This window comes from Hylobates moloch, unplaced genomic scaffold (assembly GCF_009828535.3).
Source record: "Hylobates moloch isolate HMO894 unplaced genomic scaffold, HMol_V3 SCAFFOLD_13, whole genome shotgun sequence".
In the NCBI taxonomy this organism is placed as follows: Eukaryota; Metazoa; Chordata; class Mammalia; order Primates; family Hylobatidae; genus Hylobates; species Hylobates moloch.
In genome coordinates, this window is record NW_026652288.1 from 99,673,914 (window position 1) to 99,908,673 (window position 234,760).

The following is a 234,760-nucleotide window of genomic DNA, read 5'->3' on the forward strand; positions in this document are numbered from 1 at the left end:
GAGTCTTGCTCTGTCACCCAGGATGGAGTGCAGTGGCACCATCTCAGCTCACTGCAAGCTCCGCCTCCTGGATTAACGCCATTCTCCTGCCTCAGCCTCCCCAGCAGCTGGGACTACAGGCTCCCGCCACCGCGCCCAGCTAATTTTTTGTATTTTTAGTAGAGACGGGGGTTCCACCATGTTAGCCAGGATGATCTCGATCTCCTGACCTTGTGATCTGCCTGCCTCGGCCTCCCAAAGTGCTGGGATTACAGGCGTGAGCGACCGCACCTGGCCAGTCATTTCTCAATAAAAGAGTTGCCTGGTCTACATCTTTAAGAAGAACCGGAACGGGGGTGGAGCCAAGATGGCCGAATAGGAACAGCTCCGGTCTACAGCTCACAGCCTGAGCGACACAGAAGACGGGTGATTTCTGCATTTCTGTTTGAGGTACCGGTTTCATCTCACTAGAGAGTGCCAAACAGTGGGTGCAGGACAGTCAGTGAAGTGCACTGTGCACGAGCCGAAGCAGGGCGAGGCATTGCCTCACTCGGGAAGCGCAAGGGGTCAGGGAATAACACACAGCCGGGCCTGTCGGGGGTGGGGGTGGGGGTGGGGGTAGTAGAAGGGAGAGCATCAGGAAAAATAGCTGTTGCATGCTGGGCTTAATACCTAGGTGATAGGTTGACAGGTGCAGCAAACCACCATGGCACACGTTTACCTATGTAACAAACCTGCACATCCTGCACACGTAACTTTAAATAAATAAATAAAGCTTTAGAATGAAATTGAGTTTAGGGCCATGAATACAGTTTGGCGGATATGGGCACAGAGGTGATGTTTGACATCAGAGTAGATAAGTTATTTGAAGAGAGAAAAACAAAAAGAATAGAGTAAAGCAGAAGATGAAAAATTAAACTCTACTGAGTACCCACAGTTCTGCAGTGGAGTAAAGAAGAGGCATTAGAGAAAGTACACTATGTATATATATAGTATTTGTATATGTATATGAATGAAGGATTTAGTAAAGTATCATTTAGGATAATCGTTTTTAGAGTCAGAAATATTTTCTTTATTTTATATTGAAGTTTTTGTTTGAAGATTAATACTATTGGCTGGGCGCGGTGGCTCATGCCTGTAATCCCAGCACTTTGGGAGGCAGAGGCGGGCGGATCACGAGGTCAGGAAATCGAGACCATCCTGGCTAAAACAGTGAAACCCCATCTCTACTAAAAATAGTAAAATTAGCCGGGCGTGGTGGCGGGCGCCTGTAGTCCCAGCTACTTGGGAAGCTGAGGCAGGAGAATGGCGTGAACCCGGGAGGCGGAGCTTGCAGTGAGCCGAGATCTCGCCACTGCACTCCATTGTGGGTGACAGAGCGAGACTCCGTCTCAAAAAAAAAAAAAAAAAAAAAAGAAAAGAAAAAGATTAATACTATTGTCTGTATGCTGGTTCATTGTGGAGTATAAAATAATTTATTCTTCTCCATGAGCAAGTCGTGATCAGTTTCTTGTCTAAAAATGTTCCTATAAGTCCAGGAAAGATGGCTTATTGTGCCATCTTGTGGCTTGTTTTATTATGTTATCACTATACATTGAGAAGTAATGGGTTAAAAGAAAACCAAACCAAAATTTACCCGAAGGTATATTTTAATTATAGTACATACTAAGTGTATATTGGTGGCCAGGCAATAGAGCTAGGAAAATAAAAATATGAGTTATATCCTCCTCTTAAGGTTGATATTGGGCACCCATTCAGAATATTCCTTCTTGTAAAGTTCTAGGAAATAAAATCATAAATTAAGTAGGAATAAGCCTAACATGAAATGAACAAGATATTTATAAGGAAAATTATGGAACCCTACTAAGGAACATATAGAATAATGAAGGGATATATTGTAATTGTTAAAAGAAGATTTATTATTATAATATGCATACACCTTCCAAAGTAAGCTACAAGTCCGAAAATGTCACAGGCAAAATCCCCAAAGAATGTTGTTTGTATATTTGAACATTATAACTTGGTAGTATCGTTCAAATGTAAGAGAAAATGTGAAACAATAACAAAAGAAAAATGAAAAAGAAAGAGGAGAAGAAAAAGGGCTTGCTTAAGATATAAAATGCACCATAACATAACAGTCATTAAAAGACACAAGATATGCAAAAGTAAACAAGTAGGCCAGCTGAATAGCATACAGAGTCCAGGAAGAAACTCATGAGAAGTATTGACACTCAGCTGATATTCTACGTGACATTTTAAGTTGGTGGGGGAAAAAGAGAGCAAGTATTTCATGAATGATGTTTTAAAAATTTACCATGCATTAGGAAAAAATAGAGTTATTTTCAACTTTAAGCTATATACCAATATGAATTTCTTATGTTTAGAGAGGTAGATGTGAAAAAAAAAAAGTCTATGTAAGTGTGATATGGTTTGGCTGTGTCCCCACCCAAATCTCATCTTGAATTGTAGCTCCCATAATTCCCATATATTGTGGGAGGGACCTGGTAGAAGGTAATTGAATCATGGGGGCAGTTCCCCCATACTGTTCTCATGGTAGTGAATAAGTGCCACGAGATCTGATGGTTTTATAAGGGATAACCCCTTTTGCTTGGCTTCATTCTCTCCTTGACTGCTACCACGTAAGATGTACCTTTCACCTTCTGCTGTGAGTGTGAGGCCTCCCTAGCCAAGTGGAACTGTGAGTCTATTAAACCTCTTTTTTTCTTTGTAAATTGTCCAGTCTTGGGTATGTCTTTATCAGCAGCATGAGAACACACTAATACATTAAATTGGTACTGGTAGACTGGGGTGCTGCTGTAAAGATACCCAAAAATGTGGAAGTGGCGTTGGAACTGGGTAACAAGCAGGGGTTGGAACAGTTTGGAGGGCTCAGAAGAACACAGGAAAATGTAGGAAAGTTTGGAACTTCCTGGAAACATGTTGAATGGCTTTGACTGAAATGCTGATAATGATATGGACAATGAAATTCAGGCTGAGGTCATCTCAGACGGAGATGAGGAATTTGTTGGGAACTGGAGTAAAGGTGACTCTCGCTATGTTTTAGCAAGGAGACTGTTGGCATTTTGCCACTGCCCTAGAGATTTGCAGAACTTTGAAATTGAGGGAGATGATTTAGGGTATCTGGCAGAAGAAATTTCTAAGCAGCAAAGCCTTCAAGATGTGACTTGGGTTCTGTTAAAAGCATTCAATTTTAAAAGGGAAACAGAGCATAAAAGTTTGGATAATTTGCAGCCTGACGATGTGATAGAAAAGAAAAATCCATTTTCTGAGGAGAAATTCAAGCCAGCTGCAGAAATTTGCATAAGTAATCAGGAGACAAATGTTAATCTCTAAAACAATGGGGAAAATATCTCCAGGGCATGTCAGAGACCTTTGCAGCAGCCCCTTCTGTCACAGGTCCAGAGGCCTAAGAGGAAAAAATGATTTCCTGAGCTTGGTCCAGGACCCCTCTGCTCTGTGCAGCCCAGAGACTTGATGCCCTGCATCCTAGCCACTCTAGCCATGACTAAAAGGGACCAAGATACAGCGCAGACCATGGCTTCAGAGGGTGCAAGGCCAAAGTACTGGCAGCTTCCAGGAGGTGTTGGGCCTATGGCTTCTCAGAAATCAAGAATTGAGGTTTGGGAACCTTTGCCTATATTTCGCAGGATGTATGGAAAAGCCTGTATGTCCAGCCAGAAGTTTGCTGCAGGGGCAGGGTGCTCATTGAGGACCTCTTCTAGGGCAGTGTAGAAGGGAAATGTGGGGTTGAAGCTGCCACACAGAATTCCCACTGAGACACTCCCTAGTGGAGCTGTGAGAAGAGGGCCACTATCTGCCAGATCCCAGAATGGTAGATCCACTGACAGCTGGCATCGTGCACCTGGAAAAGCCACCGACGCTCAACACCAGCCCATGAAAGCAGCCAGGAGGGAGACTGTACCCTGTAAAGCCACAGAGGCAGAGCTGCCCAAGACCATGAGAGCCCGTCTCTTGCATCAGCGTGACCTGGATGTGAGACCTGGAGTCAAAGGAGGTCATTCTGGAGCTTTAAGATTTGACTGCCCCACTGGATTTTGGACTTGCATGGAGTTTTAGCCCCTTCATCTTGGCCAGTTTCTCCTGTTTGGAATGGGTGTATTTATCCAATGCCTATATCCCCATTGTATTTAGGAAGTAACTAACTTGCTTTTGATTTTACAGGCTCATGGGTGGAAGGGACTTGCCTTGTCTCAGATGAGACTTTGGATGGTGGACATTTGAGTTAATGCTGAAATGAGTTAAGACTTCGAAGGACTGTTGGGAAGGCATGATTGGTTTTGAAATGTGAGATTTGTGAAGGGCTAGGGGTGGAATGATGTGGTTTGGCTGTGTCCCCACCCAAATCTCATCTTGAATTATAACTTCCATAATTCCCATGTGTTATAGGAGGGACCCAGTTGGGGGTAATTGAATCATGGGAGCAGTTTCCCCCATATTGCTCTCATGGTAGTGAATAAGTCTCATGAGATCTGATGGGTTCATAAGGGGAAACCCCTTTCACTTGGGTCTCATTCTCTTCTTGTCTGCCACCAAATTAGTTGTGTCTTTTGTCTTCTGCCATGATTATGTGGCCTCTCCAACCATATGGCACTGTGAGTCCACTAAACATTTTTTTCTTCATAAATTACCCAGTCTTGAGTATGTCTTCATTAGCAGCATGAGAACAAACTAATACAAAGTGTTAAGGAGAAAATGCAGAATAATTTTTATAACCATATAGTTGGAGAGCCTAAGCAAAACACAGCCCCAGAGCCATAAAGAAAAGGTTTAACACACTTAACTACGGACAAATTTTCAATTCTCTGTGATGAAAGACACCACAAACAAAGTTAACAACAAATGACAGACTGGAAATGACATTCAGAATACAAAAGTGGTTCTACACATCAATAAGAAAACAAATCAATAGAAGACGGGCAAATTATTTTGACTGTGATTCACTGAAGAAGTACAAATGGCCCAAAAACTGATAAAAGATGTTCAATGTTAATACTGATAAGAAATGTAGATTAAAATCAAAGTAAGATATTTATTTGTTTTTAAAGTTCATAATATTGAGTGTATGATACTATGGGAAAATAGGCACCCTCAAATACTCTTGTATAGTAATGAATTGGTGAAGCATTTTTGGAAGGCAGTTCGACAGAAACTATAAAATTTTAAAGTGCACTTATTTTTGACATAGCAATTCTACTTCTGAAATCAATCCTTTTTTTTCTGAGATGGAGTCTCACTCTGTTGCCCAGGCTGGAGTGCAGTGGCGCAATCTCGGCTCACTGCAAGCTCTGCCTCCCAGGTTCACGCCATTCTCCTGCCTCAGCCTCTCCGAGTAGCTGGGACTACAGGCGCCCGCCACCACGCCCAGCTAATTTTTTTGTATTTTTAGTAGAGACGGGGTTTCACCGTGGTCTCGATCTCCTGACCTCGTGATCTGCCCCCCTCGGCCTCCCAAAGTGCTGGGATTACAAGCGTGAGCCACTGCGCCCGGCCCTGGAATCAATCCTAAGGAAATATTCACATATGTGCACAAAGATGTATGTTCATTGTTTGCATTATTTTTAATAATAGCGAAAAAATGGAAAATACATTTAACTAAAATAACTTTCTTCACTTGCTTTCCAAAACAATATTTTCCTGACTTTCTTCAATGGCCACTCATACTGAGTATCTTTTCTTGGTTCCTGTTCATCTCCCCCACCTCCTGTTACAGTTCCCCAAGGCTCAGTTCTCACATCTTTATCTATACTTATTCCTTGGTGGCATCCTTTGGCCTCTTGGTTCTATGATTCAGCCTTGACTATTCACCACTTGACTCACGCTATGCTGATGACACTCCAGTTGATATTTCTTTCTCGGACTCTTCCTCTAACCTGCAAACCCATACATCTACCTACCTGCTTGACATCTGCTTTTCTATACCTAATATTTATCTCAAACTTTTGAGAAGCAAAAGTTCGATTCTCTGTTCCAAATCTGTTCTTACCTTAATCTTCTAGATCTCAGTCAGTAGAAACTTCATCATTCCAGTGGCCCAGGCCAAAATTCTAGACGTCATATTTGAAATTTCTTTCTCTCATGTCCTCCATCCAATTTGTTATCAATGTGTACAGCCCAATTATTGGCTGGGCTTTCAAGATATATGAAGAATCCAATCATCCCTCACCTCCATTCTTACTACTGTGGTCTGAACCACCATCATCACTTACCTGAATGACTGAAACAGCCTCCTAACTGGTTTCCTGATTTCCACCCTTATCCCTCTGGTTTGATTTTAGTAGAGCAGGCACGGTCACCTGCACTCTTTCAAATCTTCAGAGCCTCGAGGCATAGTCTGGACATAGGGCCCATGTTCTTCCTCTTTCCTCAGCCTGTATTTTGTCACTCATTAGCTCACTTATTTTAAGCTTTTACTCAAGTATCACCTTCATATTGAGACTTCCTTGACTACTCTATAAAATTACAAGATTCATCACCAACTGATATAGTATATATTTTTTCTTTTCTTTTCTTTCTGTCTTTCCTTTTTTTTTTTTTTGACAGAATCTTACTCTGTTGCCAGGCTGGAGTGCAGTGGCACGATCTTGGCTCACTGCAACCTCCGCCTCCCTAGCTCAAGCAGTTATCCTGCCTCGGCCTCCCGAGTAGCTGGGACTTCAGGCACGCACCACCATGCCCAGCTAATTTTATATTTTTAGTAGAGACGGGGTTTCACCATGTTGGCCAGGATGGTCTCGATCTTCTGACCTCATGATCCACCCACTTCGGCCTCCCAAAGTGCTGGGATTACAGACGTGAGCCACAGCACCTGGCCTGTGCGTTTATTTTCTGTCTCCTCAAACTGAATATTCTTTTGGCTAGGTTTTTTTCGTTTGTTTGATTGGCTGGTTTTTGTTTACTATTGTTTATTAATGTACCTCCCATTCTTAAAACAGTTGTTTGGAACACATTAGGTGCTCAGTAAGTATATGCTGAATGAAAGAATAATACAAGTTTGTCACTAGGAGAGTATCATAACACAATGATCTTTAAAATTTTGTTCACATATTCCTTGTAAGACTTTTGTGAATGTATGACATTTACTTTATTTTAATTTCAATGCTCTATTGTAGAATGTGTGACTTCTGATGTTTTTAATATTTACACATTCTTTAAATATATTTTCATCAAAACCTAGGTGCTGTACATTTACTTACTCAATTTATGGAAATGCCATATAATCTAAACAGCAAAGATAGTTCTAACTTTGCATCAGACAAATTTGACTTCATTTTCAATTCAAATAAATATGGGTTTCAGTGGCAACCATCTCACATCTAAATTCCAAATCTAAGCTATTTCTATTGCCTGAGTGAAATAAATGTCACCTCCGAATATGTTAAAACTGTATGTGCCTTGCTCTTCTTGGTCCTTTCCCCCAGGAGCTATGCATTCTCCACTGTCCCTTGATTTGCCCTTTGAAATCTTTTACACCTCAAGCAATTGCCTCATAGGTCATATTAAGGATTGGTGAGAGGTGTGCTTTTCATCTGCAATGGTGACTGACTGATTGTAAAAGCGGACGGAGAAAAGCAGAGCGGTCAGACCACAAGAGCGTTCTCAAGCAAATCAATTTTAAAGAGAAGTAAATTTGAAAGTTGAAGATCTGGAAGCTAATTCCTTGACACATTTTCATTCCCATATAGTCCTTGAAAGTCTGGGAGCAGCTCTGGATACTCAGGCACTCACAACCTGTTCTAAAAATAAACTGGAATTCTATGCAACAAGAATAAATAAAGGGTATATCTGTATGTAATTACATGAACATTGGTAAGAAACAATTTTAATTGACAAAAGCAAGTGGCATAACAATGCTTCCCATTTATCTTTGAAATATGTTTTTAATCTACATGCGCCCATATGTCAGTTCATAGAAGGGAAGTCAAGCAGACATAAAAAGCCATCGATAGTGGGTATCTCCAAGAATGGGTTGGAGGACGTGGAAAGAGAGATTCACAATTTTCTCAGTTACCTTTTCATATTTTAAGTTATTTTTTAAAATGGCATATATTAGTTAAGAAAAATTAAGATTAAATAAAAATCAACTAAGAATAAAATTTAGCAGATTCTGATATTGTAGTGTTGATAACAACTTTTAAAATATTTTCTTAGGGCAGCATGTAAACATTACCAATAGCTTTACAAAAGTGAAAATCAGTTGCGAGAAACTCTTACTTCCCTCTTTCCTTTTTACATTGGGTATTTTTCTTTTACTTTTATTTGATAGTTATTTTATCATGTGCTCTATTACAGTTCTCTGTGCCTGTATTTGTCTCCCTCACTAGACAGCATGCTCCTTAAAGGAATGTATCTTTTCCAACTTTGCAATCCCCATACTTCACACAATGCCTGGGGCACAGTTGGATTACAATGAATTTTTGATGGAATTAATGAGTGAATACATTAATGGAGTGAATGGCTTGTACCTGTTTTCTTCTTTGTCTCCTTGATTTAACAGATGAATTTTGTTTTATCTTGCTGCTTAATGTTCTATTCTACAGTTATTGGATAGTACGTTCTAGACATTTTAATACATTTACAGACATTATCTCACTTTTCTTCTCTATTTTGTGGTGAAGAGCCATGAGTAAAAAATAGACTCAGCTTACACATGGGGAAGTAGAAGTCCACATAGACAAAAAACCTATTTCTAAATTCACAGTCATAGATACCATAACCATTAGATTATAATTATTTACCTAGCAGCATGAAGATCCATAGATAACTTTAATGGTTAGCCAACGGCTCTTCTAATAGTGCTTCTAATGTGCTATTTGAAGTTTAAAAGATGTTTAAGGCTGGGCACGGGGCTCACGCCTGTAATCCCAGCACTTTGGGAGGCCAAGGCAGGTGGATCATGAGGCCAGGAGTTTGAAACCAGCCTGGCCAGCATGGTGAAACCCCGTCTCTACTAAAAATACAAAAAATTAGCTGGGCGTGGTGGTGCATGCCTGTAGTCCCAGCTAGTTGGGAGGCTGAGGCAGGAGAATTGCTTGAACCCAGCAGGCGGAGGTTGCAGTGAGCTAAGATCACGCCACTGCACTCCAGCCTGGGTGACAGAGTGAGACTCCATCTCAAAAAAAAAAAAAAGATGTTTAAAAACAAAGATTGAGATTGGGTGTTTCTTCTTTAATAGCTTAAATATTATTCATTAAATTATGCTTTATAAGGTATTTAAACAAGCCTTTAGCTAGTTCTTAAAATATTTTAATAACATATCAGAGAGAGAGAGAGTCATCTCAACAGATACGTTTGTCAAAGAGAAAAGCAGAATTGTAATTTTTGTTATATGGGCATATGTTTATGTATATATATATAACTAATACCACAGACTGGGCAACTTAAACATTAGAAATTTATTTTCTCATAGTTCTGAAGTTTAGAAATCCAAGATGAAAGTCCAATAGAATCAATTTCGGGTGATGATTCTCTTCCTGGCTTGCAGATTACCACCTTCTCATTGTGTACTCACTGAAGGAAATAGACAGAGTTCTTTCTCTTCTTATAAAGGCCATCAAACCTACCATATTAGGGCCCCATCCTTATGACCTCACTTAACCTAAATTACTCCTAAAAGCCTCATCTCCAAATACAGTCACATTGGGAATTAGGGTTTCAACATATGAATTTGACAAGTGGGGCACAATTTATTCCATGGCAATCACTATGGTTGGGGAAAGCAAAACCAGAGGCAGAAGAAATGTCAACTCCAGTAAGGACAAATTGCTGCTCTTTCCAAGAACAAAGGGGACTGATATAACAAAATCTCCACAAAGTAGTTTGCCAAGTTCTTCAAGGAACTTGATTCCTCCTACCCATGAGAATAAGATGTTTTTCTATTTGTATCTTCTCTGATTTCTTTGAACAGTCTTTTGTAATTCTCATTGTAGAGACCTTTTACCTTCCTCGTTAGCTCCTAGGTATTTAATTTTTTGTGTGTGGCAATTGTGAATGGGATTTCCTTCTGATTTGGCTCTCAGTTTGGTTGTTGGTGGTGTATGGGAATGCTAGGGAGTTTTGTACATTGATTTTATATCCTGCAACTTTGCTGAAGTTATTTACCAGCTGAAGGAACTTTTGGGTGAAGACTATGGGGTTTTCTAGATATAAAATTGTGAAATCATGTCATCTGTAAACTGAGATAATTTGACTTCCTTTCTTCCTATTTGGATGCTCTTTCTTTCTCTTGCTTGATTGCTCTGGATAGGACTTCCAATACTATGTTGAATAGAAGTGATGAGAGAGAATCCTTGTCTCACGCCTTTTCAAGGGGAATGCTTACGGCTTTTGCTCATTCAGTATAATGCTGGCTGTGAGTTTGTCATAGAAGGCTCTTATTATTTTGAGATGTGTTCCTTCAAAACCTAGTTTATTGAGAGTTTTTAACATGAAGGAATGTTGAATTTTATCAAAAGCCTTTTCTGCATCTATTGAGGTAGTCATGTGGTTTTTGTCTTTAGTTCTGTTTATGTGATGAATCACATTTATTGATTTTTGAATTTTGAACTAACCTTGCATCCCAGGGATGAGACCTACTTGATCATAGTGGATTAACTTTTTGCTGTGCTGCTGGATTCAGTTTTCAAGTATTCTGTTAAGAATTTTTGCATCAGCGTTTATCAGGGATATTGGCCTGAAGATATCTTTTTTTGTTGTTGTGTCTCTGCCAGGTTTTGGTATCAAGATGATGCTGGCCTTTTAGAAGAGTTGGGGAGAACTCCCTCCTCCTCAGTTTTTCGGAATGGTATCAGCTGTTCTTTGTACATCTAGTAGAATTCAGCTATGAATTTTTCAGGTCCTGGGTTTTTGTTGTTATTGTTGTTTTGTTTTGTTTTTGGTTGGTAGGCTATTTGTTACCAATTCAATTTCAGAGCTCATTATTGGTATGTTCAGGGAATCAATTTCTTCCTGGCTCAGTCTTGAGAGGGTGCACGTGTCCAGGAATTTATCCATCTCTTCTGAGTTTTCTAATTTGTGTGTGTAGAGGTGTATGTGGTAGTTTCCTATGGTTGTTTTTGTTTCTGTGGGGTCAGTAGTAACATTCCCTTCATCATTTCCGATTGTGCTTATTTGGATCTTCTCTCTTTTCTTCCTAATTAGTCTAGCTGGTAGCCTATCTATCTTATTAATTTTTTCTAAAAGACCAACTCCTGGATTTGTTGATCTTTTAAATGGCTTTTTGTGTCTTGATTTCCTTTGGTTCAGCTCTGATTTTTGTTATTTCTTGTCTTCTACTAGCTTTGGGGTTGATTTGTTCTTGCTTCTCTAATTCTTTCAGTTGTGTGGTTAGGTTGTTAATTCGAGGTCTTTCTAACTTTTTGATGAAGGCATTTAGTGCTATGAATTTTTATGTTAACACTGCCTTAGCTGTACAGGTTCCAGAGATTCTGGTATGTTATATCTTTGTTATTATTATTTCCAAAGAACTTCTTGACTTCTGCCTTAATTTCATTATTTACCCAAATGTCATTCAGGGGCATGTCATTTAATTTGCATGTATGGCTTTGAGCAATTTTCACTGTGTTAACTTCTATTTTTATTGTGCTTTGATCTAAGAGTGTGTTTGGTATAATTTCGGTTCTTTTAAATTTGTTGAGAATTGTTTTATGTCCAATTATGTGATTTATTTTAGAGTATTTGCCATGTGACAATGAGAAGAACGTATATTCTGTTGTTTTTGTGTGAAGACTTATGTAAAGGTATATTAAATCCATCTGATCCAATGTTGAGTTTATGTTCTAAATATGTTTGTTAATTTTCTGCCTCAATGATCTGTCTAATACCATCAGTGGAGTGTTGAAGTCTCCCATCATTATTGTGTGGGAGCCTACGTCTCTTTGTAGGTCTCTAAGAACTTGCTTTATGAATCTGAGTGCTCCTGTGTTGGGTGCATATGTACTTAGGATACTTAAGTCTTCTTGTTGAATTGAACCCTTTACCATTACATAATACCCTTTCTTGTCTTTTTGATTTTTGTTGGTTTGAAATCTGTTTTTTTTTTTTTTTGAAATTAGAATTTCAACCCCTGCTTCTTTCTGTTTTCCATTTGCTTGGTAGATTTTCCTCCATCCCTTTATTTTGAGCCTTTGAGTGTCATTATGCATGATATGGGTCTCTCAAACGACAGCTTATCATTGGGTCTTGCATTTTTATCCAGCTTGCCACTCTGTGTCTTTTAACTGAGGCATTTAGCTTGTTTACATTCAAGGTTACTGTTGATATGTGTGGATTTAATCCTGTCATTGTGCTGTTAGCTGGTTATTGTGTTGGCATGTTTGCGTGGTTGCTTTGCAGTGACACTGGTCTGTGTGTTGAAGTGTTTTTTTTTTTTTTTTTTTTTTTTTTTTTTTTTTATTAGCTGGTAGCAGTCTTTCCTTTCTGTAGTTAGTGCTCCTTTCAAGATCTCTTTAAGGCAGGTCTGGTGGTAATAAAATCCCTCAAGATTTTCTTATCTGAAAATAATCTTATTTCTCCTTCACGTAGCTTAATTTGGCTTGATACAAAATTCTTGGCTGAAGATTTTTTTCTTTAAAAATGTTGAATATAGGCCCTCAATGTCTTCTAGCTTATAGGGTTTCAGCTGAGAGGCCTGCCGTTAGCCTGATGGGGATCCCATTTTGGTGACTTGCCCTTTCTGTCTAGCTGCCTTTAACATTCTTTCTTTCATTTCAACCTTGGAAAGTCTGATGATTATGTGTCTTGGAGATGCTCTTGTGTAGATTCTTGCAGGAGTTGTCTGTATTTTCTGAATTTGACTGTTGACCTCCCTAGCAAGGTTGGGGAAGTTTTCATGGCTGATATCCTAAAATATAATTTCCAAGTGGTTTGCTTTCTTCTCTTCCCTTTCAGGGATGCCAATGATTCATAGATGTGGCCTCTTTACATAATCTTATACTTGGAGGTTTTGTTCATTTTTTAAATTCTTTTTTCTTTATTTTTGTCTGATTGTCTTATTTCAGAGATCCAGTCTTCAAGTTCTGAGATTATTTCTTCAGCTTAGTTTATTCTGCTGTTAATTATTGTAATTGCATTGTAAAATTCTTGTATTGTGTTTTTCAGCTCTGCTAGACCCATTAGGTTATTTTTTTATACCAGCTATTTTGTCCTTAAGATACTGTACATTTTATTGTGATTCTTATTTTCATTGGATTGTGTTTTGTCATCCTCCTGAATCTCAATGATCTTTGTTCCTATCTATATTCTGAATTATATTTCTGTCATTCTAGCCAGTGTGGCCTGGTTAAGAACTCTTGTCAGAACTGGTGCTGTTGTTTGGAGGACATATGACACTCTGGCCATTTGAGTTAGCAGAGTTCTTACGATGGTTCTTTCTCATCTCTGTGTGTGAGTGTTCCTTTTACTGCAGTGTAGATTGAGTCCACTCAATAGACTTCCTGTCTGGATGTTTTCACTGGCCAACGCTTTGTGTAGGGTCTTTATTTGAAGCTGACTTTTTGTCTCTGGTTTCAGTGGGGGCTATGTTAGTGAGGTATTTTGGCATTGGAGCTTTAGGGTATGATCCAGCAGTTGACACTTAGTTGGTAGATGCCTGCTTGGTTGTGTGTCTCTCCTGTGTTTCCTCACGGTTGTAGTCGTGTTCCCTCTCAGTGCTCTGAAAGTGGGGGTTCCTCTGCCCCTTGAGTGGTGGCAGTAGTTCATACTTAGAACTCCTGGGCTGTGCACTGTATTTGTGTTCCTTCCCTAGCTTAGAGGCAGCAGAGTAAAAAGTCTTAGTGGTGGCTGTGGCCAAGGATCATTTGCTTGACTTCTAGGGGCTCCACCCCAGAGAGATACAGGTCGGCAATCACTCAGTGCATTCAGCCCAGGATGGAGGGTTTGTGCTGTGGGTCCAAGCCAGGGGTTCCTTGTCTGCTGACAAGCTGTGTGTGTGTGTGTGTGTGTTTGTGTGTGTGTGCACGTGTGTGTGTGTCGGGGGGTGGGGGGGGTGGGGTGAGACCTATGGGAGACAGACTAGCCTCCTTTCCTTGGGTCAACTTGCAGCTTGGAGTTATGGAGAAGGCACTTAGGATCTTTGCTTTTTCCTTAGTCTGAGAGTGGCAAAGGCAGCTCCATTGCAGAGGCAGTGGTAGAGAGGCTTTCAGTTGTCCCTAGAGGCTCTGTTCAGGGAACTGCTGAGTTGTTAGTGGCTCAGTAGTTCTGACATGGGGTAGCTGGAGGCCCAGAACTGTAGGACTTGCCTGCAGATGAGATATGGCAAAGGGCACGCATGTAATAGTCTGGCCACTTTTCTGCAGGGCTGCTGCAATATGCTTGGGATCTGCTCAAGTCCCTCGTCACCCCGGATTTTCCAGGACCTGGAGGTGTCACTAGTGAAGGCTGTGAAACAGCAAAGATGGCAGCCTGTTCCTCCCTCTGTAAGCTTTGTCCCAGGGAGGCACGGACCTGTTGCTGGCCCAGAGGTACCTGTAGGAAGTAGCTGGACGCCCTGGTTGAGAGGTCCCTCCCAATGAGGGGGAATAAGGTTGGACCACTTAAAAAAGCAGTCTTCCCACGTTTTGATAGAGCATCTGTGCTGTGCTGGGAATTCACTTCAGCTTCTGGTTGCCTCAGACACTCCGAAGCCCAAAGGCTAAAATGGGCAAGTCACCAAAATAGTAAAGATCGTGGCCCACCCCTACCTCTGGGAGCATTGTCCTAGGGGGAATTCAGGTTACTGTCAGCTGGAGAGCTTGGGTAGGGGTGGCTGGAGGCCCCAGTTGGGAGGCCCTGTCCAGCAAGGAGGAATAGGATCAGACACCTGCTTAAAGCAGCAGTCTGGCCACATTTTGGTAGCACAGCAGTGCTGTGCTGTGCTGAGGGATCCCTTTCTCCCTGGGTTGGCTCAGACTCTCCAAAGCTAGAAGGCTGGAATGGCTAAGGCACCCAAACATCAAAGGTGGCAGCTGTCCCTCCTGCTGGGATATCCTTCTTAGGGAGGTGCAACACTGCTACCAGTAGTTGGCTGGAATTCTAAGCCAGTGGGTCTTATCTTCTGAGGTGCCCTAAAGTGTGGCCTGTGAGCTGTTGCTGCTCAGCACCTTCCTAGGAGTATGTACAGGAGTCTAATATCCTCCTTTGCCGGAGCTGCAGCTATTTTTGCAGGAAAGCCCAAGTATCTAAAGCTCCAGGGTCTCCACACATGCCTGGGTGGCTGAGACTCCAAGTAGCTCTGTCCGTCAGACTGAAGACTGAAGGCCCTGGGGGAATGAGTGCCCAAGGAGATCTCCTGACCAGAGGGTTGCAAAAATCTGTGACAGAAGCATGGTTTCCTGGTCGCCGCTTCCCTGGGCAGGGGAAGAGCCTCTGGCTCTGTGTTACTCCAAGGTGGGCCATTGTCCCATCTTGCTTTTCTTCATTCTCTGTAGGTCAAGATTTTTTTTGATTAATCCCAATGCAAGTACCTGGATGTTTCAGTTGAAGGTGTTGTATTTACTCGCCCTTTCTGTTCCTCTCCGTGAGAGCCACACACACTAGCTGCTTCCATTAGGCCATCTTGGCCACTCCTCCTAAATTACTAACCTGCATTAATTTATTTAATTTTATATAAACTCTATTTGCAATCATATTTTACAGGTTAAGAAACAGAATTTGTCAATTTAAGTAGCTTACCTGAATTTGTGCAGTTCAGAAATGAAAAAGCCAGTGTTCAAGCCTTAATGTTTCTTGCTACAGAATCTATGCTCTCAACTCTCTACAGGTATGACCAGGAAAATATTAACTGTGATTATTTCCAATTGCTCATTGTCCCAGCAAGCTTTGTCCCAGGGAGGTACAGACCTGTTGTTTGAACTTTGCTGAGTTTATTCTTTCATGAATTTATTTATTCACTCATCAGCAGTTACTCAGTTCAATTCATGAATCTAAAAACAATTATTTGGGTTTTTACCATGTTCGGTGTTGATACCAGGTAGTGTGTATTTTTGTACACATAGCTAGTTTATTATACCCCTCCTCATTCCAGTGAAAATTAGGGACAGCAATAAATAAATAAATAAATATAAGAAAGAAAAGAAATATGTGGCACTTGTCCTCAAGTAGATCACAGTATGGATATAAACTCAATAATTATCATATATAAATTTTAAAAGGACCTTAAAGATGGACAAGTGAAATGTGTTTGGCATACAGAATAGAAAAAGAGCATTTCTCGGCTCTGAAAATCAGAGAAACATCGATGGAAGGGATGTAACTTACCCGAGCCTTGATGTGTCATCATAATTTTTAGAGGCCGAAATGCCAGGAAAACATTTCAGGCATTCTTATGCAGTACTAAGGGGATTGATTCTTGAACCGCAAATCTTTCAGCTCTATGTCAATGTGATCCCTGAACCTCAGCCACTGATTTGCATTCAAATTACTGAGGTCCTTTTTTCTGTCTCGGTTTTGACATCGATCCAATTGAGAGGTGAGCAATGCTTTAATTCTATCCTATTAGAAGGATTAACTAATAAAAATGGCCTCATAAGATGTATATTCTATAAAAGACATTATTTTGTTGTAAGTATTTATGGTTATTGTCTATTTTCAGCCCAGCTAATCTACTTAAGGACAAGAGTCACATATTTCAGCATAGCTGAAAATAGACTCCAAAGTAATCATAGCAAAATTGGATTTTAATATGACCCGTGAAGTGTGTGGTCTTGTTAAATTTTTATTGCCATGTCTCAACTATAGAGAGTCCTTAATGTAGCTCTTAAAAATAAAATCAGTAGCAATTTTACAGAACTCCAATATTTACAAGCTAAGTAGTTCATCTCCTTATTCAGAGCAGAGTGGAACACATTTTCATGGAAGAATATAGTTCTCTCAGCTTTGTTCCATGGCCTGACCTGTCACTTAGAAACCAACTGCCACTTGAAAGGCCTCGATGAAAAAGGATGTGAAAGATAATCTTTCCACCAATAGATGGAGCCACATGAATACAATTTTAAAATAATTTACTAAGTTACTTAATCTCAAATCATCACTCAAGCAGATACATCTTTTTCTTGTTTTGTTTCCCCTTCTTTCCCTCCCTCCTTCCTTCCTTCCTCCCTCCCTCCCTTCCTCTTTCTTTCTTTCCTTTCTTTCTCTTTCTTTCTTTCCTTTCTTTCTCTTTCTTTCTCTTTCTTTCTTTCTTTCTTTCTTTCTTTCTTTCTTCTTTTTCTTTTCTTTCTTTTCTTTTCTTTCTTTCTTTCTTTCTTCTTTTTCTTTTCTTTCTTTCTTTTTCTTCTTTCCTTCTTTCCTTCTTTTCTTTCTTTCCCAAGAAGACAATTTCTATCATTTTTTGTTATTTATTTTTTCTTTCATTGTTTTCTTTCTCATTTGTTCATTCTTTTTCTTTTCTCCTTTCTTAATTAAAAAATCACATAAATATATGTTATTTTACTACCAAATTGTCAGAATCAGAATTTTATATTTTGAGGTGTTTTTGGTGATGTTCTAGTCTAGTCCCTTCTGCATGTGTTACTAGGACCAGAGTCTTAGGGATTTCAGGGTCCTACAAAAATCTTGCTTTCCAATTTGACTAGGTATATAGCCGGAACCTTGAAAAAATTATTTTTCTTTCTCTCCTTTTTGCAAAATAAGTTGGCTGCTTTCTGCCCCATCAAAAGAGTGTTTTCCTCTCCATAATAAGAATACTAAACATCATAGCACTATTCCTCAATGCTAATTATCTCACAAGCTGCTCACCTTTCCTCAAAGAAAAAATAATAATTTGAGGGTAGGGTTATAATGATTGTAATTCAATTATTTGCTCAACAGATACTTTTTAAGCACATTCAAGGTACAAGCAGTTCATGTTGTGCATTTGTCTTTAACAGTTTTTTTCTTCTAGTAGCTATTAAAGTAGCAGCAGCATAAGTAGTGAGCTGACACCACTGAGAAATGTGATAGGAACAAACGGTCGCTAAAGGAATCAGAGAAAATAAAAAGAAATCTACATACTTAGACTAAAAAGAGGGAGGGCATTAGAAAATGGCCTTTGTCATTTAAGCTGTCTAGACTTTAGGATCCCAATATCGCTTAAGTCTTGGCCTTACTCACCTGAAATGTGTCACTTTAGTTTCCTAGAGAAGTCAGAATACAAAAAAAGAAAAATACCTGAATTGACATCCTGAGGGTTCATATTGCAAAAGATATTGCATATGTATTTGTGGCAAATTATTGTGGAAGTAGAACCCATTGTCTTTGTTCTTGAGGATCATTAAAGTGAAGGTGGAACGAACCCTATTGGAAAGACATAAGGACCCAAAGATTCTCCTGGAAACACAGCACACAGCCTTATACAATTGCGGTTGCCCTGAGATAGACTCAATTTATACACTCAAGTTAAATGCCTTTATGGAAGGCTAGTTATGGGAGGTGACTCGCGGCGTTCAGGAAAAAAAAGGGTTCAACTCATTGACAGCAAAGCCTGATGAATTTGAATGGAAGGTCCAGAGTTTGCATGGCCAGCGTCCTGTGCTAAAGTGAAGGACCATAGCTCAGCTCTAGAGACGAATCAGCTTCTCATTTACAAAGGAAGGTAAATAATGTTTCTAGTGAGAGTACAGGGTATGAGTTGGGACAACACGAGGCAAAATGTTTTGAACAAAGTAATGAAGGTGAGAGGAACTAATGTTTTATAATGACTTAAGTAGCAATTTGGAATCCTACAAAAAAACTTTCCTGTTACATTTTATTACAGAAATTTTAAAACCTACACCAAAGTAAAACAATATAATGAGCCTCTCTGTGCCTATTACTTACCTTCTGACAAATTTCAATATTTTACCAAATATTTGAATGGGTATTATTGCCACTAAACATAGGAATTATTTAGGCTTCTGCTGATGACGTGTAGTTGAACAGATTATCAGACAGGAATCATTTGAAAGGTATATTTTTAAGCCAGGATGGGTTTAAATATTCCAGGCAAGTTAGATCAGTTCTGCTTTCAAATTGGCTCCCCACAGACCAGAAGCAGGAACATAGTGAGAGTCAGGTTTTTGATATGAATGTCTTGCCAAAGGAGCTGACAGGAAGTAGAAAAGTACCCATTGGATAGTTCCTCTCACTGGCACAGATAGAAATATCGTTTAACTAAAGAAACCATATACTTCCAACAATAATGGCTGGCTTGTAAGCATGTTTCATATACTGAAAATGGAAATAGAACTCTACCGGATGCTGTACTGGATATTTCACCCATGCAATTTTATTTAAATCTCACAAAATCCACTGAAGGAAACTATTGTTTTCCCATAGTACATATAAGTTAACTGAGGCATAGATCTGTTAATTCACTTATTCATGCCACACAACCGGCAGTAGTAGATCTAGGGCTGCAGTCAGTTCAGTCTGATTTGCAAGTGTGCTTGTTTCTCTACATAATCAGGAAACTAGACAGAAAAACCAGGTCTTACTTTACATCATGCTGCCCAGGGACCCAGTGTCAGAATGACTTCTCGGAGTGATTAAATGGACAGTGCCAAGCAGTTTAGGGTGTTCTGATATTCAGAAGATGAATATGCAGTCCAGAAAGGAAATTATCTTCTTCCTCGAGAAGGTGGACTGGGGCACAATTAGAAGTTTGTGCCATTTTACCTCACCACTTAATGTGCTTCTTTATCTTTTGTGTTTGGTTTATATTTTCCATCAATTTTCTAATAAGGTGTCAACTTGGTGAAAATGAATTTGTCCACGCACCAGTCAACATAGAACAGGCCTCAGAAGGGTGGTCCCAGATAGTGACAGAAGCAGTTCCTGGACTGGAAGACCTAGGGAACTGGACAGGTTCAACCAGGAGCAACCTAAAGGCTGGGGAATGAGGACAGCTAAGCCTGTGGCTCCATTCTCAGCTGGACTTTTCCTTGGTTGGTCTTCATTCACGTTCCCTATTATGAGGATGGCTTCCTCGTGAACTCTAAACAGCTCCAAACAGGAAACCTGGTTTCCTCAAAATGTGGTTTGTTTACAAGTGGTGATAGACGCTATTTTACATGTACATGGATAAGTTAAAAATCGTGTGGATATTGCATTGGAAAACACATCAAACATGCCTGAGCAACATACTAATTGCCAAATAAGGATAAATTGGAAGACAAGGAGAGGAGTGATGGGGATGTGGGTGTGGAAAGATGGAGAATGAAACTAGAAAAGCTAATATCACAAGGTGGCAGCCCATATGCAAGTGGCGTTTCATAGAACTTCCTCAATATGTAAGTGAAATATCTGAGGTCTGGAGAAGACAATTACCCAGGATCACACAAGAAGTTAGTTACAGGGTAATGACAAGAACTTGAGGCTTTGCTTCATAATTGAGTGACTTTTTAAAAATTCAGCTTCTCCCTTCTCCTTAAAAAAGAAATATTTTGTTACATACAGGTAATGCTGTACTCTTTCAACATTATTAAAACCTTTATTTATATATTATTTGTTGTTTTCAATTTGATTCAGAAAAAATTTGGAAGATGTTTCATTTCATTTGAAAGAGTGCATAAATAGATCCAAATGATTAAAACCAGTTTAAAAAAACAGTTCATGTAAGTAAAATATTTTTGAAAGAAAAAAGGTGCGGCTTTGACAGACAGACAATGCTGTTTAATGATAAGAGGAGAGCAAAGTATCATGGGGACTCAGATAAATCCTGGTCCTCTCCAATCCACAGAAAGACTTTAAACAATGTACGTAGATTCTTGGGGTCTTGGTTTCTATAACACCGGGACAAGAATAAACTTCTTGTCAGCTGTAGATCAATATTATCAATATGTATATCAATATTACCAATACAATCAAAATTACCAATAGAGCTGCTGACACCCCATAGTTATTCAACATGTGACAGCTATTGTTATGTGTGTGATGGGGGCTCATTTATAGTAAGAGAGAGGGGAGAAAAGCTATGGAATGGTCTCAAGACCAAGATCGGGAAGCATCTGATGTGGTACCAACAGAAAGTGGGTAAGTAGGAAGGGATAGGTGAGTTTGGGTTTTTAGAATCACTTCCAGAGGAGGTAGGAGGCATGTGTGTTCTCCTTATATCGGGATTCTCAGTCTGAAAAATGAATCATTTTTATTCTTTCGGGGTATTGACTTAAGATTTCTGAAGAACACTGAGAATTTAAAAGGAAAATTCTTAGGCCCAAACCTTAATCCTAGTATCTGACTTTCATGCAACTAGTGTTGACAGCTTGTAGTGAACATTTTCAGCATCTGGATTATATCTTATTGCAGCATATCCTAGAACTTTTATCTTTTCCACATTGAGAAAATCAAATTTTAATAGTATTGTTTCATGTGTCTATATTTCTTTGCACAGCAGAACATAGAAATGCAAATTGCTTTTGAGGGGAGTAAATACATTTATGACTGATGCTACAAGCAGACTCCTCTCATTTAATGTACATTATTTTTAAAATAAATACAAATACCTTCTTTATACAGATACAGCTCTTATGAGTTTGTGAAATAATTTCACGCATATGTCATTCACTTTTCATAACAATACTGTGATGTAAGTACTACTATTCTCATTTTCTAGATGAGACAACAAAAGCTCAGAGTTTAAGTGGTTTGGGGTAACATGGCTAACAAGTAGTTGATCCAGATCATCTGACTCCAAATGAAATATACTTTTTACTCTGCATCTTTTTTTTCTCATTTCAATCATTCAATGTAAAATGAAACTGAAACATGTTTGCTCCTGCCCACAAGGAATTCCCAATTTCACTGGTCATGAAACACACACACACACACACACACACACACATACACAGTTGAGTGAAACGTGAACAGGGAACTAGATTGAGATCACTATGAGTGGAAGTGGTCAGGGACATATTGTAGAGTAGGGAAGAAGAGAGGCGAGAATATTTTTAGAGAGTAGAAAACCAGCCGCCCATTTTGGATGATTGTAATAATCAAGTTGCGCTCCACCTCCAGGCTCTAACTCTCATCTGTAAACATGCCAAAAGGAATAGGACATTGAATTCTTGGCTGGAAATAAAACAAACAAATGAATCATCTAAAAATGCAAGGTTGGAGTAGGTTTTCATCTGATTAGAATGAGAGATATCTACATTAATGGGCTCCCTGCTGACGGAGTATCCCACAGTAACTGGATCTGGGATATCTGCCACCTTTTACATTCTTCTACTGGCAGCCTCACTCATAACCAGAGTTTGAGAAACCAAACCATAACTTTTTCTGAGCCATTATGGAAATCATGGTGAAGGAGGAGATAAAGAAAAGGGCAGTGGATTAGAATTCAGAACTGGATTTTGTCTTCAGGTTGTAGCAACTGGATGAGTATAACTTTGAGCAACTCACTTCATCTCCCCACATTCCAGTTTCATCACCTGTAAAATGGGGCTAATGATACCTGCTTAGCCTACCTTTTTCTTAAAGAATGAATGAAAAGCCGTATGTGAAAATGCCCTGAAAATCATAAAATATATAAAACATTACACAGATGTACAAATACACCTGATTCATTTTTCATGATATATGATTTCCAAGGGATTCTTCTTATAAAACCCCTTCCATTCTCGCTTGCAATTCAGCAAGCGACTCCTTTAAAAATATCTTTGCCTCAGCGTAATTCCCAAATTTCTGATATGTACAGAGATACTTGTGAAAGTATTGTATGCAAAAACTGGTGAAAAAGAGTCGCTTTCTTCAAAGCCTGCTCTTCTATGAAATTGTTGCTTGTTGTTTTGAGTGGAGCTCACTATGCTAGGTGAGCACAGGCATTCTTACCAGATATATGGTTTGCTGTGGAGGGTTAGGGTAGAAGTCAGTGAAGGAGGGGGAAAACTAAAACCTAAAGGCTAAAGAATATTGTTTCCTGAAAACCTGTTGAAATAAGCAAATAATAACCAATTCTGTGTGACATTTTACTCTCTACCACCATGCTATTCAAGACGTGCCTTGTGCATGGGCCACCACTGGGAGCTCGTTAGAAGTTCACGTTACCAGGCCCTGCTCCAGACCTACGAAATTACAGTCTATATTTTAACAAGATCTTTTTGTAATTTGTATGCCCAGCCTATTCAAGTTTGAGATTCGCTGGCCTATGAGGTACATCCAGCTACATAACGCCACTTACTTCTTAAGACTATTTTATTAAAAACAATATTGTTAATACTTGCCCTCCATGTGGCCAGGTGCAGTAGCTGAAGGATTTAAAGGTAGACTTTCTGCCGGGTGTGGTGGCTCACACCTATAATCCCAGCACCTTGGGAGGGCAAAGTGGGCAGATACTTGAGGTCAGGCATTCGAGGCCAGCCTGGCCAATATGGTGAAACCCCATTTCTACTAAAAATACAAAAATTATTTGGGTGTGGTGGCACATGTCTGTAATCTCAGCTACTCAGTGAGGCACAAGAATCACTTGAACCTAGGAGGCAGAGGTTGCAGTGAGCTGAGAGAGACTGCACCACTGCATTCCAGCCTGGGTCACAGAGCAAGTCACTGTCTCAAAAAAAAAAAAAAAAAAAAAAAAAAGACACTTTCTGACTCTAAAGCCTGTTTTTCCCACTACAGTTGTCTTCTGTTCCATTCATCTCTCTTGGATATTACATTATGAGGACCTACCTTGAAACCAGATGTGACCTCCAGTAATCCTTTCTGACTTTAAGATCCACTAATTTATTTAAGATACCCTACTTATATAACCCTCATGACTCAGTAAAAAATCACAGAAGCAGAGGAAGAACTGCTTCCTTTTGTGGGACATTCAGACATTCAGACTCTTTGGGTTTGTGCCAAGATGTCAGGGGAAGTTCCCATTTCACATTCTTCTTCTTTTGCTTGGACAATTGAGGACCTTAAATGATGTCAGACTTTCTGAGGTCTTTCTGTGAATTAATTCTTGGCTGATCTCATCATCAGAATGCCACTATTATAAGGTACCGCCCCTGGAATTGCTCAAACCCAGCAGCTGACTAGACTTCTTCAGGATGCCTCAAGGCATCCACTTGAAGGGCCACTTGGAGCAAAGAGTCTATTTCTGTTCTTAGGTGAAGGCCTGATTCAGTTGCTTACTACAAGTGCTTGAAATATGCTGCTGGATGTCCTTCATCTTTCTCTTTCTTAACAGATTCCCAGCTCATCACAGAAAATATGTTTGTGATAGCAGTAAACAGACAGTGGTTGACAAAACTGTATCATCAGTGATTTCTTACAGCAGAGAACTGTGGGATTAACCACATCCCACTTAATGTTAAATACATACTGTATATGGGCAAAAAAAAAATCATACAAACCAAAAAAATGAAACATCCACAGGATAATAAAAATACTATGGTTATACCCTGAAGCTTCCTGGCTTACCAGATGTGCCAACCTTAGTTTTATTTAACGATGAGGTACATATCATGTCCCTTAAAATCCTCATGAGTTAGCTCAATTGGCTTTCCAGATGGAGACCAATGGTCCTAAAATATCTCACCTCCTTCCTCTCTATCCCTAGGATGTAGCACAGAAGACACCCACAAGTTCAAGAGAGCTTTAAGCTAAGATACCTATGGAAATCCTCAGTAAGTAGATAGACTCAGAGTCACTCACAAAATGAGAACAAGTCCCCACTCACAAAATGAGAACAAGTCCCCAGATGATTGTCTCTGTTTACTGCATTACAGTGAGAAACGTCATTTTATTCCCCACCAAGTCTTTCTAGCCATCCCTGGAGCCCCAGCCACCTTATAAAATGCATTTAACTGTTGCACTATTATTCTTCCTATCTACAGATGCCCACAGATCTTTGCTTATGGGATTCTTTCAGCCTGAATGTTCTTCACGAACTCTGCCTTTCTAAATCCCAGGAACCTTTCCATGCAATTCTTCTCTGAAGCCTTCCTTGGTTACTAATATTAAATCTAGCACCAAATTCATAGCTTATGTGTTTCCTAGAGCACTTGGATGTTCTGCCTGTTTTAGAGTTTTTTGTGTCATTGTTAGTCTGTCTTGCCCGCCACATATCAATCTGTTTTACTAGATTGTTTTACTTGTTTGTGTGACTTTACAAGCTCTTATAATACCAATTTATCACACATTCTAAAACAGATGGGTGCAATAATAAATCGCCATTTGACTGGGGAACGTTTCTCTTAAAATTAAGAAAAAAATGTCAGGCCTTGCTCCCCCAAAAATGTCAGGTGGATCATCTGAGGTCAGGAGTTCGAGACCACTCCTCCACTGTGGAGTAGACAATCCATGGTCATAACCCTCAAACCCTGTGGTCCTTTGAGGTTGCCACTGTATCCAGGGGGTGTAACCAAACCAGCAGGATTTGCTGTCTGGCCTCCATGAAAAAGAGTTCTTTACTTCAAAAGTAGTTCCACCCTTCCTTATTTCACAAAACCTAATGCTTTGCTATAATACAATATGATATATGTAGTAGACTCCAAGAAGTTTTCTTTATCTTTTAGAAATTAATATTTGTGACACGTTATAAAAAATTAAAAGAATGGGTAGTTTTATAAGTCTCATTTTATCTACAAGTCTATATTTTAAGTTTTTCTCTATATTGCTATGCAGAAAAAATTCAAACAATTCTGACAAAACCTAGTAATTATTTCATAACTGAGGCTGTTACAAGAAAGATGGCTTGAAAGAGCAGGTGCTAAAAAACATAAAAAGATTCTGTAAAGGGTTCTGATGGGGCAGAAATGGCAAATTTAAAAGGGAGGTAAAGAAAATTGGAAAGAGGAGCTTTTAATGACAAAATATTGTAGTGAGACTAAAGACAAGACTACTTTGAGGACTACAGAATCTAATATAATACTTCACAAAATAAAAGGGCTTTTGCAATAGTCATATTCAAAGGCACTCTAAAGACCTAACTAAATTTGGGAGACTGAGGCAGGCCAATCACTTGAGGTCAGGAGTTTGAGACCAGCCTGTCCAACATGATGAAACCCTGTATCTATTAAAAATAAAAAAAAATTAGTTGGGCGCAGTGGTGCATGCCTTTAATCCCAGCTACTAGATGGCCGAGACACAAGAATTGCTTGAACCCAGGAGGCAGAGGTTGAAGTGAGCCGAGATGGCACCATTGCTCTCCAGCCCCAACTAATTCTAATGTGATGATGGTCCCTGCTCGAGGTGCATGTTGTAAAGTTAAGAGGAAACGGATATGTTCTCTTTGGTTTCCTTTTTATTCTGTCAATAAATATTTTAAGACAAGCCAGACTTGTGAAAATCTAGACTTCGTATATTTGTCTCCAGAGGGAAAGATAGGAGGAAGACATTTTTAGTAATTAAACACATGAGTAGAAACTAGAAGAATGCAAATTATGAGCTGATATAAAGAACACTTTCCAGCTTTCTTTAATTTAGAACGTTTTACAGCCTTTTATGACAATTGACATTTTTGAAGTTATTTTCTGCTCCATCTTTTTTGTTGGTTTTAATAGAATGTTACTCATTTTGTGTTTGTCATCTTTCCTCATGATTAGATTCAGGCTATAGATTCTCAGCGAGAATGCAGCATATGTGATACCGTGTTTTTCTTCACACATATGGAGGCACATTATATCCAACTTTCTGTCATAGGTGATGTTAAAGTTGGTCTTATGGTAATGATGCTGTTGATTTCTCCACTGTATAATTACTGTTTATGTTTTCTCCCTTGTAACTAATCAGCAATCTGTAGGGAGACACTTTAAGACTGTGCAAATATCTCATTTCTTGTCAAAAATTTTCCCCTAGATTTAGCATTCATTCAGGATTCTTGCCTGAGCTAATCTTGACCGTGATGGCTGTAAAATCTTGTTTCATATAATGCTCATTATACAGAATTTGGAATATATAGAAACATAAGATGCATAAAGGAAAATCTAAAAGAAAGCTCTCAACCTATTAAATAAATAAATGTATGTGAAGCAATTTTCATGTATTCTTTTTCGGTCTTCTCATGAATGTGTATGTAAACAGAATCGTGTATTTTGTGATGTGATTGTGCGACTCCAGCACTTGCTGCACATTTACCGGTTCACCTTCGTTATTCCACTGTAAGCAAGGAATCCATCCCTTGTTAATCAATTAATTACTCTATTTTTAACACGGAATCTTAAATATTAATTTTAAAGATTTATAATTTATTATTGTTCTTATTTATTTTGGTGCTCAAAATTGTTTCATGGCTGGCCATTGGGAGCCCCTTCAGTTTGGTTCCTGTGTACCTGTAGATCTTTCTTCCTTTCTTTTTGCCTCTCTCCCCTCTCTTTTTCTTTGTCTCTTTTTCTTTATTTTTTTCTCTTTTCCTCTCTCTTCTTTCTTCCTTTCTAGAACTTTAAGAATTATGATACAATAAGATGTTCCAGACTCATCTCTCACACTGACACTGTCCTAGCCCTGAAATCAGCCATGTCTCTTAGTAGCTCTGGTTTAATTTAGTGGGAAATTGTGTTAATAATCAAGTTCCGGGCACTAAGTATGTTGATTGCTGTGGAGTAGGATCCACTATGGCCAATGCTGTCTTATGCAGGCCTTAATGTGGAGTGAACACAAAAAGAAGGTTCCCCAGGGTCAGAGGCAGGATAACATCACTTGATATAAGCTATTTGTTAGGAGACAGAATTTTCAGCGTGAAAATGAGGCTTTTCTGGCGGATATAACTTATGAAAATTGATGTGATCAGCCATGTGTATAACTGAGTGGCTCAAAGTTTTAGCAGTGTTTCAAACTCCAGTCTAGGTGATCCATGTTCTATTGTAGAGAGGCAGTGTGAAAACGTAATTGTAATTTTAGTAAGCAGAAACCTAAGTGATTGCTTGTCATGTTTAGAGAAATTGTGAATTGAAGAGTATGGCAGTATTACCTAGATCAGCAGTCTCCAACGTCTTTGATTGTACATCCTAGAAGTAAAACATTTAAATATGCTTCTGTGGTACAATACTAAGATTCATCAAAAGAGGCCACAATCACTATTATTAAATAGAATGAAACTTCGTAAAGTACCAGGTCAAGAATTAATTGCCTTTAACATACATGCATTTCCCAATCACTGAAAGAAAAAGTATACGGAATATTTTCATTTTATATATGCTTAGTATTTAATTTCTTCTATTAAATAAAATTTATAAGGGGCCATTGATTTGAGCTGAGCTGCTGCACCAGGCCCCAGACCAAAATGGAGTCACTCATGCTGAAGTTCCACATCACCAAACTGAAACTAAGTTTTCTATCAGAACTTCTTAGAAGTCAGGAGACAGAGGGAGATAATAGCCAAATCCCCAAACAGGCCAGTTTTAGCCAGCATGATTTTTAAAAAGTCTCCTTTGTTTATCTTTTACAAAAAAAGTAACTTTGAAATGACCAACCCACTTTTTGTATTCTGTTTCTGCTTTTCTCAGCCCTTTTCTGGCTTTAAAAGAAAAGTCCTCTGCTCAGCTCACCAGAACACTCATTCTGTTTTATGGAATGAAGTGTTGCTTGATCTGACATTTGCAATTAAGCCAATTAAGATCTTTAAGCTAAATTTGTTGTAACTTCGTCTTTTGACACTTTCTAAACATGATGGTTCCATACTATCACCAGTTAATATCTCAAGACACATTGTACACTTTGGGCAATGTCTACTACCAAAAATAGTGAAAGTTAAGTTTATATATCAAGTTCTCTACTGTGATATCCTATTTTTGGCTTGCCAGTTATAATAAGATGATGTAAGAGAAAAGAAATAGTTTTCTCTCTGCTCTTTACACTTCTTAATTGGAATGAACCCTTGTAACAAAAGAGAGATTAACAAGAGAAAAATGTACAGAAGTTTAATAACATGTGTATCTCATGTATACGTAGGAGCTCCCAGAGAAATGAGTAAATCTCGAAGAAATGGCTTTGAGTTCAGGCTTAGATTTTATCTCCAGGTGAAACAAAGAAAGAATTGTGTGGGAGAAGGCCAGTTATGAAGAAGCAGCTAGGAAAAGTGAGATAAACAGAATAAGATTTTTTAAGTTAGTAGGTAGAATTAAGGCAGATATAAATCTAAAGTTACATTTAGGTTGGTGCGACTTCTATAAATATAAGCGTATCGGTGAGTTAGATCATCTTTCTGTCTCTTGTAGAGAGGGAGACACATTTACAAATGGAGATTTCTTCATAGATATAAATTTCTGCTACAGCTACTCATGTTTTCAGAGCTTCTTCTGTGTCCGCAGTCTCCCAAAATAATCACCTCAAGATAATGCTTATGCCAAACAGGCATACTTTGAAGTGGGGTATTATAGTTTCTTATTATCATATTTTAGGGGAGCATATATTTGGTCTCCTACAATCATAAATGTTTCCCTATCACAAGGTGCTTGATGAAGATCTCCTACTTTGTTTAGAAGTGCAGATGCTACTGTTGTCACCTGTGTTTTTTATTTTGCTTTTTAATCAAATTTAAGATGACATTGATCAAAAACCACATCATTGTTTTATGTACAACATATTATGTTGCTAATTAAATATAAAATGACACTACAAGAGGAATTCTAATTTTAGAGATATTAAAATGTGAAAAAATGTGTCTTAGAGTTGATGTAGTATTATTGTTAATATTTTTCAAGAACCTTATAGAGCCCCAAAGTGAATAATGTAATTCACATATCTCCTTAACTGGGTTTATTTAGACACATATTACAAATGAATGAGTTAGGGCATTATGGTTCCTCTACGGGTTGCAGAACTTTCATTCTTCCCTCAAGACATCTTTAATAACTCATGGAAAACATGAAGTATGGGTCATACCATGGTCTAACATACAGGCCTACTGAAGATATCTGTGTTAGTTTGTTCTTGTGTCACTATAAAGAAATACTGCAGACTTTCCAGGAAAGCAGCAGGAGGAGACAGGACTAACGTGCAGCTCCCACTTGGATGGAAAGAATAGCATATGGAGATTCACATTGTGAACTTTTGCTGCAACAACTGCCACAGGAACATACCAGGAAAACCTAAAGAATTCACAGAGACTTTGAGAGAAGAGGCTTGCTGGTGCAAACTCTGAGACAGCTGAAAAACTGAGTTCCCAAAGTGTGAGATGGAGAAAAGTCCATCTCTGAAAACACATCCCCACTGGGGAACCTGAAAATCCAGATCACCGGAGAGGATTTAACCTTGCCCAGAGCTGAAACAAATTTAGGGAGCCAACTGAAATATAAAAGCAGGAGAAGCAGCAGGAAGATCCCTGCAGGCACTCCCAGTCCTCAGCTTGAGCCTAGGAAAGCCATTCCTGGCCATACCTTGCAGGCATCCTTGGAGAAGGGAAGGCAGCCAGTGAAACTGGGAGGGGCCACAGAGTGAAGGAAGCACCTAGCTAAACTTTGTAATAATTTTGACTGAGCACAAATTTTCCTGAGCAGAATCTAGGGGGTCAACAGAAGAGCAGCTATATCTCGGTGCCCCACTCTACTGGTACCAGTTTACTGTATTAGTCTGTTTTCACACTGCTGATAAAGATATACCCAAAACTGGGCAATTTACAAAAGAAAGAGGTTTACTGAACTTACAGCTCCACATGGCTGGGGAGGCCTCACAATCATGATGAAAGGCAAGGAGGAGCAAGTCACATCTTATGTAATTGGCAGCAGGCAAAGAGGGGTTGTGCAAGGAAACTCCCATTTTTAAAACCATCATATCTCATGAGACCCATTCACTATCATGAGAACAGCAGGGGAAAGATGCACCCTCATAATTCAGTCATCTTTCACTGGGTCCCTCCCACAACCTGTGAAAATTATGGGCGCAACAAGATCAGATATGGGTGGGGACAGAAAGCCAAACCATATCAACTACCTAAAGATTTTTTTCCTGTCATTTGGGATATTATTTACTGCTTCCTGATTAGGGAAGATCAGGACTTGGCTGACCTTTACTCCTACTCCACATCACCCCTTTACAGCAAATGATCTCTCCATCTGCCCAGTACAGGCATATCACAAGGGTGTTGAGATCTATATTCAGTTCTTACACTGTTATAACTGTGTACCTTTAGTACAAATTATTTTTTTATTTTTTTATTTTCTTTTTTTTTTTTTTTAATTATACTTTAGGGTTTTAGGGTACATGTGCACAATGTGCAGGTTTGTTACGTATGTATCCATGTGCCATGTTGATTTCCTGCACCCATTAACTCGTCATTTAGCATTAGGTGTATCTCCTAATGCTGTCCCTCCCCACTTCCCCCACCCCACAACAGTCCCCGGAGTGTGATGTTCCCCTTCCTGTGTCCATGAGTTCTCATTGTTCAATTCCCACCTATGAGTGAGAACATGCGGTGTTTGGTTTTTTGTCCTTGCGATAGTTTACTGAGAATGATGTTTTCCAGTTTCATCCATGTCCCTACAAAGGACACGAACTCATCATTTTTTATGGCTGCACCTTTAGTACAAATTATGATCACTTTTTCCTTTTCTATACACTTGTTACTTTTTCCTATAATTAATAATTGCCTTTTTTGCTTGGGAGAAATAATACTTATCATTCTCTCTTTGGGGAATTAATAATTGTCTTTTTTTCTAATTATTTATTATTCATTTGGCACTGCATTTTAAGTATTATACATTTTCCTTCAATATGTTCAAACACATTACATAGTCTACCAATTTTATCTTCCTGAAAATGTTTCTAGGAGCTTTCTATCTTTTTTTGAATTAATGCAATTATTTTCCATAAGTTATTGGGGTACAGGTGGTATTTGGTTATATGAGTAACTTCCTTAGTGGTTATTTGTGAGATTTTGGTGCACCCATCACCCAAGTAGTATACACTGTACCATATTTGTAGTCTTTTATTCCTAGCTGCCCCTCCACTCTTCCCCCAAGTTCCCACAGTCCATTGTATTATTCTTATGACTTTGCATCCTCATAGCTTAGCTCCCACATATCAGTGAGAACATAACAATGTTTGGTTTTCCATTCCAGAGTTACTTCACTTAGAATAATAGTTTCTAATCTCATCCAGTTTGCTGCAAATGGTGTTAATTCATTCCTTTTTATGGCTGAGTAGTACTCCATTGTGTGTGTGTGTGTATATATATATAGAGAGAGAGAGAGATAGATACATAATCTATATGTGTATATATATATATATACACACACACATATATACATATATATACACAATGGAATATATATATATGTATATGACCGTTTCTTTATCCACTCATTGATTGATGGGCATTTGGGTTGCTTCCATGATTTTGCAATTGTGAATTGTGCTGCTAAAAACATGCATGTGCAAGTATCTTTTTTGTATAATGACTTCTTTTCCTCTGTGTAGATACCCAGTAGTAGGATTGCTGGGTCAAATGGTAGTTCTACTTTTAGTTCTTTAAGGAATCTCCACATTGTTATTCATGGTGGCTGTACTAGTTTACATTCCTACCAGCAGTGTAGAAGTGTTCCCTGATCACCACATCCATGCCCACATCTACAGTTTTTTGTTTTTTTGATTATGGCCATTCTCGCAGGAGTAAGGTGGTATCTCATTGTAGTTTTGATTTGCATTTCCCTGGTCATTAGTGATGTTGAGCATTTTTTCATATGATCGTTGCCATTTGTATATCTTCTTTTGAGAACTCTCTATTTATGGCCTTAGCCGACTTTTTGATGGGATTGTTTGCTTTTTTCTTACTTGTTTGAGTTCATTGTAGATTCTGAATATTAGCCCTTTGTCAGATGTATAGATTTTGAGGATTTTCCCCACTCTGTAGGTTGTCTGTTTACTTTGCTGACTGTTCCCTTTTGCCGTGCAAAAGCTCTTTGGTTTAATTAGGTCCCAACTATTTATCTTTGTTTTTATTGCATTTGTTTTTGGGTTCTTGATCATGAAATCCTTACCTAAGCCAACATCTAGAAGGGTTTTTCCAATGTTATCTTTTAGAATTTTTATAGTTTCAGGTTTTAGATTTAAGTCCTTAATCCACCTTGAGTTAATTTTATTATTAGGTGAGAGATGAGGATCCAGTTTCATTCTCATTCTCCTACATGTGGCTAGCCAATTATCCCAGCACCATTTGTTGAAACGGGTGTCCTTTTCCCACTTTATGTTTTTGTTTGCTTTGTTGAAGATCAGTTGGCTGTAAGTGTTTGGGTTTATTTCTGGGCTCTCTATGCTGTTCCATTGGTCTATGTGTCTATTTTTATACCAGTACCATGCTGTTTTGGTGACTATGGCCTTATAGTATAGTTTGAAATCAGGTAGTGTGATGCCTCCAGATTTGTTCTTTTTGCTTAGTCTTGCTTTGGCTATACAGGCTCTTTCTATGCAGAGTCCCTACTTAGTGGGCCCAAATCAATAAATTCAGCCTGATCCAACTCTATGTTCCTTCCACCATTTTCCCATACCCTTAATATCCATTCCCATGCCTGTTCCCCAGATTTCTGTTTACATTAATTAAAGAACTCAAACAGTTCTTTTCAAGTGTAGCACACCTCCTTATGGGTCACACTCTGAACCTCACCACTAGGGGCCCGCCAGGACTTTAGTTTAGTTATAGGTCTAGAGACAAACAGATGTGTTGGGGGTGGCTCCTGAGAAAAATCAATATTATCTTGCCTGGCAACTGCCTCAGGGGAGGCCATCACTGTTGCGTCAGGCAGTGCAGGTTTTATCTCCTCAGATAAAGATGGAAAGGCTGATGGCAGCATGGGTCGGGGAGGGAATGTTGCCTCTACTGGAGATGGGGAAGCTGTTCCTTCTGGCTAAAAAGGTTCATCAGAGATTACAAATCTTATTGTCCCCAGCTCCATCAGGGTCCTCCCACACATCCCCATCCCAAGTTTCATGGTCCCATTATTTTCCAGTCAATGCCCTCACGTTAACAGTAAACACCTGGTGAGGCTGTGCATGCATCTTTTGTTGCAGATCAGCCCCTCACATGATAAGAGCCTGTGTCTGCTTTTCCACGGTTTCAGCTCTTTCTCTATAGTAGATAAGACTCTCACTCAGGGCAGTCTTAGCAGAGGTGAGGCTCAGTATCTGCTTCTGAAGCTGGAAGACAGAATCCTAAGTTCATCATTTTCTTTCATCACTTCGTCCATTGAACTTAGGAGCAACCAACCAGCTTCATTACATTCCTTGGTTCTCCACATATGGTCAAATGTATTATGTTTGGAGTCACTAAACTCCTTACCTCTCACAAGTGGTGAATCAGGAGTGTCAAATGCATTTATTTTGCATACCTCTCTAAACAATTCATGCTGAGAACTATCAGTATTCTCTATACTATTAGAAGTAGAGTCCTTAGCATTTTGGGTTCTAATCTTATCAAGCAGCCTACTCCAGAAACCCCAAAACCAATGAAAGAACTTCATCCTTAATATTCTGTTCCTCTAGAACCACTCCTGGTACCAAAATCTTTATTAGTCAGGGTTCTTCAGATGGGTAGAGCTAATAGGAGATATATATATATATATATATATACACACACACACACACACACACATATATATAATAGGATGTATATATATATAAACTAGGATATATATATATATTTATATAAAGGGAAGTTGATTAAGTATTAACTTACATGATCACAAGGTCCCACAATAGGCTGTCTGCAAGCTGAGAAGCAAGAAGAGCCAGTCTGAGTACCAAAACTCAAGAACTTGTAGTCCAATGTTCGAAAGCAGGAAGCATCCAACGTGGGGGAAAGATGTAAGCTGGGAGGCTAGGCCAGTCTCTTTTTCATGGTTTTCTGTCTGCTTTACATTCATTGGCAGCTGACTGGATTGTGCCCACCAGATTAAGGGTGGATCTGCCCTCCCCAACCCACTGACTCAAATGTTAATCTCTTTTGGCAACACCCTCACAGACACACCCAGGATCAATACTTTTATCCTTCAATCCAATCAATTTGACACTCAGTATTAACCATCACACCTGCTAAATTTGAATTTCAGATAAAAATGGATACTTTTGCTTAGCATAAATGTATTTCATGCAGATATGATTCGGTTGTGGGTCTCCCCCAAATCTCATGTTAAAATGCAATCCCTGGCTGGGTACTGTGGCTCATGCCTGTAATCCCAGCACTTTGGGAGGCTGAGGTGGGGAGACCATTTGAGGTCAGGAGTTGAAGACTGCCCTGACCTGACCAAGATGGTGAAACCCTGTCTCTCCAAAAAAAAAAACAACAACAAAAAAACAAAACAATTAGCTGGGCATAGTGGTGCACATCTGTAACCCCAGCTACTCAGGAGGCCGAAGTTGGAGAATAACTTCAACCCGGGAGGTGGAGGTTGCAGTGAGCTGAGATCGTGCCACTGCACTCCAGCCTGGGTGACAGAGTGAGACTCTGCCTCAAAAAAAAAAAAAAAAAATCTAAAATAAAATAAAATGTAATCCCCAGTGTTGGAGATGAGGCTTACTGGTAGGTGTTTGGGTCATGAGGAAAGAAAAATCCTTCATGAATGGCTTGGTGCCCTCCTCCAAGTAAGCAGTGAGTTCTTGCTCTGAGTTCATATGAAATCTGGCTATTTAAAAGAGTGTGGTACCTCCCCCCTCTGTCTTTCTCCCACTCTCACCATGTGATGGTCCTGTTCCCCCTTCGCTTTCCACTGTGATTGAAAGCTTCCTGAGACCCTCAAAAGAAGCAGATACCAGCGCCATGCTTCCTGCACAGCCTGCAGAAACATGAACCAAAATGAACCACTTTTCTTTTAAAATTATCCAGTCTCAGGCATTCCTTTATAGCAATGCAAAAATGGCCTAACACACACCCAATATTTGGGACATATTTATATGAAAGAAATCAGTTATTGCTTATCTGAAATTTAAACTTATCTGTGTGTCCTGTGTCTTCATTTGCTGAATGTGGTAATACTAGTCCAAACTATTTTAGGGTATTTAGCAGCATCCCTGGACCTTTATCCATTAGATACCAGTACCAACCCCACATCCTAGTTGTGACAGCTAAAAATGTCCCCAGATATTGCCAAATGTTCCCTGGGAGGCAAAATCTCCCTTGGCTGGAACTACTGCCTTGGAAAGTGTTAGAAATGCAAAGCATGAGGCTCCACCCCAAACCTACTGAATCAGAAACTCAGTAGGGAGGGATTTAGCAATCTGTGCTTTCACAAGTCTTACAGCTGTTCTGATGCAACTAAAGTTGGAGAACAAAATTGGTCTTATCTATTTCTCAGGCAAGTGCATCTCAGAGGATATAAATTAGTATTGCTTAGTGTAGAGACCCATGGATAATCTATACCAGAATCACTATTGTTGTATATTAAAGAAACATCTAATGGTGCACCCTGGAACTTCTTTTTTTTTTTTTTTTTTTTTTTGAGACGGAGTCTTGCTCTGTCGCCCAGGCTGGAGTGCAGTGGCGCCATCTCGGCTCACTGCAAGCTCCGCCTCCCAGGTTCATGCCATTCTCCTGCCTCAGCCTCCCAAGTAGCTGGGACTACAGGCGCTCGCCACCACGCCCGGCTTTTTTTATATTTTTAGTAGAGACAGGGTTTCACTGTGTTAGCCAGGATGGTCTCGATCTCCTGACCTCTCGTGATCCGCCCACCTCGGCCTCCCAAAGTGCTGGGATTACAGGCGTGAGCCACTGCGCCCGGCCCCTGGAACTTCTTAATCAAAATTTCTAAGGGGACGAAGAAGGTGAGAGTTTAGTGGAAAACAGGGATCCAGAGTTCTACTTTTATTTTTTAAGTAAACGTACCCTGTGACTCTTGTATACACAGATATTTGAATACCACTGACTGGTGTGGACGCCTCAGACTTTCTTTGTTTATATCACTAACATTCCGAATTCTAGTTTCATGTTTCCAAAACAAATTTCTGAAGATAAATTGGCTTCTGGTTTATACTTACCTACAGCAGTGTTTCTCAGCGCTGGTAACATATTTGAACCACCTGGGGAGCTTTAAAAAAATACCAATGCCCAGTCCCCATCCACAACAATTAAGCAGAATCTCTGGGGGTGGTGTTTTCTGAGTCTCAAATGATTCTAATATGCAACTAGGTTTGGAAACCACTGGCTTGTGGGAGAAAATGCACTAGTCTTATCAATTCTAACATTCCAGTCGGTTTAATGTCTATGTTCCTCATTATACATTTTAAAAATTAATATTCTGGTTCAAATTTCATATTCTTTTTTTGTGTCTCTTAAATCCATTCAAGTTCTGGGGGTCCTGAGCAAACTAGTTCTGAGGACCACAGATAAATATCAGATCCTGGAGTACAATTGTATAATTGGGATATTCTCCTCCTCCACCTCCCAGATGCTGGTCTTTCCTTTATTCTCTCTACTATCTCTTGTAACGTACTCAAAATCCAACTAATTTTTAGGGCTTTCTTCAATTAATTATTGATATGATATGGAAATGGCTGCAAATGTCTATCATCAAAAATAGAGGAACTTTGATGTTAACATAATCAGGCCTTTAGGTCTAACTTCCAGTTCATAGGAAATATGGAAGATAGAGAAAAAATTAAGCACCCATAAGCCAGGACTCAGACTAATCTATAAAGTGGACATTTTATAGAATAATTTGTCTATGTCTTCAAGAAGTCATTACTATATAAACAAAATAATATATGAAATGAAATATTACGTTATGGCATTAAAAGGGAGAATGTTTTAAATTAAAAGAGATTTAAGAGATGTTACAATCAGAGGCAATATATGGGCCTTGGTTAGATCCCAGTTGAACAAACCAGCCTAAAATGAAGTGATTACAGTAATAGAATTTGAACACGGTTTAGGTATTAGATGATGTTAAGGATCCCTTTGCATTTTTTAAGGTTTGGTAACAGTATCGTGATGAGATAAGGGAAATATATTTATTTTTAAAAACTGCATAACAAGGACAAAACACAATGTGATCTGTAATCGTCTTCAAGTTACTTTAGTCAAAAAATAGATGATGCAAATATACCGAAGTATTAACAATCGTTCAATCTAAATTATGGCCATAAGTGCATGTCACATTGTTTTCTTTTTTCTTTTGCTTGAAATTTTCTATAGTAAAAAATAGGATAGTAAGAAGAAAAATGAAGTGAATATATGAAGGCAGATTATATAGTGGAGAAAATTCCACAATGGAAATAAAACCACATGAGCCTGGTTTTGACCCTGAATCATCCCCTCTCAAGGCCTAACCCCTATACAAAATGAGGGGTTAGAACAAGGTGGTTCTTGCTGTGAGCCTGTGGTGACTGTCTTTATCCACAATTTTATTAGCTCATATTACAGATGAGAAAACTGACGCACGGAGATGATAGACCACTCGGCTGGTGTGACAGAGCTGGAACTTGAACTGGGAACCCTAGCTCTAGAGCCTGCCCTCTTAGGTCATATCTTCACTCAACAATTACAGCACCTGCCAATTCTAACAGCAAAATATTGTGCCCAAGTGTGATTTAGGACATCTCTGGGTGATGGTAAAAGTGCATGAAGAAGTTTTTTGGCAAATATTTTTTATTGCTCAGATTTCAATAATGAATATGTTCTGATTTTTCTTTGAAGTTTGTGGAGGACTAGAATCCTGTAGCCAAAAGTAGCAAGCCTGAGAACAAATTTCTCTTTTAAAAAATATTTATTTCAATAGTTTTTGGAGTACAGGTGGTTATTTGTTACAAAAATAACTTATTTAGTGGTGATTTCTGAGATTTTAGGGCACCCATCACCTGAGCATTGTACACTACCAGATATGCAATCTTTTGTCCCTCATCCCCCTCCCATTCTTTCCTCCACCCCAGTCCCCAAAGCCCATTATGTTGTTTTTATGCCTTTGCATCATTTCTTATGTAAAATTCTTCAGAGTAGAAAACACTGAGGGTGCAATCAGGTCTGAAATATGAAAAAACTTAACACTTTGTTTTATTGCAGACAGTGATGTGAAGAAAGGTATAGTTCTAATAGGCCCATTGTACTTCATCAGGGAATCAAGAACAGGTTGCTATAAAGTTCTCAAGATGGCCGGGTGTGGTGGCTCACGCCTGTAATCCCAGCACTTTGGGAGGCCGAGGCGGGTGGATCATGAGTTCAGGAGTTTGAGACCAGCCTGACCAACATGGTGAAACCCCGTCTCTACTAAAAATACAAAAATTAGCTAGGCATGGTGGTGCGTGCCTGTAATCCCAGGTACTCAGGAGGCTGAGGCACGAGAATCACTTGAACCCAGGAGGCGGAGGTTGCAGTGAGCCAGATCACGCTACTACACTCCAGCCTGGACAACAGAGTGAGACTCTGTCTCAGAAAAACAAACAAACAAACAAATAAACACACAGTTCTCAAGGCATACAGAAGCTTCCTCAGGAGGTGGAAAAGCACGCTATAAAAGACTTGATGTCATTTATTTGAGCAAATCCTCACTAAGCACCTCCTGTGTGTCAGCTCTGTATGGGGAATCTGCAAAACACATACTTATTGGCTAGCCACCGTGTGTCAGGCACTCTTGTCAGCAGGGGAGCATTTTATAGTCAGTGTTTCAGTGGTGATCAGAATAGAATCCCTCTGCTCTCAGAGTTTATTTTATAATGGGAGGAGATGGTCTGTAAATGTGTAGATATGTAGGTAAATCAGAAACATTTTAGCTACTGAGAAGTGCTGTTTTTACAAAACTGGAGAACTATGAAAGAGCCTGGGGGAGGCTATTTTAGGGAGTGGTCAGTTAAGGTTAATTTAAGAAGATATTTTAATTGAGACCCGAAGAAGAGGGACTCAGTAATACATGGAAACATCAAAAGATCCTGACTACTTACTATGTGCCAGACTTGTGGGCTCCCTACTTTTATTAGCTAATTTAAGCTTTCCTGCAACTCTATGATGGAGGTACTATTATTTATTGTTTCCGTATTACAGATGAGAAAAGTGAAGCACAGAAACAGTCGATCATTCCCCAGGTATGATGGAGCTTGGATTTGAACTAAGAAGCCTAGCTCCAGAACCTGCCCTGTTATGCCATATCATCACTCAACAATCTAGGGAGCAGTATATTCCGAAAGAAGAAACAGAAATTGCAAAGGCTTTAGTGGAGAAAGGAACCTGGCGCATTTGAAAGACCAAAAGAAGGATAATGTGGCCTCTCAAGGAGGAAGTGGAAGCAGGAAATGTAGGCAGGATCCTGATTATGCAGGGCTGTGTAAGATTTTATTTGAGGTTTTTAAGCAAAAGAGTTATATTATCTGGTTTTCAGTTTTAAATGATCACTGTGCTGTACAAAAGATGGATTATGAGGGGGCAAAAGTGAGGCAAAGAGATCCATTATGATGTTGCTGTTATAAAATAGGCAAGAACTCATAGTGGCTTGGATCAAGGTTGTAGTGGTGATATGGTAAGACATAGTTGGCTTAGGATTTAATTTTAAAGGAGACATTCGGATGTGTTGGATGTGGGATGTGAGGGTAGGAGAGAAATCAAGAAGAACTCCTGGGATCTTGGCCTGAGCAACAGGGTGGGTGGTGGTGGCATTTACTGAGATAAAGAAGCCTTAGGAAGAAGTAGCTTTGAAGGAGAAGGAAGAAAGGGAGGAATCAATAATTCTATTTTAGCTATGTTAACTTTGAGTTGCTTGTTAGACGTCAGAGTCTAGGTTTTAAGTTTAGAAAAAGTTGCCTTGGTTTAGCAAAGGAAAAGATGAAATTAAACATTTTGCTGAGCATAATTTCTCCTGAAATAAATGCAGGTTGGACAGTCAAAAGAGATATATGCGGCCTTGGCCACATGCAGAGTAAATTCGTTAGTCTAGATCAAAAGCTGTAAACAGGTGGTTCAAGAGTATGTTTTGTTTATAATTTAAAATGTGTTAAAAATTAGGATATTTCACACAAAAATACTTTTGGCTTCTCTTAAATAACAGGAAGGCTAGGTAATATTGGGCCAGCATTTTTGCTTTTGGAGCTCTCTACTTTTCCATAGGTTTTGCCACTGCCTGTTGTTTGCTCCTCTCTGGTCTTTATAGGTATTCGAGTTCATAGCACATAAACTAGATTCCAGTCTTCATTTTGCCACTTATGATTTTTTGATATTTTTCTATCATTTAATGTCTCTGAGCCTCAGGTACTCAGTTATAAAATGTAAGATGTGACGAGCTCACAGGGTTTCACATTAAATAATGGATATAAAAGCATCTCGTATATTGGTAATGTGCTCTAGAAGTGTAAGACATTCTTTTCTTTTTAGTAGTGAAAGTTCAGATTATTGATTCATAACTGCAAAATCAGTCTGGAAAATACCTAAATTTAATTATTTGTACAATTATCAAATTGTTCCTAAAATATAGTCTAGTTTAAAATAAAAGGGATAAAAGGGAAATGGAAAGGAATTGATGCATCAAATTGAGGAAAAGAAATTCTTTGAGGAAAGATATACCCATAAAATACTGAGAATATTTTATTTTATTTTATTCTTTTTGAGACAGAGTTTTGCTCTTGTTGCCCAGGGTGGAGTGCAATGGCACAATCTCAGCTCACTGCAACCTCCACCTCCTGGGTTCAAGTGATTCTCCTGCCTCAGCCTCCCGAGTATCTGGGATTACAGATGCCTGCCACCACGCCTGGCTAATTTTGTATTTTTAGTAGAGACTGGGTTTCTCCATGTTGGTCAAGGTGGTCTCGAACTCCTGGCCTCAGGTGATCCACCCGCCTCGGCCTCCCAAAGTGCTGGGATTACAAGCATGAGCCATCGTGCCCGGCCAGTACTGAGAATTTAAAACATTCCAGTGGGGCAAAGACCAAAGAGCAGAATGGAAGAAAAACAGGGCAAAGAAACTGGAGTTAGAAACCACAGATTCTTGCCCCAGCTTCGCAGTTTCTTATCTGTGTGAATTTATGAATGATGATAATAGAAGTGAATATTTCAGTGCTTTACATATATTATTTCACTTAGCACCACAATCCTATAAGGTAGATAGTGCTACCACCCCCATTTCACAGAGGAAGAAATTGAGGCACAGACTAGTTAAGTAATCTGCGTGCAGTTATGCAGCTAGTGTGTATGATAAGTCATCTCAGTTCTTAGTTTCTTGAAATAAAATGTGAAAAAATATAAATTTATTTTATAAAGATGTTTTTAAGGGACTATAGAGATAGATGGAACCTATTATAAATGCCAAGAAGGAAACATATTTTTATCAAGTTTATGTAGAATGCCTATAATAACCTAGAGGCCATACGCATGTGTTTTATCAAAGTTTGATTTACATTGAAAGTATACACACAGATACCAAGCTGTTTAATAGTTAACTTTGTTAACATACACATCCCCCTGACATGTATGTGTATTCCAATATTATTTCACAGATATCTATAGCTAATGTAACCTTCATCTATGCGTAGCGCAGAACCACACAATGAGGCACTTTATGTGTCTTTGTTGTTCCTGATGCTTCAAAATGTGTTAGTAACAAATAGATCCCATCTCTTCAACCTCCCCAGCATTCCTTTAATGCTAACATATCCATTTTTTGACAATCAGTAAGTAAAACACAAAGTTGTAAGATAATTGGTCTGAGTTCTAACACCTGCTCTGCCACTAACACTTTGAGTAAACCTTGAAAAGTCAATGTCCCTCTCTGAGTTTTACCTCTCCCATCTATAAAATTAGAGGGTCAGGCCTAGTGACCTCCAGGTTCTCCTTCTGCTCTTATACTCTGGCGTTTTATGAAATCTAGCTATAAAATGAATAGTGTCCTTTCATTGTTATTAGCAAAGTATTAGTTGAACTCCCTATTAAAAACAAACAAGTCTTTACAAGTTTCCAACAAGACCAACAGGACAAAAATGAACCACAGGTTACTCATTCTTCTTCCTGAAGTTGACATGGTTTATGCCTGAATGCCGGCCTTATGTGCCTTACTGGCTCCCAAGTGCTCCACTCCAATTGCTGAACTGAATGCTAATCAGCGACTCCAGCTGTGCAGGGTGAGCCTTGTCTGATTACATCAGCAGGGTGGGCTGGGATGCTCGATTCAGTTCAGAGTAGTTATTCAGCAGTTCAGTGACACAGAGAAGGTCATGGACTTCAAAGAGAAGGCTGAATGCAGAGGTGAAGGCCTGCGCAGAATGGCCCAGTTAGTGATCACACTTCATAATTTCACGGTGTGCTGATTCTCCCAGACACTGTGCACAGCCTGACTTTTGCTGGTTTGGCTGAGGAATTAGGAGCCTTCACTCCAACGTCCCTCCCTTGATTTCTCAGCAGGTTTAACTGAATATCTTCCTGTAATTTTTTTCTTATGCACAAGAACTTAGTAAGAGAATAACCTTTATCGTTTTGTAGGACTTTGTTCCATGATTTTTCAAGGGCTTTTCACATCCCTTATTCCATTTAGCAGCTAACCGAGCCTGTGAGGTATGCAGGACATACATGATGACTTAGGCCTTAGAGATGAAAAAATGTCAGAGAGGGGAGAGCTTGGCCTGAAACACATGGCTAGGAAGTGACACCTTTACCCCCAACCAGTGTTCTTTCTCTCCTGCCATAATCCATCAACTTGACAGTGGGGAAAATATTTTTAAGGCTTTGCATCTTTTATGTACTCTGGAGGAAGGGGTATAATTTCTGCTTTTATGAAATGGATTTAATAACATTTAATAATGACTCTGGCTCCCTTGTGTTATGCGTAAGGTAGGTACTATGCTAGTGCCTGTCTAGTTTCCTTTTATGTGCAGTGGGTTTCACTGTTCTGTAGAAGACTGGAAGTTTCTCACAGGCCTTTTGAGACCATCAGTGTGGTTAGAGGAAGAGGGAGGAATAAGTCAAGCTATAGACTTCATTCCTGCTCCAGCTGCAACATCTCTACTTCCTTCTGTTTTACGTATTGAACTTTTTCATTGTATTGTTTTGTTGTTGTTGTTTGTTTGTTTGGTTTTTAGAGGTAGAGTGTCACTCTGTCACCAGGCTGAAGCGCAATGGTGTGATCATAACTCACTGCAGCCTCGAGCTCCTGGGCTCAAGTGATCCTCCCACATGACCCTCCCAAGTAGCTAGGACTACAGATGTGCATCACCACATATGGCTAATTTTTATTTTAAATTATTTTGTAGAGCCAAGGGGGGGTCTCACAATATTGTCCAGGTTAGTCTCGAACTCCTGGCCTCAAGCAATCCTGCCTCAGCCTCCTCAGTAGCAGGACCTACAGGCACGAGCCACCACACTCAGCCTCACTACATTGTGAACAAAGGAATCTCTAGCCAAAATGTTTGAAAATGACAGAATTATCGTGTTCTTTTCAAAAGGGAAGATATTGAATTACAGCCATAAGCTTTAAAGAGATGGCAGGAAAGGGCACTAAACTTTGCAATCAGGCAGGTCTGTGAGAAGGCCACAGCTCCCTGGCTATGAATGAAGCTGTGTACCCTCTCGGAGTCCTGGTTTCCTCTGCTATGAAGTGACAATAATAATACTTTCTGTTTTAGTTTGCTAGGGCTTCCATAACAAAATACCACAAACTTAGTGACTTAAACAACAGGAATTTATTGTCCCACAGTTTTGGAGGCTGAAAGTCCACAATCAAGGTGTTGGCAGGGTTGGTTCTTCCTTAGGGCTGTGAGGGAGGAACCTGTTGCAGGTCATTCTCCTTGGCTTGTAGATGGCTATCTTCTCCCTGTGTCAATTTACAGTATCTTCCCTCTATGTATGTCTTTCTCATTATCCACATTTCCCTTTTATATGAGAACACTGGTCATATTGGATTGAATCCACCCTACTCTGGTCTGACCTCATCTTAACTAACTACATCAACAACAACTCCATGTCCAAATAAGCTCACATTCTGAGCTACTGCGGGTTAGGACTTCAATATATGAATTTTGGAAGAGCACAATTTCACTCATAACATCTTCTGTATAGGGTAAGGATTAGATGAGATTATATACTTAAAGCGTTTTATGGATTATCTAAGATACAACAGGTATTTAACAGACATGAGTTTCCTTGACTTTGTACGATGCAATCGCTATTGCTAACTTTCTTTTTCAAACATTCATTTCTTTCTCTCTTTGCTATGATCTTGTCTAACTTTATCTTTCCCCATAGCCTCCTATTATGATTTTTGGAGTTCTCACCTCTTCTGCCTATTTCTGGGGGAATTTCCACAACTTAGGATGAGGTTATGTCACCCTGAGCTGCACCTTTCATGGGAGACCATCCTTGAAATGAGCACTAGCCTGATATTTTGAGATCGTTTTTGTCCCCTCTCTCTAAGCTAAGGTTGACTGATTTAGCCTCTAGTACTGCTTTGTCTGAGGGAGCCCTGCTGGCTAGAATAATAGTTGTGAATTCATAAAGTTTGGCCACAGGGAAAAGCTTCTGAAAAAAATTTCCCAGAGAGGTAATATCAGAATTTTCTGAGAAAACTTTATAAACATGTCTGAGCATGAGGGGGTGGTTTGAGCAGCAGACGCCAGATTCCAAAGAAAGAACCGTTCTGGTGGAACAAAAGTTCACTGGGGCAAATAAAGGAAATACAACTGCATTTCTTTTCTATTCAATGTTGTCTAAAACCAACAGGTCAGAAGTACCTCCAACCAGTCTTTGGTTATTCATTCCTCACTTGAAATGTGGCTAACTCCCGCAATCAATCTGGTGTATTATTTACCAAGAGAATTGCCTTAAAGTGGCACACTTCAAAACTTCTACAGGTAGTTTCAGGTACCACTGTTTTCTAAAGAGTAGCACAGACTATTGGCTGAAATACAAAAGTTAGAAGGCAGAGACTGGGCAGATCCCAGGCCTGCATCTGATTTACGGAATACACCTGACACATGTCAAATGGCCAGAAAGAAGCATAACATTACGGGTGGTGGAATTGCTTTTTACTTTTAACGCACGCAGGGAGCCTCAGGACAGAGAGAAGGAAACTGATGCTGAGGTAGATGCATTTTCAAGATGAGACACACACTGAGATAAGAATTTCCTGACCGAATGCTCACGTTGCCGTTTGAGAAAGCTGAATCACTGGATTGGGAAGGCTTTCCCTAGGATCTTAAGATCTGCATGCCTAGATCTCTGGATGTCTGTGGGTGGGAGTGGATGCTTTGGAAAGGCAAGAGGAACACTTAGATGAAGGGATTGAGTGGGTGGAGTTGAGGCTGGAGGCTAATCTCTTTATGCAGGTGTGTGAGTGTGTATGTGTGCGTGAGTGTGCTGACCTGGGCTTGGCTGGCTCAGCTGTTGTTTTGGGAGGCAAAACAACAGCTCTAAATTCCCCAGGGTATCATCAGCCAGTGTTCCAGCTCTACAATGGTGGTGGTCTTGGGAATCACAGCAGACCACCCACAAAGAAAATACATGAAAACAACATCTAGCCCTTCAAGCAGGTTTTGCACTTATCATCTCAAAACATTCAGAAGCAGGAAATATTTTACAGTTTATTGTCATGAAGCCCTTGGAACAGGCACCAGCATTCTGAAAGAAGTAAAGCTCAACCTACATGAGGCATAATAATACCAATAGTGTATGGTAATAACAATAGTAATTTATACTTTTTATCCCTCTTTGAAGAAGTTTTTCCCACAGAGGTTTCTTGAAGAGGAAAATGCCCTCCGTTCGAAGTGACTTAAATTACTGTTTTGACTCTGGCGTTAGCTCTGTCATTTTGTACAATTACCTTTACTTCTGGAGTCGTATTTTCTCTTCAGTAAAAATGAGGATGGGGTGAATACTGTCTACACAGGGCAGCCCTCATGATTGATTAATCATATATTTATATCACACTTTGATAAACTGAAAAATGGGAAAAATTAAACTGTACTATCATGTTTATTTTGCAAAAGTCATGAAGAATCTCACAGAAACAGAAGAGTAATAACTTATTTTTCTTCTACTTTAGAAAACCAGGACTCTCTACAGAACACCTTACCCAAATTGCAATTGGATTTTCATACTCAACATCAACAAAGTAACCAAATAAGTATTTTTCACTACACTAGAGCTTGGAGTAGTTGCAAAGAAGTATGGCAGACTAGCTGGAGAGGCAGGACATCCACACAAGAATCAGGCAGGATGAAGCAATATTAATGTACAAACTCATATTGATATTTAAGCGTGAAGATTCCTCATGTCTGATATTGGGCTCATTTTGAAACCCTGAAGACAATATATCCTCCCATGATTCTCCCCATAAACACCTCCTTGTACATATTTCAGAGGAGTTTTTGAGCATTCATGGTTCCTACATTGCACACTCTTCCACACAGATCAAAGTGGCAAGTTTCATCCTGGCATGTCTCTCTCCAATAAACACTCCTCAATGGCTCATGAGATTTATTATTTCCCCCTATCCCACTTTTGAAGAAAGTATTATGGCAAGAATAGCCAAAAAGAATGGTAATAGCTTACCTGCAGAGACCTTGAAATAGGGAGAAGAAGTGCTATTTAGAAACATATACAGCCTTTCTACACAAGGTTCTGAGATTTTAAGTCTTCACTTACCATCACTATCTCTAAACAAAAAAGTGGAAGATAGCAAAAAGTCTCCATTTTTCAATTCTGCATAAAACATGGCCCAAGCATATCAAAATAGCCAGGTTCATCCCCCGTGATGGCTATAAGCCCCAGTAAACACTGGTTTTAATCATCCTCATGTGGTGGTACCATTGGTATGCAATGAAGCCTAAAGCTTTTCCACACCCTTCCCTCACTCTTGTAAAAGTGGTTGAGAGGGAGGGTGGTGGCAGAGTGTAGTGGTTCTCACACCTTAGTGATCCAAATGAAAACTTGTTCCAAATAAAGATGCCTGCACCCTATCTCCAGAATTTTTTTTTTTGTAGCCTTGGGGAAAGTTCTAGGAAACTGATTTATTAATACGTATCCCAGGTAAATCTAATGCAGATAGTCTGGACATCATGCTTTAAGGAATACCACTCAGTTATAAAAAGGAACAAAATAATGTCATTGCAGCAACTTGGACTGAGCTGAAAACCATTATTCTAAGTGAAGTAGCTCAGGCATAGAAAACCAAATACCATATGTTCTTACTTATAAGTGGGAGCTAAACTATGAGGACGCAAAGGCATGAGTGATATAATGGATCTTAGGGACTTGGGAGGTGGGGAGATTGGGGGGCAGGTGAGGGATAAAAGATGACATAATGGATACTGTGTACACTGCTCAGGTGATAGGTGCACTAAAATCTCAGAAATCATCACCAAAAAACTTGTCCATGTAACCAAAAACTACCTGTACTCCAAAAACTATTGAAATAAAAAAATGGAAAAACACTCGAAAGAAAGAAAGAAGAAAGAAAAGGAAACAGAAGGGAAGGGAAGGGAAAAGAGAAAAGAAAAGAAAAAAAAAGAAAAGAAAAGATACTAGCATGAGATCTAGGAGCTCAGGATTTCAAGTTGGAAAAATATAAATTTAATCCAAAATTGTAAATCCAAAAGCCTGTGATTCTCTGATCTTAACCATTTGGCGAGTTGTCCTACCTGCTTAAGCCTTAGTTTTGTTAAAAGGAAAAAAAAAAAAAAAACCCAGACAAGTTTAAATTTAACCGAGTTTATTTGAGGAGAAAAGGAAAGCATTCAACAAACAAACAAAAATGATTCACAAATCAGGCAGCCCTCAGAACCAAAAGGTTCTAAGAACTCCTTATCTGCAACGTGTTTAGGCAGTTTTTATGGATAGAAAATAGAAGTGAGGCAAAAAGGACAACTTAATTGTTACAGTTTATTTGAATTAGCTGGCCCCATACAATTGAGGAAAGCTCAGCTACTGTAACTAACCAGAATCCAGCTACCCATATACGAGTATCCTCCCAAGTTCATTGGTTTTATTAGCATGAAGGACTCCATGTTGGTTTGATCTGTTGGGCCTAGTACAGGAACTTAGTCCAAATCAATGGCCTCCTACTAATTTTATTCAACATTTTTTTTTCAACTATAAAATGGGAATAGTGACACCTCAGAGTGGTGGTGTAAGTTTTAAGGGCACTAGATATATAGAGAGCTTGGCTCTGTGACTGCCACATAATAGGTCCAAAATCCATGATGAATATTATTTGATATAACTTCAAGCATAAACTGTCACATCTCTTACAAGGTTTCACATCTTGAAATCTCTAAATTTATTCCTAAATTAAAAAAATAATAATGGCATTATTTTCCTGACAATAACAGAAAAGCACAATGATATAATGAGTTTTTTTTTTCCCCGTCAACTACAACCACTACACTGAAGAATAGAAATTTAATTTGAACACTAGGACATGGGATATTCATCCTTCAGGAATCTGTAGTTTCATAAGTTCAGTGCCAATAAAGGTTTTTGAGGCAGTCATGTAGACGTGTTGAAAAAGATTGTGACAGTCACCATAATATGAGCTAGTGAATATAACCCATTCACCTGAGTGTCTGTTCTGGTGTCCAGGGCCAATATCAGCTCTGCAGTTCTGTCTTTGTTTTCCCACAGGACTGTAAGACTCAAATGAGGAAATGCAAGTGAAAGCAATTTGAAAATTCTACAACACTGCAGATAATAGAATTGTTATAAGGCCTCTGTTCTGAAAGCCAGAAAAGATAACACCCTAAAGAAATAATAGGCCATCTCATAAAGAAGTTTCATTGTTTTGGACTGATGGTGAGTATAGTTACATGCCACCATCTGTTGGGTAACTGAAAAGCTCATGTGCACATGGCAAGAGGAATTACTTGATTCAAGAATCAGATAGAAGTCCCAGATCAGATCGTTTCTAAGGTTTCCTTCTATTCAGATGTGGGATGATTCTAAAAAAAAAATCGAATGAAACATTCAAAAAAATAGAGATGAAAAAATTCTTCTAAATTTTGCTATTGAACTGACACACTTTCTAGAAATAAATTCAAAGTAAAATATGTAGTTTTACAAACCTGTATTTTTCAGGCAACAGTGCAATCAAGTAAGAAAACAAAGCCAAAATTATGGACCAAGTTGTTTACTAAATGAAAATTCTAGCCTTCATTATGGCTGTGGGATTTGGCTCTCCCAGAGCTATCACACCTGGCTTGTTGAGCAATAAATACCTGTGGCACCATGAGTCAGATGGGGCATTAACTGGCAAGTCAAGAGAACCAGGCACACTACTGAAGTGACGTCTTTCCGCCTGCAAAGATACAACACTTGCTGTCCACAAACTAATTAAGCATGATGTGGATAGAAAAGGGGAAGGAGGAGGGAGTAAGAGGCCTGAGACTGGGAGCTTCTTGGCAGAAAACATTTCTGTCAACAAACTTTCAGTCTGTTAGGCTCCACCTCATGTGATCTTTCAATACTTTGCCTGCCTCTGTACAACTCATCAGATCTGTGTTGCATCTCTTTCACCATGAGGCAGGAAATAGGTCTCATTTTTCTGTATCTTTAATGACAAACAATGTCATTGCATAGAACTCAGCATAAGGCTATTAACTGAGTACAGTAGCACAGATTAAAAAGTATCTCAGGTTCAAAAAATATTGCCAGTTAGTGGTAGAAAATCCATGTCCTACTCTAAACTTCTGGGAAAATGAATATACATTAACTTTAAGGACAATAATCAGAGATACTGTAATATAGGACTACTGTGAAACCTGGTAGGCAGAGCTCAGAGTAGCATGAAGCTCTTTCAATGCTGAAGCTTTCTCCTTGAGCCGAAGAGGAGGCATCACTGCTGGCAGCAAGTCAAAGACACCACTCCAGTCTTTCTAGTTACCCTGCCCAAAGAGATAAATGATAACACTTCCTAATATGAAAAGCAAGACTCAATCCCTAACTGAAGTACATGGAATTCTGGCTTCTTCTAAAACCATATCTTCCAAATTGTATTAGGGGGCATATTTGGCCAATTCTCAGTCAACAATTTCCCTGATCTATCTAGATCATTAGTATTTGCTGACCGTTGCTCTCTTTCTGAAATCTCAAATCCCTTATGTTCTATGAGAACATTATCTCCTGGTACTCTACTTTATAGGTGGACGTTTTCTCTGACTACTTTGAGGTTTCTTTCTCCTGTCACCAAGACATGATTATTTACCACATGGCTCAGTGTTTGGCTCTTATTTCTTCTCTCTAAACAATTTCCCCTTTAGTAATTCAATCTATTCTCAAGACTTTAACTACATCAGTGTTCAAGAAGTGACCATGTCTGTCCATGTCTATCCCTGCCTCTACTTCAGTTTCAGTTTTCCAAATGTTTGCAAGACACCTTTTTGTAGATGCTCTGTCATCAGCTCATTGCCTTGTCTTGCTCTTGCATACCACTTGTACAAATTTGGAAAGTCTCTCCTTTGGTCTGCATCTCAATTTTTCATGAATTGACTTGGATGGTAGAAGAAATTATTTAGAAATTCAATGAAGCTTTTAAGTTCAGAGTAAAAGATTCTCTCAAATGAAATTCACAATTTTTCTAATGTCCTTGGCAACTATACATTTCTATCATTTTTGTTACCATATTTCTAATGGTTCAAGCTAAAAACTAACATTCAAACTTAATATTCAACCATCAGTATTTAAACGATCAGGCCCGATGTGGTGGCACATGCCTGTAATCCCAGCACTTTGGGAAGCCAAAGAGGTGGATCACTTGAGGTCAGGAGTTTGAGACCAACCTGACCAACATGGTGAAACCCCGTCTCTACTAAAAATACAAAAATTAGCCAGGCATGGTAGCACATGCCTGTAATCCCAGCTACTCTAGAGTCTGAGACAGGAGAATCACTGGAACCCAGGAGGCGGAGGTTGCAGTGAGCGGAGATCACACCATTGCACCCCAGCCTGGGCAACAAGAGCAAACCTCCGTCTCAAAAATAAATAAATAAATAAATAAATAAATAAATAAATAAATAAATTATAGGTGGACGTTTTCTCTGACTACTTTGAGGTTTCTTTCTCCTCTTTTTATCTTTATCTATTCTAGTATTTGAATGACCATTGTTAGAATGGGCTAAAAGAAGACAAGACTCGAAGTCTCAGAAGGGAACATCTGGAGCCTATTACTAATAAAAATTGTTTCATGCTCTGCCTTACATTTGATTTATTCATATGGGTCTGTCTTTCCAACTAGATTTGAGGTTCTAGAAGGAAAGATTGATATTTGGTTCATTTTAGTGTCATGTAAAACAGTGTCTAATATTTTATATATGCTCAATAAGTACTTGTTAAATTATTGCAATTTCAAGTACTGGGCTTCTTACGATGAGAAACTGAGGTGTAGAAATATATGTCATGTGCCCATGACCAGTGTGAACTCCTCTCTAACTTCCCTGTTTCCCCCACCTGGCGGTAGTCCTCTTCACTGCACGTCTGAGATCCTGCAAAGGCTTTTTGTGTCTACCTCCAGCCTCTCCCCTCTCACTCATCCTTCGCATTGGTGCTTGATGTTGTGCAAGCATCTCCACTGGCTTGTTCTTGTCCATGCCATCATAATGAAATATGTCACTCATGTGGCTTTTCACAACTGCTTCCTCACCTTTTTCAAACTTACCTCTCACTTTGATGCAGAATGCTTGTGTATTTCAAATGATCACTCTTTTCCTCTCTCTGCCACAGCCATGAGAGGTTCTTCAATTTAAGAACCTGGTGGGGTTCCTGAAGGTAAAATCCACAGAAGTGTGGGGATACTCTTGACTAAAGTCCCCAAAATTTTTTCAGAATACTTTGGGTTTCAACTGTGACAATATGAAGAGCTACTCAGCTTCCAGCAATTCATCAAAATTCCCATTTAATTGTTCCTATCCATTTATAGCTGTAGTAGCTTCTGCCCCAGGTAAGTTGATCTTGGCTGTGTCTCCCTGAATTCATTTGTCTCTTCAGGGTAATGTAAAGTTTTGTCCACAGTCTCACTTCTCTACTAGATCTAAAAAAAGTCATTGATTTTCAACTTGTTCAACTTTTTCTTGTTGTAGGGACAGGTGTGATGACTTCCAAGCTCTTCACATTGTCGGAGTTGAAACCAAAAGTACTCTGAATTCCTCCTGATGAGTCTAACATTGTTGGATGTGGAATGGCATAAGAATGAGAAATATATGGGCTGTATCTTATTTAACCTTACATTCAGCTCTGGGAGGGGCAGAATAGAGTTAAGGCTCAATATACTGCAAAGCATTAGTGTTGAGTCAACAGAAAACGACAAACTGTCTCACACATCAGAAAACTGGTACACTTCAGTTAATCAGCACAATCAGTAAAGATTTCTAAGTGTACTAATTGCATAAATTATAGAAGAGACTTGTAAACTTTAAAAGGCATAATAATATTTTCCAGCGTTAGATGTGTGTGCCTGCATTCTTGAATAAAATTACAGCCTTAGACACAGCAGGTAATTATTCACACTGCTTATAAATCTGAAACTTAAAAGGGAAACCTATAAATTTTCAACAAACAATAGCACCCACACACCTACTTCATACGTCTGCTCGTTCCCAAGCACCAGATTTTATACAGCTGCCTGAAATTTTGGCAGAGGACATCCTAGATGCTGCCAAGATCATGAGAAAGAAAACCGATCTTAACCCAGTTCATTCCAACTTCAAGTATTCAAGATCACACATTTCTGAGTGTTCAGGGAACATAGAATTTGATGGTGAGAATGATGTCTGAGAAAGAAAAAATTTCATACTAAGATTACATTTATAATATACTTTCAGAGTTATTTTTCTGATTTTTAACAGATGGGTTAAGAAACAGTGTAGATAGTGTAGGGGAGAAAAGATTTCTTCCTTTTATTATTACTATACTTTAAGTTCTGCAGAACGTGCAGGTTTGTTACATAGGTATACATGTGCCATGGTGGTTTGCTGCAGCCGTCAACCTGTCATCTAGGTTTTAAGCCCCGCATGCATTAGGTATTTGTTCTAATGCTCTCCCTCCCCTTTCCCCACTTCACTGACAGGCCCTGGAGTGTCATGTTCCCCTTCCTGTGTCCATGTGTTCTCCTTGTTCAACTCCCACTTATGAGTGAGAACATGCGGTGTTTGGTTTTCTGTTCCTGTGTTCATTTGCTGAGAATGATGGTTTCCAGCTTCATCCATGCAAAGGACATGAACTCATTCTTTTTTATGGTTGCGTGGTGTTCCATGGTGTATATGTGCCACATTTTCTTTATCCAGTCTATCATTGATGGGAATTTGGGTTGGTTCCAAGTCTTTGCTATTGTAAATAGTGCTGCAATAAACATATGTGGGCATGTGTCTTTATGGTAGAGTGATGAAAAGATTTCTTTCCTTACCCATTGCTAGGCTCATGGCAGAGGCACTTATAACAAAAGACAGATTAACAAGACAGAAACACACAACTGTATTTAAGTTTTATGTGACACATGGATGTTCAGAAATTAATACCCAAAGAAATAGGGAGACCTGTGTAATTTTATGCTTAGGCTTGATGAAAAGTGGACAGTCATGCAGAAGTATGATTGGACAAAGAGGGTATGATGTAATGGTGATAAATTTGGGGAGGAACTTAGTAAGGCTTGTTTGTCAAGATTCTTCCGTGTCCCTGTGTCTTCAGAGATAACATTCCTTCCCTTTGGGTATTAGGAGGGTACCTGTTAAATGAGTGTCTTATATGTTACTTTAGAGAAAGGTCAGATTATTCTTTTATGACCTGCTTCTGGGAAGAAGGGCATGAGAAGGTCAGAGAGACCTTCCTGCGTTTGCTGTTTTCTTAAATGCCAAGTTACCATTTTTGGGGGTAGCATGTCCTAAATCCATCAATAGAAAGAAGACACTTGGACGGAATCTAAGATATGACCCCTCACTCCATCCCTGAAGCATTCATGGGCTAGAATTCCATCAGAAATCCAGTAAAGTCCCAGGAAACGTATGCTGAGCAGTCATTCATTCCCAGTGGCTGTGGAAGGCAAAAGTCTGGCTGTAACTGTAGGAAATGCAAAAAACTGGCTTGAGGAAGCAATTTAGGAGCAAATTTTAAAGGGAGTTTATTCTTCCAGGGGAGAGATTTTTCTCACTATAAAGCAAGACCAATCCCACAGAAGTTGGAAATGTCCAATGCCTTTTGCACTCACACTTCAAGTTGAAAAAATATTGGTGATTTTTATTCTAGGAAAGGAATATATTATTTCAAAAGAGTCTAGATTGTGAATCACCAAAGACTAATGTAATCTCCAATCAGATCAATAAATACCACAGGCTGGCATGATACAAGTTCTCTGTATGCTCCTGTCTGATAACCACAAATACCCTCTCCCTGAAAGGTAATTTCTATGTAACTTATGGGATAATTATTTCCTTGTTTTCTTCACAGTTTTGCCATGTAAATATATGCCCCTAAGATATAATTAAATTTTGTTATTACTAAACTTTATTAAAATTGATTAAAATTGTATATATTTTGGGATTGCTTTTTTTACACAATATTATGTTAGTCACATTTATTTATATTGCTGTCTATAATGTGGTTTGTTCGCTTTTTGTTGTAAGACTTTCCACTGTGTGACAATACCACAATTTAAATATCTGTCTTTTATTGAGGAACAATTATTTATCATAAACTATGTCCCAGTGAATAGTCTTGTACATATAGCCTATTGCAAACTTGCAATAAATTGAAGTCTTATTCTTTATTAGCTTTTCAAAGACCAACCCAATGAGAAAAGCAAAAGCTGTTTATTCAGAGATTACTATACCAAGAAGTCAGCCACCATCAGAGTGGCAGAGACTCAAAGGCAGGCAGAGGAACAGAAAAGCATTATAGTGGAAAAAGGGAAGACTTCAAATGTGCTCTGATGGAAGGCTGTTGTCGTAGAGCAGCTGTAGATGGGCTAACTAGAAGTGGGACATCCTATGTAATTTATTAGGGGTATATGTTTAGCTTTGTCTGGTTGGTCCTAAGTTGAAAGTGGTGAAAAAAATTAGGGAAACTGTCAGTTATTAATCAAGTACTGCCCATTTGGGGCTGATTGTTACAAAGGTTAGTTTTGAGCTTTTTGGATTGATACTAAAGATAGCAATCTTGCTTCAATCTTGCTTCCTTATAGCAGGCTGGCTTCCTGGCCTATTTACTGTACATAAGGGGGTGGATTTTCTGGGCAGGTTGCTGCAAATTGTGGGTCAAAGTTCTATTTTTATATTTCCTCCAGCCATTGTTCATTTGTATATTCAGCGTCTTACTTTTGTGATTTTTGTCATCTGGCTTTCCTGAACTTCGGGTTATAATAACAAAATATATTTCATATCATTTTTGTGATAGTTGGATAGTATTATGATATATTTGATATCTATCTCACTGTTTGACACATAATTGTTCTTTCCTCTTCCAATTTAATAGATGCTTGACAAGTGTCAACCAGTGAACTACAAGCAGCATTGCTTGAAATGTGGATATTATAAAAAAAAATTCAAACACCAAAGTACTGGAGTCACCATATTGACGATCTTTTCTATCCTGAGAATCCATGTCTATGTTGCTAGTTGTAACATCTCTGTGTTCCTCCAAAGACAAAAGTCCTTGGATAAATTCATACATTTTCCTAGTGTCACATAATTAGTAAGTGGAAGACCTAAGATTTAAATCTAGGGCTGTCTGATTCCAACATACATGCTTTTATTTGCCTCTTTCCCTCCAATATGTAAATGCCCCCCGGTATTTCAGGGCATTTTCCTAACTTATCAGACTACAGGGATACTTTATTTTTTGGGACAGAGTTTCGCTCTTTTGCCCAGGCTGGAGCGCAATGGCACGATCTTGGCTCACTTCAATCTGCACCTCCCGGCTTCAAGCAATTCTCCTGCCTCAGCCTCCTGAGTAGCTGGGACTACAGGCATGCACCACCACGCCTGGCTAATTTTTGTATTTTTAGTAGAGACAGGGTTTTGCAATGTTTGTCAGGCTAGTCTCAAACTCCTGACCTCAGGTGATCCACCCTCTTTGGCCTCCCGAAGTGCTGGGATACAGACGTGAGTCACCGCGCCTGGCCAGGGATACTTTTAAGGTTATAATATATTAATAGAAACGCAACAGAAAATGTAATAAACAAAAGTTTATTACATAATAAGATTTTGTAATTTATTTTGATTGCCACTTAATGTGAAAAACCTATTTTATACATATCCATTGTAATAAAGAGAAGCAAATGAACTACTCAGTAACTAAGCAGTTGGTCTTGGATTAAGCTATTCCAAACGTCATTCATGCTTACATCTTGGAAAGATCCTCACCATCTCTACCGCCAGTTTTTAAAACAATGACTGTTGCTATTTAATTTTACTTTGAGGTTGTGGTTGTTTTAATTTCACTGGATTTTTGCTTATTTCGTTTGGTCACAATATGAGAACCTCAATTTTTTCTCCTCTTAACCACAGAGTTTGTTTTGTATAGTTTGGTTGTTCAAAGCATACGTAGAGTACATTACATTTTCTAAACAATAAAAGACACAAAATATATTTGATATATTATTAATATAGCATCAAAATTAAATTATAAATGAAAAATGTTGCTTTCATCTGTTTTTAAATAACATTTAGTATTTCCTGGAGGGTATTTTAGGAAATGCTATTATAGTAGAGCTAGGCACTATGCACTCAGCGTTAGTGACAATTAGAATGCTTTGAAAATTTTCAATTTTATCATTCTTTCCAGAGCTAAAATTTCTCTATTTATCTGACCAGTTGTCAAAGATAAGTTGGTTTTTAAAAACAATGATAAACGAAAAAGAAAGAGGCTTTCTATGTCTTTAAATATTCCCAAGGGAATATCTACCTGTTTATACTTTTAACATGTAGTAGTACTGAAGTTAGCTAATATTCATATCACCAAGGGTTTTCCTTACCTCATCACTTTTAGAAAACTATTGCATGCATACCTGATCTATAGAAATTATAGTGCATGAAATTATGGAAGTCTTTGTTTAGCATATTACAGCTTGCCACATTGTTAATGTCCTTTCAGAAAAATTCAGGCCAGCTACTGTCCAACCCCATGGGCACAGGCCTGCTTATTCCAGTCACTTCTTTGCAAAGTCTGGCAGAGACTGCAGCTTAGAAAGGTCCTTTTCTTTAAAATGGCATTCAGCCCCTGTAAGCCCTACTCAGGTGTGACAGATAATCCATTGCTATTGTTCATATAGATTGGAGTACAGTGGAATTATTTAACTGAAAAGGATAAAAATTAAGGAAGGCTACAGCTTAATTTTATCTTGCTTTATAGAGGTCTAAGAAACAATATGAGGTTTATCGAGGCTTTGTTTTGGTATACAGTGTTGTCAAAACAGGCAGTTATGAAATTTAAAAATGAGACTATATCGATGTATTATTATGCAATGACATCTGAGAAATAACGTATTAATATAACCAGTAAAAACAGAACTGAAATTTAGTGTTCAAGGTAAAAGTAATGTACCCGAAATTTGTGGAATTAGGTTTTTATCTTAGTTTTTCCTATTAAAAGAGGTATGATCCTACACAAATCAGATCACTTCTGTGAACAGCAATTTCTTCTTTTATATAATTGTATTATAAGGTCTCGTTTGTCTATATCACAAAATGTTAGGAGAACTTACAACACAATTCAAGGCAATGTTATAAAATGTTAGTGAATACAAAGCATATAGCAAGCATTTTGCTGGATGCTTTCTCTATAATGTGCACACAAATACATTGTATATTGTGAATTACCATACACATGTATGGAAACATTGTGATACATAGAATAGTACTTACAACTGAGAACATGTGACACTTGATTTTCTTTCGGAGTTACTTCACTTAGAATAGTGGCTTCCAGCTTTATACATGTTGCTGTTAGCTGGGCTGTTTTCTTGAAAATATGTCTATCCTTGTACATAATGTCATGAGTATAATTACCCTGACTATAATTAAATGGAAAAAAATTGTTTGGAACTAAAGAGATAGGAAAGGAGAAATGAGAAGATGTGAGCTGATGAAGAAAGAAAGGAAGATTGGGGAAAAATGTGACTGATTGAGAGGATGGTGAAGGATTTGCCTGGAGTGAAAGGGAGAGAGTAAAAAAGAAGAGGTTAAGTTTGGGGCTGTTCTTAAGTACATCAAATCATGCACGAGATTCGAAAGAAACTGAATTTTGGCAGCCAAAGACGTATAGAACTAACAAGATGATACCAGCAGAGGAGTCCTCCAAGATGCTAAGTTTGGGCTGGATGTCTAAGCTAACAGCTAACATCAAGGTTGCCAAGCGTATTAGTCTGTTTTGGTTGCTATAATAAAATATCATAAATTGGGTGGCTTATAAACAACAGATGTTTATTTCTTTCAGGTCTGGTGCCTGCAAAGTCTAAGATAAGGCACCAGTAGATGTGGTGAGTGCTAGCTTTCTGGTTCATAGATGGCTGTCTTCATGTTATACCCTCATATGGTAGAAGGGACGAGGGGTTTTCTGGTGTCTCTTATGTCAGAGCACTAATTCCATTGGTGGAGGCTTTGCACTCACGACCTCATCAATTTTCAAAGGCCTTACTTTCAAATATTTCCACATTGGAGAACAGATGTGAAGCTATGAATTTTGGGAGAAACATACACATTTAATCTATAATATCTATTCATTAGGCACTAATTCATTGACATTAACTATTAAGTGAGGCCAAGGACTTAAGAGTGTGTGTTGGCACTCCCTAGCCTTCACCCATAGAGGAAGAATCTACTTAGCCTCTTGCCCTTCCATTTCCTGCCTGTCTACTTCTCTCTTATCCTTAGAATGTGACATAGTCAAGCCACTCTTGTCTTGGTGAATTTTTCTCTTATGTGTTTGCCAAAATAATAATTATTTCTTTTATTTAATCCAAATATACTTTATAGTTAGCTAAAATGATACTTCTTATACTTGGAAGACCACTCAGCATTAGACAGAGCTGGTTTTGAGCTCATGGATAACAGAAATATCAGCATCTCACAGAACATACCCCATTCTTTCCACAACTACGTGGGTATGAGGACGCCCAGACTAAGCTCTGCAGAGCTCAGCCAAGAAAGATTCTCAGGGCTGCCAGTCTGACAATGAGATATCACAACTCTATCTGGGTTAAAATAATAAATATAAAAACTATAACCTCTGTGACAGGCTTTTCTCCTTCCCTTCAATTTCCGGTTGGTTACTTCATTCTTTTTCTCCTTCCTCTTTGCTTCCTTCTTCCTTTTTTCCTTTCTTCCTAATTTGCCCTCTTTTTTTTCACTAATTTAGTCAGACATTCATTCAGCCAAATAGTTGGCACTATGCCACTGTTTCAGGAACTGCTAAGCATTACATTCAATTTTAGAAAAATGTTTTCCTGCTCTCATAGAGTTTAGGTCTAGTGGCAGAGATGGAAATTCATGCAAAATCATATAAACAAAGATCAAGTTAAACTTTGATAAATGCTCTAGAAAGAGGTGGAAGATAGTTTCAGAGCATATAATAGGGAGAAGAGAAGGCTTTCCTTAAGAAGTAATGAGGGAGTAGAAATCTGAGGAAATATAAAAGTTAGTTAAGTTTAAAGAAAAAGGTTCTTTTTAAAAAACTTTATTTTAAGTTCAGGAGTACATGTGCAGGTTTGTTATAATATATAGGTAAACTTATGTCACAGGGATTTGTTTTGTACAGATTATTTAATCAGCCAGGAATTTAGCCTGGTATCTATTGGTTATTTTTTGTGATTCACTCCCTTCTCCAAATCTCCACTTTCCAGTAGGCCCCAGCGTATGTTGTTCCCTTCTATGGGTCCATATATTCACATTATTTAGTTCCCACTTACAAGTGAGATCATGTGGTATTTTGTTTTCTGTTGCTGCATTGGTTTGCTGAGGATAATGATCTTCAGCTCCATCTATGTCCCTGCAAAGGGCATGATCTCATTCCTCTGTATGGATGCATAGTATTCCACGGTGTATATGTACCACATTTCCTTATCCAATCTGTCATTGATGGTCATTTAGGTTGATTCCATGTCTTTGCTATTGTGAAGAGTGCTGCAGTGAACATACACATGGATGTGTCTTTATGACAGAATGATTTATATTCCTTTGGGTATATACCCAGCAATGAGATTGCTGGATTGAATGGTATTTCTCTTTTTATGTCTTTGAGGAATTGCTACACTATCTTCCACAATGGCTGAACTAATTTTCACTCCTACCAACAGTGTATAATTTTTCCTTTTTCTGCACAACCTCTCCAGCATATGTTATTTTTTGACTTTTTAGTAATAGCCATTCTGACTATTGTGAGATGGTATCTCATTGTGATTTTTATTTGCGTTTCTCTAATGATCAGTGATACTGAGCTTTTTTTCATAGGATTGTTGGGTACATGATGTCTTCTTTAGAAAAGTGTCTGTTCATGTACTTGCCCATTTTAATTTTTTTCTTATAAATTTATTTAAGTTCCTTCTACATACTGGATATTAGACCTTTGTCAGATGCATAATTTGCAAAAATGTTTTCCCATTCTGTAGGTTGTCTGTTTACTCTGTTGATAGTTTATTTTGCTGCGCATAAGTGCTTAAGTTTAATTAGATCCAATTTGTCAATTTTTGCTCTTGTTGCAATTGCTTTTGACATCTTCATCATGAAACCCTTGCCTGTTTCTATGTCCAGCATGCTATTGCCTAGGTTGCCTTCCAGGATTTTTATAGCTTTGGGTTTGACATTTAAGTTTTAATTCACCTTGAGTTGATTTTTATGTATGATGTGAGGAAAGGTTCAAATTTCAATCTTCCGCATATAGCTAGCCATTTATCGCAGCATCATTTATTGAATAGGGAGTCCTTTCCCCACTGGGGAAAAAAAACTTCACCTTTGTCAAAGATCAGATGATTGTAGGTGTGTGACCTTATATCTGGGCCTCTGTTCTAATCCATTGGTCTATGTGTCTGTTTTTGTGGCAAGAGCTTTCAAACAGAAAGAAGAACATGTGCATACACCTGTTGGTAGGAATATGTATGACCCATTCAAGAAACAAAAAGAAGACCAGTGCAGCTAGAGTACCAGGAAAAAATAAGCATGGAAGCATATGATGTTGGAAAAATAGGTAGAGACCAAATAATGCAAGTTAACACTAAGAATATTTGTCTCTATCCTAAAAGAATAGAAGGATATTAAATATTTTAAAGATGAGGATACTTGCTTCGACTTCTATTTTGAAAAGATGCCTTTGGTTGCAGGAAAATAGAGAATGAATTGTCAGTTTGTAACTAAGATTACAGAAATGACTCAAAGTATTAAATTCATGGAATTAGCTATCTAGTTTATGAAGTGGATTAAAAAGTCAAAGTGAGGTAAACCAGAGTTAGCAGCAGCTTGAAGTCCCTAACATGCCCAGACTGGAAGGGGAAAGGAAAGAGGTAGCAGACTGGTGTCCAGGGCCCACAGTTTTCTAATGGAAGCTGGAATCATAAAAGGTAAGAGCTATATCACAGAAAAGATAGAAACAGTGCCAGAAATGCTGCCTAGGGTAGAGAGGGGCATGAAAATAGCTGGCTTGTCCCTATCATCCTCCAATCTCCTGCCACTGTCTCTCATTGGCAGAATCATCAGGAAGCCAGCTGACACATACCTGGGTTATCAAAGTGTGCCATGGTTAATCTCCCTACAGTGTCAGGCAGCATGCAGGAAGAATGAGGGTCTGATCTAAGGGCTAATAGGTTCAGAACTAGCAGAAAGAGCAGGAGTGAATGGTGAGGTTGGTGGTGCATATTTGGAGGTATTGAAATAATTCAGCAGCTTAGCACTAAACTAGTGGCAGAGAAAATGGGGAGAAGTATATTTAAGATATATTGAAAAGAAAAAAATCAGTAAGACTTGGTGACAGATTAAATTTGAGAATTAAGGAAATAGGAAGAATAAAAAATTTCAACTATTTTCTTTGATTAGGTCAGTTTTGTGGTTCCTGCAGAACTATAAAACTGCCACTCAAAAATAATCCCTGAGCGTTTAACCAGATTGCTACTCCAAGTTATAATAAGAAAGGGTAGCCAGCAATTGGCTAGATGTCATGCAGCAGGAAAGAGGGAGATTGGCTGCTGCCATGGAAACATTTGTTATTGTCACCAGGAGGCACAGGAGAGAACAGCAAGTTCTGTTAACTGAGGAACAGAGGATTTACAGAATAATATTAATAGATCTCCCAGATATCTCTTTTACTGATGATAAAACCCAACTCACTTCAGAAATTTAAAAGATACCATACCAGATATGATAATAAATGCTAGGGCAGTGCGTGTGTGTGTGTGTGTGTGTGTGTGTGTGTGTGTGTGTGTGGTGACATAGTTGAAAAATACCTTGAGAATTTCTACAAAGAGCCCTGTAGATAGTCCAAAAAATAAGTCTCTCAAAGCATCAGAACAAAGGTGAAGATGAAGCTGTGGCATAGAAGAATCCATGGGCTAAAACATGAATGGCTGCCAACTTATCCTGTGCATTTGCAACTGCATTTAAGAGGGTGAGGTGGAAAGGACAAGAGAGCTCAGTAGTCATTAGACCTGTTCTCAACAGCTTTTGCTTGGTAAGTCCTCAGGGGAGAGTCAGGACCTTGACACAATATGCTTCCACTTATGATAATTTACACATTTTTAACTTTAGTAATAATGTAAGCAAAAGATAGCTAAAGCAATTTTGTCAGTAATAACCCAGCTATATGATGATACACTACTTCCATGGCTCAATGAGACATTAATTAAGTGCCTAACATATGCATGGCTTTGTGCTAGTTTCTTAAAGGGCTACAAAGAAATACAGAGCACATTTCAGCACAGATGCAGCAAGAGTCTTTCATTTTTAATTTTAGTAACACAATTCATTAGCTCTAGCAACACTGAATTCCAAGCAAATCCACCTACTAGTATCCACCTACTAGATAACTACTACTATCTCACATATAATAAAACCTCAATCTAAATTCATGTGAAAGAAAATCTGTTTTATGGATCAGAAAAGTTAATGTGTATGTGTAAAAGCCATAGGATTTGAAAAGATCCTGTGCACATTATCAAATAAGAATGAAATGAAGTGTTTGAGGAAGACAAAAGCATTATTAAACAGGTAGTTTGTTTCGGAAAAGCCTCAGAATGCCACTCTGACAAGCACACAATCTCTGAGGATCAACAAAATAATTCTAGAAGATACATTTTTGTGCCAGGAATTAGATTATAATCAAGTATTTTTCATAGAAAAATAATTTAAAAAATAATCAAGGAAGGAAACAATCAGGTGACTTGCCAGAGATAGAAAACTAAAGAGCAAGATATAGATGTCTTGAGAGAAACTGTATGAAAGGCAAGTTGACCAAACTGTTGAAATTGTGATCTTTGATTTTGTGGAGGTAATTAACATTCAACTTTAATTCTACATTACAGAAACAATAGAATCACATTGGAAGACAATGGAAAGCCTTAGAGATAAAACCAGGCCCTTGCCTAAGATACTTGATACCTAATTTTAGGGTCCAATCAGAAATTTTGGCATCCTAAACAAGAAGCAGGGACTCAAATTGAAAGAATTTACTTTGCAGTGAGACAGGATCCAAGGGAAAAAGGAAATGGTAGGGCTACTGAACACACTGAGAGTATTCTGCAATTCTCCCTCACTGAACGGTTCCCTGACCTTGACCTTGAGTTTTCAGCTTCATTCAACTCCATAGACTGCCAAGGGAAGGCATCTGTTCTGGAGCTTTGCTCATCTGGTTGATAGAGGGAATAAGAATGACACAAAGGAAGGTGTGGAGTATTTACCGGTTTGGGAGAGGACTCTTTAAAAATCATTGTTTTGGAAGTTGGAGCTCTGTAATTGCCGGTGTTAGATCAAAGCCTGGTACGTCTGATAGGAATTAATCTTCTACTTATATTTTGTGTTGAAGAGTGGTTTCCTGTGCCCAGAAATAAGTTGGAGTCATGGATGACTGAGTGGTGTTTCCAACTGTAGAAAAGCATGACAACAAAATCAACTTAGTTGCACTGAGTACTGGCCATGTGGTCATTATGGGTGCTGAGTGTGTACTTCCTGTCTTATTAGACTTTAGCCTCTCTATCTCTTACAAAGTAGACTATCACCTTACATTGTGGACATCAGCTACTCAATGACTATTAATATGTGAAAATTCAGAATTCTGAAGGGAAAAATTTGGAATCATCCTTTTGACTAAGGGTAGTATACTGGCTCACAAGTTTACAATTTGCCAAAAGTCGAACCCCTAAGGAATGCATGCACAGATAATCCCCAACTTCTGATGGTTTGACTTACAATTATTCAACTTAACAATGGTAAAAAAGTAATACCCATTCAGTAGAAATTGTATTTCTCTTGCAATGCTGGGCAGTGGCAGTGAGTCACAGTTCCCCGTCAGCCATATATTTTAAATTTATGATATTTTCAACTTATGATGGGTTTATCAAGATGCAATTCCATTTTTAAGTCAAGGAGCATCTGTATTCCATACAGAAACACAATTGTCTTCTTAGGAAAATAAAACTTAATGATGAAAAAACATGGAATTTTAAATAGAAAAATTTATACGGACTATATTAACAAAACAGTTAAATATAAGACTCATTTGATTATTATAAACTCAAACATTACGGATGGCAGTGCAGCGTGACATCATCCTTTGGTTAGCAATTTGACAATACATATGAAATGCCATAAAAAATTTAGTAATCCCATTTATTGAAAAGTGCCAAAGACAATGTAAAAGAAAGAAAGGGGCTGTATGCAAGAAGATTATTATCAAATTAAATTAATTAAAATGTTCAATTATAAGGCAATATTTCAGTAAAATAGATCTTATCTATTTAATGGACCATTGCCTATGTAATAAAATAATAATTACAACTATTAAGCAGCACCATAAATATGTTAATATAAAAATGTTGAATGAGAACAACTAAATTCACTAAATTAAGGGTATATATATGTATATATATATATATTCTGGTTAGAGTAATAAAAAATTATCTGTGCATGGATAGACACTAAAAAGGTATGATGGAGTCACTTTTTTCTGTTGTCTTGCTTTTATGTATCAAAGGAACGTTTTTACTTTTAATTTTGTGGGAACAAAGTCTGCCTTTTCTCTATTTTTCTCGCTCTCTTCTATACATAGGTGGAGAGAAGACTAATCCGATTGGTGAGTTTGGGGGAAGGGGTCACTGCACATCTATATCCTTGCCTTTTCTCTTTTCTGGGCCTTGAAGACACAGGCTGCAGGCATTTTTGCCTTTGCTCCAGCATCCTTCTATGGGTAAGGCTTCTGGGACAGACCTGTCCCTTGCAGAGCGCTCCTGACATTTTCCAACTTCACTGACTATGACTAGGTGCATATACCAATTCTATGGGGGTAGGAATAAGATTTTCTTTGGTGGTTGTGTCTTTATCTGGTTTTGGTATTATGGTAATGCTGGCCTTATAGATAAGTTCAGAAGTATTCCCTCCTCTTCATTTATTTCTTTTTTTGAAATGCGTTGTGTATAATTGGTATTAGTTCTTTAAATGTTTAGAAGAATTCTGCAGTGAATCTGTCAGTTCCTAGGCTTTTCTTTGATGGGATTCTTTTTATTACTGCTTTGATTTTATGACTTATTTATCTGTTCAGATTTTCTAATTCTTCATGGTTCAATCTTGGTAGGTTTTATGTTTCCAGACGTTTATCCATTTTTTCTAGGCTTTCAATTTTGTTGGCATGTATTTGTTCATAATTGTCTCTATTGATTCTCTGTATTACTGTGGTGTCAGTAGAAATGTTTCCTTTTCCCCTTTTATTTATTTGGTTCTTCTCTCTTTTTTTCTTAGTCTAGGGAGATAAAAGTTTGTCGGTGTTGGTTATCTTTTTGATAAAATAAGTTTTTGTTTTGTTGATCTTTTTCTCAGTCTCAATTTTATTTGTTTCTACTCTGAACTTAATTATTTCTTTTCTTCTACTATTTTGGGTTGCTTTGTTTTTGCATTTCAAGTTCTTCAAGATTATCATTAGGTTGTTTATTTGGAGTCTTTCCATTTATTTTTCATATAGGCATTTATTGCTATAAACTTTCCTCTTAGTACTGCTTTTGCTGTATCCCATAGGTTTTGATATGTTGTGTTCCTATTTTTATTTGTTCCCAAAAGTTTTTAAATTTTCTTCTTAATTTCTTCATTGACCCATTGGTTGTTCATAAACTTGTTGCTTTATTTCTCAGTATTTGTTCAGTTTCCAAAGTACTTTAGTTATTTATTTCTGTTTTTACTTTATTATGGTGAGAAAATATACTTGATATGATTTAGAATTTTTAAAATTTTTTGTCTTGTATTGTGGCCTAACATATGGTCTACACGGTGGAAATGCTGAGAAGAAAAATGTATATTCTGTAGCAGTCAGATGAAATGTTCTGTAAATGTCTCTTAGGGCCATGTGGCCTAGAGTATAGTTTAACTCCAATGTTTCTTCATTGATTTACTGCTTAGATGATCTGTTCATTATCCAAAGTGGAGTATTGAAGTCTCCTACTGTTTTTGTATTGTAATCTGTCTCACCCTTTAGATCTATTGGTATTTGCTTTATATATCTGGGTGCTCTTGTATTGAGTAGAAAATACATTTATTATTGTTAGATCCTCTTAATGAATAATTATATAATGCTTATATAATGACCTTTATCATTATATAATGACCTTCTTTGTCATTTGTTTGTTTTTGACTTAAAGTCTCTTTTATACAATGTAAGTACAGCTACTTCTGATCTTTTTTGGTTTCCATCTCCATGTAGTATCTTGTTCCATCCCTTTACCTTCAGTCTGTGTATGTCTTTATATGTGAAGTGATTTTCTTGTAGGCAGCCTAGTTAGGTTTTATTTTTAATTTATTCAGCCACTCTATGTCTTTTAATTGTAGAATTTAGTTTATTTACATTCAATATTATCTTTAATAGGTAAGGCCTTATTCCTACTATTTTGTTATTTGTTTCCTAGTTTTTGTGTAATTCCTGTCTTCCTTTATTACTGTCTTTATACGTGATTAAGTGATTTTCTTTGGTACTATATTTTAAATTGTTGTTTTTCAACTTTTGAGTGTCTTATACATTTTTGCTTTTTTGTTACCATGAAACTTACTAAAATCATCCTGTAGTGGCTGAGCACAGTGGCTCACGCCTGTAATCCCAGCACTTTGGAAGACTGAGGTGCGTGGATCACCTGAGGTCAGAAGTTCAAGACCAGCCTGGCCAAATTGGTGAAACCCTGTCTCTACTAAAAATACAAAAAATTAACCGGGTATGGTGGTAGGCACCTGTAATCTTAGCTACTTGGGAGGCTGAGGCAGAAGAATCACTTTAATCCAGGAGGTGGATGTTGCAGTAAGCCGAGATCATGCCATTGTGCTCCAGCCTGGGCGAGAAGAGTGAAACTCTGTCTCAAAAGGAAAAAAAGAATCACTCTATACTTATAACAAATATTTAAAACTAATACTGACTTAACTATGACTGCAACCACAACAAAAAAGAAATCAAACAACTTGCAGGACAAAAACCTGGTATACGTTGTGAATTAATTCCCTTCTTCCTCTACATTTTGAATTTTTTGTGTGACAATTCACATTTTCATATTTCTTATTGCTTTACAAATTTTTGTAGTTGTTCTCACTTTAATAGTTTTATGGTTTGATATTCTTACTAAAGACACAAGTGCTGTAAACACTACAATTACAATATTAATATTACAATTACATTAGCATCCTTTTCTTTCAGTTTAAAGAACTGCCTTTAGCATTTCTTGTAGAATAGGTCTGGTAGTGATAAATTCTCTCAGCTTTTGTTGTCTGGGAAAGTCTTTATCTCTTCTTCATTTCTGAAGGATAAGTTCACTGGGCACAGTGTTCTTGTTTAACAATTTTTTCCCCTCAGAACTCTGAATATATTGTCCCATTCTCTCCTGGCCTGTAAGGTTTCAGCTGAATGCCTGTTGCCAGGCATATTAGATCTTCCTTTATGTTTTTTCCTTCTTTTCTCTCACTGCTTTCAGGATCCTCTCTTTGCCTACCACCTTTTAGAATTTGACTGTAATATTTCTTGGGGTACTTTTATTTGGGTTGAATCTGATTGGTGACCTTAGACCTTCCTTTACCTGACTATTTATATCTTTCTGCAGGTATGAAAAGTTTTCTATTGTTTCTATGGTTCCTTCCAACCATTTTGTCTTTCTCAGTTCCCTCTTTAACTCCAGTAACCTAAATATTGCTGTTTTTATGTCATCCAATAGATCACATAAGCTTTGTTTTTTTCTTTATATTCTTTTTTCATTTTCTTCTTCTGACTATATATTTTCAAATAGTCTGTCTTCAAGATCACTGATTCTTCTCTTTTTTTTCCATCAATTCAGCTGTTGATACCTGTTGCATTTTTTATTTTATTCATTGTATTTTTCAGTTCCAGGATTTATGGGGGTTTGTTTTTTGTTTTGTTTTGTTTTAGTTATTTCATCTCTCTGTTAAGTTTCTCTGATAAATTCCAAATTGATTCTCTTTGTTTTCTTGACGTTTCTTTTCTTTTTTTTTTTTTTTTTTTTTTTTTTTAGACGGAGTCTTGCTCTGTCACCCAGGCTGGAGTGCAGTGGCACGATCTCGGCTCACTGCAAGCTCCGCCTCCTGGGTTCACGCCATTCTCCTGCCTCAGCCTCTCCGAGTAGCTGGGACTACAGGCGCCCACCACCACGCCCGGCTAATTTTTTTGTATTTTTAGTAGAGACGGGGTTTCACCGTGGTCTCGATCTCCTGACCTTGTGATCCGCCCGCCTCGGCCTCCCAAAGTGCTGGGATTACAAGCATGAGCCGCCGCGCCCGGCCTATTTTCTTAAAATAGCTTTGTTGAATTATTTGTCTGAGGGATTACACATCTCCATTACTTTAGGGCTAGTTTTTGGTGCCTTATTTTGCCTGATTGATGAAGTCATATTTTCCTGATTGTTCTTGATGCTTGTAGAGTGTGATATGGTCTATACATTGAGTGCTTAGGTAAGTATTTTAGTCTTCACAGGCTGGCTTTTTATGTGCCTGTCCTTCAGAGGGCCATCTGGAGATTCTAAACTGACTGATTGTTCTGTTTCCTGAGCCTGTGACCATGGTAGTCATGTTAGCCTTATTGTATTCTCTAAGTCCAGGTTAGTCAAGAGTCTCACAAAGCCTCAGAGGTTGACATGGCTTTCCAGCCTATATAGACCTGAGGAAGATCTAAGTAGGGTACTAAGTCTGTGTGGGAATGCTGCCCAGGTACCTGAGTCTAGAAGGTTATCCCAGTGGCATAGATAGATGTGCCCCCCAGTAGGTATTTGCACAGGCAGGAATGGTTGCCAACTACAACAAGAAGAGCTGAAGATGGGACAAGGCCCCCTTGGGATCTGCTATGGGACAGGCCGAAGAGACCATCTCTTTGGTCCAGACAGGTACATAGTTATCCGCAAGTCCTTGTACAGGTGGGAAAGATTCCTGTTTGTAGTGAGAGGGACCAGATCTAACACTGAGCCTCTTTGGGATCTGCTGTGGAAAAGAAGTTGGCTGGTGTGCCTATCTAGGAGGGTTAGATTCCCAGGCTGGGAAATATGGGCAAGTCTCCTCTGAGTCATTGTGTGAGCAGCTCTGAGCTGGGAGGTCACCTGAAGAAGGCTGGAGCAGCACCACAGGGCAGCTTTCGGGTTCTACTGCCAAGATCAATGTTAGTGAGCAGACCAGACTTTCTGCCAAGGGACTGGGGTGCTCAATTTCTTCAGGACCACATGGCAGCTGATTTTGGGTGCAGGTTCAAAGCCAAACAGGGCTGTAGCCAACCCCTTGGGGGACTGAACTATTACTGGACTTGAATCTAGAAGCAAGCTCAGCAGATCAGCTACCTGGATGTTGATCTGCACTTTTGAAACAACCTTCCAAGGACTTGAGCTCTACCAGGGTTTCACAGACTCCTACCTGAATCCTGAGGCTCTCACAGAAAGACTTTTGACTCTAGGTTTTTAGGGAGTATTAGCAGATTACCTTCTATTTTACCATTTTGGTGACATCAGTCCTTCTATGATTCTCTTTATCATATTTATAAGATTGTCTCATTTGTCCAACAAATTTAATCTCACTGTATCTGAGAGACCCACTGTTGCCATGGAGGTTGTATGTTGAAAATAATACCAAAAAAGATGAATGTAAATTTGAACTATCAAATTCTATGGACAACTCAATAAAAACATTTTATTCATTTATTTTCTTAGTTATTGAGCAGGAAATCTTAAAGTATCTGATTATCTATTATTAAAACAGTGTATATTTAAGATATTTTATTAAAATTTGATTTGAATGATCAATAATTCAACATTAATCATTAAAATAACTATGTACTCATTGTTATTACTCTCAACTGAAACTGAATAAATTGAAAATTATGGAGGATTAATGACCTCATCAAGGTCACAGAGGTAGTAAGTGGAAGGGTACTTAATCATGAGGCTATTCAAGTGTCACAGTGAATTCACAAACTGGTTACAGAAAGAGTTGAGATTGTTCATGTCAAAGTAGGTGGCTCCCTATTGTTACAACTATAGCTGGCATTACTGTTTATCAACACTGACAAGCTTGTCACATAATCTAACACTGGTGTAAGTTCATGACAAAAGTCTCTTTTGAAAGGTCTTTAGACACAGATGTCTGTTTGCTGGGTTCTGTGAACTGAATCATTGTTTCAGAAAGGCTGACAATCTTTCAGCAGGGCCTGATGGTGACCTTCAGCAATTATGACAGTTTTCACAGTTGTTTAGCATCAAGACAGAGAATCTGAAAGGTGCTTTTTTGGGGACTTCACAGAAAAAATATCCTCTAGTGATAAATTGAATAAAGTCTAATGATGTGCCGAAAGATTCTCCAAAGGGTGGAGCTTATTTGGGGGAAGTCTCTGAATTATAACATCTGCCACCTTGCATTTTAGAGAGCTTTTGTCTGTGGAGGCTAAAAGGATGGCCACTTGTCGAGGATACTTGAAAAAGAATTAGGTTTAGTCTAAATTGTATCATTTGACCTCCAGGATCTCTTTCAGTCCTAGGTGGAAGACAATTTTATGGAAAAAAAAAAACTCTACTCTTTCACACCTCACCATTTTCGTTTCCATAAATTGTCCTCCTTTCATCAGCTCATCTCTGAAATTCTACGAAGAGGTAACTGATAAAAGCAATTTATCTTCTTTTGCCAACTATCTCACCTGCTTAGCAATAAGTATCTTAAAATAGAGGGGTAATACAACCTTTATCTTGCAGAAAGGATGTAGGAAAATCAGAGATAAATAATTATTACAATTCTAATTTATTAGGGATATGTGAAAGAAAATTGTATCAAAGTAGTGAAAGAAATGATGAGGAGTTAATTGCTTTTCAGTTATTTATTAAATGCTAGCTTTGGGCAAGGCACAGTTCCAGAAATGAGATATAGCAGTAAATGAAAACAAAAAAATTCTACGAATCTGTGGGAATATAAAAAATGTGCATGTAAGCCAATAACTATGTGTCAGTTGGTGATAAGAATTATGAAGAAAAAACAAGTAGGATGTTAGAGAGTAATGAGGGGCTGGGTTATGTACTATTTTCTATATGATGTCATGGGAAGCTTCTTGGATGAGGTGACATTTGAGCATAATAAATGCTATGAGGAACCATAGCATGTGGATATCCAGAGGAAAACAATCTAGGCAAAGAGTACAGCAAATGTAAATGGCCTGCAGTGGGACTATTCCTTTGATATCTGAGTAAGAGCAAGGAGATCAATGTGGTTGTTGAAGAATGTGTCAAGGAGAGGCGATGGTATCAGAGAAACAAAGGGCCATGTATTAGTTGGTTCTCATACTGCTATAAAGAACTCCCCAAGACTGGGTAAATTATTTTAAAAGAGGTTTAATTGACTCACAGCTCCACACAGCTGGGGAGACCTCAGGAAACTTACAATCATGGTGGAAGGGGAGAAAGTCACGTCTTATATGGCCACAGGCAAGAGAGTGTGTAACAGAAGTGAAAGGAGAGGAGCCCCCTATGAAACCATCAGATCTCATGAGAACTCACTCACTATCATGAGAACAGCATGGAAGAAACCACCTCCATGATCCAATCGCCTCCCACCAGGTCCCTCCCTCAACACCTGGGGATTACAATTTGAGATGTATTTGGGTAGAAACACAAAGCAAAACCATATTATTTTGCCCCTGGTCCCTCTCAAATATCACATCTTTCACATTTCAAAACTAATTATCTGAGACAAGTCAAGTCCCTTCCACCTAGGAGCCTGTAAAATAATAATAATAAAATGTTAGTTCCTTCTAAGATACAATGGGGATACAGGCATTGGGTAAATACACTTATCCCATGCAAGTCCATAATCCCATAGGGCAGTTATTAAATCTTAAAGCTTCAAAATAATCCCCTTGACTCCATGTCTCACATCCAGGGCACACTGATTAAGGGGGTGGGCCCCCACAGCCTTGGGAAACTCCTTCATGGGCTGGTATTGAGTGGCCTGTGGCTTTTCCAGGTGTACATTGCAAGCTTTTGGTGGATCCAACATTCTGGGGTCTGGAGGTTGGTGGCCCTCTTCTCACAGTTCCACTAGGCAGTGACCCAGTGAGGACTCTGTGTGGGGCCTCCAACCCCAAATTTATTTCCCTTCTGCACCACCCTAGCAGAGGTTCTCCATGAGGGCTCTGCTCCTGCAGCAGACTTATGCCTGGACATCCAGGCATTTTCATACATCCTCTGACATTTAGGTGGAGGTTCCCCAACATCAATTCTTGACTTCTGTGGACTCACAGGCACAAAGCATGTGGAAGCCACCAAGGCTTGGAACTTGCACCTTCTGAAGCAATGGCCCAAGCTGTACCTTGGCCCCTTTTAGCCACAGCTGGAATGCATGGCATCAAGTTTCAAGGCTGTATACAGCAGTGTGGCCCTGAGCCCAGCCCATGAAACCAGTTTTTCTTCCTAGGTCTCTGGGCCTGTGATGGAAGGGGCTGCCTCAAAGATCTCTGACATGCCCTGGAGATATTTTCCCCATTGTCTTGGCTATTAATGTTTGACTCCTTACTTATGCAAATTTCTGCAGCCGGCTTGAATTTCTCCCCAGAAAATGGGTTTTTCTTTTTCTATTGCATCATCAGGCTGCAAATTTTCTAAACTTTTATGCTCTGCTTCCCTTTTAAACATAAGTTCCAATTTCAGATCATCTCTCTCAAGTTTAAAGTTCCACATATCTCTAGGGAAGAGGCAAAATGCCACCAGTCTCTTTGCTAAAGCATAGCAAAAGTGATCTTCATTCCAGTTCCCAGTAAGTTCATCTCCATCTGAGACCACCTCCGCCTGGACTTCATTGTCCACATCACTATCAGCATTTTGGTCAAAACATTTTAACAAGTCTCTAGGAAGTTCCAAACTTTCCCACATCTTCCTGTCTTCTTCTGAGGCCTCCAAACTGTTCCAACCTCTGCCTGTTACCCAGTTCCAAAGTTGCTTCCACATTTTCTGCATCTTTATAGCAGTACCTCATTGCCTCAGTACCAATTTACTGTATTAGTCTATTTTAACACTGCTACAAAGAACTACACATTTTAAAGAAAAGATGTTTATGGGACTCACAGTTCCACATGGCTGGGGAGGCCTTAGAAAACTTATAATCATGGTGGAAGGGGAAACAGGCATGTCTTACATGGCAGCAGGCAAGAGAATGTGTGAAGGAAGTGAAGGGGGAAGAGCACCTTATAAAACCATTGGATCTCATGAGAACACTCACTATCACAAGAACAGTATGGGGGAACCACCCCCATGATCCAATCATCTCCCACCACGTCCCTCCCTCAACACCTGGTGATTACTATTTGAGATGATATTTGGGTGGGAACACAAAGCCAAACCATATCAGGCCATGTTATATATAGGACCTTGTAGATCATACTCCAAGGTGTAGAATTTGAATTTTATTCCAAGTGTAAAAGCCTTAGATGGTTTTGAGCAGAAGGGAAACACAATTATAAATTGAGTTGTAAGATAATCCTGCTGCTGTCTGGATATTAGACCATCAGTGGACAAGGATTAAAGTCCAGTGACCAGTGAAAAGGTCCAATAAAATATCAGTAATCCAAATGAGAGACTGTGAGGTTTGGACTAATATCCAATTGAGAAGTGAGCAGGGATCAGATTTGGGGTAAACTGTAAACTACAGCTAACAGGATTTAATAATGGATTGGACATAGTGTATGAGACAAAGAATGTATTCAAGAGTATTGTCAAGACCTTGGCTCACTGGCTAAAGAAACAGAGAAACGGTTAAACTGAGAAGAGTAGAATCTCAGGTTTTTGTTTTGTTTGCTGTTGGTAGGGGACAAAGGGGCTAAAAGAGGGAGGACAGAGGGAGAGAAATGGGATCAATAATTTGGTTTTGTTCGTGTTTTGTTTGAGATTCCTATCAGACATTTTAGTGGAAATACTGAGCAAGTACTGTATAACAAGTGTGGAGTTCGATAAACAAATGAGTCTGGAGTTTTAAATTTGTGACAGTTTTAGATGGGTTTGGTTGAAAAGACTTGACAGAATGTCAGGAAGGAGAAACCAGAGGCTGTCTATTTTCCTGAGAATTGCTTCCTGTTGGGATTTACCCTAATCTGGGGGATTTTTCAGCTAGGGCAGAGTTTTGTGCTTGTATTTAACTTAAAACGCTTCCTTCTAAACTACTTCAAATCTCAACCATGTCTCATAATCTTTACACAGCTAAGTTCTGACCTCATGACTTTGTCAAAGTAGACACTTAGTTCAACTAAAAAAAGGAACAATTTAAGCTGCTATTATTAAATAAGTGTTCAGAGCACACCACATGTAGTTGATAGCTGTGGGCACTTAATTCATACTTTTGGTTGAATGAGAGGCTGATTGGCATTGAAAGACAATGTATTAATAGTCAAAGTGAATAAGCGTTGTCTAAAATTTTAGTATTGAATGTAAATTAATTTTTAAATTTTCTGGACAGTGCATGCTTTTACTTACTTTTTTAAAATAAGGAGAGTTTTAAAAGCCATTAATAATAAAAACAAGCTTCAAAACATGTCCTGTTTAAACAATTAACAAAATAAACTTTCTTCAAAAGTTTGAAATTATCATTTTACACAAATTATTAATATATTCAATAAACAAAACTTTTATATTTTAATTTAAAAACAATGTCTTCTGAAGAACATTTTTACCCTAATCTTTTCCATAGAGCCATATTATTGATTCTAACAATTTACATTTACATTGTTCTTACTATATTAAATAGTTTAATTTAAACTATAAACCACATGACTTATAAAAACTGGATTAAAAAGCGCTTTTGAAAATGTCTAGCAAGCTCAGTAAGAAAGTAATAAATATGAGGATTAAAATATGAAGTTATCACCACATTTTATTGTTGTCTTCTCCAGTAAACTCAAAATATAATGTGGAGACTCTTAGTCTTTTCTAGCTTTATTTTAATCATGTTCTAACAAATAATAAACTGAAAACATGGGAATTCAATAGAGGAATTATCTCAGGGCTTGAAAATTATAAAAATTAAGACAATTTCCCTATAAATTTTTACAGTATTATAGACAAGACACACTCATGTTCATATTTAATGAATATAAGTTATCAGATGCCTACTAAGTGCCAGGTACCAAGCAAGATACTTTCTCATGTCTCTGACAGTCTTAAGATGAGATTGTGTGGTTGTCACGTGCGCAATAATACACAGAAACAATAACTGATTACATTCATCATGATGCAGTGATTTAAAATATCTATGACCTGCAATCAACTCAGAGAAAAAAAGCATGAATGGTACCCGTTTTAGAGGAAAAGAGAATCTTTCTAAAAGCAAATTTTCTTTCCTTAACAAACCTATGGCTTAGGTTGGATAGAAAGGATTAACCCTAAGATTTTCTTTGCGGGATTTCTTTTCTTTTTTCGGAGTTGGACTCCCTCACAGTGAGGTGGCAGTTTAGACTTAAAACGATTAAACAGCATAGGAAACTTAATCTCAACCTACTTAATTTCCTAGGATTCCTGGCTGGAATACTAGGCTGTTTTGTAAATGTACAACCTGAGATCACGGAGCGTTGGAAGCTGCTTGTACAGAAGAAAAAGATCAGTACTTGAACTCAGAAGATCCATGTTTACATCTTAGCTCCATTGTTTTTGTGAGTTTGGGCAAAACTCTTCTTTTTTCCAGGTCTCAATCTAACTATTCATATAAAAGGAGATCAGTGAATATATTAGTCAGGACTCTGTCAGAAGTAAATGATAGAAATACAAGTCAAAATACATTAAGAAAATATGAAATGTATATGTGCATAAAACTGAAAATTCCAGGCTTATAACTCACTCTACGTGGGGCTGGATCAAGAGGCTTGATTTATGTAGTCAGGCATTTCTCCTCTCCAGCCTCAGTTCTGCTCTTTTCATAGAGTTACATTCATTTGATTTTTTATTGGCTCTAGGGTTTTTTATTTCATCTTCTAGAGAAAGAGTTTTCTTCCCTGATAATTATAATAAAAGATCTGAAATGGAGCCTCATTGATCTGACTTGAGTCATATACTCTGCCTTAATCATTATTCATTAGTTTATTAATTCATTTACTAGTTACTATTTGAGCTCTACTATGTGATAGGCACTGTTCTAAACATTTGTGGCACAATGATGAACATAATACACATGAACATATAAAATGGCTGCTTTTGTAAAACATTCATTCTCATGAAACAGGCAATACAGTAATGCATGAATAAAAATATAATATTCTGTCATTCTTGTCATGTTACAAAGAAAAATAAAGCAGGGAAAGAGAATAGAGTGTCATAGGTGGCTACTTTATATAGGGTGATCAGAGAGGTCTTTTCTGATAAGAAAATTCTTCTGGGAGAAAACTGATGCTGCGAAAAAAGCAGTAAGTTTAAGATGTGCACTTGCTGCATCTCAGAAATAGCAAGGAGACTAGTATGGCCAGGTCAAGATGGTCTAGGAGGAGAGTAATAACGTATAAGGATGGGAATGTAGCTAATGTCACATTTAATTTTTTTTTTTTTTTGAGATGGAGTCTCGCTCTGTCGCCCAGACTGGAGTGCAGTGGCGCCATCTCGGCTCACTGCCGGCTCCGCCTCCTGGGTTCACGCCATTCTCCTGCCTCAGCCTCCCGAATAGCTGGGACTACAGGTGCCCGCCACCACGCCTGGCTAATTTTTTGGTATTTTTAGTAGAAGTGGAGTTTCACTGTGTTAGCCAGAATGGTCTCAATCTCCTGACCTCGTGATCCTCCCGTCTCGGCCTCCCAAAGTGCTGGGATTACAGGCGTGAGCCACCACGCCTGGCCCAGATTTAATTTTAAGTGATCTGTAAATCTTGGAGGATTGTGAACAGTAGAGTGATGAGATAATTATCTAACTTATGTCTTCCAAAGATCTTGCTGCTAGATACAGAATAAACAGTAGGACCACAGTGAGAATGGTGTCACTCTGGGTTTTTACAGCAAAGTAGCCCTGAGCCACAGACTATGTCTTACTCATCTCTTTATACCATTTCTGTTTGGATAAAAATTTGACACATATTAAATACAAAATAAATAAACACAAAATTAAACACAAATGTTTCATTGTAGAGTGAGTAGTTTCACTGATAACATTTCAGTAAAATTGTTTTGCTTCCAGTATCTTATGAAGAACTAAAATAGCAAAGTGGCTGCATTTAGATTCATTTTTCGGTTTATTCTTTTTAAATAAAAAGTCACATCAATAGAAAATGTCCTTACTTCTGTAATATGGAATTCTCAATGCTGAGTCCATATGTTATTCTGACAGACAGACATGAGGCAGGATGATATTTGAAAACGGGGAAAGGACTCTACCCGAATGTGTGCTTGAAATTGCAAGATATAGGCTTTCATTTTACATACATATATAATTTACATACATATGTAAATATATGTATTATATTAATTATATTATATTATCTATATATTATATATCTACATTATATATCTATATATTAATATATCTTATATAATATATATAATATCTATATATAGATATTATGTAGGCATTAATATATAAATGTATAAGATATATATTACATATATTTATTTTTCAGGTGTATATATGCATATACACACACATATATACATCCTAAAAAAAACCCTTTACATTTATCCAGTATTTCTCATTTACAAAGGACATTCACATATGTCATTTGACTTCCACTGAAAGCCTGTGAGTTAAGTTGGACACATGTCATGACTGAGACTGAAAGATAAGTTGGTCAAGGCTACATAGCTAATGAAGTAGGCAAAAGCTGGTTTTGATGGGCAGCAACGTGGCCATCTATGAAACTAAATACCCTAATTCACTTGCTGCTGAATATGACCATGGACAACCATTGTATCCAATGAGACATAAAAATAAAGGGATTTATTTATTTTAAAACATATTTCTTTATTGTATTTTCCATATACTATCTGATATAAACAAAAAAGAATACGTATGTAATATATGTAAGTCTTAAAGAATAATAATTATTTAATGAATACCTATAAACCCACTACCTAACCCAAGGACTAGAACTTTACCAACAATAACCATATACTTGTAACTTCTTTACCATCCTGCTGCTTGTCTTCTTTCAAAGAAAACATTATACTAAATTTTGTTACTCATGTCCATGCCTTTTCTTTACAATAGTTTGATCTCACATGTGTATTATACACACACACACCCCTTAACAATATATTATTTAGCTTTGCTGGTTATGAGTTGAAAATGATATTACATGCAATGTGTCATTCTGGGAGTTGCTTTTTTTTTTTTTTTTTTTGAGACCGAGTTTGGCTCTTGTTGCCCAGGCTGGAGTGCAATGGCATGATCTCTGCTCACGGCAACCTCCGCCTCCTGGGTTCAAGTGATTCTCCTTCCTCAGCCTCCCAAGTAGCTGGAATTACAGGCATGTGCCACCAGCCCGGCTAATTTTGTATTTTTAGTAGAAATGGGTTCCCGACCTCAGGTGATCCACCCGCCTTGGCCTCCCAAAGTGCTGGGATTACAGGCGTGAGCCTGGGAGTTGCTTTTTTCACTCAAAATTGTTTCTAAGAAAATATTCATTTTACATATAACTGTATCTATTTATTTTTTTTCATTTTTACTGCTGTAAGATGTTTCAATGTGTAAACACACCACAAATTATTTATCATTAAACCAGTGAAAATTTTAAAGGTTTCCAGTTTTCTTACTGTAGCTATAATTGTCATTCCTATATATGTACCCTGATATACATATGAGTTTCTCAAAAGTATATGCTTATTAGTGCATTTTAATATGAAGTAGGATGTTTAAATTTACAGTATAATGTTAGTATTCCTTTCAAAATTTGTTAGATCAATTGGAGACCATCATTAATCCACATAACCTACAACACTTGGATACATATCAGACATCTTACATTTTGTCAATCTGGTGGACATATGAGTCTGGTTTAAAATTGTATTTTTCATTAATTTTATTAATAAGGTTTTATTATTAAAGTTATTAATAAGATTGAGCATATTTTCACATTTTAATAAGCTTATATCGTTTATCTTTTGCAAAATGCCTTTGCATGACTTTAGCTCTTTTTCCACTTGATTGTGTTGGTTATAATTGATCTATTGGTTTTTAAAAATATTCTTAATATTAAGTGTTTATTATATACTATGTGGTGGTTATTCTTCCTAATTTTGGATTGCGTTCTGATGTTTCTATTATGTCTTTGATGAACAGAGTCCTTTATTTTAACATAGTTGTATATAACTATTTTTTAAGGTTTGGTTTTCTGTCTTTATTAGAAAAATTCTTTAATTTATGGTAAGAAATTTATTCTTCTGTATTTTTTCTGAATTTTTTTATATTTTAGTCTTTAACCTACGTAAAATTAATTTTTGTGTATGGTATGGGTTAGAGACCATGTTTGTTTGTTTGTTTCCCCTGTAAATATCCACTTGCCCCACAGCATATATTGAAGCATCCCTCATTTCTCTGTTGATCTGTAATACTACCATGTCTTATGTCACGATTCCATACGTGCTTAGGTCTATTTGTACTCTCTATTCTATCCCACTATTCAGTTTTCCACCCACTGAGGATTTATGAAAAAGTTTTGATTTTCTGATTTATAAGTACCACTCCTTTCTCTTTTTTGCCTTATTCTTCTTTGGCTTCTTCATCTTCTTGACTTGAATAAAGTGATAAGAGTGAAGGTAGAGTAACCTTCCTGGAACCCAAATAGCCATGAGGACGGAAGCCATTCACTAAGAATGACAGAGAAGATGACTGAGCAATGATTTTACAAATTCATCAAAGCATCTGTCTACTACCTACCTTGGGACAACTTGGAATGTGAGAAAACCAAAGGTCTATTGGCTAATTCTCTGTAGTTTCATGTGACATTCAGGAGGTATGCTGCTCTTCAAGTAAGAATCTTCCACGGAGCGGGAGTTGAGGGGGCGTGGGGGCGGGCAGTTTGTTGACAGCTTTTCGCTGCAGTGCTGTTGGCAGCTGCTGCAACTTTCTAGTTAAAGCCACACTTTCAACAGCTCACAGATAATGAGTAAATACAGCGGGGGTATTAGGAAGTGACCATTGCTGCCCAATGCAGGACTACATTATGGACATCCTTTAAACAAGAACTCCCCATGGGCTGGCCACAAGGCTTTATAGGAACACTCAACGGCCTGAAGTTTTTCTGACACAATTCTCCTGCTTTCTTTCCTATTATCCATTCACAGGTGTCAGACCAGGCTGTATTTGTTAACTATAGCCCATAGGCTAAATCTGGTCCACAGCCTGTTTTTTGTATGGCCCACAAACTAAGAGTGATTTACATATTTCAAAGAATGATACAAGCGACAAAATATTAGGAATATATGATAGACAATTTATGTGACCCACAAAGCCTGAAATATCTGGCCATTTACAGAAAAAGTTTGCTGATCCCTCCGATCCCTGGCAAAGACTTTTCCTATCTACTGCTGCCTTTTCCTATTTTTTTTTTCTCCACAGGCATAAGCCATCATGTTTTTGCAAGTCTAACTCTGTCTTGGCATCCTCCTTCCCAGAACACTTAAACTGACATGTTTGGTTTCTATCACATTAAATTATAAAGATGCAATTATTAAAAGGGCAGATTCGGGATCAGAATCCAGGGCTGGTCTGTGACCCTAACATACCAGATTTCTTTGATGATACTCTCACAGAGAAAAAAAGAATGAAAAATTTGAGAGATAATAAAAGATGGATTCGATAATGAGAAAAATAAATTTGGTTTCTGCCATTATTAACCAGCTAGCCTAGTGATATGTAACAATCAATCTAAATATCCAAAGACTGGGGCATATTTTCAACTTGACTCAATCCTGTGAAACTGATGTTTTGTTACTCTCTTTTCTTGAAATCCTTTTTTCTATTCTAGTTCTTCATATACCCGTTTTTCTGCTGCTTACTGGACATCTCTACTTGGATGCACAATAGGCATGTTAAGACGACGATGTCCAGGTTGGGCGCAGTGACTCATGCCTGTAATCCCAGCAGTTTGGGAGACTGAGGTGGATGGATCACCTGAGGTCAGGAGTTCGAGACCAGCCTGGCCAACATGATGAATCCCAGTCTCTACTAAAAATATAAAAATTAGCCGGGTATGGTGGCTTATGCCTGTAGTCCCAGCTACTCCAGAGGCTGAGGTGGGAGAATCTCTTGAACCCGGGAGGTGGAGGTTGCAGTGAGCCAACATCACACCAGTGCACTCCAGCCTGGGTGACAGAACGAGACTCTGTCTCAAAAAAAAAAATAAATAAAATAAAATAAAATAAAAAGAAGAGGAAGAGGAAGAGGAAGAAGAAGAAGAGAAAGAGGAAGAAGAGGAAGAGGAAGGAGAAGAGGAAGAGGAAGGAGAAGGAGAAGGAGAAATTATTACCATGTCCAAAATGAAATTTCTGACTTTCTTTTTCAAATCTGCTCTCTCTTAGTCTTTCCACTTTTGGTTTATGTCTGCTCCATCCTATCAATTTCTTAGGCAAAAAGCTTTGGAACCATTTTTGACTAGTCTTTTACTTTCATACCTCACATCTAGTCAATCAGCAAAACCAGTTGGCTCTACTTTAAAATAATATCCAGATTCTAACCACTTCCTCCTACGACAGACTGCAATCACCAAGCCATCTCTTGCCTGGATTATTGTAATAACCTTCTATATGAACTCATAGTTTCTCTCCTTATCCACTTATGGTCTATTTTTCAACACAACAGGAAGAATATTCTTACTATGTCTCAATTTAGATCTCTGTTTCCTTTGATCAAAACTTAATATCTTTCGCTTTCATTCAAAGCAAAAGAGGAAGTCTTTATAATGGTCTGTCATATCCTATACATTTGAAATCTCTTTCCCTTTATGCTTTCATTTTAAAATACTATCTTCTTAACTTACTTCATTGCAGCTGCACTGGCCCTTTTGCTCTTTTTTGAACATTTTGTACACGATTCTACCTTAGGGAACTTGCATATGCTATTTCCGGAATACTTTCCTACCAGGTACCACTTGATTTGCTTCATCTCTTTTAAATTATTTCTTAAACTTCACCTTCTCATTGAGGACTTCCATTGCCATGTCATTTTAAACTGTTACCTTCCTCTAACCTTCTGAATATTTCTTGACTATTTAGTTTAGGTTTATCACTGTTTAATAAGCTATATAATTAGTATATCCATTTTATTATCTGCATTCCTTACCTAGAATGTAACTTCCTGGAAGAAAGGATTTTTTGTCTATTTTATTCATGGCTGCTGAGTTGCACAACTCCAGAGGCACCATTTCCATTATTGCAGAAAATACATTGCAAATGTTAGATTCTTAAAAATATTATGTGAGGTCAGTGTGGTGGCTCACGCCTACAATCCTGCAATTTGGGAGGCTCAGGTGGGTGGATCACTTGAGCTCAAGAGTTTGAGACCAGCCTAGGCAATATGGAGAAACCTCATCTCTAGAAAAAATACAAAAATTAGCTGGGCGTGTGGCATGTGTGGGTAATCACAGCTACTTGAGAGGCTTAGGCAGGAGAATTGCTTGAGCCTGGGAGGTGGAGGTTGCAGTGAAATGAGATCATGTCACTGCACTCCAGCCTGAGCAACAGGAGTGAAACCCTGTCTCAAAAAAAAAATTTTATATATATATATATATATATATATATATACACACACACATATATATGAATCAATCAATCAATCTATGTTTAGAAAGTATGTATGGTAAGAGTATATTACCATATACTGAAATGGAAAATAAAGCACAAATCAAAATTATTTTTACATGATGCTATGTTAAAAAAATAAAAAATAAGAATAAACCCCAAAGCCTATCTCTGGGAAAGGAAAAAGGGCTAGAGAAATCACATCAAATTATTAGAAAGTTCTACCTTTGGGTAATATGACTATTATAATATTTAAAATAATTATTTCCACTTTTCTGTATTTTTCTACTTTCTTCATTAATAAGTTTTAATTTTATTATCAAATAAATACATATTGTGGTAAAAAGTTATCACAAAAAATAATTAAAAAACCACTGCGCTTGCTGCATTGAAGCTCATATATCTTTGCTGTATTTCACTCTCATCTTCCAGCAAATATTCTCTGCTATTCCTCACCCTTGATCTAGATGTCTGCTTGACTCAGATCACCTATAGGCTGTTGGATTTTTAAAATAGAGTCAAGCAGCAGCAATAGACACTTAGAAAAAGCACAGCATTAATAGAAACAGGAAACTTAATTGACAAAAATGATTTCCATAAAGAAGTAAAAGCCTCTTTAGCATAGCAATGTGTTCTATCCCAGGTCAGCTCAGTTAAGAGATCTGAGCACAGTTTTCAAACTTTATCTTTCCTAAATTGGGGTGTGTGGGGGTGTGGGTGTGTGTTCACTTTTTTTTCTATTTTGGAAAAGGGAAACAAAGCAATAAATTACAAAAATAATGAAATAAGTGAACTAAAATAACAGAAATGCTATTCAATTAAAAATAAACGAAGCAAGCTTAAGGTTTAGCTAAGGACTCTCCTGAAAATTGAATATTGAAGAGAATAACTCAGGCTCCACTTTACAAATAACCACTTATCCTCTTGAACTCACATTGTTTGTTAAAAAGAAGCCTGTTCTTTGAGTATTTACTTTGTATTATTGACTATTCTTCGGAGGTAAATGAAAAATAATAGAGAATGGCAAGAAAGAAGGTCATTTGCCAAAGAAACGTGACAAAAGCATCCGAAGGACCACCTGCTTTTAACTCCTCCTTTTCCCCACAAAACACAAACAACCCCAATCCTGAACAAGAAAATAAAGCAACAACATTAGGGAAAGGGTGAACTGACAGCAAATCTATTAAGTGCCTGATGTGTGTTACTCAGAAAATGTTTGGGACAAGGTTGGTCCTGAGAGATGACATAGGCCAGTGGTTTGCAATCCATACAGTATGTTGAAATCCTCTGGGAAGTTCCTGCTAGGACTCTCCTCTAGAGGTTCTGATTCCTTTGATTTGGGTGGGGACTTGGAATTGGGAAGTTTCAAAAGCTCCCAGGTGATTCTAACATGCTGTTATGGCTAAGAGCCACTGCACGGGTCTAACACCTTCATTTTATGAATGAAGAAACAGTGGGTGGAGATCTCCATGGCTCACTTGGCTCATCAGTGGCAGAACCAGTGCTATGTTTCAAGTTTACTTCTTTTTCCACCTAACATCCTTTATGCTGCTTCAGCCCAGGACAAGGTCTTACTCATTTCATAGCTACTTTATCCTGCCTGCATTTAATGAGGCTGGCCCTGTGATAGGTATTCGGTAAATATTAATTAAATAAATTCATATCTAGTTTTCAATTGCTGATAGTGACCATATTGGAAAACTTATCAATAGAAGTGGAGTGTGCAAACTGCCAAGGGATTTCCAGAGGTTCAGCATTGAGAAACTCTCTGATTGCCTATTTTTAGGACTCAACAAGCCATCCCCACATAACCCTAGAAGCTGCAATGACTTCTATCAAAGTTACATGGTACCAGCTAAATGAAGAGATTTTAGGGCAGGCTGGGGGTAAATGGGGTTTGTGGGAAATGAGGAAAGAAGGAAATTCAGAGATGTTACACCTGAGTCACATGTAAAATGAAGGAAATATACACAACCAGATCATACTAGGAATAATGACAGGCTGAAAAAGGTGGGAATATGGGGACAAAGTGAAGTTTTCCCTTGATCTGGGCAAATATAGAAAGTGCTAAACAAGAGGAGGAAAGGTTTGAAGAATAATGACATTCAGATAAGGATGAGCTCACACAGAGGTGCTATCTACTTGGTATGATTCACAATCCAAGTTTTCCTTTAGTTCTTTTGAGGAGCACCAAGGTACTTTATTGCCTTTCAAACTTCCGCTGGCCTTGGCCTTATCTTCAGATATTTAAATTCTGTAGAAACAGAGTGAGAATTCTGATGCGTCTGCTTAATTTAAGGAGAATTCAAGTCAAATTGACTGGCAATGATCTTTGCATCTCACCCATCATGCTAATGTGTGAGACTCCATATTAGAGCTGCAAGCTTTTACTGACAAGCCTGGTCCCAATGTGAACATTGTCCAGGAACAGGCCACACTTAAGGTTGTGTCAGTTATTGATACTTTAAGATAATAAGTGAATGAGTGTTCCGTCACATCCTTATGGGGTAGTTTTGATCATCATCATTACAGAAACCATAATGGGTTTCCAGCAGCTTTCACTCTTCCACCTTTGTGAGGAACAAAGCCACTTAAGTTTGCACAGTGCTTTACAGTTCACAAAATATCTTCATATCTTATCATTTATTATTGTATGTCCCCTTTTTTATAGATGAGAAAAAGTATTAAGTAACATCTCCTGGCATCCTCTTCTATTACCACCCTTGACGAGGAACTCAATTTGAGAGAAATAGGGCATTCTAGTGGGTGGAGCCACTCAAATTTGATAGATGGGCCAGAGGCATCATAGTTCTTTCCCAGGAACATGGTGAGTCAGATCCTATCCCAAGCCACCTCCTCTACCAAGAATGGCAATCTTACACTAAATGATTAGAAAACAAGCCAATAATCCTTTTTTTAAATTAAAAAACAATTTATTGAAAAAGACTAATGCTTTATACAAATTCCCATTATAAAACCCCAAAATATCTATTGGTCTGTTTCCAGGTGTGGTAGAAGAATATAAAAATATCGAAACTGGATAAATTCCATTGTGACAATTTTGTTGGTCATTTTGGGCCATAAAATTTTTTTGTAATGTTCGGTAACTGATATCCACATGGAATTACACTCACACATCATGAAGATCTATGTATGTGGCAAAAGCCATTTATATTTTAATTTCCAAAAGCATATATTCTCAGGTTTGGAAGGCACACTAAAATTTATTAGGTCCAATTCGTCATAAGACACGGTGGCTGACTTTCCTTGTGTAGTTTATTGTGAAGTACCATTTCCAAACTAACTATCCTAGCAGCGTCAGCTGCCAGCTAACAGCAAGAGCTCTGAAGGCATCACTTAACAGATAGCACCTTACGAGTTATTATGATTTTAAAATCTCCCTTGCTGTTGGATTTACCAACACTTAGGCTTTTATTTCTTCCCATTACATCTGTTGAGCCACAAACAGCATTGGGCCATACTCACTGCAGAAGATAAGACTTCCTTAGAATCTTATTCGTTTAGTGCGCTCAATTTTATTTCACTGTCTCATCACTTGAGAGACTGGTTAAGGCAAGAAACCCATTTCTCAATTTTTTTTCTTTTCAAACATTTGAAAAGCAACACCAAAACATATGCAGTTAATTCCTCAATTCTTTCCCTTAGTATAGCACTTTTTAAATTAGAAAACCACACTTACATGTATTCTATCTCACTGGATCCCCACAACATCACTGTGAGGTGGGCAGATCAGGAATTACAAACCACCTCTTACAGATGAAGCAATAAGCTTACAGCAGCCAAATGCCTTGCTCAAACACAGACGGTGATTGATAGCACCAAGACTCAAATCCAGGTCTCCAGACACCAGTGCCAACACCCTTTCCATTACATCATCTTGCTCAAGTGAAATAGCATTCTGTACAGACTGGAAAAGTAAGAGCAGTTGTTAAAATGGAACAGAGCACAAACAACACGTCAGACACAGCTGAAAGAATGGAAATGGACTGGTAGAGGAAGGGACTGAACAACATGAAGGTGTGTGTGTAGGTTTTGTTCAGTGGAAATAGACTAGTAGAGAGGGGAAGGCACTGAACCACATGAAGGTGTGTGTGTAGGTTTTGTTCAGTGGAAATAGACTGGTAGAGAGAGGAAGGCACTGAACCACATGAAGGCGTGTGTGTAGGTTTTGTTCAGTGGAAATAGACTGGTAGAGAGGGGAAGGCACTGAACCACATGAAGGTGTGTGTGTAGGTTTTGTTCAGTGACTTCTTCAGTGACTCAGCCAGCTGAGCAAATAAAGACACTACATAGGCATAGTTCATGTTCAAAGAATGAGAGTAATATAAGCTAATTAATATTCGCACTACCTCTTCTAACTGGTTAAGTATCATTATCTCAATTTGGCAGATAGAAAAAAGAGGTCGAAAGATTAAGTGACTTGCTTACAGCTACAGAGAGAATATTTGTCACCAGATTATCACTCCAGAAAGTCTAGCACTTTGTTCAGACGAACAGACCACACCTTATTAGGAAGATATAAACTACATGACAATTACGTGTGGGAAAACAATACAATTAAGGAATGGGGAACAAAAAGGTAGTTTAGGGGGGATATACAACTATGAATAAGCAGCTTAAAAATTCAATCAATGAAATTGTGTTACAACACCTGGGTGAACAGCATGCAGCTACTCAATTGGACAAATATTTTCAAAGCAAACAAGAGTGCTATGGGTCAGAGTACAGGGATTGTGTGGGAAGGTCAACAGGAATTTATCACTTTGGTCATGCAGAAAGATTTGCCTCCAAAGATCTGATTTGCAATAAATTCTTATTGGCTTTAGAAACTAAAATGTAGGCTATGAAATGGGTTAGATTCAGGAGATAGAGACCAGTGAAACACAAAACAAATAAGGGCTTGATAACGATGCAAGTGCTATAAGATTATGGTAAAAAATAAAATAAGTATATATGTAAAAGGGCACGCATGAAGAATTGAAAGAATTCGTTCTTGGTAAATTAGGCTAGGTCTTGCGGCAAAGGCACTAAAAGCTAATGAAGAAGAGTAAATGATATTTGACTATTATATATGTATATATAGACAAAAAAGAAAATATACCAATAAACATTTTCATCAATATGGAATTAAATACATTTACCTATTTTAGAGATATTTTAAGTATGCTAGTATCAACATAATGAGAAGAGTATTTTACTGTCTATTTTTAATAGAAAAACATGTATATATACATATCTATATATATTTAAGGAGCACCCCTTCCCCCATTTGAGTATGATTACTCAATGGGAAGCAGTAATACAAATGGGAAAATCTTCCCTCCTGTATTGAGGAAAGAAGATAAAATAAGACTAAGCCATGTCTAGCACTGAGTATTTTTAACACATGGGTTTTTTGTTTGTTTGTTTGTTTGTTTTGTAATACCATACTTCAGATTACAATACTCAAAAGTCTAAGGTCCTAACATTAATGATAGTATCTCAATGTCCATTTTCGGTTTGTTCCAACATGATTTTCTCCTTTTGCCTCTGTGTCACACGTAGTCTTTCCCACTGGAAGGTGCAGGTTTTGGATAGGGCCTTGGTGTTGGGTAAGAGGTTGTTTTTCGGGGACAGGAACAGCAAAGTAGGGCACCTCCCAGAAGGCAGAGAGAAGCAGCAGCCCAGCCAGTGAAGAGAGCCTGACCAAATTCATACCTAAAAGGAAAAACCCATGTGCTTGTTAATCAGTGAATTATTTGAATTATTGGCAACTTTTCTAACACAATAAAGGGAAAAAATATCAATACTCATTATATATATTTATTTTCATTGAAAATAACCCCTCGATATCCCTTGGGAAGTACTTTAAGATTTCTGAACATATACACAAAACAATGTTTATATTGCAATTATTGACAATTTGCAATAGTAGATCAGGAAATAACACATGTAATACCAGGTTAATTATACAAATAATTCCAAAGACTCTTCCACATGTAGGATACTTGTAAAGCATGTTTATATGTTTTAGAAGTAGCATTTGGATCATGGTTCCTAGGCTGAAACTTAGCAAAGGAAGCTTTATCACTAAGTAGTAATCATATTCTATAAAGAAACTGAAGAGCATAATGGAGATAATCAGAGTTTTGAACAGATGATCCATTGATCCCAGGCACCTATATAATCTGAAATCCAAATTTTATGGTTTTGTAAAGAAAAGTTCTAAGCAGTCTATGAACCATTCTGGATTAAGCTGATCCAGGCAGATGTATTAAAGCAGACACTTAGGGTGGGGTATCTGTGAGTGATTATGGACAATACAGAAGAGTAGAGAAGGGTTGGTACTATAAGTTATAAGGCCAAGTCTGAATCCTGATGCAGACTCTCAACTGCTGCAATTCTGGGATAGCAACTTCACCTCTCAGCCTCAGTTTCTCCTCCTCTCAAAGCAGGATAATCCCACCTGCCTCAATAGACTGCTTTTAGGATCACATGCAATAATGTAAATAACAATTGCAAAATGCCTGGCAATTTATAAAGTGCTTTCCTGTGCATTACTGGTGTTATTACCTTGGTGAAGTTTTAGCCTACTGACCTCTAGCAGTTTCTGTTCTTACACTGTAAATCTTATGGGATGGGGTCCAACACAACCATTGCAGGATGTGTTCTCCCATATGTGGGTGATTATATAAAAAGAAACACATCTTATCTCTCCAAACACTGAGGTTTTTCATCCATTCATCTAAGCACTTGACAAACAATAATTATTTTTTAACATCCTGACCGAATGTAGTTATTAGGTGTTAAAGATGTGAAGACAGTGAGATGAAGAGCCTCATCTCTGATTAAAGAATGTTGTTACATGAGAGGTAAGAATCAGCTCAACTTGCACAACTTGCAGTATTAAGAAAGATGACCTTTGTAATTTACAGTTTATTTAATTTACAGTTTATTGTAAATTTCACAATTTACAGTTGTGAAAGAACAAAAAATTTCAAGGTGGTATCTGAACATACTAAAAACATACATCATAGCTCTATGTGTAAAAATGAACTGTTGGGAATGAAGTATTATTTATTAGCCCCTAGAGATGTACAGTTTTTCTCAATCAATCATAAACTGTGCATTAGTTACAAATAATCATAGGTAGGTGTTGTAAACATCAGAATACACTTCAAAAAGGAAATTTCAAATATATTAACATCTTTATTAATACTTGAAAAAAGGAAAAAAGAAGTCCAGTATACAGTTGAAAAGTATAGAGCTTGAAACTTTCCAACTTTGGAAGGTATTTTGTCATCAATACAGGGTGTTAAAGCAATTATCAAACTCATTTTAACATAAGTCAGAGATCATTTAAATTGTTTGTAGGTTTGACATAAAATTCTTGAAAGCAAATCTGGGAAAAGATGGCACTAGCAGAACTTTGTAGAATATAAAAAGGGCATTTTCTCAGAAAACAAACTATTTTACACATGAATAGCATTACCTGGCATTGACTGGTGTCATGGGGTCATAGAATTCTTGAACGATTCTATTGCCATACCATGCTGTGGCAACTAAAATAGCCAGACCTACAGAAATTCAGAACAAAAAACTGTTAATCACCTTGGAACACTGAGCCTAAATACACAGTCTGTTAAACCAAAACATATTTTGCAAGAATTAAATCTCATCAATAGTGTTGACATTTTTATTTTGGTATTAGGGAGATTAGAAGTCCAGATATGATTTATTCTAAGTATCTATTAAAATATAAAAAATACTAGGTTGGCATTAGACAAAATTTATACTTTTTTATGATATCTTGGCACAAATAATCCTTTTTTGGAAACAATTAGGCAGGTGTATGTTATACAAAATCTCTTTTGAATATAATGTTATACATTAGGGTACTATACTACATTTGATAAAACTATTGTCATTATTAGTACAGACAGAATTACTTGCAAAAGGGGAAGATGAAAACTCTTCTATGTTCTTGACCAAACTCAAAATTTACATTTCTGCAGAGTCAAAAGGAATGCAAGCAGCTAGATAGCAGTGAGATTAGGACATGTCTCAGAATGGACCAGAATACCTGCATTACTACTGCCCCGTTGGCCAAGGGAATACCTGACATAGGTATAGATTGACCTGAGACTTGTTGAGGGTGCCACATTGGATCAATTTATGCAACCCAATCTCAATTTCCCATGGCATTTTATATTCAATGATAGCAGAGAAATCATTTAGTCAAAATCGTTCACTTAATCATTTATAAGATATATGAAATACCTCATTTGTTCTTATCAAAAAAGTTAAATAACTTTTTTTGTAGTAATTCTAAGCATTCATCAATACAGACGGATTAGATGTTTCTGTGCTACTCTCTCTCCCCAACCAAAAACATGGTCCAGTGTAATTGCCTCCAGACGTGACAGAAAACACTATTGCTTTTGGCTGCTCAAATAGACCATGCGAATGGTCTTGAACTTGTGACGCTTAACTGCTGAGAGAAGTCCCTGAAACTGGAATAGGAGTGATGTAGTCACCTGTGGGAGTTACAAGAAGGCAAGCAAAGGAATAATGCAATGCATTTCATCCTTGGCACCTTCCAAGCACTTCATACACTTCATGCCAACGATGGCCACAAAGATTACTATTCACAGCCTTTGATATAAGATTAAATTATTGGGAATAAAACACTATCCATGCCTTTTCAGACAGGAGTCAATTTGTATTTGGGTAAACTGAGAGACTGGTCATTTTAAACTAACCATATCTTCCTCAGTTACTGGTTAAACTGACATATTATACTGGAGCAAAAGCCCCTACAAGTCTTCTGTCAAAAAGAAAATAAGAAAATAAAGTCTATTCTAGTTTTTTCTATTAGTAGATTTATATCATTAATTATATCTGTTATTTAAAAAAATATATACTATAATATACTACATATATGCATATAATACCTAATATAGAGAACATACAGTAGTCTATTATTATAGCTGTATAATATATATGGAGATTATATACATATTACAGTGTATAGATATAAAGATATATATACACACAGAGAGTGTATATGTATGTACATATACACACACGTAAATATACATACACTATAATTTTTTAAATAAGCATTATTATAAAGCTTTGAAATAATGCTGTCCATGTTTTCTGACTTTGATTTTCTTAAATGACACATAATGTAACTTATCAATCAACACTTGAATTAAAAAACAGATATTTATTTTCTTTCTTTTTTTTTTTTTTTTGAGACAGAGTCTTCTGTTGCTTAGGCTGGAGTGCAGTGGCGTGATCTTGGCTCCTGAGTTGAGGTGACTCTCATGCCTCAGCCTCTGGAGTATATGGGATTACAGGCATGCACCACCACACCCAGCTAATTTTTGTATTTTCAGTAGAGACAGAGTTTCACCATGTTGGCCAGGCTGGTCTTGAACTCCCGACCTCAGGTGATCCACCCTCCTCAGCCTCCAAAAGTGCTGGGATTACAGGCGTGAACCATCACACCTGGCCTAAAAAACACATATTTATTTTCAATGCAAAATATAATATCATTATTTTACCAAAAAAATTTAAAGGTATTTCTGTATTTTTTTTTTCCTAACTGCTTTAAACTGACCATTCCAACAGGCCACCTCTACTCCAGTTGGTCTTTTCATTGATCTATGGGCACATCCTGTTTATTCTCGAATTAGATCTGCCCAGCTGGAATGCTGTCCTTATTTTTCTCCAATAATCCTAATCCTTCCATCCCTCACAGACCCCAAGGGTTCACATATTCTTGTGTTTTCTCTCACTACTCCCCATCTTTTCCACATAGTATCTGTGGAGACACCATAGGAATTATCCGAATTACATGAACTTCCTCCTTAGTGTTTGCTAAATAGTGAACAACTTTCTTCACTGGAAGAGACTGGTTCTAACAAACCAGTTGCCACTTGAAACTTCAACCAATAGACCTGTCAGATGTGAGTAGAGCTCTCACATTTTCATTTAGTTTGTGTTTGAGAACATGAAAGTCAACTGGACTTCAGGTCTATGTTTGCAGTTTGCCTTAGAGACTGAAATCAAGTGTAACGAATCCAACGTAATAGATTTCAAATCATACCAGGAACAGGTTAGTAAGGTGAAAGGGGGGCACAGCCTCTATTACCTGCAAGAAGAAATATCACGCCCCCAATGACAGCCATCCTCATCTTCTGCACCTCATCGTCTTCTAAGCACTTCATACACTTCATGCCAACGGTGGCCACAAAGATTGCTATCACTCCCAGGAGGATGCCAACCACCATCAAGGCACGGGTTGCTTGCAATGTGCCTGGCAGAAAACATTTTAAAACATGTAAAAATACGCTTGGACCAACAAGAGAAAAATGGAAGAAGACCAAGTATATGTCACTGTTGTATGGAAGAGAGAAAACTGGACTAGGAATCTAGAGACCCCAGTCATACTGATGTTTCCACTGGTAACCCAACATACAGTATCTTCTCCAGAAAAACAAATGCCGGGCTGGATGATGAAAGAGAGATCCCTCCACTCCAACATTTTATGTTTTCAACATTAAATTCAAAATCAACTGGAAAAATAATTAATGATCTAATTGAATAGGGTTAGCTGAACTAATACATACTTATTTTTTACTAAGGGATTTTAATCCTTGCTAAGATAATTTTAATTTTAAGTAACAATCATATATACTATCCTGGATGTTAACTATTTGTAATCAAAATGGTTTATAGTATATCTTCGATATTAGTAACCAGCTTTACACCCCAATCAGCAAGCTTCAGAAAAGCTGGATGAATTGGAAGATAAAAAATAAATGTTTTATAAATTATCATGGCTGGATAAGCAGCATTTGTATCTCCAGTGATGTGAATAGGAGGAGTGGGGGAGAATATAGAAGTCATTTTCTTAAAACTAAACAAAATAACCTTTGAGATGTTACCTTGGAACATAGTAGTAGATTCATATTCAAAGACATCACTAGTTTTTAAAACTATTTAAGCTGTCATGTTGTAAAATAGCACACATGATAATTCAATGTAGTGTTTCTCAGGATTCCATTTTTTCTAATTTTCCATTATTATTTTTGGTGTACTAACTCATGATCAAATAAACAGGGCCAAGTTTGAGAGATTATCAATATGTTTCTTACAGAGTAAAAGCTTGATGCCATCATTGTGGCATAAAGGCACAGACTTTTAATTATGAACTGAAACTATGCTGGTTAGAAGATTTTGTTTAAATTCTAGATTTATGTCCTCCTTTAATTAAAGATCACTATACCACTGACAGTGATAATATGCGACAAGTACTTTTTGCATATGTGAGTATTTTTTAGCTTTAACAAACTATGCTATCTTGAGCAAGAAACTTAGTATTGTTTGGAATAATATTTCAATTACATAAGTAAAATGTAAATTATATCTTTATCCAGTGGATTGGAACAATTGACTCCTTCGTGGTCTTTAAAAGTGGCTGAGATGTTGGAAAGGTTTTGTATCTCAGTATCTAATTAGGCCTAGGCTTAGCCTTAATATTGTCAAGATTGAGAACTTAGGTTACCAATCATAATTGAAGCTAAATATTTCTAAAACTTCATTAAATCTTGATTTACTGATTTTCCATCTTTGCTATAACCAGACAATCTATGATAAAATTATAGTAATCTCTTTCTTTTTATTTTTATTTTTTTCTTTTTTTGAGACAGGGTCTCGCTCTGTTGCCCAGGCTGGAGTGCAGCGGTGCAATCTCGGCTCACTGCGACCTCTGCCTCCGGGGCTCAAGCGATTCTCATCTCACAGCCTCCTGAGTAGATGGGACCTCAGGTACCATACCTGGCTAATTTTTTTTTTTTGGTATTTTAGTAGAGAGAGGTTTCACCATGTTGCCCAGGATGGTCTTGAACTCCTGAGTTCAGGTGGTCCGCCCACCTTGGCCTCCCAAAGTTCTGGGATTACAGGCATGAGCCACCGCACCTGGCCGTAATCTCTTTCTAAGAAGTATCAAAGGTATTGTTTACACTGTTTGAGAGATAGTTTGGAAGCCAAGGTAAAGTTTTACTTGATTTCATTTAAAAATAAAAAAGAGACTTCCTGATTCCCCTCATACATTGACCTCCTCATAAGCACGTATGGGCACACAGGCACACTGACCCACACATTTATCTCACGATTCCAGGTGTCAGAGGAACTGCTGGATCAAAGCACATGTTCCACAGGCCACAGGTTTACCAGGAAGGAACTGAAGCTGCTTGTAAGGTTATTACACAACTTTTTCCTTGGAATCACAAGCCATACGGTGGTATGAAGAGGAAAGTACCAAGGACTCCACGGTTAAGGTATGTCCTCTTTCTGATGGATGGTTTTTGCAAAGGCTATCATTATTGGAAAATAACAAATAAAACAACTAAACCCATACGTAACACAGATTTCAGACATGGTCCTAAGATTACACTTGGAAGGAAAATATTTCAGGCAGAGATATGCTGGAAGAGGAGATGCTGAAAGTAACAAAGATGACCCATGTCTGGAGGATAGGGAAACCACATATCTCAGTTTGCCTGGAACAGTCCTAGCTTTAAAGTTTAAAGTCCTACATCCTTAGAAGGCCCTCAATCCTGAAGAAATTGGGAGAGCTGGTCACCCTAATGTAGGATGATAGGATGTGCAAAGTAAAACGAAGTTTAGCAAGGTGGGCAGAAGGCATGTGTCATGCAGAGCTTTGCAGATTAGGGTAAGAAGATGGACTCTATTCTAAGTATAATCAGAAGTCATATGATTATCTTGAGAAACGGGCGACATGATTTTTACTGTCAGCATAGAGATCACACAATCAATAAATATTTCTATGACAGTACTTCAAGCATCTATAGCGTCTTACATTTCACAGCCTCCTCCATTTTATTTTTTCATAAATACTCTCAACCTTTTATTAATCATTTTAGAAGTTTTCTCTGATCTTGCTCCAAGTTTTTCTCTTTGTTCAAGTTGTGGGGCCCCAAACTGGACTCAGTTTATATAATAATCACACTGATCTTTTCTTCAAGTAAAAACAGAAGGTCACTCGCCCAGCAGGTCTGAGCACTTAGATCACAGGGTAGTCTTCAACAGAAGTCTAACTGGGCATCAATCTCATGAGTCAGACTGTGTAAAATCCCTGATCTCCCAGGCAAGGCACACACGTGCATAAACCACTCCAGGGCCCTTACTGCACCCACCTGGAATGATCTAATGTTCACATTTTTAATCTCTAAGATTTGCCCATTAAGTTCTCAAAGAAAACACATTTGATTCATGTCAAATCTATCTTGCCACTTCATCTGCAAAGTGTTCTTTCCAAGGGGCTGGAGACTGATATTCTGCTCTATGATTGCTAACAAACCTATCAGGTTTCCTTTCTCTATAGGATAATATATTATTTGCATAATACACAAAAAGTAATGGAGCAAATGGCAAACACAATATTTAAAAATTGCATAAACCATAGAAATGAGATCCTACTTTGTTTTTTAAACTGTCATTTTGCAAAGTAATATTTTCACTTACATCCTGGCAACTATTGACTTATAAAATGTATTTGTATGTTCCAATATTAGATTTGCATCAAACCCAAAATCTTACTTTGCTTCATTGGAGACATTTGGATAAATTCTTAAGTATAGTGATATGTGAGGAAAATGCAAAAATAATATACACATGCAGTCACGTACAAAACGCTGAGAATTAAAACAGCATGAAAACTCACAAGCAAGGCATAGGTAATGATAGATTACAACTCAAAGTAAGCAACTATTGTGTTACAAGTTACAAGTGTTTTATGTGCAGATCAAATCTAAATTGCACAGTTTTAAGCTGGAACCAGATGAATACCTTCACATCATAGAAGTGTTTTAAATCAGAGTTGTACAGTATGTAATTGTGAAGTCCCGCATGATTTGAGTCAGATATTTATTCCTATTTCCATCTAAAGCACCAAGCACAGTACTTGAAAAGTCACATGGATTTATCAAATTTCAATAAATTTAAATTGGAACATGTCTTTATCCTTTAAAAAACTGTACCAATATGATAGGTAAAAATACTTATTCTCTTGTGTTTAGCTTAATTTTTGAAATAATACTGAGAAACACCTCCCTTAAGAGCCTGGTATGCTAAAATCTTGCTACAAAAAGCTAGACTTAGCTTAGGTCACTAAAAACTAGAAACTCATGCAGATAATACAAATTGTACTTCTTGCTTATTTTGATCTATTTTTTAAAGTATGCATCTAATGAGCTTCAAAGCTGAAGTTTTGTTTTGTTTTGCCCTAATGGAATGATGAGCGGCAGAGCAGAGAAGTTAAAAGGGATGTTTGAAAGCTATAAAACAACATTTTGGATGAGATAGACGTAGTATAGCCTTGCAATATTAACTTTGAATTGGTCTGATTAGAACAAACCTAGGAACAAACATATTCCTTTTCTCGCCTCTTAAATTTGCAGCTAACTCTACAATATTACAACCACTGACTAAAGTTGTCTATGGAGAACCTGGTTAGCAAACATTAAAAAAATTACACTATTTTTTCTCATCATTATTCAGCAGTAAACAGAGAAGGCAGTCTTTTAATTATATTTAGCTAGACTGACAATCTTGAGATTAAAGACCCCCTAAGGAGTTCTCATCATTTTCAACCTGAAAGTATAATTAAAAGTAAATACTTACAAAGATCTCCACTTATAAGACAAGAAGTGAGTTGGAAGTTACTGACCTACTACAGTTAGGTTCGTCAACAAATGTGTAGAAAGACAGACATAAATGGAATTTTCTAGAGCTTTAAAGTCTTGCTACACAAGCAGCAGAATCTACTATCAATACCAGACATTGCTGATGCTATTTTCTAGCAATATTACCTTAGGTTCTATATATCATAAACAAAATACAGTCATCTCTTGGTATACAGGGGTGATTGGTTCCAGGACCACCCACAGGTAACTAAATATGCACATGCTCAAGTCCTACAGTTAATCCTGTGGAAGCCTTGTATACAGAAAGTCAACCCTCCCTACATGCAGGCTTCGGACCCTCAGATACTATACTCTTGATCGGTATTGGTTGAAAGAAATCCACCTATAAGTGGACCCTTGCCGTTCAAACCTGTGTTGTTCAAATGTTGACTGCAGATTCCAATTCTATCTCTATTCCCCCATAGTCTCCCTTTGCATCTGTAGTTGCTTAATAAGTATTAAGTGAATAAATGAACTGATGATTGGGTGACTAGAACAAAAATACTGTACTTTCTTCTCCCCTGCAGTTAAATGAGCTCAACACAGACCGTCACAGAAGTGTACTCCCCTGGCTTTTCCCCATATTAAATCTTTTACTTTTACTGAAGTTCAAAGTTTCATAAAAGTCCTAATCGTTAGCATTTCCCTCTTATTGGTGCATGAGATGGTGGTCACCAGATGTGACCTCAGAACATAAGCAAAATCACGAGTGAAAATGATCCTGGATGAGGCAGGATGTACCGCTTTTCAGGATGTCCTCAGAAGTTTTGCTACCTTTCTTGTTTGTGTGTTTCCTCAAGAAATTTTCTCAGAATTAAGTTGATGCCTCTATATTACCTCCACTACATTTCCTTAATCACTCCACTTAAGGAAACCTAAGCTATGTGACTTGCCTCTTCCCCTTCAATCACTGAAGTAATAACAAAGAATGCTGGCACTGGAAGGAATCTCAGAACTCATCTTAGCTGCACCATCCTTAGCAGCGAGAATAGGGCCTGGCTTGCATCTGTTGAATGGATAAATGAATCATAGATTCATCTCCCCATTCCTCCCACTCTGCCCTATTTTATAAGTGGGGTAACTACTTTACACCAGGGAGATCAAGTGGTTCACCATTATACACTTGGCTACTTAGTGCCAAACCACAGTAAGAATAGAGAACTTCTGGTCTCAAGCCTGGATTTTTGCTTCAACTTCCATTATTCTTAGAGTCAGAACTAATTTATGAAGTATATCTGAACACCAATGGCCCTTCGAGTACCCTCGGTTCAGCAGGCATAAAGCATCTGGAGAAGCATAAATAGGTGCCCTCCTCTCCACTTAGGCTTCAAAGACTGTCCAAGTCAGTGATTTTGTCTCTCTGATTGAGCCTGACATCATGGTGAGAGTGCTGGGAAACCTCACAGCCACCAATACTCATTAAGCACACCTACACACATGTGGATTCATGCAAAGCAAGTTAAACAGGCTAGAGGAGCTTATAAACAAATTACAGAATCTCAGCGTTTGGTGAGATTGAGAGAGAGTCTAGCCTAACCTCCCATTTGTCTGGTGCTTGGATCTTCCCTACAACATTCCTTCAAAATGCTTATTTATTCTCTGCTTGCACACCTCCCACCATGCAGCCTCCTACAGCAACCCAATCTTTGGACAGCTCTAGCTATTAAAGTCAAGTAAGAAGAAGCAATTAATCAAGCACATAAAATTGGCGCTAGCTTCCTAAAAGTTTGAGAATTAGACGAAAACAAGGCAAGAGGTACAGGTGAATCAAGAAAAGTCTACTGCAACTGTATCTGGCACTTTTTGTATATTCCAACTCTCAGCTACAAGAATGCCCAGGGTCAATAAAATCACATACTTTGGATGAAATGGAAATTGCATCAGCCATTGTAAAACTACAACACACAATGTGACATTTGTTTCCCCAGGAAGTTCCTCAGTTACATTTTCATAAACTGCTTGGCAAGAACTACCTAAAAGAAGAAGCCTTGCTGTATCTCATTTGGTATTTAATGTATACACTATTAGCACACTGTATTCCTTCAGATACTTTATGAAGGTCATATGCTTTTTACGACCTACCCTACATAAAGCAGGGAAACAAGAGATTTTAATACTTCCAGTGCTAAAGGCTTGGCAAAGCCCTGCATCTGGACTCGAAGACATCAAGTGTGCTCTACTGGGAAAGACGGCAAGGTACAATTTCAGGAAACCCACAGCTAAGCTTTTCACCTAAACACACTTAATGAAATGCAGCTTTTTTATGAGGGATACTGCTTAAATATACACACATAACCCTTTTCATCTCTACATGTAACAAAACTGTACCAAAACCAGCCAATGAATCACCATCCCAGATCTCTACAGCTGGTGGGTGCAGACACCACTGCTCAGGCAGAGAGATGAAGTAAGGTTTCCTGGGTTCCATCCAAAAGCATCCCGTGAGTCATGGCAGGTTCAAAGAGAAAACCTCACCTTGGATAAACTACGGCTTTAAGTAAAACAAAAGTGGATTCTGATCTGGAGTTTTAAAAAAATAGGAAGACATCTCTAAAGTGTGTGGGGGGTGGTAGGTATTTAGTCCTTTCACCCCAGTTTTAAAAACTGTAATAACTACATTAACCAAAAAATGAAAGTAAAACATTTTAACACATTATCATGTGTAAGGATGATCCATTTGAGTATTTACAACATGGATCAATCTGATTTCATTTGGTCATTTCAGGAAGTTAAAAGAAAACCTATTTAACGATGTTGAAAAGGAACTATTTTGATCAGAGGAATAAAACTGACAGTGAGACCTCTCTGGAATTGTCCTTAGAAACCTCCAGCTGCCAATTCCTTAACGTGGTACCTAAAATGCCTGACAGTTTCCTTAAATATATTTACCTTTCCATGGAGAAATTCAGTAATTATTACCAAATTTTTCACTTTATAAGTACAAATATAACCCCTGAGGGCAATGAGCAACACATAATTACTAAACTTATGGATTGATTTTGGTGTAAAGAAGTCCTAATATGAGAACCTTCAAAAGCTGAAATAATAACACTCAAAACAGCCATGCACATTGAGCAAATGCCACAGGTATTCAAGGTGTTCAAACAGATTTGGAAGAGCTTTAATAACTCTAAACTATATGGCTTTTGATATACACTATTAAAAGTTGTCCTTTGATACGAGGTAGAAAAAACAAGTTAAGTAAATTTGAACAATGCCAACACTTTTCACCCTTAGCACACAGTGGGGGCCAGTGGGCAGTCACGTTTATCTAGGCAAAGACTAAGGGACCTTTTCTTCAAGTGAATTAAAGGGCATAACAGACACATGATATAAGACAATTAATGTGATTTCTCAAGGAAGATACTCCAGCCGTGAATCATTATTATCTAAGTAAATGGGAATTTAATGACTTTTCTGACAAGGCACTCGAAACCTTTAATTTAAAAAAAAGTAAAAAAATTATCCTATTATCCTTCTTCCCACCATCCTTAGAAATATGTCTCTCTATACAATCCTTTCCAACGTTACAAGGGGGTCACTGAACATCCATTACACAGAAATTCCTTTGTGGAAGATGGAAACCTAAGGAAGACCCACCTCTTCTTTCTCTCTCACTGCCTCCCAGCTGACCTCTGATTTCATCAGCTATGACTATTTTGCTGCATTTCCCTTCAGTGCCTTTACTTTTTCCTTTGTATTATGTTGGGCAGGTTATTTAGAACCTTTCTTGTCAGCCTTTCCCCACCTGCCAGCAACCTTCTCTTTCCAAGATAGCACTACACCATCAGCCTCTACAGAAGATCTTGGGTCTGAAAATTAAAACTTTGGGAGAATCTCAAGCGGCTTCTCCAAAGAGTCTTGCAAGAGGCCTCCCTGCACTAACTGGATCTTAAAAATTAAAGGAATCAATCTCAAGCATAAGCAGAAGACACTTAGATAGGACATTTTCAGTAGGAATGTAACTTTTACTACGAAAAATCATAGTAAAGGTTAAAAAGATTGTATCTAATACTTGAGGATTATTTATTTAAGCGTGCACACTTGAGAAGTTACCAGGCTTCAAACTTTTTAAGTCATCCCATTTTGTTGTCTGAACCCTAGCAATCCTCAATTTACCCCAAATCTCAGAATGCCTAGGAGAGGTCTAAGAGCTCAAGTTCAAGTTTGGCCTTCACTCCCTCAACTCGACCCACCAGCATAGGAATTTAGGATGAAGCCACACCTAGAGTGGCAGAAGTGTCACCCAGGGAGTTAGAGGCAAAACTAGAGCTTATGCCTGGGCGTCCCTTTTCTCAAACCAGGATTCTCTTCATTTCCTTATGACAGAGCACATCATCAGAAGACTTGATCAACTGAAGACTGATAACCATGGAATCACACAACAGTATGAGCCCATAAGGGAGCTGCAGGGGGACTGGGGCCTCTGGATGGCGGCTGTGAGGTGGGGGTGCACTCACTGCTCAGATTCAGCAAGGAGTCAAAGACTTTGCACTGGATCTGCCCGGTGCTCTGCGACACGCAGGACATCCACAGCCCCTCGTACATGGCCTGGGCGGTCACGATGTTGTCGCCGGCATAGGAGTAAATCCTCCACTGGGGCAGGGCAGTGCTGACGATGGCGCCGATCCATCCCAGGAAGGCGAGAATGAAGCCCAACAGCTGCAGCCCCGCATTGGCCATGACTCGCTCGGGAGCCCGCGCTGGCTCGAGGGTGGCAGGTGCAGAAGGCGTAGAGTTTGCAGGTGCGCAACCCGGACTCTCGAAGGTGGCTGGGCCCCGCGGAGGAAGTTAAGGCGGGGAGCCCTGCTCGCTGCGCCGCCGCTGGAGAAGCTCTGGGTCAGGGTTGGGGTCCGGGCCCGGCGCGGCGCTGGAGTCTGGATACTAGAAGCTGCGGTTGCTCCCAGGCTCAGGAACTGAGACGCGGAACCGCTGGGCGCCGCGATTTAAAGCAGCTCCGCCCGCCTCAGCCCCGGCAGCCGGGGAGCGCCCCCTGGCGGTTTCAGGGCGGCTCACCGAGAGGGCGCCGGGAGCGCCGGGTTGGGGAACGCGCGGCTGGCGGCGTGGGGACCACCCCGCAGGACCACGCACCAGAGCTGCGTCCCTGCTCGTTTTCTCGTGGATCTTCTCGCTCCTGTGAGGCGTTTCATTCATTCATTCACTCCAATTATCCAAAAATTACTATGCCCTGTACCTGTAAATCCTAACAACAAAGATAAAAAAATGATCCCTCAAGAGCTGCAGTTTTACGTTTAATATTTTTTTCCCAGTATCTTATTAAAAGGCATTTCTACCCAACTCCGCATCTCCTCCCCCATCACACATATTTCTCTCTCCTTTGCTTAGCTTCCTCGCCCTTCTTTCCTCTCTCTGCTCTCTTCTGTCAAGGTCGTTCCATCACTTCTCTCTGCAAGGGCCCTCAGAGATCTTTACACTCTACGGATGGGGAAACACCCAGAGAGCAACGTGATTTACACACACACACACACAGATACACACACACACACATAGACACACACGCACACACACACATAGACACACACACAGACACACACAGACGCGCACACACATACACACACATAGACACACACACATACACAGACACACACACACATACACACAGACACACACGGACGCACACAGATACATACATATAGACACACACACACACACGCACGGAGCATATCCAGTACTTGGCTCCCCTCCCAATCTGCTTTCCACTACATATCAAGTTGACCCAAAAATATCCCCTTTGATCTATGATTGTCCTTTTTGATGTATTATTGTCCTTACGAAAATGCAGCCTAGCAGCCCTTCCCCGCCAAACACCAACCTCCCCCCACAGCAGGTATGTCTTAGAGCAGCAATTCATTATCAGAGGGACCTGGCCAGTGCCCCGCTCTCCCTGAAAGGTGTTAATTTTGTGAGTTATCAAATGTTCGTCACAGGTGAGGACATGTGAGCAGCGTTTCCCCAGTGGACAAAGGACTGGGCTGGAGTTGAGGAAGTCTGGGCTCTGGTTCCAGCTGTTACTGTGACTGGCTATGTCACCCCTCTGGTTTCGGTCTCGCTGGGACTGTAGTTTCCCTCTCTGCTTCTCTAAAGCTTCCTTCTTTGTAGTTAGTCAGAAGTGCTGTTGTGGTTAGGAATAATTGAAATGTTTTTCTAACTGCTTTTTGTGTGTGGTGCGAGTGTGGTGGGAGGGGAAGCTTCTATGGTTTTAGTAAAAACAGAAGCACCTTGGAAACAGAAATAAACATATTAGGAGAAAACAAGATATACCCTTATATAGCATGGCAACTGCTGCTGGATGACAGGGAAGGAAAGGTGCAAATGCTCAAGGTGGGAATGGGAGGAAAGGCCAAGCCCCACCACCTTCATTTCCACCTGGCCCTCCCTGGATGCCTTTCACGCAGGCTTACAGCTAAAGGACTTGGCCGTGCTAGGATTCGGGGACAAGCAATGAAGAACGTAAGACAGGAGCTAGATGAAGACGATTAATCTGGACTGAGATTAACACAGTGAATACTGTCTTTCTCCTATCAGCTGTTTAGGGCAAGACCATGTCCGCATTGTATCCCAGGGTTTGGGCCTGCAGTCAGTACTACTTTCTAGGTCTCGGTGGATGTTCTGTGGGTGCCTGTCGGTGTGGAGGAAGATGTATCAATCACATTTGATTTTGTAAAAATTCCCTGATGAGAGAAGGCACTGGAATTTGCTGCAGGGCTACAGCAGTACCATGTGAATCATATAATCTCATTTTCTTTTTTTTGTTCCAAACATTTAAGAATTAAAACTATTATTAAACACCCAGGCACGGTGGCTCAGGCCAGGCGCGGTGGCTCAGGCCTGTAATCCCAACACTTTGGGAGGCTGAGGCAGGCGGATCACTTGAGATCAGGGGTTCGAGATCAGCCTGGCCAACATGGTGAAACCCCGTCTCTACTAACAATATGAAAATTAGGCGGGCATGGTGGTGGGCGCCTGTAATTCCAGCTACTTGGGAGGCTGAGGCAGGAGAATTGCTTGAACCCGGGAGGCGGAGGTGGCAGTGAGCCGAGATCGTGCCACTGCACTCCAGCCTGGGCAACAGACCAAGACCCCATCTCAACAAATAAATAAATAAATAAACAAATAAATGACATTATCTGAGTTCAGTAAATATATTTGTGCACAGGTCCTTTTAATCTGCATTAGGACTGGTTTCTGTCAACCTACAATTAGCGGGGAATTGGAGGGATGAGTTCTGTGGTCAGCAGGGTCCCGTGTTTTTGTTTTGTATTTCGGGTCTGTGTGAGGCTGATTACATCACTGCCCACAACCATGTTTGTGAGGCTGAGGTGAATGCTGTTTGCTTCACTGTGATTCAGGCCCATCTCTAGGCATCCTTAATCCTGTCTAGTTTTCTGCTCCTAGCTTCAGTGCAGAGGACAGGTGAGATAATGGCTCAGCATAAATCTATCAACTTAAGAGGAAAAACAGCTTACAAACACTGGCCTTTCATATCTGAAACATAAACAGTAAAGGCAGCACTGACACCAAGAAGGCTCTAGAAAGTCTGGCAATGGTGTGGTAAGTGTCCTAGCCTGTTGAGTAGTAAAATCTGCTAAGTACCCTGAGACAAATGACTTCTTTTCTTCCTCAGTTTCCCTACCAATAAAAGTTACGGGGTTAATTTCTGAAAGTCACCCAACTCTAAAGCTTTATGACTCTAAGTAATGACAGCTGGCACTTGTTGCTGTATATTTTCATCAAGTGTTGAGGTCAGAGTTTTATACGCTACCTCTACGTGCAGGTAACAGACACAGAGAGGTCAGGCTGCTTATCCAAGGTCATACTGCATATGACAGTGCTGGAATTCCAAACTATATAATTTGCCCCTGGGGCCCATACCTTTAACTGCTGTCCTATAGTATTTCTCTGTGTTTTCACCCAAATCAATTGAGGACGATTTTTTTTTTCTTCTTTGGAAGAGCTTAGACATACTTATCATGCGTTTCTTGCTCCAGGCAGTGGCAAGATATTTTACTCTGTGACTGTCTCTTCTTGATACCTGTTGCAGCCCACTGAGGTTTTATACCCTGGGGATTTAGAATCATGTGGCAGAAAGTTGTTGCTGTTGAGGAGGAAGATATGTGTAAAAACAGCAGATAGCCTACTGGTTTATTCCATGTGCTTGTGTGACTGATGTTTGGGCTTAGCCATGATCTTGAGAACCAGTAATAAGTAGAAGAGATATACACAAAAAGGTTAGAAGCAAAGGTAAGACTACGAGTGTCAGAAGAGAGTGTAAACAAAGAACCAAGCCTCTAAGAGGCAGCATGGCAGATTCTCAGAAATGGTTAATGATGAGCGTAAGAAAGCCGTTGAGATGTAAGTTTTTTTGCTTAGTGTTAATATATGTTAATGTTGACTTTTTAGAGCTTCTTAAGTGGTAAAAGCAGAACCAGTGAACACATTACTAAGTAAGCGATCTGCTGTGTAATTATTTACGGCTTGAGAAAAGGATCAGAGTACAAATACTGTATACATTTAACATGAATTTTAGTATTAAAACATTTAGATTACTAAAAATACACTGCTGTGTGACTGACACAACCTTTTAAAATGGCCTTTGAAACTCCCTGGAGTCTTTGAGAGGGTAGTGAGGGGTAGTAGTTAAAAGCACAAACCTTTTGAATCCTATTTCTGCCACTTAAAGTAACCTTGAGAAATTTGCATAACATCCTTGTGACTCACATTTTTCCTTCTTTTGAATGGCTCAAACCCTAGTGCTGTTATGAACATTAAACAAGTTCAGACATGCACATTATTTAAAATAGTAGCTGGTATAGAGCAAGCATACATGAACCGGTATTTATTATTTCAAGCAGATCAGATACATTCAATTTTTAATCCTGACATTTGCAAATGATTATGTTTGTCCAGAAGGACTCTTTCATGCTTCGATTCTGTTACAATCCCACTTAATGTCATAGTTAAATGGTAGTGAAAAGATACGCAGTTTCTCTAGAAAGAAGACACGATGGCAGCAATGGCAGGGATATGAGCTTTAAATGAGATTCCTAGGTCCCCTCTCCAAGCCTTGCAATGTTTTCCCTCCTAGCCCTGGATAGTTTTCCTGGTTAGGACTAATGCCTGAGGGCTTCTGCTGAGGAGGGGTTGGCCAGGAGGGAGAATGGCGATGTGATGTCAAATGACTCTTATAGATCTGCAAGAATCTGTAGAGGGTAATGAGAGAAAAACAACCAAAACCTCAGTTTGATATTTTTATTATCAAGCATCTCCCTTGTTTTCAGGAACATGAAACTTCCCCCATAGATTCCCCCCTTAACTCCTAGCCTAGCAGGTCCATCTCTCCAGAGAATTTGGGAGGGGATGAAATTTTAGCCATAAAATTTTCTATTTCAGTCATAAAAGGTTACCTTGAAACAAGTTGGTGAAGGACTGTTCCTTTTATCCTTTCACTTGTGTCATTTGGGGAAGATCTTTTTTGTCTTAGAGGTACTAGAAACAGTCAACCGATCTGAACAAGAGTCAAGGTCAAATTGCCAATATTTTACTTGTAATCTCTTTAATATGACGCTAGCTTTATTGGTGGGGGTTCTCCAAAGAATAGACTATATGTGTGTATTTGTGTGTCTGTGGAGAGAGAGGAGAGAGAGAGAGAGGAAGGGAGAGACAGAGATTTATTATAAGAAATTGGCTCATTCAGTTGTGGGAGCTGCCAAATTCAACATTCGTAGAGCGTTCCAGCAGGCTGAAGACTTGAATAAGAGTTGATTTTGCAGTCTAGAGTCTGAAATTTTTTAGTCTTCAGAATTCCTGCTTTTCTGGGAAACCTCAGTATTTCCTTGATTGAATTAAGCTCATCAAATTACGGAGGGTAATACATTTTATTCACAGTCTACTGATTTAAATGTTAATCACAACTAAAGAATACAGCCACATCTGGGCTGGTGTTAACCTAACATGTGGACACCATAGCCTAGCCAAGTGGACACATAAAATCAACCATCACACTCACTAACACTTACTGATCATTTAGATTCTAAGGGCTTTATTGTATAAACTTACTTACTGCTCAAAAAAGCCACTGAATTAGATAACTATCAATACAGATGAGAAAAGTGGGGTGTGAATAAGTAAAGTAGTTTATCCCAAGTTACACAGCTAGCAAAAAAGCAGAGTTGGCTTCCAAACTCAGTTGTTCTGGCTCTTGATCCAGAAAGCTTATGTGGTGCGCTATCCTACACCTGAAGCAAATATTTATCGTTTACCTCCTTTGTAACTCTCCAAAGTTACAACTACCTAGTACAGTGATACCCAAAGACTGCATCCTCATCAAGCCTCCAAATCAGAGTCATATCAGAGTGAATAGGAAGTACTCAGTAAGTGAGGGGTAACTAACTGAATTAGTGAACAGATGGATGGACTGATAGAGGAAGACTCTCTAATCTTTATTATAATCCAAGGCACTGGGAACACTTTAGTGAATAAAAACAGTTTTGACTCACAAGTAGATCTTTTTTGTGTGTGTGTTTGGAGAACATATCAAAGCAGAAATAAGTAGCAATGCAATGAAGATCATAATTTTTTGGACAGGTATGGTGGCTCATCCCTATAATCCCAACAGCTTGGGAGGCCAAGGTGAGAGAATTACTTGATTGCAGGAGCTCGAGACCAGCCTGGGCAACATAGTGAGATTCCATCTCTACAAAAAAAAAAAAAAAAAAAAAAAATAGCTAGACATGGGTGGCACGCACCTATAGTCCCAGCAACTCGGGAGGCTGAGGTAGGAGAATCACTTGGGCTCGAGAGATGGCAGCTATAGTGGGCTGTGATCATGCCACTGCACTCCTGCCTGGGTGACAGAGTGAGACCTGTCACACACACACAAAATATCTTAATTTTTAATACCTTGATCTTTGGGATAACACAGAATCTAGGATATGATGCTACTTTCTCTCTCCATTAGACATGAGGTTAGACAAGTTAATTAATCTTTCTATGCTTCATTTTCTCCATCTGTAAAAGAAAAGAAATATGTGTATCTCTCAGTGTTGTGAGAAGGAAATAACATTGATTGAAGTAACTTATGGATAATGCTAAATCCTGTATCTGGAACTTGGAAAGTGTTTGAAAAATGATAGCAGTACTGTGAGAACATGGGTAAATATTCCATTAGCAAGGAATAGAGTGTGGTAGGCTGGCTGTGACTTGATCATGCTGAACAAAATATTTGAACTAAACTCCCAGCTACATAAGGGAGAGAACATTCTAGATTTAAAAAAAAGAATTTATATATAAGTATAGAGCAGTGTTACAAACTGGTGAGGTGCATCTCAAGTTTGACCTGAGTATGGATTTTGTTTGAACTGCTCAGCAATTTTCCAAAAACTAAATTAGCTTGTAACTTTGAAAAATTGAAAGATTTCCCTAAAAATCTAGATTCTCTTTTGTTTAGAGTAATCAAACGAGATGGCAATACTATGCAGCTCTATGGTTTCTGATTTCTCCATAGTATCTGCTATTTCTACTTTGTTCATTTATGTTACTTCTCTGGGCCCTGTAGGCATTTGGTGCAATATATGCATAGGTAGTACACAACGTAAATAGTTTAATTTACAGGGTTTGCATGCCAAGCTAAGTGTGGACTTGATCACATAGTAGTCAATAGGAGCAATCACAGAATTTCCAGAAGACACTTGAGCAACTTTGTTATTTTTTTGTGGGGAGGCAGAAGGAAGAGATATAAGTTAATTTAATGAACAAGCTGAATAGTTTAGGGATGGGTCGGTGAGAGGGTTTGAACTATGTCAAAGGCGGGACATTGCAGATAGAGAGATGAGTCTACCTACCAGAGATGGGTGAAAGTGAATATTTATACCTTTATGTGATTTCATATCTATTCTGAGCTAAGAGCCATGACAATTTCAAAAACTTCTGGGGATTTTACCCAGTCAACACAGGACAGAGAAATTACTTGTGTTCCTAAAGGAGATCAAACATTGGATAGGAAGAATGACTCTTATTCCCTATCTCAGTTTTAGCCATTTCAGAGATGAAGGAGAAGCTAACCTTTTGGATTTATACAGTATGTCAATCTTTATTATGGCTCTCTCCTGAGGGATTTTCAAGAACAATAATATTATGCATGATTTTAGCCTGTAAGATGCAATTTAGCTGCATTGTCTTAGGAGGAATAATAAGACTTGGAACCAGGAAGATTGGTGAGGAAAAGTGGGTATTAGACATTAGTTTTAATTAATATGCTCATGCAAATCATTAACTTAACCTGTGGTTATTTAAATTGTTTTCTCAGGGGAATAGAAAGACATACAATGGTTTAAAGGAGGAACAATACCTGATAAGACTTGCATTTGAACATTACTCTGAAGAGTGAAGAATGGTTTGGGGAGAGGGATCTTGGAGAGGCATAGCAGTGGTATTCCAGTTAGAAGGATGTTAGTATTATCTAGGTGAGGAATGGAGTTCGGGACTGAAGTCCGAATTGAAAGAAAAACAGGAAAAGAAACAGTTGAAAAAGTATGATGGGGTTGGATTCTTAGTGTACTGGAGACCAGTTAGCTGACTAATTTGGGGACTATTGAAATATTGTAGAAGAAATATCTCAACCTTTCACCCCCAGCATCACTTAATCATGTACATGACCGAATACAAGATTATATGCAATTTCAGCTTTGCTAGCTAGAAATGTTTCCAAAATTGAGAATATAGTACCTAATATTCTGAGTTCCAACTGTATGCTCACTATTCTAAGCATTCTGCCTGAGATTTTAGAGGCAGAAACTTGAATTACCCTTTGTTTACTGAAAAACTATTGTTTCATTGTGAAATATTGGTTCTAAGGAATAAACTGTTAAAATACTAAATTATGCTGTTTTATAATAATAATTGTATAATAATTATGCTGTTTTATCACTAATTGTGATCCATGTTCTAACTGAGGCTCACTCTCTGTGTGTCATAATGAAGTTGTGTAAGTCAATATGGTAAAAATGGCGAGAAGCATGGGCTGTAGCTTCAGATTGATGCATTCAGATCTTGGCTTTGTTGGTTGCTCGCTGTGTGATATTAGATAAGTTACTTATCCTCTGGATGCTTCACTTTTTTTATTTGCAAATAAGAATACTAGTACTACTTTCATCATCTGGTGGTGGTAAAAGGTGGGTTATTACATATAACTTATTTAGAAAAGAGCCCAGCACATGTTAGCTGCTCAAGAAATCTTATCTCTTATAATAACTGGTATAGGAGGAAGATGTGAGAATCAGAACCAGTACATGACCCTAAGGATAGAGAATGGGATGAAGTGAGAGATTTTACAATGGAGCAAGCTGCCTTATTGTGTCATAAGATGAATTATAAATAATTAACATGCCATAACCACTAGAAAAATAATCAAAAGTAAAATTAATTTTCCAAAGGCATGAATGTGTCCATGTAACTTTTAACCTTCAAATTTAAAACTGAACTCTTAAAATAAAATCTGCTACTCTTTCAGCCTTATCCTGTTTTCTCTCCTACCTAAGAAAGCCTCAGAAACAACTGCTTATTCTGTGACAGTTGCACAAGGTAGAGGTTAAACCAGGTAGCACCTGAATCAATGAGTAAACGTGAGAAATAGAAAGGGGACAGAGTGCAACATTGCAAAAGTCCCACAGTCAGGAATGAATTTGAAACTGATTTTCTGTTACTCTGACCTTTGCTACCATACCTACGTGAGGTTAGGGTCAACAGATGAGCATGATCTGCTGTCTAATTATGCCTGCCCTTAGTGCTGCAGAGACCATCCTGGCTGGAATTTGACTGCAAACAGTGGATGTCTTCTCCCAAGCAACTTTCTTCCTCTACTGTTGACATTAATGGTGGCTGCCACCATAGTCCCACAAGCTTTATCAAATATTTACTGAGTACACAGTTTACTAAACACAGCTCCAGGATTTAGAACAGCCAAAGGCTTATTTATTATTTGCTACAGTATTATTTGGTAAAAATTGTCTTTGGAATCCTGGGCAGGATACAGAAAGAAGCATTTAGTTATAATCTAGGCACTAACTGTATTGTCCAACTTGGTAGCCACCAGTCACACATGGCTATTTAAATTTTAATTAACAAAAATTAAAAATTCAGTTCCTCTGTTGTACTTGACAATTTCAAGTAACTACATACTGGCAATGCAGATATAGAGCATTCTGCCACCTCACATACTTATGTTGTTCATCACTACTAGAGTGTTCTTGTCACAGTTCTAAAATGGATTTGACTACACAGATAGTCTCTGTTGAAATTTTTAAAATATCTCTCTAAAAATTAGTCTATTAGTTTTCTGTGGTTGCTGTAATGAATTATCACAAATTTAGTAACTTAAAACAGCAAATTTGTTATTTGCAGTTCTGTCGTTGAGAAAACCGAAATGTATCTCACTGGGCTATAATTAAAGTGTCCACCAGCCTATGTACTTTTCTGGAGTCTCCATTCCTTGTCCTGGTATATTCTAGAGTGATCTACAGCCCTTGGCTCATGGCCATCTTCCTCCGTCTTCAAAGCCAGCAAGTATGGGCCAAATGCTTCTCATAAAGCCGTGTCTCTGGTTCGCTCTCTTTACCTCTTTCTGACATTTACAAGGACTCTTGTGATAACATTGGGCTCATTCAGATAATCAAGATAATCTCCACATCTCAAGGTCAATTGATGAGCAAACTTAATTCCCATCGTGCCATGTAATATAACATACTTCTGAGTTTGAAGAATAAAGACATGGATATCTTTGGCAGAGGGAGGTTATTATTCTACCTACCATCATGAGTAAATATTGTATGAAGTACATTGATTTTCCTTGTAGAAAGAGGCTATGTAAATATATTGCAGGTAATTATTCACATATTTCTGAGTTTAACAAAAGTTCTGATTATATATAATGACATGAATTAATAAAAATAAGATATTAAGAGTTTACTTAATATGCAGCAGACAGTAAGGGCTAAGATTTTAAGAGCTTATATGCATGAACTCACGGTTGAGTAAAGAGAGACATTAATAACACCTTAAGTAGGAGTGTGGGGTAAATGAAGACATGGAATCTTAATTGAGAGAAGGGGGTTCTCTTCCTGGCATAGCCACTTACTCACCTGTGCAATTTCTATGGATTTAAATTTTTCAGGTAGATAAAAGGAGGAGAACAGATTAAAATGATCTCTAAGGTCTTCTCAAACACTTAACTTTTTCCACTATTAATTAAGTTAGCAGAAAGATAAGATTATGCAAAGCACAATATTGAGTAATACAGAATTGCCGCGTGTTATTGGAAAATTAAACGAGATAATACGTCTTGGAAGACTAAAGAAAGACTGTTTAATCAGGTATAGCAGAGCATGATGTTACTTTTTTGTTGCAAGACATACTATGGCTTAAGAGACTGGACAGTAAAGAAACTGAATAAAAATAGTCAAACTGAGCCCAGAAACTGATGGCATACACTTTGCTTCATTAAGGATTGAGATTGAAGGAGGAGTAGGAAGGGAACATTGTATTTCCAGTTGGGTTAAACTGACATTAATTATTAGTCGTACACATGATTAAGCAACCTTTTATCCCCTTGCTTTATTGTAGTCAGGTGTTTAGGGAAAAAGGAGAATATTACTGCCATTAGAAGAGCTACGTCTCTGTCAAAAGCTATCAGACCCTACGTAAATAAACCTTTACACCCAACAAGGTTGATAAACAACCAAGACTCTTTTTGTGGTAGACATTAGCATGTGCATTATGCAGTAACTCAAAGAGTGAGACAAAGGCATTTTCTCAATAAAATTAGGTAACTAGAAGCTTTTTAAATGAAATAGACCTCAGGTTTAGGAACTCTGAGGATCCACAACTTCCAGATCAAGGTGTGTTAAAATAATTTATTTTTCTTAAAAGGGTATTAATTCTAAGACTTACTCAGATTCTTAGAATATTTGGGCCAATGGCACTCTAAGTATGTTAACAAATTACCCATGTTGAGTGCCTTAAAGTACTTTAAGTATATGCAGTATTACTCAAAAACTATGGATAAAATTTTATATAATACCAGTAGGATATTTTCCCTTATAGGGATTGAACACTATGTAGCTAAAACAATTATCATCAATCTATCATCTATCTATCTGTCTATCTATCTATCCATCTATCATCTATCTATCTATCCATCTATCTATTTATCTATCTATCATCTTTCTATAAATCTACTGATCTTTCATCTTTCTATGATATTCTGTGTAATGTTCAGCAGCCCATTGTGCATGCCACACTTAGTAAAATCTTATCATAATGTGGAGTTTTCTCTGATAATGAAAAAGAAAAGTATGCTGTCCCTCCTTGAAATTCTGTGGTTTTTCACTCTCTATTACACACATTTACTCATTCAATCATTTATTAACCTTTCATATTCTTCAAAGGTGTATTATTTGCAAGGCACTGGAAATACTGTGATAAAAGGCACGTACTTCAATGGGGTGAGGGGTAACATGCAGCTGACAGAAGCACTGTCACAGAACCATGTAAATTTTATGAAAATTTTAGGTAAAGAGTATTATGGAATCAGGGTAGAGTGGCATCTAAAATTTGAGACAAGGAGGAGGGGCTAGAGTTGCCATTAAAAAGATATTGCTTAAAGTGGAATCTTGAAGAACATGAATGAATCATTCATGATTTCTCCCATTCATTCATTTATTGCTACTCTGCCAAAATGATGCAAAAACAAAGCCAGTCCTGTGCTCAAGTAATTAAAAATCTATTTGAGAAATAACTTTTAACAAACTAGAGTACAGAGTGATTGTTGTTAGGATAAAACTATACGTGTGTGTTTAGCACAATGAGGGAAGTTGTAGTGGGCTAGCAGAAGGATGTACTCAGGTTAGGGAGAGCAATATCAGATAAGAGGAAAAGTATTTGAGAAGTGGAAGGATAAGAAATTTGACTGGAGAATATGCTATATGGGGTAGGGAGCCATGGAATATGAAGCTGCAAAATGGAATAAAGAGACTGAGAAGGGCCCACTATGCTAAAGACTTTGTGCTTCATCTCTTACGTTATGTGCAAGCACTGAATGATTTGTGGACAAGCACTGGACAATTTTTTGTGTGTTCTCCTCTATATCCATTCTGCAATCTTTTCCACTCAGTCTGTTCCCCAGCAACTGAATCTTTCCACTTGCATTCATAGTCTCTCTTGCTCTCTGGCTTTGGCCAAAGAGAAGCACCTTTAGAAAGTCAGAGCACAGGAGAAAAGTGAAACTAGAATGGTAGATGTTGTTGGTAACCACCACGTCATCTTCTTTGTTAGGAGGATAACCCATCTCCCAGGTGCTACAGGTATTGGTTACTAGCAAATTGTATTGTTAGCAGCAATGAGGAAAGCCCTTGGCTAGTGACAGCCATCTGACTTAGAGATGCCTGGGAAGGTATGCAGCTCTCCTCTTCACCAGTGGCTGGTAACCGGTGGTTGACCTATGCAATGGTGTAACAGCCTTGCCCCCTTGCATCTAGGCAGTAGAATCTCTGTAAATAATTTATACTCCAGAGCTTGTTGTGGGTTCAGTTTAAAGATGAATTATTTTATTTTTCTTTTCTTTTCTTTTCTTTCTTTTTTTTTTTGTTTGTTTTGTTTGTTTGTTTTTGAGATGGAGTTTTGCCCAGGCTAGAGTGCAGTGGCACGATCTTGACTCACTGCAACCTCTGGCTCCCAGGTTCAAGTGATTCTCCTGCCACAGCCTACCTAGTAGCTGAGCTTACAGGCACCCGCCACCATGCCCAGCTAATTTTTGTAGTTTTAGTAGGGACGGAGTTTCACCATGTTGGCCAGGCTGGTCTCGAACTCTTGACCTCAGGTGATCCTCTTGCCTCAGCCTCCCAAAGTACTAGGATTACAGACGTGAGCCACTGCGCCTGGCCTTGAGGATGAATTCTTCTGAAATCACATCTTTATCTAGCTTCTTCCTTTGTACTCTTCTGCTTCTCTTGCCTCTTTAAAGGTTTATCCTGGCTGGGTGCAGTGGCTCAAGCCTGTAATCCTAGCACTTTAGGAGGCCGAAACGGGTGGATCACGAGGTCAGGAGATCAAGACCATCCTGGCCAACATGGTGAAACCCTGTCTCTACTAAAATACAAAAAAAATTTGGGCGTGGTAGTGCATGCCTGTAGCCCCAGCTACTGGGGAGGCTCAGGCAGGGGAATCACTTGAACCCGGGAGGCGGAGGTTGCAGTGAGCCGAGATCGTGCCACTGCACTCCAGCCTGGTGACAGAGCAAGACTCCATCAAAAAAAAAAAAAAAAAAAAGTTTATCCTAAGGGCATGCCCTGAATAAATGACTTGCATAAAATTATCTGTCTCAGACACTGATTCTAGAGAACACAGCTTCTAGGGAGCTCAATATAAATTATAGTTATTGCTAGAAATTGTCCCATAAAGCGGACTCTAAAGATTTAATTCTGGAGTTGAATCAGACCCCAGCTTGGTAATAATGATGACCCCCAAACCTAGTGGTAAGTAGAGTATTTATAGTTTCTTGAATGTTCTAACAGTACAATTGCTAAAGTGTTGGAGATGCCGTAGCTTTTACAGTGTCTTTGGCATTTGAGAGAAGTAGGGGAAATAATAAGATTATGGAATGTGGAATTTGGTGTTAGTTGTTGTGTGCCTTTTGGTTACTCAGGAGGAAAAAAATGACTAATCATTAATTTAGAACTAAGTGCAAAAGTCAGAGGTTATTTTTGGAAGTCTTTAAAGAGATTCTTCTCACTTGCAGCTTGGGAGCATGTTGAACCGGTAAACCATAGGCCTTAGTCGTGACAACAGCAGAACTTCAGAAAAGCCTAAATTCATGCCTAGGTAAGACTCTGGATGCCGTAATAAGGCAGATGTGCTTCAGAGAGTGGGAGTTAAGCCATGCAGATTCAGTGGCTTGCCACATAGATGATGCTCTTAGGGATCCAGTGGTCTGGTGCATACTCGGACATCCCTTTCAAGGTAAAGGGCAAAGTTATGGCATCTTTTGTATCCTACCATTAAAAAAGAAGTAAAGCACAGCAGATACAACACCTGGGAATACTGCACTGAATGATTTAGCAAGTGCTGTGGAAAGTTCCCAGTTTTCAGTGAAGCCCTGAGGAAGAAAGGGCATGTCCAGGCCATATAGTACAAGCTGTCCTACCACATGACTTATGTGGCCCAACAGATCCTATAGTGGCATAAAAATTATCTCTAGGAGATAAAGATTTTGTGTGGAGTCTCTGACGAGCCCCAACAGAAGGGTTTCATAACAGACTGCTGAGATTCGGGAGCAAGGCCATGCCATCTGCAGCAGAGCATGTGATTTAAAATGCAGTTGCATCAAGACATGAGACAAAAGCCGTTCGCCATGAACTGGGGGCTGGCAGACCAAGTAATAAACTACAGCAGCCCCAGCAGCAATTACTTATAAAATAGAAGTGTTACAGAATGGATCACCCTTAAAATGTCCAAAGGGCATATGTAAGCTGGATGAACAAATATTCTAGACTTCTTTGTCACCAGCACAGTCTCACCTGACACCACTCAATCAGCTCACACTTGTAACCTCATGGGAGAATCCTTATGAGCAGCTAATAGAGGAAGAAAACAACACAGGCTTGGTCCATGGATTGTTCAGCTCAGTATGTTGGTGTGGACAATGGACTGCTGTTATAATATAGCCCCACTTGGTAAGTCCTGGAAGACAGTATTCATGGGAAAATACAAACAAGAGGCAGGATTTGGGTTAGTGTTACTTGTAGTCCAATTTTGTTGAGTGACAAATGGCTTAAAAGAAGGCTATACACATGGGCATTGGTGGATAGCTTGGCCTGAACAAAGCAATGTTTTCATATTAGGGACAAGAGGATCCAAGAAAGAAGCATGTGGATGAACATATGGAAATGGGCAGAAACTAAGAAGAACTTGCCATTATGTGTTAACCCTCATCAAGTTAGAGACACAAAGCAACCAAGTGTGGAGAATGGCCCAATAGATTAGAAGCCAACTTAGCTAGCTGAAAGGGCTCATGAATGTAGTAGTCATGGCAGTGTAGATGGAGACAACATGTGGACCTATAAGAATGCGTTCTCCTCTCACCAAAGCTCATATACCCGATGCCGTGTCCAACCTATCAACGAACACATTTCTGCGCTGAGCTCCTTATATGATAACGTTCTTTGACAGAACCTGCCAGACATTTTGGTGGCAAGCTGATAAAACTAGACTCCTCTCATCCTGACAAAAGCAACAATTAATCCTGAGTAGTAGTGACACATTCCAAGGATGTGTTTGCCTTTTCTACCAGTAGTGTTTCAGTCAGCATTATACGGAAAGGCTCACAGAGAGATATGCTGGACGGCATCTCATACAATATCACTTCAGATCAAGAGAACCCCTTTATGGTAAAGGAAGCATGGTAGTGGGAACATGGCAAAGATATACTCTATTCCTATGATACATTGAACCTATTAGTGGCAGCTGACCCTATAGAGCATAGGAAGGCCCCTTTTAAAGTATAGCTGTAGTGCCACCTTGGAGATGATGCCCATAGATGGGGACACTATACTTCAGAAAGATGTACATTCATCCTAATGGTTCCAGGGTCCCCAGCAGGTAGAGTACATGAGTTCAGTAACCAAAAGATGGAGGAAATAGTAGCCCTGCTTCACTGCCACTCCAAGAATTGACTAGGAGACATTGTATTGCCTGTCTACTCTACTTTAGAGCCTGTGGATCCAGAGGTCCCAGAGAAGATATGCTTTCGCTCAGGGACACAGCAAGAGTCTCATAAAACTTAAAGATACAGCTGATACATGATCACTTCTAGTTCTTCAAGTGGACCAACAAGCAAGAAAAGGAATTATTATACCACCAAGATTCTGTACACTTGGATATTTGAATGTGTACTGGGGTATTTTAGCCTGATTACCTAAGTAAAAGGGCTGCTGTTACTTAATAGGGGCATGGAGAAATACTTTTCATACCTACATGAACTGCAGGTTATCTCTTGGTACCTTCATGCCCAAGTTTAATTATAAGTTGACAAGTATAGCAATGATTGCCTGGCAAGTGCATGGTAACTAGGGAATCAAGGCTCTCAGGGATGAGTGTCTGAGACATCCCACCAGACAAGCCACCTAGATGAACTGAAGTCCTAGCTGAGTGTAAAAGGAATCTATAATTGTAGCTGACAGGGATAATGTATATTATTGATAGCCTTGAGATCAGTTGCAGCAAAGAAGGCTGTAATTCATCCTATGAATGCTCCTCTTACAAGTTTTCCTAGAAATTGAGACCAATTCAAATTCTGAAGAAGCTAAGACCAGATAGGAAGAACTCATTGTGAGAAGTGAATGGATTTGAGAAGTGCAAGTGGTAGACTTGGAAGTGGCTCTTGGCACTTCTACAGATCTCCTTGACTGGACTTGTACACCCATACCCCTGCAGGTCTTGGCTGATAACTGCTCAAGTTGGCACATTTCACTGTAGGGTTGTCCTCAGCTGATTGAAGCTACCTCACCCAGAAATGCCTGAGAAGTGACACTGTTCTCTCTCCAAAGACTGACAAGTGCAGGGATAAGACAGTGCAGCTCTCTTTTCTCTGGCCAAGAAAATATCTGATTATAATCTATGTCCTAGAGAGCTAACTAGGGGATTAGATTGAGGCTAAACTTCTCCTGAAATCATGTTCTTGCCTAACTGCACCCATCCTTCACCTTTTCCTGCTCTTCTTGCTTCCTTAAAGACTTCTAAGAGTATTCCTTCAAGAAATCACCTGCACAAGACTCTCTAATACTCTGCTTCTAGGCTTCTGGGCCTAACTCAATGACATGTGGCAATGGCTGTGTTTCTCTACGGAGAACCACAGTCTCACCTAGTGGTCATTTCCTGTATATGCATTATTCTTCATTTGTGTGTGACATCGGTTTCCTGTCACAATCCTGACTAATGAAGCAGAAGCAAGCAGGGAGTAATATGATTTGATTCACATTTAGAAAGCTCAATCTGGCAGCAGTGTTGAGGACAGGATGTATGAGACGCAAGTCTAGCTGCAAAAATATAATTTCCTAGATTATGGTAATAATCTAAAAAATAATTGAAAAGGGCTAGAAGTTTAATAATCATTGGAAATAGCATACATTAGGTAAACTTGTAAGATAGGTCAGCAGTAAAACTGATTTAAGGATCAGTATGTCCTAACGTCCTATGAGAATTGAAACCACATATACTGCCTTATAAACTCATTCAACAATTATTGTTTTACTACATATGTAAAAACAATTACTTCTACTCCTGAGGAGCTTGTAGTCTTAATAGTGAATAATGTCTATCTTGGTAGTTGTTATAAAAGTCAAAAAATAAATATTATACTAGAATTATAAGCAAAAGGGTGTGAAGTCAAGAAAAACTATAGGACAATATTTCCAATGAACATTGACGCAAAAGTCAGCAGTTAAATATCAGCAAATCAGTTTCAACAGGATATCAGAAAGATTATACATCATAATCAAGTGGGACTTATCCCTGGAATAAAAGGTTGGTTTAATATAAGCAAATCAGTTGGTGATATATCATATTAACAGACATAAAGTAAAAAAGCCACATGGTCATATCTATTGACACAGAGAAAGTATTTGACAAAGTTGAACATCCTTTCTTGATAAAAACTTCTAACACTTTAGGTATAGAAGGAAAGTTCCTCAATGTAATAAGGGCTATTTATGGAAATCCCACAGCTAACATAAACAGTGGGAAGAAACTGACAGCATTTCCTCTGAGATCTGGTATAAGACAAGGATGCCTACTGTATTAGTCCGTTTTCATCCCACTGATGAAAACATACCTGAGACTGAACAATTTACAAAAGAAAGAGGTTTATTGGACTTAAAGTTCCATGTGGCGGGGAGGCCTCATAATCACCATCATGGCAGAGATGAAAGGAATGTCTCACATGGTGGCAGACAAGAGCTTGTGCAGGGGAACTCCCATTTTTTAAAACCATCAAATCTCATGAGACTTACTCACTATCATGAGAGGGTAGCACAGGAAAGACGTCCCACCCATGATTCAATTACCTCCCACCAGGTCCATCCCACAACACGTGGGAATTGTGGGAGTTACAAATCAAGATGAGATTTGGGTGGGGGCACAACCAAACCATATCATTCTGCCCCTGGTGACTCCCAATCTTGTTCTAACATTTCAAAACCAATCATGCCTTCCCAACAGTCCCCCAAAATCTTAACTCATTTCAGCATTAACTCAAAAGTCCAAAGTCTCATCTGAGACAAGGCAAGCCCCTTCTGTCTATGAGCCTGTGTAAAATCAAAATCAAGTTAGTTACTTCCTAGATACAATGCGGGTACAGGAATTGGGTAAAAACAGCCATTCCAAATGGGAGAAATTGGCCAAAACAAAGGGGTTACAGGCCCCATGCAAGTCGGAAATCCAGCAGGGCAGTCAAATCTTAAAGCTCCAAAATGATCTCCTTTGACTCCAGGTCGCACAACCAGGTCATACTGATGCAAGAGGTGGGTTCCCATGGTCTTGGGCAGCTCTGCTCCTGTGGCTTTGCAGGATAGAGCTTTTCCTCCAGCTGCTTTCATGGGCTGGCATTGAGTGTCTGCAGCTTTTCCAGGTAGACAGTGCAAGCTGTCAGTGGATCTACCATTTTGGGGTCTAGAGGATGATGGCCCTCTTTTCACAGCTCAACTAGGTGGTGCCCCAGTAGGGACTCTATGTGGGGGCTCCAATCCCAAATTTCTCTTCCACACTGCCCTAGCAGAGGTTCTCTATGAGGACCCCACCCCTGTAGCAAACATCTGCATGGATATCGAGGCGTTTCCGTACATCCTCTGAAATCTAGGCAGAGGCTCCCAAATCCCAAGTCTTGACTTCTGTGCACTTGCAGGCTCAACACCAGGTGGAAGCTGCCAAGGTTTGGGAATTGCACCCTCTGAAGTCATGGCCTGAGCTCTATGTTGGCCCCTTTCAGCCATGGCTGGAGCAGCTGGGATGCAGGGTACCAAGTCCCTAGGCTGCACACAGCAGAGGAACCCTGGGCCTGGCCCACTAAACAATTTTTTCCTCCTAGGCCTCCAGGTCTGTGATGGGAGGGACTACCACAAAGGTCTCTCACATGCCCTGGAGACATTTTTTTCCATTGACTTGGTGATTAATATTTGGCTTCTTATTAGTTATGCAAATTTCTACAGCCAGCTTGGATTTCTTCCCCCAAAATGAGATTTTCTTTTCTATCCCATTGTCAGGCTGCAGATTTTCTGAACTTTGATGCTCTGTTTCCCTTTTAAAACTGAAATGCATTTAACAGCACTCAAGTCACCTCTTGAATGCTTTGCTGCTTAAAAATTTCTTTCACCAGATACCCCAAATCATCTCTCTCAAGTTCAAAGATCCACAAATCTCTAGGGCAGGGACAAAATGCTGCCAGTCTCTTTGCTAAAACATAACAAGAGTCACCTTTGCTCTGGTTCCCCACAAAGTCCTCATTTCCATCTGAAACCACCTGAGCCTGGACTTTATTTTCTATATCACTATCAGCATTTTTGGCAAAGCCATTCAACAAGTCTCTAGGAAGTTCCAAACTTTCCCACATCTTCCTGTCTTCTTCTGAGCCCTCCAAACTGTTCCAAACTCTGCCTGTTACACAGTTTCAAAGTCGCTTCCACATTTTCAGGTATCTTTTCAGCAGCACCCTCCTCTGCTGGTACCAATTTACTGTATGAGTTCATTTTCATGCTGCTGATAAGGACATGCCTGAGACTGGGCAATTTACAAAAGAAAGAGGTTTATTGGACTTACAGTTCCACATGGCTGGGGAGGCATCACAATCATGGCAGAAGGTGAAAAGCACATCTCCCATGGTGGTAGAATTTGGTAAAGTTGCAGGATATAAAATCAACATGCAAAAATCTGTGTGATTTATATATGCAAATAATGACCTAGGTGAAACAGAAAGCAAAAAGACAATCTGATTTACAATAGCATAAAAAATTGAAATTCTTAGGAATAAATTTAACCAAAGAGGTGAAAGACCTGTCCACTGAAAACTGTAAGACATTAATGAAAGATATTGAAAAAGATACAAAGCTATAGTAAACAAAACAGCATGGTACTGGCACAAAAGAGGCACATCGGCCAGTGGAACAGAAGGGAGAGTCCCAAAATAAATCCAAACATTTACAGTTAACTAATTTTCACCATAGATACCAACATGACACAATGGGAAAAAGATAGTGTTTTCAATAAATGGTGCTCAGAAACCTGGATTTCCACATGCAAAGGAAATAAATTAGACCCTTACAGCACACACAAAAATTAATTTAGAATGGATTAAAGACTTAAACATAAGAAATGAAGCCATAAAACTCCTGGAAAAAAACATAGGGGAAAAACTCCTTGACATTGGCCTTGGCAATGATTTCTTGAATATCACACCAAAAGTTTTAGCTACAAAAGCAAAAGTAAATAAGTACGACTATATCAAATCAAAAAGCTTTTGCATAGCAAAGAAAACAATCAACAAAATGAAAAGATAACCTACATATTGGAAAAAATATTTGCAAATCATATATCAGAGAAAGGGTTAATATAAAAGATTTATAAAGATCTCATACAACTCAACAATGAGAAAATTTATAACCCACTTACAACTGGGTAAGGACTGAAATAGGTATTTCTCCAAAGATGACATAAAAGTTGCGAACAAGTGTATGAAAAAGAGCTCAACATTACTAGTAATCAGGAAAATACATCATAAGCTATTATAAAATACCACCTCACGCCTGTTAGGATAGCTGGTATCAAAAAGACAAGAGATAAAAAATGTTGGTCAGGGTGTGGAAGAAAGGGAAGCCTTGTACGCTTTTGGGAATGTAGATTGGTACAGCCATAAAAAAGTATAGAAATTCCTAAAGAAATTAAAAATATAGCTACTATATGATCCAGCAATGTCTCTTTTGGGTATATACTCAAAGGAGATAAAATCACCGCCTCATAAAGATATCTGCACTCTCATATTCATTGCAGCATTGTTCATACAATACCTAAGATATAGAAACAACCTAGGTGTACATCAGTGGATGAATGGATAAAAAAACTGTGGTGTATACATACAAAGAAATATTATTCAGCCTTAAGTACAAAGAGATTCTGCCATTTGCCATGACATATATGACTCTGAAGGGCATTATGCTACGTGAAATAAGACAGACACAGAAAGAAAAATATCACATGACTTCACTTATATGTGGAATCTTAAAAAAATGGCAGGGGAGTCAAATCAATAAAAAGAGATAGAAAATAAAACAGTGGTTATCAGAGTTCAGGTTTGGGTGAGAAAATGGGAAGATATAGGCCAGAGGATACAAAGTAGCAACATAGGGTGAACAAGTTGAAAGACCTAATGTACAAATAGAGACTACAGTAAATAATAATGTATTGTAGTCAAGATTTTTGCTAAATGGGTAGATTATATCTTCACATGTGATAGGGTGAAAAATGAATAACTATGTAAGATGATGTATATGCTATTTTGTTTCACTGCAGTAACCATTTTACTATATACATGTATCATAACATCATGTTGTATAACTTAAATGTGCACAATACATTTTTTAATGAAATGAAATATAAAAAATAATTTTGACAAAGTCTTTGAAAGCACATATGAAGAATAGCCGTCAGTCTACCATGATAAAATACAGAGCTGCCAAATTTCTGTAACTAAATAAGATCTTCAAAGAAATTGCTTATATTACCTAAACATCTCTGAATAACTTCTTAGAATTCCCAGAAAAGCCATATGTGGATTTTTATGCATGCACCTCCCAGAAGCTTTAATTATCTTAATCATATTCACTACTGGTATTAAAAGTACTACAGATAAATTGCTATTAAATATTATTTAAACAGTCATTAATATTTAATAGATTTAATGTGCATATAAATTGTTCTTAATTTTCATATAAGTATTATAGAGTAGTGAATAATGTATATTATATATAATTCATAATTATACATAGTACATACATATTATATACTATGCATTCTGTAAATGCATTTGTATAAATGTGAAAATATATTAAATATTAAAATATATGTATGTATAATTTTAGCCAACACTTTTATTTTGGCAAAACATTAAGAATTAAATCACTAAATTTTCCTTGTTTTCCATAAAAAAGTAGCATAAAGAAAGCTGTGGAAATATAAAAAAATAACTAAGGATTCCAGATAATCATGTGATTGGGTTATAGAATAAAGGAGGATAAATGTCTGGAGAAAGAGTTGCAGAAATTAGCGTAGGCCAAGCTGTAAAAGGGGGTCTTCTTGCTCATGCTAGGAAGTTGGTTGGGATTTAGGGACACATTGAATATTGGCAGAGAAGGGTTAGGTAGCTGTATTTTCAGACAGATCGATTCAGAGGAAATAATTCTATTTACCCAGAAGTGTAAATGAATGAATAAGAAGATTGGATGTTTACTTAGAAGAGTATGGGGAAAATAGACAAAATTCCGAGACAGAGGAAGAGTTAAGCTAATACCAGTGTTAACACTGAAATTTGTAGATTTAAAGGGTAAAGCAATTTGACTAAAGACACCTCTCTCCACCTGACACACACAGTGCAGCTAGTGAACTCTGTATTAAGCTACAGTTTAAGTTCCTGGTTCTTGTTGTCTTACCAGCTTTGATAGTAACCAGGGAGATAGCTGCCAAGAGCTTCTAGGGGCAGGCAGGCAGGATTTTGGCTCGGATGGATACTACCAGATAAAAGGTCTTTCACAACCTCTTTGTTCATTTTGTGATATTTCTCAGTTTAGGGACTTTCTCTTCTGCTCTTCATATCTCACACTCAGTGCACCTCAGGAATTTGACTTCTCCTCCCTTAGTTACACATTCTCCCACTGCACTTACGGAATTTGAGTTACTTCCTATCAGGTTTGAATCACCCTATTTGGCAATCCTGGAATTATTTGAAAATGCTCTCATCTCATCACTATTATTTTTCCTCTGTAAACAAGCCTAGTGTTTTTCCAGAGCCTCTTCTTTCAGTTGTGTTAATCTCATATTTATTTTTTACAGGCCTAGCTCTGTCTCTCTTTATCATAAGCAGTATAATGCTATCTAGAAAGACTCTTTGATGAGGAAAAGGAATTCTGGTTCTAGTTTTGCCATTGACAGGTGTTCAGCTTTGTTTAAATGCTTTACCTCACTGGGCTTCCAGTTATTCATTCATGAAATACAGGAAGAGGCTAAAATAAACACGCTTTGGCAGCTTTCCTTCCTTCTCATAAAATTCTGACTTTTAGTTTGTCCCAGGTAATCTGCCAGTCTATCCATCTGTTCTCTCCTTTAAAGTAACAACTGTATGTTTATTACTATATTGATTACATTGTATTGAAATAATCTTATTCATTTATTTGTGTAATATATATAATATTTATTGAGGTAGTGCTGAGCATATGCCAGGGACTGGACTAAACACAAATAGCAAGACTCTTGTAACCAGTCCTTTTGGGTCTTACAGTGTAAGTGACAATACACATGAACATTCAGAAGTGTGATGGAAGTAGCCAAGGACAGAACTGAAGGGTCCTATGGCACGTAAGACAGAGGGATCTTCCTTAACCAGGAAGGAACTCCCTTAAAGAAAGAATTTACACAGAGACCGAAGGAAAGAAACAGAAAAGAAAGTGTTTTAGACAGAGGGAACCACATGTTAGAATGCCTGGAGGTGAGAAAGAATAAAAATTCGAAAGAAGTTCTGTTTGCTTAGGGAAGGAAAAAAAAAAATGAAGGAAAAAGGAGTACCGTGTAGAGAGGTGGGTGTGTGACCAGATTTTGCTACAGGGAATTTTGAACTGTTTTAAAGTTTTGGTCTCTATTCTATGAACAATAAATTCCTCTGGCAATTTTAAGCAGGGTTGTGACCTGGTCATATTTGCATTTTAACAGTTTTGATCTAGATTCATAAGGACGCTGAAATTAAAATAATCACTAAATTTTATTTTGTGCTTACTATAGCCAAAACTGTACATTCTTTATGTAAGTTGTCCTAGTTATTCTCTACAACAACTATGCTAGTTTCTTAGGGGTGTGGCAACAAATTATCACAAACTGGGTGGGCTTAAAAGAAATTCATTCCCTCGTTGTTCTGGAAGCCAGAAGTCTGAGATCAAGATACCAGCAAGGTCATATGCTTTGTCTGAAGGGGATCTTGGGGAGCATCCTTCCCTGCCTTTTCCTAGCTTGCAGTGGTTACTCACAATCCTTGGTGTGGCTTGGCTTGCAGATCCATCACCCCAGCCTCTGCCTTTCCACATGACATCCTCCCCTGAGTCTCACATTGCCTTCTCTCTGCCCATGTTTCTGTGTCCAAATTGTTCTCTCCTTATAAGGACATCAATTATTGTATGGCTCACCCTAATCCAGTATTACCTTATTACTTCTGAAAAGTTCCTATTTCCAATAAGGTCACACGCTGAGGTTTGGGCGGGGGGACACTTTGGAGAACACTATGATTATTTTGGAGGATACTCTTTATCCTCATGCTGTAACTGCAAGATGTTTGCCTAACTGGAGAGGTGAGTGAGGAAACTGAGGCACTATGAAGTTTAAAAATATGTCCAATGTCACAAAGCTAATATGTGGCAGAGCCGATTGACAGGGAGACCAGCTAGGAAACGATTGCAGAGCCACGATGATGGTGGCAATGGGGATGGCAACGTATAGATGATTGTGATAAATATTTTTAGAGTAGACTCAGTAACATTTGTTAATAATTTTGATGTGAAGAGAAAGTAGGGAGGAGTCAAGAAAAACTACTAGTTTTCTGGCCTGAGCACCTGCGTAGACATCCTATTTATAGTGCTAGAAAACACTGGACAAAGGGTAGTTTTAGAGAGAAAGGAGAACAATTCAGAGATGCCAGTGCTGAGTTTGAAGCGCCCATGGAACATATAGTTATAAATGGATATAATGGTCTGACACTCAAAAGAAAGGTCTGCGTTAGACCATCAGAAAACTTAAGCATTCATTCATCATTACTAAATACTTATGAGTGTCTACTACATGTCAATTATTATCTTAGGTATCAGGGACACAGTTGTGAATAAGATAGGCAAGTTCCTGCCCTCATGGAAATGTCATTCTTGATGGGGGAGACAGATAATAAACAACAAAAATAAATAAGACAATTTCAACTAGGCATGTCCGCTGTGTAGACAATGAAAAGGGGTGATATGAAAGTCAATGATTGGTAAAGACTACCTTTCTTCAGTTTGGAGGATGAAAGTAGGCTTCTCTGAAGTGGTGACAAATGAGCTGAGACCTGCATGATATGAAGTGATTTCAGGGATCTAAGTGTACGAAAGCCCAGAAGCAGCGGTGATCTTGTAGTTTGTGAGGAACAGAAAAAAAAAAAGTCTGTGGCTGGAGCATAGGGAACCTAGTGGTGGTACAGGGCGAGGCATCAGTCGAAGATGAAACCATGGGCTGGGCGCAGTGGCTCACATCTGTAATCCCAGCATTTTGGGAGGCCAAGACAGGTGGATCACGAGGTCAGGAGGTTGTGACCATCCTGGCTAACACAGTGAAACCCCGCCTCTTCTAAAAAAATTACTGGCGGTGGCACGCTGTAACCACTACTCGGAGGCTGAGGAAGAGAATTGTTCGAACTGGAGGCGGAGGTTCATGACTGAGATGGCCCACTGCCTCACCTGGCGACAGAGAAAAATCTCAAAAAAAAAAAAAAAAAAAATTAAAAAAAAAATGAGACCACGATGTCAAGGAAATGGCAAACTGCATGTGTTGTGTGTGTGTTGTGTGTGTGTGTGTGTTGTGTGTGTGTGTGTTGTGTGTGTGTGTTTGGAAGATTATGTTTCTTACAAAGATATACACACCCACACTGGTTTTTGTTTCATTTAAAGCCATGAGAATAGAAGATACTGCTTAGAGAGACTGTGCAGAGTGAAGGAAAACAAAAGCCTACAACACAGGCCTGCAGTCACTTAAGTCTCCTGGATAAATGTGGTCAGACCAGAAGAAAGAAAATCATATGCTTTCATGTCTGTTTATCCCATTAAAATAAAAACCATGCCCCATTGCCGAGCAAACTTTCTTTTATGAAATTGTGTCAATAAATATTTAATGAATTCATTTGTTAAGTTTTATTTTAAGGTCCGGGGTACATGTGCAGGTCTGTTACATAGGTAAACTTGTGTCATGGGGGTTTGTTGTACAGATTATTTCATCACCCAGGTACTAAGCCTAGTACCCATTAGTTATTTTACCTGATCCTCTTTCTCTTACCACCCTCCACCCTCCAAAAGATCCCAGTGTGTGTTGTTTCCCACTATGTGGCCATGTGTTCTCATCATTTAGCTCCCACTTAAAAGTGATAACATGTGGTATCTGGTTTTCTGCTTCTGTGTTAGTTTGCTAAAGATAATAGTCTCCAGCTCCATCCATGTCTCTGCAAAGGACATAATCTCATTCTTTTTTATGGCTGCATAATATTCCAGTGTGTATATGTATGACATTTTCTTTATCCAGTCTGTCATTGATAAGCATTAAGTTTGATGAATCGATTCCAAATAGATGAAAGGAAATAGTAAGGTAAGACCCTGATATGGTTTTTTTGTCCCCACCCAAATCCAGTTGTTCAATTGTAATCCCCAATGTTGGGGGAGGGACCTGGTGGGAGGCGACTGGATCGTGGGGGTGGATTTCCCCTTGTTGTTCTCATGTTAGTGAGTGAGTTCTCACAAGAGCTGGTTGTTTAAACTTGTGTAGAACTTCCCCCTTCACTCCTTCTCTCCCACCACCACACAAAGACATGCTTGCTTCCCCTTGGCCCTTCTGCCATGATTGTAAGTTTCCTGAGGCCTCCCCGCCATGCTTCCTGTGCAGCCTGAGGAGCTGTCAGTCAAACTTCTTTTCTTTATAAATTAATCAGACTCAGGTAGGTATTTATAGCAGTGTGAGAACAGACTAATACAGACCCCCATTCATGGTATGTTTCATCAATGGTCATGTCTTTACTTTTCCTGAGTCCACATCATTTTGTGTGTGACTTCACTGTTTTCGTCTATAAAAGGAATATAGTATTATTTCCTAACTGTTGACTTGCATAGTTTGACTCTGTGACTTGTGTTATCCATTGACATGGGGTGAAAATGGTAGTGTGCCAGTTCTGCATGCAGGTCACAAGAGGCTTTGCATGTTCCTTTTATACACTTGCACTCCTGCCATTACCATGAGAAGAACATGCCTGAGCTAGACCCAAGGTGAAAAAGGAAAATGAAAGATTTCCCAGCTGTGCTGCCCCAGCCAAGCCTATCCTAGGGCAGGACCCCAGTCAAACTGTAGGTTTATAAGTGAGTTCAGATTGGGTCAGCCTTGATTAGCCCAGTCAACTCACAAGCATGGTAGCTACGATAATGAAGGATTGGTCTTAAAACCATTGAATTTGGGGTGGTTTGGTACACAGAAATGACTGACGTACTAATCTTTTGAGGGGATGACCTGAGAAAACAAGGTATGGGAAAATGAGGAATAGATGAGTGGACCAGGGCACAGGGCAGGGCATGGAGACAAGCATTTAACCACCTCCCTCCCACAGCTAAGTACATCTTAATATCGCATGAAGATTCTAAGTATCCAGTAGAAATATTTTCAAATTTGTATGAAAAAGGAACAGGTTTTTGAGACATGATTCATTTTATTCCCTGCGTAAAGCTCTTCAAATTAGCCCAAAGTCTGGTGTGAAATGATAAAGCTTTTCTACATAAAAGCAGTACTTGAAGTTTAAGAATCATAATATATATATACTTTATTATAGATGTTGGATTGTATTGTTACTTATCATATTAAAGATATTAAAAATGACTTAATGTTAAAAAGAGTCAATGTGTATTTTGAAAAGCAACTAAGAATTGCTAATTTTGATTTTTTTTTTTTTTATTATACTTTAGGTTTTAGGGTACATGTGCACAATGTGCAGGTTTGTTACATATGTATCCATGTGCCATGTTGATTTCCTGCACCCATTAACTCGTCATTTAGCATTAGGTATATCTCCTAATGCTGTCCCTCCCCCCTCCACCCCACAACAGTCCCCGGAGTGTGATGTTCCCCTTCCTGTGTCCATGAGTTCTCATTGTTCAATTCCCACCTATGAGTGAGAACATGCGGTGTTTGGTTTTTTGTCCTTGCGATAGTTTACTGAGAATGATGTTTTCCAGTTTCATCCATGTCCCTAAAAAGGATATGAACTCATCCTTTTTTATGGCTGCATAGTATTCCATGGTGTATATGTGCCACATTTTCTTAATCCAGTCTATCGTTGTTGGACATTTGGGTTGGTTCCAAGTCTTTGCTATTGTGAATAGTGCCGCAATAAACATACGTGTGCATGTGTCTTTATAGCAGCATGATTTATAGTCCTTTGGGTATATACCCAGTAATGGGATGGCTGGGTCAAATGGTATTTCTAGTTCTAGATCCCTGAGGAATCGCCACACTGACTTCCACAATGGTTGAACTAGTTTACAGTCCCACCAACAATGTAAAAGTGTTCCTATTTCTCCACATCCTCTCCAGCACCTGTTGTTTCCTGATTTTTTAATGATGGCCATTCTAACTGGTGTGAGATGGTATCTCACTGTGGTTTTGATTTGCATTTCTCTGATGGCCAGTGATGATGAAAAAAAGACAAATAAATTAGTAAGACAATAAAAAAGGAAGGGAGTTCAGGATAGCTTCTTTACAACTCCAAACATAATTAACAATTTTAAAGAGTAAGAAAAGTTTGCCAAGTGAACTTAGTTTTTCTTTTTCTAGGTATTGTGCCTGGTACATATAAATTCTCAGTAAATATTTGTTGTATTTAATTATATTGGAATAGCTCAGAAACAGAATATGTGATTGGAATCGTCTTTATTTAGACCTGCCCTCAAGTAGAAGGATAAACAAGATTAACATTCCAGGTCATTTCCAGCTTTAGGACTATTTATGACACTATTTTGAAATGTTTATTCTAACAGTAAATTCCACTTTCTGTAGCAAAGTGCTATTTGAATTTTGTATCCCAGGCAGAGCTAATCAAGTTAACTACTAATCATGTAATTAGAAATCAAAGTAGCCATGGTTGCAAAAAGTCGCACAGAAAACTGCTGTGTTTGAATGTGACGATTTTCTTTTTCTCCGTGTCTCATTTGTATAAGCAAAAGCTACTATTCTAGAACATCAAAAGGTCTTTGAAATATTGCAGTTGCTTTCAGAGTAGTTCGGGGCCTCCGATGAGAATCTCATAGAATTTATCAGGGCTCTGTTGTTTTCTCAGAAAAAAAAAAAAAAAAAGAATAAAAAAACCTCTTCTTTTACATCAACTGTATAAGCAGTGAGTAGATCACTGGTTTTAAACAATTATGATAGTGCTAAATTATTTCATATTTCCCTTTCCTCATTCTTCCACCCTTCAGAAATAGGTGTCAAACAGACTTGAATGTTATCCCAGCTCAGTATCTAGAAGCTTTATGGCCCTTAACTACAATTTAATTTCCTCCTCAGTTCTTAATAAAGTACTCAACCAATAGTAAATGTTCATTAATATTTGCTGAGTAAGTGATTTTGTAAAATTGGATAAACATAGTACCTACTCCAAAGAGTTATCATGAGCATTAATACAAAGTCACAGAGACTGCCACTCAGTCAGCAATCCTGTAAGCTGCTTATTATATTATTAACTGTAAGACTATGCCACCTTCATCCAAAATTCAGAGTGACCTGCTGTGAGCAGTTTACTTTCACAACCCCTTAACTGATCTCTTTGCTTTCAGTTTCTTCTCTTCAACTTACTTTCCACACCATACCAAAGTTATTATGTCTAAAATATAAATTTTATCATGATGAGTGCACCCAGCCTCCAATAGCTTCCCATCCATTGTTTATGGCAATGGCTTTCAAAGTCATTTGGTCACCCAATCCTAATAAAAACATAAATAAGTGAATAAAGCATGTACCCCAGGAATATGTATATTTGATTATTTAGTTATGTCTGTGGACCACAAATTTGTGTTATTAAATCTTAAATGAAGTCGTGATCAAGATGAAATAAACCCTACTTTAAAGGTTTTCTTACATGGCTCTATTTTAACATTCAAGGCACAATATACACTTACGAGTCATTCAAACAATTGAGATATTAAATCATCCTCTTGACATTTAATTCATTTAGTTATCTATAGTTGGCTTTGCCAGACCTTTCTGTATCATCATTTTTATTGATAAGTTGCTGACAAAGAGCTGGTTCTAGTAGTAAAAGTGACAGCCCTCCTCGTCTCATGGAGTTTGCCTGTTCTTAACATTATTCATCTTACCTTCAACTCATGGTTTCTGTACTAGTTTCCTGTGGCTGTTGTACCAAATTACCACTAACTTGGTGGTTTAAAGGAATGGAAATTTGTTCGCTCCCAATTCTGAGGGCCATAAGTCAAATCAGTTTCAATGGGCTGAAATCAAGGTGTTTGAGGGCTGCACTTTCTGTAGAGGGTCTAAGGAATCCTTTCTTTGCCTTTTCTAGCTTCTGCTGGCTGCCAGCATTCCTTGGCTTTTGACTATATCCCTCCAATCTCTGCCGGTTATAGTTATGTTGCCTTCTCCTGTGTCTGTATTGAATCTCTCTCTCTCTCTCTCTTTTATAAAGATACGGGGGACTGCATTTAGGTCTCATCTTGATAATCATAGTTTCAGAGTCATTTTTTTGGCATATAATATTAACACTCAGAGGTTTCAGGAATAAGGATGCAAATATCTTTTAGGGAACTATTATTTTGTCAACCACAATTTCTTTGCAGGAATGTTTAATAAAGGTGTAATAGGTAGAATTCTGAAATGATTTCCAAGATTTCACTTCCTGGTGTGCCTACCTTGTATATTTATTTCCCCTTGTACGGGGGTGGAACTGTCATATGATGGATTTCATTTTTAATTATTTTATATAAAAAGGGATTTTGAAGACGCACTCTTTATGACACTCTTGTGTTGTCTTCGTGTTCTCTTGATGGCAAGACAGGTGAACCAATCATCGCATCCTGATGCCTGGACCACCGTCTGAGATGGCACGTGATCCAGTCTGGCCAATAAGGGACCATTTCTACTTTTTAAAAGTGGTGCAAATTGGGCAAAATTTTGTTTTCATTGGTTGTGAGATTATGGGGAATATTTCACAAGAAGAGATTCAGAGCCAAGCCTAGGACTACTTGAAACCTTATCGTTTCAGGTTTTGTGGCTTTTCTGCCGTTAAAGAATGAAGCAAACAGCTAGCGAGAAGCAGAGAGAAGAGATGGGAAACCCTAAAGGGTTGAATACCCTGAACTTGGATGTCGCTGAGATTAGATCTATTCCTGTCCTTTCTGATACCTCTGCTTTTTTTATGTGATGTCATAAAATCTTTCCTTTTGCTCAGAGTAACTGTGTTTTTATACACCTTACCATGTCAAGTGCCTAACAAGTGGTTTGGCTCACAGAAAAGGTCAAAGTATTAGTTCAATAAATCAACAGTATTCTAATGGTCTTTTCTGGGCACTGTTATATTTATCTGAAGAAAAGTAACTAAAAAATGTCTAACAGGCCTGGCGCGGTGGCTCACGCCTGTAATCCCAGCAATTTGGAAGGCCGAGGTGGGTGGATCACGAGGTCAGGAGATCGAGACCATCCTGGCTAACACGGTGAAACCCCATCTCTACTAAAAATACAAAAAATTCTCCGGGCGTGGTGGCGGGCGCCTGTAGTCCCAGCTACTCCGGAGGCTGAGGCAGGAGAATAGCGTGAGCCCGGGAGGCGGAGCTTGCAGCAAGCGGAGATCACAACACTGCACTCCAGCCTGGGTGACAGAGCGAGACTCCGTCTCAAAAAAAAAAAAAAAAAAGTGTCTAACACACACAAAGCATTTCAAAGTTATGTTTAGAGCTCCTTTTTGTTCAAATTACACTTACACACAACAAACTCTCCTGGTAATCTGGTCTCTCTTTCTCACACCATTATTATATACTTTTAGATATAATTAAATGTCTGTGATAAACAGGGTTTGTCGTGGCTAGACTAAGAGTCATTTGTTTTTTAGTTGTTGATGTCTTTAACTTTGTTTTTTAATATATTCTAATTCGCACCAAAGTATTGATTTCTGTGACTTTTCTTTACCTCCACCTTAGCCAAATACTTAAAAAATATTGGCCTGTTAAAAATCCCCATGTCCTCTTCTTTTCTCTTCACACTTTTGATTTTGGACTACAAAAATAAGATTCTATCGACTCTATTTTTCTTTTTTGAAAACTTTCTAATTAAAACTACTTGAGAAACAATTTTGTAGAAAGACCCACCTTTTCTTTGGATAATTTAAACTTCATAAGAATTTAAAACAAAACATCAGATCTCAGATTATTAGAAAAATGTGTGATTTATGGACTTTACATGTCATTCTCTAATAATTCTAGTAATAAACATTCATGTTGTTACAATGTTTTTAGAAGAAAAATTTCCTTGCAATTTTGTGAGAACCAATATAGGGCATTTTAATGGAATATTCACATGCATTGAGATTCTAGTGGTATGAACATAGCCAATGCCAGATTACCCATATAAAAGAAAAACAGCAATATAATTATTGATATAGCTTAGATCAGGAAAAAAATGAAGCATTTTTTAGATCCATAGTTTGATTTCTCATTTCTGTGGGGTTTTTTTGTTTGTTGGTTGGTTCTTTTTTTTTTTTTTTTTAACTTCCTATGAAATATACCTGAATTGGTCAATTTTTACTTTTTAGAGTCTTCAACATGAAGAAAGTCAGGGTCGCTAAAAACTGAACTGAGCCTAAAATTATTTTAGGTGCAGTTCAGATTTGGTGACTCTTAATTTCCTCTTGAAATTCAGATTGGAGAGGAAGTTGAGGAAAATCAATATGATTTTTGCTGAAAAGAATAAAAGCCATCATTTTGGTAGGCTAAGCACACACAATCTTTTTTTTTTCAGGTTCCTATACCAAGAAAGTGTAAGTAATATATTAGTAATGACATCTTTAGATTATTTTTATCCTGCATTTTATGGAGTTAACAAAAAACAAGCTTGAATATGTCTCTACATTTTTTTCAGACTATCCTGATTAATTTCTGAAAAAATACTGCTATAATAAGTGTGATAAGATCTGAAAGTCATAAGTTTCAAATTTAGATGATTCTTGCTTGTAACAAAACCTTATATACACGAAGCATACATATGCATGTCTGGACAAATCTGCAGATTTTCAGACTAATGTGCATGTTGATGGAAAATTTTTGAACTGCCAGGCCAAAATACCACTGTGGTAAATTACCTGTCTGTGGTAAACCAAAGGCATGTTTATCTAAAATGATTAGATAGCCCTTCCTCAATCTGATTTAAAACCCAATGTTATTCATACTAAAACATATAAAATGATTTACTTTGTAATAAAGCTGGCATTTAAAAGCAGTAGGGATATAATATTCAATGAGTGATATTGAGATAGCTCTATTTTGAAGAAATAAAGTTTTATCTTTCCCTTATACCATAACGTCTTACTGAAATAAATATTCCATGCTATAAAAGAAAGAATCATTATTACAACTATGGATAAGTTATATAATTTTGAAACATAATGACTTCAGACATCATATTCATTATTTAGGTTGAAAATATTTTATTATTTGATTATTAAAAGTTATGTAATATTGCCTTCAAATTGCAAAATTATCCCATGTGAATTAATATACAAAGATTCTAATGTGGTTGGCATATAATTCGCTATGTAAATTATACACAGCCTTGCATTTTACATTCTCAAAAGATGAAAATTAATGTTCACTGTTAAAAATCCTATGGATTATTACCTGATATATTCAAAGTATATGTCATTATATCCACTTTAAAGCTTTAAAGGTACACAAATTAATCACAGTCCTTATTTTTGGAACTCAAAAAGAAGTTTTCATTTTTACAGGGAATGTTCATACAGAATTAATATCCTCCTATGAGTATGTCCTAATACAGAATTTTGGCAGAATTCTGTAGATGTGCTTCTAAAATATAAAACTTCTCTAAAACTATGCAGATCTGGGATTAGAAAAACATAACCTTGAATCTACCTGATCATTAAGCCAGACCCTTCCCTAACTGAGAACTCGTAATTTTGGTTTGAAAATTTTCTCATATTCATTGTATCCTCTCTCCTTATAGCCAATACTTTGGTTCAAACACTCTTTATTTTTGCCTGGATTAACGTAACAACTCTTTAACCCTTCTTTCACCTTCATTCATTTTCCTTTCCTCATTCTAGTTCCTCTTCTGTGCTTCACCTCTGCTCTTTTTTTTTTTTTTTTTTTTTGAGACGGAGTCTCGCTCTGTCGCCCAGGCTGGAGTGCGGTGGCGCAATCTCGGCTCTGCTCTTGAGGGATCTTTCTAAACTTCAAACGTGACCGCTAAGGAATTCCAATTTTTCAAACACTAAAGTCCAGTTCCTCAGTATGATACTGAAAGTTCTTCCCAAAATAATTTAAGCTTACCTTTCTCACTCATACACCACACCCTGCACACTTGGTATGTTGACTGTGTTTTTCCTCTTTCACAGGTTGGTGCTTTACTCGTGGTTTCCCATAAGCCCAGATTGCAAATGTACCTCTTTCTTGCTGTTGCTAAATCTTTCTATGCTTGTAAAATCAAACCACAGCCTGCCTAAAGCCATCTTTGAGTCTGTATCAGTTACATTTTCTTCTCCACAATCCCTCAGCACTTCAGACTAGTCTCATGGTCCTTGTTACACGTTAATTTATATTGCATAAGTGTCTTTCGCCACAATTTCTAAATTCCTTCACGGGAGAGATTGTTTTACTTCCATATTTTTGTATTCCCCTGGATCATGGGAACTAGCACAGAGGTCTGGTAGTAGGAATTCAATACGTATATATAGAATAGGATTCTAAACATGAGACTGACACGTATTGGTGGATAAGCAGTATTACAAAAAAAAAAAGAATCTGGATCTTAAACTCTGGTCTCTTTCCTCTTTATGTTTCTTCTACAAATAAGAATAAATATAATTTGCTTTGTGATTTAGGAGAAATGTTTTTTTTTCTTTTTGCCTCAAATTTCTGTAAGCCCAGAGTGTGACTCTGTGAATTTTATGTCATAGTAAGGGCCGCTGAGAGTTACTACAAGGACACCAGAAATAAAGCATGCATTGTAATGCATGTCTTCTCTAATAATTTAAAAAGAATATCTAATCATGAGTGCGTTCGTTTCTCCAATTCAGCAACTTTCAAGTAGGAATGCCACATAGGACTGAACGCTTCAAGAGGAATAAAAATCAGACTCATCCCTCCTGAGTACAAATACACGGATCAGTCAGACAGAAACATTCACTCTGTGAATTCTCTACCACACACAGAGGGTAGACTGGAAAGCCAAAGCATCGCTAGGGATAACAGCAATTGTAGGATGATTGCAAATTGTGTAGGATTTTGCAATAAGAGCTGGCTATTTATTCCCAAGATTTCATAATTAATCTTCACAGTAAACTTTTCCTGCAAAATAAAAAAAAAAACAAGTTTATTGCTCAGGACTTCAACAAGCTAATATTGTATTAGACAACTAATGATGACCTAACCCATCATACCAGTCTGCCTAAATTGAAATTCAATGGACATAGTTTTTTCATTAAATCCAATTCTGCTGCAGACCATGTTTCTTCCCATTGTTACCCTTGGAAGGACATCAGTAGTTACTGAAAGATATAATACAATTTAATGGGTAAATTTTCCTAAATAAGAGGCCTTATGGCCTTTCCTTTGAAAAATATTCATAGTTCAGGACATTACTGAAACCTAATTTATTATTTTTTTAAAGAATAAAATTATTCAAATTGCAGAAGACTTCATTCTGGGATTTCTGATATTCTATTATTTTGATACAGATATTTACTCAAGTTAATAAACTTTTCTTATAGCACAGTATGATGTGTAATCAGGGCATTTGTTTTCTGTATATAAGTGAATGATTGGAAAATGCTACAATTTGGTCATTCAAGTGTTTTAAGCACCTCCTGCAATTGCAATCTTGTTTGCATTATAATTTTTCTTATTTCTGGCAAAAGTTTTGATGAATAAAAATTATCATCTATTTTGCTCCTGGACAAATGACCTTAACATTTACATTCAGACATTACACACCTTGCATGAAGGACTTCCAAATTTGACTCTCTTAATGCCTATGCAGTATTGTCACTCAGTTTCTTCCACATGTGTTTGAGTTCTAGCTCTAAGTGTTTAGTAAATAATTGAATTAAATGAGTTGAATCCAGTGCAGCTTTATTGCAATCCTACAGTTGTTTCTAAAGGTAAATGAATATAACGCTTCATTTTTTGATGTTTCTTATCCTACTTTGTAAAAAACTGTATCTTTACTCAACTATCACTTAGTGAAAAGCTTTTAAATGTTCGCATTAGTACTAAGTACAAAGAGGATAGACAATGTTAAATAAAATCCCATTCCTTACAGTCCAATGGTTGAGTCGGACAGGTAATATTTACAACTAATGTGATCTGCGCTTGTTCAAAGTAGCATGGGAGCACTGAAGAAGAAGGGGCTGACTAATTCTGCTTGGGAAATGTTTCACAGAGTGTTTTAAAGACTTGAACCAGGTCTTAGAGGATAAATTCCCAAAGCAGAGAAAATGGTTAGAATATTTCATAAGGAAGAAAGGTAGGTCTAAAGATGCAAACAAAGAGAAAGAAATGTTCAGAAACTTCTGAAATTTGATGTGACTAGAACTTGTGGCCTAAAAGGAGCTATGAGGCTCGATGTGAAGAAACATGGATTTCGAGTTTTGGCACTGAAAGGTATTTGAATGCTTCTCTTGGCCAAGATGACACTCTGGCTAGGGCTGGGATTCTTAACTGGGCTGGTTGAAGCTATGTTGGGTTGGGCTGAGCTGAGACTGAGGCTTGGCTGACCCTTGATCTTTAAACTGTAGAACAAAAAAGAAACTATGTTATTTAGAGCAAAGTAGGCAAGAAACAAAGAAACTTTGCAAACCAAGTATAGATGCCCGAAGTAATACAACAAACAGTAGAAGTCTAGTCCAAGGCAGAAGATGTACAAAATTCTCTAAAATAGTATAAACTGTTTCCAGGGAGGATAATAGGGACATTTCCTAAGGTTCCAATATTCAGCCCCAGTCCTTCTTTTATTGAGAGGAGGCCTGAAACCTCACATTTACGTGGGAGAGAAACTAATAAAGCATAAGGATTGCACAAGCTGAGTTTCATGTCAAGGTTTGGGTTTTAGAAAGATTTATCTGGTGTGACATGTGAGGGAGTGGAGGCAGGAAGACCATTTTAGGAAGTCTTCTCAATCATCAAAATGAGAGATAATAAGAAACTCAACTGGTGTAATAGCAGAGTTGAAATAGGGAGGATGAGTGTGATAAGAACAAAATGTAGCTAGAGTGTTCAGTCCATTTATATTATATTCCATTACATTATTAATTATAATGCAATTATTTGGTTGAACAGCAGCCAGCATATTGGTATTCTTTTATTTTTTTCCCATTCTATTCTTTGTTCTCTTTTTCCTCCTCTCCTGCTTTTCTTGGATTAATTTTTTTTCTCTCCATAGAGTTCATTTAGTTTCCTCTACCACCATTTTGTCTATTTCTTCTTGTTTTGACTTTTATTTTATTTTTATGTGGTTGCTCTAGTGCATATTTAAGAGAATATACATTCTTAAATTAGTATTGTCACCTTTGGAATAATACTATAGTACCTCACTTACAAAGAACTTTATAAAAATATACACATATTTGCCCCCACTTTCTTTGTGCTATTATTAAATGTGATAAACTCCATAATACATTGTTACTGTACTTGCTTTAAACCATAAAATTATTTTTTAAGAATTTAAGAAATTATATTTAGTGTAGGTTTGCTGGGAACTAATTCCTGCAATTTTATTTATGTTAAAATGTCTTTATTTTAGCTTTTGAAAATAAAGAGCAAAGAAACTTGAACCCTTCAATGTAATAATATGATTTCATTCTTTCATTGAGTCAGTAATTACCCAGCACCCACTATGTGCTAGTCACTCAATAGGCACTGAGAGCTCACAGTCTTTATACTGTTTGTAAATGCCCGTTAGCAATTGGCTTTAGCTATTGCATTATCTCAGTTAGTCCTTAGTGAAAGTGCCTTTGCAAAAACTGTAACTGAGGAAATTATGACAGTGAAAAGGATCAGACATAACCGACTCCATCTTGCCTTTAACCTGTAAGCTGTTCTTGTTCATTCCTGAGCGTAGGCTGAACTAACCAAAGAAAGGAATTTAGTTTATGGTTTGACTCTGAAACAAAATTGATAATAGCCCTTCCCTGAAAACACTCCCTTCTTGACTTGGCACCAGTCGGCCTTTGTAGGACTAACAAATTAGCTACAAGATTAGAAATTATGGTTTAGGGGTCATGCTGCCTCTGGCTGCAAAAGTCTGAATGCCCCCAAATTGCTCCTGGAGATAACATTGATACAGGAGGTAGATAGAAATTATTTAGGCAGAAAGTGAGCGCAAAAGAGTCCTCGGCAGAGCTTCCCTTCTAACAAAAAGCAGCCCAAGAAATTTTTTTTTTTTTCCTAACAAAGAGCAGCCTGAAAAATTGAGCTGCACACATAGATAGGCAAGCTGGAAACTTGCACATGGGAATTCCAGCAGCTGTGCCAACAGAAAAGGGCTAGCTGGGGGCCAGACATGTTCAACTGGGGGCTCCATCTTTCCTTTTTTTGTTACCACGTGTACTGTAATAAAGAAATGGGCAATATGGCACAGCTCAGAGAAGCCACCTGCATAATAAAAGATAAGGGTGGGGGCTACCAGGGATTTGTGCCCTATGCAAATGGCACACCTGGTCTAACCAGTCTTTTGCGCCCTGTATAAATCAGACAGCACCTCCTCACCAGCTTATCTATAAAACCCCTTGCATTTGAAGACCCATTTTTCTGGGACTCCTCTTTTTCACCTATTAAACCTCTGCTCTCAACCTCACTCTTTGTGTGTCCATGTCCTTGTTCTCCATGGCTGTGAAAGTAAGAACCCTGGGTGCTACTCCAGACAATGAGGCCATTTCAACACCACTATTGTAAAATCTAAGATCAGTGCTTGAGATATTTTGCAGACCCTCATTCCATGGAACACCTGACATCACCCAAGCCAGTCATCTGACTCAATCAGCTCTGCGATCCCACCCAGGAACAGAAGACAGCAAGAAAACTTCACTTCAACCCCCTCTATGATTCCACCTTCAACCTGACTAAGCACTCCCCACTTCCTGAACCCCTACCTGCCAAATTATCTTTAAAAACTCCGATCCTCAAATGCTCAGGGAGACCGATTTGAGTAATAATAAAACTCCAGTATCCCGCATAGCCGGCTCTGTTTGAATTACTCTTTCTCCATTGCAATTCCCGTGTCTTGATAAATTGGCTCTGTCTAGGCAGCAGGCAAGGTGAACCCGTTGGGCAGTTACATTAGTTCACCTTCATTTTTTGAAGACTATTTAAATAAAAAAATTGCAGGTTGACTTTTTGTTTTAATTAGCTTCATTTCAAAATGAATCTATTTTCAGACCACAGTTGACTGCAGATAACTGAAACTTTGAAAAGCAAAACTGTTAATAAGGGTAGGCTACTGTATTTGTATCTCTATCTCCCTATACATTATATGTTTTTCTTTTTTGTTGTCTTTATTTTTTCCTTTGTCTGTGGCCTCTTTTAAGATGCTCAATTTAGTTTTGGTTTTGGGCAAGTAATTGAATATGCGTACTTTTCTTTGTATTTATTGGGTTTATTGATCTTCAAAAAATCAAACTGAAAATTTTTTTCAAGCAATTATTTAAAAAATTATTTTAAAAATAAAAAAATATTTATTTTCCATTGTAGTTTAGGTGATTTTTATTGCCCTGTTTTCTAGGTCATTATTTTTTTCTTTTTGACTGTTCAATTTGCTATTGACACCATTCAATGAATTTTCTGATTTCAAGTATTGCATCTCTTAGTTATAGGCATTCTAGTTGGTTGTTTTTCTACAACTCCCATTTATCTCTTTAAACTGGTCTATCTTTTCATTCATTCAATCTGTCTTTACCTGTAAATGCTTTACCACATTTTTAATTGTTATTTTAAAGTCTTAGACTTCTAATTCCAATAAATAGGTCTGGTTTATATGTAGGACTGCTTCTACAAACTGTTTTCTTTTGATTGTTGGTCACACATTTCTGCTTCATTGACGGTATAATAATTTTTTATTATATTCCAGTTGCTGTGTGTATATATATACATATATATATATATTTTTTTTTTCTTTCTCCTGTTTGGCAATTAGGGTGAGATATACATCAATCAGTTACTTGCAAGAGTTGAGTTGAGCTGCAGCTGTAGCTGTAGATAAATTGTACTTACTATTGATGTTAATGGCCTGTTTGGTTGTTTAGTGCCTTTTACACAGTGGGTTTTCTCTGATGGGCATTAACATGTGATCCAAAGATCATATTTTGCACCTACCCGGATAGATTCATCCACATGTCTCTTTCCTATTCTCTTTTTTTCTCAAATCTAATCTTCCTCCAGACTCCTGATCATTTTCCACTATCCTCGAATGTGTGTATATTCTTACCAGGAAATATTTCTCTTAACACAAAAGGTGAAATATCGATTGTATTGCCTGAAGAATTCTGCCTGCCTAATTGGAGATTGTCTTGTCACTACTATCTTTTAGTGTTATCCTGAGTGAGGCTGTAGTGCAGAATGGTCCTTTTTATTTTTTTTGGATTGCACTATAAATTAAGCCAAACCAATACGTTTGTGAACCAAGCTTATCCTTTTTCCTCGTCCTTCAGCCAGATGATAGGAACCCACATGTGAGTATAGTTTGGTTGAGGGAGGTGTAGCAGTATTGCAGTGGTATATGGCTTGGGATTCTGGGCCAGATAATAGGACACCCACATGTGAATATAGTTTAGTTGAGGGAGCTGTAGCAGTATTGCAGTGGTGTATGGCTTGGGAGTCTGGATCACCTGTTCATGTCGCTCTTGTCCTGTACATGCCATCCTGGATGTACCTCTTCTAACAATAAATTACTGTAGATCTGGCTGATCTTATGAGGTTATGATCTTATGATCTTATGTAGTTCTGACAGAACATAGCTCATGATGAGCTGCTGATGGGTAGCTCTGGCCAAATGGTTCCTATTGTCCCACGGGTAGATGCTCCATCTCTACCAGATCCCAGCTGCATAACAAGGACTACTTTTCAAATGGTGTTTACTTCTCTGCTGCCGATGGTATGACTGGTCTTGTTTTAGGGCCCTAGGGATTTCTATTGTGGTTCTCTAATTGCAACTTACACTTCTAGTAGCATTAGGATCTGGCTGGCTCAAGTGGTAAGGCTGCCTGCACTGCAGTCTAGAACTTTTGAAGAGCCCTTTATCGTGCTGGGTCCACTCAAAGCTGCCAGTCTTGAATGTCACTTTGTAAATAAGTCAAAGACATATTCCCAAATTTGGAATATGCTGTCTCAAAGAGGGGAGCTGAGTGTTGTCTTTTTTTTTTCGAGGTGATTATATCGGCATGCCCCACATCACAGAGCCCCTCAAAACTTCACTGATATGGCAGACCCCTGAGTATTTTAGGGCTTCTCTTCACTGGGATCTGTCTCTTCTTTTTTTCTTTAGTCAATGGATACTTGTCTTGAGAACTGGCTCAGATCTGAAAACTAAAAATTTTACTGGGAATTTGCTCTCAGCCTCCTGTTTATCCATCCTTAACTTGTTTTGGTTATATGCACTAAGTAACACTCTTTTTGGCTCTTTATCTCTTCCTAAGAACACTATGGTCTATTAACTATCTTCATAGGTCTTATGTTTCCTGGCTGCCACCCTGAACTTTACAATCATTATATGTCCTTGCATCAGATGATTGATGAGCACCACTGGCCTATGTTCTTTTGGGATTCTCCATTGTTACCAGAGAGCTCATTCTGTAACAGCCTTCCCTGCCATCAGTCCTGGCCTTCTAAGGATAGCCACCACTAATTTTTTCAGCTATTCTGATGCTCCATCCACCAGTGCACTCTTTATTGTATCGGCCAATGAAGTGTCTTTTGGATTCTTCCATAGAATATAGTTGGATAGCAGGCTTCCAGCCTTAGGTGGTATGACCGTTTTGCTATGCACACTTCTTTGAGCCTTTTGATATTTTTTGGTCACCAACTTCTATGAAAGTTCTAGTATTTCTGCTTCACCTAGTATGAGCCATCTTTTTTCCCAAACTTCCAAGAACCAGCCTCACAGCTCATTAATACTATTTTCCAGGATTCTTGATCAAGTATTAAATCTTGTATCACAGAAGAATGATCTGAAATCAAGCAACTCTCCATTAGATATCTTTGTGTTTTACTAATCTCCTTTTGTTTGGCACCCTTAGAACTCTTAGGGTCCAGTATTATACATACTCTCCCAGATTCGCCAATCTATTTTGTCTGGGTCTGGCAATTTATTCACCATTGTGTCCCATTCCTCCCCTAGCAGACCCAGTTCTTTTCAGCCAGATATGTTGTGACTTAACCCTGCTTATTGGCCTAGAGGAGAAGCATGGGTATATTCAGAGTCAGAGAGGGTATATGTTGCCTTGCAAGGCACAGGCCTCTACATAATTCTTAAGCAAGGGGGAGCACTAGTATTTATTTTTAATTAATTAATTAATTAATTTATTTATTTATTTTGAGATGGAGTCTTGCTCTGTCACCCAGGCTAGAGTGCAGTGGTGCTGTCTCTGCTCACTGCAAGCTCCGCCTCCCGGGTTCATGCCATTCTCCTGCCTCAGCCTCCCGAGTAGCTGGGACTACAGGTGCCCGCCACCATGCCTGGCTAATTTTTTGTATTTTTAGTAGAGACAGGGTTTCACCATGTTAGCCAGGATGGTCTCGGTCTCCTGACCTCGTGATCCGCCCACCTCGGCCTCCCAAAGTGCTGGAATTACAGGCGTGAGCCACTGCGCCCGGCCAGGTAGCACTAGTCTTTAGCTTAAAGAAATGGGCCACTCTTACAAGCAGAGAGGATTCATGTTCAGAAGGCAAGGTTTGTAAGTACATCAGCCCAGATATTGCCTTCTCAAGTTTCAGGATCCTACTTCTTCTCAATCAATGCTTTCTGGAGCTCTTAAGTCCTGGGCCTGTTTTTATTGTCCCTGCAGCTGTGGGAAATGAGAGTATTTTGTATGCCGCCTTTGACATTTACCTTAAATTGGTAATTTAAATTAGGATTTATAGCTTTTAGCCTTTCATTTTCTTTCTTTCTCAAAATGTATGACATGTTGCACCATCCATGTATTACTTTCCAACATTATGCCAGCCAAGTTCATCACCAGTGAAACTTTTAACAATGTCACTGACACAGCATGCCAATGCTATGAGTAATCCATCTACTCCGGGGACAAGGTCTTCATTTCCATCTGGTTAGTAAGTGATCTAGCTTTTTAAAAAAACCCATTTTAAAGATTGTATCTTAGGCCCACTCCTGATACCAGTGGTCTTAAGTCACATTCCCTGGAGAAACGGACTCTCAGCTGGAGACTTAGAAGCAGGAGATTTACTAACCAATGCTCATCCAAACACACCTGTAAGAGGTGGAGAGTAAGACTGGACAGAGAGAAAAGTTAAACTTCGATACAGTTACAAAAACAGCTTGGCCAATCCCCCATGGAGCTCTATGTTTGGGATGACCCTTCAGAGTTGACCCAAAATGGGGGAAAGAGCTATGGCTCTGTTTTCTACATCCTGAGATGTGGGCTGCTTTCCAGGGGGGAGGGTATCCTTAGGAAAGAAGCTCCCTATAACAGAGCAATCGGCATCAACAGAGTTTTGAGCAATCGGCATCTAAGTCTCCCAGTAGCTTTGGGGAGTGAGTATCTTATTCTTGCAGAGGGGTTTCAGAAACATACCATAGCTTCTGCTTTGTTTGATATAATATGAGTTCAGATCTCCAAAATTAAGAATGTCTGATGTACACAAAGGCCTTAAAATTGCCCCAAAGCAGCATGTGGGAGTGTTCAAAGAACAAGATACATAAAAACATTCAAGATTTTAATTTTAGCACAACATTTTAAACCACGGGTTACTTTGAAATCCTTTTTATCTTTAGTCGACACTGTTTTTCATATCTTGCTCCCCTTTGATTAGAGACATTCATTTGTCATTCTGAAAGAAATGAATATTCTTTTCTTTTTTATTTTATGATAGGATAATACTATCTACTCTGATAACTCCGAAGGTTTGTATTTGACCGTAGGTATTAAAGTGCATAGTGACACTTTAAATGTGATAGAAAGCAAGATAATCTATATCATTACTTCATGAAACAATCCTTCTATTTTGTGACCTTTTAGATAATTGATACTTAATACTCGAAATTATAGGCATAAATTATCTTACCCCTGGAATTTACTAACACACCATATGAAAGCCATCAAACAGAGAAATTTGGCCTGTGAACTAGTGACTCAATACTACTTCTCCAGGGTGAATTTCTTCAGTGGGGAAATTCAATACCTACCTGTTGAATAAGGAAGGAATATATAATATATTAGGATTACAGGAGAATCAATGTGAATGTGTTGCCCAAATGTCCGATTTATTATTTGTCAAAGAGTATTACACAGAACATAGGGTCTGCAAAATTCATTGTTTTGAAATGGCTTTATTATGGAAAATGAAACCTTTTCTGTTTTGTTGCCTTAACTCTCTGGCCACAGAGCCTACTTTATTGTGGAACTCCGTGTAATTTATTAGAATTAGTAGAATATGTTTTATGCACTTTTGGCTCCATTTCATTCTTGAAAATTTTTAGTGGCAGTAAGGTGGGGCCAGAAACAATTATATTAATTTATATGAAATATAAAGCTGTGGGCTGCAGTAGATACATTTTGCTTACATTCCCGTAATCTTTCCTCCCCCTTTCCTTCCCCAAATTCTCTGCAATCTGCATTTTGATTACATTCCCATAATCTTTCCTCCCTTTATCTTTCCCAGAAATCTCTGTAATCTGATTTATGTTGAGTTCTGATGTGTTAGGGAAGCCAACACTGCTCCTGGCTGCAGAGTGGCATACCTGGCTGTGGTAGGCAGCCTTCAAGATAGCCCTCAATGATCTCTGTCCTCTTTTGGTATTCACACCCTGTACAGTTCGATCCCACATCCTGGGATAGCCCTGTGTGATCAACAGAATTCAGCAGAATTGATGATCTGTTGCTTCTGAGATTAGGTTATCAGAAGACTGTGGCTTTCACCTTGAAAGCACACTCTGTCCCCCTGAACACTCTGTGGGAAGCCTATGAAGGGGCTCAAATGACAGGGAACTGATGATCAGACAATAACTGGTGAGGCACTGAGGCCTGCCAACAATGATGGAGTAGAAGCAAATCTTTCCCCAGTTGCGCTTTCAGATGAGACTATAGCCTTAGCCAACAGCTTGACTGCAACCTCATGAGAGATCCTGAGTCAGAACCACACAACTAACATGATCCATAGAAAGACATGATCCATAGAAATGTTTGTTGTTTTAAACTGCTAAGTTTTGGGGGTAATTTTTTACACAGAAATAGATGTCTAATACAGTGATTTTGACTAAATGAAGCAGTGTGTCTCATTCTTCTTGAAACAGTGATAGGAATAAAAGTGGACAGGTGACTCAAGTTGGTCAATTCAGAATGACTTTCAGGGCTTTGAAGGGAATTCTTGTACATGGATAGTCTCCTATTTCCTGGATGATTAAATGTGTGTATGAGGAGGCCAGAGTCATTCTGTCAGGAGAAGGAAAACCAGCATGAAGACAAAGCTGTCATTCTGAAGAGGGTAGAGCATAAATAATTGGTTACAAATGCTTACAATTCCATCTTTCCTCTGTATTTTTTCCCTTTTCTAAGCTAGCCAAACCCTTTTATTGTTTAGACGTGTTTGATTTTTATTTTCTGTTGCTTGCTACTAAAGACCATCCCAGTGTATACACAGGTAGAGGCCCAAATGTTAACAAGCATCTTAGTTCATAATGTGTTATTAGACCAAAAATGGTAGTCCTGTAAAACATCCTCCAGCCTGGGATCTCAAACAGGTAGTCATAGATCTTAACCTGATTATCCCTCCTTTCCATTGTTCTGGGTTCTGCAGTCTTGTGTCATGCTCCTTGAAAGACAGATTTTTTTCGACATATCACTGTTATTCAACTTATTTAATTCATCTCTACTGACTATTAAATCCTGCTGCCATATGCAAGACCAATTTAGACCCCTTACTCAGAAAGTCACTGCCTCCAAGGAGACAGAATAAAGCAAGGTAAATTTCACTGGCCCATTGTACCCAACCATGTCTTTTCTTTCCTCTGTAATGATTACCGTTAAGATCCCAGTTCTAGCATATCTTTTAACTGATTCATAAAGCTATTATAGGGCTCAGATGAAATTGTTTATTGATCTGGTTTAGAGAAGCTGCTCATAAGAGAACATGCAGTGAGAAATTGCTATAATTTGATTATCATGTCATTTTTATTACACAATAAATATTCATCATAGAATAGAAAATCTAGATAAGCAAACCACTCCACCAATGAAAATAATCTGAAATGTCTCCATAAATTTGATGTATATTATCCTAGTCTTTTTCTAATAGAAATTGTATGTATATCTTAGAAAAATGAATCTTTACTAGTATTAGTTTTATATCATTTAAAAGTATGTTATAAACATCGTTCTATGTCAACAAACATAAATATGTTTATTTGTTTATTGAGTCTTGTGTCCTTACAACCACTTTCTCATATATTTCTTTGTACCTGTCTTTAGGGAAAACAGTGACTCAGGTTAATGATCATAAACAAAATCTTACGAAAGAATGGCTGAAAAACTGACTAAACCAGCCTTGGCTCTGTTTAGACTTGATTGTTGCAGGGAGGAACTAAATATTATTTTCCCTTGCTTGAGTAAAAGGTGTGAGTAGATGAAACCTGTGATGTTTTCACGAACTGAGAATTGGCAAAAAGCCTTAATGAGAATTTTGTATTCCCAGAAACGCTGAGACATACAGAGGACATTTGTTTTTACCCTAAATAGCTGACATTCTTTTATATGACGGGTATGATAACGAAGTAGAAAGGCAAGAGCACTAAATGTGCCATTAGGAAACCTGGGCTCTGAAACTGGAATTGTCGCTAGCATTTCTGGAACCTTGAGAAGGTCTCTTTGCTTTTAAGAAATATCTTAGAAGTATTCTAGCTCTGCTATTTTAAGTCTCTAAGATTGGATTGAACGATATGGTGAATCAGTTATGTGTAAGTTTTGCTTCTTCGGCTATTGCCATATAATCCTGAAAGTTCCTCCATTCTCCAGAAGAAAGACAGTAAAGTAAATATTTCCTCAATTTATGTTGTATCTTCAGCTACCTACTTTATGAGCATACTCCTTAACTTAAACTTAGTATTTTCCAAACAAATTTTAGTGAATGATTTTAGTGTCATACATCTTGGTTAACATCACTACCAAGTTAGTATCAGTCATTACAGCTTGGTTGTAAAAATCTAGAGTTTCTAAATGTGGCCATGCTTGTTGTGCATAACTTACCTGCAGGGGTGTAATTCATATGACTATGATCTGAATGATGAGCTAAACCTATGTCATGTGCAACCTGCAAAAAAAGTGTTTTGATTTTAAGTGTACTCATGACAGTTGTGATGGTTAATACTGAGTGTCAACTTGACTGAATTGAAGGATGCAAAGTATTGATTACTGGTGTGTCTGTGAGGGTGTTGTCAAAGGAGATTAACATTTGAGTCAGTGGGCTGGGGAAGGCAGACCCACCCTCAATCTGGGTGGGCACCATCTAATCAGCTGCCAGTGTGGCCAGAATATAAAGCAGGCAGAAAAATGTGAAAAGGCTAGACTGGCTTAGCCTCCCAGCCTACATCTTCCTCTGTGCTAGATGATTCCTGCCCTCAAACATGGGACTCCAATGTTCTTGAGTTTTGATACTCAGACTGGTTTTCTTGCTCCTCAGCTTGCAGACAAACTACTGTGGGATCTAGTTATCATGTGAGTTAATACCTTTATATATATACACACACATATATATAAATTTATATAAACATATAAATTTATGTATAAATATATACATAAATATATATAGGGTATAATATGTATCTATTTATCCTATTAGTTCTGTCCCTCTATAGACTATCTTATTAGTTCTGTTCTTTGCAGACGGCCTATTGTGGGATCTTGTGATCATATGAGTTAACACATTTATATAGTATAATATATACATATTTATCGTATTAGTTCTGTCCCTTTAGAGAACCATGACTAATACAACAGTTAAACATCTCATATAGGCAATCAGATAGATATACATGAGTCATACATATGTGAGGGTTATGCTTGCTCATGATAATTTCTTTTTAGTTTCTCTGACTTTCCTGCTGTCTCACGCTTCCAAACCCTATACTTCGTAGGTTCACTGCCATGCCAGGATATGGGAACAAGTGCGTCTCTATTAAGAAGGAACTTAATAAGTCATAGACTAATAGTCCAGGCAGAAGGAATCAGGTCAGACTCTGATGTTCTCAATTTTCCCACTAATGCCTGCTCTTAAAATTATGTTCCCAGCCTGTTCCTTGGTACCCAAATTATTTGCTGGTTTCCTTCAAACAAAAAGTCAGTTCTATGAAGTAGTGATTTTTGTCTATTTTTTCACTGATATAATCCCAGGCTGGAGGAAAGCCTTGAATTAGGAGGTGACCAATAAATATTTGTTGAAGCAGTTCATTAATAAACATTCTGTCCAATTCAACTGGCAGCTGGTAATTTGCTCATTCCTGACCCCAGTTCCAAGTCAGATGCTCAGTCTGCCAAAGTTTCTGCCATTTTCCTTGGTTATGTAAATTGAGAGACACCAGATTCCCTGACACTGAAGCCCACATATCTGCTGTCCAAGGTCACTGAACATCTACCTGGCTGGGCTTTTGACTGCCCTTGGCCACCATAAGTTTTTGCATCTGTGCTCTCTTTCTTGAGCTGTTTGCCCTCACGTATAAGGGTGTCTTAGTCTGGCTCTGAGCACCTGCTCCAGTATAAAATGTGTTTTATCTCAGGTCCCATGCCCTGTCTGACAGTCTTTCTCACTTCCCATTTAGGTCACATCCCAGCAGTATTACCTGTACTTGAGGCCGGCTAAGGATGAATCTTGCATTTGGACAGCATTTGGAAATTATTTTTTTTCAACCCAAGGCTTGGAAAGCTTTGCAAACAGAGGGAGACACCACCATCAGCCTCATTACCAATAGTTTCAGGATAGACACCCAGCTCCTTCGTATCCCTGAGAGTGGGGAAATTTACTGCTGCTCTCTGAACTGCAGTTTCCTCAAAAACAAACCGAAATTAGAGCTAGTATTAAGCCTGGCACAGTGGACCCTACCTGTTTACCCAGATACTCAAGAGGCTGATGCTGTAGTATCACTTGAGGCCAGGAGTTTGAGACAAGGCTGGGAAACATGTTGAGACCTACCCCCCCAAAAATAAAAATAATTTAGTTGGGTTTGTCGCACACACCTGTAGTTCCAGCTACTTTGGAGGCTGAGGTGGGAGGATCAATTGAGCCTAAGAGTTTGAGGCTGCAGTGAGCTGTGAATGTGCTACTGCCCTCCAGCCTTGGTGACAGAGCAAGACTAGGCCTCTAAATAAATAAATAAATGAATTAAAATTAAACAAAAATGAGCTAGTATTTGTGAATGTGTGTAATGTGGCCCTTGGTCTCCAGCAATTTCATTCAAATTAGCTTTCCTTTAATCCTTTCCTTAAAGGAAAACATAAAAGCAGGCATTTGTCAAAGGTCTTCTTTAAGTATCAAGGTCTTTCCAACGTGGGGGGCTTGTACCTGTATCTGATCTGCTTATCTGAGCCTGAATCTTCAGCTCCCTACAGCCCAGTTCCTGTTTCCTGACTATTGACCCCAGCCATTGAACCCCTCATCTTTCTCTTCCTTCTAGCATTTCTGCCTGTGTCGGAATCCTTACTGTACATGCTGATAATCTGCCTGACTCTTCAAAGGGCAGCCCCTTTGTTTGTTCTGCCTTCCAATCCCTGACATAGCCAACCTGCTCTGTCTTTCAAGTGTTCTTTTTCTGACATTTGTAGCATTTAGGAAATCCAATTTAGAACAAGAATTTTAACAGCTGAGAAGTCCCTTCCCTTTCTCCTTATACTTTGAAAATGAGGCTCAAGGCAGTGATATGATTTTTCTAATATAATAAGTATCTGTTTCAGTTGGGGTTGAAGCCAGGGTTTCCAGAGGCTTCGTCCATTGACTCACCCAATCTGTTCCTTATCCCTCATTCATCCTCAGGAAGTCCCTGAGCCTATTAGCCAGCAAATTCTTACTTCACACCTATGACCGCAGCAGCATTTTATTAACAGTTTCATTAATCATACAAGCTAAGAACATATAATTTGATGAGTAACTCATTTAGAACAAATACCTTTGTTCTCTAATTCTCAATCTTCTTGAAAAGCTGCAAAGAAATTTTGACTTAATGCTTTTTTTAGCATAAAGGCTCTAAGAAAGACCATTCTTTACTAAACTTTTTAAGTATAGTTTGAATGATTAGGCATCAGATATAGTTATAATACATTACATTTAACTAAATTATATTGCCTTAAATAATGCTATTGTGCATTATTTAAGATAAGATTATTTAATCTATCAAGATAGATTGTGAGCTCTTAGAGAACAGGTCTTAGTCATCACTGATTATCCAGTAGCTAGTCCAGTGCTCAGGACACATTTTTATTGCATGAACAAATTCTTCAGAGCTAGTCAATGCTGTAGGAAATATAGATGACAGTGGTATATATTTTAAATTGCCTATAATGTGCCCATACTTTAAAAAAAAAAGAAAACAGATCAGTATTTTTTGGTGGTCTGGCAAGAGACCTGAGAGATCCTTATACATTTCCCTTGCAAGTAAAAGACTCATCTTACTTGTTAGGAAGCTTCTGAATTCCCCTTTTTCTCCATTTGGATGGAAGAAACTTCTCAGTGGCTGAAATTTAGCCCCAAATGCTTTCATTTTCTTCTGAATGATTAAAAAAATTGAGTAGGAATTTTAAGCAGCAAAATTTTAGCTCGTTAGGTTTTATGTCATATAATCATAGAACTCAGTCATACAAAGGTTTTGGAGAGATCAAAATGCAGGTAAAAATCTCCAGATTCCAAGAATCCAGAATGGTCTACCATATAAGTAATGGAATCATCATCTGTGGAGGCATTAGGTTTCTCTGTTTTCCTTCCAGCCCTGAAAAACATTGTGTGTGTGTGTCTGTGTCTGTGTGTGTGTGTGTGTGTGTGTGTGTGTGTGGTTTTCCCTGAAGCAGAGTTAGAGACCCTTAATTTGCACAGGGCCGAATGTGTAAGTTATCAACAAGTTCCATGAATTGCTTTTGACCAGAAAAAGTTTACAAAGGATGCCAAAGTTCATAAAGGATACCACTGAAGGGAGTGGCAAGCTAAGTGTTTGCTTCCCTTTCCTACGCTAATACCCTTAAACAATCCATTCTTTATCACTCTGCAGGACTGAACTCGTTGTCGGCCACCTGTTTGGAAAACCATCCTCTTGTGGTTGGACCTAACACATACAGCATGTGAAGGTCAGCATGTTAAGTTTTCAGTTTTTTCCCACATCTAGACATTAGCTTTCTAGATAGGTCCAGGCATATCATTTATCAATCTTAATTCTTCAGTTTTCCATAATTTATTTTCAAAAAGAACAACAACACTTGTTAGTTAAAATAAACAAAACAGAAAGTTTGTTTTTAAAAAGACCAAGGCTACTAAACCTAAAACAATATTTCAAAAATTCTACATGTATTGTGTGCTGATTTTTATTACTATTTTTGGTCCAGTTTTAAGTATTACTAGTGAGAATATAAGCAGAGAGTAAATAGGACTTGACATCTTAAAAACAAAGGTAGAGAATAGGGAACAGTTAAATAAGTTTACATGGCATTAGATTTACAAGTATCTTGGATTTATATCTATACTATATTTTCTTATAAAAAGAGGCATATACTTATAACACGTTTAAAGGTACCTTGTGTGTTATTGCAAGGAATTATCTTTTTATTTATCTCTTTCCTGCACTTCACCCTCTCATTTTTATTTATTCAGAAGGGGTGTTTACACTCCAGTTGGTGCGATGCACTTTAGGAGAAGTGATAAGATAACCCTACTTTTTTCTTTCATGTATAATTCCTTAAGGTCAAAGAAATAATCTTTGTTTAATAACTTACTGACAGCATTTTTGCAAATGTTAACTGACCAAGGGGATTTAGGCTGTTTCATTTTGTTTTCCAAACTTGGTATTTAAGTTTGCTTCAGCCTCTAGGCTCTTCGGAATGGCAAGGTTGCAAGTGTAGAATGGCTATAGATCTAGAGAAAGCTATTGGCCATTGCAGGAACTCAGATGAAAAAAGATCACACGCTGGAATTAAGAGGAAGTACCTCATACATGACCATGTGTCATGCAGGAAGAAACCAATTTGTTTTATGTTTGATCCTAGTTACACTTGAGAGATTTAGACATTGGTACACAAAGCAGATAGCAGGGGGTTAAAATACAGGTTGTTATGGTACTACTTGAAATTTTAGATGTAAGTAAAACCAGATATTCATTAATGCATTTGCTTGTTCTTCACTTATCTCTTTATTAAACATTTACTGTTGATCCCAGTTTATTTCCTTTGAGTCTCCCCTCTATCCAGCAAGGTTTTTGTGGGTTAATGCAAAATGAGTGCCTCACAGGTTTTCCATTTTTAGAAGATTTGGCTTCTCCAACTAAATTGTTACTTTCCTCTGGTCATCTTCTTTCACTGATTCTTGTTCATCTCTTCACCCTTGCCTCTCAGTTAAACATTCACATCCCCCCTCCAAAAAAAACACCCTGATTAGTCACCTGGCTTCAAACATATGTCTCTGCTGTGCCAGTATCTTGATCTCAGATCATTTCTGGCAGAATAATTCCAATAACCCCCTCCATTTTTGCCAAGCAGCACAATTATTCTCTTGTACTTTTTGTTTGTTTTAGTGGCAGGTACTACTAGGTATAGCTTGGAACTGAAAGAACAATAGGGTTGGATGTTTGAGGCACAATTCTCAAAGGAATCCACATCATTGACTTCAGAATAAGTTGTGCTGAAACTGTCAATTACAGATTTATTATTAAGAATCCTGTACCCAATTTGAGCACATAAGAATTTCCCCAGCACTTGTGCAGGAGAACCGCATTTCTGAGGAATATTAAATGGTCATAAGGATTTTATTCTGAGAATATTAATGATATGAAAGATTAGAAAATTAAAGAAATATAAAATTTTGATAATTCAACAACAGAAATGAGAGGTATGTTGATGATTACTGAAGAAGTCACAAAATTGAAAAAAAAAAAAAAATCTTAGTCTCCGACCTTCAGGAGCTGAGAACTTGGTGGGAGAGATACACAAACACATAAATTTAAGTAAAACTATAAAGTGTTATGAGAGAAAAATCAACAAAAGTATCTTCCATAGGAATATACAGCAAGGAGAGAGTAATTTTAACCAAAAGAGTCTGAAAAAGTTACGGGAATATAAAGGGGTGTACATGGTCATATTGTAGGCAGAGGAAACAATTTGAGTAAATAAGCTAATGATTTGCCAACCTAATGTATTCATTTAGGTATCCAAACTTAATCACTGATCTAATGCTGCCATGAGAGAAATGTAAGGCATTTATCTGCCCATAAAGACTTCCCAACCTGGTAAGGAGAAGAGACACAGAGAATTACAGTTTGATAAGTGATGTAACAGGAAGAGGTAGACTCAGAGAAGTTATCTCAGGCAGTTCTTTCTCAGAATCTCCTGGTGATTCAATTTTAAGAAATGACAATGCCTGTAAATCACTATTTATCTGGGCATCTGATATTTAATAGCAATTCCCAGGTGACTCTGGTGATCAAACAGGCTTTAGAATCAACTACCTATCGGATGATGAAACCTGAGTCTAGGCTGAGGCAGTGAAGCTAGTTAAGTGCTGAAGGGGTGAGGAAAAGGCGAAGGACAGAAATCTCCCAGGCAAAGGGAAGAGCTTTTTCTGGATGCCAGAGAAAATGTCACTGGGTTCAAAGGAACTGCACGCATTTCAGAATAGCAAGAAAACAGGGTACATATTAGGGATGCATAAGAAGTGAATCTAGAGAGGAGAAGAAGAACCAGCTTGGGAAAGATCTTGCATCTTGTGCTAAATACTTTGCATTTTACTCTGCTATTGATGAGAATCTTTAAAAAGATAGGAATGTGGTAAAGGAAGCACCAAGCAAATGCTGCTGTTAATGCCTTTGATATCCAAATAATTTTTTTTCACTTCTGTTTAAATTCTTGGGTTGAAACATTTTACTGAAAATGGAGGTCACCTGGTGATTATCCTTCTATCATAAGAGTTTGTACTCTTGGGTTCCATTTGGGGCTCCATTAGTTTAATCTCTGCAAATAAGTTTAGTTGAGCTTTGTCCCTGACAAAACAAAACAACTCTGTATTTTGAGATTCTCTGTTTAAAGTCTCCTTAGATGTGCAAATAAGTAACAGTTACTGGTTTGTATTCAATGTATGTTATTAATCACTATGATAAGCTCTAAAATCTCTGTTTTCTGATTAGTGATCTTTGGTTGCCAAAAAATTCCAATGAAATATAGTTCTTTAAGCCCTTGCTACGAGCAAGATATGTGTGTAAGTTCTGTGAGTGATAAGAGGGTGAGCAGGCACCCTCTCTGCCCTTACTAATCTTACAGGTAGAGCTAAAAGTGTAAAGAGGGTTTGAGTCTTATGTGTCTCATTAACAGCTGTCATCTTGGGTAAAATTCTTGCCTGCAACCTTCGTTTATTCATCTGTAAAATGAATTGCTGAACAAGAGTATCTCCAAAGTCCTTTCCAGTTTTAACTAGGAGTTTCCAGATACCTAGTAGAGAAAGATATGGGGATAACAAAGTAGAAGTCTATACTGCATAGTGTTATTTAGGACCATGTTCTCTGGAGTCAGTCAAACCTGGGTTTAAATCGTGGCTCCATTATTTACTTATTGTAAAAACTGGGATAAGTTACCACCCCAGTCATCTGTTTCCTTGTCCATTAAACACATGTTTGTAATAGTGACTACTTCTTATATAATTATTATTACCACAAGCAAAGAGCTAGTAATAATTCAAAGAAAAGGTCACATACGAATGAGGGCTCACAATGCACTTATAGGAAGACAGCAATTGAGAAGATCCTTGAAGATGGAGGAGGGTCTCAGTAGGTAGAATCAGCAGACAAGAGAGAAGAGACAAAAATGAGAGAAGTTCTTTCTAAAGGAAGGTAAAACTCACAAGGTTTTCACACATGTAGAGAACAGGATATACAGTACAATAGAACCTTCTACCTTTCATGAGTGATGCTTCCCTGAGGGCTGATCACTCATGATCACTCATGATTGAAACTACTTCACTGATAAATTCAAGGGAATGAAGTGACTTGTTTCATCGTTTCAGCAGAGAGCTTTCATGAAACCAGGATGACAGTCCAAATATCATGGGTGCCAGGCCCTGATTCCATCCTATTCAATGGTAGATGAGTTCTTACGTACGAGTCCTGCTGTCGGATCCTGATGAGTAAGGGTTTGGACAAGTAACAGGTGAAATGGAAGCTTGTTCCTGAATAAGTGCCAGTTTTGAGTAGGCCTCACTCTCCTCGGGAGGACTTCCATCTCCCTGACTCATCTACTTGGCTTTCATAATTTCCAGTGGACGTTTGCCTGTGTTCTACTTTGCTTGTCTTGGATCCAAACTCTAATTCTGCCACTGTCTAGCTGTGTCAGGTTGAATAAGTCACTTAATATATAGTCCTCATTTTCGTCATCTATAAAATGGTGATATGATGCCTTGTAGTACAAAATAAAAATAAACACAAATGTTTATATACTCCAATTGAATATGACTAAAATGAGGAATAATGATAGTTATTTCCATTAATTCTTCAAAAACTGGGCTATAGACCTTTGCTAATTTGAGGCATAAGCAAAGAAATGTACTTGATTTGTTGTTGTTGAGCCTCAGTTACATAGATTGGCTTTCTATGATGGTCAGATTGACTGAACAATTTTCATAATTTCACCTCCTTCATTTCAATATAATATAAGCTAAAAAATTCTGAAGTGTACCTTGGACTGAAACCAAATTTCTATAATTCCAGTTCATTTTTCTGTTAAAATGATTAGCCTCTTGAATGTAAAATATATTCCAAAATAAACTACACTATTACAGAGTCACCTTAGAAGGATCTCTTTAGAATGCTCACAGTAAAATATCTCATCTGATAGAAAGATAGCAAAAACCTATCGAGAGCCTAAATACTATTGGATACCCTCCCCTGACTAGAATATCTTGTTCACTGATTAATTTCTAGTGCCTAGCACAATGTATGGTACATAGAATTCATTTGTTCATTTATTAATTCACTCAACATATATGTATTAAGACCCAGAATTTAATAAAGCTAGTCACACAATCTTTATTCTCATTGGGCTTCAACAAACAAACAAACAACGTCATCATGTGGTCATCTACAATGATATATTTACTGCACTTGGTATTGTTGTGCATTTACAAGCACAGGCAAAAGAAAACATCTGTGCTCCTAAGTTGTTTATAAGATGCTTCTCACAAACACATTTCTTAATAAAGTGATGCACATTCACAAGTCTTTGTCTTTGTTCAAGATATTTCCCTTTAGGAACACTCCCTTCTTTTCTAACAAATTCTTATTTCAGAACTACATCAACCATTATCTTTTCCATGAAGCCTTTTGTAATGAGTTTCCAGAGGCATTAATCATTTCCTCATTTATGGTCCTATAACATTTTGTGGAAACATATATTTCAACATTGTAGATCTAGATTGATCTATCTATATCTATCAACTCTATCTATCTATCTATCTATCTATCTATCTATCTATCTATCTATCTACCTATCTATCTATCTGAACTTCTATTTGCCTGCAAGCTTCTTGAAAGGCATTCTATTAATCTATAGTTACTAAGTACCTGACCTGAGCCTGACATATTTGCTACTTGGTGAAATCCCCTTCCTTCCTTCCTTTTCTTCCTTTTATTCCTTCCCTCCCTCCCTTCTTTCCCTTTCCTTCCTTCCTTCCTCCCTCCCTTCCTTCCCTTTTCTTCCTTCCCTCCCTCCCTCCCTTCCTTCCTTCCGTCTTTCCTTCCTTCCTTCTTTCCTTCCTTCCTTCCTTCCTTCCATCTTTCCTTTCTTCCTTCCTTCTGTTTTTTGGTTATAGACTAATAAACATCATCTAGAGGCATCAAATATATAGAAAGCTTAATTGTGACATACTAAACTATCCAGTTACTGATTCTAAGTTCAACAAAAAGAAAGGAGAGTGAACTGAAGATATCAATTTGGGCTTCACAAAGTTAATATTTATTCCTGAGGGATGGTTAGGATTATGATAAATGGTAGGGAAAATAAAAAAGCATTTTAGGCAAAAGAAATTGCATAAACGTGTTGAGAAACTGAAGTATTCATGGGTTAAGAAGAAAGCATAAAATTGACAAATGAGATCTAATTAAACTAAAGCGCTTTTGAACAACAAAAGAAACCATCAACAGAGTAAACAGACAACCTACAGGACAGGAGAAAATTTTTACAATTTATTATGCATCTGACAAAGGTTGAGAATTGCTTGAACCCAGGAGGCAGAGGTTGCAGTGAGCTGAGATCACGCCATTGCACTCCAGCCTGGGTGACGAGTAAAACTCCGTCTCAAAAAAAATAAAAATAAATAAATAAATAAATAAATAAATAAATAAGTAGAATTTTTAGTTGTATGTCAAGAAATCAGGACAATCAAAGCCTGAAGTTGCTTCCCCTTGTTGAGAAGAAGGCAATGGAAATGGTTCTATAAAATTAACTGATGCAAGGTAGGGTTCCAGGTACCAAAACTAAATAGGACAGGATGAAGGTTATTCAGATGAACGAGTGTGAGTACAAGTTGCACCCTAAGGAATACTAAGTGTAAAAGATGGGGAACCCAAGATCAATTCTCAAGTCCAAAGGTCATCACTGGAATATAAATGACAAATAAACTACAAAGGCTGCAGATTCAGGAAGCCATTAGAAGATAGGGAGGTGATGCAGGTGCAGTGCAAACAGCAAAAAAAAAGAGTAAAGGGAGATAACTCTTGGTAATTTCCTAAAATACAATTGATTAGAACTTGTTTTTATTAGCTTCCACATACCTGGTTGGTGGGAGTTCACTCTGGTTTAAAAGTGTAAGTAGATAGAAGCTTAAGTTTACAGATAGCAGTAAAAAAGGATGCTACCTAATCTGTCTGTTGCTTGATCACTGTTACTCTCTTGTCTAAAACCATCAGTTACTCTCAAAGATAAGTTCATATTTATTCATGCTCCTTCATCTGGAACTGAAGACCTTCCACAAGGTTACCATAACTTGCCACTCCAGCTTCATTTTCTTATGCTGGCCTAAACATATGCTAAACTCTGGACATACCAAAGTACTCACTCACTGCTTCTTAATTTGATACTTTGTCCTACTGCCTCTAGGCCCTTGATAACATTATTTCTATCCCTGATGTGATTTAGCACCAGTGTATTGGAATAACATAGAAAGTTAGTCATCTACTGTGTTAGGTAGGGACTCCTTTTGTATATTTGTCACTCCAGAATGTTTAAGTGAGAACAGATGTGCTGAGTTAAGCACACACCAGTTAAGCTAACTGAACTGGGAAGGTTGGCATGAGTGCAGTGATAAGGACTCAACCTAACAGTTTATAGAGAGTATCCTACATTTCCTGGCAATTTCAGTGTTTCCTTGCCCACCACGTATTAAGTACACACTGAAATCTTACCATTTGCATAGTCTTTTTGATTTACAAAGAAGAGCTGACATTGAGAGCCCTTCATGAGAGAATACTTAAATATTTGGAGAGAAAACAAGAAGGAAATACAAAATGATGAAAGGATATTAATAATGACCAATTGAATGTGTTTGAGTCAAAAGAAAAAAAAAGCCTCAACTTGTGAGATTAAGCCCAATTCAGATGGATTCATTTTATGTCCTATTTCATAATGAACATAGGATATATGTGGAAGGGTGTAGGGCATTCAAGAGAAAGCTTTTATGCCAGAATGACTTCATGAGTTGCCTACTAACTCAAAGGGAATAAAATGTTAACCTTTCACATTAGGTTTATTCCAACCTGGTTCACTCAAAACACCCCTCATTGCTTAATCATGCTGTACCACGATGAACATCTTGTTTTTCCAGCTGAAATAAGTTACAGAATGAGTAACAACATATGCCTTGCTACTGAATTTGAGGTTGATTTTTGATGAATGACTCACTGGGTCATTGCTGAGTTTTGGCTTAAGGAAAACTCAAATTCTATGTAAGAAAACAGATACATAAAGAGCATACTATTTGCAGGGCTCCATGCTTGCCCAAGCATTCTCCACATCGGAGATGTCAATTATTCCCATCATGAACTGATTCATGAATTTTTTAGGTAACATTTGTACCAATGGTGATCCTACCACTATTTGAACCCCCACCAAACCAGACCATTTCCGTTTCAGTCAGTTCTAATTGTTGGAAAGTCCCTTCTTAATTGAGCATAATTCTGCTTCTCTTTGCTTTTACAATATTTTCTAGTTATGTTCTCTGAAGCCTGCTGGAAAGATCATAATTCCTTTGGGCCATCCACCCATTATTTAAAACCCACTGTCACGTTTGCTCTGCTCCCTTTTTAAAAAATTCAAAATACTCTTTTAGTCCCAATTTCCTTCAGTCACGCCTCATGTGAGGTATTTGCCAGATAGTTGCCAATCTCCTCATTAATCTCACCAACTGGAACCTTCTCTAGTTGGGTTTTATGTTAAATGGTGATACCCAAGAATAAACACAGCAAATCCAGGTGTGGTCTGCCTAAAATGAACACTGGACTTCCATTACAACATCACATAAGCCAGTGTAATAGGATTTTAAATTAGAATCATTTCTGACTCAGTTTTTACTGAATCCACTAGACAACAAAGACAAAGTTCCAAAATGAAACAGGAGACCCAGGACGGAGTTGCAAAAATGGTGTCTGAGAACCAGTTTTGCAGCCCATAGTGGACCAGCTATCTCTCTCCCCTTCAAAACAAGCAAACAAACAAATACAATTAACCCCAAGAAAGGAGTTAGAGATTAGGAGATAATTTTTGGAGGGAGCTATTGATATGTACTGAGTACCACTTTTATGTCACCATTGAGGGGGCAGACACTGGGAGTTCTTGAATCTCACTTTAAGCATAAAGAACAAGGCTTCAGTTCTTCTACTCTGAACACTTGGTATTTGCTCCCTGGATCTAGAGAAACACGGTAAACCTCTGCACTTCTCCAGCTAAGAAATCTAAGGAACAAAAGTTCTAGCAGACACATTGCCTACGTGATAGAGGATGACTGCATGATGGAGGAGTGGCTATAAAGAGATTTGGCCTGTGTACAGGGGTACAGATACTCATATCACTGGAATGAAGCGGTATCTTTGTGCTTTGAAATGACTAAAATACATTATATTACCTGAAAATGACATAAATATCATAAAACTTGCCCTATATTTTATTCAAGGGTCAGGGGAAGAATAGGCCTAGACCAAACAGATTTGAAAGCACCATAGGAGACTAAAATGAAATTGTTTTATGATTATACTTTTTCTTTCCTGTGTCTTCAATTTACTAAGTTGTTCTATATATAGATATAGATGGATAAATATAGATATACATATACACACATACATGTATGTACACACAAACATACATACATATGTATATGCATGGCACATATGTAAAACAACAAACTTATAAAAATCATACTAGCTACAATTTATTGCTTGTTTATTGAGTTCTATGCACTGCATTAAGACCTTTACAAACGTTATTCATTTCTCACAGCCATTTTATGGGACAAAATTCATAATTCTCATTTTATTGACAAGAAGGCAGCCTCAGAAATGTTAACTAGCTTGATCAAGATCTGTCGTATATAAATGGGCTTAGCCTAAACTTGAGTCTGCCTGACTTTGAGGTCTAAGCTTTTAACCACCGCTTTATTTTACTTAGTTATAGCTAGCATGGCCTTTGAGAACAGCAACTGATTTTATTGTTTAGATTTTTCCAATGAGCACTGGAAATTTCAAAGGGAGTGAGGAGACTATTTATAGGATATGGTATAAGTCATTTACTCCTTCTAAGAACTCATTATCATAATAAATATAGAGGGAACATTTTGTGACATTAATGGAAACAACAGAACTAACACAAAAACACGCTGTTCTTGACACAAGAACTTGCTGTTCTGTTCAACTGAAAATGCAAAGCTGCTTCCACCTGCAGACCGAAAGGACAATTGCAATACTTCCAGTTCTACGATTACTTCCTTTAATAGACCAACAGTCAGGGTGCTAGATTAAGGGTGTCACTCGACTGATCACCGGGTGGCTCTAAAGCCTCATCCAGGAGTAGTGCAAGCACTGGGTGAGTAGGGACATGGTGCATAGTGAATTGATCAAAATGTTGATCTTAGAGATCTTGCAGAATGAATAGCCCTGGAGCTGCAAAGATGATTAGGACACTTTTGCCAGCCTAGTATCCATCCTGGAGGACCCTGAATGTTTCAGAAGGGGAAAGTCCAATATTACTCCCTCTTCTGTAAAATGTGGGGGCTCTGAGAATTAAATTATTACACATTTGTTGAGAGCCTACCATGTGCCAGGTAGAATTTTAAGCATGTGGGATGCACTGGTGAACAAAAGATGTCTGTTTTCATGGAGCTTAGATGAGATAATATATCTGAAAATATTTTGTAAACCTTATTGAGCAACACACAGTAATAACTTTTCTTCGTTTATAATAAATTGGAAAACGCATCATATTTCTAACTAATATGCCTATGTACTCTAATTGGGAGTGGTATTATAGCTTAAGACTGTTGTCAGAATTACCTGAATGGAGTTCTTTGCTTCCTGCTTCTGGTCCACTCACTGAAGAGTAAACCTCTCAAGGACTAGGATGAGTTCTTCCAACCGTTTATTTTCTCTGTGTCCCAAGAAAAAGTACTAGAGTCAGAGTACACTGTTCATAAATGTGTGCTGGATGGAATGGAATTAAACTATAAAAGAGTTGATAAGCCAAAATGTTGAAGCCTGGGGAGGGTCAGAATGCAAAAGAGATGTGTCTATATAGATTGGTGAGCAGTTTATTCTGCATCTGTGCCCTCCATCCTCACAACTCCCTACACATTTCTTAGAAGTGCACTCACATCCCATCCATGAAGTGTTTACTGCTCTATCCGTCTGCATGACTCTCCTTTCTCGTATCTCCTATTATATTATGGCCTCACTCACAAAAATTAACATGCAAGCCTGAATGTTTTATGTTATTCTCTAAGAGTAGTAAACTTAAATTCAGGAACAATTCTATAGCCACCTGAATAATTCCCCACTGCCTATCACATACAATGTTCAGTGACCATGGAGCTAATGAATGTTATAGTCTAGATTTTTTTTGTGTGAAAGAATCTATGATTTCCAGAAATATGTATGCAGCTGTGTGTGTTTGCGTATGAGAATGCATATGCTCAGCATTGCTTGGTCTTTATTTCTCTCCATTAAGTTCTGATATTTGGATTTGGGACCTATTGGTGCTAGTTAGGGAAGAGTTTGTAGCAAAGATGGAATTCTGATACCCTCTTTGCTAAAACTTTGTCATGATTTGTAGTATATAACTCTAAAAAAATTGTTTTTCTTTTGTTGTTCTAAACTCATCTCTCAAAGTATGGCCATCTGTTTCAAAATCAGAATTTTATACAAAACACATGTAAAATATGAATTCCTGGCTTCCACTCCCAATTTCCTGAATCCAAATGTCTGGGAGTGGAATTCCTGGGTCTGCATTTATAACAAGTGGCCTTACAGAGTCCAGTGTACTCTCAGGTTGAAGAACTACTGCCTTGGAGTGCACTGTCAGCAGGTAAAGTACACTGTGAAAAGTCCCTGCGTGAAACGCCAGCAACAAGTCCAGGACTTTCCTGCAAAGGGCATGTGCTTTTGGCATTGGTTTGCTCTCCCAGATCAACAGAGTCAATCTTAATAGCATTTCAGATTTTAGGGCACAGGGAAAGATTCTCTGTGACTCACCAAAGCAGCATGTGTGGATGTGTGTATTCCATGGGCAATGACATTCTTTGAATGAGCACTTAAAAAACAGGTATTTTTTTTTTCCAACTGTTAAACGAAATAAGTAAAATAAAAGCCTCTGTAATGTACCTCACAGACTAGTTATAACGATTGCTAATGTGGACAGTAATCACCCCTTCTCCTTGAGGAATATTTTCAAAGACCCTCAGTAGATGTCAGAAACGAAGGACAGTACTGGATCCTACACACTCTATACGCAACAGTAGGTCAGATCACCGAGGCAGCTATTAAGTGACTAAGGGGTGGGTAGTGCATACAATGTGGAAATGCTGGCCAAAGGGCTGATTCATATCCCATGTGAAGTGGGATGGCTTGAGATTTCATCACGCTATTCAGAACAGTGCTCAATTTACCACTGATGAATTGTTTATCTATGAAATTTTCCATGTAATTTTTGCAGACCGTGATTAACCACTGATAACTGAAACCCCAAAAGGGAAACTCTGGGTATCAGGGGTGGTACTATAGACCCTATGTATAGAAATAATTAAGCTTATATTCCACCTATGGTTTTCCATGCAGCTTTTACATTTAAATTTACATTTTATATACTTGAATAAAATGAATTAAAATTAGAAAAAACAAAGATTAGTCACAAAAAGTTTATTATTATATTTTTGAAAAATGGTTTATCAATACTGATTTTAGCCCTTTATACTGTATATTGTGATCAAATAATTTTCAGATGGAAAAAAGTAATACTTTTATGAGCTGTTGGTAAAATAAGTATCTTAGTAGCTGATTCATTCCAGAGTAATTACCTATTTCTGGCGTTTTCTCTGCCCCTTTCTTTCTCTCCCTCCCAATTTCTTTCTCTCACTCTGTCTCCCCTTTGACATTCTCTCCTACATTAAGAATCACCACTTTGTTTTTACTGTTCTCATTCCAAATTTTTATTTTAGTATATAGAAGTCTACCTGATGAAGCGAAAATGTTGATATATGTGCTTTTTAAAGCATATTAAAGAGTATTAGTTATGGAATTTTTAGACCCATTAAGGATACCTATGCAGATACAGGTAAAATTCCAGTTTCTCCTGTTATATATTAAAAACTTTTTTTTTTTAAAAAGAAAAAAAATTTTTCCTCATATAACAGCTTTTTTTTCTTCATTAGACATGTTTTCAAACATTGGTCCATGAGGGAAAATTAATAATATAGGTAATTCTTAGTCATGTGAATATTTTCCATTTAGCTATTACTGACAGATGCTATTCTAAGTGACTTACGGGCACAGTGTCTTTTATTCCTCATATGAAGAACAAACAGTATATAAAGAAAATATTAATACATGCATTTTCAGAAACTACAGCCCAAGGGCTCTCAGACCGCAAATTCAGAGCAAGGATTTCCACCCAGAGCTGTCTGCATTAAAATGCACACTTGTTCCCATTCTACGATGCTGAAAGGTTAGGAGCCTTGGCTGTCCCTACTGCCCAGGTGCTACAAGTCCTTCATGGGGCTGTTCTACGCAACACTTTGGAATGCAGACTCCCTTGAGCAAGCACTCGTTTAGCATAGTTTCGCCACTGGCCTGTCTGTCTAAGGTAGTCGGCGAATATTAAAATAGTCCTAACAATAAAATAACACTCAGTCAACCGTGTAGCTTTCTTCTGAGGGGGAGGAGAATAGCTCACTCTCCCTAGAGGGCCTAAGAAAGATCAGTTTACAGGTTCCAGCATGGGGTGGGACCCTTCCTCCTTCCCCCGTCTTGGCACTGGCACTTGGTCTGGTGACCACCACTAGCCCACAGTTGGGTCAGTAAACGTTACAGAACTCCCCCACCCGAAACACACTCAGCCCTTGCACTGACCTGCCTTCTGATTGGAGGCTGGTTGCTTCGGATAATAACCTCCAGGACCCCACTGTTGGTTACAGCCTGTTTGTATTATTCTGACCGCAACTCAAGACACCTGCAGCAGGGTGTGAGAAAAAGTAAAAGACCAGTATTTTCACATTGCCGGGTACCAGCAACACAGAAGACTGACAGCCGCCACCTAAGTGGGGCCGGGGCTGGTGTCTGCCCATGTTGCCATCTGGACGGGCTGCTTACCACAATGAGGGACCTTCTTCAATACATTGCTTGCTTCTTTGCCTTTTTCTCTACTGGGTTTTTGATTGTGGCCACCTGGACTGACTGTTGGATGGTGAATGCTGATGACTCTCTGGAGGTAAGAAGATAGCAAATTCTTTTCGTGACCCAGGCCAGCCCAAATTCTCGCTAAGTCCTAACTGCCATATACAACATTCAGTACCTTTACTAAGGCTAATGATAGCAAAAATAGGCAACATGGACTGACTATTTATTGAGTCTTTACATTATCAGCTCATTTAATCCTCATAGTTAACTTATGAGGTAGGTGTTGTTATCCCATTAAACAGATGAAGTTACTAAATAGTTCCTCTTTTTTTCATAAGGATAAATTTACACAAGGGTAATTAAATGATCTCTGCTACTGAGACCTTCAGAAATTCACATCTTCCATTGCTGCACATATCAAATTGAAGAACATTTCAGTACCACCCTTTTTTCTAAGATAAATTTGTTACTCTTGATGACAGCATCAAGAATAGTGTGATAACTTTTTTTAAGGAGTATTAATAATCTAAAACATTGAGGAAGAAAATGCAAGGCATGCAAAACCTACCCAATTAACATGCAATAGGAAAAACATTATCTTAATGATTTCCAAGTAAAAGAAAATATTTTGACGGAGAAAACGTCTTTCCAGTGCATCCCAATGTACAGGGGACAGGCATGGACTTAAATCCTCCCTTAAAATGAGTTGCTCTAGGAAACTGACTGCTATGCAAAAGATGAGTGAGTGGGTTCACATTTGAGGATTTTATTTTTGTCACTGGAGAAGCTCAGAAAGAAGTAATTTTGAAGTTCAAAAGCATTACCTGTGGCCATAGGAATCTGAGAGAGGCAGAATTGAGTAAAAAATCAAATCTTCAGAATTAGCTGCTGTTCATTAATGAGGCTTAGGAAAATACGGGTAAGAAAAAGAAACAATATTTCAAGAGCTCAAAAAAAAAAAAAAGAGTGTATAGCAAAACAATTTGCCTTTTAATGTGCATCCTGAAGGGAACAATTTACCCTGGCAAATGCTATAATGTCACCTCTATAAAGTTTAGGAAAGATACTCAAGTGAGCTTATATATTTTTCTTCTAATTTTCTTTATTAAACTCTCAAATTGGAGTTCCAAATGGAAAGTAATAATCATTCTATTTTGCTGTGTATTATTTTTGCCTCTCACTTTTTCTTGCTTTTAGTTTTCCTCTGACTTGAACATGGCATTTCAAAACCAATGGAGTTATGGATACCTCTTTAATGCTAGAAAATTACATTTCCAAAAATTGTGATAGAATTGAACTACCGTAAAGGATGTCTGCTATAAGTGAGCCCAGTGATGCATTTTATCTGGCCACGAATATATGGAGAGAATGAAATAAATGCCTTTTGAACAGTGCTCAGGGAAAAGTGCAGATACAACGCTCTGCTGTCATTAGTTTGCCATTATCTAGACGGCCAGTGGTAGGTGATGAATACAGAAATATGTTGAACTTGAGCATAATTATAATTATGTTTTTTAAAATGCAAAACAATGTAAAATCCCACCTAGGGGCATTGTTAAAATATTTTCTAAAACAATTTAAAAGTCTTTCTGCTTAAGCTGACGTAATTGCTAACTTCATTTGGTAAGAAATAGTTTTAGAAAGGGTCAAACCTTGCTGAGAGAGAGATTGAGAGTCCTGGAATTTAAAATGTCTTCTTTCATTTTAGTATAACCAACCAATTTGCCATCTGTCCCATGAAATAATACTTCTAGTTAAAACAAATGGAATGAGCAATTCAGGTTACACACCTCAAGTAAACCCTTGCTAACCTTGAAAAATAGTTAATATTTCTTAGCTTCCTTCTTATTTCCCATACTTAAAATGTATTGCTATAATATTCCCAAGAAGCCTTCATATTTAAAGGAAGAGGCTGGGCATGGTGGCTCATGCCTGTAATCCCAATACTTTGGGAGGCCAAGGCGGGCGGATCACAAGGTCAAGAGATTGAGACCATCCTGGCCAACATAGTGAAACCCCATCTCTAACAAAAACACAAAAATTAGCTGGTCCTGGTGGCAGGCACCTGTAGTCCCAGCTACTCAGAAGGCTGAGGCAGGAGAATCGCTTGAACTAGGGAGGAGGAGGTTGCACTGAGCCGAGATTGTGCCACTGCACTCCAGCCTGGCAACAGAGCGAGACTCCGTCTAAAAAAAACAAAGAAGAAGGAGAAGAAGAACCCTGTAACAAATCCGGCCCCCTTCTCTTTCAACAATCTCTTTAGTTGTCAATATTTTTAAAGAGACAAAAATCTCTTATAATAATTGCTACTTCAACAGGCCAGGATAGAAAGTTATATTATCCACAAATTTGAAGGTTCTGATACTAGCTCAATTGCTCTTCTCTTTTCTTGCCCCCATCCTCATTTATATATCACCTTTGGTCCATATAACAACTCACTTTATGTCTTTATTTTATTTTTTTATAGATATGGTCTCACACTGTCACCCAGGATAGAGTGTACTGGTGCAATCATATCTCACTGCAGATTCAAACTTCTAGGCTCGAGTCATCCTACCACCTCAGCCTCCCTAGTAGCTAGGACTGCAGGTGCATGTCCCAACTGGCTAATTTTAAAAATTTTTTGTAAGAACAAGGACTTTCTCTGCTCTCTAGGCTGGTCTCCAACTCCAGGCCTCAAGTGATCCTCTTGCCTCGGCCTCCTAAAGTACTGGGATTATAGGAGTGAACCACCACAACAGTTCACTTTAATCAATTGTTAGACAAAAGTCAACGAAACCAGTGTTTTGTTTTGTTTTGATTTTTTAAGAAAAAAAAAAAAAGGAATACCAACAGATAATTTAAATAAGAAGGAGTATTATACTTTTCCAGTTTTTTTCATTTATTTATTTATTTATTTTTAGTATTTTTGGATGATGTTGGCACGGGAGTTAGAAGAAGAGTTTTATGGTTCCATTCAGTATAAAAAATATATACAATTATATCATATAAAAGGAATAATGCTACTCCTACTAGAAGAGACAAAGATAAAGCAAAAATTGCTCCTGCCTCTCGGGAGTGCACATTTAATGAGGGGAAAACAAAGATACACATGAAACTATAATAAAAAGCATAAATAAATTCGTATTTTGAGCAAGAAATAAGCGAAGTATCATTGGGGAAGAAAATATGCAATGATTACTTCCTATCAGGGACATCGAAGCAGGTCTTATGAAAGAAAAGGCATTTGAGCAAAGCCTTGAAACAATGTAAAGCATTTCAAATTGTAGAAATGGCAGCAGGGGCCTTTCAGATAAGGGGACAAAGTGGCAAAAGTGCAAAGTGAGGAAAAGCTCAGCACTTGTTAGAGGAGTAAAGTGGGTAACACAAAACAGGAGGTAGAGAAAGCTCAGATATTCTTTTTGCCTACCACAGTCTACCTATCTCGAATGAATTTCTTTGTATTAGGTAAAAATGTTAGGAAAGAAAATAGCACACAGAATTACGATGTGCACAACCCTAAATCCGTGACTAGAGGCCCTCAGCTACCATCCTGCTCTTGTCATTATTGATTCATTTGTGTCTCTGAGAAGACTGATGGGGAGAAGAGAATTTGGGTTTTGGGATTTTTCAAGCGTGTGTTTGCATCTTAACCCTTATTAACTGCCTTCTATAAACAAGTCACATTTCTTGTCTTTGGCTCAGTTTTTTCAATTATATAGTTGAACTCAGTTGTTTCTAAGACCCTTTTCAGTCTTTTTTTTTTTTTTTTAACATCAGGTCTCCATGTCTGTCTGAAACTTCAGAGAGTTGGACACTCACTAATGGACTGGTGGTGTCTGGTGCTTCTCCAGGCATTTCCATCGGGAATCTAGTGGGAGTATACTCCATTTTTCTGTAACTTCATACACTCTCCCTTCCTTCATTCCAACTTTTTTCTCTTTTTGCTTCATTTCCTTGTTCTTTTCTTCCTCTTCTTTGTTTCCCCTCTCTCTTTTCCTCCCTTTTCTTACCTCCTTCTCTTTCCCTCCTATATCCTTCTTTTTCTTTCTTTCCATTTCTCCTTCATCTCTTTATCCCTTCGTTTCTCTCTCTTTTCTTTCTACCTTTTGTCATTTCACAAATAATCTTTGACAACTTCTGTATACTTGGCACCATGGTGGGTTCAGGGTTGTGAAGTAGGATGAGACCTGGAGCCTCCCCTAGGCTGCTCCCAGTGTAGTGAGTGGGACAAATAGGTGAACCGACAGTTATAGCACCATGCAGCACACACTACGATAATGAAAACTGTAAGCGGGTGGCTCACTCAGTCTTGAATAACTAGTGAAAGCTACCCAAAAGAAGAAATATCTAAACTAGGACTTGAAGAACAGGTGAGTGAAGCGGAGAAGTAGGGAGTATTCCAAGCTCAGGAAATGGCAGGAACTGAGATCAAGGTACAAGCGCATTGTATGTTTGCAGTATTTTGTATATTTCATCATAGTAAGAATTTCCAGTTTAGAGAAAAGAATACAGGGGTTGGGTCATTAAGAGTTTTGCATAGCATGTAAAATATAGATCTTATACCATAGGCAAGTGTTTGTCACTGTAAGCAATATGTACGTGTATTTTAGAAAGATGAATCATTCTGGTATCTGTGGGGAGAGATTGGAAGGGTAAAATGAGGTATGGGGAGAACAACTAGGAGACTTTTGTTATAGACCAGAAGGGAAACAATAGTGGTCTGAACTTGAGTGGCAGCAAGCATGAAGAAATATGAAATATGGGAGACTAAAAATGTCAAATTGATGAGAGTTATAACTGACTGCATGTGGGGAAGCAGGTGATGAAGAGACACAGTCAAAGTTGAAATCTGCCTTTCTGATCTGGGGCGATTGGAGGGGTGGTGATGTTACTCACCAAGAATTTAAATGAATGAAAATTAGTATCTATACAGAAATCTTCACGGAGCAATGTCCCCGAACCATCCTACTGTTTTTTTCTGCTTAGCTTATTACGTAATACTTAGAGGTAGGAACACAATTCTTTTTTTTTTTTTTTGAGACGGAGTCTCGCTCTGTCTCCCAGGCTGGAGTGCAGTGGCGCAATCTCGGCTCACTGCAAGCTCCGCCTCCCGGGTTCACACCATTCTCCTGCCTCAGCCTCCCGAGTACTTGGGACTACAGGCGCCCACCACCACGCCCGGCTAATTTTTTGTATTTTTAGTAGAGACGGGGTTTCACCGTGGTCTCGATCTCCTGACCTCGTGATCCGCCCGCCTCGGCTTCCCAAAGTGCTGGGATTACAAGCGTGAGCCACCACGCCCGGCCAGGAACACAGTTCTTTACAGTGGAGAAGTTTATAGATTTAACTTTATATCAGAGGGACCTGAGGTTAAATCCTACATTACCAGGCAGTGGCTGTATGAATTTAGACAGACTCTTAAATAGCTATAAACCACATTTCCTGTTCAGTAATGAGAGAATAATAATACACACATCGTAAGTTTCTTGTGAGAATTAAATGAGCTTGTGTATCTAAAGCATTTGCCACAGTAGCAGGCAGATATGAATCAGCCAATAAATATTAGATATATTATTGTCTATTTGCAGTTTATTGGTTTGTTTTTGTTCTGGAGAAGGAGAGGACATTTTGCATAATGTTTGCTGAACAGAGAAATATAAGATTTAAATTCTATTCCTATTTTTGGTATTGCTTCGCTTGGAGAAATTTTGTTTACTTCTCTAAAGCTGTCATTTGCCATATATATATATATATATCAGAATCTCTTTCTGTCGCCCAAGCTGGAGTGCAGTGGCATGATCTTGGGTCACTGCAGCCTCCACCTCCTGAGTTCAAGCAGTGCTCCTGCCTCAGCCTCCCGAGTAGCTGGGACTACAGGCAAGCGCCACCATGCCTGGCTAATTTTTTTGTATTTTTTGTAGAGACAGGGTTTCACCATGTTGGTCAGGCTGGTCTTGAACTCCTGACCTCAGGAGATCCGCCCACCTCATCCTCCCAAAGTGCTGGGATTACAGGTGTGAGCCAACACACCTGGCTGCCCATTTTTATATTTACATCTATTTCCTTTTTGTCTGACCAGGGAAATAAGACAGACAATAAGTCAAATAGTCAAGGTTATTTATCAAATGCTCACATTTGACAAAGAAAATAAATTATGAGATAATAACATTGTTAATATGTTAACTACAAGATAGGTAACTCTTAATTATTTACACTGAAATAGTTTCCTCACACAGTAGTTACTGATCTCTCAATTATAAAGAGGAAAAAGTGTTTTCACAAGAAGATTTCATTTTCAGTTCATCTTTGTTAATTATTGAGAACCTGCTATATACTAAGCACTAGTATGATTAAAATTTTATTACCTCAAAACAAAGTTGCTCACATTAGTATTTATTTGATCTGTATAATCAGGTTCTCTTCTGGGATTTCTATTTGCATTAATATTACAATTCTTTTAAACATAAAGTAAATAATAAAATTATTATATCCAGCATGCCCCTTGATTATATACATTTTTTTAACTTTCCAATTGATTTCAAACTCTTTCAGCAGATGTTTGAGGCTACAAATATTCTCTTATTTATCTCATGGTTTCCTAAGTACCTAGCACTGATGTTCATTAATGTGAACTCATGATGCATTTGCTCACATGAGTTGATACAGCACTTAGTAACATACTTAGCATACCTGTAATATGAGGTGATTATTGAAAATCTCACATTGAACCTTAAATAAGAAGTATGTCTGTAATGAAATGATGATTTTTTTAAAGCAAGATTTTATATCATGCTACAATTTAAATATTTTCAGGATATGTATTTGGTTCATTTTTAAAAATAAAATTGGAATAAAAATCTGATTCTTGGGATATCTAATAAAGTTGATGAAGAGTATATTCTGGGCTAGAGAATGTGGCTTTTTGCTTGGTGCTTTAAAGAGAGAAATAGAAAAAAAGAAAGAAAAAAGAAATTGATAGTTTGTAATAATTTACTCAACATAAATTGTGATCTTTATCACTGGGCAATAATCATTACAAAGTTGTAATGCCATACTTTTAAAAGGAAAACATTTTAATGTATGTAACCATTTAAAAATGTTAAAATGAAAATATTTAGAAAGTTCAGACACATAACATAGGTCATATACCTGCGAAGAACACAAAATTTTATTTTTCTCCTAAGTTGGCATTACCCCATTTCTTATGATTTATACCTTTACCTAGTGCTCCACAAATAACCCGAACTAAAACAAATAAATTTTAGCAAATAAAGTCATGTTTTTCTTTCATATCTTATAAATATGGGATATAAAGTAAAAAGAAAAGGCAACATTGATTATGATTATTTTAGTCTTGCTCCCTCATCTTTATTAAGGCCTGTATTTAGGCCCTGGGATAGTAAAAAATATAAAATAAAATGTAAAAGTAAAATGTTCAGAATCTTGATTGAAAAATTTAAATGCATTTTATGTTAAAATTGAAAATGTTTCCAGTTTTAGTAGTCAAATGTTATTTACTACAATATTAATAAAACTTTTGCATCTTAATAAATATACCTAAGTAAGTACTAAGTAGCTATCTAAGTAGGAAAGTCACATCTTCAATGTTAAAATATATTAACACATGGATGGTAAAGTGGTGTGAAAATTATAAATTCTTATAATTTGTATATTCAGGGTGGTTTTTTAAAATAATGTATCTTAATAGCTTATTTTCTTTTAGTTGTCCGTACATTTATAATCTTAATGCATATTGACAAAAAATAATCTTGTTTGATAGTGGTTAACCAACAATAAACATTTACAAAATCTACTGTGTATATTTACTCTCTCTCTCTATAGATAGATAGATAGATAGATAGATAGATAGATAGATAGATAGATAGATACACACACAGACATAATTTCCTATGTTACTAGAGAAGAGATAAATGACGAACATTGTTGAATGTCTCTAATTCTCAAGTATTTTTTAGTGTTTCTAATTCTCAAAAGATATATAAAAAGACAAGGCAGACAAAATTGTTGCTGCTTATATTTCAAGACTGATAAGAAAAGAGAAACTGGGAAAGACTAGGATAGAGAAGTCTTAATGGGAGGCTGCTATAGAGTCCAGAATAAGAAATCCCAGGATTAAGGAACTAATTTATGCCACTGTAACTCAACTGGGAAGAGTCATCATCTCTATGGTTTCCTAACACTTTTAAGTGACATCCTACTCATTTTTAGTACTGTAGTAAACACTTTCCAGAGCCAGTTGAGTAAACAGGTCCAGAATGACACCGAATCAATGTAAGCTCTTCAGTCTAAATCATAATTCTTTGGCTTCTGGATTTAGCTGTTTTTCTTATTTAGTCGAGTAGAAATTGCACGTATTAAGTAGCAACTGTGCATATAATAACCATTTTCTGCTCCAAACTTCCAATGAGAGTATATGAATTGATTGAAAAATTGGGATTTTCTTATCCTCAATAAACATTTATTAAGCACCTATTATGTACCAAGAGTAAGAGACTGTATGCTCCTTGAAGCCAGCTGCCATGTTTGTCTTTATCATCGCTGTTATCTCCAGAATTAATATAGTCAGCATGTTGACTAGTAAATGACAGGCATTTAATACATATAGTTTGAAGAATGACAGATGGCCTATAATTGCACATACAAAAGATAATGCAATATTTTAAGTCCTATAATAATATGGACAAATTCCTGTGCGATTTCAGGGTAGAAAGTGATAAATGCCAGCTAGAGAGACTTGGGTGGTGGGGAGGCTAATGAAAAAACAGAAGTCTTTAAAATGGGGCTTGAATAATAAGTAGAAGTTTGACAGGTTGAGAGCAAGGAGAGTTAGTCTCATTAGTATAATTAGTATATACCAGGAAGAGAAAACTCAAATGCCTTAAGGAACCAAGTAGCCAGAGTTCACGAGAGAGGCAGGTTGGGTAGGATCTGTGGGGAACCTGGTGAGCCCAAGCCCCACATAAATGGGAGCAGCCACTCCTTTCTTGCCAATTGCTGCTTTGTGAGACTGGTGAGTTCAGGTACCCAGACTGACCAAGTTTCTAAGGAAACCCTGAAATCTCAACTGTTCTGTGAAATCTCTACACATTGTTGGCAACTAATTAAGAGATTTTTTTCGCTTTCCTCATGCTTGTGACTTCTGCTTTATTGTCATACTTTAAGTAAACCTACTTCTCTCCATTTAGGAGATAACCCATTCCTCACTTTTAGAAACAATAGATATTCATTGAAATAATATACAAATTAGCATTGTTTTAATGTTATTTATTAATATATAAGTTGCATGTTAGAAGGAGACATTTTAAATTTAGAATCCTCTATTACAGACAACTCTGTCAGATTAAAAGTTATTACTTAACATTTGCATTTTTTACCCTTTAAGAGAGGTTAACTAAAATATTTTAAACATCAGCCTGCTTTTTAAGAACCCCGTCTTAAAATTTTCAAGAATTTAGATTTGCTTGCTTTTTAGTTTCTAATAAGCCATTTTACAACAGAGGAATAAGTAAATGAAGATGATAAATTATACCAGAGAGCATTCCTAAATATAATAAAAAACATGAAAAATTTTAACCTTGTCTTTTGTGCACAAAGGCACCTTTAAGGGTGTCTCCAGTAAGTGCTATATTAACACAGAAGTTTAGTTAATTACAGCCACTATTCTCACGTACCTTAACTGAGTGTGAATGCCAAGCCATCTAATAGTGTGCCCCTGAGCATTAATACCTAATGAAAGTGGATTCCTTGTTTTCTCTAATGAGCTCATTGCTTTTCTAAATATGGTCATTGCAGGTAAATGATCAATAGCCTTGAAACTGATACCACTACTGAATTATTTTGGCAAGATGGAAATACTGTTATTAGTGTAAAATAAGAATTTTTGAATATGCATTTCAGATCACTTTCTAAATAATGTCATGTATGACAGGAATGACCACAGGAGGCTAGTTTGTTTCAGTGGCTGGCTTAGACGGTAAGAAATCGTGGACGGTCGCTGTCTGATTTACAGCACAGTGGCTTCAAACTTGTGTCACCTAGCTCCAGCTAAAGTGGACTGGATGCAGCGTGTTCCTGTTAATTAAGACACTGCGAGGCAGTCAGCTTTGAGAAGATCTGTTTTCTGTTATGATATGGCAGTTCTGTACAAACTATCTCTAATATACTAGTTTCCTACAGCTGCCTTAACAAATGACCATAAACTCGGTGGCTTAACAAAAGATAACTTTATTCTCTCACAGTTCTGGAGGCTGGAAGCTTACAATCAAGAAGTTGGCAAGGCTGCGCTGCCCCTGAAAGTTCTGGAAGAATCCGTTCTTAGCCTCTTCCAGCTTCTGGTGGCTGTAGGCATTCCTTGACTTGTGGCTGTATCCCTCCAATGTCTCTGCCTCAGAGGTCACATTGCATCTTTCTTTTCTGTCTGTTTCTCTCCTGCATGTGTCTCTTATAATGAAATTTGTCAGCCCACCTGTATAACCCAATATGATCTCAAGGTCCTCAGTTGCATTTTCAAAGATCCTTTTTCCAAATAAGGCCATATACTGGTGGTAAGAATGTGGACATATCTTTCTGAGGGCCACCATCTTTCTCCACCTTCACTGTGGTTAGTTAGTAAAGCCTGACACAGCCACTACTCAAGTCATTATGATGTTTAAGCACTTTACTACCACTGTTTTTATTTATTGAGCATATCATGTATATTGTATGTGTATTTGTAATTTTTAATTCTTTTAACCATCCTATCATTATCTCCCATATACAGATAAGGAGATTGAGGATCAAAAAAGGTAAGATCTTCCCCAAGGTTACAACATAGATAGTAAGAGTGTCAATCTATATTTAATATTTAATGCATATATAAATGTAATTTCTGTGTAATGCACATATAAATTTAGATGTCCACATTATTTAGAAATTTATGTGTTGAATTTCACAAGATAGCTGCTTATCGTTAGATTTTTTTATCTCTGTGTTACACAGGGTCAGATAATCCTCCAGAAAGTCCAAGAATTGTTTCCAACTTAAACCTAAGAAGGAGCATGCCAAGGTGAAGTTCGCAGAATAATAGCCTTGGGATGAGATCCAAGTTAGGGCTTACTTCACCCAAAGCTATCATCCAATACCCAATTCTGGATTACTTTATCTTAAAATGGATTTGGAATTCTTTTTAAAAAAATGTTTTTAGGCTGGGCACAGTGCCTCATGCCTGTAATCCCAGCACTTTGGGAGGCCAAGGTGGGTGGATCACCTGAGGTCAGGAGTTCGAGACCAGCCTGACCAACATGGGGAAACTCCGTCTCTACTAAAAATACTAAAAAAAAAAAAAATTAGCCTGGCGTGGTGGCGCATGCCTGTTATCCCAGCTACTCGGGAGGCTGAGGCAGGAGAATCACTTGAAACCGGAAGGTGGAGGTTGCCATGAGCCGATCGCACCATTGCACTCCAGCCTGGGGAAAACAGTGAGACTCCGCCTCAAAAAAAATTGTTTTTAAACATTTGTAACTGTTTAAACAATTTTTTAGCACATACGCATCTTTTTAAATGGGGTACATAGTAATGTTTTGATACATATAATGTATAGTGATCAGATTAGGGTAATTAGCATACCCATCATCTCAAACATTTATATTTTTTTTTGTTGGAAATATTAAATATCCTTTTTCTAGCTATTTGAAATTATATCATTATTAACAATAGCCATTCTAGAGTGCTATAGAACAGGGGTCCACAACCCCCAGGCCACAGACCAGTACTAGTCCGTGGCCTGTTAGTAACTGGGCTGTGCAGTGGGAGGTGAGCAGTGGGCAAGCGAGCATTACCGCGTAAGGGTGGGCAAAAGCTCCACCTTCTGTCAGATCAGCGGCAGTATTCGATTCTCATAGGAGTGCAAACCCTGTTGTGAACTGCACCTGAGAGGGATCTAGGTTGCATGCTCCTTGTAAGCACCTAATGCCTGATGATCTGAGCTGGAACAGTTTCATCCAAGAGAATCCCCAACCCCCTACCCACTGGTTCCATGGAAAAATTGTCTTGCATGAAACCCGTCCCTGGTGCCAAAAAGGTTGAGGACCACTGGTATAGAACACTAGAACTTATTCCTCTTATCTAGCTGCAATTTTGTATCTCTTAACAAATCTCTCCTTGCTCCCTGGCCCCTACCCTTCCCAGCCTTCAGTATCCTCTGTCTTACTTTTTACCTCCTGTTTTGTTTTTTTTGTTTTTTTTTTTTCTGTTTGTTTGTTTAGACGGAATCTTGCTCTGTCGCCAGGCTGCAGTGCAGTGGCGCGATCTCGGCTCACTGCAACATCCAGCTCCCTGGTTCAAGCGATGCTCCTGCCTCAGCCTCCCGAGTGGCTGGGATTACGGGCGCGCACCACCACGCTTAGCTAATTTTTGTATTTTTAGTAGAGACGGGGTTTCACCATGTTAGCCAGGATGATCCCGATCTCCTGACCTTGTGATCCATCCGCCTTAGCCTCCCAAAGTGCTGGGATTACAGGCGTGAGCCACCGCGCCCGGCCGAGATCAACTTTTTATAGCTTCCATATATGAATAAATGTTTATGTAATGTTTAACTTTCTATTCCTGGCTTATTTTATTTAACATTGTGTCCTTCAGTTCCATCCATGCTGACTTGAATAAAAGAATTTCATTTTTTAAATTGCTAAATAGTACTCCATTGTGTATATATACCATACTGTATTTATCCATTGCTCTGTTGTTGGATATCTAGGTTGATTCCATGTCTTGGCTATTGTGAATAGTGCCACAAAGAGCATGGAGGTGCACACATACTGATTTCCTTTCCTTTGAATAAGTGCCCAGTGGTGAGATTTGTTGGATCATAAAGAATGGGTTTTAAATACACTGCAATGCTTAGGAGCACACCCACACACTGCTGTGTTTGAGTCCTGTCTCCTCCATTAACTATGCTTTCTTGGGGTTATCACTTAACTTTCCTGTGCCCCAATTTCCTCATTCGTAAAATGGATGATAAATAATATCTCTTAAGGTCCCTTAAGAAATAAGAAAAATAATAATATGCTAAATAGTAACTGCTTTATGGTATAGACTGTACTGAATAATTATTACCAATTGTAAGTATTTTACATATAGAGCAGTAATAGAGGTAAAACATTCAGAATTGCAATGAAGTTGCAAGCAGTAGAATTTTATTTGGCACATAACACGGCGTCAAAAAATAGCATGGGGCAGAGAGTTTCTTTTTTTTTTACACCCAGGTGATTGCAGGGCCGACTCGTGCAACGCCTCCGGTTCACCCATTCTCTACCTCACCTCTCGATACGTGGTCTCGATCTCCTGACCTCGTGATCCGCCCGCCTCGGCCTCCCAAAGTGCTGGGATTACAAGCGTGAGCCACCGTGCCCGGCCAGAGAGTTTCATAGTGCATGTATTCCTGAATATTATTTTATTTTCCAAATCAAAGTGTTTTTATGTTTTTTTTTTTTCTCTCCACAGCAATTTAACCCCCTTCCTTTGCATTCCTCATCCCACCCTGCTCTGTTATTTATTCTTTCTTGGGGAAAAAATTAAGTTTTTATTTTCCAAGATAATTCATAGTTAAACTTTACTAAACTATTCCCAGATACACATGGTAATTTGAATCCATAACCGAGTCAGAGGAAACAATTGTATTAGCTCTGTTCCATATGCGTGAGCTCTATCAAGAACACCTGAAACTATTTTCTGTTGGCATGTTTATGATTCTGAGAAATCTATTGTGACTTACAGTTTGTTGATAAAGCATGAGAAGGTTCAGGGAACTGGTACCTTTTAGCTCTAAGTGGATTCTTAGAGTCATCTGCCCATCATTTCCAAGTAAAAATGGTTTACAGTTGTCAAGTTGTACAAAATTAATGCTCAATTTGCTTACATCCATTACATAGCTTAAGCATTTATAATGCATCATTGGAGCAACAAATAAGACTTGGGGCCTTTATATATTTTATTTGTTGGCATCTTTTCATTTATTGGTTTTCTTTGCTGATTACATTTATAAACTTCATATATAAAGATAATATTTTTCTTCATGGAACTCAGTATTTGTGATAAAGAAACAATATATATTTTTAATAGACTCAAGGTGTCAACAGTTATCATCTATTGTTATATGGTTTTTTTTTTTTTTTTTGGTGAGTAAATGTCAGCACAGAGACATGAAATGATGTTTTTCCATAACCATAACTCAATGGTGGAAGCAGCCATAGCTATTTAAATATATTTAGTTCTATTTTTATCTCTTCTAGACATGACTTATTTCCCTACCCCCACCCTACATGAGGAAGTGGATTCATTTCCTGGCCCAGAAAGCTTCAACTGTCAGTGCTTAAGGGAAAATAGTCTAATATGCATTGTTTGTTGTAAATGAAATTCTGATTATGCGTGTAACCTCTTACTTTGCTATCAAACACAACCACCAACTTCTCTTTTTGATCAAGGGGAACTGAACTGTGCCTGCATGAATTGTTTCACACAGTGTCTTCTCTGACATCTAGGTGAGCACAAAATGCCGAGGCCTCTGGTGGGAATGTGTCACAAATGCTTTTGATGGGATTCGCACCTGTGATGAGTACGATTCCATACTTGCGGAACATCCCTGTACGTACGCCTTAGATCTCACTGCATGCCAGGAAGGGAAAGGGACAGAAAACTGACTTCAGGTTTCCATTTTGTGCTTTGTTTTCTATTGTACTGTATTAAGGCTCGGTCCAGTTTGAAATGGTTAGAAATTGAGCTCATCTCGGAAATGTGAATTGAAATATATACTTCAGCACATTTTCTCTTTTCTCTATATTTGTAAATTCCTTGAGGGAAAAATATTATCTTATTCATCTCTGCTGTCCCTCAAAGGCCAGGCATAGTGCTTCATACGCAGTAGGCTTACAGTAAATGGTTTTTTAATCGAAATGAATTCTTTGGGGTGCTGTAGTTTCATTATTAGATTGGACAGGTTAAGTGGAAAGCATTTCAGAGATGTTTTAAGCTATGACTTAGTTCAAATAGAAAGTTTACAGTTATTGCAATTGAAGGTTTGCTAAGAAAGAGAGAGTGGCAGAGGCGGAAAGAGGTAGACAGCCTGAGAGAGAGACATAGACTATGGGGATCAGTGGAAGAAAAAACCAACACGTGACACACCGTTACAGGCAATATTAAAGCTGACTCCCTTATCTTCCTTACTTTTAGCTTTAAATTATAGTAAAAGCCAGGTGCAGTGGCTCATACTTGTAATCCTAGCACTTTGGGAGGCCGAGGCGGGTGCATCACTTGAGGTCAGGGGTTCGAAACCAGCCTGGCCAACATGGTGAAACCCCATCCCTAATAAAATTACCAAAAAAAGTTAGCTCGTCATGGTGGTGGGAGCCTGTAGTTCCAGCTAGTCGGGAGACTGAGGCAGGAGAATCACTTGAACCCGGAAGGCAGAGGTGACAGTGAGCCGAGACTGCACCACTGTACTCCAGCCTGGGAGACAGAGCAAGACTCCATCTCAAAAATAAAATAATAAATAAATAAATTATAGTTACATGTTAGCAGAGCCCATGTTGCTATGAATAAAGAAATCTCTTAAATTTAAAAATCTTATTGTTGATTCTCTCAATCCTTCTCCACAGTGTTTATTTGTTTATTTATAAGAACATTGAACCCTGCTAAGAAACATCTGTTCTGTTATGAAAGCAAAGAGGTTTTAGTCTCTTTCAAAGCAAATGATGGGTGATGGCACCATAAAGCAACTTCTTTACTCAAGATAAATAAAAAATTAAACCCTTGGAATGTGACTTTTCCCCTGAACCTCTATTTTAGTCCAGAGGAAAGCACTTAAAAACGGCAGCACTCTAAAATTCTTCATCTGCTATTTAAAAGTTGGGTGCCTGGAACATTTTTTAAAACATAGTTCATAAGGCCTTTGTTTTATTTTTGTTAAAAAGGATTTTCTTAATTCTTTTTCTTTTCCCCTCTCTGTGCTAACCTAGTTCTACCTACAAAGAAACACTATTTGCTGAATAGGAATGGACATTTAGTCTATTCTAAAAATTCATTAAAATGGATTTTAATTGATAAGCTGATAAGAAAATGAAAAATTAAATATTTCACTCTTTTAAATACTGTTATATACATTCATGCAAGAAGAAAATATAATCACTCATAAGCTCACTACATAGAGAAAACCACTGTTTACATTTAATATATTCCTTTTTCATCTTTGACCTGTGTTATCACATTTTTCCCTTTTTTAACCTATTACTTTCAAATAATACACTAAAGACCCATTATTTTTCTTTAAAAAATCCTATCATGTTTAAAGACAGCAGAGATAAAAATGTACTCTAGGAAAATGACATATCTATACCCTCTTGGTTAGGATGTTACGTATGAGGAAGTAGGATTTTATTTTTACTTTTTGCTATCTTTCATACAACTACAATTAGATAACTCTTCCCACTGGGTGTTTAATCCAGACAAATATGTTTTTCATGGCTCCAGTTGATATAGATAATTTGAGTCCCCACAAATCAGCATATTAACACCATTCTGGCAGTCAAATCTCACATGATGCCAGAAAAAGAAATTTCTCACTGGCCAGCATGACCTATCTGCTTTCAGAACTCCCCTCCCGGAGCCAGGCTGGCCATGGGGTCCCTGGTCCACCCCATAGGCTCTTCAGAGACCCTACATGTAGGATAGGAGTTGGAGAGTTCCAAATGGAAGAAGGTTTAGGCCCACGAGAGTTTGAATGAGTTCAGACCACCCTATCCTGGTGGTGTATAGCTGGTCCCAGGTAGTCCTAGGTTTCAAAAGGGTACTTGGAAAATTTCAAGGGAGGTCATCCAAAGAACAAGAACCTTTTGGCTTAGGGCCCTGAGTAGCAGGCCTACTTGTACGTGCTATTTAGTGATCAAGAAGAGACCTTGAAATAGTGGTACTATCTAATAAGTTACCTATTTTTATCTTTCCTAAATTTTGAGAAAAACAAGTCTTAGATTTGGAACATTTAAACTTTCTGAAATAATGCTAAATTTTGAGATCTGATGAATTGCGTTTTAGAGACAAATATTCATATATATTAAGATAATTACAGATAGTATGTTTACCTACTAATGAGGTAAGGGCTGAGTTTATGCATTGATTTTCTCTCTCAGATGAGTCATAATATTTTTATTTTAAGTTAAGGAATATTGGCTGCATTTTTGCAAGCAACATATTTCCAAATAAGCCCTAAGGTTACCTACCATTGGATAAAAATTACTTAAAATACAAGGAAACCCCAGATCAATATGAAGATAAAACATAATTGCTGTACCATAAAAGGAATAAATTTTATTACTGTTATCCATCAGCCAGCTAGAACAGTAATAGTTCTGATTTCAGTTAATTAGTCTTCTATTTGAGATCTGATTTCCCTAAGTTGAGCTCAGCATAACTATAACTCAGAGTTCTGGAGGCTTTCACAGTTGAAGATGCTTCTACTGCAGAAGATGATTGCTACTATTCCACTTTCATCTTCCTGATCTTTTCTTTCCTGGACTGTCTACCATATATTCTTATTGTCTGTAGCTTTAAAATATGGTCATTTGACAATGCAAGATTGAAGGCTTAATATGTAATATTGGCCAAAAAGGGTCATGATTTAAATAGCTGAAAGAGAAAATGATCTAATTTCCAGAAATTACCTTCTACTTAATAGCACAAACTAACTCTCCTTCTTCTAAAGCTCTCCTTACGGCTTCTTCTATCCTGAACTGGCAAAAAGAAATCTTGAAATGTTTTCCTCTTCTTCCCTGTGTCAAATTTTAGCCAATTATTATTTTTTAATAAAATTTTAAGCAATTAAAGTGATTATTTATTTATTCAATATTTATTAAGAAATTTTTGTAGGACAGATATGTTACCTTCGATTCGACAATCGGCTACGATATTTGTGAATGAGACATTTTCCAGGGCAGCAGGCAAAAAGGAAAACATTTCTTTAGTCTCCACTATCTACCAGGATGCTCTCTGCTAGTATACCAACAACAAAACTAAGTAGTGAACTGTGGTGAAACAAGCAATAATGTGAATCATCTCGTATTTTTTAGTTTTATGAAAACATTAGGGGTACTCATGTTCAAGTTCATACAAAGTCTGACTTTTACCAGCGGGGTGTGTGAATGTTACCTACTTGTCTGGTTTTTTTGCTATGTCTGTGAGTTAATATGGTTCCTTCCTCTGACGCTGCTTTAACCATATGCCCTGGTCTTCCAGTGAAGCTGGTGGTAACTCGAGCGTTGATGATTACTGCAGATATTCTAGCTGGGTTTGGATTTCTCACCCTGCTCCTTGGTCTTCACTGCGTGAAATTCCTCCCTGATGAGCCGTACATTAAAGTCCGCATCTGCTTTGTTGCTGGAACCACATTACTAATAGCAGGTACTGGTCTGGCTGGACTAGCAACAGGGGTAGGGAGACTCTGCTAAAGACTTGAGGTGAAGGAGAGTGTTGTGCTGAAGCTGCTCATTTTTGGACTATATGTGGCTTCCTTTTCTAGATTGAAAAACTAAAGGTCACATCTACCAGCCCTGCTTACTTTAGCTTTGAAGTCAGGTAATTAGTCTTTTGTTAATATCTCAGAACAAAATATGAAGCTCTCAGGCCGGGTGTGGTGGCTCATGCCTATAATCCCAGCACTTTGGGAGGCCAAGGCAGGCAGATCACTTGAGGCCAGGAGTTCGAAACCAGCTGGCCATCATGGTGAAACCCCATCTCCACAAAAAATACAAATCCAGGCATGGTGGTGCATGCCTGTAGTTCCAGCTACTCGGGGGGCTGAGGCAGGAGAATCGCTTGAACCCAGGAGGTGGAGGTTGCATTGAGCAGAGATCACACCACTGCACTACAGCCTGGGCAACAGAGCAAGATTCCGTCTCAGGGAAAAAAAAAGAAAGAAAGAAAAAAAAAGCGATGTTTTAGCCATTTAAAAAGTTACATAACTTCAATTTTTAAAATAACTTATCTTGTGATTATTACTAAAGTTAAAATCCTAAAGTAAGCCTCAAACTTTACCTCCTTACCTGTACCCACCACCACCAACTCCACCAATTCTTTTTAACAATAAACTAACAATTGTGCCAAGTCCTATGTTAAGCTTGTCCCATGTGCTAACCCATTTATTCATAAATGTAACAATAAACAGATCATATTGTTATCCCCACTTAAGACCCAGATAAAGAATTGAAGTTCTGAAGACTAGTCAAGCATATTTATTAGTCAAGCTTGACTAATAAACAACGCATCAAAAAGCACTTTAAGTAGTATTTATTAGTGAGACAGCAAAATGATACTTCATTCAGGTCTGTCTTCAACTTCAAAGCTTAGTCCTCTTCTTTTACAACATAATGTCTTCTTCTTGTCTGTTAGCAGGAAAAATCTTGTCTGCTAACAAAGTGGATATAAGTGGGAGCCTGACCAGGCCGTGTGGGGTAGTAAATCGGTATGGAGTTTGGAACTAAAAACACTTGGAGATATGTATGTGTGATATCTTCACCCATGTCTCTGTTTCCTGATCTGCAAAGGAGCATGAAGCTAAGGTAGTAACATGTGGCCTTAATTGCTATGGTGAAGATGCAATGTGGTCACAGCAAACTCTTAGCTGACTGCCTAAACCTTTATATGCTCGGAACTTGGGCCTCCCTGATTTTTGACACAGAAATGTTAAGTCAACTTCCTAATAATCCTCAGATTGTATTATAAAGTTGCAAAAATTTAGAATTCTTCCCCTCTGTAAGTCATTTATTTCATTATCCCACCTACTGACAGCATAGAACTTTTTAATATACAATGTATTTCATTTTACAGATTTAAATATTATTTAATCTAATTATTTACAGTTATACAATATTGTTCCAGAATATTTTTGAGGCATCACCAGTAAATAACCCATCTTACGTAAAACAACAAAACAAATAATATTTAAAAAATAAGTCACTGAAGAAAATCCTGATAGGAATGACTGAAGAAATAACTAAATTGAAAGACAAACATGTCCTAAGCTTTGGAAACATTATTTGGAATTAGTGTGCTATAAAATTTATTTTTTAAAGTCTATAATCTGTTTTGAAGTTTTAGAAAAGGAATTTCTAACTGAAAACTGCAGATAATGGAATTATAGCAACGCTATCGCAATATATACTGCGTTTTCTAAAGGTTATGTGTTTATTATCTGGCTTTTTTTTTTTTTTTCGAGACGGAGTCTCGCTCTGTAGCCCAGGCTGGAGTGCAGTGGCGCAATCTCGGCTCACTGCAAGCTCCACCTCCTGGGTTCACGCCATTCTCCTGTCTCAGCCTCTTGAGTAGCTGGGACTACAGGCGCCCGCCACCACGCCCGGCTACTTTTTGTATTTTTAGTAGAGATGGGGTTTCACCATGTTGGCCAGGATGGTCTCGATCTCTTGACCCCGTGATCCTCCCGCCTCGGCCTCCCAAAGTGCTGGGATTAGGCGTGAGCCACAGTGCCCGGCCTATCTGGTCCTTCTTAAAGTTCTTACGTTAAACAATTAGGAGAAGAATACAGTTAAATAGTGATTTAGATATCACAGACTCTCTAGGGCAAAAAATGTAAAATTTTTTGGAGACTACATATTTTATTTAATTTTTTAGGTTTGGGAAAGACAAATATTTATCTCATTAGACAGTAAAACAACTCTGGAAAGTAATCTGAAGAGATTCTTTGTGAACACATGCATCTAATTTAGCACAGAGCAGCAGAACTTTGAAATGAAGGAAAAGCAGGATCCAGTTGTTTGGGTGTTGGTGGGCAAGATCTTGATCTTAGCACTAATGTTGATACAGCTTCAGGATATCAGTAAGCATATATTTAGAAGTAAATAACTGAAAACCCAACTCAAGCAGACTTAGACAACATATAGATTACCGATTTCTTCTAATTGCCTTCTGCTAGGCATCGAGCGTGTGGAGACTACATGTTTTAAAAATACTCTCTTAATGCAGTGTTTTGTCCTCCAACTCACCACATTTCTTCATTGCATCTAGGCTTCAACATGCAATTTATACTTTTAAAATAACAGGACTCTAGTGGCGTCATTTAAACCAGTTAATTGTCAGAAAGGCTAATCTGTGGAGATGTATTTGAAGGGAATAACATTTTTTGGTCCATTCTTATATGGTGCGGGGGTAGTAGATAAAGATTTATTTGAAAATAAAAATATTTTTTACTTCAATTATTTGTGTTTGACCTCAAGACACTGAAATCAGTGACTTAAAAACAGTTTTCACATGGGTGCTGATTACGTAGCTGGCATAGCTTCAAAAGGGGGTACAGGGAGCATTACTCATAATGATATTTACTCACAATTTAAAAATCATTATGGAATGAACATATGCTCTATGTTGTTTGTGTTAGACTACATTCTTTTTCTGTTTTTTTGGTTTTGTTTTAGTATTTTCCTCTATACAATACTAACATGGCATTGGTAAGACAGGAAAATCAAAGAAAGCCATAACGATGAATTTCGATTTACACAAACAGATGAGCACTGCATTATTTCATTTTTGTATTTTCTTTATGTATAAACTGAGATAAAATTTTAAAAAGATACAAGATGGAAGGCAAAAGGAAGAGACAGAAGAAGTATCCAAAGTTTGGGTCGCCCATGAATCCATGTTACTGTTTTTACCTCTCTGAATAATGCCAGCCATTTTGGGTATAAAGCAGGTATTTTTGGATTTAAATTCAGAAAATGTCCCCTATTATTTGTCGCATCCTCCCTTTCTTTCAGGCACCCCAGGAATCATTGGTTCTGTGTGGTATGCTGTTGATGTCTATGTGGAACGTTCTACTTTGGTTTTGCACAATATATTTCTTGGTATCCAATATAAATTTGGTTGGTCCTGTTGGCTCGGAATGGCTGGGTCTCTGGGTTGCTTTTTGGCTGGAGCTGTTCTCACCTGCTGCATATATCTTTTCAAAGGTAAGAATAAAATAAAATAGCAAACTTCCTTGCCTCCACTCTCATTTTTCCCAATCCAGTGGAAACAAATTTCACAAGAAAAAAAAATGCTACTTATTTGAATTCCTACCTATTACCATGAAAAATTCCAATTGTTCAAGGGCAACTGAATTGTAATACTCAAACGTTATTACCCAGTTAGTGCTATATTAATTGAAAAAATCCACAACTACAAGCATGTCCAATATTCAAATGTATAATAGTTATCTTGATGCATTACAATTATACATATATACATATATACACATATATATACATACTGTATATATACCCATGTATATATGTATACATACTATGTATATATACACGTATACACGTACGTATATGTATATATACATATACGTATACGTATATGTATAATTGTAATACATCAAAATAACTATTATACATTTGAATATTGGACATAGTTGTGGTTGTGGATTTTTTCAATTAATATAACACTAACTTGGTAATAATATTTGAGTATTACAATTCATTTGTCCTTGAACAATTGGAATTTTTAATGGTAATTGGAATTTTTAATGGTAACAGGTAGGAATATATATATGTATATGTATGTATATACATGTATGTATATGTATGTATATACACACATGTATATGTATATGTATGTATATGCACACATGTATATGTATATGTATGTATATACACACACGTATATGTATGTATATACACACATGTATATGTATGTATATACACGTATATGTATATGTATGTATATACACACGTATATGTATGCATATATACACACATCTATATGTATGCATATATACACACGTATATGTATGCATATATACACACATGTGTATGTATATGTATATGTATGTGTATACACACGTATATGTATGTGTATGTATGCATGTATATGTATGTGTATATATGCATGTATATGCGTACATATATACACACATGTATATGTATGTATACACACATGTATATGTATATGTATGTATACACACATGTATATGTATATTAGAATTATACATATATGTGTATATATGTATATATACAATTATACCTTTATAATTGTAGGCATATATGTAGATATACATATAATCGTAATACATTAAAATAACTATTATACATTTGAATATTTGACATGGTTGTAGTTGTGAATTTTCTATATATGCATGTATATATGTATATATATTTTGATGTATTACAATTATACATACATATGTATCTTCACCCACTCAACTAAATGTATATTTAGTGTTAAACGGAGAAGTGGACTAAGATCCAGCCAAATATTTCTTTTTAAAGAATTTAATGTGTTATGTTGGGTTTCTAAAAATACCACCTAAAAAACTAAGGGAATACCTCTCCTGATGAAGAAAAAAAAAAAAAAAAAACAGGAAATCTACTTGCCTGAATTTTAAACCTAAAAGTAACTTTCAGAATGAAAATCTTGGATTGTGTTCTAGGATTCTTCTTAGAGTTCCAAAATGATACCTTCTTTGACTATCTATATTCTTGCTCCTTTTGAGGAAGAACATATAAAATGGTGTTTTATAATTTTCCCAAGTTCACTGAGTCCTACTTATTTTTATATCTCTTTCAAACAGATGTTGGACCTGAGAGAAACTATCCTTATTCCTTGAGGAAAGCCTATTCAACCGCGGGTGTTTCCATGGCCAAGTCATACTCAGCCGCTCGCACAGAGACGGCCAAAATGTATGCTGTAGACACAAGGGTGTAAAATGCACATCTCAGTGTGTGCTTGCATATGATTTAATCAATCAATATGGTTACATTGATAAAGTAGTAAGTCAATCCAGGAACAGTTATTTAGAATTCATATTGAATTAAATTAATTGCTAGCTTAATCAAAATGTTCGATTCTCCTATACTTTTTCTATTACTCTCATATTTTTCTCTCATTCTCTCTGCTAACCTTCTTCCTTATGCACACACTTTCCCTATGTTTTAAGATAAGTCTGCTAGGATATAGAAATGTTTGTTTGTGATTTCTATATAGCTATTAGAGATTATGACATAGTAATATTAAAATGAAATGATACTTAAACAGGAAGCAATTTCAAAAGAGGCCAGGAACCCTAATCTTTAAAAAGATGGACAAACTTACTTTTCTCCCTGGCTTTTGGTTCACTTTTTGTACTTTTAACAAGTGGGTGAATTATTTGATAATTTTGAGAAGTTTATTCTTTTAAATTCAAACTAGTCTATCAATGCCTACCATTACTCTGATTGTATTAAAACAGAAAAAGGAAATAACAACTTCGCATAGCAGCCACTGGTGAGAGTTAAAGACAAGAGCTGCCCCTCGCCCCCAAATGTCAAAGGCAAATGCTAAATTGATACTGGAGCTCATGGTGACTTTCTACCTCACTAACAACATAAGGGATCTGTGTATTATTTCACCACTATTCTAGCTTTGCTGATATATTGCCAGATGATTAGACTACAGAATAGCTCGACCAGAGAATTTACTCATTTATCGATTAAACATCCAAATACTATTGCAATGTACTATGTTAGAATTCACCAATTCAAGTGCCCGCACACCACTGAATCATCAGCACCAAACAAAATATTAGACATATGGCCAAATTCAACAAATATATGTTGATTTAAATAAATAAAGGTTCACGACTTTACTAAAAAAGTCAATGTTGCGGCTGGGCACGGTAGCTGGCGCCTGTAATCCCCGCACTTTGGGAGGCCAAGGCGGGTGGATCACGAGGTCAAGAGACCCAGACCATCCTGGCTAACACGGTGAAACCCCGTCTCTACTAAAAATACAAAAATTAGCCGGGCGTGGTGGCGGCGCCTGTAATCCCAGCTACTCGGGAGGCTGACGCAGGAGAATTGTTTGAACCTGGGAGGTGGAGGTTGCAGTGAGCGGAGATCGCACCATTGCACTCCAGCCTGGCAACAGAGTGAGACTCCATCTCAAAAAACAAAAATAAATAAATAAACTAATTAATTAATTAATATTCCTCATAAAATGTGGGTTTGGGGGAAAATATAGAATTACATATACATTTAAAGAAGTCGCTAATGAAATTTCATTCATATTCATAACGTAATCATCTTGAATTTTTTTAATTGTAGCATTCTTAAAAATGTTTGTAAAATTTAATCTCCAGCTTTCTAATTACTTGTCATTCACATTAATAACATTAGTACCCTTACGGTACCCTTGCAATACCTGAAAAGAATATCAACTCACCCAGAAAAAAAAGAAATTAAGTTGTGAATTTCTAAAGACCTTGAAATAAGTGTTTCAAATTTAAAGAACAAAGAATGATGTGAAAATGAGATTCTGATTCCTACTACATGAATTAACGTTTCGAGATTGCTGTTTATGACTTCCCACAGTATCTTTAACAGTATTCTATGAAGCAGTTCCAATCTAGTTGGAGAATTAACAGCAATTGATTTAACTATCTCATTTTTATTAACTGTGTTATTGACATTAAAAATATTTGTAAATCATACTCACTAGTTATTTGGTCATTATTCTATGCATTTTAAAATTAATTTGTGTTGTTCCCCTCAATATTTGTTTTTAACATCTATTCCCATTTTTATTTTATACTCTATTGTCTGTCATGCTTTATATATTCCAATAAGTCTCTTGAAATCCTTGTGGGGAAAGGCAGGACAAAAATCATTAGTTAATTAGATTTTAAAAATGTAATTTTTTCATTTTAAGTATTTTGTTTGTATAAGAAAATATTTCAGAGAACCATGATGATAATGGATATGTGTGACTGTTTTGAATTTTTTTCTCAATTAAAACATTTTGTATGTAATGGGAGGAATGTCAAGATTTGTCTTTTTAATTTATTTGAAACATTCATTTCTAATTCATTGTAATGCAATGACGCTTCCCAAAATAAAGCGTAAAGAAGACTATGCTTTGTATGGCAACTAGTGAACAACAAAACAAATATGAAATGATGAAGCTGCAATAATTGACAGGTTGTGATGTAACATGGCAAGAAAGAAAAAAAGACATAATCCAAAAGCATATACAAGTAAGATTATTAGATTGAAACATTAAAATAGCTCACTAAATACTGGGTACTACTATTTAGGCCTGCCTTTTAATTGCAATATAAGAAAAGAAAAAATTTTTAAAATTGGGCAATGCTATTTATCCACCCCTTCATTAACTACTTTCTTTGTAAGATCAAATTTTTAAATTAAAATTAGCCTTTCATTAATATAAAATCTGTACATGTGCATTGTAAAATCTTTGTGTAAAAAACACAAAGATTCAAAAATATATCTTATTTAAATACCAAGGCAATATTACCACCATATTCTCTCTACCCGGGACATCACTACTCCTAAAATTTTATTGAATCTCAACACAGCTTCCCAGATATTCTCCATTTATGCACATACCCATAAAGACATTCATATAAATATGTATCTCCTTTTTGAAGAGATCATTTCATATGTTGCTTTATATTTACTTTTTTTCTTATTTAACTACCTCTGATTTACGGTAGCAATACATTTCATATTTAATACCTGGTCTATGTTTAAATTTCCTCAAACATTTTTTATTTATTTATTTATTTATTTATTTATTATACTTTAGGTTTTAGGGTACATGTGCACAATGTGCAGGTTTGTTACATATGTATCCATGTGCCATGTTGATTTCCTGCACCCATTAACTCGTCATTTAGCATTAGGTATATCTCCTAATGCTGTCCCTCCCCCCTCCCCCCACCCCACAACAGTCCCCAGAGTGTGATGTTCCCCTTCCTGTGTCCATGAGTTCTCATTGTTCAATTCCCACCTATGAGTGAGAACATGCGGTGTTTGGTTTTTTGTCCTTGCGATAGTTTACTGAGAATGATGTTTTCCAGTTTCATCCATGTCCCTACAAAGGACACGAACTCATCATTTTTTATGGCTGCATAGTATTCCATGGTGTATATGTGCCACATTTTCTTAATCCAGTCTATTGTTGTTGGACATTTGGGTTGGTTCCAAGTCTTTGCTATTGTGAATAGTGCCGCAATAAACATACGTGTGCATGTGTCTTTATAGCAGCATGATTTATAGACCTTTGGGTATATACCCAGTAATGGGATGGCTGGGTCAAATGGTATTTCTAGTTCTAGATCCCCGAGGAATCGCCACACTGACTTCCACAATGGTTGAACTAGTTTACAGTCCCACCAACAGTGTAAAAGTGTTCCTATTTCTCCACATCTTCTCCAGCACCTGTTGTTTCCTGCTTTTTTAATGATGGCCATTCTAACTGGTGTGAGATGGTATCTCACTGTGGTTTTGATTTGCATTTCTCTGATGGCCAGTGATGATGAGCATTTCTTCATGTGTTTTTTGGCTGCATAAATGTCTTCTTTTGAGAAGTGTCTGTTCATGTCCTTTGCCCACTTTTTGATGGGGTTGTTTATTTTTTCCTTGTAAATTTGTTTGAGTTCATTGTAGATTCTGGATATTAGCCCTTTGTCAGATGAGTAGGTTGTAAAAATTTTCTCCCATTCTGTAGGTTGCCTGTTCACTCTGATGGTAGTTTCTTTTGCTGTGCAGAAGCTCTTTAGTTTAATTAGATCCCATTTGTCAATTTTGGCTTCTGTTGCCATTGCTTTTGGTGTTTTAGACATGAAGTCCTTGCCCATGCCTATGTCCTGAATGATATTGCCTAGGTTTTCTTGTAGGATTTTAATGGTTTTAGGTCTAACATTTAAGTCTTTAATCCATCTTGAATTAATTTTTGTATAAGGTGTAAGGAAGGGATCCAGTTTCAGCTTTCTACATATGGCTAGCCAGTTTTCCCAGCACCATTTATTAAATAGGGAATCCTTTCCCCATTTCTTGTTTTTGTCAGGTTTGTCAAAGATCAGATAGTTGTAGATATGCGGCATCATTTCTGAGGGCTCTGTTCTGTTCCATTGATCTATATCTCTGTCGTGGTACCAGTACCATGCTGTTCTGGTTACTGTAGCCTTGTAGTATAGTTTGAAGTCAGGTAGCGTGATGCCTCCAGCTTTGTTCTTTTGGCTTAGGATTGACTTGGCGATGCGGGCTCTTTTTTGGTTCCATACGAACTTTAAAGTAGTTTTTTCCAATTCTGTGAAGAAAGTCATTGGTAGCTTGATGGGGATGGCATTGAATCTATAAATTACTTTGGGCAGTATGGCCATTTTCACGATATTGATTCTTCCAACCCATGAGCATGGAATGTTCTTCCATTTGTTTGTATCCTCTTTGATTTCATTGAGCAGTGGTTTGTAGTTCTCCTTGAAGAGGTCCTTCACATCCCTTGTAAGTTGGATTCCTAGGTATTTTATTCTCTTTGAAGCAATTGTGAATGGGAGTTCACTCATGATTTGGCTCTCTGTTTGTCTGTGATTGGTGTACAAGAATGCTTGTGATTTTTGTACATTGATTTTGTATCCTGAGACTTTGCTGAAGTTGCTAATCAGCTTAAGGAGATTTTGGGCTGAGACAATGGGATTTTCTAGATATACAATCATGTCATCTGCAAACAGGGACAGTTTGACGTCCTCTTTTCCTAATTGAATACCCTTTATTTCCTTCTCCTGCCTGATTGCTCTGGCCAGAACTTCCAGCACTATGTTGAATAGGAGCGGTGAGAGAGGGCATCCCTGTCTTGTGCCAGTTTTCAGAGGGAATGCTTCCAGTTTTTGCCCATTCAGTATGATATTGGCTGTGGGTTTGTCGTAGATAGCTCTTATTATTTTGAGATACGTCCCATCAATACCTAATTTATTGAGAGTTTTTAGCATGAAGGGTTGTTGAATTTTGTCAAAGGCCTTTTCTGCATCTATTGAGATAATCATGTGGTTTTTGTCTTTGGTTCTGTTTATATGCTGGATTACATTTATTGATTTGCGTATGTTGAACCAGCCTTGCATCCCAGGGATGAAGCCCACTTGATCATGGTGTATAAGCTTTTTGATGTGCTGCTGGATTCGGTTTGCCAGTATTTTATTGAGGATTTTTGCATCAATGTTCATCAAGGATATTGGTCTAAAATTCTCTTTTTTGGTTGTGTCTCTGCCTGGCTTTGGTATCAAGACGATGCTGGCTTCATAAAATGTGTTAGGGAGGATTCCCTCTTTTTCTATCGATTGGAATAGTTTCAGAAGGAATGGTACCAGTTCCTTCTTGTACCTCTGGTAGAATTCAGCTGTGAATCCATCAGGTCCTGGACTCTTTTTGGTTGGTAAGCTATTGATTATTGCCACAATTTCAGAACCTGTTATTGGCCTATTCAGAGATTCGACTTCTTCCTGATTTAGTCTTGGGAGGGTGTATTTGTCGAGGAATTTATCCATTTCTTCTAGATTTTCTAGTTTATTTGCATAGAGGTGTTTGTAGTATTCTCTGATGGTAGATTGTATTTCTGTGGGATCGGGGGCGATATCCCCTTTTTCGTTTTTTATTGCATCTATTTGATTCTTCTCTATTTTCTTCTTTATTAGTCTTGCTAGCAGTCTATCAATTTTGTTGATCTTCTCAAAAAACCAGCTCCTGGATTCATTAATTTTTTGAAGGGTTTTTTGTGTCTCTATTTCCTTCAGTTCTGCTCTGATTTTAGTTATTTCTAGCCTTCTGCTAGCTTTTGAATGTGTTTGCTCTTGCTTTTCTAGTTCTTTTAATTGTGATGTTAGGGTGTCAATTTTGGATCTTTCGTGCTTTCTCTTGTGGGCATTTAGTGCTATAAATTTCTCTCTATACACTGCTTTGAATGTGTCCCAGAGATTCTGGTATGTTGTGTCTTTGTTCTCGTTGGTTTCAAAGAACATCTTTATTTCTGCCTTCATTTCATTATGTACCCAATAGTCATTCAGAAGCAGGTTGTTCAGTTGCCATGTAGTTGAGCAGTTTTGAGTGAGTTTTTTAATCCTGAGTTCTAGTTTGATTGCACTGTGGTCTGAGAGACAGTTTGTTATAATTTCTCTTCTTTTACATTTGCTGAGGAGAGCTTTACTTCCAACTATGTGGTCAATTTTGGAATAGGTGTGGTGTGATGCTGAAAAAAATGTATATTCTGTTGATTTGGGGTGGAGAGTTCTGTAGATGTCTATTAGGTCCACTTTGTTTAGAGCTGAGTTCAATTCCTGGATATCCTTGTTAACTTTCTGTCTAGATGATCTGTCTAATGTTGACAGTGGGGTGTTAAAATCTCCCATTATTGTTGTGTGGGAGTTTAAGTCCCTTTGTAGGTCACTCAGGACTTGCTTTATGAATCTGGGTGCTCCTGTGTTGGGTGCATATATATTTAGGATAGTTAGCTCTTCTTGTTGAATTGATCCCTTTACCATTATGTAATGGCCTTCTTTGTCTCTTTTGATCTTTGTTGGTTTAAAGTCTATTTTATCAGAGACTAGGATTGCAACCCCTGCCTTTTTTTGTTTTCCATTTGCTTGATAGATCTTCCTCCATCCCTTTATTTTGAGTCTATGTGTGTCTCTGCACGTGAGATGGGTTTCCTGAATACAGCACACTGATGGGTCCTGACTCCTTATCCAGTTTGCCAGTCTGTGTCTTTTAATTGGAGCATTTAGCCCATTTACATTTAACGTTAATATTGTTATGTGTGAATCTGATCTTGTCATTATGATGTTAGTTGGTTATTTTGCTCATTAGTTGATGCAGTTTCTTCCTAGCCTCGATGGTCTTTACAATTTGGCATGTTTTTGCAGTGGCTGGTACCGGTTGTTCCCTTCCATGTTTAGTGCTTCCTTCAGGAGCTCTTTTAGGGCAGGCCTGGTGGTGACAAAATCACTCAGCGTTTGCTTGTCTGTAAAGTATTTTATTTCTCCTTCACTTATGAAGCTTAGTTTGGCTGGATAGGAAATTCTGGGTTGAAAATTCTTTTCTTTAAGAATGTTGAATATCGGCCCCCACTCTCTTCTGGCTTGTAGAGTTTCTGCCGAGAGATCAGCTGTTAGTCTGATGGGCTTCCCTTTGTGGGTAACCCGACCTTTCTCTCTGGCTGCCCTTAACATTTTTTCTTTCATTTCAACTTTGGTGAATCTGACAATTATGTGTCTTGGAGTTGCTCTTCTCGAGGAGTATCTTTGTGGCGTTCTCTGTATTTCCTGAATCTGAATGTTGGCCTGCCTTGCTAGATTGGGGAAGTTCTCCTGGATAATATCTTGCAGAGTGTTTTCCAACTTGGTTCCATTCTCCCCATCATTTTCAGGTACACCAATCAGACGTAGGTTTGGTCGTTTCACGTAGTCCCAAATTTCTTGGAGGCTTTGTTCATTTCTTTTTATTGTTTTTTCTCTAGACTTCCCTTCTCGCTTCATTTCATTCATTTCATCTTCCATCAGCGATACCCTTTCTTCCAGTTGATCGCATCTGCTACTGAGGCTTCTGCAATCTTCACGTAGTTCTCGAAACTTGGCTTTCAGCTCCATCATCTCCTTTAAGCCCTTCTCTCCGTTGGTTATTCTAGTTCTCCATTCTTCTAATTTTTTTTCAAAGTTTTTAACTTCTTTGCTATTGTTTTGAATTTCCTCCCGTAGCTCAGAGTAGTTTGATCGTCTGAAGCCTTCTTCTCTCAACTCGTCAAAGTCATCCTCCATCCAGCTTTGTTCCGTTGCTGGTGAGGAACTGCGTTCCTTTGGAGGAGGAGAGGTGCTCTGCTTTTTAGAGTTTCCAGTTTTTCTGCTCTGTTTTTTCCCCATCTTTGCGGTTTTATCTACTTTTGGGCTTTGATGATGGTGATGTACAGATGGGTTTTTGGTGTGGATGTCCTTTCTGTTTGTTAGTTTTCCTTCTACCAGAAGGTCTGCAGGTCTGTTGGAGTTTACTAGAGGTCCACTCCAGACCCTGTTTGGCTGGGTGTCAGCAGTGGTGGCTGCAGAACAGCAGATTTTCGTGAGACCACAAATTCAGCTGTCTGATAGTTCCTCTGAAAGTTTTGTCTCAGAGGAGTACCCGGTTGAATGAGGTGTCAGTCTGTCCCTACTGGGGGGGTGCCTCCCAGTTAGGCTGCTCAGGGGTGAGGGACCCACTTTAGGAGGCAGTCTGTCCGTTCTCAGATCTCCAGCTGCGTGCTGGGAGAAGCACTACTCTCTTCAAAGCTGTCAGTCAGACAGGGACGTTTAAGTCTCTGGAGATTCCTGCTGAGTTTTTGTTTGTCTGTGCCCTGCCCCCAGAGGTGGAGCCTACAGAGGCAGGCAGGCCTCCTTGAGCTGTGGTGGGCTCCACCCAGTTCGAGCTTCCTGGCTGCTTTGTTTACCTAAGCAAGCCTGGGCCATGGCGGGCGCCCCTCCCCCAGCCTCGCTGCCGCCTTGCAGCTTGATCTCAGACTGCTGTGCTAGCAATCAGCGAGACTCCGTGGGCATAGGACCCTCCGAGTCAGGTGCGGGACACAATCTCCTAGTGTGCCGTTTTCCAGGCCCATTGGGAAAGTGCAGTATGAGGGTGGGACTGACCCGATTTTCCAGGTGCTGTCTGTTACCCCTTTCTTTGACTAGGAAAGGGAACTCCCTGACCCCTTGCGCTTCCCGAGTGAGGCAATGCCTCGCCCTGCTTCGGCTCGCACACAGTGCGCTTCACCGACTGTCCTGCACCCACTGTTTGGCACTCCCTAGTGAGATGAAACAGGTACCTCAAGCAGAAATGCAGAAATCACCCGTCTTCTGTGTCGCTCGGGCTGGGAGCTGGAGACCGGAGCTGTTCCTATTCGGCCATCTTGGCTCCACCCCAATTTCCTCAAACATTTAAAAACATTGTACACAGCTACTTTGTCAAAACAAGGATCTGCCTTTCATTTTGTTATGTCCCTTAAGTCTCTCTTAATCAAGTTACATTTTTTTCCCACTGATCTCGACTTGTTAAAACAGCAGGACCAGTTTTTGTACACTTTGTTCCACCTTCTGGATTTGTCTGGGGATGTCATTTAGCTTAATTTCTCAATGCCTTATATTTTCCGTAATTGAAGTTTAAATCTAAAGACTAGATGGAATCAAGCTAAATAGTTTGTAGAATACACCATAGATGACGTGACAGCATACCTGGAGACCTAATACGTGGTTGATTTGCTCTTAGTTTAAATGCTAAAATTGTTCACTGGATTAGAAAGTTGGTGAGCTGACCCCTCAATTTTTCTCTGTGTGTGTATGTATATATACACACACAGAGAATATATACACATATATGTGGAATATATACAAATGGATATATATATAATATATGGATATATAATATATGGATTTAATATGGATTAATAGGTGGAGTTTATATATCCAGGGTAGCGTTGAGTGTCTGCAGCTTTTCCAGGCACATGGGTGCAAGCTGTCAGTGGATCGACCATTTCAAATGGCAGTATTTTATATATTCATATATTAATCCATAGTAAAGAAATACATATATATATATATACATTTCATTAATAAAAGAAGTAATCAATGTAGTGTTATTGTGAAACTATGGGAATATCATAGTCCTCATCAACCATATACATGATAGTTTTAACAATTGATAATTCTTATCTGAGCTAATGCTTTCATAAAGATTTGTAGAAACAGAACTTTCTAATTCTATTGCATCTGCATCTTTCGTAGAAATTCTTCTGTAAAATAAGCCTTTGCCCCTTCATTGGAGTCTGTTCAAGTTAGCCTGAAAGGGTAGGATGAATATTCAGTTTTTTCCCTCTATTCACCAATTTACTAATACAAACTAAGGAGCTTGTTAGTGATATGATATATAATTTATTTTCCAAATTGGTACACTTTTGAGAACAAAAGTGAGTGCCATTAATCATGAAGTCAGGATGTTCCTCAGAAAGCAAGGCCATACAGTCACTCTCTTAGTAAGAGTTATGTGTACAATTTTTTACTAGTTTTCCGTTTCTGAGTATCATTATAGAATTATAGGTTTTCTTTAATTCAATGTTTAATCCATTCTAATCATTATTGTTTTGATACTCAAATTATTAAATTTTTGATCAATAGAGACTTCTTAAGCTAGCTCCTATGTGTTCTTGACACAGGCCTATTAATATTTTTTTCAGTGATCTTAATGTTGAAGTATATGTAGAATATTACAAGTTTATAGCTAGATAGATTCTTACAATGTGAATATACCTATACAATCAATATTATGTTATGAAATAGTAGAGATGGGGTTTCACCATGTTGGCCAGGATGGCCTTGATCTCTTGACCTCATGATCCACCCTCCTCAGCCTCCCAACGTGCTGGGATTACAGGTGTGAGCCACCGCGCCCGGCCAATTTTCTTGTTTATAGTACCACAAACTTTAAACTTATTAAATATATTGAATTAAAACATAATGATCAATATTAGCTTACATATAGACACATTACTAAAAATAATTGATTGACTATACACACACATCCAAAGGTAACACACACACACACACACGATCCTTATTGGGATTAAAATCAAGTAGTCTATTTAGACTATAAAGTCAACGAGTATTTCTTTGATTTCCTCTAAACATAAGTTTTATTTTATGAGTGCTTGAGATGTCATAAAGGCTCAAAATTTAATTTGTTTGAAAGCAGGAACAACTGTTTCTTTTTAAGTACAGTAGAAATCTCTACCACTTACTCACTTTAGAAATTGAGTTGCTGCTCAATTTAAATATGAATCTAAATATTTTCGAAGAAATATATTTTAAGAAATAAAATGAATGATTGCAATAGCCGTCATTTTATTTGCCAATAAAAGAGTCATTAAAAAATTACTTATACATGCCTCCTATAAGAAGATGTGTTGGCTTTAACATACTTCTTATAAAAGTAATTTATTTAGCATTTTTTTTCACAGAAAACTCAACTGGGGTCCTGAAAAAGTAGTTTTGATTTGACAATTACCCCAACCAGTAAATGTTAAGATAACTAACTTCTTTTCAGTGCCTCTTATTGAAAATTTGACACTATATAAAATATAAAATATAGAAAGAAATAAAGAAGACGATGATAAAGATATTCTAGAAAATTTTCTAAAAATGCAAAACATGCTTAAAACAGTATAGAAAGAAGAGAATTTTATCTAGATTATTGCTTTATTTACAAAGCAGTCTTCTATGGTGACATTTACTGGTTTAATTATCCAAATCAATTTACTTTCATTTAAATCTAACTTTAGAAAGAGATAAATACAGAAATGGAACTCTAATTGCCGCAGAGTGTCTTAGCTAATTCTTCACAGAACTAGAAATTTATACACTCATGCTGTGACATTAATGAATATAGCTATTTTCTTTCAAAATTTTTAAATGTAAAAGAAAAAATTTAAAGCTAGGAGAAAATCACTATATTAGTGATTTAGATGTATATAATAATACCTATTTAGCCCTAGGACAAGTTTTTGAGGTCATGTTTAACCACTTCTTTCTACAAAGGTGCTTACTTTCAATCATTTTTATAATAATGTAATAAAAATATAGAGGCTTTAAAAATAATGGTATCATATGCAATAATCCTATGTCTAAGTCTATAAGAATCTATACACAATAAATACTATTCAGCCATAAAAAAGGAAATTCTGTCATTTATGACAATATGGATGAACCTGGAGGACATTACATTAAGTGAAATAAGCCAGGCACAGAAAGACACATACCACATGGTCTCACTTATGTGGAGTCTAAAATTGTGCACTTTGGGAGGCCGAGGCGGGCAGATCACCTGAGGTCAGGAGTTCGAGACCAGCCTGACCAACATGGAGAAACCCCATCTCTACTAAAAATACAAAAATTACCCAGGCGTGATGATGCATACCTGTAATTCCAGCTACTTGGGAGGCTGAGGCAGGAGAATCACTTGAACCTGGGAGGCAGAGGTTGCAGTGAGCCGAGATCACCCCACTGCACTCCAGTCTGGGCAATAAGAGCGAAACTCCGTCTAAAAAAAAAAAATTAAAAAACGCAAAAAAAATAGAGAGTGGAGTGGTTGTCACCAGAGCCTGGATCCTTGGTTAGTTGGAAGAAGGGTAGGGAGATCTTGGTCAAAGGATGCATAATTACATGTAGATAGAAAGAATAAATTTAAGAGATGTACTGTATAGCAAGATGACTAGAATTAATTATTCATTGATATTTGTTCTATATGACCTTCTTCTTTTTAATAGCTACATAGTTCATTGTACCAATGTAGCAATATTTGTCTAAAATGTCCCTTTAAGCATCATCGCTATTGATAGATTTTGCTACTATAAACAATGTTGCAGTGAATATACTTTTAGAAACATCTTTGCCTTCTTATATCATTATAGCTGTAGAATTAATATCTGACTGTGTCCGAAAGTAGAAATATTGACAGCATGTTAATATCCATCAAAATTTTAGGTACACATAGCCAAACTGGCTTTTAAAAAAGGCTGCACTATGTTATACATCCACTAACACTGTATAAAAGTGCTTGCTTTCCCATACTCTTGCCAAAACAAGATATTAACCATCTTTAATATTTCCAATCTTATGGATAAACAATAATATTATATTGCTGTTTTGATATACATTTATTTAATTAGATTGAGCAAAATGGAACCAATTGAGCAACTTTTTCTATTTTCACTAATTGTTTGGACGTGTATTTCTGAAAATGGGGAATTGTAAATATATTATTCTTGTTCCTAGTTCATCCTATGTTGTGTCTCCAATTTGGTAGCATATATTAATGAATTTCTCAAAGGGTGACATACTTACTACAAATGGCATTTGAAACATATTTAGGTGGCACATGGAATATTTTTATTTTGTAGTCATTATTTATATTTATGTCGACATGGAAATAAGTCACTTTTCTATTTGTAATATAATTTAAAGATTCAATTTAAAAAACCTTTCAGTTTGAAACTAATTTGACTTTAAAATACATTAAATAAAATAAGTAGAAATACTTTTCAGTCTGATGTGAGTAACTGAATTTTGGTACATACTGAGTTAATCAATGTATTATTCTCACCATTAAATATACTGTAAGCAAGAGGAAAGATAGTTTATTAAGTTTCATTGCTTATGCAAAGCATAGCCATAATAGTATCAGAGTTAGCAAGTATAAATAGAATAGTATAGTATCAGAGTTAGCAAATATAAATTGATATATGTTTACATTCAATGTATAGGCTTTATCCACAACCAAAAAATAAGAAAGTAAAAATATTTGTTTATTTAAAACATCTTAGAAGTCATATAATTCCACTCATAAGAACTTCATTATAGTTATATAATAAAGACTTCATCAACATAGCCACAATACAGTATCACATTCAACAAGATTAACAATTAACAATTCCTTAATATGAATTTTCTCAATGTTTATTTTGTTGCAGTTGTCTGTAAGATCTCCATTTCAATTGGATCCACAATTCAGCAACGAAAATGTTTCACACTTTGGGGTTGATGTCATGCCTAAGTACTGTAATTTTAATTTCTGTAGCTTTTATTTGCATCAGGGCTTGGGAGATTTTTGAAAGATGTGAAATACTATAAGATTTCTTTTGCAGAAATTAGACTGCCTTCACAAAACCGGCAGCTTAAATATTTGTTGACGATAATTGGGGGAAAAAAACAAAATTGGAGTTGAAAAGAAAAATAGAAGCAAAAATAAAGTAAAGGGAATGCTTTTGTAAGGAAGACTTTATATTTAATAAAGTACAGATGAAGTGAGACCAAGCAAAGTAACCTTGATCCCTTTAATTGTCATCCTAAGTCAGCTAGAAAAAATAGATAGAAAATGGTTGTTAAAATCATCAAATGTTTCTGCTGTTTTCTAAATCAGGTTATTGTGTGCAAAGTTAAGCCCATGTAACTAAGCAAATTGGGAAAAGGGATTGAGGAATCCCTTGGTTTCAAATGGTAGTTTTCCTTTTTCTAAATTAAAATAAATATTATACTGTGTGTTTTTTTAAAAGCTATTGAATGGGAAGTCTTGATTAGAGGAGGGTGTTAGAGAGGATCTCTGCAGGAGAAAGGGAAATGTTCAGATTTTGTAAATAGGAACCATGTAAGTTAATTTAGTTAATATAGCAGAAACTGAAGCAGCCAATAAACCTTGCTAAAAGCAGAAAAAATAAAGATGGAAGAAATTTTGCATTATTGGAGATACTTAACATTCCAGCAATGCTTTGCCACTCTTGAGAGATTGGCATTACATCTCTTACTTCAACTCTCTTCATATAGCATTAATAGAGTTTTTGACCATGTCACAGGTGGCAAAGCAGTCCACAGAATATTAGATAAGTATGCAATTGTCCACTGATTATTTCTAATAAATATCTAGGCTTTTTAAAAATTTCTTTGCACCTTTCGATACTCTTCAAAACAAGATAATAGCTCTAGCTCTTCTAAATATAGAAGACAATTAGTAGTACCCAAGATTCTTCTAACATTATAAGTTTACCTGGATTTAGGTATATAAAAGAGAGAATAATCTAAGTTGATGACTTCATTTTGTATGGCCAGTTTTCCTATCTCATGGAAAAAAGTTGGCTATTTTTTAAATATAAAGACAGACATTATTACATTAATTATTAGAAAAAGGGAACTCATATTACTTTTTCTTATTATGTCCCAAAACAGATTTTCCAAAGAGGAAACCCTCCCAAACACACATAATAGTGAAATTAAGCAAACTGCATTCATCAACAGTGTCAGTAATTCTGAGCAATGCCATTTTTAGCTTAATAATATAAAAATCTAGCATTTTGATTGATACAGATTATTTTCTTCATGAGTTAGATCACAGGTATAAATTGGCATAATTTCAGAGAATAAATTATTATTTTCCAAATGCACAAATACAAATTTCATTTTGCTTATTATTAACCTATTCCATTTTGTGAAGGAGGCATTACTTTTATTTCATTTTCACAGAATTAGCTATAGTTCTGTGAATAACAAAAATGGTACTTTTTATTAGCATTAATATTAAACATTCAAAAATGCCTGCTTAGGATTATTTTGCACAAAATCACAAAGCAAAATTAATTTGAAAGTAAAAGATTCCCTTGGAATGTGTAGTCTATTTCTTTTCTCCTTTTTTTTTTAAATCACTGTCGACGGAGTGGTTTTATAGCCAACACATTTTCATTATTTCATTTTCTCTTAGACAATTCTGAAGAATTTCACATTTTGCCTTAAATATAATATTCTGGGTGAGTTTCATTTCATTGTCCACACGAATGCTATTTTAACTCTATCCCAGCTCTATTTCATTTTTGTGAAAGGCATTGAATTTTAAAGTTCTCTCTTATAATGTTGTGATCCTAACGTAAATGAAACAAATTTGGAACTACAAAACTGAAAATTAAAAAGGAGCTTGCAGTCAGGTAAAAATGATATACGCTAGACCTACAAGGCCAGTGTTATAGATATTGCGTACCACGTGGGCATTACATGCACAAATTAGCCTACCTTTGTAGACACCTCAAACTCATAGGCCTTATCCTCAGAAAGATGGTTTCTATTTCAAATTTTCTGCATTCTGATGCCAGGCATCTCACCTGATGCTCAGCTTTTTTTGTGAAAGAAACCAGATTCCTTTTTGCAAATGTCAACCTCATTATTATTTCATTCTACTAGGGTCTGTCAAAAATTTGATATCAGTAGTAACTCAGCTTCATAGTTTCATCTAGCCATTAAATCGAATCTAGCCAGTGGGCTGGAATCATAGATTGGCTTTCATGCCCTCTGGTGGATGCTCAGAGAAATTGCTACAATCATTGGTAAAAACAACAAAAAAAACAAAAACCCTCATTTAAAAAAATGAACATTATAGGCCTGGCGCTGTGGCTCTGCCTGTAATACCAGGGAGGCCGATGTGGGCGGATGACCCGAGGTCAGGAGTTTGAGACCAGCCTGGTGAAGCCCCATCTCTACTAAAAATACACACACACACACACACAAAGTTAGCCAGACGTTGTGGCGGGCGCGGAGTCTGAGAGAGGCGAATCGCTTGAACCTGGAAGGCGGAGTTTGCAGTGCACTGCAGCCCGGGCGATAGAGTGAGACTCTGTCTCCAAAGATAAATAAATAAATAAACAAACAAACAAACAAATACCATTCTTTAACATGGGAAGAAAATTCAATCCTATTACAAACAGAAATAAACCAATCAACCAATCAACACCGAACAGGTACTTTTGTTTGAAGTGTACTGACTCATAAACGCAATTAACTTTAAAATAAATTCCAATTACTTCAACTCCGACTTTCACTACTGTCTTAGGCAAATTAGCTGCTAAATCATTAGCTCTGTTTCTAGATGTGCTTACGCTTTTCTAAGGGTTAATTATAACCACTGCCTGCTCTGTAAATGCAATGGGGTGTAGCATACGTAGCTCATAGGATACAAACAAAAACTTTTTCTTAGAGTCACTCATTTGAGATCAATGTAGTTATATTGTTCATTCTCTGATGTTTACTTATTATAATCACTTTTAAAATTAGAAGATCATAGTGGAAAAATACCTGAAATAGGAACTGAAAGATGACAATACTTAGTCTCTAATTTTGTTTCTTATGCTAATTAGCTATATAACTTGGGCAAGTCAAATCCTCTTCCAGGGCCCACACTTTCTCATCTATTAAATGAAAGCAGACATACATGCATAGATAGCTAGATGATAGATAGATAGATAGATAGATAGATAGATAGATAGATAGATAGATGATAGATAGATAACTTTTTGTCTATTTTTTAAAACAGAATTTGTGAGCTTTTCAACTCTAAAAGTATATATATACTTTGGAAGTCTAATTAAATAATTAGAAAATCGAGAAACATAAAAAATAAAATCACCTGTAGCCCAATTATCTGAAGATATGTTTCACATTTTTTACTTCTTTATAGTATGACTTCCTTTGTTGGCTTGGAATTACAAGCTATAACACTGCCAAATCATGTACTTGTTTAATTTTATATTTCTTCCTATTTAAGTAATAAATGAACTTAATTTTAAAAGTCAAGTAGTACTATAGAATCGTAATAGAAATCAGTACTTTTTTGCCATACCTAATCCACACATTATCTCTGAGTTCAATTTCTTGAGACAACAATTTTCAACTCTTTAAGTATTTTGTTACAAATATTTATGATCTAATTCTAAAATGATGTGTTTTGGCATCATTTGGTTTTTCCTTTAATGAATTAAATTTTCACAATCTGAGATTAGCATTTAGGTTTCTTACTGTATCCTGCCACCTTCCTTCACAAACCTTTTCCCTTTGCCTATCTTGTTAATATAAATAATACATATTTAAAATATTAATTTAAACATTTTAATTAATTTAAATATTAATTATTTACATTATTCATAGCTTAATCATTTTTAACAGTACTAATTATTTGTAATTTTCATAGCTTAACCATTTTATAGTTAATCCAATTTTTGTTTTTCATGGATTTAATAAATGCCTTGTTTTTTTCACTTCTTCTGTTTTCCACTTACTGCTAATTTAACATTAAATCTACATATATATTTTTCTTTAATGATTCCTCTTGTTTCCTGTAGCTCATTGCTGTTATGTTCTGGTTGGAACTGGCTCTTCTTGGGGCTGCTGCAATGCTGTTTTCCTATAGACTAACTTCATTATCATTTTCAGAATTCACTTCTTTTGCCTCTAATTCTTGGACATTTCTGGATTGCCGTAGCAAATATTAGCTTAATCATTCTGTTTCTTCCCTGAAACTTAGCAAAGTGGAGAAGCTCAAAATCTCAGTGAATCATGACAACCATCTGTGTCCATCTCATTCATCTTTCCAACTACTAAAATCTTATGATTAACTTTCTTCTTACTGTCATCTTCTTACCTCTGTCTCTGTGAATTAAAAACATTTTAATTTCTTTCCTATAATCTTAGTAGGTTTCTGAAGAGAGTAGATGTCTTCATTCTACCATGTTTAACTTGAAGTTAGGAATAGCCAGGTCACAAAATTGTCATTAGAATAAAATCTGATAGCGTATATGAAAGCAGTTTGTTCACTATAAAGCCCTACACACACACCAGGGATTATCGCAGTACATAAACACATGCTTCTTCAGATCTTTTTCATCGGTAGATATAAGTGAGATTATATTAACAGCACTAAGTCAGCTGTCTCTGGCTTTTACTCACCCTCACTTTCATAAGGCCTTATCCCCATTAAATCCTCATCCAGTTTTTTGGGAATTGCCAGAACTAGGAAACATTACTTTAAAACTTAGTCTTAGTACCAGGCAATGAGTTCCTTCACTTGTGGATTTACATTCTAGCCCTAGAAGAAATGTACCAGACTACCAGTAGAATTCAGCTGTATAGCACAGTAGAAGAGGGTAAGTGCTATGGAAAAGTGAAAAGTGTTTCTAGTATAAGGAGGTTGAGAGTGTCAGGGTTGGGAGAGGCTGCGATTTAAAGTAGAATAGAAAGGTTGGGCCTAATTGAGAAAGTGACTTTCGAACAAAGAATTCAAGTAGGTGAGTTGGTGAAGCAATGTTGATATCTGGTGGAAGAATGTTATGGACAAAAATAACTGCAATATGGGTTTAGGCTAGTACCTGATACGTTTGAGGACAATGTTTCTGGAACAAATGAATAAAAGGGAAATTCACAAGAATGGAGACAGGGAAGGAGTACAGATCATATAGAGCCATGTGTCAAGGAATTTGACATTTTCCTTGACTGAGGTGGAGCGCCTCAGTTAGAGTTTAGTTAAAGTACATGATGCTCCTTATACTGTAAAAAGATCACTCCACATATCGAAAGTTTCTTTACATCATATATCATTAGGGAATTGCAAATTAAAACAACAATGGAATACCACTGCCATCTATTAGAGTGGCCAAAATTCAGAAGACTGACAACATCAAATGCTGGTGAGGATGTGGAGCAACAGGAACTCTCATTCATCGCTGCTAGAACTCCAAAATGGTACAGACACTTTGAAAGACAGGTTAGTGGTTTTGTTGCAAACTAAACATACAATCCAACAAACATGCCCTTGGTTTTTACCCAAAGGAGTTACAAACTTACGTCTCCACAAAATCTTGCATATGGATATTGACAGTAGCTTTATGCATAATTGCCAAAACTTGGAAGCAACCAAGATATCCTTCAGCAGGTGAAGGCATACATAAACTTTGGTAAACCAGACAATGGATTTTATTTAACCCTCAAAACAAATGACCTATCAAGCTATGAAAAGACATAGAGGAAACTTACGTGCATATTACTAAGTTAAAGAAGCTAACCTGAAAACACTACATACTGTATGATTCCAACTATAGGGCATTCTAAAAATGCAAAGCTGTGGAGAAAATAAAAAGATCAGTGGTTTTTTGGATTTAGAAGGGAGGGAAGAATGGATAGATAGAGCACAGATGACTTTCAGGGGTGGTGAAATTACTTTGTGTGACACTATAATGGTAGGTACATGTCATTCTAAATTTGTCAGACCTACAGAATATACAACACCAAGAGTAAATCATAATATAAACTATGGACTTTGGATGATAATGGTGTCAGTATAGGCACATCAATTGTAAGAAGTGTATCACTCTGGCAAGAAATGTTGGTGATGGGGGAGGTTATGTAAGTGTCAAAGCAGGGTGTATATAAGAAATCTCTCTACCTTCTGCTCAATATTCCTGTGGACCTAAAACTGCTCTAAAAATAGTTTATTAAAAAGGATTACCCTAGCTTCTATGGCTCCAAGTATTTTTTGGCCTGAGCAACAGTTGCAGTTAACTGAGATGGGGAAGATTTGGATAAAACAGATCTGGAAAAAGAAGATTAGGAAATAAGTTTGGTCAAGCTAAATTTTAGATATCTACTGATGTTTATTGTTTTGTTCAACAAATTTGTCAGCTGAAGATTATATGACATCTGCAATGGATGTATTTTTCCCTCCCCCTGCTGATAGCCACTGCCAAAATGCCACTTGAAGATGTCTCATTGCCACTTATGCAGTCCTCATGAGAACAGATAACTATGCCGAAGGTTCTTAGCATGGTGCTGCAATAAATGCCAAGCCTTGAGGCTCCAGAGAAACGCTATGGACTATGGAAGCCGCTTTCATTCCTGTAAAAGGAGAACTTTTCTTTTCTCCCCATATTGGCATTATATGTGCTCCATATCTTCAGCAGTCTCCTTCACCTTCTATCTACAATTTCTTCCTCTTCAGGTTGAGGCATAAAACCTCGTGGACTGAGACTTGTAATCCTTTCCTTTTCCTCTTCATTTATCCTTTACCCTTCAACTCCAAACTTTTCTTTTTCCTACTGTCTCCCCTCACCTTCATTCAAATATTATCTTTCTGGTTCTGGTTCTGGACATGTTGGATTCTCGGCTTGGGCTATTGTTAAATTACAATAATTTTTATGGACTCCAAGCTAGGAAAGAGTTTAAAGCAGAAAATGGTGTGATGTATACTGCAGTGGAGTCCTAAATCTGATGGAAACAACTTCCAGCACCTAACTGTTGCCTATTTGGGTACTAGTGGAGAAGCATTAATTTGGTTCTGTAGCATAAAAGTATGATACAGCAGTGACACATCAAGAGCCTGCTACTTTACTATTTAAATATCTCCATGATCAAAATTTTTTCCAACATCCATTCTTTTGTCGAATTGTCCTTCCTCAGACTATGTGAATAGATCTCTGGACATTTCCAGCAACTGAAATAACTATTCCTAAATTTGATGTTTTGGAATTACAGATGTCGTTAATACTTTAAATTGATAATCCACACCTAAAATCAGCTTGTTTTTAGAATTTCTTCATATGGAGGTGGGGAGCCTAAAGGGCCAAAACATGGAGCAGGAACAGGATGTAGGTCAGGGGGTTGAGTCTGAAGGTGAATTCCAACAGTTGGACTCACAGCTGCTTCTGTCCCTGGAAAGAGAAAGATGAAGACTTGTAATCTTTCTAGTGCGCATAAAACATAAGTACATGAACTGCCCAATAAACTCTGGCATCGCTTGGATCACTGAAGCAACAGAAAATTATCTGTATCTATGGGAAAAAAATTACAACTATCTTGCTCTTTGCAGTGAAGGTTTAGTCACCACAGCAAAAAAAAAAAAAAAAAATTGCTTGCCTCAACTGATGAAATCATCATTGTCTAACCCATCAAGAAGGATTTACAATTTAGCAGCTGAAACTAGAAGGAATATCCTCTTTTGTAGATCACAGAACAGGATTCCTCAACACTGATGGCATTTCAGCTAATGCTCCCAACATGGGAAACGTTAAGTTGCATTAGAAAAATTAAAATATCACTTTCTAAACTGTATTATTTTACATGTATGGTTGCAAACTTCAACTAATATAAATAACTAATTATTTCTCTTTAGTAAATAGTAAAAATGTTAAGCTCAGTGATGAAAGCATGCATTTAAAGTATACACACACAATAAAGAGAATATATTCTAAAATTAAAAAAAAATACTTGGAAATCAAAGTTCTTGACTTCTAGATTAGGCATAATATAGGCCATTAACTATTACAAACTGGCCTCTTCTTCCACTAACTGGTAACCTTGAAAGACTATGCACTTATTCTAATGGCTTTTTTGGAAATTGTCTGTTAGTATTTCCTTGAAAGACTGTGTTTGGGTAACACACACAAAAAATAGTGCTATTTTATAACCATCTTTATATTAATATATGACTATATACAAAGATTGTTTTATATAGATGCTTATATATAAAGAATACGTATTCACCTGGATATATTCACTTGGATCTTTACCTACCTTTAAATGATTTTGACTGCTTTCTGCCAAAACAATAGCAACCATCAAAAATTCATCTTTGAAAAGAAACTAGTCCCGTGAACTAAATCTGGCCTCTGTTTTTGTATACTGAATTTATGAAACACAATCTTATTCATACATTTACATATTGTCTATGGCTGCTGTTGCACTACCATGGCAGAGGTGAGTAGTCCCCACCTAGACCACATATTTTGCAAAGCCAAAAACATTTTATATCTGTCTTTAATGGAAAAAGTTTGCTGACCCTCCTTAAAGGATTAAGATTTGATGCCATTAGGAATATTCCAAAGAACATGCCACAATGATCAAAAGAACTCAAAGAGTAGTTGCATATTAGGCATTAGCTGCTTCACTAGGATCCATATGGAGATTACTCAAAATGATTACTTTGAAGCACATAATGCTAATTTAGAATAATGGATTTTCATACAGTTGTGTTTGTCTTATTTCTTATCTCACTGGTACCAGAGCAAAGACTAATAATTCAAGTATGTAAAGGGTGAGGCTGTATTTAGAATATATGTCTCACCTTCTGGCTTAGCACTTTTCTTAGTGTTATCTATTTAATTAAATAGTCTACTTTTGGGCTATTACATAATATTTCTTTACCTCAGCTTTCTCTTAGGCAATAAAGGTATAATACTAGTGTCTACCTCTATAAAAGCAAGGCTAAATGAGCATAAAGTACTTAAAACAAGGCCTGGCACAGGAATTATGCATCATGGTTTACTATTATTATTACAATATGTCAAGAACAGTTCTAATGCTAGGAACGTGCATGCATCTTCTTTTATTTACAATATTATTTTTCAATCCATCCTGTTTTCCTAGTTAAATAATGATTTAAACATTATTATTATTAATTATAATATAGAAGTTATTAAATGAAAAGTATCAAGGAGTTAGAACCTTTTGCAGTTAGTAAGTTTGGGTTGATGTCAGATAAGTCTGTGGGACTTGATCAATCAGAGTTAACATTGGTAAAATACAGTTGCCCCAGCAATTTCCTCCATTGTGAATACTTGTAATGAATGATGGCTATTTTCTTGGTGAACTGCGCCTAGTGTATTCAGTACAAAGTCAAGGGTAACTATCTTTCTGCCTAGAAATGGTCAACCAAACTGACTTGACACATCTATTATTTGTACTAGCTCCAATTTATTTGTACGATTGCCACTGTCAATATTGTGCTCCCAGTCATAGCGTCTTCTCAGTTACTTTCGTAGAAAACTCATTATCTTCTTACTACAAATGTTGCTGTTGATCTTAAACTCGTTATTAAAACCACAAGGCGTTTGGCAAACATAATTAAGCCAATATGCTCAGGAAGTTTTGAAAACCAAATATGTGTTATATCAGTTTTCCATTTTTTTCAAAGCATGTTTACATATAATAACAAGTGATTGGATGCTGGGGAGAGCAGGCATTTTTATCTTTTGACAAATTAAGAAGCTGACAGAACTGAATTAAAAATGCCAGCAAAAATCCTATAGTTTTTACAGAACTGCTGTCTAAGATATCAGAGTTTATTGTTTAATTTTGTAAAACCAATACAATTACTGCTTAGTTTTTATAGTCAGAGTTGAGATTTCCTATGTTTTTAAGAATCACTGAAATAGACTTCACCTCTTTCTTCATGTTCTTTCTACCTATTTCTTCTCTTTCCTTTACCTCATTCCTTTCTCTTCTATGGGAGTGGCCAGAAGGACTGAATTTGAATCACAGTTCTGCCATCTACTTACTATGTGCTTAATCTCTAAGTGCCTTTGTTCCCTCATTCGTAGAATGGTCAGAATGATAGTGAACGTTTGTAGAGTGGTACGGAAGAATAAATGAGATTAGGGATGTCAAGTGTTAGCACAGAGCATGGCTCCTGAGAAATGCTCACTGAATGAGTCATTACTGTTATCATGTCTTTCCATGAAAATCTGTGAATGAAATACTTCCTTTTTTATTACTGAAAATAAGTCACAGAATATTTACACTTAGAACATGAAACATAGGGAAATGGGATTTCTGAAAAATCATAAAATAAAAGAATCCTGGGAGATTGGAGGGAGAAGACAGCAGAGCCTGTAAGACCCTGCTTCTTGTTCACCTCTCTGCAGCCCTCCTTTTTCTCCCTGGCCCAGAGCACTTGTATATAATCACTGCTGGAATGCTGGTATTTCTATTTTCCCAGAAATAAGAAAGAGGGAAGATTATCCCTGAAACTGCAGAAGAAATGGGATCAGAGAGATTGTATAGTTGAAGGGCAGCATTATCAAGCGATCAGCCCCAATGAGAAGCTAAGCCAGGATGAGTGTCCCTAGGAGGGGTGTCACCTCGAGCTTCACCTTGAGATCAGCTCAGGAAAGGCAGGGAACCTCATTAGGAAGCCTTGTCAAGCCTGAGGGAACCCAGCTCCAATCCACAGACCTCATGGCATAAAGGCAAAGGGACCCTTATTTGAATGTTATGTAATTGACTATGTTTTATTAAAAACAGGGACAAACAATTGTGGGGGTCCCTCTCCTATGCTCTCAAATTCTCTCTTTTCTAATGCCTAGTCAATTTCTGCCTCAAGCTCTATTTGTTCTTTTTTCTCACCTCCAAAACTCCATGTTCCATTAATTATCTTTAAATATTTTGCTTCCTTATTAAGATGGGCTTTTATTCAGCATCACAACTTTATTTTTAATAAAACCTTATTGTCATCCTTATTTTTAGTAAATTAAAATAAAAACAATCTTTCATTTTTAATAAACTCCAAAACTCCTATGACATTGCCTACTTTTAATATACAAATTTAAAAAATAAAACAAAACAATTCACCTAATTGACTAAACCAAACTCCTTATCTTTTTTAAAAAAAACTATTTTTAATATCTGTTTTACCCCATCAGAATTATAGTCCTTGGATTTATGAACTGCTGAGCAATGATCACAAACAATAGAGATTTGGGATACAGGTGGTCATGTGATGATTTTAGTGATTTTTTTCTTCTTTTTTCTCAATCTTTACTAAAAATTTGCATACATTCCTTTTAAAAAAAAACACTGTCTATGGCTCAATGTGTGTTTTCACTTCCCATTTCTGCATTTGAGAAGGGGGAGAAAACTGGTTTTGCAGATTGATATGATTTGGATCTGTGTCCCCACCCAAATCCAATGTTGAATTGTAATCCCCAGTGTTGAAGATGGGGCCTGGTGGGAGTTGACTGGATCATGGGAATGGTTTCTCATGAATGATTTAGCACCATACCATTGGTGCTGTTCTCATGATAGTGAGTTCTCATGAGATCTGGTTGTATAAATGTGTGTAACACCTCCTGCCTCCCACTCTCTTCCTCCTGGCGCAGCCATGTGAAGTGCTTGCTCCCTTTTTGACTTCTGCCATGATTTAAGTTCCCTGAGGCCTCCCCAGAAGCCAAGCAGATGCCAGCATGATGCTTCCTGTACAGCCTGCAGAACCATGAGCCAATTTAAACTTTTTTTTCATAATTTACCCAGTCTCAGGTATTTATTTATAGTAATGTGAGAATGGACCAATACAGGAAGTCTCCTGTGTTTTCAGTTGTATTATCACTTAGGAGATATTCTGAAGGCATTATTAAATTAGGTAAGATACTGAGTGACGTGATTTGGCTGTGTCCCCACCCAAATCTCATCTTGACTTGTACTCCCATAATTCCCACATGTTGTGGGAGGGATCTGGTGGAAGACAATTGAATGGTGGGGTGGTTTCCCCCATATTGTTCTTGTGGTAGTGAATAGGTCTCATAAGATCTAATGGTTTTATCAGGGGTTTCCACTTTTGCATCTTCCTTACTCTCTCTTTGCCTGCTGCCATCCATCTAAGATGTGACTTGCTCCTCCTTGCTTCCTACCATGATTGTGAGGCTTCCCCAGCCACATGGAACTGTAAGTCCAATTAAACCTATTTCTTTTGTAAATTGCTCAGTTTCGGGTATGTCTTTATCAGCAGCATGAAACTGGACTAATACACTAAGATAGGAAAACATCAAAACGAATGAAAAGAAATTATCTCAACACAGATACTGAACAAAACACACCCACATAATACTAGAACTATTCATCTTTGACAATTTACAGAAGGAACTAAGAAGGTCTCAGAAGCTATGGCATGGATGATGCCATCTGAGAAGACATGAGGGCATTGATCGGACGCTCTCTGGGTTGTAGAAGAGATGGGGAAGGAGAACCGGATCCAGAAGATGAGTGAAGTTCAGGGGAGCATAATAAGGAGAGAAGAAAGAGGAGGAGATTCTGGAGCTGGGACCAGGAAGAGGAAGTGGGGCTGAAGAAAAAAAGAAGAACTTAGAGTCTGTATAAAATAAATAGGTTTAAATTTTAGCCCTTAAAATATCTGATTTTATACTGTTTCTTCTCTTCTTCCTCTTTCTCTTGCTCTGCATCTTCTCCTTCTCTGTCTTCTTGACTTTCTTCTGATCTTCTCCTCTTCTTCTTTCTCTGACAGCCCCTCTTCCTCCCCCTCACTCCCCAAGAGAGGAGTTGTATTAGTTTACTAGGGCTGTCATAACAAAGTACCACAGACTGGATCACTTAAATAACATAAATTTATTTTCTCACAATTGTGGAGTCTAGATGTCCACGACCAAGGTGTATAAATTTATTTTCTCTCAATTGTGGAGTCTAGACGTCCACGACCAAGGTGTCAGCAGGGTAGGTTTCTTCTGAGGCCTCTCTCCTTGGATTGCAGGTGGCCACCCTTCTCCTTGTGTCTCTACATGGTCTTTAGTTTGTGCCTGTCTGTCTGTATGCTAATATCTTCTTATAAGAATGCTGGTCATATTGAATTAAGGTTCATCCCAATTACCTCATTTTAATTTCATTGCTTTTGTCTTTTTAAAGGCTCTATCTTCAAATATAGTCATATTCTGAGATACTGGGGTTAGAATTTGAACATATGAAATTGAGTGGGACACAGTTCAGCCCACAACAGGGGGCATCAGAGGGAATATTTTTCCCTTTCTGAAGGGTAAAGATCTTCCTAACATATTGTGGACATGGAGAGTGATCTTTGAGTGCACAGTAAGGGCCAGAGTCTCTTCTACTGAATCCAAAGACTTTTGAGAAGCCCCTGAGTCTAGGATCCACACTTCAGGGGTATAGATCCTATGAAGAGGAAGGAAGACCAGTTATCTAAAGACTGAATCAGCAGAGTACTGTGAAAAGACAGGAACATTAGCCCAGGAAAGGCTACTGTGGTCTGTGGTGTTTGGGTGAGAACCCACAGACTCTCCCAGACAGGAAATTCCACCAGACATTGGGATGGGCTGTGTTGGCAACACTCTCCTTACATACCTCTTATAAGGATCCAAGCCAAGTGTTTTCTTTTTTCTGTTTAGTATTTCTAATCAGAATAACTGGCAACCTGCAGCATGTAATAGTGTCAGTAGTTCTGATTGAAAGAAATTCTCTATTTTATGTATTTTAACATTAGCACAATTTGTCCACCTCAGTTTCTCAGTCAAAAGTTTCCTCTGAGTTCTGCTCAGTTGAGGGCAGCTTCCCGGAGATCCTGTGAGTCAAACCTTTGCCCCACAGGTCGGAAGAGCCGAGCTATTTCAATTAATATATTCAATAAATGGTGATAATTAAGTAACATAAGCTTTGGTAAAAATTTAAAAAATTAAGTTCTGGGAGGAACCCAAGGTGAATATATCAAATCTAGTCTCTCTATTAAAATGTTTCAAATGACCCATTTCCCACATTCTGTATTCAGTGGGGATCATCCCATCTTCACCTTTGTGCTCAAGAAATGGCAGGGAGTCCAGAAAGCTTATTTTATATTCTAACATGTCACCAGTGTCATTCCAGAGATTTCTCATTTTTCTCTTTCTCTTCTGAACAGGGACTGTGAGGGAAATTCAGAAGCATAGTCCCATCACCTTGGTGTGGGCGTATGAATCCTGTGGCAGCTGGACTCAGTTCTCAGCTGTGAGCATATACTCTGTGGGAGCTGTGGAGGTAGATGCTGTGGTTTTGACCCTCACCTCCTTCTGTAGGCACAAAAGCAAGTGATTCTTTAAGTTCCCTTTTGGAGAGTAGCTTCTTTTTATAGAAATATTAGGTAGGAAGAATCATTTGTATGGAGAAGTGAAGGTATCATGAAGATCCAGTGAGGAACGTAAGTTTAGCATGGGTCCAGGTTTCAGACTGTCTTAAAATATTGACTGTCTGAAATTTACTTCCAGAAATTACTAGGTAAGAAGTCACTAGAGATGGGAGATCACCCCTTCCTAATTTACCCTTTTGTATTTTGTTTTGGAGAAGAGAAACAGGAATGCCAAAAAGCACAGCTCTGGGTACCTTATCCACATCAAAGACTGTCTGAATGGCTGTTCCCTGCCTGTCTTGCCATCCTGAGCATCCCTGGGACAAGACGGAACATGGGCAGTGGGTGGAACAACCTAACAATCAATCCAGGGTAGGCAAAAAAAAAAAGATAAATAGGACAGAGTAATTAATGGGAATCAATAGTAGAGAGATCTGCAGTGCAACTCAGGATGGAAGAGTTTAAATGTTTCTTGAGCAAAATAAGATCCAGAAGTTAAACCAGTGGAGTTGGGAGGAAAGAATAGAGTGAGGATGGGCATGAAGATCCTGGAGCACAAGACTTACCACTGAAAAGCTGCTCTATCGAAAACTGGAGGTGTTCAAATAGTGAGGCTGTACTTAGTGTCCAGGGATGGGCGGGGCTGAGAGTGACCAGCCCACATTTTCACTGGTTCCCTAGCCCCAATTCTGGTCAGTTTAAACTCGATTAGTTGACTTGCAGTAAACATCTATGCATGTATGTTTCCCTTTGAGAATGAGAGAAGTAAATAACATCCTCTAAGATAAATAATAGTCACTTTACCAAGTTGATATTTAGGAATTAGAGATAATATCTGAAAATCCGCAAATTACTGCTTAGCGTTTGACAGATGTAAAACAAATTGTGACCTTCTTTTTTTTTTTTTTTAAAAAAAAAGCAATTTATCCCCAAGGATTTTTTTTTTTTTTTTGCCTGTTCTGAATGATTTCAGAGTAACATAGAGAATGTGAATCTATTGCCCATCACAGTGCTAGCACATGCAGATTGCTAAAGCAGTACATCAGCCTTGACACTTCCTTCACACCCATGACGTTCAGGCAAGTTCAAGAGCACATATGGAAACTGCCATGCAAGAAATATAAAAACATTAGATAAAGAAGTGTATAACCATGGCACATAAACTGCTTTAAAAATTTTTAAGAGTATAACTGTCTAGCTTAATAATATACTTAAAATTAAAATCAAAATTCTTTTAAGATTCAAGATAGTCGAGTAAAAGGTCTTTCTCAAAGTGAGAGAAGAGCTGAAAATACTAGGCTGCATTTTTCTTTTTAGAAACTTAAGTTCAGATAAAAGAAGCATAATTGCATTTACTTATTAAATACCTCGAGGTTAAGAAAAATAGTCCAATGTTAGCATGTTGACTTCTTTGACTAACATATTTTGTTAAAAGATCAATAACCCTATTTCCCTCTATGGCCTGTGGAAGGTGCTTTTGATTTTAGGAGGAAGAACTATTGTTTTGGTGACTTTAATTATCCTTCCTAAAAGAACCATTTCCCAAACTGATAATGCATTGCCTCTCTTAAGTAATACCCTTTGAAGGAAAAAAAAAAAGCTGGAGGTGAATATAATCATTATCTTAGAAAACTAAGTTTGATGTTAACACATTTTTGTTTATTTTTACCCCACTTTTCATCTTGCTGTTAGTTTTCCCCAGGGCACACCCTGCTCCATCTATTGCAAATTTCATGGTGGCCCAGTTTCTGAAAGACGGCTTTGGCTATTATCTCTGTTAAGCACTCTCGAGGTAACTGTAGTGTGTAATGCAGTACCTTAGAATAAAGTCTCACAACAGTCCCTGCTTGAGACGATACTTAAGATGAAGAAATAGCTATCAATTATGGCCTCCCAGAAATCAGTAGGTTGTTTTTTTCTACTCACGGCTAAGGCTGGCAGCTGCAAATAACTAAGCCCTTAATTTCTTCCCTTCTTTACTTCCTCATGCAAACTAGAAAATGAAGGGAAGGGCGTGGTTTTGGGAGGGGGGTTGGGAGCTGACAGGATCAGAACGCTGAGATGAAAGGGCATGAAAATCGACATTCCCCTGACCATTCTATGGAATTTCAGATTCTGCATTGACCGCAGACAATCTGGTAAGTGTCGTTCAATGTTACTTCAGATGAGTTCTGTAAAGCATAGAAAGCTCAGTAAATGAAATTATAAATACAAGTTAAGATAGGTTGACAATAAAAGCTCAGAGGTGCTTTTCGGTACCCTAAACCCTACCATTCACCTGGACTGCCCAGCCCTGCATACTTCTTCTGTTCTGTTTATTGAACAACAAAATATTTAGTTGCTTTCCTTATACTTAACTGTGGGTCAGTTCCCGAGACACATTTCTTTCTTCTGGGATTGTCTTTCTTATGAAATTTTCTCCCTTAAACTCTCCTCAATGCAGGCCTTGGTGTCTGCAATAAGCCACATCTTTTTCTAAGTTCCCAGATCTGCTTTTGGGAGAACAGTTTTTCAATTAACCACAAAACCACAAAGTATCAAAAAAGAGTCCAGAAGTGTGCAGACAACTCACCATAAATGGAGTCCAAGTCTCCAACAGCAAAGACGGCAGTGGTGCGCCTGTGAAAATCAATTCGGGGTCTCCTCAGCCAGCACTGGAGGCAGAGGACCACGGCTCCACAGAGAAGAGCTGCCACCAGAACCAGCAGCAGGATCCTGACTCCAAAAGTAACCGAGAAAAGAATGAGGTAGAGCGTGCAGGGAAGTTAAGAGCTTCCATTACTACCTAGAAGTGGAGTGAAGACTTAGCTAGACTGGCCACAAGCAATGTGGGACACTGAATTCCTTAAGCAATTTCCTACCACCACCCATACATTTCCACTGAACTGGAAATATTCTTTGGCCTCAGAAAGGGTTGATCTTTCCAGGTGGTAATGATCATTTTCTCCTTAGAAATTGGAGGGTTATTCTAAAAGGCAGTGTCTTAATTCATTCATCCATTCTTCCTTTCAGACATCCATCCATCCATTCATCCATCCATGCATCCATCCATCCATCCATTCATCCATCCATCCACCCATCCATCCATCCATCCATCCATCCATCCATCCATCCATCCATCCATCATCCATCCATCCATCCATCCATCCATCCATCCATCCATCCATCCATTCGTCCATCCATCCATTCAGTTAGTATTTAAGCAGCTACACACACTTTAGATATTGGGGATAGAAATTCAAAAGTCGGCAGAGAGGGTCTTTGCCTTTAAGGAGCTAACCAGCTAACTGAGTGAACTGACAATGTTAAGTTTAGAATATACAAATGTCAAGATTTAAGAGGTTAAAATTTCTGAAGGGGCCAGGCGCGGTGGCTCACGCCTGTAATCCCAACACTTTGGGAGTCCGAGGCAGGCAGATCATTAGGTCAGGAGATCGAGACCATCCTGGCCAACATGGTGAAACCCCGTCTCTACTAAAATACAAAAAATTGGCTGGGTGTGGTGGTGCACGCCTGTAGTCCCAGCTACTCAGGAGGCTGAGGCAGGGGAATCTCTTGAACCCAGGAGGCGGAGGTTGCGGTGAGCCGAGATTGCGCCACTGCACTGCAGCCTGGCGACAGAGCAAAACTGTATCTCAGAAAAAAAAAAAATCTGAAGGATTATCTCATAGAAGAGACAGTGGTCATTTGGAATGGCTTTTAAGGCCAGAACTAATATCAGTGGAGGATCATTTAGGGAGATTTCAAGACAAATAACAATTATTTTGCTGTTAAAGATTTTCAACTCTAAAATAAACTTATTTTTTAAAATAGTGAGTCCCTTTGTCACAAGAAGTGTTTATGTAAACATTGGCCAACAATCTGAAAGTGATGTTTCTATATTCATTTGCATGACCCCTAATCTTTCTTTAAGCTGTATGATTTCATGTACCATCTCAAATTATTTAGGACAAAGAGTGTATATACCACCGTCATATAAAACAAATGGAAGATTCCTTACCAGATATACCAGCCATTAGGGTGTTGGTCATTATAATTTACACACCTGGTGATAAAGGAAGAGCGTTAGTCCTGGAACTCTGGATAGCCAAAGCCTATTTCTTTCACCCAATAAAATTGGCATTGATCACACCTGTTTCTCCAGAACAATCACCTACATATTCCCATACCAGCCCACACCTTCCCTCACCCAGCACAATTATGCAAATGTTTATGCCCACTTAATTCAAGGCACTGAGAATACAAGTAAATATGAAATTATCAGACTGATATATAAACAGATAAATGCATTATTATGGGTTTGATTCTAGAGTTACAAATACTGTTAAGCTTTGAGAAGGCAGTGACTAACTCTTCAGGAACAACAAATCACAGGTGTTTGGTATTAGGTAGATAACCACCACAGCTATATTCTGTTCATCTAGAGAGCTACAGTCACGTAAAACTCAAATTCTCCAGGGAAGAATATTTTGGTAGAGAATAGGAGGCATTGGACAACTGTTTGCCCTCTTGTTATACAATCGGTGAGGAAAGAAATTAGGCTAGGAGGAAAATGAATGAACGTGGCCATACCTACCATTTACCAAGGAGTTAGAAGTTGACTCCTTCAGTCAGGAAGTTGACCCTCCTGTGTGTGTCTGGCCACACTGAATCTTTCTTGAGACAAGTTTTAAAAGATCACAGACAGACAAAGTTCACAGAGTGATTTTTGGGAGGTATAACTCCGTAGGTATAGAGTCCCTCACTATGCCTAACATGGCACACTAAATGTAAGTGAGCTGATGGACTTTTTTCCTACCTCAATATACAAGCTACTTTTAAGGTATTCTGAGCTGAGCTTGAACAGTGGAAATCTGTTATTCACAGTCAGATACGCTTCTGGGAAGACACTATACTTAATCATATCTTCTTCAGCCATTGTTAAAATAACTCAGTTCATTTCAGTTTGAAGACATTCATAAATGTCAGTTAATTTATTGCATCTAGCTTCCCTGAGGAGGCAGTGTGTCATCTCATCATCATACCAGTCAGAAATGACTTTTAACATATGTGAAGTGTCCATTTAAAAATTTTATCACAAACATTTAAGACAAAAACCAATCACCCAGCCTACAGATGATTTCATTCCCCTCCACATATAAATCTCTGCGTCTTTTTTTTTCTGTTTTCTGTTTGTTTGCTCTTTGTTCTTTTGAGCGCCCAGAATTTTCAGCAAAATTCACAGGTATGGCTGGAAAAAAAAATGGCAACTGAAGTGTGACTTTAAAAAGCATCCTAAGACAAATGACCATCAGTAAAAGATGTGAAAAATAATTAATGGGACCTACTTACAAAGGAATATTATTCAATCATCAAAAATAATGTAGACATGTTTATAAATAAGTCTTGCTAAGTAAAATGGTATAGAGACTTCAATCTTACTTTGTATATATTATTTTCCACAAGTACAATAATTTCACCAAAATTACTACCAGACATAAATATACACCAGACTACTGAAGTGCCCACTTCTCTTGAAGATGGGCATTATGAAGAACTCTATCCCTTTCATATTGTTTGAATTATTGTAATGTACATGAATCACTTTGTAGTAAAAAGAACTTTAAAATATTATATTAAAAAATTAAAACCTTAAAAATATAGATTTTTTAAGAGGCAGATGTGGGAAAATTCTCTTGGTGTCCTGACCCAATTAAAAAAGCAGAAAGTTTTTTGTTTTTGTTTTTTTGGTTTTTTTTTTTTTTGAATTGTGACATCTAAGCTCATGGTCAGGAGTATGGGTTATTTCATCTCCCTCCTCTTCTTTTACTTTTTTTCTATTTTAAAATAGCCCCTTTACTTATAGTCGAACTCAATTCTAAATATTAGCCACCTCATTGTGTTTCTTAAATCTAATTTTTAAGGCCCTCTATTTTTTTTCTTCCTGGGCTAACAATTTTCCAAACTGACTTTATTTCACTTTTCTTTTCTTAGCTGGTGCACCCTCTGGTGGAGCTTCTGATAAGAAATAACATGGCTAGGAAGCAGTTGGCTGGAGAAATGCAGTACTCATGTAAGTTCCAAATTGCAGGCACCTTTGAGATCATTTGTTGACCTTTGGGATTTTGCACAGTGTACCACTGAGACTCCAGGTGGAGAAAGGAAGAGGGGAGGTCACTACCTAGGCAGAGAACTACACTGCAACATGTGTCTTCTGGCTCCATATGCTCCCCTCCTCGAACCATTATTTCCATTTCTCTCTCAAATTCAAGTTTTAAACAGAAACTTTTTGAGTTCCTAAAAAAGTAAGAGTATTCTAATTACTCAAATATTACTTCCAAGATATTCAGTATAGGAAAGGTTATATTTTTGAAAATGAAATTATTCCTCAGGGATTGGTCAAATTGGTACGATTACGCTAAAAAGAAAATTAATCATCGGGGGAAGTGAGAGCTGACTATAATGTGTAAGAAAGACATTTGGAATAAGAACTATCTAGAATTCGTTGTTGAGGGAGATAATTTCTGTCCTTATCAGAGCCATTTCCTTTTGTGACTTTGATGTCATGGAGATGATTTCTGCGCTATACAAATGGTTAGAGGAGTTGATCTTTATTCTTCTTCTCTGTGCTGAGAATCTGTGGACCTTAGATTAACTATGCATTTATGAATTTGATAAATTCAGGAAGAAATATGCAGAGTTGCTTCATTGGTTTCTCTGTTACATTACTCAGCATTTTCTAGGGCAGACAGTCTTCTAAAACCAGATGCGTAACTTCATGTGAAACAACGGACTCTCAAACTTACACCACTATGCGGTAGGGTCATACTATTATAATTCTCCTTTTACAACTGCGAAAACTCAGTCACAGAGACATTAAGTAACTTGCCAAAATTAGCGTAGCCGGAAGTGGTAGAAGTAGGTTTTAAACCCAAATGTTCTGGCTGCAGAGTCCGTGTCTCTTAGAACCATGTAGTGGTGCAACTGGGAACAGTAATAGCCAGCTCTAACCTCATATTACTGTGTGGGGTATTGCCTGAATGAATCCAATATCCCGTGTTCCAAATGCTTTAAGGAAATATTGAAAATTAAAAAAAAAATAGAAATGAGAGCCTGGTGAGGATCAGACAAACAGAATAGGCCAATAGTGAGATCAGTTTGTAAACTGAATATAGTAAATACCATATATAAAATTTGAATTGAACTGTAGATCTGACTTGAGCTTCCTAGCAGCTAACATAAAGAGAGAGACTATTGGTTATATAGTGTCCTCTAAAATTAACAAAATGAACAGCATTACTCACCAGATGCACAACTATTCCTGGCATTGAAACCAGAGAAAAATTCAAGCTATGAGGCCTCATAAAGAGAACACTGTTAACATAAGAACAATGTTTTCCATAGTATTCTCAGAATAAATTCAATAACAAATTTCACGATTTTTTTTTATTTTTAAAAAGTCATTCCTCAGCATAGGCCTAAGTGTAATTCAGCTACAGTAATTTGACGGATGGATGAGTCACGAATCATATTACCCAGAAACTGGTAGTAAATTGTATAGTATCTCAAAGAATGAATGGACTATGTATCTCTCAGATATTTCACCAGATGTATAATTGATTAAATGTTGGATATACAATATAACTTCGTGGTTGAAATTCTGGGCCCAGGATTCAGTCCCATATCCAAGTCCAAGCTCTGCCTTTTAACTTGCTTTCCTACTCTTGCGTAAACTATTTGACTTTATCAAGCCAAGCAAGATGTGGTATATCGTTAGAAAATCTATCGATGCAGTTAATTTACAGAATCTTTTATACATATAGTCATATTTGTTTCATAAATCAATCTATTTTTGTGCATTCGTGCACATCAGTGTCCTTGGCTATTAATCAAAAGAGGACTAAGTCAGAAGTATGATAAGAGGGGCTCTGTCATGTTTTATTTCATAAAATAAATTACTTATAGCATTTAAATTTTATGAAAAGACAGCACAGCAGCAATGTTTTGTTTATGTTAAAAATACAGTTAGAAAAGTAAAATAATTGGATTGGATCAGAAAAACATACCCTGGTGTTTGAAAACAAATTTAAATAGGGAATAATAAAATAGACCAGTGTTGTTGTTGCTGTTTGAGATGGAGTCTTGCTCTGTTACCCAGGCTGGAGTGCAGTGGTGCAATCTCGGCTGACTGCAACCTCCACCTCCCAGGTTCAAACGATACTCCTGCCTCAGCCTTTTGAGTAGCTGGGATTACAGGTGCGCGCCACCACGCCAGGCTAATTTTTGTATTTTCAGTAGAGATGGGGTTTCACCATGTTGGCCAGGCTGGTCTCGAACTCCCCACCTCAGGTGATTTGCCCACTTTGGCTCCCAAAGTGCTAGGATTACACGGTTAGCCATCGTGCCCGGTCGACCAGTTTCTTGTTTGGTTTTGTTTTGTTTTTAATGGAAAATATATGCAAATCGTTTTGCACAATTCTTGGAACATAGTAGTTGATTAATACAAATGTTTTTATTTCTAGCTAATCAGCACCTCCTCCACCATGGCCTCTACCTAGGCGATCCATGTTTCATGTTTTTACCTTGATGCTCCCTTGCATTCCAATCAAAATCTCCCTTTCCTGTGTCCATTTTGCATGTGAACTTCGGACAAGCTACTGTCCTTTTGTGTTTCTCATTTTCTAAAAGACATTTGGAGTGGGCCAGCTTTACGGTCCCTTTCACTGTAATCTGCCATGTTTGTGTGTTACCCTCTTATAGCAGTGCTGGTAAATGGATGAATATGGTCTCTTGGCTGAGTAGTGTATTTGAACAGGAGATAATGTCTCAGATCAAAGAAGTGATTCGAAACTGAAATCTCTTCTATAAATATACTTAAAGAAAGAGGATTTTGTTGGAGGAGACTTTTTACTCCCTCAGAAAACAGCATGACTTTCCTTATAGATTCATTCCACTGACACTGTCTTGTGATAACAAAAGATTTGAGATATTGTGCACATCTTCAATACATTTACTTACCTTATACGACCACCCTACATTCCCAGCCACTCTCTTTTTTGTTTTTATTTTCTACCAATTTACATTTTATTTGAGGGTTTTTTTTTTGTTTTCACTCAAAAGCAATTGTATTAAATAATGATAACCATTATAGACACTTAGATGCACAATGATGTAGCCAAAGAATGTGACACCTAAGTACCAGCTGAAGCCCTACTACTAATTTACTATTTCTCTTAGGTTTCAATCCCTTCACCTAAAAGGGAGAGCGGTAGCCTCAGTAGCTCTAAAGTCAGCATAAAAACTTTCTTAATACCGTATTTTTCTGTCACATTGATTAGAGTTAGATTCAACATTTAAGATCCTTTCCAATTCTGAACTTCTTTATTTTGTTAGTCTGGGTCAAAGGCAGAAGATGAGGAGATAAGATAAGGGCAGCCAGGAAATCCTGAGTCAGATAAGCGTGCAAACAATCAAATACTCTGTTACATCACAAGCAGCATATGACAGAGTGAAAAAGCAGTTCCAAAATTAACATAAAGAAATAGCAATCGAGAGCCATGCAAAAGCTGAAAGAGCAGCACAAATTTAGTAAGCAGATTGTTAACAATAACATGATCCACCAGAAACAGGTGAATGGTCCCAATTCCTGCTGTACGATACAATCATAGCCTCCTGCTATACAGACAGCATGGCTTTGAGGGTAACAGGCAATGAAAACTGAAAACAGCTGGCTAACAGTAAGGGCTGCAACCAGGAGGAGACAGTGCTGGGTGGAAGTGCTTTTCTGACACTAAGTCACAATGAATTACAGATATTAATTATCAGTATCATTATTAATGGCACCTTCTCTTCATCTGCTGAATAGAATTCTGAGAACCATTAAGTCTATAGCACAAAAAGTGAAAAAATTGAGTCAATTGTTCACATAATTCATATCACAAGCACTTTGAAATATACACACATTGCAGGTTAGAACTTTGGTTAGTTTGCTTGCATTTTAAACTGAGTTATACAGAAAACTGCCTCCTTTGGTCACTGTGATTTCTGAGTGTGGATGCAGCCATAGATAACATCGTGATTCTTTTATGAACTTAAAGTACCCTTGAAACCTTGAGGAAGATAAATTCAGTGTGCAAAAATATCTAGAAATCAACTAGGCCTCTTATTTATTTAACAAAGCTGATCGTAATGAAAATTACCTTTCCTGTTTTCAGAAAAAAAAATCGAGCCATCTGCATTTACAAACCATGTACTTTTCTTCTGATTATAATGACCATTTGAAACTCAACTGGGCTTTTTCTAATGGCTTGAGCCTTTTTTATACTTTGGATTTTTTAAATGCTAAATAAAAACATGGAGTTTTTCGCTGTTTACTTACATTTTATCTTCTTCACATGGTAGATCCGAGAGCACCAACTGAAATACATGTTTAGAACAATAAAATCCAAACATCTCATCAGTCTAATCCTTTAATACAAGCAGCGCCTAGAGACAATGTGGGTTTATATCATTTCGTTTGCTTTTTTAATTAAAAGCTCTGTAGCAGAGTTTATTGTTGGTACACAGAATTTTTAATTGAAAAAAATCTCTGGGTGGATTCTTAAGCTCAGCAGTGGCAGAAGATATATATTGTGAACCAGATTCCATTTCTACCTACCAATATAAATGGATTTTACAACAATTTTTGCTTTTTCTATAAGCAGATTTTGCTTGCTCTAAAGAGCTTTTGTGCACCTTGCATTTTTTGTTTTCATGTTTTAGCTAGAGGTCAGAGGTTCATTATTAGTGAGTATTATTTTCATGCAAAAAAAAAAGTTCCAAGTACATACATGGAAACAGAAGTTAAGCCTATTAGCATTAATGGGCATTAAATATATATTCGTGAAAGGGTGACTTTAACCTGCTCTAAGGGTAAGGTCCATTTAAGATCACATGACACATGACATTCCAGCTGAGATTTACAGTCTTCTCTTTTTCAGGGAAGAGAAAAAAAGTAATCATCTTGGTTGCTTTGTTTGAAGAGTCCAGTACTGTAAGCACTCTAAAATAATGCTCTTCGTTCTCTGCACTGAGTGTCATAGGTTACAACATCTCATACACTAAATCACAAGGAAAAAGGCACTTCTTTCTAAAGATCTTATTATCTATTTGCTTGCTTGACCCTTTGCACCAGGACTCCTTCCCTGTACAATGAGAAAGTCTTTAAACAGCATTTATATGTAGCTCTAAACACTTAGTTGATGAGGTCAGTTGAAGTATTTATTTTCCTGGATTCTAACATGCACATAAAAGTACAAGTAAGAAGTTACAAAATTTAAAGTGATAGACTTGGGAGTTCTGTGTGAGATATGTCTTTTCCCCCCTTAATCCCAAACGCATCTTCTTCAGCACCTTGTATTTACTCCATCAAGTTTATCTGAGCAAAGAGATTGGTGGAGTTGCAGATGGAGCCATGAATTGGCCATCAGAGAGCATGGTAATGAACAATTTATAAGCACAGAAAATGAGTTGCATTGTTTTTTGCTAGAATGCTGCAAATAGATTTGCATACTAAGTGAAAGGAAAATGAACATTCACATTTTGTCTATAAAGAAAGTTTATTTATGAGTAGATGAAATCGTTTGGGATCCAGCTTAACAGATAAACAAATAAAACCAGTATTTCACTTTCAAATCACTTCTATGTCTTTTCTGTGTGTTGTACGCTAGCAATAGTACACAGTATTAAATTATTAGCACCTCACTGCCAACACATTAGCTGTCAAACTTCCAGTTACTATGAAGAGGTAAGAAAAGCTATAATTTACTTTAGATCTAAATCTCTCAGATACCTTGCATTGAAGTCACACAGCTATAGAGATGCACGTTATTAGTCAGAAAGGGATGCTGGAGCAGAGGAACTGAAATAAATCCTAAAATGGTTCTGTCTACATCACTCAGCATTGAAAAACTGTCAAGCATCAAGTATGGTTGCAGGCAATAGTAAACGTGTCTTAAATTAATCCAGCCATAGCATTTTGTTCTGTGTCAATAGCATTTTGAATTAAAAAAAAATTAACAGCATAGCAAAGTTAAACAAAGGTTAACTTTGCAATCACTTTATTTCAGTAGCAATAGAACTAATTAAAGGAGAAATAAGACTAATGCCATGGACATTTTGTTTTGTCCCTCTGACTGGTGAATACAAGAAATCATAAGACGCTAGTAATGCTTGAAGGAAATCTTTTAAATGTAGAAGGAGTTAAGTTGCTCACGTATAAATCTATAGCAAATCAAGTCCTCAGAGTACCTCTGAAAACCTTAACCCAGAAAGAGAGGTAGTTACCTGGAATAGCAGCAAACACAGGATTCCTATTGTTGAGATCACTGAAGTGACACTGAAAAGTCTGGATTTTGACATATTTAAAGGACAATCAGCTTAGGATAGTGGTTTGGTGCCTGTGTTTATTTTCTTCTTTCTCAGAACTTACTAGCTTCTCTATAAGTTATGCTTCCTACCAGGACGTGCATTAATAATGGCTCCTTGTGACTGGTGAAGTGCATGCTAGGGGAAGGACTGTTGGGTACATGTTTACAGGTAGTAAGAGCCCAAGGAATTTAAGTTTAAGGTCAGAACTTTAGCACTGTTTGTCAAGGCCTTTAAAAGTAGGGGTTATAAATGCTGACCTACAGAGCTAGCTGGCTACTTAATAACTTTCCACATTCAAGTGCATGTTTTATTCCAGGGAACTTCTGGGTTTCTAATAGTATCTCATTTTTGGAACATTTATTCCATTTTCTTCCCTTTGGTGGTACTCTTTGTTCTCCTACACACCACTTTCAGTTCCAGGTCTAACCCAACCTTAGGCATAAAGCTTTCCCTGTTTTATTGTGACAATACCCCTCTTTTAAACAAGGTGTATTTCAATGTTTATTTTATGAAACAACTCCATCACTACCACTGAAAAATAAAGCAAGAATACCTAGGGAAATTCTGAGAAAAAGAAGAGGCACTGACCTATTGTACATGAAGATATCTTAATCTATGCATTTTACAAAAATTAGTACTGATACATGTAAATAATAAGGTAAATGTAAAAGAATAGTTTAGAAATGGAGAGTTTAGACTCAAATAAACAAATTTATTTAAGCTTCCATTTGAAACTAGTGGAGAGAAGATGGATATATTTCAGGGTATAATGAAGAACTAAATGGTTATGTGGAAGGAATGCAACAAACGATTGTTAAGATGCTTACCCTCAGTCATAATTAGATAAACATACCTTAGAATTATTATTATTATTTTTTTTTATTATACTTTAGGGTTTTAGGGTACATGTGCACAATGTGCAGGTTTGTTACATATGTATCCATGTGCCATGTTGATTTCCTGCACCCATTAACTCGTCATTTAGCATTAGGTGTATCTCCTAATGCTGTCCCTCCCAG

The 234,760-nt window shown here is 37.7% G+C and overlaps 4 protein-coding genes and 1 pseudogene across 6 annotated transcripts in view; 3 read left to right on the forward strand and 2 right to left on the reverse strand.

Moving 5' to 3' along the window:
* LOC116480345 (nicotinamide/nicotinic acid mononucleotide adenylyltransferase 1-like) overlaps positions 1 to 3,732 on the forward strand; it is a 36,134-nt pseudogene extending 32,402 nt beyond the window's left edge.
* Positions 3,733 to 87,026: 83,294 nt separating this feature from the next.
* Positions 87,027 to 103,782, reverse strand: CLDN1 (claudin 1). Its single transcript, XM_032171905.2, has 4 exons — positions 103,356 to 103,782; positions 94,278 to 94,442; positions 91,608 to 91,692; positions 87,027 to 89,833 (listed from the first exon to the last, which is right to left on the reverse strand). The coding sequence occupies exons 1-4, from the start codon at positions 103,576 to 103,578 to the stop codon at positions 89,671 to 89,673; spliced, it is 636 nt and encodes a 211-aa protein (XP_032027796.1). The 5' UTR covers positions 103,579 to 103,782; the 3' UTR covers positions 87,027 to 89,670.
* Positions 103,783 to 104,692: 910 nt separating this feature from the next.
* CLDN16 (claudin 16) lies at positions 104,693 to 195,331 on the forward strand. Its single transcript, XM_032171906.3, has 6 exons — positions 104,693 to 104,843; positions 169,254 to 169,624; positions 184,050 to 184,152; positions 187,792 to 187,956; positions 191,322 to 191,513; positions 193,118 to 195,331. Exons 1-6 carry the CDS (start codon positions 104,693 to 104,695, stop codon positions 193,249 to 193,251), a joined length of 1,116 nt encoding a protein of 371 aa, XP_032027797.2. The 3' UTR covers positions 193,252 to 195,331.
* A 17,985-nt stretch (positions 195,332 to 213,316) lies between these two features.
* On the reverse strand, positions 213,317 to 233,824 carry TMEM207 (transmembrane protein 207). Of its 3 annotated transcripts, XM_032172307.2 has the most exons (5): positions 233,658 to 233,824; positions 231,712 to 231,749; positions 225,355 to 225,399; positions 223,927 to 224,069; positions 213,317 to 214,389 (listed from the first exon to the last, which is right to left on the reverse strand). In XM_032172307.2, exons 1-5 carry the CDS (start codon positions 233,730 to 233,732, stop codon positions 214,253 to 214,255), a joined length of 438 nt encoding a protein of 145 aa, XP_032028198.1. In that variant the 5' UTR covers positions 233,733 to 233,824; the 3' UTR covers positions 213,317 to 214,252. The 3 variants fall into 3 exon arrangements, 1 of the variants encoding a protein (XP_032028198.1); XR_009209455.1 differs by lacking the exons at positions 223,927 to 224,069; positions 225,355 to 225,399; positions 231,712 to 231,749; positions 233,658 to 233,824 and adding an exon at positions 223,172 to 223,274 and having other exon boundaries at positions 214,282 to 214,389; XR_009209456.1 differs by lacking the exons at positions 223,927 to 224,069; positions 225,355 to 225,399; positions 231,712 to 231,749; positions 233,658 to 233,824 and adding an exon at positions 223,281 to 223,387 and having other exon boundaries at positions 214,284 to 214,389.
* IL1RAP (interleukin 1 receptor accessory protein) overlaps positions 224,026 to 234,760 on the forward strand; it is a 221,563-nt gene continuing 210,828 nt past the window's right edge. Inside the window, exons 1-2 of the mRNA XM_058426921.1 lie at positions 224,026 to 224,101; positions 227,328 to 227,406. Coding sequence (XP_058282904.1) covers positions 227,405 to 227,406 — 2 coding nt within the window. The 5' untranslated portion in view covers positions 224,026 to 224,101; positions 227,328 to 227,404. The remainder of the gene's footprint in view (positions 224,102 to 227,327; positions 227,407 to 234,760) is intronic.

Bases quoted from the DNA above. Each gene is read 5' to 3' on its own strand.
- CLDN1 (XM_032171905.2), bottom strand. From the start codon at position 103,578: ATGGCCAATGCGGGGCTGCAGCTGTTGGGCTTCATTCTCGCCTTCCTG. The intron at 91,693-94,277 runs GTAATAGAGGCT...GAATTTCTGTAG, and splicing joins CGTGATATTTCTTCTTGCAG to GTCTGGCTATTTTAGTTGCC. The intron at 89,834-91,607 runs GTAATGCTATTC...TTTTCCTTTTAG, and splicing joins ATGACACCAGTCAATGCCAG to GTATGAATTTGGTCAGGCTC.
- CLDN16 (XM_032171906.3), top strand. From the start codon at position 104,693: ATGCAGCCTAGCAGCCCTTCCCCGCCAAACACCAACCTCCCCCCACAG. The intron at 169,625-184,049 runs GTAAGAAGATAG...TCTGACATCTAG, and splicing joins ATGCTGATGACTCTCTGGAG to GTGAGCACAAAATGCCGAGG. The intron at 184,153-187,791 runs GTACGTACGCCT...CTGGTCTTCCAG, and splicing joins CATACTTGCGGAACATCCCT to TGAAGCTGGTGGTAACTCGA.
- TMEM207 (XM_032172307.2), bottom strand. From the start codon at position 233,732: ATGTCAAAATCCAGACTTTTCAGTGTCACTTCAGTGATCTCAACAATA. The intron at 231,750-233,657 runs GTAACTACCTCT...CATGTATTTCAG, and splicing joins TGTGTTTGCTGCTATTCCAG to TTGGTGCTCTCGGATCTACC. The intron at 224,070-225,354 runs GTAAGGAATCTT...TTTTGGAGTCAG, and splicing joins CCTAATGGCTGGTATATCTG to GATCCTGCTGCTGGTTCTGG.